The sequence below is a fragment of the Acomys minous genome (assembly GCF_964271855.1).
Source record: "Acomys minous genome assembly, chromosome: 10".
In the NCBI taxonomy this organism is placed as follows: Eukaryota; Metazoa; Chordata; class Mammalia; order Rodentia; family Muridae; genus Acomys; species Acomys minous.
In genome coordinates, this window is record NC_140491.1 from 47,841,617 (window position 1) to 48,129,250 (window position 287,634).

At 46.2% G+C, this 287,634-nt stretch overlaps 2 protein-coding genes, 1 long non-coding RNA gene and 1 pseudogene across 8 annotated transcripts; 2 read left to right on the top strand and 2 right to left on the bottom strand.

The window, feature by feature from the left end:
• Nucleotides 1–8,745: 8,745 nt before the first annotated feature.
• ZNRF3 (zinc and ring finger 3) lies at nt 8,746–162,454 on the top strand (the record flags this gene model as incomplete). Of its 2 annotated transcripts, none has more annotated exons than XM_084798692.1 (8): nt 8,746–9,036; nt 106,538–106,663; nt 152,817–152,891; nt 153,381–153,512; nt 154,922–155,032; nt 156,040–156,207; nt 158,500–158,602; nt 159,408–162,454. In XM_084798692.1, the coding sequence occupies 8 exons, from the start codon at nt 8,746–8,748 to the stop codon at nt 161,117–161,119; spliced, it is 2,718 nt and encodes a 905-aa protein (XP_084654818.1). In that variant the 3' UTR covers nt 161,120–162,454. The 2 variants fall into 2 exon arrangements, with proteins under 2 accessions (XP_084654818.1, XP_084654819.1); XM_084798693.1 differs by lacking the exon at nt 8,746–9,036 and adding an exon at nt 56,948–58,902.
• On the bottom strand, nt 46,835–49,664 carry LOC311607960. Its single transcript, XR_014782798.1, has 2 exons — nt 47,616–49,664; nt 46,835–47,481 (listed from the first exon to the last, which is right to left on the bottom strand). It is a non-coding gene; the product is annotated as an uncharacterized lncRNA (long non-coding RNA).
• LOC311607086 (small ribosomal subunit protein eS6-like) lies at nt 104,687–105,522 on the bottom strand (annotated as a pseudogene). Its single transcript has one exon. The product of its transcript is annotated as a small ribosomal subunit protein eS6-like (transcript).
• An 18,201-nt stretch (nt 162,455–180,655) lies between the features above and the next one.
• KREMEN1 (kringle containing transmembrane protein 1) lies at nt 180,656–252,749 on the top strand. Of its 4 annotated transcripts, none has more exons than XM_084798732.1 (9): nt 180,656–180,869; nt 203,322–203,484; nt 208,985–209,076; nt 231,382–231,506; nt 236,745–236,898; nt 242,570–242,902; nt 244,751–244,909; nt 246,362–246,446; nt 249,297–252,749. In XM_084798732.1, the coding sequence occupies exons 1-9, from the start codon at nt 180,779–180,781 to the stop codon at nt 249,493–249,495; spliced, it is 1,401 nt and encodes a 466-aa protein (XP_084654858.1). In that variant the 5' UTR covers nt 180,656–180,778; the 3' UTR covers nt 249,496–252,749. The 4 variants fall into 4 exon arrangements, with proteins under 4 accessions (XP_084654858.1, XP_084654856.1, XP_084654857.1 ...); XM_084798730.1 differs by having other exon boundaries at nt 180,657–180,869; nt 244,751–244,960; XM_084798731.1 differs by having other exon boundaries at nt 180,658–180,869; nt 244,751–244,960; nt 249,327–252,749.
• The last annotated feature ends 34,885 nt before the right edge of the window (nt 252,750–287,634 follow it).

The following is a 287,634-nucleotide window of genomic DNA, read 5'->3' on the forward strand; positions in this document are numbered from 1 at the left end:
CCTCATAGAGGCTAAGCCACATAAAAGCAGCCTGGCTTGTCTCTCTTCAAAGGTGTAATGACTCCTCATCCGCCACCAGCCTTTCTTGGCCAAGTGGGCATGCAATTCCACTTCCACTGCAGTTACATACCTGTGTCTCCTGCGTGAGGACTGCTACCTGTGGACACTCTGGCTCCTACACAGTGCGCTGTTGACGCGGCTCGGCTGGCTCCTGGAATTGCTTCTTCCTCTATCAGCACAGCCCAGGCAGTCTTTATTCCTTGATGCAGTCTCTCTACCTCTGTGTCTTTAGAGCCACAATTGGCCTGTAAAATCTCCAAAAAAATCTATTGCAAAACTTTATTTTCTTGGGCTGGGACAGATGGCTCAGTGGTTAAGAGCCCTGTCTGCTCTTCTAAAGGATCCAAGTTCAATTCCCAGAACCCACAGGACAGGTCAGAACTGTCTGTAACTTCAGTTCCAGGTGATCTGACACCCTCATACCAATGCACGTAAAATTAAATAGATTATTTAAAAAAAAAAAAAAACAACCACAACAACTTTACTTTCTTTTTTTCTTATTTTTCCCTCTTTCCTTTCTCCTTCTTCTTCTCCTCTTTCCCTTTCTTAGTCTTTCTTCTTTTGAAGAAATCAGAAGAGCTGAGCGTCCTGGGACTACAACCCACGTAGCAACAAGCTGCTAGGGTAACCTTAAAACGGCCAGGCATTCCCCAGGCGGCCACTCCCAGGGGAGTTTCTGTTTGAAGCCTCATCTTCCTTTGCTGTAGCATTTGCTGGTTATTTTTGCTTACACCTGGCCCGCTTCACTCACTCACATCCCCTGGCTGGCCCCTGCAGCATTGTTTGAGTTTTGTGACTCCTGGTTGGGTGGCCATTGCAAATCAGGGGCAGGTTGGAGCAGCGTTGAAACCACCGATGAGTCTGGGCCTAGATTGGCCTTCTGCCTCAAGGCTCAGCGGAGACAGAGATTGATGGTGCTCATCAAAGGCGGGGAGAGACGCTTCTAAGGGGTTTGAAAGAACTGCCGCTACTTGTCTGTATAACCACTATTGTACCTTTCAAGAGAATTATATGATGTTTAAATACAATAAAAGAAGTTTCCAGAAATAGACATAAGTGCTGTGGAAGAATGCTAGCATAGCTTAAATCTGAATTGCCTAAAAGAAGCAGGATAAGATTCAAAGTCTTAAAACCATTTTGCAAAATAGTTAATGTGTACTTATAGTTTATGGACATCTTTTATTGACTTCTTTGTCTGTCTCATAAGTAATAAATGTTTGCAGAAGTAAAGAAGGCAAAAGGGAAAAAGCAGAAAAGTGATTGAACACAGGGACTGGCTAATACCACCATAAATTCAACCTTTGTTTTTAAATTATTATTGAAAAAAAAATAGTGTAGGCAGTCCCGTGTGCCCACCTCGAGGCTTTTCCCAATGATGACATTTTCTTCTGTAACTACAGGACGATCCCATTTGTCTTCTGGTGGCTTCATGTGGAAAACCTTATTGCTTTCCAATAAATTTTACTGAATGAATGTGTTTGCAGATAGAAAAGGAACATTATCACTTGTTGGTTTAGCAGATTCCTCTTTTCATTTATTTTTCTATTTTTGAGAAGGTAATAAATATAACGTACAGGGAGTAAAATTCAAACAGGCCTTAGTCATCCAGGGGAAACCATTTGTTTATTTATTCTTAAAGACTCATTGGGTTTGGAGAGATAGCTGAGTGGCTAAGGGAACGCACTACACTTGCAGTCGACCCAAATTCTGTTCCCAGTACCCGTGTCCGGAGACTCACAACTGCCTGCACATCCAGCTTCAGAGGACCAACTCCTCTTACGTCCAATGGCACGTGACACACAGGTGTGAATACTTAATTAAAAATAATACCTTTTCGTTTCTGTTTTTTTGAGACAGGGTCTCTCTGTGTAGCCTTGGCTGTCCTGGACTCACCTTGTAGACCAGGCTGGCCTCGAACTCACAGAGGTCCGCCTGCCTCTGCCTCCCGAGTGCTGGGATTAAAGTCGTGCACCACCACCACCACCACCACCACCACCACTACCCAGGTAAAATAGTACATCTTTTAAAAAGATGTATTTGTTTATTATTTTATGTGTATAAGTGTTTTGCCTGCGTCTCTGATGCCTACGGGAAGGAGAAGGCGTGGATGCCCTGGGGAGTGGGGCTAGGGGTGGTTGTGCCCTTTTGGGCACTGGGATCTGTACTTGGAGCAGCAAGCGCTCCTAACCATGGAGCCAACTCTCTAACCCCCATTTACTTACTATACCTCCCTGCAGGCAAACATATGTGGATGTGTTTTCCCCTATCCATGCCCTTTTCTGTTATAGCATCTTTTTTCCCCACTTAGCAGTATATTTTGCAATAAAGTCATATTTTTATTTATTTTTTTTAAGACAAGGTCTCTCTCTGTGTTAGCCTTGGCTGTCCTGGACTCACTTTGTAGACCAGGCTGGCCTCGAACTCACAGCGATCCGCCTGCCTCTGCCTCCCGAGTGCTGGAATAACAGGCGTGGGCCACCACACCCGGCTAATAAAGTCATATTTTATACATATACTTATTGCACACACAAAGATGTACGCATATACATACTTTCCCTCACTTATCAGTGTATGTTTGAAATTATCCTGAAACAAGTTCAGGTTTTGAGTTAGCATACAAAGCGATGAGTTTCCTATGTATTCCATGCCTGGGTGTCACTAGGCTTTCTTTTTCGTCCTCACTCTTTGTTGCCCTGTCCTGAATGTCTTCTTCAGTTTGTTTGTTTGTTTGTTTGTTTTTTGTTTGTCTCTGTAATATAGCCTTGGCTGTCCTGGACTTGTTTCGTAAACCAGGCTGGCCTCGAACTCACAGAGATCCACCTGCCTCTGCCTCCCCAAGTTCTGGGATTACTTGTGTGCTCCACCGTGCCTGGTTCCAAATTTCTTCTTTTAAATAGTTGTTTAATGTGTGCCCTGTTGTAGAGGAAGTAGATGCGCTGTTTGTGATAGACAGACACTAAAAATGTTTCCAGCAGCTGGACAACAGCTCACACCTAGGATGGTTTATGGGATGTACCATGTGTGACGCCCATGGGTCACATTTTTGTTCCTGTCTTTTTTTATATTTTTAAAGATTTATTTATTTATGTATACAGCGTTTTGCCTGCATGTGCACCTGCAGGCCAGAAGAGGGCACCAGATCTCATTATAGACGGTTGTGAGCCACTACGTGGTTGCTGGGAATTGAACACCTGACACCAGACCTTTGAAAGAGCAGCCAGTGCTCTTAACCTCTCAGCCATCTCTCTAGCCCCCTACCTGTCATTTGATCCAACTTGTTGATACTGTCCTTGCCTTAGTTCAAAGGTTTGTTTTTTGTTTATATATTTGAAATTAACTTTCTTTTTTTCTTTTTTTCTTTTTTGAAATTAACTTTCTTTTAAAAAAAGATTTATTATTTTTGTTTATGTATATATTTGTGTGTGGGGAGGTATGTTATGCACACATGTACCTATGGAGACCGGAAGAAGTCATTAGATTCCCTTCAACTAGAGTTATAGGTGCTTGTGTACCACCCATGGTGTGGTTCTGAGAGCTGTATTCTTTTTTTTGTCACTTATTTTATTATTTTTTATTAATTTATTCAAATTACATCTAAATTTTTATCCTCTTGCTTGTCTCTTCCCATTCCTCCCTTCCTCCCCCTTTCACCCTATTCCCATCCCCTAGGTCTGTGACAGAAGGGGACCTCCTCCCCCACCATATGGTCACAGCTTATCAAGTCTCATGTTGGTAGCCTTCCTGTCCTTTCTCTGAGTGCCACCAGGCCTCCCCACCAAGCTGAATTCTTATCCTCTGCAAGACCAGCAACGTGCTCTTAGCCACTGAGTCAGCAGGAATCCTTAAGTCAGTGGTGGCTGGATTTCCCTGTGATCTGGGGCTTGAACGCAGGACCTCGTGCATGCCTGTGGAGCATTCTGCCACTAAGCTACATCTTGCAGCGGCTGAAGTTACTTTCTATCTCTCCTTTCTGCCTGCCAACTTTTGGTAAAACTTGGTTAATACCTCAGTTTCTAAGTAACTTTGGCTCTTTGAGAGGCAGATCATGGTTTGTTGTTTTTGGTTTGGTTTGGTTTTGAGTTTTTGAGCTCTCCTAGATTCATATAGTAGATCAGGCTGGCTTTGAACTCACAGTGATCCACCTGCCTCTGCCTCCCAGAGTGCTGGGGTTATGCCAGGCAGGGTGGTGCATGCCTGTAATCCCAGTACTCTGGGAGGCAGAGGCAGGTGGATCTCTGTATTTGAGACCAGCCTGGTCTACAAAGCAAGTCCAGGACAGGCAAGGCTGCACACAGAAACCCTGTCTCCAGCTGGGCAGTGGTGGCACACGCTTTTAATCCCAGCACTTGGGAGGCAGAGGCAGGTGGTCACTGTGAGTTCGAGGCCAGCCTGGTCTACAAAGTGAGTCCAGGACAGCCAAGGCTACACAGAGAAACCCTGTCTCGAAAAAAGAAAGAAAGAAAGAAACCCTCTCTCAAAAAAACAAAGCAACCCCACCCCACCCCAAGACCCAGAGTGCTGGGTTTACAGCCGTACACCACCATGCCCAGCTGATCATGCTATTTTTATGTTGCTAGCCTGTGTTTTACTGATCATATCCTTTTTTTGTTTGTTTTTGTTTTTCGAGACAGAGTCTCTCTGTGTAGCCTTGGCTGTCCTGGACTCACTTTGTAGACCAAGCTGGCCTCGAACTCACAGTGATCCGCCTGCCTCTGCCTCCCGAGTGCTGGGATTAAAGGCGTGCGCCACCACGCCCGGCCCTACTGATCATATATCTTGAAGTAGAGTTTAAACAAACAAAGCTAACCAGGTATGGTCGCACACACCTGCAATCTCAGTACTCAGAAGGCTGAGGCAGGAGGATGGCTAAGAGACAGGGGCCAGCTTGGGTCACACAGAGAGACCCTACTGGAGTAACTGGATACAAAGAAAAAAACCCTATTATTTATTTATTTACTTGCATATGCTTGTGTGGAAGACGAAGGAGAGCTTGCAGGAGTTGGTTCCTTCTCTCTAGCACGTGGCTTCTAGGGAAGGAACTCAGGTCACCCAGCTTGACAGCAAGCACCTCTATCCCCAGAGCCACCTCACCGGTCGCAGACTAGTTCCTTTTCTGGCCCTTGTCTGTGTCATCGTTGCCACTAAAGATCTGGAAGAGAAGTGCTGTTGTTCTTCTTCATACTCACAATTTATTTTGGTCCCACGGAAGCCCGGTGCTCCTGGGCAGCTGTTGACACGCTGTTCGAAGAACGGGAGGAGTATGTGCTGATGAGCTTATCACGCCATCATTTAGTCATTAATTCATGCAAGAAATATTTATTGAGTGCCTAATCTGGGCCAGGTGGCTAGGTGAGACAAAGGTCCTTGCTTTGATAGCTTTTCTTCCCGTGGCATGTGTGTATGCAGGCACAGAGGACAGACAAAAATAAATAAGCCAAGTATTTAGTACGGTGGATGATAAATGCTGTGAGGTGAGAGGAAGCAGACCAAGGGAGGCTGGGAATACCAGGAAGGGGGAAATGCTACAGTTTGAATAGAGTAGTGAGGCTTAGGCCATTAGTGAGGGAGCGGGATTTGAACCGGGACTTCAAAGAGCACAAGATACTCAACATAGCATTCACTCTCTGCGCGTTTGATGAAAAGGTCACTGAGAGCTGACTTTTTTTTTTTTTTTAAAGAAGACTTATTTTAATGGGTGTTTTGCCTACGTGTGCGTCTGTGCAACACATCCGGGCAGTGTCCTTAGGACCACAAGAAAGTGCTGGATTCCCATACAGAGGGATGTGAGATGTCATGTGGATGTTGGCGACTGAATTTAGATCCCGTCTTAACCATCTCTCCTGCCCCAAGGCTTTGTTTTTGTTTGAGAAAGGGTCTCACTATGTAGCTCTCCTGGCTTGAAACACACACTGTAAACCAGGGTAGTCTTGAACTCACAGTGATCTGCCTGCCTCTGCCTCCCCAGTGCTGGGATTAAAGGAGAGCACTACCACATCAAGTACGCAAAGGCTTTAAATGTTAACACCTGTATTGAGATGTAATCCATACACTCTAAAATACACCCTTTGAAATGTACACTTAGGTGGGTTTCAGATATTTATAAGGAATACAGCTGGGCAGTGGTGGCGCACGCCTTTAATCCCAGCACTCGGGAGGCAGAGGCAGGCAGATTGCTGTGAGTTTGTGGCCAGCCTGGTCTACCAAGCGGGTCCAGGACAGCCATGGCTAACACAGAGAGGCCCTGTCTTGAAAAACCAAAACTAAACAACAACAACAACAAAATAATATAATCAGCGTCATCTAATTACAAGAATATTTTTATTACGCTTAAGAGAAATACATTAGCTGCCACACTATACCCAATCCTATTTCCAGCTCAGCATCTGGCAACCACTAACCTTTCCATCTCTTCAGATTCTTGGCATTTCATACAAATGGAAACACTATATGCCTCACTTAGTACATTTTTGTGTTTCATCCATTCAATATGCAGTATTTTATTGTAGCCTTGATTTTGTCATTTAAATGCAATTGAAGATTGAAACGTTGCCATGTTACAAAAATACGATTCTGTTGTTCGGATAGACCATATTTGCTCATGCATAGGTGTAGGCTCAGTTTTCTTAACAATTATACTGTATTATGAACTCACTAACAGTGTACCTCACTTACAACCCAACTAACCCAAACAAAAGGAAAAGGAGATTAAAGAACACAATAATGAAACCTTAAGGATATCAGGATATCAGTTCCAAGGAACGATTCTCCTGGTGTAGTCAGCAGGACCTCAGCAAACCAGCAATTCAACCAAGGTTGCTGCTGGAACCTGGAAGCCTCAGCAGGAGCCCAAAGCCTTGAAGCCTTCCCTGGCACCACCGTTCTCTCTAGAAGCGTCTCTGGAAGTGTTGATGAACAGCCAAAACAATCCCAAGTCCTTTCTCAGGCCTCTTGTTTTGTGTGTGTGTGTGTGTGTGTGTGTGTGTGTGTGTGTGTGTGTGTGTGTATCCTCTCAGAGTCTCTACTAGGATGTTTTCAGCTGGCAACATCCAAGTTCCCCCATCAAGTGGTTCGACTTCTAAATAGAAAAACATCCTGCTCTCTCACAAGTATGTTCCCCATCCCACACTTGGGATCAACACAAAAACATGTTTATCTCTCCTACACATAGGCTGTAGTAATTGCCCTCCCCTTAAACACTGGGTTGTGCATTGGTGGGTGAATTACGAATCCTTGGAACTGATAGTGCTCCCATCCGTGCTCCCGTGCAGTGTGCACTGGTTAAGCTTGGCTTGGGGAAACGAATGACTCCTTGCTTTGTCAGGTTCCTTCTGTGCAGAAGCTTTGGGTGGCCCAAATACGGTAACACAGTTCTGTGAATTTCTTTTCAATTGTATTTTCTATTCAACACGTTGGCAAAACATTCCTTTTCGGTTTAAACTGTAACCTCCAGGAGTTGATTACTCAAGGAAACTCTCAATGGCTTTTCTTTTTTGTCTTAATATTTTGGGTGTGGGAGCAAGTAGAAGCAGATCACCCTAACCAAATATTTGCAAATATTTAAACAAGGCCATTCAGGTCAGGAAGGGAAGACTGACTGAGGAGGCAGAAATTGAATGTGGCTTTTAAAGGAGGGTTTTCATTCTCATAGACTTGCTGAGGAAGGAAAAGCCTGTTCCAATAAGGGAAAAGGAATTAAAAGTTTATCTTCTGGGTGACTGGGAACGTCTGGGTTCAGAGCACGTGTATTTGGTATGTTTGGCAGCCTAGCAGTCTGTGCATTAGGCGTATTGGACTCTTCAGCCCTTCTGCACGTGGTGAGACTCAAAACGTTTCAGAATTTCTTTTGAAGGGAGTGTTAAGAGATTATCTCCAGGGCTGCAGAAAGGTGAACTCCATTAGAATCGAGATAACTTCTTCGAGTTCTCTGCCACCTGTCCTCACTCCTTTGGTTGAGGGTAACTGTCTAAGCGACACCCACGCAAGAACTGGACGTGTCCCGGCGGGATGCAAAGCGCCAGTGACGGCCGGGGGCCTTTCGCGTTCCATGGAAGTGGTGAAGGCGAGCACCGAGTGCGAGTGGCCAGTAACGCCAGATGTAGCATCCTTCCACGCCCCGATGGCTCTAACTCCCGCACTAGAGCAGGGCGCACCGAGCGGGCCCGGGGAACAGGTTGAGGACCTTACGCCTTACTTAACTCCTGCAACTGCCAGGAGAAATGTCCGCCGAGGAGGGCGGAGCACAGATGAGGGGGCGGAGCGAGGAGGAAAGGGCGTGGCCCAGAGGACGACCGGGGAGGAGCAAGGGTGGAGGGGCGTGGCTCAGACTGTGAGTCGGGGCGGGACTCGGTCGGTGGGGCGGTGCGGGCGAGGCCCCGGGGCCCCGCCTCTCGCCGCAGGCGCGCCCGCCCCGCCTACCCGCTCCCCTCAGAGGTGGCCGCGGTGGAGCGCGGGGAGGGAGGGGAGAGCGGGTCACGACGCTGCGGGGGCGGGGATAACCCCTCACGTGGAGCAGATGAAAGGGCCGCGGCGCGACGGCCCGGGGAGCGGAGCGGAGCCTGCGACCCACAAAGCCGCCGCCGCCGCCGCCGCGATGGTGCTGTGAGGCGACCGCCCGCGCTCGGTCCTCCGCCGGCCCGCGACTATGCCCGGCCGCGCCCGCCCTCCGCGCCCTCCCGCCGCAGGACCATGAGGCCACGCTCGGGCGGGCGCCCAGGGGCCCCGGGCCGCCGCCGCCGTCGCCTCCGCCGCGGCCCCCGCGGCCGTCGCCTGCCGCCGCCGCCGCCGCTGCCGCTGCTTCTCGGGTTGCTGCTGGCGGCCGCGGGGCCCGGCGCGGTGCGGGCCAAGGAGACGGCGTTCGTGGAGGTGGTGCTGTTCGAGTCGAGCCCGAGCGGCGACTACACCACCCACACCACCGGCCTCACGGGCCGCTTCTCGCGGGCCGGGGCCATGCTCAGCGCCGAGGGCGAGATCGTGCAGGTAGCCACCCGGGCCCCGCGCTCCGTCGCCACAAGATGGCTCCGGGGGCTGCGCCCGCCGACCCCGCCGCGGGCTAGCGGGCGGGCGGGCGGGCGGGGGGGAGGCGCGGAGCCCGGCGGCATCCCTCCCGGGCGGGCGGGCTGGCGGGCGGGACGCGGCCTCCGGGGCACGGCGGCTGGGGCGAGCGCACGTGGGGGCTCGGCCTCCTCCGGTGGGTGCACCGCGCCGGGGTGGGGGTGGGGACGCTGGGCTGGGCATGGGCGCCGGGGCGGCACTCTGGAGTTGGCGGGACGTTTTTCCTCCCTCAGGTGAAAGTCCCGGGAACTACCTGTTGAATGCCAACTTTGCAAAGGCGAGAATTGAAGGGATGGAGCGCAGGGCTTTGCTTTCCATCGAGGTTTGCTCTGTTTTCGGGGCGACCAGGTTGCCGGGGTGCACATCTTCAGGTTTCTTTTCGCGGGGATCTACTGCCAGCCTTACCTGGACATTAACCGTCTGGCAGGGCCCTGGACAGGCAGCAGCAGGAAGGGGGTGCAGGCGGAGCTGGCTGCGGGGTGGGAATTGGGGGTGCACTGTAGTGTCGGTGGAAGGCAGCCTTCGCTGCTGCGTGCCTCAGATTACAGGGGATGAGAGAGACCGCAGGCTCGCCCCTGGGTCAAGGACTAATAAAGAAGAGGCCTGCAAGAAGAGGCCAGGGTCTCTCACTGACAGGGCCTCCTCCACCTTGCTCTAAATGGAAAAAAAAAAAAAAAGGTCTGCGTTCCAAAGGAAGCTGGCTCGGGAGAGCTCTAAGCTGTCCCCAGGCTTTGAGGAGGGACTCTCAACTGAAGTCTCTGCGGATGGATAGCTGCATAGATTTCCCGCTCCCTCGACCACGATTTTTATCAACTTGTTCTAGGGCCAGCGCACTTACGGCTGTTAGCAGGCGCACCTCTGGAGGGGTGATTTGATGCGGTTGGCTTGGCTTTGAGTCTTTTGGGACTGTAGAGGCCTGTAGCTTGGATCTTCAGTGCTTTGCACTTGGGTGTATTATGAAGAGAAAAGGGACTGCGTGGAATGACTCCATAGCCCCTATGAGTGTAGATAGACAGAAGGGTGAAGCTGCACCCAGGAGCTTTTGAGTTGCCAGTACTTTGTGACTCCTTAAAGGTGTGTGTCCTCCCACAGCTGGAGGAGGTCCTATGCCTGTGATTAAAAAAAAAAAAAGCATTGTTCTATGGTGCTCTTATTTCCCATCCAATCAATAGAAAGTGAAATGGACCGATTTCTGTGACTACAAATGTTGCTAAATGCTCTGGGGCTTCTTGCCCCTCCCCCTCCTCCCCCTTATAACGTTAGTGCTACTGTCATTAACACAAGCTTTAGAGCGAATGCTTTGCTGAAGATACCTAAGTATTTCTATTGCATGCTTTAAGAATAGTTTTGAGTCTTAAATCTTGCTTCTTGTGACTCCTTGTTTTTCTTTGAGGCTTTCACTGTTCCCTGATGGCTTTAGAAATGTTTGATTTACAGCCTTTGGTGGGGGTGGCAGCTGAGGGGGAGTATGTTTGAACGTGGCACTTCAGTTTTTGAAGGAGACTTTTGAAGTTTGAGATTTTTATCTGCAGTGTTTAAACTTGAGCCATTCTCTGTGGTAGTTTGTCTGGCTAGCTATCCATTATGCATAGTGCTGTGCTGTGCAGATATTCGTGGGCCCACCATTTAATACAAAATTAGCAGTTTAAACACACCATTTGTAACTATTTTATCCTGACAAGTAGAGAGATAATGTGTGACTTTGGCAGAAGGACTCTGTTCTCTTGAAAAGTTTTTGAAGCGCTTATCTAACTCTTTTGTAGCCTACTAGGCTACCACCTCCCTTCCAAATTAAGTCAACAATCGCTAAGGGAAAAAACCCCGACTTAAATGGTATTTAATAAGTTTACCTGTTAAGCAATCACTAATGGTGTCCTTAATTCCCTTATAACTGCACTACTATTGATGGGCTTATCTGAGCTCTCTGAGTAAATGGTTAGTCCTTGGTACACTCTATAGTTTTAATAACTTTGTTGTGGTCGTCAGTGTGTTGAACTCTGTGTCCACAGACAAGCACAGTGTGGCTTTCAGAACTGTGTGTGTGTACATAGGCTGGCATTCTTTTATTAGTTCTGTGACTGCTGCCAGACTGAAGGGACTGTTGTGGCTCCTGCCTACCGGCCCTGAAGTAAGTCTTGTAAGGAAGGTCAGTGTTTTAGGACTGCTGAAAGTGAATATAACTAGAGTATGTGCATTAAGAGTGTAGAAGAGGCAAAGCCAGTTTTTAATTTCAGATTAATTGTGTTTTCTAAGTACTCACTGAAATTTCGAAAACCACCTTTTGTTTTATCACTTGAAAAACTTCATGATTTGCTCTTTAATGTGTCTTGATCTTCCATTTTATTTTCTGATAACCAGAGCTCAATAGTAGCTTGTAGCATTGCTTTTGTTATTCCCAGTGTGGCTCTCTACAATATTGTTCTTAATTGGGAAGAGGAGAAAGAAGCTGTTTGAAAAGTCCTCTTTAAACATTTTAAGAAATATCTTGCAGTACTGATTTTTTTCCCCTATTACTTGCCAATGGGGTGGGGGTGGGGTTAGAAGGAGTGTGTGTGTGTGTGTGTGTGTGTGTGTGTGTGTGTGTGTGGTGTGTGTGTGTGTACACACAATAGGTACCTTATGGTCAGCCCAGGGACTTCTAGTTAGAATACTTGTTCAGTCTTTTGCATTGGTTAGGGTAGGAGGAAGCCTGGGTGAGTGTGTTTGCTTAGGAGTGGGGCTAGTAATTCAGACCTTGGTGTATTTTAGCTGTAAATAACTATCCCAAGGTCATTAGTTTAGTCTGTATGAAGACAGGGTTGTTTGTGTCTGTTTTGATTTTTTTTTCTTTCTATTTTGGTATTTCCAGTTGTGAAAATTGTGACCAGACATATTTGAGTATGAAATTTCTGCTTTTATTATCATGCAGCATTAGAGCCTGTTTGCATTGAAGCAGGTCAGGCATACATACAGTTAAGTGCTAGAAGAATTATACTTTAACTGTAGTGTTGAAGTATGGACCTTTAAATAGCTTTTAGATGTACTGGTACATATTTCATCTTTAAACCAGTATGTTGATATTAATGAAATTATTATCTGAAACTTTAAAACTTGGTGTGCAGTCCACATGGTTGGTTAAATAAGGGGCCTGATTAAACACTGGCTAGTGGTGTGTAGACTGGTTAAACAAACAAGAAAATTTGCATTGCTAGAAATGAAAGACTTTTAAAGTGGAAATGCCTATTTCTCCCATTGAGGTCAAATAGTTATAAACACTGAGAAGTTCACTTGTAGAAGGAGTTAGAATGACTGGTTCTGTGCAGTCTTAAAGTCGGTTACTCTGGCTCCCAGGTTAAATGGTTGATGGACTTCATGAAGAACTAAGGAAGTTCTGTTAGCTGTTAAAGCGTGAAAGGAGAGCTGCGTGGTGATTAGGTAGGCTGGGGAACTAAAGGTATCACAGAGAATAATTGTAGGAGGCTAATTCCTCTGCCTTGTTTCCCTGTCAGTGTGTTTTTACAGTTCAGCATTTGATCAAGCACTTTCTTTTCATCTCCATTTGAAGTTAACCTAATAGGCCGGCCTCCAAAAATTGACTTGGCCTAATAGAACAATTGCACGCTGACAGCTGACTTGGATTTACACAGAAGGGGCCTGCCGACCATCTTGTCAGATGGTCCTTTATAGGTTAAAAGCAAGCATTTCATTGTTGGGGGGGGGCAGGGGGAGGCTGGTAAATTCCTAGGATCTCTTCTCTGTTTTTATACCCTGAAATCTCATGGGAATTACCAGTGGTTCTGACTGACGATAGAGTAAGAGTGTGGAGGAAGCAGCCATGGCTCCATTGATGTACCTTTTTGTGTGTGCATGGGATCAAGCACATCACACTTACTCATTTCATCCTTCCATTCATAAAGAAATAGATACTAGGGCTGGAGAAATGACTCAGGGGTTAAGAGCACTGGTTGCTCTTCCAGAGGACTCGGGTTCAAGTCCCAGCACTTACATGACAGCTCACAATTGTCTATAACTCCAGTTCCAGGAAATCTGGTACCCTCACACAGACATACATGCAAGCAAAATACCATAAAGTACATGTAAAGTAAATGAATAAATAACTCATTAAAAGAAAGAATTAGATACTACTGTTTATGTTTTACAGAGGGAGAAACTAGGGCCAAGAGAGGCAAGTTTGTTTCTCTAACCTGATAGCTAGCAAATAATAAAGCCTGAACTGAAACTGTGGCCTGTCCTTGTTAGGATTTTGGCATTTAATTCAAATCTAATTTCTCATAATTTGTATTGGAGTTCTTTCAGGCCTGTGACACCCCCTCCCCCCAAATTATTCATACATTCTTGTGAATGGGTGTGTTCATTTTCCTGATAGCTTCTCAAGAGGAAAAGAGACGTTCCATCTAGTACTCGTTTGTGACTGGCTCAGCACTAAGGATTTGAATAGAGGGCCTAAAAGATAGCTCAGTGGACAAAGGTACTTGCTGTCCAGCTTAAGGAGCTAAATTTGAATTTTGAAACACACAAGGTAGAAGAGAACCAACTCCTGAAAGTTGTCTTGTGACTTCTGCATAGACCCTGTGGCACACGTGCCCTTCACATAAAAGTTTAAGAAAACAACAACAACAACAAAAAAGTTGAGTGAGGGAAATAGGTCACTCAGTCTGGCAGGAGTTGGCGGGAACTCTGCAGCTTTGCAAACCTCCATTGAACATATTTATTTGATAGAGGGCTATCAGAACCCTGTCCTGTAAAGAATAACTGCAGTGCTGCAGTCCTCTGAGATAGGCTCATGCACAGATGAGCAATAACCCTGCCCAGCTGAGTTTTGTTGTTTTTGTTTGTTTGTTTTCTTCACAGAACTGCACCGTCATGTTCATAGGCCTCTATATCCCAGCTGAATTTGTGCATCTGTGTCCTGCTAGTTCTCTGTCATCCTTGGGAGAGGAAAAAGTAACCACTCAGGAGATTTCCTGCATTTAGATGAAGTGCAAGAAGAGATGGAAATGAAGGATGTGAGATAGCAGAGGGTTAGACAAGTTTCTTTCTCCCATTCATCACGAAGCGAAGTGGAATAGCTGCAGAGCAGCTCCTGCCTTCTGCTGGGCCCAGATCTCAGGGAGACAAGTCTTCGTAGTCAAAGAACCAAGTGTGTGGGCTAAGACATACAGCTTAGTGGTACAGAGCACTTGCCTACCATGAGCAAAGCCCTGGGTTTCATCCCCAGCAATGGAAGAAAACAAAAGAACCAAATATAATGCTTTAATGCACTAGATTTTTTCTTCTTCTGAGACAGGGTTTCTCTGTGTATCCTTAGCTGTCCTGGACTCGCTTTGTAGACCAGGCTGGCCTTGAACTCACAGCGATCCACCTGCCTTTGCCTCCCGAGTGCTGGGATTAAAGACATGCGCCACCACTTTAATGCACTAGGTTTAATGCAAGGCTGGAAAGGTGGAGTGCCTTGTTTGGGACCTCTGGCAAGGGTAGGGACAACCATGATTAACATTTAATTCCTCCAACTGCCAGGCTTAGAGCCTCTCTGTTCACACTGGTACCACTGGGAATTGTCTCATGGAAGAGCAGGTGCAAAAAATATAGCTTATGATTAAATAAGGAAAACCAGACATTCTTTAGTTATATATTGAGTGTAAGTGTTGCTTTTCTCCTGGTTAACTTAAAATTTTCTTTTTAGTATTGTTCTCTGGCAAAGTTTTTAAAAAGTAGCTATCAGGAAGCCAGGCAGTGATGGTACATGCCTTTAATCTCAGCAGAAACAGGTGGATATCTTGAGTTTGAGGTCAGCCTGGTCAATAGATTGAGTTCCAGGACAGCCAGAACTGCACAGAAAAACGCTGTCTCAAAAAACGAAACAAAACAATAATGTGGCCACCAGGGACTGAGAAGATGGCTCAGTGGGTAAAGCGCCTGTAGTGTAAGCCTGGGGACCTGAGTTCAGATCCGCAGGACCCAGTGAGAAGCTGTGCAGGGGTACATGCTTGTGCTCTCTGTGCTGGGAAGGTTTGGGGTTGTTGGTCAGCCAGGTGAACTGAATCAACAAGCTCTAGGTTCAGGGAGAGACCCTGTTTCAAAAACTAAGATAGAGGGCAGCTGAGGAGGTACCCAACATTGACCTCTGATACTCAAAGTCACATCTAACATGTGCGCACACATACAAGAAGTAGCTGCTAACGCAGCCCGGCACTGTGTCTTTGGGCGCACATCTCTTATTCCAAATACTTAGGAGACTAAGGCGGGAAGATCGCAGGAGTCAGGAGTCTCAGGCTAACCTGTACAGCATAGTGAGACATACAAAAGGCAACAAGAACAAGCAAACCAGGTGCTGTGCTGCACCTGGGAGACAGGCAGGCAGAACTCTGTGAGTTCGAGGCCAGTCTGGTCTTCAAAGCAAGTCCGGGACAGCCAAGGCTCCACAGAGAAACCCTGTCTTTGTGTGTGTGTGTGTGTGTGTGTGTGTGTGTGTGTGTGTGTGTGTGTGTGTGTAGGACAGCAAAACCCAAGCCAAACAAAAGCTACTAATGTTCAAATGCTTGCCATGTAAGTGCTTTGTTTTGATTTTAAAAGACATGGTTGATGGCGGTTTTTACATTAGGAAGTCAGTAGCAAAGTGGTAAAGTCACCCGTGACAGTCACTGAGCAGGTCGGTAGCAGATCAGATTCAAACCCATCTTACTGATCCTGAGACATATTTTGTTTTCCTGAGGCTGCCTCACATGGCACTGTTTTGTGATAAGGTTGTGTGGACTGATGTTGGAATTCAGATTTGGGTTTAAACTTAGAACCATTGGCTGAGAAATGTGTTTGTAATTTCAACGGAGAAAACCCCCTAGCAATCAGATAAATGTTTCTTTCTTGTCACTTTCTCCAGCTCCCACAATCAAAGAAAGCTCATTCCAACTTTTTTTTTCCTAGAGCCAGGCTGCCAAGTTATGAAGACAGTGACTGAAGTATCTAGCTGTCTCTTGATGGCACTTACGCTGCTGTGGTCTGCTGGCAGGGCTGGAGTGGCTGCCGCAGCCTGGCCTTTAGAGGGACGTCTGATGGGAGACACACCTCCTTTCTGTGGCTGACTTTTCAGAGCCATTCAGGAGTCAGAACCACTTTCTTCAGGGAGAGTATGTGCCATGTACATTGCCTGTTGATTAAAAGACTGCAAGAACCCGAGGCTGTGGACTGTCCCTGCTTTTTTTATTGGCAGAATTAAGCAGTGCCCTGTGTTCACAAGACCCTGGACAGGGCCTATAGGGTACTGCGGGGTCTCTGGGAGAGTTTGGTTCTGGTGCTGAGTTTGGGCTAGGCAAGCCGTTGTATGGTACAGCATGGTATGTGGGATTTGAGCAATCTGGCCCTTTTCAACTAATTTTTACCTATCTTTGAGGTTAATGCTGATAAACCTTTTGTGGAGAAGTGCCTTTGTACCTGTCTGACAGAAAGGTAGGAGGCAAAGAGTGGAGGCTCTTTGTTCTGTTTGTAGGCTGAACTAGATGTCTTAAAATCTTGCTTTTAGCAGCTCTGTTGACTTACGATAATGTGAAAAGAACAAGGTCAGCAGGCCCATTGTGGTTCAAAGGAGAGCCTTTTATATTATTACTCTTAAGACATTGTAAGAGTTGATATTAATTCCCTTCTCTGTTCAGCAGCCAGGGTGATATGGTTATTTAGAAACTGAATATGTGAGTTGACTGGGTGAAAGTAAACTTTGATGACATTAGAAGTCTGATGAGAAAATGTTGGAATGATAACTTCTGGCCTCCTGAGGGCTGTTGCATTTTGAAACTGTAAGAGTAAGGATGGCTAGATTTTCAGTACATGTAAAGATCCCATCTGGTCCCATAAGGGCTGATTGAAACACAGATTTTATGAGACTGGGGGGATGACTTAGTTGGTAAAGTGTTTGCCATGCAAGCACAAGGATCTGAGCTTGGATGCACAGCACGCCTTGTATGTGTAATCCCAGTGCCGGCAAGGAGAGACAGGCAGATTCCTGGAGTTCACAGGCCAGCCTAGCTGAATAGATGAAACCTTGTCTCAGAGAAAATGGAGAGTAACTGGGGAAGACACCACCCCAATGTTGACATCTGGCTTCCATGTACTTGTACAAATTTAAGAACATGTACAAGTATCTATCACACACACAAAATAAAATTTTATTATAAAATACTTGAGAAATACAGAAATTTATGAAAAAGAAAAGCTTATTTATGTATTGGTTTCCCTATGAACTGATTGAGATTTTAAGGAAAATTGGAAAAGCATAGTGGTGATAGGCCTTTGTCTACTTTGAGTATTTAGTTGCTATTAAATATTCTGAAACAAGACAGGCGTGGTGGTGCACGCCTATAATCCCAGTACTCAGGAGGCAGAGGCTGGTGGATCACTGTGAGTTCGAGGCCAGCCTGGTCCACAAAGAAAGTCTAGGACAGCCAAGGCTACACAGGGAAACCCTTTCTCGAAAAACAAAACAACAACAAAATATTCCGAAACATTTTCAGAGACCATGTCACAAGTTACTGTTTTCTGTTATAAGTCATACTATCAGGGAGATCCTTAAGAGGTTCTTGCAGACATGTTCAGATTGCTCTGCAGAAGGCTTGTTTTAGTTTATACCTTACCAGTCAACATGTGTGGCGAACAGGAACTTGTGGTACATATATGTTTCTTTAAAAGTAGTATAAATAAACCAGAACTTGCTAAGGAGGAAATCTGAATGTTCCTGTCGTTTAGTAAATAGCAAATGTGGCTCTTTTCCCTGTTGGCATTCTGAGAGTTAGCTGGTTCTGCATGAAGTCTGTGCTGTTGGTGGCCTCTGAGTGCTTCCCTTACGGGTGTCTGTGAGCTTGATTCTGGAGCTGCAGGTCGTGCTCCTCTTGGGCAGGGGCAAGGTGGCTGTGCACTCCAAATTGGCTGAGCTTGGAGGTTTGGAGACTACAGGATGCGGGAGCTTGGTACTCAGTGGGTGCTGTTGCCTTGGATGTTTTCTTCTAGGCCTGTTTATCATTGAGTAGCTCTCTGCTTATGAGCAATGTGGGTTCAGTGAAGGCCAAAGGAATCTGACCTTGAATTCTAAGAGACACTTGGAATTGTCAGTTATTGGTAAGCAGATAGAGTCAAGCATCAGCCACTCAGGAGTGTGTTTGTAAAGCAGATCTGTGGGCTGAAGCAACTTCTAGAAAAGTGGTTTTCCAGCCAGGCGTGGTGGCGCACGCCTGTAATCCCAGCACTCGGGAGGCAGAGGCAGGAGGATCGCTGTGAGTTCGAGGCCAGCCTGGACTACAAAGTGACTCCAGGACAGCCAAGGCTAACACAGAGAGAGACCTTGTCTCAAAAAACCAGAAAAGAAAAGTGGTTTTCCTTAAATGTCTAGAAATTGTACTAGCTCTTAGTGAGAAATGGCAACACCTGGCAACACCAGGTCATAGTCCCATAGTAGAGGACCAGCTCTTCTTTGAGTGGGTCGGGAACCATCCAGTTCATAAGTCCCTATGAGTTGTCCAGCCTGTGATGGACTTTGTAAGCCTTTCTGTCTCTGGAACTTCTGAAGTTATATTCTAAAGGTGTGTGTTACATTTCCATCACTGGACCCCAGGAACCCCATACTGTGTTCTTGGAGAAAGCCTCACTGGCCCTAATGTGACCAGAAGTATTCCTTTCCCCCCCAAAACCACTACTTACACCCCATAGCCAAGGCTAGCCTCAAACTCCTGATCCTCCCATCCCTAGTGCTGGTGCTACAGATGTCCTACCTTGAACTCACAACATCCACCTGCCTCTGCCTCCCAAGTGCTGGGATTAAAGGCTCGGGCCACCACGCCCGGCTGGAGTGAGTGCGTGTGCGCACACGTGTACATGGCCCCTCTCCTTCCCTCTCTCTCTCTCTCTCTTTTGGGACAGTCTTACTGTAAGTCAGGCTGGTCTCTAACTGGGACTCGCGATGTAGCAGAGGAGGACTTCAAATTCCTGACCTAGCTTTTTCCTCCCAAGTATGGGGATTATAGGCATACCCACTATTTGTTTTGGATTATCTTTTTTCCTCTACCTTTCCTTCCCTCCCATTTTTCTATCCTTATAGGACTGGGCATTTAACTGAGGACCCTAAGGACTCTACCATTAAGCTAAATTCTCAACCCATTATTGGAGTTTTGTGAGATTGAAATCTTGGAGCCATTTAGCCTGTTTGTAGGGATCTTCTTCCCCCATCCTCTGCTTAAAAAAAAAAAAAGGCCTGCATGCATGTGGGCGCCTGGTGTCTTCTGAGTTTCAGAAGAGGGTATTAGGTCCCTTGGGACTGGTGCAGATGGCTACCAGCCACCGAGTGAGTTCTAGGAAATGAACCCTCTGTAAGAGCTGCCAGTGCTCCTAACTGCTCAGCCAGCGCTCCAGCCTTGTTTTTATTTTTATTTTTTGAGTTTATGTCTTACTCTATAATCCACGCTGCCTTGGGATTTACAGTGTAGCTCAGGCTCACCTTAAACTCGTAGCAGTCCTCCTGCTTCAGTCTCCCAAGTACTGGGATCATAGGCATGAGTCACCATGTTCAGGTTCTCCTTCTTTCCTCCCTTCCTCCCTTCCTCCCTTCCTCCCTCCCTCCTCCCTTCCTTTTTCTGAGACAGAGTTTCTCTGTATAGCCTTGCCTATCCTGGATTTGTAGACCAGGCTGGTCTTGAACTCACAGAGATCAGCCTGCCTCTGCCTCCCTAGTGCTGGGTGGGATTAAAGGAGTGTGCCACCACACCCGGCCTGGTTTTGCTTTCTTTTAGTTACAAGAGATACACTAAAGTTGCCTTGTACATGTTATGACCCATTTCTCCTTTAGCAAAAGGGAACTGTGAATAAGGGTTTAAGAGAGGTTGGGCTGAGGGCTCCCTTACAGTGTTCTTTCTTAGAACAGGGTTCTACTTTGGCTCAGTTCCAGGAAATCTCTAATGAGCCTGAAGCTTTAGGGTCCCTAGTGCACTTTGACTTTTATTGTCTTTATTCTTCTCTTCTGGGAGTGGATTCTGCTCTAGAAGGCATTCTACCATTTAAGGGGGTCTTGGTTGCCAGAGCTTGTCTATACTTGACACAAAATACTTTTCTTTATACCTAATGTGCATTTTTCTTTAAGTGCACTTGACATTGTGTATTTTATCAGTTTTTTGGAACCCCCCCCCCAAGACTATTACTGGGTACACAGAAACTTGGCCTCTTTTTAAAAATACCTCAGTCTTGGAGTAGATGGTGAGCAGACAGGCTAGTTGCATGTAAAGAATGTTGCAGGCTTGATTAGCAAAACTTTCAAAGTGTAAATCAAGTTAGTTTGGGATTAAGTCACTGCAAAAGGTGTCCTCAGGATGATGTTTGGCTTGCCCTGCCTCCTGTTGACTTTACTACTTCTGTTAAACCTCAAACACACAGTGATCCACCTGCCTCTGCCTCCCAACTGCTGGGATTATAGGCGCGCGCCACCACGCCTGGCTTAAAGATATATTTTTAGGGGCTGGAGAGATGGCCCTGCTGTTAAAAGCACTGGTTGCTCATCGTGAGGTCCTGAGTTCAATTCCCAGCAACCACATGGTGGCTCACAACCATCTATAATGAAATCTGATGCCCTCTTCTGGCATGTGGTCGTACATGCAAATAGAGTGCATATATACACAAATAAATCTTTAAAAAAAGATAGATTTGCCGGGCGTGGTGGCGCATGCCTTTAATCCCAGCACTCGGGAGGCAGAGGCAGGCGGATCGCTGTGAGTTCGAGGCCAGCCTGGTCTACAAAGTGAGTCCAGGATGGCCAAGGCTACATAGAGAAACCCTGTCTCGAAAAACCAAAAAAAAAAAAAAAAAAAAAAAAAAAAAAAAAAAAAAAAAAAAGATAGATTTTTATTATTTTGAATTATGTGTTCTTGTTGGTGAGTGCATGTGTGCATATGCCTTTGGAGGCTGGAGCTGTCAAATCCCCTGGAGCTAATGAGCTGCCTGAGGTGCCTGCTAGGAACCCTCTGCAACACTGGTGCATCTCTTAACTGCTGAACCATCTTTCCAGTTCTGACCTCATGTTTTGACCTATAATGTCTAAGTCTCCTCTTACTCCCTTCCTTTCCCTTCCCACCACATTTATCTTACTGCAGTAACTTCTGATCACATCAGCCCTTGGTCAAAAATCCTTGATTGCTGTTGTAGGAAGGATGGGTCCTGGGCTTGCTTTCACCTGTGCTGTCCTGCCCATTGCCCTCCTGCTGAAAACATCTGTGTGTCAGCATTCCTGCCCCTTCGATTTTTTTTTTAAAACCCTCTCCTAGCTCCCAGGTGAAACCAAAACTTCTAGTCCTTCCCATTGAGTGCCTTCTAGCCCCACTGGCATGGCCTTTAAGCCAGAACATTCCATCCCTTTGTGCTTTGCGTGCACAACTTTAAGATAATTACTGAACTGAAACGCTTCTAGATGTAGTACTTTGGGATAGCATGGAAAGGGGAATGTTAGTGTAGGAAAAGACAGCCTGTGACAGAGAACTGTCCGTGACTGTAGAAACTATTCATAAGCAGTTTTTAGACATGGGTGTGTCCTAGGCTATTCCAAATAGTTGGGGTAGACCAGACTCTTAAAATAATTTCACCTTACTGGGCATGGTAGCATTTTCCTGTGATCCTAGCATGAAGGATGTTGCAGGAGAAAGCTCATGAGTTGAGGCTAGCTATGTCAAAGCCAGTCAACCAACAAACAAAAACCAATCATTATCCAAATAAACCCTCCACTTTGCTTGTGCTGTCTTTGACACCCTCTATCTCCTCCCAGCCTAGAATGTGACTGCCTTGGGCATGTGTTGTGAACTTGTTTGAGAAGCAAGCATCTCAGCCTGACTCTAGACTTTAAGGATGTATTTATTTAAATTAGTATGATATTTTAGTGTTATTTACTCACTAAGCTTAAAAACAACAACAAAACCTATTACTTTGGGGAAACTGCTCCTGAGTGACCTGCCATTAGCAGCTATATGTGAGTCCTTATATGTATGCTGTATGCTCCTTCAAACATTTTTGCCCCTTTGGAAGATGTCATAGACCTTAGTCAGAGGATGGCAGGCCGAGCATGGTGGCACACGCCTTTAATCTCAGCACTCAGGAGGTGAGGCAGGCCGATCTCTGTTAGTGCTAAGCTAGGTTGGTCTACAGAGTGAGTCCAGGACATCAAGGGCTGTTATATAGAGAAACTCTGTTGAGGGATAGTGCGGTAGGCAAAAAAACAAAAAACAAACAAACAAACAAACAAAAAAACCCAAAGGATGACAGTAGTGTTTCCAAGGAGGTCTGTTGACTATGTATTAGACTTCAATTTCAATTTAATTGTTTTCACTCTGTGAGGCCTCTGTAATATTCAGAAAATTATGAAGTTATTGCTTAATTGTTCTTGTTGGCTTGCTAAGGTCTTTTTTCTGTTTCTCTTGCTGTTTTTTATGGGATAGTGTGGGTTACAGGGATATCAGTGTTTTCAGGACTACTTCAGAAGCAATCTAGTGTGCTGTGTTTTAGTTGTGTTAAAGGATTTTTATAGCTGCTTTTCTGTGGCATGTCTTCTCCAGATATGTTCCAGTGCCCATCAGTAAATGCTATCCTTGCTCTAGTTAGTAAATAAACAGATAATACATAGTTTTGAAGTTTTGGTGTTACTAGATTTTAATGTCTAGGGCACATATGTACTGGTTTGTGGTGTTGAATGTGCAGTGCGGGTGATTTCAGGTTGCAGAGGCAGTGGTAGCTTTTGTATTTCCTGATCCTTAGAGTTAATTTTACAGTCTCAACATTGCATCACTGTAGGTTCTCACATTAAGTGAATATTTATGTTGAGCTGTATTCTATACAAATGTGGGGCTTTTTTTTTTTAAGCTTGATTATAGCTTGCTATATACTGTGGCCAGGAGTGCCCTACAGACAACAGAGTTGGCACACGTCTCAGCATGCCAAGCCCCAGCGGATGTGGTTAGAGACCATGGTGACTGGCCTTGGTTGCCATGCCAACTTACTTTTTGGAAAGAGAGACTCTAAAACAGTTCATGGTGTGGAGGCAGAATAGTTTTGAATATTTCAAGTCAAGTGATTCCCTTCATAGAGATTCAGAAAGCTTTAGAGATCAATTCGATTACATATATACATATATATAATGTGTTTGAGTGTTTTGCCTGCATGTATATCTGTGTGCCATGTGCATCCCTGTTGCCCTTGGGGGTCAGAAGAGGATGTCAGATCTGCCGGAGCCAGAGTTTCAGATGGTTGTGATCTACCGTGTAGGTGCTGGGAATTGAACACAGGCCTCTGGAAGAACAGCCAGTGCTCTTACTGGTGAGCCGTCATTGAAGCCCTGAAAGCCTTGGAATTCTTTTTGCATACTTGACAGCATTAAATTAATCTTCTTTTGCAAGCTTGTTTTAATTGTCCTTTTACAAATCTGGGAATGATCAAATTGACTTTCTGATTAATGTGTGTCTTATTTGTTGGGGTAAATGTGGAATCTCCTATAGTTAATATTATGAATCCTCTCTTCTCACCCCCTACAATATCCTTGTCCTCTGGTACCACTAACTTAGTTATCAGTGTGTGCGAAAAGAGGGGATAGAACAGGAAAAAGGGTGGACGGGCTCCTTATTTTTATTTCTTCCATTACCTCCTGCACCAGAGGCTTTCCTGGTTCTCTTTTCTGGTGTATCAGTAACCACCATGGCTGTAGTTGGAATGCTTTTTGAGTTAAGGTCTCTGTGGCTTGACCTTTGTGGCCTGGAATTCATTATGCAACCAAGGCTGGCCTTGCATGTCGATCCTCCTGCCTCACCCTGCCTAGTAGCTGGGATTACAGGCATCTCCTACCAGACCTGGCTATATATACATGGGATCTTAGATGTTGGCAGAGAAAGCTAAGATTTGGGATAAACTACAATGCAGATGGTGCCCTTCATGGCACTTAATGTCAGAGGGGGAATTGATCAGGCCTAGGAAGCCAGATAGAATCCAAGAGTGCAGGTAGGGAATAGGTAGCACTTGCTACAAGAGGGCTGACAGTCACTGGAGGCTACACCCTGTCCAGGTTCAACAGCTCAGGCAGTTTGGTGTATGGAGGCTTTTGTCCTTAAGTCTCATCACCACTTGGATTGCTGTAACAGAATCTACTCTGACACTCCATTAGAATGAAACACCTTGCCCAAAGGGCCTCTGTGCAGATTACAAGAAGCTAGCTATTTTGGGTTTAGGATAAGGACAGATGTGCAAAACATCCCTCAGAGTTGTGCAGTGCTCAGGCTGGGCGTACCTCTCCCTGTGGCTGATGTTGCACTTGACTATGAGTTGTCACTTCTGCAACACTTCTTTGCAGTCTGGTTTGCTGCTTCTGATTTCTGAGGTTCCTTCCTAGAAAACCAGGGAACTGTATATATAAAGTGAGGAAAGAGGTAACAAGGGGGTGTCAGAGATTTAGTATGTAGAGTCTTGGCATCTGCTTTGTCTACTTCTTGAAGTATGTTGTGCCAAATTTTCGAATCTGGGCTGACTAATGAGTGGGATCCTTAGAATTTGGGAACATATTTTATGTTATTTCGGGTTTTTGAGAAAGGGTCTTACTATGTAGCTCTGGCTGTCCTGGAACTCAGAGACCCACCTGTCTCTGCTTCCAAAGTGCTGGGATTGAAGATGTGCACTGTCAAACCAGTCTGAAATACTTTGTTTGTTTTGTTTTTCAAGGCAGGGGTTCTCTATGTAATAGCCCTGGCAGTCCTGGAACTCACTCTGTAGACCAGGCTGGCCTCAAACTCAAGAGATCCACCTGCCCCTGCCTCCCGAGTGCTGGGATTTAAGACATGCACCACCATGGCTGGTGGAAATACATAGTCTTAATCATTCATTTGTAAGTTAATTTTTGCACTATAATCTGATTTGTATGTAAAGCCTTTTAGTTCTTGGTAACTATGACAGTTAGCTAGCAGTATCTGAAGACTTGGAAGGATGCCTACATCATTAGTACTAGTAGCTGTTGGATCAGTGTTTGCCAGGTTCCTCATAATGTATTGTGAGCGAGCTCTGTAGAGTTCTGCAGTTCTGTGTTTCCTTCGATAAAGGGAAAGACTGCTCTATGCCTTCTCTGGAGGCCAGGCGGCCTGGGTCTACATTCTTTTTTTTTTTTTTTTTTTTGGTTTGGTTTTGTTTTTTGGTTTTCCAAGACAGTTTCTCTGTGTAGCCTTGACTGTCCCAGACTCACTTTGTAGACCAGGCTAACCTCAAACTCACAGTGATCCACCTGCCTCTGCCTTCCGAGTGCTAGGATTAAAGGCGTGTGCCACCACACCCGGCTTTTGAAAGTGCTTTCATTTACCACTGGCGCATGGGGCTACAACAGACCAAAGAGGCAATTCTATCCAGTTCTAGGTTGGTGAACCAGTGAGTTTAGCTACTTACTGAGCACGAGTTAAAGAGTTATTTTCAAGAACATGAGCAACTTAACAGGTATCTGCACCACCAAGGAAGAGCGTTTCTGTTTGCTTACTGCTTTGGTTTGGTTTGTGTGCGTGCGTGTTAGTTATTAAAACACCTATATATCCTTGAGAAGGGATGAGCCCACAGCCTTCTGTCCCTTAAGAGCCTTCCAAGCCTCATGGCACTTCCTAATGCAGGGATGCTGGTGGGCCCAACCTTGTGAAGAACTCATGTGATAGTCACAGCTGCTTTGATAACAAGCTGGTCAGAGCAGAATCCTGCAGCATGTAGAAGGTGGGCTTTGCTTCTCTGGATCTCCATTTCTTCATCCTTCAGAGCACTGGGAAAGCTGTGGTATATTGAGGACACTCTGTGGGCCTAATTATGTGGCAGGCACAAATGACTTCAACACTTGGTTTAATCCAGCATGAAATTTGCCAAAGCAAACACTTTATTAATCTTAACCCCCCAAATTAGACATACTGGCTTTTTCTAAAAATGGGAATGATTGGAGTGCATTGTGGGCTTTTAAAATCTGCCTTTCTCCTCTGCCCTCCGCTCTCACCCTCAAAGGCGGCAGTGCATTCCTCTCCTCGAATGGAGAAGGTGACTTTCATCACTGCCCACCTCTCACGTTCTTGAAACTAGGTGATGGAAAGATACCCTGTGGGTGTGCGTATTTTTAAGACAGGGTCTCTTGTAGCTCAGGCTGGCTTTGGACTTCTGTGTACCTGAAGATGATCTTAAACTATTGGTCCATTTGCCTTCACTCCCAGGTGCTTGGATATGCTTCACTGTACTTCACTCATTCTTTTAAGGCCAGATAAAAGATTTGCTGTTAGAATGGCACTTTACTGACAGGAAACTTGTCTTATTTACTTGGGATTCTGGTTGAGGCTATTTGCAAGGAAAACTGTTGCATTACTTCTGTTAGTGACCTTGAGTGTGTCTGGGAGGATCAGCTATAATTTTGTGTGTAGTTTGTCTAAGTGAACAATTAATGTCAACAGGGCTTCCTATCTGACTGACACCCTAAATCTGTCCACAGAGTCTGTGGGGTTAAGGGAAACTCACAGGGTACATACCCAGATGAAAGTTTGCTCTTATCTATACTAGAAAAGTACTGCCTCTAAACAAGCACGCAGAAAACAGTTCTTGATTACCCATCCTGTAGCTTCCCAGATAGCCTCTACCTGCTTTGTCTGGGCTGACTGGTTGGGAGTTATGAAGTCCTAAGGTGCCATTTTAATACTTTCTTTATGGTGCAGGTTTCGAGAGCAATTTAACTAGATTCTGGAGGGAGCTTACTTTACAGCATTCTTAAGCGCTCCGACAATCTTGAAAGAGTTAAACTCTAATTAGCTCATTCCTAAGGTATTTAATGCCCTTATTAAAACTCAACTGCTTGTTCACTTTTTTCTTTAGTGAATCAGATTTCTCGAGGAGCTGAGCCCTTGCTCCTCAGATCACAGGCTCACATGTTGAAGCTGGCAGTGCTAGAGGCTAGTTCCTATCTGTGTGACAGCATTTTTAATTTAACAGGACCGCCTTTGATGTTCCAAAATATTTATAGGCAGCTTTAGATCATTTCAGTATGTGCTTTCTTTTTCTCTTCTGTCTCACTCTTTTTTAAAAACTGGAGCAAAAGTTCTTCCTCATGCAACAGCTTTTTTTTTATCCTGCTGGTTTATTTTTCCTTGTTTTGCAGCCTTGATGAAGACTCTGGATGCATTCATACGCAGGAGGCAAATTCTTCTTGCCTTTTCAGAAATGATTATCTTTCATACTGCCCACTGTATCCTACTGCCCACTTGAGATTGCTTGAAGCACTCTGTTCATTCCTTGACTTTCTTCTGTTTGTCCCTTGACCTTCTAAATTCAGAGTTCCTTTCGGATTTGTCTTGGGAATATGTTTTCTGGCACACTGAAAGGTGTGGTGCCTTGTGCAGTGCATGTGAGAGATGACCAGTGGCCAAGTCTTACTCTGCCTGCCTGCATTGTCTGGACCTCCAGAAGTTGTGACTTGTAATGGACCCTTGGAGATAATGGTCTCTTGATTGTAGGTTTGCTTCATGTGGCTGTACTAGACTTGTTATCTAAAATACTAGAGCATCAAAGACTTAAGTCTCAGAAATGAGATAAACAAGAACATAATGTAGAGACTTGTTGAGCCACTAAGAAAAAGAAAGAAACTTTGTACCAATGAAAACATGTGGCAGAGAGGACAGCGGCCTGTCAGCATAGGCTCAGGTAAACATTCTGCTTGTGAAACAATCCAAGTTTTTGAACTCTTGGCTCCCAGTTCCTTACCTGGCTGGGACAGGCAGAAACCGGGACTTCATGACTTCTTCAGCGCTGCTGGCCCAATCTGCGGCTACATGGTAGCTTTGTGGGGGCTGAAGGTCAAATAGGTGGTTGATGAAATGTATGAATGACATTTATCTATTTATTCTGGGTGTTTGAGACAGGGTTTCTTTTGTGTAGCCCTTGCAGTCCTGGAACTCACTCTGTCGACCAGGCTGGCCTTGAACTCACAGAGGTCCATCCACCTTGCCTCTGCTTTCCCAAGGCGTGTGCCACGACTGCCCAGCTGTGAATGAAGGAGTGAATATTCTGTTAGACACCGTCCTTGGGCTTTTCCTCCACCTCTTCCTCTCCCTACTTCTTTTTTAGTTTTTTTGAGACAAGGTTTCTCTCTGTAGCCTTGGCTGTGCTAAACTCACAGTGATCTACCTGCCTCTGCCTCCCTGAGTGCTGGGATCACAGGCATGTACTGTCACGCCTCAATGCCCTTGGCTTTTACACATTGTTTCCAGATCCTCAGGAGGATTCTGAATGAATGATGAGGTTTCCCCTCTGTTTTTGGATGAGGACACCAAAGGGCAGATTGAATACAGCTTGTGTCTCCAGCTAGAACTCAGGGCTGTGTCTGTAGCCTTACTGCATGATAGTTCTAGGTAGGTGTATGCCGTGGTGGTCTGCTAGGCTCTTGCAGGTTTTAAAAGAAAAGAGATTGGGGTGGGGTGGGGGACTCAACTAGGTGGTGGTAACACACACACCTTCATTCCTGGCACTCGGGAGGTAGAGAGGGTCTTCGCGGTCTACAGAACAAGTTCTAGGACAGCTAAGACTGCACAGAGAAACCCTGCCTCAATCCCCACCCCCAGTAAAGGAAGGAAAGAAAAAAATCCTCAAAGTCTTCTGTGTGTTACGTTCTAAGAGTTCAGAGCATGTAAGGGTCACAATGGTCCAGATAAGTGTCTGTCGGGTTTTGACCCTGGCCTGGTCTTCCAGCCTTTGTGAACTATTTTCCAATCCGTGCCATGGGCCATTCAGCTTCTACCTCTAAAGCACTATAAAGCTTACATGAAATAATACATGGGTGACTCAGTGCTACCACATTGTCATTGTTTGAAGGAGTTCATAGTCCTGTGGGAGGACAGGTAAATCAGGCATTAGAAGACACCATGGCAGCGAAAGCTGGGAGATCTGTCATTTACAACAGGAACCCAGGACAGCCACTGATACGGAGCTTTACAATCTCTTGTAGCCAGATGATGCTAGGTGGGACCATTGGAGGTCCCCCAACCCCCTCTCCATTTCCCTCTTAGGAGAATTTGAACTGAAATGTTAATTGTCACGTGAAGAAAGATTTCCTGAAGTGAAATAAAACACCAAGGTGCCAAATAGCACAGGCACACTTTAGTTAATCGTTTATCTTGTATGGCCCAGTGCTATCCTTCAACTATTTAATCTTATCTAATTTCCCTTAAATTTTCTAGTCTCTTCTATATAAGAACCTTACAGTACTTGAGAATGTACTCGAAACTTGCCAAAGGAGCAGGTGGTGACAGTTTGGTTCCCTGCCGTGCCCAGATGGTGTCTGCTTTCTTATGGTCTGGTTCCATGGGGATTTGTTGATAAGATTTTGCTTTGATTTGGTTTTCCCACCAGCACCATGTAGCTGTTTTCCTCTGCAGGGCTCCATGGTTTCAGTCATTGACAATGCTGAAACATAGGCCCTGTGCTCTACTCCCTTGACTCTTTTGCTCACCGTGAGGGATGGCTGAATGATAGATTGGACCAATGTCAGCATAGTTTCACTTGTTGAGTTGATTGATAACTTAGTTAATCTAGACCAGAAGACACATGAAAATCAGTTGCTATTATTTCTGCAAGCGACTCCCTAAAATAGACTTAAGGTCATTTCTATGTCTTTCCTGTCCAGTTGGAAAGCTAGAAAACAACTCTGAAATAGTATTGCCTACTGTGCAAATCTGTCAGAGGGGATAATGTGGCTATCACTAACTAGGCACATTTGAGTAAAAAGAAGACCAAGAGGGGTTAACATAGAACTACGGAGGCCCATATGTGGTGATGTGTTTCTCCTGCCCCCCCCCCCCCCCCCCCGCTCCTGTTTTTTTTTTTTTTTTTTTTTTTTTTTTTTTGAGGCAAGGTTTCTCTGTGTGTCTGTGTGTAGCCTTGGCTGTTCTGGACTCACTTTGTAGACCAGGCTGGCCTTGAACTCACAGAGATCTACCTGCCTCTGCCTCCGCCTCCCAAGTGCTGGGATTAAAGGTGTGCGCCACCACGCCCGGCCCTCTCTCTCTTTTTAAAAATATTTATTTATTTATTATATATATAGTGTTCTGTCTGCATGTGTGCCTGTACTTCAGAAGAAGGACCAGATCTCATACCAATGGTTGTGAGCCACTATGTGGTTGCTGGGAATTGAACTCAGGACCTCTGGGAAAGCAGTCAGAACTCTTAACCTCTGAGCTGTCTCTCCAGCCCTTTCTTTTTTAAAAATTAATTTTTGTTTTGTTTCTGAGACAGAGTTTCTCTGTGTATCTCTGGCTGTCCTGGAACTCACTGTGTAGACCAGGCTGGCCTTGAACTCAAAGCTCTGCCTGCCTCTGCCTCACTGAGTGCTGGGATTAAAGGTGTGCGCTGCCACGCGCAGCTACATTTCTTTCTTTTTGTGGTTGAAAGCTATCCAGAGTGTTACTTATGGTCTGCGTTGTAGTGTATTACTTGGATACAAAGATGGGGTGTTTCAAGGTATTTCTGGTCTTCCTGTTCTAAGCCCCAGCTTTAATGACTTCTTCTTAGAGAAGGTTCATAGATGTAGAGCTTGTTTTCTGAATAGTGCGTATAGAATCATGATTGGCCTCTTCTTCTTGGGTTATCTGCTTCCTCTTGGGTTTATTGGCCATTGGAAAAAATGGGATATGAACCTCAGGTGATGGCAGTGTTACTTTACTTACACAGGCTGAGTGCTACATGCCTGAGGCCAAGGATGTGTATAGAAATCAGAAAATGGTCCTGGGCTATGCCGCATTTAATTGAATTTGCTTCTTCTACTCCACTTTCTTTGTTGAGACCTGGCTGGGTTGACACTTAGTAGGGGCTTATTTTTGCTGTGGAGATCAGTCATCTGGTGTGGATATGCTTAGGGCAAAGGCAGGAGAAAAGAAAGACATGTGAGGCTTGGCCAGAATCATTGACAGTGAAATGATACCTAAAGGGAACCAGCTCTCCTCTCCTGATCCTTAGTCCTCCCTCTGTGGACTGGGGGCATGTGGCCTCAAGTCAGAATCCTGCCAGGAGCAGGGGGGCATCTGTAGCTGGAGTCCAGCGAGATGGGAGAGAGCACCTAACTAGGGAGGGAGGGAGGAGGGCGAAGAGCTGAATACAGCCAGGCAGAGGCCTTTAGCTTCTTAGAGACCAGCGAGCCCCGCAGGCAGAGACCGATGGCATCTATGGTGAGTGCTACGGTTTCGATGGCATGACCTCTCTCCTTCACTGTGTTTTACAGCACAGTGCGCAGGGCTGTTCCAGCAGTTGTTAATCCTATGAAGAAAATAGTTTGGAGTGTCAGGAGTCCCGTTCTTGTGACAACCTTGAATTTACTTTATTAAAGATGAACATGCCGCCTTTGGCTTTTAGTGTTATTAGTAACAAATTGCTCTTTACTTGTACACTTAGCCATTCATGACACCTTGGGAGAAAATTGCTGTGGTGGCATTTGACCTTGCTTCAACTTCTCTTCTGAGGCTTTAAAAAATAGACCAGGAGCGTGTGGAGACTTCTGAGAGCAGTTCATCAGGTGCGTTTTAAGGTCTGCCCCTCACCCTTAAGTCTGGGGCTGTGAGTGGACAGGCCTGGGTTTTAGCAGAGAGCTTGTAAACATGTCTCATCTCCAGCCTTAGGATTAATAGTAGAGTGATAGGTTGGTTTGAACATGGTTTTTTTGGTTATTGATGGGCCTTATTGTGGCTTGTCCAGACTGAATGAGGATTTTTTTTTTTTTTTTTTTAAATCCAGCCAGCCAGCCAGCCAAATGAGCCTCACTGGGATAAACTCTGTTTGTTTACAAATTATGTAAGAGAAGGGCCCGCCATTAAATTCTTCTGAGCCAGAATTCCTACCCCTCTTCAAAGTTGTAATCAAACTAAACAAACACTTTCCTGCAGGAGAAACAGGAGCAGATGCTCCTGGGAGGCCTTCAGCAACTGGAATGTTTAAAGTAGAAACACGTAACTAAGGTGGAGCTGTTCCAGAAACAGTGCTTGTTCTAGCCAGCACTAAAGCACGTGTCAGCTTTTTTATTTAGGGCAAGAGGTGCAGAATGAACCAGGCCAGTGCAGGCAGAGTTTTCTTCAGAATGTTTAACTGGGTTTTCTTACCCTGCTTCTCACAGTGTCAGTTCCACCAGATCTTAGTTTCCCTTTGCCTCTTCCTTTTCTTTTTCCCTTAACCAACCCTCCGTGCGCCCCCCCCCCCCCCCGACCTTAACCATTCTGAATTGTAGTTGGTCCTTCTCTTTAGTTGCACTAGATTACAGTTGGGAGTCTAAAACCTTTCTCTTAAGCTCCATTCTCACAAGGGTCATCCAGGGAAGAGAGGCAGAAGCTTTCTTGGCCTTTCCTAGTGTCTCAGTAAGCCTGGGAGCCTCAGTTCTTCCGGGCATGGGCAAAGACTTCTAGGCCCAGGACAGTTTTTAAGCACTCACTGCTTTGGCTTTTTACTGAGCGCCTTGATTTAAGATTAATTCATTTTTATCCTGTGTATGTTCTGTCGTGGCTACATGAGTGCAGGTGCCCACAGGAGCAGACCAGGGTGTCAGGCCCCCTCATGCAACAGTTGCAGGCAGTTTTGAGTCTGAGGACTCTTGGGTTCTAGGAACCAAACTTGGGTTCTCTGAAAAGAGTAGTGTGTGCTTTTTGTTTGTTTGTTTGTTTGTTTCATTTTGTTTTTTGAGACAGGGTCTCTGTGTAGCCTTGGCTGTTGCAGCTCACTCTGTGGACCACTCACAGCGATCCTCCTGCCTCTGCCTCCCCAGTGCAGGGAGTAAAGGCGTGTACCACTGTGCCTGGCTATTTATGAAAGAATTTCTATGAACTAATTTTGAGGAATGATGCTTATTATAGTTTCCTAAAATTCCTGTTTGAAAAAAATATGTTTAATCTGGTATTAATATACTCAAATACACTTGATCACAAAACTTTTTCTCTAGGGACCCAAAGGACTTGGGAAGATTCTGTTCTGTGTCCCTAGTAATATTAAGCTGGTTTAGGGTTTGTGCCTGTTGGATTATGAGTAGGATAAGCCAAGAGCACATCCACTTGTACCTTAAAGGCCCTGAGATATTCAGTCCCCACCAGCTGGAACCAAGGGCAACACTTTCAGAGATGATGGGAGTGTTTTTTCATTTCAACTCTGCATGTAATGGTCTTTGTGAGTGATGGCATACAAGGAATTAGAAGCTATGCCATGCAAAAGCATATGGCATAACCCCAAAGTGAGACTAGTCCTGGACCCCAGTAATTTGTTCTGTGGTATTTTGGGGGATGGGGAATAGGAAGAAGCAGAGGTGAACTCTTATCTCTATCTATCTAGTTTTTCAAGACAGGTTTTTTTTTTTGTGTGTGTGTGTAGCCTTGACTGTCCTGGACTTGCTTTATAGACCAGGCTGGCCTCAAACTCACAGAGATCTGCCTGCCTCGGCCTGAGTTCTGGGATTACAAGCATGTGCCACTGTGCCTGGCGAGAGGTGGCCTTTATTTTGATGATTTAGCAAGCTGCTTTCAGGTTGGATGTTTGCGGTAAGCCTGTAAGGATCACTGGCTGATGTTCAAGCCTCCCTTTGTTGGGTTCCTAACTTAGGGTTGGTGTGGCTGTTATTCCCAAATTTACTTTCATACTGTAAGTTTGGTGGTTTGTTTGTGAGGTCCAGCTACCTTGGAGGACCTAGGCTGAGTTGAATGGATCTATTGTCCAGACTTGTCTACTTTAATGAATGCTTGAAAGTTGGGATTATGTGGTAGTGCATCCTCTGGGTATATTCCAAGGAGTGGAATAGCTGGGTCTTGAGGAAGCCCTATTCCCATTTTTCTGAGAAAGCACCAGATAGCTTTCCAAAGTGGTTGTACTAGTTTGCATTCCCACCAGCAATGCAGGAGTGTTCCTCTTTCTCCACACCCTCGCCAGCATGAGGTGTCAGTTGAGTTATTGATCTTAGCCATTCTGATGGGTGTAAGATGGAATCTCAGTGTCGTTTTGATTATTTGCATTTCTCTGATGACTAAGGAGGTTGAGCATTTCTTTAAGTGTTTCTCAGCCATTTGATATTCCTCTGTTGAGAATTCTCTGTTTAGTTCTGCGCTCCATTTCTCTATTGGGTTATTTGGTTTGGTGGTGTTTAATGTCTTAAGTTCTTTATATATATATATGTTCAACCATGTTCATGGCTGCCTTATTCATAATAGCCAGAACTTGGAAACAACCTACGTATCCCTCAATAGAAGAATGGATAAAGAAACTGTGGTACATTTACACTATGGAATACTTCTCAGCTATTAAAAACAAGGAATTTCCAAAATTTGTGGACAAATGGATTGAACTAGAAATTGTCATAATGAGTGAGTTCACACAGAAGCAAAAAGAGCTAAATGGTATATACTCATTTATATCGAGACACTAGCTCAAGGTGTACATCCCCATGAAAAACTGTACCTACCAGGATAGTGGGTAAGAGGGGGAGGTCATCCTATTGAGACTTTAGGCATGAGAAGCCTGGGAGAAAGAGGAAATAGAAGGATCCAGCGGGTCCTGGAAAACTACAGGCGAGTCTGGGCCCTGGGGTCCTCCGCAAACTATGGCAACAGCCAAGGAAAAAATAGGCAGTAAACCTTGAACCCCTACCCAGACTAGCTGATGGACAGGACATTCTCCACTGGTGAGTGGAGAAGGAGATCTAACTTTCGCACAAACTCTGGTGCCCCATATTTGAACATGTCCCTTGGATGGAGATGCCTGGTGGCACTCAGAGGAAAGATAATAGGTCACCAAGGAGAGACTTGATACCCTATGAGCATATACAGGGGGAGGAGGTCCCCCTCAGACACAGACATAGGGGAGGGGAGGGGAGTAGGGGGGAAGTGGGAGGAAGGGAGGAATGGGAGGATACATGGGATGGGCTAACAACTGAGATGTAATATGAATAAATTAATAAAAAATGTTTTACTTTAAAAAAAATTAAATGCATTAACATTTGTTGTAAAAAAAAAAAAAGAAAGAAAGAAAGTTGGGATTATATGGCACAATTGGCTAGGTTAGATATTCCTCTCTGAGATTCAAAGGGGAAAAACTCTGAGGTGACAAGTTTACATTTTTCTCCAACTAAGGCCCGTATTTAATCGTGTTGACTTAGTGTGTGCCTCTGCTTTTCTGAGGCAGGGTTTCACTGTAGCCTTGACTGGCCTGGAACTTTATGTAGGCTGGGCTGGCATCACACTCACAGAGAGCTGCTTGCCTCTGCCTCTCGAGTTTTGGGAACATTAAAAGTATGCATCACATCCTCCTATTCCCCACCCACCCACTCAAGGGATAGCATCAGCTGCTGACTCCCTGTTGGGAAAAGAGGCACCAAGCTTTATCCCTGGGCAGCTTTTATGGCTCTAGGTCCTGTTCTCACACTTAAATGAGGAGTTCAGTTTCTCTTTAAGTTGTCTTTTGTTCCCCATCACCAGTGGAGGAACCATTTATTTGCAGAGAACTGTTAGAAAGGCGCGCGCGCACGCGCGCGCGCACGCACACACACACACACACACACACACACACACACAGAATCAAATGCTCCATTATCCTTAGAACAGACATAACTCGTAGTGAGGACTGGGTGGCTTGAAAAGCAGGCACACCTACTTTCTCGCAGTTCTGGGGGCTGGATGCCTAGGAGCAGGGGGTGGCAGGGTTGGTGTCTTCTGGGCCCTCTATCCATGGCTCAGAAGAGGGGAGCTGTGGTAGTACTGCTTCTCCTTGTGTCACACGACTGACCAGAGTACCCCAGAGAACAGACTGGAAGGAGGAAAGATTTCTTTGGGTTCATGGGTTCAGAAGCTGCAGTCCATCCTGTCATGGAAGGCCTGGTAGAGTTACATCATGGCAGTCAGGAAGCAGAGCGTGTCAGTAGTGTGCTGGCTTTTCTGTTCTCTTTTCTTCAGTCTGGAGTCCTGAGTCCATGGGATGGTGCCATCTGTGCCCAGTGTGGGTCTTACACCTTCCGTTAATCCTCTGGAAACACTAGCATGACTCACCTATGTATGTGCCTTATCAGTCTCCTAGGTACTTCTAAATTCAGTCAACTTGATAAATTAAAGCTAACCAGACATGAGTCTCACTGTATTTTTTTCATGCTTTCTCCTCTAACTGCAGATTTTCTTTGTATAAAGATTGCAGTCATTATGGCTGGGGAGATGGTTCAGTGGTTAGGAGTGCAGACTGTTCTTGCCAAGGACCTGAATTCCTAACCTGCATATCAGGTGGCTTACAACCCTCTGTAACTCTAGCTTGTGGTGAGGTAATCTAATGCCACCAGCCTCTATGGACGTGTACATACAGACAAACAATTTGCACATAACTTAAAAATAAAAGCGTTACTGTCTCTTTAAGACCCTATCCTCAGCTAGTCATGCTAGGGGATATTCATGTTAATTTTGTTTGTTATTGTTTTTTGAGACACTGTCCTTCTATGTAGCCCTGTCTGTCCTATTGCTCTGTATGTAGGCTGCACTGGCATCATACTCAGAGTTCTGTCTGCTTCTGCCTCCTGAGTGCTGTGATCAAAGGCATGTGCCACCACACCCAGCTTTTTACTAATTTGAAAGACATAATTTAGCCTACAACAGTTACTAACCCATGATAGTCTTTCATGGTTTTGAAAGTCCTGAACCCCTGTTATTTTTCTTTTCATCAATAAAACCAGTAAAATTGGTTTTTCATTGCTGAACACACTAAATTCTTTCTGTTCTTCATAGGAGATGGTTTTGGGGTCCCTCCTCATCTTGAAACCTGGACTTCCTTCAGTTGAGGAAGGACAGTGAATGGCTTAGACTGCTTGTGATGGGCCATGTCACAAGCTCTCTAATGCTCTACCCCAGCAAAAAGACGTTTTGGTGCTATCTGTGGGAGGGAGACAGAGCGTGCTGTGGTGGTAGCTGAATATAGTCCTGCAGAGGTTAAGCTGCAGCTCTCATTTTCCCTTTGCTTGAGTTTGTGTGACTACTAACAGATGACTTGGACTATTCGATGCAGCTCTGCTCAGCAGCCTTGAGCCTGGTGCTGACTGGACATTTTTTTGTTTGGTTTTGGTTTTGATTTTTTCAAGACAGGGCCTCTCAGTTAGCTTTGGCTATCCTGGACTTGCTTTGTAGACGAGGCTGGCCTTGAACTCATAGCAATCCTCCTGCCTCTGCCTCCCGAGTGCTGGGGTTAAAGGCGTGTGCACCAGGACAGGCCCCTGCCTGGACATTTTTGATGACGGCATCTGTGTTTAGAATAAAGCACCCAAAGCCACATTCACTCACCACTCTCCTGCCTTGATCATAGTGTCTAGCTTTAGAAAATCTGTAGGGATATTTACTTCCAAAGAGCAAATGAGTGTAGAGTTTTTTTGTTTGTTTGTTCTGTTTTGTTTTAAAGTCTGGGAGGCAGAGGCAAGCGGATCGCTGTGAATTCGAGGCCAGCCTGGTCTACAAAGCAAGTCCAGGTCAGCCATAGCTACACAGAGAAACCCTGTCTCGAAAAAACAAACAAAAAGACAGACAGAAAGAAAAAGTCTGATTGTGCCTGGGTGGTGGTGGTGAGACACACTTTTAATCCCAGAATTGGGGAGGCAGAGGCAGGTGAATCTCTGGGTTTGAGGCCAGCCTGTTCTACAGAGTGAGTTCCAGGACAGCCAGGGATACACAGACAACCCTATCTTGAAAAACCAACAAATAAATAAAGTCTGATTGTTGTCTGGAGAGCTTAGAAGTCAGCTACTGAGCAAAACTATTTTTAGATACATAATTTTATGCCAACCTATAGTGTAATTAGATTTAACATTATAATGTATCCTTTTCATTTGAAGGAATTGTTGCTTACATTACCCATCTTCTCCACTAGAAATTGTCAAAGGCTCTTTGTCAGTACTTAGAATGAAGTTCAGAAAAAAGGTTGTTGAATGGCTAAATGAACCCTCTTAATTACCTTGTACTTATTTAAGTGGGGGCATCCTGTTGTGTTTTAGAGGCCTTAATTAAGTAGAAATAGGAACATAAGGTTTAGGAACAACCCAGAGCTCTCAAGCACACCAGGTGCTTTACTGTTGAGCTACAGTCCTGTTCCCTTTTGCTGTTGAATCGTGTGGAGAGGCCAGGAAAAACCCTTGGTGCTCCACTGCTAACCTGTGGTTTGTAAATCCTGACTGATAGTTTGAACAGCCTTTCTCCCCTGTAGTCTCATGAGACGGATGGAGTGCAGTACTCTTGGAGTAACAGTCTTTGAAGATGGTTTGACTGCACCGCCCAGGATTTCCAGATTCTAGCCCTTTGAACACTAGAGTCCTACTTTCCCCCCTGCTGCCCCCCCCCCCAGCTGTTAGGCCCCCTCTCTTCTGGAGGCCTGACAACATTAAAAACACCAGCTATTTATAGCTTACTTTTCAGTGTCAGTAAATTATAGGCTACCCTTGCCAGTGGGATGGAGCTAACCAACATTCATCTGCTTTCTCTCTGATTGCCTGGCAGTATCAGCCAGGTGGCAGGAGGTGGGCCCCACCTGAGTGCTTCTGAGGTCTCACCTGGTGCTATACAGAATACTTAGGCTTGGTGAAATGACATGGCGTTTCTAGTTAAGAGTGAATAGTCTTTGTAATTGAAAAAAAAAAATATATATATATAGAGAGAGAGCAAAGTATATGTGCTCTTGAGACAGACAGAGAAGTGGGGGCGGGTAGCGAGGGGCCCAGGCTGGTTTCACTGCCAACTTCCAGACACAGACTTGAGTTGGGGATGTGTATGTAGTGTGTGTAGCTCAGTTGGCAGAGTGCTTTTCTAACATACACAAAGCACCAGACATTGTGCGAATGACTGTAATCCTAAAACTCAGCACTTGGGGAAGCAGGAGGATTAGAAGGTGAAGATTAGGCCAGTGATAGCTAGGGTACACACATATTATTGAATTCACATGTGTTACAGAAAGTTTGAGGCCAGCCTGGGCTGCATGAAACTTTGTCTGGCGGGGGAAGGGGGTGGAGTTTAAAATGTTTTAATGAACGAAAATCCCAATCATTCAATTTTACCAATAAAGACTCAGGAGCCCGTTGCTGGGGTAAAAATCTGCTAGCCCAGAGAGGCAGAGAAAGCACCGCGCTGACCTATCTACTTAGCTCACATCTCAGAAGGAAAAGCCTTTCTTTCTTAGCTCTTGTCCCAGAAGGAAAAGCCCAAAAGCTGCCTCACCACCACCACCTCCTCCTTCCCTTCCTTCTTCCTTCTTCATCTTCTCCACTCTGTCTTATACCTTTCAATTCAAAGTCCCTCCTTTTTGCTTAGTCTCTGTCAGCTGTTACTTGCTTTAGTGCCAGCTGGTTATTTTATGCCTGTAGTCCCAGCACTCAGGGAGGCAGAGGCAGGCAATCTCTGAGTTCCAGGCCAGCCTGATCTACAAAGCAAGTCCAGGACAGTCAAAGCTACACATAGAAACCCTGTCTTGGGTGGGGGTTGGGGGAATCCTGTTACAGAAAACTTTTGGATTAAAGGTGTGTGCTAGGGCTGAGCCACTCTACAACTAGAAACAGGTTTTTACAGTTCACAATCTCAGGGTTCACAATGGGATCAAATATCCTGCATCGGGATGACTTAAATCACTGGTGAACTGGGAGTGTCCTATGCAATGCCCATTTTGGAAGGATCCTCAAAATTCAGCAAGATAACTTTTAAATGTGGGTCAAGTAATCTGTAGAATCATGAATGTTAAGAGTATGTGAAGGCTCTGAGGAAGGTCCTCAGGCCTAGGGTCGTCTTCTCTCAGCCAACACCTGGCACACCTGACACTAGGAAGGGTAGCCCCTCCACCAGACACTTTTCGAAAGGGTTTGTAGCTAGAAGGCTGTTGAAACTGCAATTGCCCTTTGATGCCACACCGATCTAGACTTCAGGGAGCAGGTTTTGTCCTGGTAGCTTGACCTCCAAAATTCTTAGTATGGCTCAGGGAGGGCTAGGGCAGCGAAAGAAGTCTGTGTTGTTAGCTGGAGTTTCCACTGAAGTGCTAACTGCTGTTTTTTTTTTTTTTTTTTTTTTTTTTTTTTTTTTTTTTTTTGACCTTCTAGCCTAAGATGGTATTTATAACTAGCTGTTTGTGTGCTTAGAGGAGCCCAGGCCCTGCTTTTCTCTAGTGGTTTAAGAGTTGTGCTCTTGGTGTGGTCTGAAAGGGCAGGCCTGGTGAGTGTGGGGGCTCATACGCTGCTTGCTCCCCATGAACTTGTCCTTGTACCCTCCGTGCTGCCAGGCCAGCAGCCCTTTCAGGGTTAATTTCTCTGCTTTGGAAGCAGCTGGCCAGTTTACACTCCTCCCTGGGCTGTACAAAAATACTTCCTTTGAAGTGTTAGGAGAAGCGGTGAAGGGTAAAACCTGGTGAAGAATAAAATCTGGAGTGGGGCTCAAATGCACTTTTCTTCCAGGGAGTTTGCTGAGGAACAGATTGCTCAGCCTTCATCTGAATCTCAGGCAGACTGTTTTTCTCATGTAGTTTGCAGCTTTGAGCTCTAGTTTCATGCCCCCAGCCCCATGTGTTCTTTTTCCACGAAGGACTGTTCTCACCAAGAGGGATAGTTAGGAGGCAGCCATCAGCCTGCTTGGTAGCTGTAGTCCCTTCTGAAGGCTTTTCTCTGGGGCTACCCCATTCTCCCAGGAGGAGGGAGAGAAGTTTAATAGAGCCAGCGCTGCTCTTGCTGCCTTCTCAGGAAGGAAAGCTGTCATGGATCCCCTCTGTTTCAGGTCCAAGGCTAGTAGTCTAATGAGCATTGACCTCAGAGTCAGGAATTCTTACTTCTACTTTGGGTTTCCCTTTGGTAAGAAGGAGCCAGTTGTAAGATCTGTGGAAATACTGGGGTAGGGGCCTTGAAAGTGCAGGGCATTTTCTCTAATGTAGGTCTGCTGAGGAACAGGAAAGGCATTTAGGATAAAGAAGCCAAAGAGAATGCCAGAGCAGAAATGACACGGAACAAGGCTTGAATGTCTTCTTAATCCCTGAGTATTTGCAGCCGAGGAGGGGTTGGGCAAGAGCGGGAGGAAAGGCAGCTGTTATATTCTGGAGAAGAATGCCAACCTGCTGATTTCCACAAATGGGGCCGCAACAGATTCCTTCTAAACCTGGTTTGATGTCCTTTCTTGCCTTGGAGATGTCCTCATTGGGTTTCTAACATCTTACATGACTTCCCATGTCTCTTAGACAAGGGATAAGGCCCACAGGTTTAAAAATAATTCCATGGGGCTAGTATTTATTGCTGACTTTTGCCAGGCATTGTGTTAAGCATCAGCATGAATGACCTCATTTATTCCACCCCATAACAGATCAGTGCTGTTAACTATTCTTGTCCCCGCTTTATAAATGAGAAAGGAAACTGAGACCAGAAGAAATGACCTCTCCAAAGTTTTAGTTTCTACTGTACAAGATGAGAAAGAGACTATCACACTGACTTTAGAACTTTACGTCTTTGGGGATTTTGGAGACATGGTCTCATTATTATAGCTCAGGCTGGCCTTAAACTCACCAGCCTCCTGAGTGCTAGGATTTCAGGAGTGCGCCACCACATCATGCCCTTTATTCATAATAAAATAGAAGCTATAGTAAGTGATGGAGGTGAGCTTTCATCCTGTACTCTAGACTTGGACAGAAGTTGTTTTTAGGGGAAGAGGTGGAACATTGACCTCTGTTCATTCAGGCCATTTTGTTAGGTTCATCAGTTGACTTATTGATCCAGTTGTATTTGAATAAACACAAATGGGAACTAGGTTTCTGTTGGAATGCCTTTTTCTCTCCCTCTGACTCTGTAGTTGAGGCTTTCTTAGTTGAAGATCTGGGTATTGGGGGTAGACACACACCCCCTAGTTATCTTTGGCTTTTCCTCAGCCTGGAACCTGAGTTTGCACTTCCATTAAGGGGTTTCAGAGCCTTCCTTGACCCTCCTTCACTCCTGGGGGGCAGGCGGAGACAGGGGCCTGGGAAAGTTAGAGGGATTTGCTCCTACTCACACATGGGGCCTGACCCTGGGCCAGGCTGGCAGGTTCTCAGTGTACTGGCCACATGCCTCCTTCTCACCTGAATTTCAAACAGGAGAAAGATGAAAGGACTAGAAATGACAAGTCAGGAGCAGGAGGGCTCTCATTTGCAAACTGTTTCTTTCATCTTCACCCCTTTGTTTCTTTAAACGTGCGCGCGCGCACACACAGCGCGTGCACACCCCTCCACACACACACCCGTCACCCCCACAATTGGTAGTCCCAGCATAGGCTCCCTGTAGTTCACTGAGGGGCAGCTACTTCTCTTTTAAGCAGGAAGAACCCCTACTCCCAGAGACCTAATTTTCCTAGGGCCCCAGATCCCCTCTTCTGTCTGCTCCTCAGCTGCCAATGTCACGTTCCTCTTCACACATTTCTCAGAGCCTTTTACTGATTATAGGATGGGGCCTAAGCCCTCTTTTACCTCCTTCCTATTCTAAATCTCTTGGCTGTTTGTCCTGTCAGTCAGCCTTGCATGTGCTTACCTCTCACCCCAGTCAGATGGTTCTTCCAAGCATGCTATGACCACATTCTCTTCTTTGAAGGCTGCCACCTCCGGGAGCTCATTGCAATAGAGTTGTCTCTGCTATCTCTGAACTTGTAACAACCTTCTCTGGCTACTCATTTGACATTTAATAATATATTATTTTGTGTTTAATTTATAGTTATGAAGGCATGTCTATCTCCCAACTAAAGCACAAGCTCAAGGTTCATAATATGCTATGGGTTTTTTTTTTTTTTTTGGTTTGAGAAAGGGTCTCATTGTAGTCCACGCTGGCCTGGAACTAATGGCAATCCTCTTGCTTCAGCTTCCCAATTGCTAGGATTACAGATGTGAGCCACCATGTCTGGCATTGTTATTTGACTTCCCCTTGTAATTATGTTTTTCTCTTAAAATATTTTAAACACATTTAGCTGTTGTGAAGACATGCTTTGTTTTCTCCCTCCCTCCCCTTCCTTTCTTTTTCTTTTTCTCTTTCTTTCTTTCTTTCTTTTTTGTTTTGTTTGTTTGTTTTTTCAAGACAGGGTTTCTCTGTGTATCTTTGGGATGTCCTGAACTCACTTTGTAGCCCAGGCTGGCCTCTCACAGCGATCCGCCTGCCTCTGCCTCCCGAGTGCTGGGATTAAAGGCATGCGCCACCATGCCTGGCCCACCCTGTAACCTTAGTGCTGCTGGGAGGCTAAGGTAGAGGCTGGGAAGTCTATTGCCAGCCAGGGCTTCATAGGAAGACTGCACAAGGTAAAGCTAGCAGAGTCAGAGGTGTGTCTTTTTCAAGCTCTCATTTGTAGGACATGGTTACACATATGTATATCAAAGAAAACAGTAGGGTGTAACATACAATGGACCTTTATATGCACAACACTGGAGAAGGTTGTCAAGCCTGACCCAGCTTGTCTCATCCGAAACCCATTCCTGTATTATTTTGAGGTAAAATCAGCCATATTTTTCCTGTAGTTCTTCCAGTAAAGAGAAAAGATACTTTGAAAAACAGTAACCTCAAGGCTAGTCACAGGAGAGGTCAATGGTAATTTAGTGATGTCTCTTTCCTAGAGACATTTCTCTACCTTGCTCCCCCTCTCCCCCAAAAATGTGTGCCCTTCAGTACTTGGAGGTGGAGTGGGATGGGGGTTGGGAGGCTGGTGGCCGATGGGGACGCAACCTGTACGGGGGCCCCAGCCCTGTACTGGCCCTTGTGATCAGGATCTGGGATCCTGCTTGGGCGCCCTGATGGTATCAGCTTTGCTGCAAGCGGGAACCACAAGATCAAAGGCACCGCACTCTGAGGTGCTTCAAAGCTGCCTGGGCAGCTTGGATTGATGTCGGGAGAATGAGAGCGCCCTGCTGATGTAATCATAGCCTGTGAGACAGGTTCTTTTTTTTTTTTTTTTTTTTTAATTTAAACAAAGACTCCCCTTGTTTATTTAGCGAGGTGAAGTGAGTGCTGTACAGGGCACACGTGCAGTGTGGGTGTGGGGGGTGTCCACTCTAGTCTGGTTGGTTTGTGAAGGAGTAGCTAGTTGTGGCCAGTTTGCAGGTGGGCTTGGAGATTGTCCATAAAAGACAATCTGTTTGTGTTAGGACGAGTTAATTTCCTCTCACTTTTTTAGGATGTTAATTTGTTCCTGGGTTATATTACTAACATCTTGAAAGCAGCATCCCACAATGGGCTTCAGCCACACTTGGTGAAGCAGGTAGGGAGAGGGTCAAAAAGGAGGCTGTCTGTGGGCTGCCTGGCAGGAAGCCCATCTTTCCCTCCCCAGAGGCTGGTGGGCAGAAGCCTTAACATGTAAGGATTGACCCCTCCGCATATCTGAGTATTCTTCCAATTTCTATAAAAATTGGTGACTCATGACATTGACTGATCTTAGGATGTTTTTTAGCTTAATCATCTTGTCTCTCCTGCCTTTAACAGATAGGCACATAAACCTTTGAAACCCTGTAATCTAGCTCTATCAATAATATCCATATAGTCAATAAATATCTATTGCCTAGTGAATCTTAACAAATGGCCATATAGATAGACTTACCAGCCTTCCAAATTGAGCCAAGTTGCTGGATGCTGAGTTCTTTCCCAAGATACCCCTTCCTCCAATCAGAGTTCCGGGTCAGTGGAGTCTGTGGCACTCCCCAGTTTAAATTGAAATCATAGTGACTGAGGTCAGCCTCTGCATGGGTTTCCCTTACTTTGTGTACATGCTCCCTCCCCGAATATTTCATTGTGAAAAACTTTGAAAATAATTTTACAATGAACCCTTGTACATACAGACTCTTTTTCCATTAATGCTTTTACTATATTTCCTGTTATACATATTTATCAATGCATATATGACTCCCCCCCCCCCACACACACACAAGGGCAGGGTTTCTTTGTATATAACTGTCCTGCCTGTCCTGGAACTTGATTTGTAGACCGCACTGGCCTTGTATATCCAGCTCAGGTATGCTTACCTGTTCTAATGATTGCAGAAGGTTTTGAGGCCCTCTTAAATTATGTTAATACCACTTTTATTTGTAGATCTCTCCTACCCACGCACAGATTGGGAACAGATCTGGAGATTTTATGTCTGTATTCAAATATTCAGGGGAGCCAAGGAGGTTGGTTACAAAGAACAAAGGCTGCCTGGTGGCTAGGTTGGCTGTGGAGACTCAGTTATACTTAGGTGACTTGCCTACCTAAATTTCTGAAATAAGGCGTGTCTGTGTATGTTTGTGCATGAGTGTGTTGATGTTTCAAGACAAGGTTTTTGTGTATAGCTCTGGATGCCCTGAAACTTGATCTGTAGACCAGACCAGGCAGAGACCTGCCTGTCTCCGCCGTCTGAGTTCTGGGATTAAAGTTGCGCACCCCCACCTGGCCTGGTGTCTGTAGTTCTCTATGCAGTTCTGGCTATCCTGGAGCTTGCTGTGTAGACCAGGCTGGCCTCAAACTCACAGAGACCCTTTTTTCCTCCACCTTTTGAGTACCGGGATTAAAGGCATAAGATACTACTGTGCCCAGTCCTGTGATTTTTGTTTTTTCAGTAACTTTAAAAGATTTATTTATAGCTGGGCGTGGTGGCGCACCAAGAAATCAATACCAGAGCCAGGTTTGGCACACGCCTTTAATCCCAGCACTTGGGGTTGGGGGGAAATGGGGGGGGGGTAGGCAAACCAATCACTGTGAGTTCAAGGCCAGGCTAGTCTACAAAGCAAATCCAGGACCTCCAAGATAACATAGAGAAACCCTGCCCCCAAAACCAAATTGTGTGTGTGTGTGTGTGTGTGTGTGTGTGTGTGTGTGTGTGTGTGTGTGTGTGTGTGTATGGGCTGGAGAGATGGCTGGGTGGTTAAGAGCACTGACTGTTCTTCCAGAGGTCATGAGTTCAATTCCCAGCAACCTGATGGTGCCTCACAACCATCAATGATGTGATCTGATGCCCTCTTCTGGCCTGCAGGTATACATGCAGGTAGAGCATTGTATACATAATAATTTTTTTAAATCTTTAAAAAATATTTTAAAAAAAGATTTATTTATTTTGGATGTATAAGTGTATTGCCAACACAAAATGTGTGCATCACATGTGTGCCTAGTGCCCACGAAGTTCGGAAGTCACTGTTGCTCCCTGGAGCTGGAGTTCGGGGTGATTGTGAGCCATCATTTAGGATGCTGGGAAGCCAACCAGGATCTTTTGCAAAAGCAGCCAGTGCTCTTAACCACAGAACTATTCCCACTTTCCCCATTGTGCTTCTAAATCTTATCTTCTCTAGAGTCTAAAGAGATAGCTCAGTGGTTAAGATAACTGCCTGCTCTTCCAGCAGACCCAGGATCAGTTCTCAGCACCAATAGGTGCTCACTGCTTTCTGTAACTCTGGTTCCAGGAGATCTGATACCCCCTTGTAGCTAACTTGGGCACCACTAGTGTACCTGGTACATAGGCATACATGTGTTTTACATAAGAGAAAAGTAGTTTTTGTTTTTAAAAAAATTTTTTAAAAATATTTAACTTTTTTTGTTTTTTTGGTTTTTTTTTTTTCGAGACAGGCTTTCTCTGACTGTCCTGGAACTCTCTTTGTAGGCCAGGCTGGCGTCGAACTCCCAAAAATCCGCCTGCTTCTGTCTCTTGAGTGCTGGGATTAAAAGCATGTGCCACCACAGCTTTTCAAATTTTTAAGTCTGAAATTTTTTTAGTGGGTCTGGTAGCACAGTCCTAGTACTTGGGAGAAGGAGGGAGAAGGATTGTGCTTTTGAGGCCTGCCTAGGCTACAAAGTAAGACCCTGTCTCAAAGACAAAAAACAACCAAGGAGAAAAAAAACCAAAAAACCCAAAACAAAAGTCCAGTATATGTCCTGGGGCATTGAGGCACATTCTTGTAGTTCCAGCAGCTTGGGAGACTCAGATGATGAGATGAGAGGCCCCCCTCAGCACCATAGTAAGACGTTGTTCTGGGGAAAAATTTTTTTAAAAACAGTCTTGGCCATGTTTCATAACAGTAAAGTAATTTTTTGTTTTGTTTTGTTGTTTTGTTCTTCGAGACAGGGTTTCTCTGTGTAGTCTTGGCTGTCCTGGACTCACTTTGTAGACCAGGCTGGCCTTGAACTCTCAGAGATCTGCCTGCCTCTGCTTCCCGAGTGCTGGGATTAAAGGTGAGTGCCACCACACCCAGCTGCAAAGTAATTTTTGTTTTTGTTTGAGAGAGAATTCCTAGTCACAGGCCTGCTTCTGCTTCCCTTATGCTGGGATTAATAAAAGCATGTGCCAATACACTATCAATCATTCAGAAAGCAATTCTTTTGGTTATTGTTTTTCCAAGACAGGGTTTCTCTGTGTAGTCTTGGCTGTCCTGGAACTTGCTTTGTAGACCAAGCGGATCTCGAACTCACGGAGATCCGCCTGTCTGTCTCAGTGCTGAGATTAAACGTGTGGGCTACCACACCAGTCTTGGACAGTAACTTTTATAAAATATTTCTGTTGTACTCATGAACAGGTACTATACTAACTACAAGGAAAATCTCCCTAGTTCATGGTACCATGACAAACCCAATTAATGTCTCCTTTCCATCTCCTTTTTGGGAGGGGTGGTGGGAATGAGACTGCCCTGGCTGTCCTGAAACTTCTTATGTAGACCAGGTTGGCCTAAAATGCATATAAATTTGCCTACTTGTGCTTCTCAAGTTGGGAGTAAAGGTGTGCAGCACCATGCCTACCATCTCTATAAGTGCAGTTTTTTGTTTCTGTTTGTTTGTTTGGTTTTGGTTTTTCAAGACAGGGCTTCTCTGTGTAGCCTTGGCTGTCCTGGACTCACTTTGTAGAGCAGGCTGGCCTTGAACTCACAGAGATCCACCTACCTCTGCCTTCCGAGTGCTGGGATTAAAGGTGTGCACCACCACTGCCTGACTAAATGCAGATTTTTGACAGACTTTAAAAAATTATTTTTATAACCATTTATGAGATAATCAGATGTATTGTGGAATGTTTAAAAAAGGGGGGGGGAATGCTGACTAGAATTCAGTGATCTTTACTTAATATTCGAATGTTGAGGGAGAAAAAGGAAATCAGCTCCTTCAGTCTGCTTCAGAAGCCACCTCTTCATGATGGTTTCGTGTTTTTTATATTTTAGGAACAGTTTGGTTGTCTGAGACTGTTAAGATCCCTAGGTGGTTGAGTATTTGAAAAAGGCCAGTTCAGTTGAAGCACAGAATAGTTTTAAATGATAGTTTAAAATTAAGGGTCTGAAGCTGGGTGTGGTGGCGCATGTCTTTAATCCCAGCACTTGGGAGGCAGAGACAGGCAGATTGCTGTGAGTTCCAGGCCAGTCTGGTCTACAAAGTGAGTTTCAGGACAGCGGACATGCAGGGCTGTTACACAGAGAAACCCTGTCTCGAAAAACAAAACAAACAAACAAAAAAAAGTAAAGATCTGGAACCAAACTTGATGCACACCTACCTGTAATCGCAACACTTTGGAGGCAGATGGATCAGGAATTCAAGGCAAGCAAAATACCAGTGCACAGAAAATAAATTAAATAAAAATTTAAATGTCATTACTTAATCTTTCTAAAGTATTTGACTTAGATTTCATGGGATAAAACTTAAGGCTTTGCTTTGTAGTATTTAATTTGGGTGTCTAATTATAGGAGGTGAGTTTTCCTAAGCAAATACAGAAAGGCAGCTCAGCTAGTGGGGCAACTGGAATGTAGTTTCCTGGCTAGGAGTGTGCAGGGCCTGGAGGCAGCAAGCAGTGGGCAGTTGGCCTTTTAGTTTGGGCAAGTGGTCCTTAGAGGAAAGTCAGAGCGCTCTTTGTAAGAGTGTGCTTCCTTATACCCAGAAGAAGCTCCAGCACACAACAGGGACATATGCTCTACTGTGTTCATAGCATCCTTATTTATAATAGCCAGAACCTGGAAACAGCCTAAGTGTCCTTCAGTAGAAGAATGGATAAAGAGACTGCGGTACATTTACACCATGGAATACTACTCAGCTATTAAAAACAAGGAATTTCCAAAATTTGTGGACAAATGGATTGAACTAGAAATGATCATGAGTGAGTTAACCCAGAAGCAGAAAGAGTCAAATGGTATATACTCACTTATATCTGGACACTAGCCCAAGGGGCATGTCCCATGAAAGTCTTCACTTATCAGGAAAGTGGGACAGAGGGGAGGACATCATATTGGGACTTTAGGCAAGAGAAGCACAGGAGAATGGGGAAATAGAAGGATCTAGAGGGTCCTAGAAACCTACAAGAAGAACATTATGACAGGCGGATCTGGGCCCAGGGCCCTCCTCTAACTGGCACCAGCCATGAAATATATGTGCAGTAAACATCGAACCGCAACCCAGATCTAGCCAATGGACAGGACATTGTCCACAGTTGAGTGGAGAGTGGGGACTGACTTTCACACGAACTCTGATGCCCTGTATTTGACCACCTCCCCTGGGTGGGGAGGCCTGGGGGCACTCAGAGGAAGGATAGCAGGCTACCAAGAAGAGACTTGATACCCTATGAGCATATACAGGGGGAAGATGTCCCCCTCAGTCACAGTCATAGGGGAGGGGAGTAGGGGAAAAGCAGAAGGGGGAGGGAGGAATGGGAGGATACAAAGGATGGGATAACTATTGAGATGTAAAATGAATGAATGAATTTTTTTAAAAAAGTGTGCTTCCTTAGGAATCAGAAGACTGGCTTCAAGCTCTAGTTTTCATGCTTTCTGCATGGGTTGGGGCAAGCCCCTTGGTGTCTTGAGTTGCTTCTGTCAATGGGGGTTGCTGGCTTTTGCTGTTGAGCAGGTTGTCCTGCGGGCCACATACTGGCCTTTTAGCATGGAATGTGCTGACAACTTTGTTATTAATGGGCAGCTATTGCTTAGCCTAAGAAAATGGATGTGTCCTTTCTCTTCACCCACAGAGCATATGAGCCTTTTAGTGAGAACTTGAGGCCAGCAGTAGAAACCAAGGAGGCTTTGCACAGTGCACCTTCATGACTGCTGTTGAGGAATCACAGCAGCTTTGTCTTAAGTCTTGCTTGAATGGAGCTTTTTGGTTTCTTGGTGCTGAGCCCTGAGACCAGGTAAGGATGAGGGGGACAGGAGATGAAGGTACTAAGAGTTTGGCTGGAACATTAGACAGTCAGAGTTCTTACCATGGTTTCTTTACCCATACTTTGGTGTGCACACTAAATGAGTGATAATGTGGAGATTAGTCACCCTAGAGAAAAAGAAGGAATAACTTTGGTGAGCCATTTTGGTTTTCTAGAAAGAAACACTTTTTATTTATTTATTTTATTTCTCCAGCAAGTTAGCCAGAATCAGAACCAAGAACTTACACCATTGAACAGTTAGATAAAAATTTCACATCTGTTTATACCTTGAAGGACCTTTTGCTGTAATGTTTCATGATTGGAGAATCAGAGCTTACTTTCAGTGGAACAAATCTTACTCTTTCTAAGTTTTCTCTCTTGGCTCCCCCCAAAAGCTAGAATCTCTTAGTTTTTGTCAAATACGTGGATTTATTGCTTATAAGTTCTTGAGTAACCCAATGAAGACTTACATATGAGTTAGCTAGGTAGAGGAGGTGGTGGTGGTGGTCCTGGGATTAGTGGCCCAAAGCTGGTATAGGTGCAGCACAGATTCTACTGTGAAACTAGCATGGCTGTTCTGATGTTGGGATTGAGAATTCAGAGATAGCACTACACTCTTGGAATAGTATGTGTTCATCCAGCTGTTATCCAGCAGTACTCAGGATTCTGCAGTGGGAAAGATCATGAAGCCAATATTGTACTGAGGAAACATGGACTTGGGCACATTGCCATTTTGGAATCAGAAATTGCTATCCAGTGCTACTGTGCTAGACTTGAGATTAAAGAATAATTAAGTTTTAGTTAAGTGGCAACATACAAGTGAGGGGCCAGTCGTCAGAGAAGGCAAAAAGGGTGTGATGGGTACATGCTGGGCTCAGTGTCATACACTGTATATAACTGATGGCTGCAGTAAGGGCAGTGTAGATTACTGGCCAAGCATGTAGAAAAATAAAGGTGTGGCTTATGGCACCTCTAGCTAAAGCTTAGATGACACTGTCGATTTGCTCAAGCATGGAAGAATCCATTCAGCCGTCACCGACTCAGCAGTGAGTGCTTGTTGATGCTGGGGATGAAGGCATAGAGTCAGGGAGGCTGTATGGCTTTGGACTGTGGAAGATGTTCTACTTCTCTTAGTGGGAGACAGCCCTTTCCCGGTGTTGGCTTCCTCACATGTAAAATGACAACTACATCTCAAAGGTTTTTTCCAAGTTCAGTTTTTCAAAAACAATAAAGTTGGACATTGTTGAGTAAGAATATAACTGGTTACCTGTTGTCTTTGCTCAGTGATGCAGATGCAAGGACCTGACTCTTGTTTCCCAGTACCTTTGGAGTGAGTGTAGGGAGTCCATTTTTACTGATGACTGAATTCCCATTGGCAGGTACAGAATTTCAAATAATGTTAGAGTCTAGTAAGTATCTGATAACACTAGGCTCTTTCGTGAATATCCTTGTAATCTGCCACTGGGCCATTACTCTTATTTTGGTTGGCTTCTTGGTTTGAAATGGGATCTCATGAACTTGCCATGTACCTGAGGTTGGTCTTGAATTCCAGATCTTCTTGCCTTTACCTTCCTAGTGCTGGGATTATAGGTATGTGTCACTGTTTTTGGTGACTTGTTGGTGGAGTGTTATTTCACTTTACAGGTTATAGTTCTTTGAGGAAAGTCAGAACAGGAACTCAGAACAGGATCCTGGAGGCAGGAATTGAATAAGATACAGCAGAGTGTTGCTTACTGGCTTGCTTTTCATAGATTGCTCAGTTTGCTCTTAGGTAATTTAGGACCACCTGCCCAGAGGTGGCACTGCCCAAGTGGGCTAGGTCCTCTCACATCAGTTATTAGTCAAGTAAGTGTCCCTTCAGTTCTGAGCTCTCCACTGCAGCTGAGGCTTCACCTTTACTCATGGCCCCTCTGGCCTTTCGTGGTGGCTGCTAAACCTCAAGCTTCTCGCCACCTTTTGTCCCATAGGGCTACAAAATAGAAACCCTGTCTCAGAACAACAACAGCAGCAATAGTGAGGGAAGGGAGAATGAAAGAAAACGTCCGACAGCCATGCGCACAGATCATTGTGATGAAGGCAGTTTCTTAATTGAGGTTATCTCAGGTGACACTAGTGTGTGTCAAGTTGACAGAAATTAATCAGAACAATTGATCCCATGTCAACTTCATACACAAATACATCATTATTAAACCAAACTTATTTTGCTTATCCCAAAGAGTTCATGTTCGTATCACAATATAAAACATAAAGTCCTGAGCTCAAGGCCAGCCTGGTCTACAAAACAAGTCTAGGACTGTCAGGGCTCTTATATAGAGAAACCTTCTGTCTTGAAAACCCTTTAAAAGGAAAACATAACAAAACAACTCATAAAGTCCCAGTCTTTAAAAGAATTCAAGCGCTTTTAAAAGTTCAAAGCCTCCTTGAAGTATCCAAGTCTCTTAACTGAGTTTTGTATAAGGGGGAGGGGGTGCACACCACAGACAAAACTAGTTAAAATCTTTCTTACTCTAAAAGGGAAGAACCAGGTCATAAAAACAACCATAGTTAATCAAAACCAAATCCTGCAGCTCAGTGTCTGACATCTGGGACTCACTACAAGCTTCTGGGCTCCAAAGAGCTTGGGCACATGCACATTTCTGGTTCTGTCTTCAGTAACGTTCAGCTTTTCTTAGAGGTTCAGGCCAGCTCCACTCCTGCTGCTGTCCTTGGTCATTTCACAGTCCTGACAACTGCAGTATGTGGGGTCTCCACTGCAACTGAGGCTTCACCTTCACCAACGGCCTCTCCTGGCCTCAGCTTCTCTCCACGACTCCTTCAGTTCTGGGTTCTCTCCTACAACTGAAGCTACTCCTTCATCACTGGCCCCCTCTGACCCTTCACAGTGGGTGCTAAGCCTCAGCTGCTTTCCATGGCCCCTTAAGGTCCTCAAAATCAGTGCCATATGTATAGGAGACTTTTACACAATCCTATATTCCGAGATCAGCTTAAATGCAGCTGTGGCCTTCTCTGGGCCACAGCTCCTGAGTGTTGACCCTGAGGAAGTACTTCCAGGAAGATTTCACCTCAGCGATGCTGGTCTTTTAATCACAGCTGGTTCTTTAGCCCCAGCTAACCAACAGTTCAGTGAAGCATGGGTTCACTTTCTTAGATTCTTAATCCCAAATATCACACAAATAGCTCTAGTGTTTTTGCTTCCCTCTGAAACTTCATATGCTAGACTTCCATCTGTTTTTTTCTTAGTATTATCTTCCAAATTCTTACAACAGTTCATTAAATTCAGAGCACTCAAAGGCAACTGTACTCCCTGCTTCCCCCTCCCCTTCCTCGCCCCCCCCCCCAAAAAAAAAGTTCAAAAGGTATAAAAACCACATAGTTATGTCCATCATAGTGAAATCTCACTTTCTGGTACCATTTTTTCTCTGCTTTGCTTTCTGGTTTGTCAATAACACACTGACCAAAATCAACTTGGGGAGTATAGGATAGGGGTTATTCAGCTTACAGGTTAGAGCCTGTCATTGAGGGGCAGCAGGGCAGGAGCTGAACCGAGGCAGAAACCACGGTGGAGTGGTGATGACTGGCTCACTCTCTCTGGCTTATGCAACTCAGGACCCAGAGGTGGCACCACCCACAACGGTCTGGGTCTCCCCTGTGTCAGTCTTGTTTGTTTTTGGTTTTGGTTTTGTTTTGTTTTTTTCGAGACAAGGTTTCTCTGTGTAGCCTTGGCTGTCTTGGACTCACTTTGTAGACCAGGCTGGCCTCAAACTCACAGCCCTGTATCAGTCTTGAATCAAGAAAATGTCCCACAGATACGCCCACAGCCCAGTCTGGTGGAGGAAGTTCCTTCATTGAGGCTTACTCTTCCCAGGCGATGCTCACCATGCCCAGCTCTACTCATCTTGCGCCACATAAGTTTCTTCTCTGCTCTGATGAGAGGCGGACTTGACAGAGAAATGTTTCTAACTGGGATCCTGTGGTCTAACCAGGGCTGGCTGGCCTAAAGAGCTGCCATAGGATGGCTCGGCAAGATGTGTGTCTGTTCATCAGGCGTTTCTGTAGTACTATGTGAAAGGAAAGGGTTGTTGGAGCATTAGGATGAAGCTTGGAGGGCAAGCCTGTTAGTGGATACCAGAGCACACCATCTAACAGTCTAGGCTGCAGACTTCTCTCTGGCAGGGCTATATTTTAATAATATTTTGTTAAAATATCTAAATTAAAAACAAAGGCATTCTTCTCAATTATACCTGAACTTTACCATAATCTTCCCTTTCTTTTCCTTAATTTTTCTAGACATTATTGAAATCTAGAAAAGCTAGGAGTTGTGTAAAAATTGTTTAGGGGCTGGAGAGATGGCTCAGTGGTTAGGAGTGCTGGCTGTTCTTCTTCCAGAGGTCCTGAGTTCAATTCCCAGCACCTACATGGTGGCTCATGACCATCTGTAATGGGATCTGATGCCCTCTTCTGGGTGTGTGTTAAGACAGATAACTCATATACATTAAAATAAAAATTTAAAAAGCATTCTGGAAAAAAAAGTTGTTTAAACATAAATCAATTAAGTTTGAGTTTTGGGTGTAATTCAGATTGTTTCTAAAGCACACCCTGAACCTGAATGAATTCACAGCTGGGTGAACCAAAGATAGTTAGCTGGTGCTCTCTGTAACTACTGTTAAGGAGTTAACTTTACCTCTGCAATGTTTAAATATTAACCCAAGGGTTTCCTCTGCCATGTCTGTTATCAACAATGACTTGGAACGCTTTCTAGCTGTCAGCTTTGTTCTTCCCTTGAGGAGATGCTAGGACAGGATGAGACTAGACATTAGGCCACAACAAAGGATTATGTCCAAAGGAGCATTGGCTTTGTGGTTGCATAGTTTGCTCTTTTAACATTTTGAACCTCCTGTCAAAGGCCTCCCTGCCCCCTGTTTACCTAGATCTGGGGTAAAAAGAGGAAGTGATTATTTTATTGTGAAATAAAGAACAGTACCATCCTCCCCCCCCCCCCCCCCCCCCCCCAGTTTGGGGTGCTAACTCAAATTGATTGATGGAGAGAGTGACAGTGATACTGGGGTGCAATTCAAGTTCAACACAGTCAAGTGCTCTCTGCTTAAGGAATTAGGGTATTGATGCTGCCTAGGTCATGCATATTTCAGAGTCTAGGGAAGGAATTAACTGCTTTATTGCACTTGTGGTCACTTGGTTGCTAGCAAAAGACTATGACCCAGAAACCTTTTTAAAAACAGGACACTGGGGATTGAACTTAGTACATATGCTAGGCAAGGGCTGTAGCGTTAACCAAGAAGAACAGAGGTAACATTTAGACTACTGATGGGAAGGCCTGGAGGCCCTGAATAGTGCCTCTGCTTTGCTACCTAGCTGCTTTGGAGCCGTGGTGCCCAATAGCTTGTCAGCCTAATAGGCCCCATAAAACTTTAGCCTGTTTCTATATAGAGTGCCTTGGAGTGGCCATTTCTCTTTGCCTCTTATTTACTCTCAAAAACCCCTTGGAAAAAGAGCTGATGAGGTGCATTGAGATTTGGCATGAAAAGCCATTCATGGATAGTTTTTGTTTAGCCCTCCTGTACGCTTGTTCTTAATTTTAAAAAAAAAATCACTTTAAAGAATTACTCTTGTAATTCCAGAAGACATGCTCATTAAATTCTAAATAGTGAAAATGTGTAGAAGCCTTTCCATCCAACTTTTCTGACAGTAGATACACTAAAGCCAACTGGCTATCTGATTTTGTTTTTCAATGCATTTAGCTACACTAATATGGTTTTGCATGAACAGGATTGGCCTGGACCTCCCTGAATACAGGGTGCTTTATAATGCACTATAACAAAGCCTTAGCTTAGCTTACAGTTCAGGCTACCAGGCAGGACATGCTCAAGCACTTGTTGGGGAGGGGCATTTCCATGGTTTTTTGAGACAGGGTTTCACTCTGTAGCCCTGGCTGGCCTGGGACTCTCCAAGTAGACCCTTGTGGCTGCCACCTCAGAGAGATCTACCTGCCTCTGCCTCCTGAGTGCTTGGATTAAGAGTGTGCCACCATGAGCAGCTTGAGCAGCGTTTATTTTATGCCCCCAGTTTCTTTTCTTCCAGAAGCTTCAGATATTGTCCCTGATTTTCCCCATCATTTTTCTAATAGGACTCTTCTGGTAGAGAATTTTTATATTGATTAATCCCCTCAAACCTGCCTGTGTCTGGAGGTACCACTCTGAGTATTCTAATCGTGTGGTTCCCTCCAGCTCTGTAGGGTCATAAAGCCCTGTTCACAGGTTTGAAGTCCTGCTCTCCGTCAGTTTTACCTTTTCATTTCTTATTCTAGGGTCTTTAACTGAAGTATCCTGACTGGCCTTCACCCCCTGGGTCCCAGCTGCATTCTAGCTTTGTACATCTGGGAACTGGCTATCTGCTGTTGAGTGCTGTGCGGATGAAATATCCAAACTGCTACCACCAACACAGATCTGACCAGCTCTCTGAGGTCTGCGTGCCACCTCTTTCCATGTCCTTCAGGATTTTTGTTTTTGTTTTTTAGAGGTTTCTCTATTCCTGGCTGTCCTGGAACTTCCTCTGTAGACCAGGCTGGCTTCAAACTCACAGATCCACCTGCCTCTGCCACTGGAGTGCTGGGATTAAAGGTGTGTGCCACCACCTCCTGGCTTGATTTGTTGGGTTTTAACCTTTCATAACTATATAAAATGATTTCCCATAGTTCTTTCGCTGTTGAACCGGGAGACCTGTTTCTGAATTTTCGTTTCGTTTTGTTTGGTTTGGTTTGGTTTGGTTTTTCGAGACAGGGTTTCTCTGTATAGCTTGGCTGTCTTGGACTCACTTTGTAGCCCAGGCTGGCCTCGAACTCACAGCGATCCACCTGCCTCTGCCTCCCGAGTGCTGGGATTAAAGGCGTGCGCCACCACGCCTAACCTATTTCTAAATTTAATACAGTCTTTGTCACCAGCAATGTGGTGTCTCTTTGCATCTGCGCAGAAGCTCCTCACATGAATCCCCAACTGCCAACCAACCCAAGGGAAGGAGAAGGGAGTGGCTGTTTTCCTCAAGGAGCACTGTCTGTATTTGTTGTCATTTGCCATTAGTGGGGAACCTAAGCTGGAGTCCCACCAGCCATCTTTTCTGGTCATTTTCAGTAGAAGGGGAGCTCGGAGTACTATTTGGATCCACAGCTGATGTAATTTAGGAAGCTAGTCTCTGTTCTTATGGACACAGACTTCCTGTGTCAGTCAGTTATTCCCAAGGATCTTCCCTTTCATTCACCTTCAAGTATTAGGTGTTTCTGTTCATTAGTGCTCCCAGACTCACAAGAAGGTCTTTTATCCATAGGTCCTGATTTCAGAGAGTAGTCTGTGTTTATTATTCTTACTCTGTGGCTGAAAGGCCTGATCTCATTCAGTCACCACCCAGACTAGGAAACTGCCCCATGTCTAGTCTTTCCCGCTTGTGCGATCTCATCTGTGTTGCTTGTGACTACTTTACGCACCCAACATGCTACACCAGTATAGTTTCTTCCCATTTCAATGTGCCCACCCTTGCTTAGGAGTACACCAACAGCCCTGCATGGTAGAGCACCTGACTCCCTCTGCATCTGGAATTGGCTCCTGTTGCTCCGGCCTAGGAAAGTACCTACAGTAGGTATTGTCACAGGTGGGTTACTCGGACTAGTTCACTCCTTCTCCTTTCCCACCCCAGCCAGTCATATGTGGGAATAAACTAATGGGTTATATACGGTAGAGATTTCTAGAAATTGGATTTCTTTCTTTTCCGTAGCATGTACATAGTTTCATTAATGGACAAAACATTCTTTTGGTACTTGGAAAAGTATAGAAAATCTTCTCAAAGTTGAGCCGAGGGGAAAAAATAACGCTTTCTAGCCTAGGCAGTAGTCAGTAGTCTGAGATTGCTCCTGGGGGGCTGTAAATATTCCAGCCCCAGAACAGGATTGAAGAAGGTCACAAGAGGGTATCTCCAAAGCAGGGCACACTGCCTGACATGACACCTTGCTCACCCCAGCTGTACACCTACAAGTTTAGGAGTACTGTTACTTCAAAACTGAGACTAGAAGGCATTCATTTGAAGATGAAGATCAAAATATGAATGGACTTCTTTTGCACAACTAAGTTTTTTTTTTTTTTCAAAAAAGGAAAACAAAACAAAACCAAAAAAAACCACATGCCAAAATTTCCTGAGCCATGTTGATGTAGGCATTCCACAGGTTTCCATTAAGCTGTCTTGGGGATGGGAGACAGAGCAGAGTAAGTCACTGTGAGCTTGAGAATTGCTGTGCCTGAGTCCTATGGTGTGTGCCATGTTTGGACATGTGGTGACTCTTAAATGCTTTTCATCCATCAACACACTGACCCCTTTTTCTAGCTGCATTGTTCTATTGTTTTGACTGTGAAAGTGGCACTTGTTACAAAACCAGTTTCTGTGATCTAGGACAGCATTCTCTGCCTTTCATGTACATCGGAATCACCTGGCCCCACCTCTTGGGAGACTGATTCAGTAGCTCTGGGGTGGGGCCTGAGAATTTGCATTTCTAACAAGTTCCCAGATGCTGCTGATGCTGCTGCTGACTTGGCATTCTCCCTGTGAAACCTGAGATGTGGAAGATACAAGGAAATGAACATCATCTTTAATTTTAATATTCAGAGGAAGCAGTTGTTAACATCTTAAGGTATACATTCTAATACAGGCATACTTTAAAAGCAGTGGTCTGCGCTACACACAGCATTGCTTTTTTACCTAACAATTACTTTATTTTGGATTGATTTTAGAGGTATAAGAAACTGAGACAGAACAGGTAACCTGTGCCCTGTTTCTGTTGTTAATATACAGATCCATCTTATTTTGGGATGTCTCTTTTTTTCCCTTTGTGAGACAGGGTTTCTCTGTAGAGCCTTGGCTGCCCTGGAACTCTCTATATAGACTAGTTTGGCCTCTAACTCACAGAGATCCGCCTGCCTCTGTCTCATGAGTGCTAGGAGTAAAGGTGTGGGCCACCACGCCTGGTGCAGGTCAGATTCTTATTAGTTCTTAAGCTGTACAGTAGCAGCTATTACAGAGTATTTGCATTAGTATTATAAAGAATCTAGAGACAGATGTACTTTTTAAAAAATATATAACTTTTCTTTTGCATCAGTGTCTATGGGTTTGCTCCACTGTTTATTGAACAGTGCACTTTTTTGAGTTTTTCTTTTCTTTTTTTTTCTTTTTCTTTGTTTTTTTTTTGAGACAGTGTTTCTCTGTATAGCCTTAGCTGTCCTGGAACTCAATCTGTAGACCAGGCTGGCCTCAAACTCATAGTGATCCGCCTGCCTCTGCCACCAAGTGCTGGGATTAAAGGAGTGTGTCGCCACTGCCCAGCAAACCATAGCCTGATCTATCTATCTATCTATCTTTCTTTTTCTTTCTTTTTTCTTCTCTCTCTTTTCTGTTTTGTTTTTCAAGACAGGGTTTCTCTGTGTAGCCTTGGTTGTCTTGGAACTCGCTTAGTAGACCAGGCTGGCCTCGAACTTAGATATCTGCCTGATTCTGCCTCCCGAGTGCTGGGATTAAAGGGTGCACCACCACCACCACCACCACCTGGCCTCCTATGCCATACCTTATACTGTTATAGGAAGGGGAAGGTATCCTTGAACTCCAGTCTACTTCAGCCATGAAACACATAGAAAAATAATAATGTATCTAAGTTACTTTATGGGGCTGGAGATACAACTGAGTCGTAGAGTACTTGGTTAGAATGTGTAAGCCCAGGGTCTGTTCTCAGCACTGAAAGGAGAGAAAAGTATTATGTAAGAGACTGAGTTGTAAGAAGTTGCAAAACGGACATTTTATGCCTTCAGCATCCTTTGAAGGATAAAGTATGCACATGTGCAGATGCAGTGGTGCAGATGAGGTCCACATGCTCACAGATAAACCATGGTAAATTGGAAATATAAGATGAAACTGCACAGAACACACACAGAGCATCTCACTTAACAACACAGCACACAGTAGAGGGGAGAGTATTGTACTGAGTAGCCTAGGAAACATCCAGATTCTAAATTTGAGGATTTATACTGAATGCATATGGCTTTCGTGCTGTTGTAAAGCCAACACCCAGCCACTTGGCAATGAAACCCACATTGAAATAATATGTGTTAATGTGTGCTTGTTCATATGTATCCGGGTGCTTGTGGAAGCCAGAGGACAACCTGAGATATCATTCATCCTTGTGCCAAAGGAAACAAAACAATGTATTAAAATGTGAAGGAGCTGGTGTTGGACAGGTTAATGATGATGCCAGATATGTTTGTCCTACAGCAGAGTTGTCAGACACATCCTTTGGAGTGTTTCAAACCAATGTTGGATATACTTTTAGAGTCTTGTATTGTGGCAAGGTACTGATACTTGTGACTCATCATCCTCTGGGGATATAACCACCTTTTGGGCTGCTTCCTACCGTCTCTTCCCCCCCCCCCCCCACCCCCCTTTCTTTCCAGCTCCCTCTTTAGCTGTCTTTGTTGTCCTGGAACTCTATGTAGACCTGGCTGGCCTTGAACTCACCCACCTCTGCCTCGTAAGTTCTGAAAGGCTAGTGCCACCACACTGGGTTCATTGTTTTCTTTAAATTCGATACAGGGTCTCTTGTTGGCCTGGAATGTGCCAGGTAGGCTAAGCTCGCTGTCAGAGAGCCCCTGTGATCCGACCATCTCTGCCTCTCTAGTGCTGAAATTAAATAAAAGTGTGTGCCATCACTTGGGGCTTTTTATGTGGTTTCTGGAGACCATGGCAGACAAGCACTTGACTGAGCCATTTCTCCAACCAACCATGAATTTAACCTATCTTTTAACTGAATTCTCCAGACAAGGTAGTTAACCTTTATGAGAAAATTTTAAGCTATTTCAATTCTTTGAGAATTTCATACAGTGATCTTTACAACATTTTGTTATGAGTATTTGAAAAGGTATATCCTGTGGGTATTGTGGGTTGTGTGTGTGTATTGCAGCTCAGGCCAGCCTCAAACTCTAATTCTCTTGCCTCGACCTTCCTAGTGCTGGGATTACAGATGTTTGCTGCCATGTTTCAGTATATAGTAGTTGCAGTGGTTAAATAAATTTGGTCTGGAGAGATGGCTCAGCAGTTAAGAATATGTATTGCTCTTGACGCTTAGGTGGCTTTCAGTCACCTGTAGCTCCAGCTTCAGCAGGATCTAGTGCCTCTTGTATACCTGTACTCATAGGTACCTCACTCACATGGGCATGTCCCCACACAGGCACATACAAATACATATAATTAAGAACAAAATAAATCTCTGAAAATGCTAAATAAATATGAATTTAGAACTCGCTAGTATTTTGCCCCATATTTAAAATCACTCTGCTACATTGATTACTAAGTGAAGAATTTACCTTTTAATCCTTGAAACTAAATTCAGAAGCCAACCTGAGGCCTTCTGTTTCTATCTTCGGTCCTTAAAGCATCTTCTCAATGGATGCATACCCTCCAACCCCATATTTATTGTGTTGTGTTTACATTGATTCTCCTCTGTGCAGCTACAGTTTCTTGGAGCTCAGAATCTGTCCCTTTCAATCCTGTGTCCCCTGTGTAGGGTTTCCCTGTGTAGCCTTGGCTGTCTTGGACTCACTTTGTAGACCAGGCTGGCCTCAAATTCACAGTGATCCACCAGCCTCTGCTTCCCGAGTGCTGGGATTACCACCATGCCCAGCCCTTGAACAAGATTTTTTAAATGAATTATACTTGATATATGAGCAATCTTTATTATGATCTGACTTAATCCTCAACTTTTTCTCTGTGAAGGAAGATTTATGTTGGTATTTCTCCCACTACTTAGAGAAGCAGAACAAAACCTCAGCAGGCTTGGTCCTCTGGTAACCAGGGCAATCTCTTACTAGCCTGCCACAGGTTAGATATATACGTCTTGCTCTTTTCCGTTCCTGCTCATGTTTGGAGCAGAGTGCTTTCCCACAGGGATGCTGGGTCAGTTATGCTGGGAGACTGCTATAAAGAAATTTTTGCTGAAGATGAGGTAGAAGAATTAAGAGACCATTTCCAAATAGCTTTGGAAAGTTTTTAAGTTTGTCCTGGGAGGCTTGGTGTTCAAAGCAGGTTCCTTGTCAATCTCACCTATTGAAGAAGTGTGACCGTGTTGTGTTGTCCTCCTCCTCCTTTTGGAAGTCAGATGAATCTGTAGAGCTTGTGAAAACCGACTCTCCTAGATTTGAGGGGCAGGATTCTCTGGGAAGGCAGTCAGAGAGCGCCACACTAGGGTTGGTTTTGTTTTCTTTCTTATTTTTTTCCTTCTTTTCTTTCTTGGCAGTTGCTCTCCCTTGAGAGAGCCAACTCTTTAGAAAACTTAATCACAGAGTCTTCTTCTATTCAGACTTAATCTGGTCATTCAGAGGCTGTTGGCACCTGACCCAGGGCCACCGAGGTCTTCCTCTTAGGACTTCAGAGGCTTCCAGGACAGGAGCAGGCACCTCATTCTTTGGATGGGGGTTTGGCTGGGTCTTTTACAATAAATCTCTGGTTATGCGCTGTTACAGCAGGGATTTATTCTATAAGTTACCATTGCAGAAGCCTTTGATGGTTTTAGCCAAAAATTTAAATAAAAATAACCAAGCCATAATGGGATTCATTCCACTGAGATTGTTCATTTTATAGACAGTTGCTCCTTTTCAGGCATTTGACTCACCCCCGCTTCTGTCTTCAGTTCTCCAGTGTTTGGCCACATAAGTGAAAGGCCCTTAGGAGGTCTGTCTTCGTGGTAATAAACACTACATCTCTCCTCTGTTTTCTGTTCTCTGACATTAAAGCAACAGTGGAGTGGGCTTCTTAGCAGTCTTGTCACTGTAGAAAAGGTTAGCGTGGGGTGGTGAGCAGGCAGTGGTGGCTACAATTAGAGAAGAAACTCAGAAGTCATTTGAATGTTGTATGAGCAATACCTGTTTATTAGCTGCATGGCATCAAGCAGTCTGGAGTAATGCCAGTTTTATATTGCTATGAATTCATAGGTGTTTCTTTATTGCTTTTCATTTTAAAATTCCAATTTCAGATAACTTTTAATTGTCAGTGAAGTTTTATATAGGCTGTTTCAACCTCGTTACACTGATAAAATAAGATTATGATGTTGTTGTTGTTGTTGTTATTATTATTATTATTATTATTATTATTATTATTATTATTATTTTGAGACAGAGTTTCACTTTGTAGCTGTGGCTGGCCTAGAATTCATAGAGGTCTGCCTGCTTCTGCCTCATAGTTGATGGTATTAAAGGCATGTGCCACCATGCCTGGAAAGATTCTTTTTTAAATTGCATGTTTAGTCTTTTGTGTTTGACTGAGGATAATCACTGAGAAAAACTCTTCACCAACTGAACAAGTCATTAAATCTGTGGAATATGATGATGAGAGGTTCATTGATACAACAAAAAGATGGCACAAGTCTTTAACTTGTAAGTTTTTAAACTGAAATAAATGGCCCAGGTGGAGCATTGTGCTCTGGTATGTTACTCTAGTCTGTTACTCTTAGGCACTGCTTCTGACGAGACCTGACCCTCTGAAGGGCTGAGCACACTCAGCTGAGCTCAGCAGCAGCTCTCTGGATATGACAGAGACAGGGAGCTGGGGCAACAGCACGCACTGCACCCAATTGTCTGTAACCTGGCTTGCTCCTATCATGATGCTTTCCTAAAAACCTACAGTTGGGTGAGTTTTTTTTTTAAAGATTTATTTATTATTATGTATACAATGCTCTGCCTGCCTGTACAACTGAAGGCCAGAAGGCATCAGATCTCATTTTAGATGGTTGTGAGCCACCGTGTGGTTGCTGGAAATTGAACTCAGGACCTCTGGAAGAGCAGAGAGTGTCCTTTAACCTCTGAGCCATCTCTCCAGCCCCCTTTTGGTTTTTGTTTTTTTGTTTTGTTTTGTTTTGGTTTTGGTTTTTGTTTGTTTGTTTGGTGGTTTTTTTGTGGTGGTAAGAGAAAGGGGACCCCGCACTTTCAAAGAAGCCATTTAGTAGCTATCACAAGGTTATCAATGAAGATTAACTTTCTAAAAATTTTATTTTATTTTTTTAAAATAGTTTCTCAGTGTAGTTCCAGCTGTCCTAGAACTCACTCTACAGATCAGGCTGGTCTTGCAGAGATCCACCTGAGTGCTGGGATTAAAGGTGTGTGCCACCACTGCCTGGCTAAAGACCAATCTTAAACCCTTTCCTTCTGATCCCTAGGTCTCACAGTTGCAGTTGGTCCTTGGAAGAGGTTGTGTTTCCAGACTTGGGGAGACTTGGCCTGTCTTTAACTTAGTGATCTATGTAAAGCTCTTATATCTCAAGCTCTTTTTTCTTCAGCGTGAGGGAATGGGATTTGATTCTCTACTGCACGTCCTATTCAGTCCTATTAAGTTCCTAAAGGCCAATGCTGTATCTGGTTTGGGAGATCTCAGATGTGAAAGGGACTATTTGAGGTACTCACTTAGGGGCTGTGGACAAATGAAAGCAACTTGTACTCAGATTTGGATTGCTCTCAGATTCATGTCCTTAGATAAATACATTTCTGTGACCCATCATTGGGACCGGGTATTTTAAATTAAAAATTATGAGCATTTTCATTAAGAGATGGTCATTCTTGTTCTGGTTTGTCCTCAAAGCGTGTCCTTTCCTTTTATCATTAGTGTTTACTTTTTCCAGAGCTGTGACCTTCCTTTGACCATCTTAGGTTTGCTGAAAGATTTGAGTATACTTGAAAAGGCATGTTTGGGAAATGCTTTTTAAGTTTCTTTTTCTATTTTCTCCTTGTTGAACAGCACAAAACTACCAGGTTTTATGTTCCACAGAGCAGCTGCTGAGGTTCTGATGTTTCCCTCCTCCTCCTCTTCCTCTGTCCCTCCCCTTTCCTGCTCCACTCTGAAGGGAGCTGCACCTTTGTGGTTCTTCTGCAGCTGCTGGGCTTTGATGGGGACATGCTTGCTGCCTCTATACTTGCTTCCCTTAGCAACCAGTCCTTTGACGATGACCTCTTGCTGTTTGCCTGTTGTCTCTCATGTTGGATTATAGAAGAGAGTTTGCTAGGCTGGGGGCAGGAGCCTGCTGTTAGTGCATTTATTCTAGGGCTCCCAGTGTCCCTCAGAATGCATTTTCTCTGTCTAAAATTCAAAGTTTTGGGGAGAGGGAGAAGGGAGAGAAAGCCTCCCCTGAATGTCCCCTGTCCTCCCATGCATTCATAAGCTTTACGTTTGCAGGCTGGTCCTAGTTACTTTGGAAACAGATGCTGCAGTGGTTATTAAAACTACTTAATTGACTTCTCATCTTTCTAATAGTGTGATTAACATACATAAGAGGAAAGGGAATACCACTTGTTTCCTTTTATTCTTTCTAAGGTCTGCAAGCTGCCTGTAAACTTGCTTTCTGCTGTAATCTGAGGTCTGGGAATTGCTAAATTACCTACATCTTTATACATTGTAGCATCTCTGTACCCCCAGCCCCTCCCCCCAAGCATCATCATTGTTGTTTATTTAAAACTTGGGAATCCCATAGTCCTTTCCTGCCTGTTCTTATGATGTGCCGAGGATATGTGTAAGATTTGCATTTGGATTCAGCTCAACGCTCTTGCCTGGACAAGGTGAGGATTAGGATTTTGAAGCAGCAAGGATTCCAAAAGAACCCAGGATTATGTTTTGTTTTTGTCATTCTCCCTTCCTCCCAGGAGAAGCCTTAAAAAAAAACCATCTATGCAAATAATAAAGACTATAAGAAAATTACTCGGTTTTATTAGAAGGTAGAAGAAAACAGGCTCTTGTAATTTATACACTGCTGGTAGAAAGGATGCTTGAACATATCTTAAGAGACTCAAATACATTTCTGGACCAACATGTTTTCTTCTGGGAATTTATCCTAGGAAAAGAAAAAGTCTTAATTTTGTTTAACTTTAAAGAAGAAGGAGGAGGAGGAGGAGGAGAAGAAGAAAGAGAAAAAAGCTCATGTGGTGCATGGGGAAAGATTATCATGGTTTTATACACTGGCTGTTCCTTTCTAATAGGAGTGTTAATGCTTTCATTTTATCTTATATGTATGATCTTTGTTGTTGTTTTTTTTAGATGTGACTTTTACAAGCTGAGAGGTTTTTAAAATTGATTCTCCATCTCCCGCCAAGCATTTTGAGAATTTTTAAATTTGAAGTTAAATGCTTACTTAATAGGTGAATCATGCAAATAAATACCTCTGTTCTTTTTCTTCTTGGGAATTGCTAAATAACCTAGATTTACTTTTAAAAAACAAAACAAAAAAACAGGCTGGCTTTGAATTCTTTGCGCAATATGACCTTAAATTTCTGCCTTCCTGCTTCCACCTCCCAAGCGCTGGGCTTGCAGATATATAGACATGTCATCACTGTGCCTGGTTGTGTACAGTGCAGAGAATTGGATCCAGTGCATGGTAGGCAAGCAGCCTGCTAACTGAACTACCAGCTACAGCCCTGAGTTTGCTTTTTACAAGTTAAAGCCACTGCCATTCTTTGTGTGAAAAATGTTTCGTGGCTTTAAGTTGCATTTTAATCTATCCCTTAGCAGTGTTCTGCCGCACCTTCCAGTGATCATGCAGCGATGCCTGACTTCAAAATAACTTACTAGTTTATGGGGAATTAGTGTTTGAGCCAGGTGCTATGACAAAGTCCAGGCTTCTCTGACGGTGGGTGGGAATGGCGGTGGACTTGGAGCTAGTCAGCTTGTCTGTGGAAATAATTCTGGACCCTGGATTTGGATTTAGAGGCATGAGTGGGGTGAGAAGGGAAGTCAGGGATTTCATTGGTGGTGGTAGCTGCGGAAGACTAAGGTCTGCACTATGCGTTGAGACACACTTGGTTATGAGGTTGGTTGAATTGGGAGATGACACAGCTGTGAAACCCTAAGCTCAGCCTTTGGTTTTTTGGTCCCCATTGCCACCAACTATTTGAAAAATCTATAAAGCCTGAAAAGCTTGAATATCAGCAGACATTTGGAAATTGAGAGTTGGATCTAGAGTACTGGGTTATGAATAAAACCACAATACAGTGCTTCTGTTGGGTCTGCCATTTTGTATTCATGTGATCTATGTAGTTTATGGGAGTATGCATGGGCATGTGCATGTGGAAGTGAGAGGACAATGTTGCTTGTCTTCCTCAATTGCTCTACCATATCTTCTTTGAAAGGGGTCCCTTCCTGAGCCCGGGGCTCCTCATTTTTTTAGGTTGGCTGGCCAATAAGCCCCAGCTGGCTTCCCTAGTACTGGGGTTGCTCATGCTTGTAGCCGTACCAGCTTATTATGCAGGTACTAGAAATCTGAACTTGGTGCTCATGCTGGGGCAGAAAATCCTCTTACCTCTCCAGCCAGGCATTCACTCCAGCCATTTTTGAAAGATGAACAAGGTTAGAGTTGATTCTTTTTGAGAGTTTAAAAAAAAATCTTCATATATGAATAAAATGTGTTTAGATCATATCTACCCCCTCCAACTCCTCCTGGACAGCCCCCATGCTAACTCACTGAATCCAGTCAGTTCTGCCCATATGTATGAGTTCTTATTTTGAGTACTTGTACTTGAATTCCTGTAAACAAACACATGAGAATTCATAGGTATCAGTAAAAGATTTTTACTAGTTGCTTGTTATCAACAAATTATTGATGATTATTATTATACCATGGACATTCCTTATTCTTAGTTGCAAGGTTAGGAGAGGAATTGCTGCTTCATATAGCCATCTTATTTCACATTTTGAGCAGTTGGCATACCTTTTTGATATGGCTATACCATTTGTCAACAAGATGTGGGCTTATAATTTCTCCATGTCCTCACTAACTATAATTTATCTCCTTTTTAAAAATCATGATTTTGGGCTGGAGAGATGGCTCAGAGGTTAAGGACACTCTCTGCCCTTCCAGAGGTCCTGAGTTCAATTTCTAGCAACCACATGGTGGCTAACAACCATCTATAATGTGATCTGATGCCCTCTTCTGGCCTGCAGGTGTACATGCAGGCAGAACATTATATACATAATAATAAATAAATAAATCTTAAAAAATAAAATTATGATTTTACTTTTTATGTATATGGGTGTTGTATCTCCTGCAAAGAATGTGTTGCAGTCTCTAGAGCTGGGGTTATGGATGGTTATGAGCCACCATGCTGTTGTTAGAAACTGAACCTGGGTCTCCTGGGAGACTATCAACTCTTAACTACTGAGCCCTCTGATTTATCTTCTAAAACAGATTTTAAGAGCTGGACAGTAGCACACACCTTTAATCCCAGCACTGGGGAGGCAGAGGCAGGCAGATCTCTGGGAGTTCGAGGCCAGCCTGGTCTACAAAGTGAGTCCAGGACAGCAGGGGCTACACAGAGAAACCCTATCAACAAAAAAGAAAAGAAACTTATTACTTGTTAACCAAATGAACTTTAAAATGTATTGTGTGTGTGTCTGTCTGTCTGTCTTAATGGGTTGTATACAGATATGCATGGAGATTGGAAGGCCTCAGATCCTCTTAGGCGTGGTTGTGTATTGCTTTCTGTGGATTTTAGGAACCTAACCTGGGTCTCTGCAAGAGTGATAAGTGTTCTTAACTGGTGAGTTATCTCTCTAACCCCAAAGTAGTTCTTTTGCTTTGTTTTGTTTTTAATGAAAAATATTTTGGGGAAGGTTTAAGGAAAGTGGCCTTGTTTTATATGTTTGTAACACTTTTCCCCTTCCTGTTCCCACACTGACTTACTGTAGTACTGAACCACATCCCCACCCCTGTAAATGTCCTTAATGCTTTTCTAAACAGAAGACAGATTTTAAAATTACTTTTATTTCTCGATCTAGTCTTTTGTAATATGCCATTAGTTGCAGTATCTGAAGAAAATTTGTCCATATACAGATGATGTTAAGAAAAATAACTCTCGGGCTGGAGAAATGGCTCAGAGGTTAAGAGCACTGTCTGCTCTTCCAAAGGTCCTAAGCTCAATTCCCAGCAACCACATGGTGACTCAACCATCTATAATGAGATCTGGTGCCCTCTTCTGGCATGCATGCACACATGTGGGGATGTATTACATAATAAATAAATACATCTTTAAAAAATAAAGAAAAGAAAAATTACTCTTTAATGTCTCTAAGGTAACAGTGGTTGTCCCTTAATACTATATTAAGACCTGGCAGGAGATGGTTTGCGTGGCTCCCTCCCTCCTTCCTTCCCCAAGGTCTTATGTTTCCCAGCTTGTCCTTTAACTCTAAATGTAGCTTGCCGCCATACCCAGCATTTTGAAATCTACTTGGGATTTTTGTTTGTTTGTTTTTTCTCGAGACAGGGGTTCTTTATGTAGTCCTGGTTCTGTAGACCAGGCTGGCCTAAAATTCACAGAGATCTGCCTGCCTCTTCCTCCCTAATGCTGGGATTACAGGCAAGAGCCACCATGTCTGTCTGGCTTGTTTGTCTTTGTAACATTCTTTAAATTTGTGTGTGTGTGTGTGTGTGTGTGTGTGTGTGTGTGTGTGTGTGTGTTTGCATGAAGGTACGACAGAGCATAGCATGTGGGTGTGCTCGCCTCTGCAATATGGACTCTGGTATTGAACTCAGGCTGTAGCAAGCACCTTTACCTATTAACCTATCTTGCTGGCCTCCTTCCCAGGTTTCCCTCTCCTTCTTTTGAGACAGGTTTTTACTCTATAGCCAGATTATTTTTGGACTCCTGATCCTTCTGCCTCTAGGTACTGTAGTCCTAGGCATCTGCTACTATACTCTTCATACACTGCTTTATAATGAAATCTGTGGTTATTCCTGCACCTTGAATTGTTCTTTTACTAATAAATTCTTATTATCATGAATTGACCTTAGTAAATATTGAATCACTTAGTTAAGAAGCTCTTCAAATAACAACACATTTATTTATACAATATTTTTAAATTACTCATATACTTCATGCATCAAAATATTACACATTAGTGTTATTACCTATCCCAACAATAAGATCTTTGGGTATCAGGATTCTGTGAAGTACATGGTAATAGATATATTTCCTAAACTACTTTTTACTTGAAAATTCCAAATTTATCATTGGAAATAAAATTTTCAATTATGGGCTTTCTTTATTCATTGAACAAAATGTCTGCTCATACTCACCTAGATATATCTGCCCTATCATCATCTGGATATATCTGAGACTTAACCATACTTGTCAGGTATTCTTTTAAGTAAAATGGAGTCCTCTAGAAAACTGGCTAGTTTAGCTTGCAACTCAAAATCACAAGTTGAAATAATCGTCAAGTTTGATTGTAAATCAGAAGTGGTGTACCTATTTTTCACATTTTGTCATGCAACATGAAAACAAGGGATTGGGAAGATGGCCCAGTCAGTTAAAGTGCATGGCATGTAGGCATAAGGACCTACCTGAGTTTGAAACCTCAGATCCACACAAAAGTCAGGTACGGTCATAAGTATCTGTAACCCTAGCATTGGGGGTCAGAGGTGAGACAGGTGAATCCCTGGCAGTCTCTGGCCAGCCAGCCTAACCAGTCAGTGAATTCTGAGTCTAGTGATAGACACCCTACATTAATCTCATGCCTCTACCTCCAAGTGCATGTATATGCATACACATGCAAGAGTTACACAAAGGAAACAGTATGAGAACAGATGCACGCAGTTGAGATTTGGTAAGATTGGTAGCTTCTATTGGTCTATCATTATTGCTTTCCCACCATTCTTTAGGAAACTTCAGTTACAACTGTATAGTGGTTAAAACCTGACCTCACAGCTTACAGATTGGACTTTGGGAGTTGATGGCCTAGCAGCGTTTAGTGAAATTGGGGCTAAATTGTCTTGAAAGCACTTGCTTCTGAGAGACTGGTAGCATAACCTTTCAATTATCCTATTTCCCCAGCTTCTTCTTCATTTCCCTTTGTGCTTTGCATTTGCTGTGACGGTGGCCGTAAGTGTCTTCTTCCATGTCTTTATCTTAGGACACCCCTTACACTGAGAAACTTTGACTGGTTTATAGTTCAAGCCCAGGCCAGTGGCTGGCAGTGACCCGATCCTTGCTATGTAAATCCTCACTGAATGGCATGAGACTCCAACTTAGCAATTCATGGAATTGTAAGGTGAGCCCAGTTTCCCAGCCAATTATGACTCCATCCGAAGCCGGAGCTGGGCCATTAGTGTATTTTGCGCCTCAACCTCTTTTATATCTTGCCAGACTTTGAGAGTCTACTGTATAGCTACTGGCAGCAGGCCACTGCCAAAACAGTCTACGAATGTATTGTTTTACACCTCATTTTTCTTTGTTTCCCTCTGAGATGGCACCTTGCCTGTGTTTCACTCTCCCACATATTTTCACCCACTTTAAAAATTATTCATTTGTCTTGTTCCTTTATCATGATATTATAGACTTGGCTTCTCCACTTACTTAATTTGAAAGACATGTTGAGGAATAAAACTGTTCACCAAACTCTGCCCCCGACACACAAATAATTGTGAGTAAAAACCCTAACACAAAGTGCCACAGAATGTGATTATACTTGGAGTCAGGGTCTACATAAAGGGCTAATCTAGGTACTATGAGGTCACTAGGGAGAGTCCTAATTCATTATGGCTAGTGTCTTTTAAAAAGTAGCATATGTACACGGAGACCCTGTTTCGGGGGGTGGGGGGATAGCATTTGGATAGAGACATAGGCAGGGAGAACCCCTGGTGGAGAGTGATTGGTGATGTAGCCAAGAACCACTGGTGGTGGCCAGCAGCCCACCAGAGGCTGAGAAAGCCTGGAAGCCTCCCTCATACTCCTCGGAAGGAAGCAGCCCTTGCTGACACGTTGACATCAGACTTAAAAAAAACTTTCTAAACTGCTAGATGTTAAGGTTCAGTGGTACAAGCTACTCAGTTTGTATTACTTTTCTCTAGCAGCCCCAAGAAACGACTATTGGCTGAAGGCGACTGCTGTCCATCATAGTCCCATGCTTTCAATTACTGTGACCCTTTATTTCATAAAGCCACCTAACTATTCTTTCCCATACAAGATTCCTTCTCAGCAGTATGTGGTCACATTAAGGACAAGTGCAACTTTGAGGGCGGTATATTCTAGAAGGATGCTGGAGAACGTTGATGGCCCAGGGACAAGTGAGCATGTGTCTGCTCTGCCTGTTCTTCTTGCCCTGCACTGGTTAGAGGTGTTGAACCTGAATGGCCTCCACCTGCTTCCATTTCCTTGGGACCACAGAGCCTTGAGCCTGCACAAGGCTGTCTGGATATATTTTCTCTAAGTACTTTCACCATGGTACCCTTCTGTGGGTTCCCAGCTGACTGACAGTTGCAACCACACAGCTGGGAAAGGCCGCCAAGAAAAGCGAGCTGCTGGAATGCTCAGGGCCCCGAAACATTACCCTTCGTGGTAGTTTGGTTCATGCCAGGATGTCCTTGTAAAACTTTTATGAAGATGTTGTTGTACTTGCATGGGAGGTTGAAGATGGCTGTTAACCTTGGTGAGTCCCTGTCCCTCAGGAATGCAGGGCACTGAGGAAATGTTTGTGGCCCTCCCTTCTGGATGGGCACTCCACTGCAGCAGCTGCCTGAGCAGAAAGTTGAGCTGAATGGATTAAGGGGCATCAGCTAGGCCTTTGTTTAAAAGTATTTAAAATATGTTTGAACCTCTCTTTTATCAACAGAGAACAACTCCTTTCAATGTAGAGAAGTTTTTTATTTCCATGTTTTTCATGATTTTGTTTGGTTCTTTTGTATATTAATGACTTTGGGAAATTTTTCCCATTCACAATTTTGAGCACTAAGCACAAAGGCATTGCATAGTTGCTTTGCTTGAGGGAAAAGAACAGTCTGCGTCCATTAAGAATGTTTGTGACCATAGTCTCTGGCTTGAGTTAATTTTTTCTGGTGTGAACTTTGACAGTTTAAAAAAATAAAGAACATGTTTGAGAATGTACATATTTAAACATACATATTGTTGAGTTAGGAAATGATGGAAGAATATTAGTTATAAGAAAACTTTGGAAGTTCAAAGAAATAAAAATAAAAGATTCTTACATACATTTGGATTTATTGGTAGGAGAGCCACAAGTTTTAAACCACTCAGACAAAGTTTTGGGTATCAAACATTGTAAGTTAAATATCTGAATAAGGTAGTAGCATTCTCCTAAAATAATGAAGTGTAGTGGTAATGATCATAGTGTAGATCAGGTTTCTGCCCAACTTTAGATTATCTTTGGTTATCTTCCTAGTATTATTAGAAACCTGAGCTACTTCTGCATACATGCAGGAGGGGCCAGCATGTTGCACAACTCCAGTGGTCCCATTCATCATAGAATGCTCAGAGTTGTCCTTGGCATCAAGGGCGTTGGGTATTGTGCAGCCCTACACAGTGACACTAACAGGAAAAGGCTGGTGGGTGGAGGACCCTGTTTGTTGGGTCAACTAATACGCAATTGTTCTTATAAACGAATCCTAGCCATGCCCCTGCTGTTCTGTCCAGTCATTCATCTTGAGGAGTATTTGGCCACTTCAAGTTTAGAACTCTCCTGTGCAGCAACAGGAGCAGCCACTAGTTCAGCCACAGCTAACAGGAACAAGGGTGCAGCCTGGGAGAGGTCAGTCTGGAGATTCGTTAACTCTGAAGGTTGCTGTAAAATCACAGGCTAGCCCTGACACTGAGTAAGTATGCATTCCTGTTTTGTTCTTCTGTGCCTCCCCCCTCCCTGAAGATTGGAAGATGAATGAGAAGACGAAGAGGGCTTTTTAGTTAAGCATTCCAGAGTATTCCAAATAGTAAAGCATTCCAAAAGCTTCAGGGCTCTGGGATAAGCTTTAGTGTTGTGCACTAATGACCAATATGCCACTATATTCAGACTCTTTGACTGATGGCACTTAGATGTGTTAAGTTGAATTTTCTGTTCTTGGAGGTTAGAATTGGTAAAATACTGGCAATTTCCTATGGATATACTAGAGGGGTCTTGTACTTTAGAAAAATAGGGACCTGGGAGCCATATATGCTTGTGCTATGCTGGAATTCTTTTTTGGTATTTGTGCATGACTGGACAGGTCACTCACCTTCATGGTATTTAGTGTACTACTCTGAAACCGGGAATGTTGATGTGTAACCATCATAGATGTTTTAAAGATGAAACATGCCTCATAAAAAGTATCCAAATCCAACCTAGTACACAGCTCATTATGGCCACCGCTGGGACAGATGCAGTATGGGTCACCTAAGCAGCCAGCTTCTCCAACAGATCACCACAAGCTGAGCTGCTGAGCAGGAGGCATTTATTTCTCAGAGTTCTCACTGTGGGGGTCAGAGTGCCTGGTGTGGCTGTATGTTCAACAGAGAGTTGGGTTAGACTGAGTTTGTCATCTCCTAAGTGCAGGGACATTCACCCCCTTCACCTCCAGTGAATAAGACTTGAATTAGGAGTTGTAAAGACCACTCGTGAATTATGAGCTGATTTCCACTCAAAGAGAATGGCATTAGAATAGCTTCATGAGGGCACAGAAGACACCAACAGCCTGAGGCTGTGAATGGCTGCCTTTGGTTCTTCCCCTCATGAGTATTTTCCACCAGACATTTTCCCAGTTTGGCTTCTCTTAGCTCAAGATGAACATAAAACTAACTGTTCAAGCCCAGTGAATTACATTTCATGTGTTTAGTTCTTATGTCTTTTTTTTAATCTTATGCATATGAATGTTCTGTCTGCATGTACATCTGCATGCCAGAAGAGGGCATTAGACCGCAGTGTAGATGGTTGTGAGACACCATGTGGTTGCTGGGACTGAACTCAAAACCTCTGCAAGAACAGCCAGTGCTCTTAACCACTGAGCCATCTCTCCAGCCCTAGATCTTATGTCTTACAGTGAGGCCTTAATAAGCTTTTGAACAGTAACAATGTGAGAATTCTAGGGTAAACTGAGGACTCTTTTAGAATGCTTTAATCGTGATCTGAATTCAGCAATTTCCTTTTTTTTTTTTTTTAAAGAAAAAAAGCATATACTCAATAGATGTGTTTACATGCAATAAACTTAAGGCAGTGCATATACATGAGTTGTGACACTCTGACCTCCAGAGACCATCACCTTTGAGAGTGTTTTGTTCTTTATGGTCTAGCACTTCCTTCACCCCAGACCTGTCAATCACTGTTCTGCTTTCTGTCCATAGAGTAGCTTACATTTTCTGGAATTCCACATACATGGAAAACATGCATTATGTATTTTTTGCTGTTAATGTTTGAAGGAAAAGAGGAAGTCTAAGTTTGCTTATTAAGTGTAGTGATTTTGAAGTTCACCCATGTTGTAGCTTGCATACATACATCACTGTTTTGATGTTGAATAAATAGTCCCTTGTATGGATGTGCCACAGTTGATTCATCCATTTACTTAGATTGTTTCCTTTTGGTTTGTTTTTTTTTTTTTCTCTCCTTTTACAAGTAGAGGTTCTGTGGATATTTAAATAAACAATTTGTGTGGACAAATGTTTCATTTCTCTTGTGTAAATGCTTCATAAAATATGTAGGTCACATGGTAAGCTTAACTCTTTTTAGAAGTACCAAAGTCCTTTTTTTTTCTTTCTTTTTAAAATTATTTTTATGGTGCTTTACCTGCATGTGAGCCTGCAGGCCAGAAGAGGGCATCAGATCTCATTATAGATGGTTGTAGCCACCATGTGGTTCCTGGGAATTGAACTCAGGACCTTTGGAAGAGGAGCCATTGTTCTTAACCTCTGAGCCATCTCTCCATCCCAGAAGTACCAGATTCTTTTCTGAAGGGACTGATTTTTGGAAATGCGTTCCCAAAGGCAATGTACCAACATTCTGTTGCTTCATATTCTTAGCAACACTTTCTCTCTTTACATTTTAGCCATTTAGTGGCTATGTAACAATGGTCTATTGTGATTTCAGTTTGCTTTTTTTAAAAAATGAATAATGTTGTTAGACATCTTGCTATCCCCTATGTCTTTGTGAAGTCACACCTTTTACTCTGTGTATGTGGTTTTTTGGGGGGTGGGGGGGACACAGAGAGAGGAGTGCTGGGGATTAAATATAGGGCTGTGTGCATTCTAGGTACATGTTCTATTTAGGTATATCCTCAGTCCTGGTTCAGTGTTCTTTTTCTTTTCTTTTTTTTGGGGGGGGGGGTTCATTTTTCGAGACAGGGTTTCTCTGTGTGGCTCTGGCTGTTTAGAACTAGTTCTGTAGACCAGGCTGGCCTCAAACTCATAGATATCTGCCTGCGTCTGCCTCCCGACTGCAGGGATTAAAGACACACACCTGGTTTTTCCACTCTTAGTTTTGAGGCAGGTTCTCGTTTGTTTAGGCTTTGAAACCTGCTCTGTAGCCCAGATTGTCCTTGAACTTGCAATCTTCCTGATTGCAGTCCCATGTTGCTGAGATTGTAGGTACCACTGTGCCTGTGTTTTAATTAATATTTTAATATTTAGCTAGTTTTGGTTGGGTTGTTGATGTTCTTACCATTGAGTTTAAAGAGTTAGAGTTCTTTATAAAGTTAGGTGTGGTGATATACATTTTTAATCTTAGCACTTGGGAAGCAGAAGCAGATAAGTGTCAGTGAGTTTGAGACCAACCTGTTCTACCACCGGGACAGCCAGAGCTATATAAAGAGACCCTGTCTTTAAAAATAGAAAAACAAACAAAAAAGGAGCTTTCTGTATATCCTGGATTATAGTCTTCATTTGAGTTTTAAAGTAATTACTGTGTTTTTATAGTCCAGTAAGAAGAATTTATATTTATTTTAGTGTTTAAAACTGAGCTCTCCAACTGGGGTATAACTCATTGGTAGAGGACCTGCCTAGGATGCTCAAAGCTCTGGTTCCAGTTTTAACACTAAAAAGAAAATATAATAATTAGTATTAAGGTTTTGGAGGAGGGGCAATGCCAAGTCTCTACCATTTCTCCTCAAGTAGTTACAGGAGCCTCCTTACTGCCTTTCCTTCTGCAGTCCCACTTTCTACCATTATCCCCTTACTCAGTCTTCCTAAGTAGAGCAGCAGCTAGAGCAATCCAGTTAAAATACACTCCGAGCAACGTTACCTCTGTGTTCAGAATTCACACTGATTCCTTTCTAAATGCTTATGAAAGTCCTTGTGGTTTGGCCTGCTTTACCCTTTCCCATTTTCTCCTATGCCTGTCCTTCCATCTGCACTCTGCCAGACCTACCTCACCTACCTCAGGTGTTCTGTGGTTGTTCCTGTGTTCTTGGTCTAAAACACCACCAAATCTATGGACCAAAAAAGAAAAAAGAAAAGAAAGAAAGAAAAAAAAAAAAAAAGGTTGGGAGTGGGAGAAAAAAATAACAGAGGAAAGGCTGATGCTGAAGTCACAGTGCTGTCATGTTGAGTTTGAAAGTAGGCATTAAAAGTGGTGGCACACACCTTTAAGTCCATCACCCAGGACGCAAAGGCAGATGGATCTTTTGAGTTGGAGGTCAGCCTGGTTTGTGAGTTCCAGGACAGCCAGGGCTGCAAAGAGAAACTATCTTTTTTTGAGGGGGTGGGGTATTGATGCTATTGAAGCTAGCTTTACTCTGGAAGGCCAATGGGACCTAAAAGTACTCTATGTGGGAAGGATTATAGTCAGATTGTGAAAGGAGGCAAAAACCAAACCAAAACAACTCATCCTTCATTCACCACTCAGACAGTCCAGGGGCATCTCGAAGACTGCTTCATGCCAACATGAGTGCTATAGCCTCCTAGAGGAATCATGATTGAAGACTGCCAGTGTTACTATGTCCAGGGTTAAGGATCCTAGTAGAGTAACTACAGAACTGTTGGGCAAGGAATGGTATGTGCGGAGAACTGCCTTCTTTGTCCTTCAATCAGATCTGACTCTGAGTTTGCAAGCCATAAACATACTTGAGGAAAATGACTCCAAAGGAAGAACTGGGCCTAGGGGATGTAGCTAGGGGTACACCATGCATTTGACATACATGGAACTGCAGAGGTTTGATCCTCAGCACTGCCATGAGCGAGAAGGTAGATGTGTGTAATTAGTATAACAAAAGTTATATCAAGCTCTAAATTCCTAACTATGGTCCTAAGCCCCAAGGCTGGCTGTTCAGCTGAAGGTCAGGTCCAGTCTGTAACAGAAGCCTCTGAAATGAGGGTCAGGATCCTGGGGAGACTCTCCAGCCACGGGGTACATTAAGGTGGTGTCTCTCCAGATGTACAGAGCAGAGCATCGCTCTTCATCTCTGCTTATATACTATACAATGGGAGTCACAGGGTTCTAGGACTTGTTCTGGATGGCACTGGGTTCTCATTATCAGGTGAAGCCTTGGTGTAGTAGGGTTCCTGACCAAGCTATTTTTACATGTCTAAAAGGTATTTTTTACTATGCTCATTACATTCTATCCCTTGGCCCTTGAGGCATACAGCATGCCAATAAGGACCACATATAAGGATTATTAACAATTTCACAGCATTTGGCAAGTTTGGGCCACAACAAGAAAAAGAGAAAACATACAATAAATAGTACAATCAGGAGATATACAGGACAAAAGCAGGAAAATAAATTTCAGACTTTAAAACAATTATTAAGCAAAATAGTCAAAACGCTGTAGCACAGAATATTGCTGTGATCTCTATGGCATATATGTATTTCCCCAAGTTTATATTTTCTCCAGGTTTGGTATGCACCAAGTTGAAAAACACATTTAGAAATAAAAGGTAATGCAATCACTTTCAATATATGTCTGTGCTATGGTATAATGTGAGTTCTGAAGAATATTATGCAGGCACAGAGTGTCCAGCTGTTTGCATGGGTTCTCCTCAGATGGTGAGGAGTATCATAAGATTCGAAAGGTTGTGGCCACAGGTCAGTCAAGATAAATGAAGATCTGTAATGTGTTCCCAATTCTGTAATATACATCTAGTCATTAATAGTGAGAATGAGTCATTTTCTGCCTTCCACGCATCCATCTTACCATAGTAGGGTAGATTGGGTTGGGAAATATGGCCTATTCATTTGTGGGTATAATCCAAAAAGTGAGTTTGGGTTTTTGAATCTGTATAGTGGTGGTATTGTGTTCCAAGAGAGAAAATGCTTCCGTGGTGTTCTCTCGGTGTCTGGGTCAGAGGTACAGTTCTGCCAGATCACAGCTTCACATGGGGTTATTGCAGTTGATGTCGCTGTCTCCTCAGTCAAGTAACCTGGCTCTTCATTCCGGTTCCAATTCAGATAATTGTATACATTTTCATTTGCAATCCCAGGAGTTTTTTTTGTACTGGTAGCCAAACACATGGTTCATTTGCCATATGTAGGGGCCAAAGAACGCTGAGAGGAATTTGTGTTTGTTGCTATTCCACAGTCAAACAATCTTCCATATCTGGCATCTCAAGTTGTATTCTTCTCTTGTTCTTCATTGTAAGGTGGAAGGACGATTTAAGTGCTCTTTCTCTCCAGTGGAAGCTGTAGGTGGCTGATGCTGCTGTGAGATTTCTCCAAATCTGTGTTAAATGGCATGTCACTGGGTTTCTTTCCTTAAAATTGGTATTTTCAGCTTCCTCTTGGTCATTGATGACTATGGCTTCAAAATTGGTGCAACATGGGCATCAGTCTTTTTCTGTTCATCACAGTAGCTATATCAGAGTGTCTTCCCAATAGCTTCCCAGTGTGCATATAGAGCATAGAATGCATTCCTGGTGTGTGTGAGGTTTAAGAAGTGTTCATGGTCCCAATACTCTGGTAGGAATCCATACAAATGTATAGTAAGGTAATTCTCACCAGTATATCTTAATTTTTCATTTATAATCTAGTAGTTTTATTGTACTAGTAGCCAAACTCAGGGATTATCTGCCATTATAAGTACCCTACCAAGGAAGGAGGGAGGAAAAAGATAAGCAACAAAACCACATCTTTAAAGACAAAGTGGAACTCCATGTCTGTAATCCCAGTACTCAGGGCCCTGATGCAGGATGATCACCATATTCAAGTCTAGTCTGGGCTATATAGTAAGACCCTGACTCAAAAACAATCCTCCAAAAATTTTTGGAAGAGGATGAAACAAAGAATTAATATCAGTAAGAAAAATATGAAACATAGCAGGTAAAAAGTAAATACTGCTGGCAGCTATGAATGAAAGAGAAAAGTAGAAACACTAGAAATGAAAAGAGAGAGGACTGTAACCCTTCTTGGGTACAATGTACACGCCAGCCAAGCAGACAGTCAAAACGCTCAGGAGTTGGTTCTTAAGCTTGGTTATGAGCTAACGATCTCCAGCTGGGACTCTTAATGTAGCCAGTGATCTCTCAGGGCAATGCTGCGTGCCATTTCCTGACTTCTGACTGTGGGTCAGTGCTGTCCTAATGAGGGGACTAGATGGCCTGGTTACCTTCCAGAACCAACAGACCGGCCCAGTGCTCGCTGTTACTTCGTTGTTTGCTTCCTTTGAAAAAGAAAAAAGGCCTAATTGGTTTTTTGTTATTGTTATTGTTGTTGTTTGGTGTGTGTGTGTGTGTGTGTGTGTGTGTGTGTGTGTGTGTGTGTTGATGTTGTTGGAAGTTAGTGCCATAAATATTTGTCTCTAATTAATACCTACTTTTTCTTAGGTATTAATTTTTTCTTTAAAAGTACCCTTTGTCTTCATTGCTTATTACCCTACTAACATTCAAGCATTTAATTTCCCTCCCTCCCTCCCTCCCTCCCTCCCTCCCTCCCTCCCTCGTGTGTGTGTGTGTGTGTGTGTGTGTGTGTGTGTGTGTGTGTGTGTGTGTCTGTATGGCTGTGCCTGTGTCTCTGTAAATGTAAATGTGAGACATTTTTAGAAATCAGTGATTATAATATATACCCGTATTCACAAACTAGCTCAAAAAATAATTCCTTTTTTCTTCCCTATCTGTTATTTATTATTATTAATATAGTGCTGCCTGCATGTACACTTGCAGACCAGAAGAATGCATCAGATCACATTATAGATGGTTGTGAACCACCATGTGGTTGCTGGGAATTGAACTCGGGACCTCTGGAAGAACAGTCAGTGCCCTTAACCTCTGAGCCATCTTTCCAGCCCTATCTTCTCTAAACTTAACAACAGCCTTATAATTCCAGCATTGATCTTTTCAGTTGGACAGTGAAACAGATAGGGAAGATTCTGGCAATGGGAGGATGCTGACCCAGGAGTATCTAAATTTGTTCACTGCCCTGGGTCCTGTCCTCTTCACCTAAAGCTTGAGTAAATCAAGGGGAGTATTGGGTACATCATCTTATAAAGATGAAGGGGCAAGGCCTTACTGATTGGGCTGATACAGGTACAACATGCCACTTTGTGGTTCAGACATTTTGTTACTTACACAGATAGCTAAAGGATGGGTAGCCACTAGAGTCATCTCTTTGTTGATATAAAATAGAAGGGCCAGGTGCTGCATTGGATGGGACAGGGTGCTTCACTACTGAAGAGTCCATTCAAGATTGCTACCAAGAGGGTAGCAAGAGGGTTTGCAAGTCCGTTTGGAATAGGTCAAAGCAGACAGCCTTGTGCTCATCAGCACCCTACAGGTCATAAAACTCCTGTCTTACTAGGAGAAAAGGGATAAGTGAGAGATGACGTTGAAGTGTACCTCATGGTCTCTTGAATGATACAGCCTTTGCCTTCTCAGCTCCATGGGTGTGTCTCAAGAAGCTGTGACTGAGAGCTCCCCTGGTCCAGAGGCCCACTATCAACTTCCTAAGTTTTTGCTTGTGGCACTTGGATGTCCTTCTAACTGTACCCTTAATAAATATCAAAACTTGTGAGGATTCTAGTAATAAATGTCAAATTTACACAATTGGATAGAGAACAGCATCAAGTATTGGTTTTTTTGTTTTTGTTTTTAATACATTCACACAACATGGTCTTGCCTTCACTTTAGAAACATAACAAATACAGGCTTCTCATACAGGAGTTTAGAACCAGCTCCTTCTCTGGTTGCCTTGAAATTAGACACTGTCATTGTTCTAACACTTAGGAACTGACTGGTTGAAAACTCCAGGAGCTTGTCTGGCAACCCACAACTTTGTCTTTCATGCCCTTGAAGGGTAGCACAAAGCAAAGGATTGCACAACAAAAAGTTTAGAGAGGCACTATTTCTTGAAAATACTTTTGTTGTTGTTTGTATTTTGATCCACCTGCCTTTACCTCCCCAAGTGCTGGGGCTTAAAGGCGTGCACCACCACACCCACTTTCTTTAATTTTTTAAAAAAAATTATTGTGTATATAATACACAATTTCTGGCATGCATGTGGAAGTCAAGAGGACAGCTTTGTGGAATTGGTTCTCCTTCTACAAGTATTCTTGGCATCAAATTCCAGTCATCAGGCTTGTACGGCAAGTGCTTTTAACCCTTCCCTGGCTCACTGGCTCACAGTTTTGTTTTGTTTTTTAAATCATCCATTACTGGTTTTAAAGGCTAGACTTTAATACCACTGCTAGACTCTCGGGGTATCCGCAGGTTGGGGGTGGATTTAAGAAGGCCAAGCAGGGTAGACACCCACTCTTAGTAACTAACTCACCATTCTACTCTCTGTGGGGTAAGACCTTCTATAAGCCAAGTCAACCTAGCATGAAGTGAGGATGGGCAGGAAACTACCCTAATTTGTGCTGATAATCCCTCATAGATGATGGCTGTCTCCAGGGATTCACTGTACACAGGACAGACATCTCATCAAATCCACACAAGACAGGGAGATGATGGACATTCCCATTGCTCTCAGGATCAGTGAGTACGGTCCCTGTGTGGCTTGCCCAAGGTCATATAGCATGGCAAAGCCAGCACATAATGTACTACATTGAAAGCCTGAGCCTTTGGTTTCCTCCCCCTCCCTTCTTCACCCTCTGCTAACGAACGACTCAGGAGTATTTTAGTCAGGTGATTTTTATCAAGTGTCCTTTCCTGGAGCACTCTTGGCTCTCTCCCTGGGTTTGGAAACTTACCAGGGCAATTACAGAGACAGTGAATCTGTAGTCTGTTAGTGCAGCTAGTGATTCTGCAAGGAACCATCCTGTCTATGGGAGCAGTTGCCCACTTTGGATTCATAGCTGCTGCCTGCTTTTCTACATTCTTTGTATTGGGGCTCTTTTTGAAGCTTTGTTCAATGAAGTTCAATAAAGGCCTCTTGTCCCAAACTTCCTTTTGATTGCTTCCCCCACCCATGAGGCTGTGCTATTTCTTTCTTTTTGTTTTTTGTTTTTTTTTTTCAAGACACGGTTTCTCTGCATAGACCTGCTGTCCTGGAACTCAGTCTGGGCTCGAACTCTGGGATACCAGAGTGCTGGGATTAAAGGCCCACATCATGGTCTGGTGCCATTTTCATTCTTACCACAATACTTCTGAGCCTTACCTAAGACCCATTCCCTCTTGTGCACTGCACTCTACCTCTCTCCATCTGTTGATTGTGCTGTCTTCCTACAGGTGAGGCTCAGGGGCCATTCCTATTCTACAGATGAACAAGCTGAATTGAGGGGAAGTAAAATAATGTCTCTGTGCTGGGCCTCAGCTGTCTCATTCATTTCATCGGGGCTGGCTTAAAGTTTGAGAGGTTTAGTTCATTATTTTCATGGCAAGAAGCATGCAGTGTGCAGGTGCTGGAAAGGGAGCTGGGAGTTATACCTCTTGATCCGCAGACAGGAGACTGCCACACTGGGCGTAGCTTGAGCATATATCAGCCCTCAGGGCCACACCTCTTACTAGCACCACTCCCTATGGGCCAACCATTCGAACACGTGAGTTTGTGGGAGCCATTCCTATTCAAACCTCTACACCCACCTTCCAGGAAGAAATGTTAATTGGCCCAATCTTGTGAGGGTTTTACGCTGATACTCACACTGATCTGATTTCAAGACATCAGTGCTATGCGATGCCGTGCCTGGAGAACAGTTCTATAGTAGCACAAGCATGCACATGCGCACACACCTTAACACTGATGATCATTAGAATCTTGCTCCACTGTATTTTTTTCACTTGAACTTTATTCACATACTTATTTAATAACAGCTTTGTTGAGATATAATTCATGTATGATGTAATTCACCTCTATAACATGTATAGTTTCATGTATTTTAGCATAATATATAGTTATATATTCATCACAATTCATTTTTCAACATTTTAATCACCTCAAAAGGAAACCCCAAGCCAGACATGGTGGTACATGCCTTTTAATCCCAGTACTTGAAAGGCAGAGGGAGAGGAGCTCTGCATTCAAGACCAGCCAGGTCTGCGTAGTGAGTTCCAGGACAAACCTGTCTTTAAAAAAAATATTTTTAATAAATAAATTTTTAAAAAAGTAAATCCCACGACACACCTTGTGGCACATTTCCCACTACCCCTGTACTTCAGTCTTAAATAAACGCCAATTTTATGCCTGTGGAGTTCCTTATTCTGGACTGTTGTGTGAGACATGGGTTCTTGTGCCTGGCTTTTTTCACTTAGTGTGATGTTAAGGTTTATCCAGATTGAAGTATGACCCTAGTGCTCTCTGTCCTTTTCTAACACCGAACAGTAATTCTATTTTGTGTATATCTACATTTTGTTTAACTGTTCATCAGTTGGTAGACTTGAGTTATATTTACCTCCACATACAAGATTGTGTGCGGCTGGGTGTGGTGGTGCACATCTAGCTAGCATGGTCTACATAGAGAGTTCCAGAACAGCCAAGGCTATGTAGAGAGATCCTCCCCTCCCCCCACCCAAAAAAATTGAATGTGTATATCTTGAGTATATATACCTATGAATTTCTGGATCACATGTAATTTTAATTGAATTTGGCAACATAGTAAAACCACTCTTTATTTAATTTTTTGTTTATTTTTTCGAGACAGGATCTCTGTATAGCCTTGGCTGTCCTGGACTCACTTTGTAGAACAAGCTGGCCTTGAACTCACAGAGATCTGATGCCTGCCTCTCCCTCCCCAAGTGCTAGGATTACAGGAGTGCACTGCCATTTCTGGCTACATTTTCATTTGTTTGCTTGTTTTAATTCTGTGTGTATGAGTGTTTGGCTCCATGTATGTTTGTGCACCGTGTATATCCATGGTGCCCCACAAAGGTCAGAAGAAGGCAAGAACTAGACTAAAGTTAGACATAGTTGTGAGCCACTGTGGGTCCTGGAAATGGAACCCAGGCCCTCTGTGAGAGCAACAAGTCTTATTAAACACTGTGCCTTTTCTCCAGTGCCAACTTTTCATTACCAGCAGTGTGTAAGACTTCTAATTTTGCCATATTCTAACCAATGCTTGGTGTTTTGGGGATTTCTGGTTTTTGTTGGTTTTGGTTTTGGTTTTGTGAGACAGGGTCTCTCTGTGTAGCCTTGGCTGTCCTAGACTTGCTTTGTAGACCAGGTTGGCCTTGAAGTCACAGCAATCTACCACTCTGGGCCCCCCCCGCCCGGAGTGCTGGCACGCCCAGCACAGTGTTTTGTTTTTAAAGAGGAGGGGGTTTTGTGTGTGTGTGTGTGTGTTTTTGTTTGTTTTAAGTACGTGGATGTTTAATCTGTACATCATGTGTGTGCCTGGTGCCTGAAGAGGCTGTTGGATCCTCAGAACTAGTGTTGCAGATAGCTTTGAGCCTCTACATGTATGCTAGGAATCAAACCTTGGTTGTCTGTAAGAGCAGCCAATGCTCTTAGTCCCTGAACCATCTCCCCAGCCCCTCAATGCATGTTACTTTTTATTTTTATTTTTATTTTTTAATTTTTTAAAGACCCATTTCTCAGTGTAACTCTGGCTGTCCTAGAACTTGTTCTGTAGATCAGGCTGGCTTCAAATTCACAGAGATCCTCCTTCCTCTGTCTCCCACAGGAGTGCACCACCACTGCTGGCCTGTTTGGTTGTTTGTTTGTTTTAATGATACTCATTCTAGCTGGCATGAAATGGTATTTAATTGTGGCTTTGACTTGTCTTCCCTCAGGAGAATGATGAGCATCTTTTCATGTGCTTATTGGCAGTTGCAGATCTTTTGTGGATTTATTCCTATATTTAATTAGATAATTTGCCTTTATTACTGAGTTATAAAAACTCCTTTAGTATTTTAGGTATGAGTGTCTTGCTAGATGTACAATATGCACAGAGCACAGAGGTGGAGCACTGTAGTATACACAAGATCTTAGTTTGGTTCCCCACATTGTGGGGTTATGGGGAGAAAGATTTGCAATACTGTGGGTTGTCTTTTCACTTTTTGATAGTATCTTTTATAACTCAGAAATTTTATAATTTTGGCCAAGTGTGCTTATGCTTGTGTATACCTTTAATCCCAGGACTTGGGAGGGAGAGATGTGGACTACTTGGAGTTCAAGGCTCTGGTGAGCTCTAGAGAACCAGGACCTGCCCCAAACCATTGGCCCAGACCTAGCTCCTATCTAGGGACATTGGAAGCAACAGAGCTGGGACCTGTCCCAGGCCACATGGCCATGTCTGGCCCACATCTGTACTCAGCACAGTGAGGGTTTCTGGGTGGGTTCCTGACAAACACTAAGGTACTGGCTCTCAGTGCCATTCAGAACTGCATTATTATTCTTATTTTAGTTTCTGCTTTGCTAGTTAAAGAGACTTCATGGAAGTTAAGGGGAAAAACTTAACAGTTGTGATTTAGAAGCAGTGTACCTGCTTGTCATCGAAGGGCTTCCTTCCTCTGTGTTCGGAAGACCACTCAAGGTGACAGAAACCTGGGCCTATCACAACCCATTAAGTTCTTTTAGAGAAAGCTCCAAAGCAAGAGTCTCTAGTTCTTATCTTACACAAAACCTTTTTTTTTCTTTTCTTTTCTTTTTTTTTTTCTTTCTTTCTTTTTTTAAATGCAAGGTCTCATCCCTCATCCATAATCTAGGCTGGCTAGAAACTCATTGTGTAGTGCATAGGGTGACTTCAGATTTGTAGCAATCCTTTTGCCTTCACCTGGCAAGTGCTGAGTTCACAGCCCTGAGCTTGCACTCCCACCTTTTAAAAAGTCTGACTTGCATTTCATTGTAATTATTGAAGGGTGTGTATTTTCAGGCATGTGGTGAAGCTCCAGTTTTTAATTATGTGGACAAGCAAACAAAAGCATCCATAGTATACTTCTGAAGAACTGCTTGTTCTTGTCTTCTTGTATCCTCAAATTTGACCATGGCCTCCCATCTGGCCTTGTTTTTTCTGAGTTGTCTTTGAAAACATCCTTGTTGGTGACAGTTTTATCCAAGAGGATATCCACAGAACCCTGTGGGCATAGAATAATTGTCATAAACATTTATGAAAGACTTGATTTTTGACTACTCTGTGACTTTTTGTTCATCTACAGCCATGTCACTTTGTATGGATAGCAGTCAATTTCAGGTCCCAAACATGGCTGAAGAAGTGAGGTGAGATGCCATCAGTCTTCCTCACAGTGACAGCTTGTGTCTAGAGTAGTGTCCAGCCAAAACCACATCACTTATCTGAATCTTGAGACAGCAACCAGAAACAGAAAGAAGTAAAAGAAAGGCTTTTTTTTTCTTTTGCTGTTTTTTTGGTAGGTTGGTTTTGTTGGTTAACTTTTTGAGTAATTCTGTCTGTGTTTTGTTTGTTAGAGGAAGGAAATGAAATGATTTCTTATGGCCTCTATGCTTCCTATGAGCAAGGTCTGGGCCATGTGCCCTTGGTGCTTCTATAGTTGGATAATCCCTCTTGAACCAGCTCAGAGTGTTGGAATGACTGTCATCACTGATTACATTCATATTATTGTTTGCTTCCCCTGTGAGCTCTTAGTACTCTGGTGTTTTTCTTGCTGAGTGCCTACAGGCAGCACCACAGATACTGAAGTAACATGTGTGTGTGTCCAGTGCTATGTGTCTGGCCCTCCAGCTTACATGGAGTACTTTCTTGGGCCACTTGGCCCCTCCAGGGCAACCCATCAAAGGCCATGGTTTAACAACACATGTTACTACCTGGTCCTGCCGTGTTTTCTGATAAGCTATATTATGTTTTGGGTTTTTAAATTGCCTCTTATGTCAGCAGATGTATGTACATTTTAGAATCTTTTTCCAACAATCAATCAAACATGACTGTAGGGAAAGCTCAAGACTTCAATGCCTTTTCTCACTTAGTATCCATCCACTTTGAACAGATATGATTTCTACTTCACTTTGTTCTGTTTTCAGTGTTAAGATCAAACATCAGTGTCCTACATAACACTAAGTCAGCAGTCCCTCTCTGAGCTACACCCCCTTTTGTTGGTGATTTATAGCAAACTCTTTGTCTTCCGCCTGGCAGGTTGTACACATTAACTTTATTTAATTTTTTAGGTGAGCCTCCCCGCCTCCCATGGTGTTATTTTCATACCCTCTTTTGAAACAGAGGACTGTATAGGAGAGAGGCATTCTTTGTTTTTCTCTAAAAAGCAATGCTCATTGTCAGAGTCCAACTGAGCATTCAGCCTTGTGCCTAGAGTGGAGAAGTGTACGTAGGTTTAATTCTCAAACTGTTCCCTGTTGGAAGCTTCCACACACAGCCAGAACCACTGAGCTCCTTTTCTCTGTCAGCTCCCCCCTGTTACAGCTGCCACAATAGCTATGACAGCAGAAAGAAAAGAAACCGTTCTTCTGGATTATGGATTCCAGAAATAATAGTTTCGGCCATTGGTTCAAAGAGCTAGAGAGGCATTCATGTCAGGACAACTTTCTAATATTCTACATGGCTCATTGGGTGAACTGTTTGCTGAACAAGCATGAGGACCTGAGTTTAGATGCCCAGAAGGTGAACACAGCACTTCATGTCTATAATCCCAGCACTTCTCTGTTAAGATTGGCTGTGGAAACAGGAGACACACCGCACAGGCTTGGGGCCAGATAGCATGGCAGGTGCACTGAGAAACAGCAAAAGATCCTATCTCGAACAAGAAGGAAAACAAGGACTGAGACCTGAAGTTCTCCCCCAACCTCGCCATGCATGCCTGTGTGTGCACACACAGAGCTTTTTAAATTTAAAAAAAGAAAGAAATTGTGTGTGTGTGTGTGTGTGTGTGTGTGTGTGTGTGTGTGTGTGTATGTATGTGTGTGTGTATGTAAAATACACAGAAAAGGAAAACTTCTTATGATTCAAGAGACAAGTGGTTTGGGCTTCTCATAAATTATAAGCCTTGATTTTTGCCACCACACTTCTAAGAAAAGGTCTGGACTGTCTGACATGAGGCTTTATACCATAGGGACATCTTTCATACTGGACCACAAAGGGGAAAAGAAAAAAGGAGGAAACTTTCCCTTTTAAATCCCCAGGAACTTTTGGATGAGGTAATATTACAGAGTGAGTTAGCTTGTCCTGCTAGTATAGCACATGGCTCCTATGTAACAGTAACTCACTTGCAAGCAAACGGTCCTTTTGAAGTTACTGTAAACCGTCAGTGAAGTGTAGAGGTATTATAACCTTGGGCAAAAGCACTGCTAGTCCTGGCTGTAACTCTCCCTTTGAGACATGGGCAGACTGTGCCACTTGTGTCTCAGTCAGCTTGTGTTGAAAGCTTCTGGAAGAGCTGCTCCTGGTTTCAGACCTTGGCAGGTAGACCATCTCAAGGGAACAATTCTCTCCAGATACGTTTGCCTGGCCGCACATTGCCTTTTGACTCAGGGGCTCCCATAGATTCTTTGTCCACTAGCAAAACCGTAAGGCTATGATATAACCTCTCTTACTGGGCCTTGAGAAATCTGAAGAAGGCCCATTTTCATAATTCTTGCATAAGCCATGTGTTCCATGCATGGACCAGCCTTTGGCTTGGTGTGCGTGCTCCGTGTTAGCCATGCTGCTTTAGCAGCCCCTTATTTGGAAATGCAAACAAATAATTCATTGCCTTTTCTAGATGTTAAAGGACCTGTCAAAAATTAGAACTTCTCAGGTTATTCACCTTGGTTATTAATGTTTGTTGTATCTGTAATACCCAAATCTATGACAGACTTTAGTATCACCAGGAGTTATAAGGGTGGTTAAGCTGCTGATTGTAGTAGGGTGCATGTTTTTCCTCCCAGCTCCAAACTCCCAGAATAATGACTCAAAATATATTTACAAATACCTAAGCCATATAGCTAGGCTCTTTTCTGACTAGCTCATAACTTAAAATAATCCATTTGTACTACTCTGCCACGTAGCTAGTTACCTCTGCTCTGGTACCATGCATCGGTCCTACTCACAGCTTGCGTCACAAAACTCCCATGCCTGGCTCTATTCCCAGAATCCATTCTGCCCACTGGATGTCCCACCTTCTAGTCTGCCCTTCTATTCTACTTAATTGACTAATAATGCATCCATACAATACACAAGATATTCTCTCTGCAGGTGGTTCTTTCTCTACTATATCTGCCTGAGTCATCCACATGCTCACTTCCTAATGTCTACAGGTCATGTCCTGGATGGCTCCCAAAACAGCCATCCCAGACAGTTGTCCTTCAACTGTCCAGTCTCATGCAGGGAGCCTAGTGTTTGGTTGAAGGTCTTTGCATCTGCTCCCACCAGCTGTCAACAGCGGCCTCTCTGATGACAGTTGGGCTAGGCAGGGATCTATGAGTATAGCAGAATATCACTAAAAATCATTTCATTGGTTTTTTAAAAAAATTATTATTTCTTATATCCTGGACTATCCAACCTCTGTTTCCTGGTCCAGGCAGTATCAGGCATGGGCTCCTTTCCTGTCTGTCATGGGCCCCAAATTAGACTAGTCAGTGGTTAGCCATTCCTACAAGTTCTGTACCTTCATTGCCCCAACACATCTTGCAGGTAGGATAGATAGTAGGTTGAAGATTTTGTAGCTGGGTTGGTGTCCCAGTCTCACCACTGGAAGCCTTGCCTGGTTACAGTAAATGGCTGGTTAAGGTTCTATATTCTCCATTACTAGGAGTCTTCACTGGGGTTACCCTAATAGACAGATCCATGTGCCTCCACCCCCACCCCCATGTTACTTAGCCTTTCTGGGTCTATGAATTGTAGCACAATTATCCTTTACTTAACAACTAATATCCACTTATAAGTGAATATATACCATGTTTGTCTTTCTGGGTCTGGGTTACTCAGGTGGAATGATTTTTTTCTATTTCCATTCATTTGTAAATTTCATAATTTTTTTTCAAAGACGGGGTTTGTTTTCTTTTTAAATGACAGGACAATTATTATGTATACAGTGCTCTGCCTGCATGTACACCTGTAGGCCAGAAGAGGGTATCATATCCCATTATAGATGGTTGTGAACCACCAAGTGGTTGCTGGGAATTGAACTCAGGACCTTTGGAGGAGCAGGCGGTGCTCTTAACCACTGAGCCATCTCTCCAGCCCCCCAAGACAGGGTGTTTTGTTTTGTTGTTTTTTATGTAGCTCTATCTGTCCTGGAACTCCCAGAGCTCCGTCTGCCTATGCCTCTAGAGAGCTGGGATTAAAGGTGTGCAACACCACTGCCCAGCTTGTATCACAGTTTTTTATTGAGTTATCTTATTTGTTGATGTCTAGCTTCTTGAATTTTTAATATATCTTATATATTAGTTGTTGGAGTTGGTAAAAATCTTTTTCCCATTCTGTAGGCTGCCATTTTTGTCTTATTTATGGTGTCTTTGCCTTATGGAAGCTTTTGAGTTTTCATGAGGTCCCATTTATTAATTGTTTATCTTAGTGCCTGTGCTGTTGGTGTCCAGGAAAGTGTCTCCCGTGCCAGTACATTCATGGCTGTTCCCCACTTTCTATTCTATCAGGTTCAATGTGTTTGGTTTTATGTTTGAGGTCTTTGGTCCACTTGGACTTGAGTTTTGTGCAAAGTGATAAATACTGATCTATTTGCATTCTTCTACATGCAGATACTCAGTTACACTAGCACCATTTGTTGAAGATGCTTGCTTTCTCTTCTTTTTTTTCATTATGTCTTTCTGCCCTCTTTCTTTCTGGCTTTTTTCTTTCTTCCTTTCTTTCTTTCTCAGGCAAATACCAAGTGTCAATAGGTGTGTGGATTTATTTCTGGGTCTTCAGTGCGATTCCATTGATCAGTGAGTCTTTTATGCTAATTCCGTGCAGTTTTTATTACTATAGCTCTGTAACAGAGCTTGAAATCAGGGGTGGTGATACCTCTGGAAGTTCTTTAAATTGTTCAGAGTTTTAGCTACACTCTGTGTACGTGGTGTGTGTGTGTGTGTGTGTTTCATATGAAGTTGTATATTGTCCTTTCAAAGTCAGTAAAGAATTACAATTGGGGCTGGGCACTGGGGCACATACCAGCACTCTGGGAGGTAGAGACAGGTGGGTCTCCATGCATTCAAGCCAGCCTAGTCTACAAAGTAAGTAAGAAAGAATTATGTTCAAATTTTGGAGGGATTTCATTGAATCTGTAGGTTGCTTTTGGTAGCATGGCCATTTTTTACTATGTTGATCCTACCAATCCATGAACACGGGAGATCTTTCCATCTTCTGATATCTAGACTTGAAGTTTTTATCATACAAGTCTTTCACTTGTTGGTTAGAGTTACCCCAAGATATTTTATATCATTTGTGGCTGTTGTGAGAGGTATTGTTTTTCTGATTTCTAAGTCATTTAAATATCGAAGGGCTACTGTTTTTTTGTTTTTTTGTTTGTTTGTTTTTGAGTTGATCTTGTATTCAGCCGCTTCCATGAAGTTGTGTATCAGCTGTAGGATTCTCTGCTAGAATTTTCGAGGTCATTTATGTATACTATCATATCATCTGTGAATAGGGATACTTTGACTTTTTCCTTTCCTATTTGTACTAAATGGAATAAATATGCAGAGAGTGGACAACCTTATCATGTACCTGAGTATCTCTTCATTTAATTTGATGTTTGCTATAGACTGACTGTAAATTGCCTTTATTATATTTAGGTATGTTTCTTCTATCCCTACCCTCTCCAAGACTTTTATTGTAAAGAGATGTTGGGTTTTTTCAAAGGCTTTTTTTGACATCTAATGAGATCATTATGTCTTTTTCCCTCTTTTAGTTTGTTTATATGGTGGATGACATTGACTGATTTTTAAATGTTGAAGCATCCCTGAATCTCTGGGATGAGATCCACTTGATCATGGTGTGTGATCTTTTTGATGTATTCTTAGATTTGGTTTGAGAGTATTTTATTGGGCATTTTTACATCTATGTTCATTAGAGAAATTGGTCTGTGATTCTCTTTCTTTGTTTAATCTTTGTGTGGTTGGGTATCAAGGTCAGTGTAACCTCACAAAATGAATCTGGCAATGTTTCTTTTATTTCTATTTGTAGACTAATTTGGGGAGTGTTGGTGTTAATTCTTCCTAGAAAGTCTGATGGAATTCTGTACTAAAACCATCTGGCCCTAAACTATTTTTGGTTAGTAAACTTCTAATGACTGCCTCTCTTTCCTTAGGGGTTTTAGGTCTATTTAAATTGTTTGTCTGATCTCAACTTAATTTTGGTGTTATTTATCAAAAATTATCCATTTATTTTAGATTTTAAATTTTGTGGAGTGCAGGTTTTTAAAGTATGACCTAATACTTCTTTGGATTCCCTCAGTGCCTGTTATTAATGTCTCCCTTTTCATTTCTGACTTTGTTAATTTGGATATTCTCTCTCTGCTTTTTAGTTAATTTGGATAAGAATTTGTCTGTCTTGTTGATTTTTCTCAAAGAACAAACTGTTTCGTTGATTCTTTGTATTGTTCTCTTTGTTTCTGTGTTATCAATTTCAGCCATCAGTTTGATTATTTCCTGTTATCTACTACTCATGGATGTACTTACTTCTTTTTGTTCTAGGATTTCAGAGGTGTTGGTAGTATGAGATGTCCAATTTTTTATGTAAGCACTTAGTGCTATGAACTTTCCTCTTAGCACTGCTTTCATTGTGTCCCATAAGTTTGAATATGTTGAGTATTCATTTTTATTGAGTTTTAGAAAGCCTTTAATTATTTCTGTACTGACACTTTTTTTTTTTCATTCAGTAGACAGTTGTTTTGGGTTTTGTTTTGTTTTGTTTTGTCAGTTTTCTTGTATATGTTGAGACTTGCTTTGTGACTTAGTATGTGCTTGGTTTTGGAGAAAGTGCAGTGAGGTGCTAAGAAGAAGAAGAGGTATTCTTTTGTGTTTGAGTGTTCTGTAGATGTCTATTAGGTCCATTTAGTTTATAACATCTGTTAATGCCAGTATTTCTCTGTTTATTTTTTGGCTAGATGACCTGTCCAATGGTGAGAGTGGGATAGTTAAGTCTCCCGCTATGATGTAGGAGGGTTAATGTGTGATATTTAGGCTTCAGTAATGTTTCTTTTACAAATGTGGGTGGCCTTTCATTTGGGACATAGGTGTTAAAAAATTGAAACATCATCTTGGTGAATTTTTCCTTTAACTATGAAGTATTCTTCCTTATCTCTTTTGATTAATTTTGGTTTGAAGTCTATTTTGTTAGATATTAGAATAGCTACACCAGCTTATTTCCTAGGTTCACTTGCTTTGAAAAATTTTTTTCTAACCCTTTACTTTGAGGTAATACCTATTTTTGATGTTGAGGTATGTTTCTTGTGTGCAGCAGAAGGATGAATTCTGATTTTGCGTCCTATTCTATTAGTCTTTTTTTAAATTGGGGGAATTGAATCCATTGATATTGAGAGATACCAATTACCAATGATTGTTTTGTTTTGTTTTTTCAAGATAGGGTTTCTCTGTGTAGCCTTGACTATCCTGGACTCACTTTGTAGACCAGGCTGGCCTCAAACTCAAAGCAATGTGCCTATCTCTGCCTCCTAAGTACTGGGATTACAAGTGTGTGCCACCACTGCCCGGCTGGCCAATGATTTTTAATTCCTGTTTTTATTGTTGGTGTGTGTGTGTGTGTGTGTGTGTGTGTGTGTGTGTGTGTGTGTGTGTGTGTTTTGGTTTTGCTGGTATGAGATTATTTCCTGTGCTTTAATGGATGTAGTTAGCCTCCTTGGGTTAGAGGTTTTCTTCTGGTACCTTCTGGAGGGCTGGATTTCTGGATAGATGTTGTTTAAATTTATCTTTATTGTAGAAGATCTTGTTTTCCCCATCTATGATGATTAATTTTTTTTCTGGTTATAGTAGTCTGGGCTAGCATCTGTCATCTCTTAGGGTCTGTGAGTCTCCATTGAGAAATCAGGTATAATTTTAATAGGTCTCCCTTTATATATTACTGGCTCTTTTTCCCTTGTAGCTTTCAATGCTCTCTCTTAGATCTGTATGTTTAGTGTTTTGATTATTATGTGTCATGAGGACTTTTCTGGTTTAATCTATTTGGTGTTCTGTATGTGTCTTGTACCCTTAACGGCATCTCCTTCTTTAAGTTAGGAAACTACCATATGATTTTATTGAAAATATTTTCTGGGTCTTTGAACTAGGATTCTTCTTTTTCTTCTTTCCCTATTATTCTCAGGTTTGGTCTTTTCATAGTGTCCCAGATTTCCTCGATGTTTGGGTCAGGAATTTTTTAGGTTTAACATTTATTTTTGACCTATGTATATTTCTTCTATTGTATCTCCAACCCCTGAGGGTTCATCACTTGTATTCTGTTGGTAATGCTTAAGTTTGTGGTTCCTGCTTGCTTTCCTAGCCTTTTTACTTCCAGTATTCCTTCAGTTTGTGCTTTCTATTTCCGTTTTCAGGCCTTGAATAGATTTCTTTGTTTCTTTCAACTCTTTGTTTGGTTTTTCTTGACTTTTGGGTTTTTGTTTGTTTGTTTGGGTGTTTTGCTTTGTTTCTGGGTTTTTGAGACTTTTGTGTAGTCTCAGTTGTCCTGGAACTCACTCTGTAGACCAGTCTAACCTTGAACTTGACCATCCTGCCTCTGCCTTCTGAGTGCTGGGATTAAAGATGTGCACCACCACCACCAGGCTTTTGTTGGATTTCTTTAAGGGATTTATTAATTTCCTCTTTAAGGACCTCTGTCTTCCTAGAGTTTGGTTTTAATGCCTTTCCCTTGTGCTTCAGTTGTGGTTGAATGTTCAGGGCTTCCTGTAGTAGGATGGCTAGGGTTTGGTGCTGACCTGCTGCCTTGACTGTTGTTAACGGTGTCCTTGCACTGGCATCTAGGCATCTGAGTTTGAGACTGTTACAGGTCTAGGTGCTGATTTTTGAGTTTGTCTTTGTTGAATGGGTGTTTTGATCCGTCATTTCTGTTTTCTCTTTGGTTTTCTAACTTGTGTGGCCTGTGGTTGAACAGGGAATCTCCGCCTGAGTTGGAGGCTGGACTTCATTGCACGGGGTGGGGAATTAGCGATAGGGTAGTGGAGCACTAAGAGAGTGGGGGAGACCAGGTAGACCTCCTGCCTGGACTTCTGGTACCATGGCCTCTGATAAAACAGGGAATCTGCAATCTGCAGGAGTTGGAGACTGGGACACAGCACAAAGAATTTGGGGAGCTGGGAAAATAATAGGAAGGGCAAAAAAAAAAAAAAAGAAAAAAGAAAAGAAAAGACGGGGAGGGCTCTGAAAGAGCCTGCATGTCTACAGATGAGCAGCTTACCTGGACTTCTGGCAGCCTGTTGTCTCTTGTAGGGGGTTTCTGCCTGAGTTGGGAGCTGGAACACAGTGTCACTAAGTGGGTGGGGATTGGGGATGTGGAGGGGCTACTGAGAGTCTAGGGGAGGTCCTCAGGGTAGCCTACCTGGACTTCTGGCAGCCTGTGAGGCCTCTGGTAGAGCTGCTGCTTTTCTTTTCTTTGAATGTTTCTAAACTTTTTTGAAAAATGTCCGTGCTGCTGCTTAGCATTCGCATTGTCTTGTTGACTTCTAGTATGGAAGGAGGAAGTTTTTGGACCACCATCCTTACATCTATCTTTCTTTCTTCCCTCCCTCCCTCCATTTCTCTGTGTAGCCCTGGCTGTCCTGGAACTCGATTTGTAGACCAGGATGACCTTGAATTCAAAGATCCACCTGCATGTGCCAGCAGGGCTGGCTTCTACATTTTCAATATAGTGACATCATGATTGTTGATTATGTCACACTATTCTGTTAATAGTATTCTCAGCTGGTCCTGCAGGTGTAGGTGTAAGTTCTGGCTTTCTCTGTTCTCTCTTCTTGCTCTCAGTTACTATCTTATCTTTAGTTATGGCACTTTCCACATTCCACTTTTTTATTCAAAACTGTAAAACTCCTTAGTACTAACAAACCCATTTGGCAGTGGCTTAGGTTTTCATTATTTGACTTTTCTGCAGCTGTCACCCTCTCGGTCTTCATTTTAAGATTTCCTTTATTTCTCTTTTCTCTTGGAGTCCTTGGACGTGGATATAATTCCTACCATTCCTTACTTTTTGTTGTTGCTGACAGTAACCTTGTGAATTGGACACATGTAGGAAAATTGTAGAAATGTGGAATTTTCTTTGGGAGGAGTCATCTTCTGTTTTCCTTTCCCATCCACTGACCTTTTCAAGATATGGTCACCTACATGAGTGAAGGGCGGCAGGGTTGTGTTCTCTGGGTAGGAAGTATTAGCTTCCTGTGCTAGTGCCAGTGAGTCTTTTTGTCCTGGAAATGACTTTGATGAATTGGCAATCAACACTTAATAGAACTAATCCTTTAAAGTTCATGCAATAGTTTGGTTAAATGCTGTTTTATTTGCCCTAGACCCTTCATTAGCTAAGCAGAGACCTAACTGGCTTTCCAAAAACAAAGCAGGCAGCCTGATAAGACAGGCCAAAGGCTTTGTCAAACTAGCAGCCATTTATGAGCACCTGTTGGTGTCAGGGATAACAGTAGGGTGGTTTAAACCTCTGAATAACATAGTTCTTTCTAGAAGCAGATGCTCAACTTAGGTGGGGGTGGGGGGCAGTAAAAGGAACTGGTAAACACCATGAAAGTGTTTGGCATCAAAGATATGGAAGCAGCTTAGCTCTGTGAGTGCACTCAAGAAAGCACCATGGGAACAGTGACACTGAAGCTGGGCTTGAAGGGGCAAAGTGTTCTTGGCAAAGACATAAAACAACAGTGAGTTTGACAGACTGAGAGAGAATGGACAGGGCCCAGTCACCGCACATCTACTGTGCTGCTTGTGTCACATCTCTTTGAATTCTTGTTTTCTGTTAAGGCATTGGGGATAGTGTCAGTCCTTATGAAGAATGAGGGATGTTCTTTCTTCCTTGACACATGCTGTATCGAGCATCCCCAGTTTGCTCTTCCCATAGCACAGGATCAGAGCTAAACACAGAACACACTTTGTTTTATCCTTGTATCTAATTGTAGCTTATTATTTGCCTGATGTTCTCCCATGGATCTGTCTCAGAAAATTTGCTTGTCTTTTCACTCCAGGCTGTGGGGCTGTCCTTCCATTTCCTAGTAGAGAAGTAAGTACTCTAGTGGAATCTTTTTCAGGTTCCAGTCTAGGTTTCTGAAACTATATGATTTTTTTTTCTTTGTGATGTCTCTGGGTTCTTATATGTAATTAGGCCTTTTTAAACTGTCCTAAAAATCGTAGAATAAAAGCTTTTTAAATTTCAGACATGTGATTAGGTAAACGTTATTTCTCCAAATATTTTTTTAAAAAATTCAGGGCCCTGGGAAAGGCCTGTGGGTAAGAGTACTCATTCTGCAAGCATGAGGACCTAAAGTTGAATTGCCAGCATGCACCTACAAAGCTAGGCACAGCAGCTTATGCCTGTCACTCTACCACTGGGAAGGGAGGGGTGACAGAGACAGAGAGATCCAAAGAGATCACTGGCCAGCCAGGCTAACCAAAACAGTAGCTTGTGGTTCAGTAAAGGATCCTGTCTCAGGTGGAATAAGACAGAGGAAGACACTGAGCATCTTGCTCTGGCCTCCAAATGCATATGCCCACACAGTTACATGCATGATACACCCGGGGGTGGGGGGAGGGATAAAAGTAAAACTCAGAAGTGCTTGCAATTTTTTAAAAAGATTTTTTAATTATGTATACAATGCTCTGCCTGCATGTACACCTGCAGGCCAGAAGAGGGCACCAGATCACATTATAGATGGTTATGAGCCACCATGTGGTTGCTGGGAATTGAACTCAGGACCTTTGGAAAAACATCCAGTGCTCTTAACCTCTGAGCCATTTTTCTGTCCCAGTGCTTGCAATTTTTAAATGCTAGTGTACTGTATTAAGTTCAAAATTATAATCATGTTTGAAAATCATAAATTGAAGAATCCTATTACTTTTGGATGATAAAGTATCAGGAATACACATAGGTCCTGTATGGAGTGATGTGACAGCGCTAACTGAACAGGAGCTGTGGCTTTGACATAGTGCCTGTAGAGCAGCTCTGTAGAAGCAGTGCCTAGCTGGACCTCTGGGAGAGGAGACTACTTGCATTCCTTATGTGGGAGATCCTTGTTTGTATAGATGATTGCTATTCAGAAAAGGGTATGAGATCTTTTTAAGTTAAGAGACTTACATCTTATATAATAGAAATGAGTCTGATTGAGATTGTCTTGAAAAATGAGGCTGAAAATAAAAAGTTTAGAGTTTTCCCCCTTTGTTTTTTTCAGACAGGGTTTCTCTGTGTAGCCTTGGCTATCCTGGACTCGCTTTGTAGACCAGGCTGGCCTTGAACTCACAGAGATCCGACTGCCTCTGCCTCCCAAGTGCTGGGATTAAAGGCGTGTGCCACCACACTTGGCTTATTTCTGCTTATATGAGAAGCATTTTCCTACACAGAGAAACCCTGCCTCGAAAAGATAATAATAACAACAACAACAAACAAACAAGCATTTTCCAAGCCTGGCTGTGGTGGCGCACGCCTTTAATCCCAGCACTGGAAGGCAGAGGCAGATGGCTCTCTGTGAGTTTGAGGCCAGCCTGGTCTGCAAATTGAGTTCCAGAACCACCAAGGCAACACAGAGAAACCCTTGGGGGCAGGGGACAGGAGGCAGGGCATCTTCCCTGCCCCTCTCTACGCCCCCCCCCCACCCCCATCTTGTAACTTGGATCTCCTTGGGTGAAATAGAACCCTGTGATGCAAATAGCTGTAGATGTGGGACAACAGGCATTTCTGAAAGCTATTGTCAGGCAGCAGCCTGAATCCTACAGTATTATTTTTGGCAGATGAGTAAACTGTATGGCTATATGGTTAACTGTAGTAACTAAGATTGAATTTGCAGGGTGGCCTACTTAGGGGAGTAAATAAGAATAGGAAACTGGGGTGGAAGTGAAAAAGTGGTGAGGTAGCTGGTGGACCTTGACACCGTCTCTCTTTTTGAGGGGCAAGCAGGATTTCACTATATTTTGAATTCACAGAGATATGCATGCTTCTGTTGCTCCACCATGACTGGCTGTGAGGTAGGCTTTCAGTCTTGTGACGATTTTTTTTCTGCAATATTTTTTATGGTATCTTTATAAAAAGAAGAGTAAATAACTCATGACAGATGATAGTTGTTGCTTTAGAAAAGTTTGTTTTAGTTTTGAAGGCTTTGACATTATTTAATAGTAGCCTTGACAGGGCTGATGTATTAAAATGCCAACAGATGCTCCAGGGTCTGCAAGAAACTCTGATAAGGGGTCTTAGAGAAGTGTGAAAGGAGGGGAGAGCCAGCTCCATAGGAAGTATTTTCCAGAATGCTGGCCTGACAGACCCTTAGGGACCCGTGGGTGTGTTTGATGTTCACATTTCAGCATACCCAGGCTCACGCTGTTGACGCCTTCCTTACTGTTAGCCTCCATTCTCCTAGTGGCTGCAGTGCACCAAGTTCCAGCCCTAGCTTCTGCTGCTCTCGGTTCCTGTTCTGGTTTATCTCTTTCTCTCTGTTTCTCCTGTTTGCTGTCCTCCTGCGTCTCTCTTTCCACTATCTTTTACTCTTGAGTCATGATTGACTCTTCAGTATTTGAGTTCCTTTAGCTTCGCCTTGTATCAGATTTAGTATGTATGTGTTCTCTTTTCCATCTTGTTCTCAAAATGTGTTTCACAGAACAACATGTTATGTAGTTAGCACAAAGCAGTCGTAGGAAATGATAGATTTAGCAACAGTTAAACCTACCTCACCCCCATTTTTAACAGCTGGATATGGTGACATAAACCTGCAGTCTCACGTACTTAGAGGATGAGGCAGGAGGATAGCTGAAGGCCAGTTTGAGGAACTCAGCCAGACTGTTTCAGACTCAATACATAAATCAATCAAATAAATAATTTGTTTTGAAGGATTGGTGTTATATATACAGTGGTAATGCACTTGGCCAGCAAGATTGGGGCCCTGGGTTGATCGCTAGGCCATGTGTTAACAAGCGTGTGTGTGTGTGTGTGTGTGTGTGTGTGTGTGTGTGAGAGAGAGAGAGAGAGAGAGAGAGAGAGAGAGAGAGAGAAGGAGAGGGAGGGAGCGAGGGAGGGAGGGAGAGAGAGGGAGGGCAGGCATAAGCCTTCTGTAGATTTTTAGTTTACAAATGTAGATGTTGAGTGCCTGTGAAGTGTTTCTCTGTGTTATTTACACTGGTTTTTTATTTTGTGGGATCAGGGCATGATTTCTGAAGGGATTTTATAATTGGCTTATGTTCTAGAAGGATTCAGAGCACATTGCCCAACACTGTGGATACCCATATGCACCAAGGTCAGCAGTAGGCCGACAACAGTCCTTTCTGAGTAAACAGTTGTGTGGTTAAAGCATGTGGAGTCCTGCATGGTGACGCACACCTTTAATCATAGCAGAGGCAAGCAGATCTTTGTGAGTTCCAGGCCACCAGATCTACATAGTGGGTTCCAGGACAACCAGGGCTACATAGAGAGACACCGACTTAAACGGTGGGTGGGAGGGTGGGGAGTGTGTGTGTGTGCGGTATGTTGTAGTATACAACTATTACCACTATGAGGTTCTAGAACATTTTCATCACCATCAAGAACTTATACCCATAGAACAGTTGTTCCTTATCACTTCCCAGCCCAGGATAACCACTAGTCTGCTTTCAGTCTCCTTGTTTGACTCTTTACATTTTATAGGAATGGACTCATACCTGTTTGGTCATATCTACTGGGCTCTCCTTAATGACGTTTTGAAAGAGACTCTGCTCTTAGGTCTGCATGCAACCCCTGCTCCTCCAAAGCTGCTCTCTATCACTGACTAAGCCCCATAGGGGCTCAAGTGACAGTGTAGTTGTCCGTTTGGAAAGCTCCAAGCCCTGTGATCAGAAGTTCCATGAAATACAGCAGAACAGGGCCACAAGTGTAGTTGCTATTGCAGTGACTTGACCTGAGACTTTGAGAAGCTAAAGTTGGGCTGGGCTGACCTCACCTTTTCCTGAAGGTCGTAGGTGACGGATCTCTCGGTACAATTTGGTGACCCTTGTTTATCGTCTTTTGTTGTAGGAGGTCTTGGCATTTTAAGTGACTCTTCCTTTAATATCTAGAACATGGATGGGCTAAGTCCCGCAGGGCATCCTAGAGGGAAGGTTATACTGTCTACTTCAATGCAGAACCCTCATTGGTCCTACAGGAAGACACATGAAAAAAGAGGACTCTGTTCTCTGTCTTAGAATTCCCAGGGGTTGAGTACTCACTAGCTCTGTAGACAGCTGCTGACAGCCCCTTTAGCACCCGAGACCTCTCTCTTGCCTCATGGGCTGTGAAGTCCCTCCCACACTGTTGCATGGAATCCGGATTGTAAGTGGGAAGTCACCAGATGGAATCCATTAGGCTGAGCATGCTACTTGTTTGCCCATGTTGCCTTGGAAAACAAGGTCATTTACCTTAAACTTTTGTTTTCACCTGTAAGGAGTAATGTGCATTAGTTTTCTACTTGTTGCTACAAGTTACTATAGGTCTAGCTACTGGAGTAGAACAACACTAATCTTCATATATTGGCCTGCCTGTATATAAAATCCAAGAAACCTCTGTCTCATCAAGTTTCGTCACATATGCCAGAGTGTCCTGTTGTGTAAGGTAAATTCTTACGTATGAAGATTAGGATTTGGATGTCTTTGGAGCTATTATCCCACCTATAGTGATATCTAGAATGTTCTTTGTTTTGTTTTGTTTTGTTTTGTTCCCAAGACAGTGTCTCACTATACAGCCCTGGCTGTTATGGAACTCACAGAGATCCACCTGCCTCTGCCTCCTAAGTGCTGGGTGTGTCACTACTCCTGGTCCTAGAAGGTTCTTAATACAAATCTAAAGACATGTTTTTTCAATTTAAATTGTTTAGCACGGGCTGGAGAGATGGCTCAGAGGAATTCTTCCAAAGGTCCTGAGTTCAGTTCCCAGCAACCACATGGTAGCTCACAGCCACCTGGTACCCTCTCCTGGCCTGCAGGCACACATATGGGCAGAATACTATATAAATAATAAATAAATCTGAGCTGGGCGGGGGTGCGAGGGAGGGAAAAAGGGAAAGAGAGAGTTTAGCACATCGGGCTGGGGATACAGAACAGCAGTTAAGAGCACTCAGTTCCTGTCACCCATATGGTTGATCACAGTTATCTGTGACTCCAGTCCCAGGGGTTCTAACTCCCTCTGCTGATACCTGAGAAGACGAGGCTTGCACCTAGTACACAGACACACATGCTAGCAAACTACTCATACTTATAAAAGTAATAAATAAATATTAAAAGGGGGAATTTAGCACATACCGTTCTAGGCTCATAACTTGGTAAGTTATCTATGGGAATTTCCTCTTTCCAGATTGCTCTTGGGCTCTGGAGCCCGTGGTACATAACACTATTCCCTGTCCCAGAATGGGAATCAAGGACAGATCAAAATACAGATGCCACCTAGGTCTACGTTGGCAAACTAGTGCGGTTTTTGGGATCACTTACAGGAATATGGGCAAGGGCTACATACAGGAGCAGGAATGACTTAAAGATAGCTGCATCACCAAAGCCCACCTTCTAACATGGATGATGGCTGACAGAAGCTGCAATCCTGGAGCACACTGCTTGACTTGTAGGCAACTCACCGGGTCAGAGGGTGTCTTTGGCAGGCTGCTTAGCTAGTCTGGGACTTTTAAAAAAAAGCTTGGCAGGTCTGCTTCTGCTAGACAACACAGTTGGTCTCTGTCCTTGGCAGTCTTTACAACTTACATAAGATTGGAGAGCCTGTGCATCTAGTCAGCTTCATGGACTTCCAGAGACTCTCAGGTTTACTTCCTGAATCTTGATGAGGGGAGAACCTTCAAAACCTCTGAATCTTTTTTTTATTTTAAAGATCTATTTTTATTTTGTGTGTATGTATGCTTTGCTTGCATGCATGTGTACCATGTGCATGCCCACAGAAGCCAAAAGAGAATGTTGATCTCCATGAACTGATGTTAAAGATGATTGTGTGCTGCCATTTGGATGGTGGGAATTAAACCCCGGTCCTCTGTGGGAACAACAAGTGACCTAACTACTGAGCCAGCTTTCCAGCCCTAGAACTTCTAAGTTTTAATGAGCTTCCCTTTAGAACTTAGTGGCTCCTAAAGAACCTGGGAAGAAATTGCTACAGAAAGGCTTGCTATGAGTCAATGATGGAACTGTAAGGATCGGCCTGGGGTTCCTGTGGTTTCCAAGGTTTTGTATAAGAAAATAAACTGATTCTCCTCTACCTGGCTTTTTTTTTTCCTTCAAGGTATGAACATTTATTTGTTACTTTTAAAGATTTATTTTTGACTGGACTCAGACTTAGAAATAGAAGCTCTCAGCAAAGATAGCCTATGTCTCTTGGCAGTCTGTTCCTGGCACTTTTCTTTGGCTTCCTTAATTCTCTTGGCCAAAAGTTTAGTGTTTTGCAGCCTTCTCCTGCTTTTCTTAGTACTCTGTTTCTTCAGAGCTATGTGCAACAAGATGCTGATTCTTGTGTGCTTTGGTCCTGGGCTTCTTACCATCTTTGTTTAAGGGCTTTCTGAAAACATATTGGCAGACATCATCTTCTTTAGAGAGATTAAAGAGCTTTTGAATTTTGCTAGCTCTTTTAGGTCCCGGCCAAGGAGGCACAGTAGCGTCTGTCAACACTCAGATTGCCACCCACACTGCATCCATGGACAGGTTTGCGCTTCCTCTCTCCAGTTCTCCCTGGTCTGTAACAAGAATGCCCCTTGCTCATCGCAGGCGCATTCCGCCATGGGTCAAAACGCCCTGCTTCATGCAAGCCTTGCTTGTTCCCACCCCTGATCCAGACCATGTAAGCCTCCACTCTTCGCCCAGAGCAGCAACAGCTACTTCTGTGGCCGGGCGCTTCTCACAGAATGTATGAAGCTAGCACTCATCATCCACTTCAATCAGTTTCTGATAGCTGGTGGCAGGGAAGGAGATATTCAGCTTCATCTTGACACAGCCAACTGCCTAGGAGGCACCACGAAAAAGCTCTAGTTTTAATTTTGTGCTATGTAACAGATTTTGAAAAGACTTCAAAGAATGTCATCTATTTCCCAGTAACCATTTGTGCTTTTAATAGCCTGCTAATTATAGTGACGTTTGCCACATTTCCAGGTCTCTCTCTCATAAAGTCCTGAATGTGTCTCTAGGCCCTCAGACATAAGTTAATGTGACCTTAAGACCTAGAAGCCAAACAAGATTCTTTCCTGGTTAGTTTCATTTACAATTGCCTAGTGTTCAATTTATGATATTCCATAGCAATTTATGTTGGCATTTACATGAGATGCTTTCTCTCCCTACCTCTTATCAGGTGGCTTCCACCTTAGAAAACTATTACTTTCAAGACAGAACGCAGCTATAAAATATGTTTATAGGGCCTGGAGACATGGCTGCATAAAATGCTTGCTGTGCAAACATGAGGACTTGAATTCAATCCCCAGCACCATTGTGAAAACCAAGCACAGTGGTGTACATCTGTAACTCCAGCATTGGGTAGGCAGAAACAGGAGGATCCCTGAGGTGTACTGGCCAGCCATTCTAGCCAAATTGGAAAACTCTAAGTTCACTTTCAGACCCTATGTCAAGAAAGAAAGAAAGAAAGAAAGAAAGAAAGAAAGAAAGAAAGAAAGAAAGAAAGGAGAGAAAGGAAAAGAAAGAAATTGAGAAGACATCTGACATCAACAAATGTGCACACACATGAATGTGTGCATATACAATATAGTTTTATTTTATGGGTATGGATGCTATGTTTGCATGTATATGTGTAGCATATGCAGGGCTGGTACTTACGGAGGCCAGAAGAGGGCATCAGATCCTATGAAACTGGAGTCATAGATAGTTGTAAACCACCCTGAGGATGTTGGGAATTGAACCGAGGTCCTCTGGCAGTACTCTTAACTGCTGAGACATTTCTCCAGGCTGTATAATACCTATTTCTAGGGGGTTTATTGTAATTTCTCCAGGACTCAGCTCATTGTAATAAAATGGAATTCTCTGTGGATTGAAAAACTGTTTTCTGCCTTAAAGTTTGAAATTTTGAGGTAGCTTTGGCTTAGTGCTCAATGAGAAATGCATGAAGTGGTTCAAGCCAGTCTGTGGCCAGCCCACTGACATTTTCTTTCCATTTTGTCTCTTAGATGCACCCACTGGGCCTCTGTAATAACAATGATGAAGAGGACTTGTATGAATACGGCTGGGTAGGAGTGGTGAAGCTTGAACAGCCAGAATTGGACCCCAAACCATGTCTCACTGTCCTGGGCAAGGTAAGCATCAGGCCTTCTGTGTCACTGTCATTGTGGTTGGTGTTTTCCTGAGTTCCAAATAGCTGCTTCCAGAGAGGAGCCATGCTGGCATAGTCCTCCTTCCTCTGAATCTCTCTGAGCAAACACAGCACCATGGGTTCATGAGCTTTGGCCCTGAAGGAGACCCCAGCATCAGAGCCTGTTCCACCCCTGCCTACTGTGTGGTCTTTGGCAACTCGTTTTCCCTGGGAGTCTCAACTTCTTATCTGTGAAATGGGTTGATATTAAAAACTCATAGTATTGTATCTTACACCTTTGGGGCCAGATGTTTTAGACCTGAGATTCGGGGTTATTCGGAAAGTATTATGGTTAATACTGTTAAGTAACCCTGGGGACCTGGGGCTGTACTCCATAATCACACACATTCATTATATAGAGATAGTCACATTAACTGGCCTAACTAAAATCTAAATAGCCTTCTATTAGCCCACAGCTGCTTTGCCTCTAAATGAGTTCAGATCCATTAATTTTTTTAAAAAAATATTTATTTATTTATTTATTTATTTATTTATTTATTTATTTTATGTATACAAGTGCTGTTTTCATGCACACCAAAAGAGGGAATCAGATTCCACTTCAGATGGTTGTGAACCACCATGTGGTTGCCGGGAATTGAACTCAGGACCTCTGGAAGAGCAGCCAGTGCTGTTAGCCATCTGAGCCGTCTCTCCAGCCCCAGATCCATTAATTTTTGCTGTTGAGTATGTTATGAAAACAGTTGCAGTTTAGAGCTTCCTTAGTTTCAGAATAGCAGACAGCAGTTACGGCCCTGCATTAGAACTTACCTCACAAGGGCCTGAGCAGGAGGCGAAGTGAGATGTGCTGTCTGGTGTCTCATGGCCACTGTTGGCTATATCCATACCACTAACAAACAAAACAAAAGCCTTTTTAGCTGCTAGAAGCCAACATAACTTCCTTCTGACTGCAGTATAAAATAGAAATAAATTTACTTTGGAAATCCATCTGTCAGGAACTTTTAACCTGTTTTAAAGTGAACCATTTTGTTAAAAGGAAGGGTTTTATGAAAGTAATTTGATTTTGTTGTTGTTGTTTGTGAGAAGGGTAGGACCCTAAGAGTAGTCTTACTGCCTAGACATTTTATGGTCCCCAAAGCTACAGATTTGTGTACTGTGGGAAGACAACTGAGCCTTGTTCTTGGAAGCTGAGGCTTTGTTGGATATCAAGGCAAGAGAAGAAGTGGGGTTGGTGCAGGGAGCTGTCACGAAATCTAGACTCTCTTGTCAACCTCTCCTCAAAGGTCTTTGGTCCTGGCGACCCTTGTAAGCCTAATTTGTTTGTGGCTTTTATGTCCCTTTTGCCTTTTGAGAAGCTGCATGACTCTTGCCAAATTTTCCTGCCCTTTCATTGGGGGAGAAAACCTGACAGGAATTACGATCTGTTTGGTTTATGGTTCACTAAGTTGGATCAAGGTGTTTGAGGTGCTCAGCATTGATACTTCATCATTCAGTAGTTGACCAGAGCTGTGTAATGATGGTTAGGAGAGAGCAGCTTTAGTGTTTTCCTAGGAGAAATGCCAGCTACATCCAAAGGGGCAGAACAGTGCTCTCCTTGTAGGCGGCTGCTTCGAATATGCAGTGTGCTCCTATGCTCACGCTGCTGCTGCTCCTCCGTTCCCAGCTTATTAGCTTCGTTTGTTTCCCCCAGCCTGGGGAGTGGAGGTGGGATCCATCTCTGGTGCCTATAAATGGGGTGGAACAGGGTCCCCCTTATTGTCATTTGATGGTTTAGTGATGGGCATGTGTTAAAGTCACTAAGAACAAAACTGTTTCCCCCACTGCCTGAACCATCCACACCATGGTTTACTTGATGAGTTTCATATGGCTTGGCTTGCTGGTCTGTGAAGCCAGGGGAATGGGAACCTTACATATGTACTGAATCATTGAGCACTTCTTGTGTCTACTCGTCATGAAATAGTTATTAAATGTGGAGGCCTAGGAGTTCAGTATATGGCTCCACCTGCCTAAGCGGCAACCTGTTTCTATTGGGAAAGGCTGGGACAGGGTTGTGGCACAAGGCAGCACATGTTTGCTGTTGCTGTTTGTCTTAAGAGTTGGCACCTGAATAAAATCATAAGTAAAAATGCCTGGGCCAGACAAAGTGAACTGATTTCCCATTTGCTTTAAACATGGGTTTATAGAGGAGATTTGATGAATTATGACACCCTCCTCCTCTTCCTTCTTCTTCTCCTCCTCCTCCTTCTCCTCCTCCTCCTTATTTAAAACTTTAATTTCATTGACTTTGCCAACTCTGTTTTTTATTCCCTGGGTTGCCAAGAGTAGAAACAAAAGACTCTGGTGGGGGAAGGCATAGTAATCCTCCCAGCAGCTCAGCATGCCAGTCCTGCAGGCAGTATGATTTTCCTTCTATTTTCTTGGCTTTCAGTGGCTATGGCAGAGGGTGATTGACAAGGAGGAGTGCAAAGGCCTAGGAAGTGGGCTAGGAGTGTAACTTGGTGATAGAGCTCCTGCCTAGCATGTGAGGCCCTGGGTCCATTGCCAGCACTGCAATAAAGAACAGAAGTTAAAAGGCATAGGAAGAAATCACAGCCAGCTCAGAGTGCTGGTAGGGATGGAGAAACTGCTGTGATGTTGACACTTGTCTCTGTTGCCACAGAAAAGCCTGTGGGAAACCAGGAGGGTTGGACACAGGCCCCACGTGCTCTGCCCTACCAGCCCACAGAAAATCATAAGCTGAAACCTTGAAGATTTTAAGAAACATAAATGCCTCTCTAGGAGGTCAAGTTTTATTTTAAAAGCAAAAGACATAAATTCATCACCTTGGTTTATTACCAAGGGTTTTTTAAAGATTTATTTACTTATTATGTATACAGTGCTCTACCTACACATACACTTGCAGGCCAGAAGAGGGCATAGATGGTTGTGAGCCACCATATGGTTGCTGGGAATTGAACTCGGGACCTTTGGAAGAGCAGGCGGCGCTTTTAACCTCTGAGACATCTCTCCAGCCTTTGAGTTCAACTCTTTAAACTCATTCATGGTTATTAATTTATGATCATGTCCTTCTAATCCTTTTGATTCTGTAGAAAGTAAGTAGAGTTGAGTAAGGACAAACTCCATAGAGAAGAAGCAGGCTAGGGCATCCAGTCAAGCCAGGCTCAGACAAATCGCAGCCATCAGTGATTTCTCTTTTACTTAGTGTGAAGATGATGTTCTGGAGCCTTGCTTGTCTGAAATCCTGAGCTTTTGCATCATGGTTAGGATCTTCCCTGATGCTCTCATTACAGACTGAAAGACTTAACACCATGACAGTAAAACAGTAGAATTGGCATTTGGGGCCAACTTACTTTGAGAAGAATCTTTTTTCTTTTCTGTTTTCATTCTTTTTGTTTTTGTTTTGTTGGTTCTTTTTGTTTGTTTGTTTGTTTGTTTTTAGAGACAGAGTTTTTCTGTGTATCATTGGCTGGCTGTCCTGGACTCACTTTATAGACCAGGCTGGCCTCGAACTCACAGTGATTCTCCTACCTCTGCCTCTGAGTGCTGGGATTAAAGGTGTGCGTCACCACTCCTGACAAGAAGAGTCTTAAAACATTTCCAACGTGTAAGAGTCTTTACGCCTCAGACATTTCAGCCCCTCGGTTTCATAGCATTTATTAAGAATCTTACAGGGCACAAAGAATATAAAAGGTTAATCCTAATTTGGTTATTATGAACTATTAAATTCTCAGAGAGACTCATGGTGTGCCAGGCTTTCTAGCATAATTCCCTTGAACTGAATTCTGAAGTTCCAACTCCCCAAGCCCCAGATAGACTAATTCTGTGCTAGCTTTTTTAAATACAGTAGATCTAGCAGGCCTGGACCTGTCTGTGTCCGGTGCTTCAAAAGATGGTATGGGAAAGTTAATGAAAAGATATTTAGAGGATTTTGTTAGAATGCCACCTTGGCTGAGTGATCTTAGAAAGGCAGCTTGTAGGGCTGTGAGGTGTTAACAGGGCACCTAGTTCAGAACATGGCTTATGCAGCCATCCTGGGCAGGTGCCCACTGCCTTCTCAGAACTGTAGGTGCCTTTGCTTGTCATACTGACATCTTGTCCACATTCCATATTACAGTGAGGAAGCGGAGTCCTCGCAAGGTGCTCCACATGATCTGAGACCACACCAGTCATAAGCGCCTGGAGCTGAACAGAACTATTCTGTGTTTCACCAGTGTTGAATTCTTGTCTCTGCCAGTCTTTTCTAGATAATAAATACCAGCTGCTTTCAGTATCGCCTGGGTGTGGTCAGGACAGTTGCTTCTACATGGTAGAATCACAACTCTCCATAGAGAGGACAATTGTTCTGAAGATTGAGCTGTATCACAGAACCTACAACTGTACTGCCACTCCTTACCAAGTCAGCAGCCCCTTCCTCAGAGCCCCACCTACTCTGGAGATACAACCCCAGTATTCCTGGTGTGAGTCTAAAAGATTCCAAGAAAGGGATTCATTGGCCCATCTCAAATCAGGCACTCTTCTTTAGCCTGATCAGTTGTGTTCTGGCACTGAAAATATACTTTGAAACTAAGCCTGTCTCACCTTGTCCTGTGTGAGGGTAGAAGAAACTATGTTCTTCAGAAAAGGGGTGGGGGCTGGAGTAGTGCTGAACTGCTGTCCCTAAGCAGGACCCTGGAGTTGCTAAGTCAAGAATGCCGCCCACGCTGCTGTGCGGTGTGCGCAGGTCATTTGAAGTGGGTCTGTTGAGAGAAGACTTGTGTGCATGGGTGTGTACATGGTGTGTCCTAGTGAGGGAAGGGGCTGAAAGCAGGAGATGGGGAAGAACAGCAAAGCAAGATGAATATACTAAACACAGTGGCGTTCGTTGTCCATGCTCCCTTCCTTTCTCTATCTCCTCTCCCCTTGTTGTTCTTCTGTTTCTTTTAGCATCAAAAGTTGCCTATGCTTTGATAGTGAAATCCAGAAATAGGAAAAGTAAAATAAATGGTGGTTGCCAGACTCTGGAATCTGGGAGCATATGAGATTTTTTTGTTTTTAAAGCAGGTTGGTTTAGTTGGAAAGGTTCTCGAGGTTATTGATAGCCATGATTGACAATATACTTCATGCACCTGACCTGTGCACTTAATAATAAAAATGATAAATTCTATATTATGTATATTTTATGCAAATAAAATGTGATGTCTCTTAAGTCATTTTACAGTAATATGGAGTAGAATGGCAGTAGGTATAATTAATTATAATAAAAAGAGGTGTGCTGGTTTATGTCTGGAATCCCAGCACTTGAGAGACTCAGATAAGCGGATCATCATGAGTTTGAGGTCAGCATGGACTGCGTAATGAATTCTAGGCCAGCCTGGGCTCTGTAACACAGCAAAAATAGCAACAACAACAGCCCTAAATTTTTGTTCCTTAAGTGATTAAAGTGTAGTCCCATGAAGAGATGCCTGCTACTTCTGCGTCCTGGTATACAGAAGAAAAAGAGACAGAAACGGCCAGAGAGCCTCATCCTCTTCTGTACATCAGTCTGTCCCAGGAAAGTGTCTTCCCTGTCTTTCAAACTACAGCTCTCAAAACAGACAAGTTCGTTTGTGGTTTTTATTGTTGGCATCAAAACCTTTCTCTTTTAAAAAACAGTAATTCTCTGAGACTGTCACATAGTGTATCTTGATCATATTAATTCCTCCTCCCTAACTACTCCAGATTATTCCATACCTCCCTAACACCCAACTTTACGTCGTCGCTTGCTCTCTCACTCCATCCCCCGCCCTCCTAAGTCCAGTTCATGTTGTCATAACACTCCTGAGCATAAGGCCTGCCCCGGAATGGGATTAATATACCAGGTACCATGTATAAAGAAAGCTGACTTTTTCCTCCCCCAGCAGCAATCAAATGTCAGTAGCTCCTCAACTAGAGGTGCGACTTCATGCCTACCTCTACCCTCCCATGCTGGGGTTTTGTCTGACTTGAATGAATCTTTTCAGGTCTTACGCACATTATCACAATCACTAGTTCATATGTGCATCTGCCTGTTATACCTGGAAAACAGTTTTCTTTGTCATCCACCACAGCGGCTCTTATCTTTCAGGGAAGGGATGTAATATAGGCATCCACTTAGGACTGAGCACTCTGAGGTCTCATATCCTCGGTGAATTGACACACATTTGGTACACAAACATTTAGGTAGAACAATTATACAAAGTGAACGAAATTTTTCAAAAGAATAATCTGACCCCCAAGTACCCTATTAGCTTCTGTAACCAAGCCCATATAGATGAGACTCTACATATTTAATACAATATGTTGTTCCTGTTTAAAAAAAAATTAAGTCATAAAAATATGAACATATTCCATTTACTCTAAGCATTGTTAGAGTCAGTAAGATTTTAGTCATCCAGAAGAACTTGTGCTATTTCTTGTGCTGATTAAAGAACTTGGCCTTCACACTTCAACATGAACCTGTTGCAGTAGTTTCTCACTCTTAAATAACTTAGAGAAAAGTGGAACATTCAGTAGACCTGTAACCTTCATTCCTAGCCCCATTTGCAATGCGCGTGCGTGTCTGTGGTGCCTGTGTGTGCGTGTGCCATGTCTTGTTTGTGTGATGTCAGAGGACATCCTCTGGTGTCCTCCACCACATTCTCCCCATGGAGCCATCTCCCCAACTCTGATTTTTAAAAAAATAAAAATTTGAATTACTATTTAAAGGCTAAAAGCTTTCGGCCTTTACATCTATTTGTGTTTTAAAATTTTATGCATTTTAAAAATGTATGAGTGCTCTGTCCACATGCACACATGCAGGCCAGAAGGGGGCATCAGATACCATTATAGATGGTGTAAGCCACCATGTGGGTACTGAGAATTGAACTCAGGGCCTGTGGAAGAGCAGCCAGTGTGCTCTTAACCTCTGAGCCATCTCTCCGGCCCTTTTCGTCTATTTGTAAACAGCAGATTCTTTTGTAAAAATCAGGTTTTTTAAAAAAAAGATTTATTTATTTATTGTGTATACGTTGCTCTGCCTGCTTGTACCCCTGAAGGCCAGAAGAGGGCATCAGATCACATTATAGATGGTTGTGAGCTACCATGTGGTTGCTGGGAATTGAACTCAGAACCTCTGGAAGAGTAGTCAGTGCTCTTAACCGCTGAGCCATCTCTCCAGCTCCCCTCCCCCCTTTTTAGATTTATTTATTTATTATGTACACAGTACTTTGTCTGAATGTATACCAGAAGAGGGCACCAGATCTTATTATAGATGGTTGTGAGCCACCATGTGGTTGCTGGGAATTGAACTCAGGACCTCTGGAAGAGTAAGCAGAGCTCTTAACTGCTGAGCCATCTCTCCAGCCCCCGCCCCCCTTTTTTTTTTTAAGTTTTTATTTTTTGGATTACTTGGCTTCGTGAAGTTCTGGTTGATAGAAGTCTCTCTATACCTGCCGCTTTTCATTTGTTAATTTCTAGAGTCTTATTTTCTACAGATTGTTATTCTTCTGCCTCAGCATTTCTTTCTTTCCTTTTAAGATTTATTTATTATTTATACAGTATTCTGCCCACACGCGTGCCTGCCCACCACAAGAAGGCACCAGATCTCATTACAGGTGGTTGTGAGCCACCATGTGGTTGCTGGGAATTGAACTCGGGACCTTCGGAAGAACAGACGGTGCTCTTAACCTCTGAGCCATCTCTCCAGCCCTGCCTCAGCATTTCTAATGGCTGTAAGAGTAGTGTTCAACACTTGTACCTGGCTTCAATAGAGTGTCATCTGGATCTCCTAGGTTCAAACGAAGGTCAGGCTGTGTCTTCAGACCCAGAAAAGCTTCTGTAATATTCTCATACAGACCACTAAATATGTTATCAGAGACTTTTAGGTCATTTCTTCATAGTTGTCAAATGATGCTGTGGAAATCTGTGTTCCATCTTGTAGTTACTAGCTCATTGTTAAAAGAATAGACTCAATGGAAATGTGAGGACAGTTTTATTTAAATTTAAAAGAAAATCCCAGGGCAGACAAGCTATAAATCTCAGCAGCTGCCTGAAGGAAGAGAATGGAGAAGAGAAGGAAAATAAAGACACACCATTGAGTTAAGCCAGCTTGGAGGTCAGCCACATGACCTACAAGCAGTGACATGGCAGGATTGGGAGATTTAGACCATGAGTAATGGAACCCAAAGTATCAGAAGGAAAAAAATACTCTCTCACCAAAGAAAAAGGAGTGGTCACATCTGAGCCAGGTCTAAGAAAGGAGCGCAAACTTCACAGCAGTCTTGGAACTCACTTTGTAGACCAGGCTGGTTTTGAACTCAGAGATTCAGAGATCCACCTGCCACCTCAGAGTTCCGTGATTAAAGGTGTGCACCACAGGTTACATAAAAAGAGACCTCTACTCCAACCAACGTGTCGGACAGGACAAACTTTATTCCTGATTAAAGAGGGTACTCAGAAGAGCAAACAGAGATTGAAGTACAATGGTTTTTGGTTTTTCAAGACAGAGTTTCTCTGCATAGCCTTGGCTATCCTGGAACTCTATAGACCAGGTTAGCCCCAAACTCTGCATTGGACTGACGTTATAAACCCAAAACATTTTTTTCTATGTGCTAGCTTAATTTCCTTTTTTAAAAAATGTTTTCTCTAAGTGAGGGTACAAAGAAACCACTGAACTAGACCACTCTATAGGTAGAAAGATTTCTTGGGGCTCAAACTGCCAAGGCTACTCTCGGTGGGCAGAGAGAAGAAGCAAAACAGTGGGAAGCCAAGTGGATTTTATATGGCAGTCAGCCAGGAGAAGGAGTTTTGAACCGATACCAGCTGCTGGGACTGACCAGGAACTAGATGCCCTTACCTCAGGTACTTGACTTTGAGAGCAGAATAAGGGAAGTTCCTGGTAAACAGAAACCCACCTTTAGGCTTCTGTTTACCTGGCCAAAGTCCTTCTGTTTAGGACATTGTCACCAGCACTGCCATTTGGGGGAGATGGGGTTGCTGCTTTGAACCTAACATTTCCCTTTTGGGCTCTTATTCATTTTTAAGCATAGATTTTAATGTAGGCTTTCAAAAATAATACTGTGTGAGTACTCATTCGCTATGTTGTTATTTGCCATGTGAGGATAGAATGCAGGGTTTACACATCAGGCAGGCTTTCTTGCCCCGGTGTGTGTGTGTGTGTGTGTGTGTGTGTGTGTGTGTGTGTGTGTGTGTCCGAAAAATACGGTAAAGGCCTGTACTACCACTGTCCAGCCAATATGTTTTTTAATTGGTCCTTTAAGTCATCTTTTTTGTTGGATGTACAGACCTTTGAAATTTTTGTGTGACTTTTGTTATTTCTTCTGTTGCTTCTAACCTCGAGCCGGGCAGTGGTGGCACACGCCTTTAATCCCAGCACTTGGAAGGCAGAGGCAGATGGATTGATGAGTTTGAGGCCAGCCTGGACTGCAAAGTGAGTCCAGAAGTCTCAAAAAAACAAAAACAAAACAACAACAACAAACTTACCTTGATAGAGAAGTGGGTATTCAATCTGTAAAAAAAAAATTCTCACATTCTTTAAGTCATTTCCATACTTCTGTATATCCAAATCTTTAAAAAAAAAAAAAAAAAAGTATATAAGGCCATTGAGATAGTTTAGCAGCCTGAACACTTGCCACCAAGACTTATGACCTGAATTCAATCTCCAGGACTCATAGGCTAGGAGAGAACTGACTCCTACAAGTTGTCCTTCGACCTCAACATGAACACCCTGGCACATGTGCACCCTCACATATACTCAGTAAATAGTTGTAATTAAAAAAATAGCATGTTTTAATATGTAATATATTAAAATTATATATACTAAAATAATATATTGCAAAACTTAGGGTCATACCCTGCATTATTATATCTTTTTGGCACAATGTTATGCTATTGTAGTTTTTGTTACTTTAAAACATTTATTGAAGGACTAAAGCAGTAGCTCAACAGTTAAGAGTTCATGTTGCTCTTCATGAGTTCTTCTGTACTCACACACGCACATGCCCACACACAGACATATACATATACACATACTTTTAAAAGTTGGAAAACTTGCCGGGCGTGGTGGCGCACGCCTTTAATCCCAGCACTCGAGAGGCAGAGGCAGGCAGATCTCTGTGAGTTCAAGGCCAGCCTGGTCTACAAAGTGAGTCCAGGACAGCCAAGGCTACACAGAGAGACCCTGTCTCAAAAAACCAAAATAAATAAATAAATAAATAAGTTGGAAAACTTTTAGAAAATTACCAAAAAAGAAAAGAAAGCACTCATCTCCAGAGCTAAGTGAACTATGCTTATAAGTAATTTATATAGTTGATCATGTGGATGCCTGCTTGCTTATGCTTTATTTTTTCAAATAGGGAATCTTGATTAATTCTCATCTGCCAGCTGATAAATCACACCTGAGCACCAGAGTGTCAGGCTAGGGAGTTGCTTTCAGAATATCTGCTCATGGCCATTGTTTCTATATTCAAAGGGGTTTCCTGGGAGGTGGTGGGGGTTGTTTTGTTTAAAATACAGGATGTCACATAGACCAGACTGGCTTCAGACTCCCTATGTAATTGAGGATAACCTTGGCCTCCTCTTCTTTGTGCCTCCTCCTCCCAAATGCTGGTGTTGTAGGCATGCTGTCACCATCTCGGTTTTTATGCTGTGGTAGGGAACTAAGTCCAAGACTTCTGTGCCTTCGGCTGGTACTCAACCATCTGAGTTATGTCCCTAGCTACCACATTCAAGTTTTATTCTACCCCAGCATGTAAGGTATGTTTTTGTTTAATTTTGAAAAAGTATATTGTTGTCAGAATCAAGCCAAAACTTGATTTCAGTTTACATTACCCAAGATTGTGCATCGCCAAAACTTTTTACCTGTTTCTATTTGGAAATGTTTAACAGACAGTTGTATGCTATTTAGAAACAAAACAAAAAGTCTTGATCAGATTGTTCTTATGTGAAATTATACACAAGCTTACTTTAAAACATGTGCTGTGGGGGCTGGAGAGATGGCTCAGCGGTTAAAAGCACTGACTGCTCTTCCAGAGGTCCTGAGTTCAATTCTCAGACCGCACGATGGCTCACAACCATCCATAATGTGATCTGATACCTTCCTCTGGCCTGCAGGTGTACATGCAGGCAGACCTCTGTATACATAATAATAAATAAATAAATCTTTTTTAAATGTACTGTAGTTTTTAGTGTATACACAAAAGTGTTCAACCATTACTAAAAACGGTTTTAGAATATTTTCATTTTCCTTTTATAGTGTGAATCCAAGTTCCTTATCAGAATACAAACAATTTTATCACTTCAAAACCAATCTCTAGCCCTAAACAACCACTAATTCACTATTTGTCTATGGGTTTATATATATTATCTATGGATAAGGTTATATATATCATACAAATACTTGTTTTTCACAAGTTTTTAGGAACTGCTAAACTTTTTAAAATGGCAGCACCTGGGACTTGCTTAGCATTCAAAAAGTCTTCAGTTCAATCCCCAGCAATGCAAAAAAAATTCAGGAGATACAATACAATCCCCACCACTGGCAGTGTGTGTGTGTCTATGTAGTGGCTTCACTGTTCTTCATTCCTCCCAGCAAAGGTTCTGCACCCTCACTGACTTACTTCCTGGCCTTGGGGTTTTGATTTGCTTTTTTTCTTTCTTTTGGTCCCATCTCATCCTGTGTCTCTCTCCCCCAGACAGGGTTTCTCTGTGTAGCCTTGCCTGTCCTGGACTTGCTTTGTAGACCAGGCTGGCCTCAAACTAACAGCGATCCACCTGCCTCTGCATCCTGAGTGCTGGGATTAAAGACGTGCGCCTGGCTTGATTTGCTTTTTTTCAATAGCTTGCTAGTTGGATCATCTTTTTCTGTGCTTTCTGGCAGGTGGCTGTTGTTGTTGTTTTGTTTTTTGGGGTGTGTGTGTGTGGTTGTTGTTGTTTTGTTTTGTTTTGTTTTTTGAAACAGAGTCTCACAGCATACCACTGGCCATCCTGGAGTTAGCTATGTTGATCAAGCTGATCTTAAACTCACAGAGACCTGCCTGCTTCTGCCTTCAGAGTACTAGGAATTAAAGATGTGTGCTACTGTGTTTGAATCATTAACAAATACTTCTTCCTATTCCATGGATTGTCATGTCACTTTCTTGATGAAGTCCTTTGTAATATAAAACTTTCATTTTAATAAAATCTCAGTTACCACTTCTTTGGTTGTACTTCGATGTTCTGTCTCAGTAATCATCAGGTGGCTCTTTGCTGAGACCCACTAAATTACTAAATTGTCCTCTCTGTGGTATTTTATTATAGACATATATTTGAGGGCTTTCTGGAACTTCTACTCGAGAGTTCCTTTCCTCTTTCCAAAAGCTTGTAAGAGAGAGCCAGCAAGCATTGGTCTGTCTATATCACTAGTCCCTGTCCTAATCTGTTCTCTAGGACCTTTGGTTCCATCTGGGCTGTTTGGCCACAATAGAAGAGTGGCAGGCCCCTGCAGTTCCATCTTAGTCACAGAATGACTGGGTAAGATGTAAGAGCACCATCTAGGAGCCTCCTTTTTAAACTAATGATAGTTCTGGAAAATACATCCTAGAATCCCAGAAAGTATTCAGAAATGTAGATGCCCCTGCTGGCCAACCTCTGGGCTTTATTTCTCACATGCTTAAAAGTACATTCCATCATTTCTAAGTAAGGGAAGACAAGACTATCTACTTTACGTAAAGGTAACAGAGGTGCTGCTGCAGAAGGATGTAAGCTAATGACAGCTGTCAGTAAGCCTCCCACCACTGCTGCGCTTTTAGTGCCTTTGAAAAGAAAACAGCTCAAAGAAGTCCTATTTTAGAATGTTCAAGATCAAAATATTTTCAGTGTAGATTTTCTCTTAATGGTTTGCTCATGAACACTAGACTGCAGGCCCTTATTCTCAGGCTTGGGGCTGAGAGTGAAAAGGGTAGATAGGATCAGTAGCTGGGATTCTGGAGAGCCTAAGATGAATACCCACAGACAGTGCAGCATTTTGCTAATTGATGTCTACCTGTCTCAATGAAATGGTTTTGTTGAGAACCTATATGGAAGCCTAACTGTAGGCCACTCAGCCTCAGGAGCAAATAGGCTGATAGGTAGACACACATGGCAAAGAGAGATGGGAGTAATGGTTTCTTATCTACTAGACCTGTTTTCCCAAGTCCTTTTTAAAAACATCTAAAGAACCTTCCTCCCACCCCACCCCCACCCCCACCCCCACCCTCTCAGTTTTATTTTTCACCTGATTTGGGGCCTTAATTTTCATCTAAAGCACATTCAGCCTTTGTGGTTGGTTGCAGCATCCCATTCACCCTGGTACATGGCCCTCAATCTGATGTTAAAAGGCAGTTAGCTTTTTTTAATAGCATGGTTATGTAAATAATAATAATACATAAATAATAATAATAACAAATGCAGTTGACTACCACAGACTTCTACTTGGCAATAGAACTGACTCCACCCGAAAAGCTAAAAAAAAAATCCATTTCATTTGCAAAAGGCTCACCTGTGAAATCTGTTGGTTATTCATGTGACCCTTGGAACTACCACCTATCCCCAACCCACAACCATACACAGAAGGCAAGAATCCTGGTTATTTACCTGCCTCTTAAGAAGTGACTGAGTTATGCAAAGTGGCATCTCTTAACCAGCCTTTCTTTCTTTCTGACCCCCTCATGATACTGTTACTTTTGCTTAGATTGGACTCTTACATGGGTTAGAAAAAATAAGAAAATTGTTTGTTTTCTGCAATCCAGGTGTGTTTCAGAGATTTAGAGTTAAGAAGCCAAGTAAATAATTTGGCAGGCCAACAAAGGTAAGAAAGGGAGAATGCACCTAACAGGCTTCTCAAATTGCAGGCCTGTCCAAACACTGCCTCCCTCAAGAGAAGCTGGTCTATAAAGTCTGCCCTGTTCACCCTGCAGCTGAGTATGTGGCTAAAGTGGGCTTGTGCCTTTTTCTGGGGTCTTCCATGGTCTGTCCCTGAGCCAGATTTTATTTTTATTCCCTCTAGTGCAAGACAGAGATACTTATCTGTAAGCAGGATCTGTTCTCCTTAACACATTATAATTATATTGTTTTTTTAAATCTTGCTGAAGGATAAAGAAAGGCCAGCTCGTTTTTTTTCTCCCTCTTTTAATTTGGAACCCTGACAAAATTAAGCCCAAAATGTCACAAAGACTCTCAGATAACATGGAGACTTTTCAGTGTAACTTCATCCCAGGAAGAGGCAGACAGCTGTGAAAGGGGACCCAGAAGCACCGTGCACATGGCTGCTGGTCTCTAGGGTATCAGAGCATACCCCAGGTGCCAGTCTAGGTGGCTGCCCCCTCCCCGCAATGCCTTCACTTAAGAACAGTCATCTATCCCAGAAGTAGGAGCTCTGACCTGCTAGTCCTGTCATGCTGTGCTTTGTGTCTCTTCTAACAGAAAGTCAGACTTGAAAGCTGTCTCTTTCTCACCCTCCCCCAGTGATTTCCACCGGATCACCTTGTTGGGGGCCTCATCCCAAAGGAGGAGGGGGTGGGGTGAGGCTGCAGTGATCCTTTGTGCGGCTCCTTTGATCCGTTCCTGCCAGTTCCAGGCCTGGCTGCCAGCAGGCCAGCTAAAGTCCAACTATACTGACCTGATGAGGTGCTGAATAGGACCCAAGGGGCAGCGACTAGGGAAAAGAAAGCCTTGGGAACGAAAAGAGTCTCCTTGCTTCCCATCAACCTGCACAGTGTCATAGGCTAGATTTTCCTAACTGGGAGCCTCTCAGCCCCTGCCAGCCAGGCTGCCTACCCTTAGCCTTGGTCCCCTGCTTTTTAGATCTTATGTGCCCTGTGTATGTTTTGTGTTTGAATCCAGGCTGGCCCTTCCTGGTTCTCAGGCTGGGAACCCACTGTGCCTGTTTCCATGGTCACTGGGAAGCTCTTAGCGCCATGTGCTTCAAAGGGATCCTTTCTCCTCCCAGACTCGCTGCTGCCTGCCCTAGGGAGTGCACAATGAGAGGCTGCTCTGCCAGGCCTCTGACCTGCCTGCCAGGAGGGAGTCCTAGTCTTTGCCAAGGAAGGCTGTGCTGCCTCATCCACAGAACGACCCATCCACAGAGCCTGTGGAAATGCACTCAGTCCTTAGTGAACTCCCTTATAGATGTTTATAGTCTGTCGATTGGTGTTTTCCCTATATCTCTTTGTTTAGGAATTGTAGAAATTGAAGGAAAGTGCAAAGCCTGAGAGTTAGGTCCTTGTAAGAGGTAGCAATCTTCTGGGTGGGCAAGGGGCAAAGAAAATAGTGGATTGGGAAAGATGTGGGAATGGTAACATTGGACAGCCTTGGCCAGGCTTCTATCTTTTTGTGGCCAGCAGAAAGTGAAATTCAAAGGTGGCTCTTTCTTTCTGTTCCCAGAGACTGGCTGGGGGGATGATGGCTGCTCACTCTCCCAGGGCCAGAGATTGAGGTTTGACCATTGCTTTCCTTCCTGTGTCTCAGACTGCAGGGAATAGGCTCTCCCAGCTGAAAGAAGATAGGAGAAACTTCTAGCTTACAGATTTGGAAAGTGCTCCAAGATGAGGCTGAAGTAAAAGCGAAGCTCCTGGCTTTAGATGCCGAGCTTGACCCCTAGCTTAGAACTGGTAGCTTGGTGTCTTTCTAGGCTTGGCATGTAGGGCAACTGTTATCCTGGGGTGGGGTGGGGGGGCTGAAATTCTTTATTTGGGCTTTCACCCTGCTATTGCTTTCCTTATTCCTTGTCAGCCTTCATATTACCTTTGTCCTGCCCTGCGGGTTTCCCTTAGTGATAGGAATTCTGTTAACAGGTCAGGGTACTCTTTATATTACTAGAAGAAAATTCACCTTGATGGTGAAGCTATTGTTCCTATTTGTAACATCTGGGAAAGGATTGTAGAACTTGGAATTGTGGTGGTGTAGCTTTGCTTCACAAAAAAGTCTGTGTTCGTTGGCCAGTGGAACATCATTTAGAGAATGGATTTTTAAAGAATATCTCACTATGTGCTTTTCTGTTGGAACATGTAATTGGAACCCTAAAACCCTTGGAATACCTGTGGGAAATAAGATGGAGAATGTGGCCCCTGTGGCAGCATGCCTCTCCCTGGAGGGGAGTGGTACGGGGCTGCTCTGTGAATGCAGGGAGGAGGTTCCAGAGTTCCCTAACGACTGCGCGGCCACATAGCTGATCCTGACAGACAGGGACCACTGGGCACCCACTATTCCTACCATTGCCCTTCCAGTTTGCTGTCAGAGTAGAACCTTTCCTAGAGAGTGTGCGGTGAAGAGGTCAGTCTAGAAGGTGGCTCAGTGGTTAAAAGGTGAAGAGCACTGGCTGTTCTTCCAGAGTACCTGAGTTCAATTCCTAGCATCCACATGGCAGCTCACAACTGTAACTATAAAAATAAGTCAAAAAGAAAAAAATACCTGTTTAGAGCCGGCCTTAATCCCAGCACTGGGAGGCAGAGGCAGGTGGATTGCTGTGAGTTCAAGGCCAGCCTGGTCTACAAAGCAAGTCCAGGACAGCCAGGACTACACAGAGAAACCCTATCTCGAAACACAAACAAAAGGAAACAAACCTTTTTAGTATCCCTGTGTGGTGGTACACACCTTTGATCCCAGAATTCAAAAGACAGAGACAGGTGGGCCTCTGTGAATTCCAGGACAACCAAGACTATATAGAAAAACCCTATCTCAAAAAAACCTAAATAAATAAATGTGCCTTATTAGTGCTTAAATATTTCAGAGCCTAAAATATGAGAAAGAAACATCTTAAAGAACTTTTTAAAATTTCCTAGTTTCTCTCATGTAGATTATAGTTTCCAAGCAATCTATCCCTTCTCCTTTTTTTTTTTAACCCCCCCCATACCAAATTGTCATTTTAACCATTCCCCATCAGGTGGACCGAATGTGTACTCCAAACTGTATTCTTGATAGTAGGAGTTGAAGGCCCAGTCTTTTTAAAGTCTGTTTGACCACGCTTCAAATTTTGCTGCATTGTTATGAAGTTCAGGTGATGGTTTGGTATATTACACGTTCTGAACCAATTCTCCCAGATTCTTTGTCTAACCTTAGGTTTTCTTAGGTATCAGGTATGTGACCTGAAGAGAGTAAGACATGAGGGGGGCGGCACTTTGTTTTATTTTGTTTTTTCTTTCTTCCCAATCTCTAAGCCCTTCTGACTTTTTGGGGTTTTTGATTTTTTGTTTGTTTGTTTGTTTGTTTTGTTTTGTTTTTGTTTTTTCGAGACAAGGTTTCTCTGTGTAATAGCCTAGGCTGTTTTGGACTCGCTTTGTAGACCAGGCTGGCCTTGAACTCACAGAGATCTGCCTGCCTCAGTCTCCCGAGTGCTGGGATTAAAGGTGTGCGCTGCCACCACCCAGCTTCTTTTTTGTTTTTTTTTGAGGCAGGCTTTCTCTGTGTAGCCCTGGCTATCCTAGACTCACTCTATAAACCAAGCTGGCCTCAAACTCATAGAGATCTTCCTGCTTCTGCCTCCCATATTCTGGGATTAAAGGCGTGTGCCAATATGCCCAGCAAGCCCTTCTAACTTTAAGGTTGAATGACTCTTTGTGGTGAGAGGCATAGGGTGGCCTCAGTCTTCGGCAGGAATAGAATGGACTTTTGATGGCTTTTAATGCAAGTTTTGATGCTTCTTAGGATAGATTACTTTGTTGTTTGTTTGTTTGTTTCACATGATTTCACTAATGACCATGTCCATATTGGTAGTTTAGCTGGTTACAAAAGTGGGACACGGTCACTTGCAGTGGATTCCTCAGTTGAGTTCTGTTGCCTGTCTAAACTATGTGGCTGTGATCTCAGTAACCACTGATCCTTTTTGTTACCCAAGACTGTCCTACAGCTTTGGGGCTAGAATCTGTGATTTAAGGTATAACAACGTTGATACTGAAAAATCACCTCTCACAGCTATCCAAATACTCTGGCCATGCTCCCAGATGCACTAAGTTGTCTTGGGTGAGGGGCGGCATGGGCTCCTTCCAGTCTTAGCTTAGACAGCACTTTTTTCTGAATGTTGTTCTGGACCAGAAGTATGTCAGCAGGGATGGCTTCACAAAGGGGATGGGTTTCAAGAAGGAGTGGGTTTAGGGTAAGGAGAAGAGGAGGCAATTCCAAGAGTGAGTCAGTTGTATGTAGGTAACATAAATAACATACGGTGTGTTCCAGAAACACTCACCTGCGCTGATGATCCCCTGGATAAGGGAAGCTTGGCTACAAGTGCAGAAAAGGAGCATAAGACAGAGGGGAGGGGAAGGGAATGAGGGAAAACAAGATGTGCTTCAACCTAGAATTAGCTTGCCTAAGCTGGGCAATGATGACACATGCCTTAAATCCCAGCACTCAGGAGGCAGAGGCAGGCAGAGCTCTGGGTTTAAGGCCAGCCTGGTCTACAGAGTGAGTTTCAGGATAGCCAGGGCTACACAAAGAAACCTAGTCTCAAAAAAACCAAAAGAGGGAAAAAAGTCCTGCCTACTTCTAAACACTTCTATAGTATTGCTTACAGATACAGTTGTGTGGCAGCTTAGGAAAAAGAGAGGGATGAATAAGACTCAGCAGCTAGGAGTATTTAATGCTCTTATGAAGAGCCTTGGTTAGGTTCCATGCACATACATAAATTCAAGATTAAAAAAAAAAATAGTACAAACCAAAGTAGTGCTTAGCAGAACTTAGCAGTCAACATAAAACAAAATAAGGATATGCCACCCCTGTTAATTCTCTTAGCCCATTTTTTTTTCTCTTCCTCCCCTCCCTTCTCCACCTCTTTTGGTTTTATTTGTTTTGTTTATTTTTAAAACAAGGTCTCTTTCTATATATCCCTGACTGTCCTGGACTTGCTATATAGACCAGGCTGTCCTTGAACTCACAGAGATCCACCTGACTGCTCAAGTACTGGGAATAAACGTGTGCACCACCCTGCCCCCTCCAAAGTTGGGTTATAACTTTGTAAAAAAGCATTTGCCTGGTATATATAGCCATGGTTTAGTCCCCAGAACTCTGCCCCTACAGAAGGCATAACGCACAATTATCTTGTTTAGCACATAGCAGCAGTAGCTATCTCCAGAACTTTCTCACCATCCTCACTAAAACTCCATACTCATTAAGGACCAACTCTTCATCAATGCCAGATTCAGCCTTGGGAACCATTAGACTACTTTCTGTCTCTCTGGATTTGCCTATGCTTGCCATTTCATATATATATCATCCATATTGAAGCATATGTCAGAGTTTGAGAGACCCTGCTTTCAGCTCTTGAGCATATACTGTACCTTGAAGTGAAGTTGCTGAGTTACACGGTCACCCCATGTTTTACTGTTGAGAGGTCACCATGCTGCTCTCCACAGTAGCTGCACCATTTTACTTTCCCACGAGAAATGCACAAAAGCTTATTGCACATCCATCCTCCTATCATGTACATACACATACATTGGCAAACAATGGCCATCTCAACTGGTATAGAGTAGTAATTCATGGTAGTTTTGATTGGCATTTTCCTATTGATCAATGGTGCTGAGAAGCTTTTTGCATACTTAACTGTCCATTTGTCCATTGTCTGTTCTCCTTGGAGAACAATTAAAATCTTTTGCCTGTTTTGAAGTCAAATTGGTTGGGTTTTGTTACTGAGTTTTAGGGATTCTTTATCTATTCCTAGTAATAATGTCTTATCTAGTACACGACTTGCAAATCCCCCCCCCCCCATTCTTTGGATTGACTTTTCATTCCATTGATAGTATCCTTTGATGCATAAATGCTTTTAATCTTAAAGAAGTCTAGCTTGTTTAGGGTTTGTTTTGTTTTGTTTCTGTTGTCTGTGCTTTGATATCTGTTTTTTCTTTTTTTATATTTGCAAGGTTTGTTTGGCTCTTTTTGTTTGTTTTTTGTCTTTTTTAGTACATGCAAAGTTTCTAAGAATATATTTATCAGTTTTATGTTGTCCTCAGAATTCCCAAAAGGAGAGGCATTGTTGCATCCTGGGCCAGGCTCCCAGTATCTTGATGTATTGGAAAGATGTTCACTTTTGGACATGAAGAATGAGAAGGAAATGCACAGGAGGTGCCCTGGGCTGGCTGCAGGGGCCCATCAGGCTGGCTGGCTACACTGTTCTGTGGCAAATGGGGAATTGCTGTCCTGTCTCCATGGCCAGCTGCCACCAGCCCCATGGTGTGAATGGCAAGGAAATGGGGACTGGTGGCTGGCAGACATCCAGGATGCAGCCTTTGCTGGCTGAGAACCAAGGCAGAGGGAAAAACACTCCATGTACAAGAGAAATAATGCCAGTTCCAAAACCTGTAATTCCCAAGTTTAAGGGGAAAAAAAATTTTAAAGAGATTTTTCAACCAAACTGTGCTTTTATCTTTAGGCTCTGAATGGAAGATTGTTCACACAGCTAAGCTGGCTGCAGAAGCCAGGCCAGTTAAAACAATACACAGGCAGCACTCCTCTAAGTAACCAGAGACTGTTGGCTCAGAGGAGCTTGAACTGAGGAACCAACCTGCTGGGAGACATTTTCCAAGTAACTCCAAGCAGTGGCCTGAATGTAAACCCTCCTGCTGGGGAATGGCACTTTGGCAAATGAAGACCCTAATTAGAAATGGAAGGGTTTCTATTTTGTTTTTCTTTAATCCTTACCCTGGGGCCTTTGCAGGGCCTGCCATGTCTCTACTTGTGTGCAAAGAAATTTCCAGCTTCTCTTTGTAACAGGATCCTCTTTTGGGAAAGCAGCTACAGTGTGGGCCCACCACAGCCAGAGGACCCTGCCTAATCCAAAACAAAGAGCTTGGGCTGGGTCACCTGGATTGGCTGGGCATTGAAGTTATGACCAAGTTGGAGCTTAGGCTGCCTCTGCCGCCTGAGACCCTCAGATGCTCAGGCCGCGGGTGAAGTTCCCTCCATCCCAGAAGAGAACAGAGGCATGAGTAGAATACAGAGCAGTAAGAGAGTTTCGGCCCTAAAGTGCCAGGCCTGGGAGAAATGAAAGCACCAGCAAGGTCCACTTTCTTTCTGTAGTTCCTTAGCCGTTACATCCAGATGGTGGGTCAGTCATCTTTTCATCCTTAAAATCAAATACATGGAGACTGTGCCTGGACCCATCAGGGCTACCTGTTCTGTTTTTTGTGCATCCTTGCCCTGAGAGGCACCTGAGGGGGCTTAGAGCAGAGAGTCCCCTCAATTCCGTGTTTCTTTGGCTCTGGAAAGACAGATGAGCAGCGCTTCTCCCAACCTAAAGTATTGAGCTACTAATAAGTTATAGCACTGGCTTTATATAATATTAAGTGAATTCTAGTGCTGTACCTTTTTAGCCTCAAAGGGCAGTTCTCTTTTCGGCAACATCCTCTGCATCAGTGAGTTGTGGGTATGGCAAGGGAGCAGGGGAATTTCATGAGTCCTTTGTGTTTTAAGCACTAATTTACAGCTGCCAGCTTTATTAGTATTATTACTGTCAAATCCATGACTTAGTACAAAATGCTTGTGCCTAAGGGACTTCAAAAACTTGCTGGGGGAAATTACACAATTTGAGCCAAATACAGGAAGGATGCGTCTCCTGAGCAGCTGCACCCTGCAAAACCCTGGAAGCTAGTTCAAAGATTAATGATCCCAGACTTAGAGGAGTTTGGCTGCAGGCACTAGCTAAGGCTTGTCCAGGACCTAGGTTAGCACCAGCCTCACAGGCTGTTAGAGCACTGCAGCTCTTCCTGGCACATCAGTTCTCACCTCGGGTTTGTGGAGCCTCTGGAGCGTGCTTCCCTCTAGTTGTGCAGGTGTAGCAGGATAGGCCCTGGACAGTCTGCAGCCCTCTCGTTGTTGAGAAGCATACTGCTGTCAGCTCACATGTCCTGGCTGTCCTCTGTATATCTGCAGCATTTATTTTTCTGAAGTGCCCTTCCCCTCCCCACAGACATGCTGATTGCTCACCCTGCCTAACGTTAGGCAGTTCTTTGAAGCTCTGCTTGTGGTCCACTCCAGCTTGGAAGAAGAAGTGGTCCAGCCAGCTTCCTAGGAGAATGGCGGTCATACAGAGTTTCCTACATGCTGTTATTAGTGAGCCTCTGGTTCCAGCTTCTCTTTCTTGGTTTGATTTTTCAGGGGCTTGAGAAGCAAATAAATTCAGAACTGAAAAAAGAAAACCGAACTTTTACTGTCTGCCTTTCTCTTTCTCAAAAGATATGTAAAACAGTGTTATGGCTACTTCCTTGGTTTATTCTCTGGCTCTGTGTAGTATATAGTATTTAAGTGACAATATAGTAACAACTTTTATCCCTTTTTGTTACCTGGAATCTTCTTTCTTTCTTTCTTTCTTTCTTTCTTTCTTTCTTTCTTTCTTTCTTTCTTTCTTTCTTTCTTAATTCACTTTACATCCTGATTGTAGTCCCGGTCCCATCTTCCCTCCCCTATACTCCCTCCCTCCCTCCCTCCCTCCCTCCCTCCCTCCCCTAGTCCTCAGAAATGAGGAGCCCACCTCCCCTAACATCTGACCTCAGCCTATCAAATCTCATCTAGACTACAGGTATCCTCTTCCTCTGTGGTGAGGCAAGGCCGTCCCACCAGAAGGAGGTGATCAGTGTATGGGAACCAGAGTCCATGTCAGAAGTAGTCCCTACTCCCCATGTTATGGGACCTACAAGGAGATTGCACTGCCTATCTACTACATTTGAGCAGAGGGTCTAGGTCCTCACCATGTGTGGTCCTTGGTTGTTGCATCAGTCTCTGCAGCACCCCCCTCCTCCACCTGGTGTTGCCTAGGATCTTTGTCATATTATACGTTTACACTCATAGGTCACTCAAAGCTGTACCAAAAACTGTGGGGGGTGGGTATTGTATGGTAATTTGCATTTTAGTTTACACTTGTACCTAAGGAAAAGCTAGGACCATTCCTTATTAAACTTGTGTTGACAGTCATTTTAGAACAGGGTTTGTTTATTTGTTGTTTTAAAATCTGGGTCTGGAAAGATGGTCAGCAGTAAGGAGGCTCTTCTCCCAGAGCATCTACATGTGTGCTCACAACTCTCTGCTACTCCAGTTCCTCTTCTGGCCTCCATGGGCACCAGGCACACATGTGATGCACAGGCATACATGCAGACAAACAAAATTCCACACATGTACATTAAAAAGATTCTGGAGCTGGCAGGATAGCTCTGCGTAGAAGCCCTTGCAGCTCAGGCCATGGTGGGAGGAGAGAGCTGGCCCTATAAATTATCTTCTCACTTCCACACAGTGAGAGTGTGTACAAACTCACACAGACACACCCATCGTGTACATACTAAAAATGAAAGAAAATTGAAAAGAAAAAAATTCTACCACAGCTAATTGGATTACCTGTGTAGGCCATAAAAGCATGAGTCTGTGGAGTGAAGTGAATAATCCTGGACTTAGGAAAGCTCGAGGCGCTGCCTGGGACCTGATACCACCTAACATGGGTGTCATGGAATATTGGGACTAGCCTTTACCAGGACAGGTGAGTATTGCTGAGACTGCTAAAAATGTCTTTAGCCGGCCAAAATGATGCAGAGAGCTTAATAGTTCTCCTATCATTCCCTAAACATCTTTTCTCCCCACTTTCCCTTCTGCTCTGGCCATTTCTGTGTTTCTGTGAAGTCGCCCTACCATCCTGAATGCTGTTATAACAGAAGTGAGAATACTCTTGAAAATTTTGTTGCCCAAAAGAGAAAAAAAAAAAAAAAAGACATTCTGTGCATCTTGGTTTTGAGCTGTCCTCTTGCGCAGTGGTATGTTTGATATCACTTAGTTGTGGGAACAGCTAGTCATCTGGCCTGCTGGGACAGGCTTGGATTTGGTGCTCCTCATGTTTTTGAGATCTGAACCAAGAGCATTTCAGCAGCTACTAACTACAAAGGTTAGACTCAGTCCACTGCCAAACAGGATACAGAGATATCCCAGCCTCCCGACTAAGGTAGCTAGGCAGGAACTTGCCTAAGTCACTCCTTTTTATACAGTGTAGAATAGATCCTGTCTTTGAGTTCAGTAATGAATTTATTAAGACCCTCCTACAGCCCAGGCACTGTGCTAGGCACTCCTGATACAGGCTGGTTAGAGTAGACAAGTTCCTTGCCCTCATGAGACCTTTGGTTGGTAAAAGGGATGCAGAGACCACCATGTGGACACACACAAACTAGAGGAGCAGCTGTAGGCTATGATGTAGTTGCTAGATCAGCAAAGTAAAGGCGTAAGTAGAGCATCTCTGCCTGAGCTGCAGTGAGCCCTCAGCCCAGAGTCAAGGAGAGAGAGAGACAGAGACATTGCCCACACTTCTCCCACGTAGAGCTTGCCTACCTCTGCTCTGTCATCTGCTCTTCAGCACGTCTGCTGCTGAAGGTGTGCTTTGTTGCTCCCTGTCATCCCTGTCAGTTTCAAACCCATCAAACAGCTCTTTGCTCCCCTCTAAGCATTAGCATGTGCTAATAATGACAGGAAGACACTTAGTCTTACATAAAGTTAACTACTCTGTTAGGAACCTTGTTAGACAGTATCTAGTTGTCTACTTCATTATACTTTTTAACTCTGAAAGTTGCATAATATACTGTGATATAAAGGGATGTGGGGGGGGTCCCCTAAAACTTAACCTTGGGTATTGTTTTAAAGACTAACATAACCGACAAACTTGATTGCGCTGTTTTGTGTAGGGTGCCTGTTTTCCTTTATGACTTCTTTCCTTCTTCTGGTGACTGAAAAAGGGAAGAGGGAGGGGGACTCTGTTGAAAATCAAAACTAACTGGCTGTATCTTATACCCTGAACTAAATAGTGTAAGAGATTAAGAGACCATTAGCAATGGTGTCCCTGGTGCTAGTGAAGGTTATAGTTATAAAACACTGCCTGCATCAACTCTGTGTTCACATGAAAATCCAAAACCCAGTAAAGTGTCCTCTCAGCTGGTGAGAGAGGCGTTGCAGAAGGTGGAAAGGTGAAGCAGCATTTGGCCATCTTTACAAAACGTGAGAGCAAGGAAATGGGTTGTGATAGACTGGAGAGTTTCCTCTTTAGGAAAAAGTGAATGAGGAAACAAGGCTTTGTGGGGCCTGAGAGCTCTAGCTGATATAAGGCTGTACTAGAACCCACTTCCTTTGTACTGTTAAAGTTCTACCAACGCTGAATAATTAATTACAATAGAGGAAGCCTGAAGTGGCCTTTCCCATTGTTTGATGAAGATTAGTTTAAGGACCCAGTAGAATTTAGGATACAGCTTGAGTTTAGGGACTTTTCTAAATTATTTGCTAAAGGCCATAGAAACAGACGGGTATTTGTTCCCTAGTATGTGGATAACCTTTTAGTATTGTATTTAAGAGCACTTACTGATTAAAGAGGAAACCTCAAATGAGATGTCTCTATAGTCAGATTAAAGATGCTACCCCAGCTGGGTATGGTGACATATTCCTGTAATTCCAGTATTTGGAAGGCTGAAGCAAGATAATCATAAGATCTAGGCAGCAAAACCCAGTCAAAAAGAAAGAAAGAAAGAAAAGTTTAGGGGGAGGGAGCTACAGAGATGGCTCACTGGTTAAGAATAAGAGGACCTGGGTTCAATTCCCAGCACCCACATGGCAGTTCATAACGGTCTATAACTCCTGTACCAGACATACATGTCAAAACATTAATTCAAATAAAATAAAACAGTCAGAAGCCAGCTGTGGTGGCACACACCTTTAATCCCAGCACTCGGGAGGCAGAAGCAGGTGGATCACTGTGAGTTCAAGGCCCGCCTGGTCTACAAGGCAAATCCAGGACAGAGAAACACTGTCTCGAAAAACAAAAAAAAAAATCTACTTTACCCAGCAAAACTATCAATAACTATTGATGGAGAAAACAAAATATTCCATGACGAAAAACCAAAAAAATTTAAAAATTAAAAATAAAACAGAACAAAACACTTTAAGTGAAAAGGGGAGTTTTTCCAGTGAGAGGTCAGTTGTTCCAGAGAGGCAGGCAGAGAAGAGCTAGCTCTGTTATCTTAGGGCACTGTGACTTCCCTGGGAAGTCTCTATTGGCATGTTAGTGGGCATGGCAAGTAGCATGTAACATGCTTTTATTCCAAAAAGTCTGAAGTGGGAGGGAAAAGTTACATTTCCCTGGAAAGAGAAGTCATGTGCCTCTGATTATCTAAGTAAAGCTGGGGTAGCAGTCTGCCCACACATGGTCTGTAACAGTCCAGTGAGTGATAGAAACCCCTTTGGCTCTTGAACATTACATGTGGAGGCAGCACTTGTATCTGCAAGAGGTGAGAAGATGATGCTGTGCATTGCGGGGGGGGGGCAGGGGGGACTGAATGCAGGACAGCAGTTGCAAAGGGAGAGTTTGCATGCAAGGACTCCTTATATAGAGAGGACTGGGCAGGCTGGATGTAGAAAGGAGGAGGGGAAGATGTGTTGCTCATATAACAGAGTGGTTCCATAAATGGGAGTGTAGGAGAAACTTGATGGCTTTGCTTTTGATCATGTTAAATTGCCTGGGAAATCAGAGCTGGAGACGGTGTGGTGTAGAAGGTTAGATATTCAAATGTAGAGTCCAAACCGAGCTTGTCCTAGAGGAGAGTTTAGAGAGAAAGGACCAAGGATGGGACTTAATGGGAAAGGAATGAGTGGGTCTGTGAAGGAATCAGTGAAGGGACCTAAGGATAGGAGAGAAGAGCTGGCACAGAGCACAGATGATAATGTGAGGGAGCTGGCCCTGCACAGGACACAGCACAGGTATGTCAACTTTGCTGCACAGTAACTGCCCTTAAAGCTTAGCACAGACAAAAACTACTGCTTCTGTGTCTGTGGCTTTGCTAAGAACTTCTGGTTTGGGCCACGCTGACTGATCTCTGTGGTCACCTGGTGGTTCAGCAATGACTGGACTGTCTAGGATGGCCCCAGTCCCACTGAGACTTTGCCTGAGACAACTGTGCTGTGTCATCCAGGAACTTAGGCTCCTTTACATGGGGGTTCCCAGCAGAGAGAGAGAGAGAGACAGAGAGAAACTACTGACATCTCTTTTTGGGGAAAGCCACAAAATATTGTGGGATTTTTTTTTTCTTAATCCACTCAAGAGTGTGTCTTGTAACACATGGCAGCAGGAGGTACTTGATCCTTTGGATCAGCTATATAAATTTCAGTTGAGCTATGAAGATCATAAGAAAGAAGTAAAATTTTGGAGACCCCATTGTGGAAATTATTTCTGTTCAGCCTCTGATGAAGGCAGAAAGGTGAAGATGATGCATCAAGAAATCAATACCAAAGCCAAGGTGGTGGCACACGCCTTGAGTCCCAGCACTCGGGAAACAGAGGCAGGCAGATCGCTGTGGGTTCAAGGCCAGCCTGATCTACAAAGCGAGTGTAGGACAGCCAAGGCTACAGAAAAAAACCCTGTCTTGAAAAAAAATCTATACCAGCCTGATTCATGATTGATAATGCCAGATGTGGTAGCTCAGCCAGGCAAGAGACAAGGCTACATAATGAATTCTGGACTACCCTGGACTATCCTGTCTCAAAAATAAAAAATAAAAAAGGTGGAGGTTTGCTGCCAGGCCTGACCCACCTGAGTTCAAACCCAGGACCCCACATGGTGTAAAGAGAGAAATAACTTATAGAAGTTATCCTCTGGACTCAATACATTCATATACATATAACACACGATAGTCAGTTATAACTGCAAACTGAAATACTCCAGCTCAAACGAGCACTGTCTTATCCACAAGGTTCAGCACCTTACTGCTAATAGGACAATGAATACTGATTATAGCTGCCATTAGTTTGCAGCTACTATGCCCCCAAACTATGCCAAGCACCTTATACCCATAAATTATGTGATACTATGAACAATCCTTTGACTACCACTGTTCCAGTTCTAAAGGCAGGAAAACTGAGGATCAAGCTGTAGTTGGCTTGGCCTAGGGTATTTAGTAAGTGATAGACCAGAAGTGAAAGTCTTGCAGGCTCCTGAGCTCTCCTGCTTGGACAGCAGCAACAAGGGCATTTCACCTCATGCTTGTCTCTCCTCCCTTCCCCTCAAGACAAGATCTTACTGTGTAGTCTAGGTTGGACTTGAATTCACCAAATCTGCTCCCAGACTCGATGCCGTCCTCTTGCTTCCAAGTCCTTGGCCTTTAGCCTTCCAAGTCCTTGGATTACAATTATGTACCACCATGCCTGGCTCTGGATCCACCTGTCCTCCCTAACTGGCTCCTCGCCATCCCTTCCTTCTTTCACATGTGTGTATACACACACACACACACACACACACACACACACACACACACACACACACAGTACTTAGATGGTTCCCTTCCCCATTATCTTCTCTTGTCCCTTTTTCTTCCTGTGGAACGCCCCCCATAAGTTTCTCAGTTTCGAGTGTGTGTGTGTGTGTGTACACACTTTTAATTTTTAATTTAGGATTGTTTATATGAATATGGGTGGTGGGTTATTTATGTGAGCCAAGGCAACTTACTGCTGGCTCTTCCACTGAGGACTGACTCTCCCTCAACAGCTCTCAGAGAGAGGTAGAGGTCTGTACAGTAGCCACACGTACAGTAGCCACAGCCTTTATGAGTTCATTGGCAGTCCAACAGGCAGAAGACATTGTCGACAGCACTCTTCCCCACCCTCTGGCTCTTAGATTCTTTCTGCTCCTTCTTCAACAATGTTCCCTGAACTTTTTTTTTTTTCTTTTTCTTTTCTTTTCTTTTTTTTAATTTGCTTGCTTATGTATACAATGCTCTGCCTGCTTGTACACCTGCAGGCCCGAAGAGGGCATCAGATCACATTATAGATGGATGTGAGCCACCATGTGGTTGCTGGGAATTGAACTCAGGACCCCTGGAAGAGCAGACAGTGCCCTTAACCACTGAGCCATCTCTCCAGCCCCTGTTCCCTGAACTTTTAATGGGGTGCTATCAATGTCCTGCTTAGGGCTGAGCACTCAACAATCACTTGTTATCAGTTACCAGTTTTCCTTAGTCACTGCCCACTACAAACAGAAGCTTCTCTCACCGGGTGGAGCACAGCACTTTTGCTATGGATAGAAACATGACTATTTAGAAAGCAATTTGATTATCTGGTTGGTTGGTTGCTTGCTTCCTTGTTTTTCAAGACAGGGCTTCTCTGTGTACCCCTGACTGTCCTGGAACTTGCACTATAGACCAGACTGCCTTGAACTCAGAGATCCACCGTGCTTGGTTATCATCCCTTTCTTGATGAACTAGTCACTCTGTCTACTGGCTTGGGATCCACCCATTTCCCAGAGGCCTGGTGGATTCTTCAATGCTAGCTAAACTTACCCTTCATCCAGATGCATTGACAGTAGATTTCAAATACCGAAACTGTTGGATATATCAAAGGTGATTTTATTTTGCTCAATCTGGGTAATTTTTTAAACTAACTTGAATTTTGTTATATTACCTAAAATTAATAACATTTTCAGCTGGTTGTGGTAACACATCAGTAATTCTACAACTTTAAGAGTGATAGCCTGGAGCCAGGCATGGTGGCACACACCTTTAATCCCAGCACTTGGGAGGCAGAGGCAGGCAGATCTTTGTGAGTTCTAAGATAGCCAGGACTACACAGAGAAACCCTATCTTGGAAAAACAAAAAAGAAGCAAACAATAAGAAAGAAATAACAAGGCCGGGCATGGTGGTGCACGCCTTTAATCCTAGCACTCGGGAGGCAGAGGCAGGTGGATCGCTGTGAGTTCAAGGCCAGCCTGGTCTACACAGTGAATCCAGGACAGCCAAGGCTACACAGAGAAACCCTGTCTCGAGAAAGAAAGAAAGAAAGAAAGAAAGAAAAGAAAAGAGTGGAGGAAGCCTGAGCATCAGTAGTTCGAGGTCATCCTCAATGACAGCTGGGGCTGGAGAGATGGCTCAGAAGTTAAGAGCTCTTGCTGCTCTTTGAGAGGACCAGAGCTTCCAGCAGCTCAACCCCCACCTGTCACAGGGGCAGGCCAATCTCAGCATCCTCTTCCACCCTCCATTGGCACCCTTCCACACACATGCACACACAGATACACATATGCCTAAATAAAAATACAGTAACTTTTTAAGACCAGCATTCACAGATTAAGTATTACCTATTTCAGAATAGTTTTGCTTTTAAGTAATAATGAGAAAAGATTAATTTTGGGTTGTCCACCTATTTCAGCTAGAACACACTTTGGAGGCCAACAAGATGGCTTAGTATGTAAAGGTACTCGCCTGATTCCTTCAGTTGAATCCTCAGGATATACATGGTGGAAGGAGAGAACTCCTGCATGTTGCCCTCTGAAGTCTGAAGTCTGTAAAACCGTACCATGCATGCCAGAAGTTCACTCCATTCCCTCTTCAAAATCCTGCCTTCTCAAGTGTTTCTTCCCAACTGCGAGACCACTGATTGGCTTCCTCCAACTATACATTAGTTTGTATCCTATAGATTCTATATTAATAAATCATTTATTGGTAGGAGTTCACCACATGTTTCAAGATATACGTGTGGAAGTCAAGAGTCTGTTCTCTCCTTTCACTTTGTGAGTCTCTGGGAATTGAACTAAAGATGTCAGGCTTGTTGAAAATGTCTTTATCCATGATGCCGTTTTGCTACCCAGTTTAAATTTAATCTTGCCTCTTTCTTTCTTTTTTATCTATTTATTTATTCAGATTACATCTTAATTGTTATCCCCTTGCTCGTCTCCTCCCATTCCTCCCTCCCTCCCTCTTTCACCCTATTCCCCTCCCCTAGGCCTGTGACAGAAGGGGACCTCCTCCCCCACTATATGGTCACAACCTATTAAGCCTCATTTTGGTAGCCTTCCTATTCTTTCTCTGAGTGCCACCAGGCCTCCCCACCAGAGGAAGTGGTCAAATATGGGACACCAAAGTTCATGTCAGTCCCCACTCTCCACACAACTGTGGATAATGTCCTGTCCGTTGGCTAGGTCTGAGTAGGATTTCAATATTTACTGCATATATTGTCCTTGGTTGGTGCAGTAGTTCGAGCAGACCCCTCTGGGTCCAGATCCGACCATCATGATGTTCTTCTTGTCGGTTTCTAGGATCCTCTGGATCCTTCTGTTTCCCCATTCTCCCATACTTCTCTCACCTAGAGTCCCAATAGGAGGTCCCTGTAAAGAGCTCAAGAAATTAAACACTACCAAACCAAATAACCCAATTAAGAAATGGAGCTCAGAATTAAACAGAGAATTCTCAAGAGAGGACTATCAAATGGCTGAGAAACACTTACAGAAATTCTCAACATCCTTAGTCATCAGAGAAATGCAAATCAAAACCACTCTGAGATTCCATATTACCCCAGTCAGAATGGCCAAGATCAAAAATTCAAGTGACAGCACATGCTAGCGAGGCTGTGGAGAAAGAGGAACACTCCTTCATTGCTGGTGGGAGTGCAAACTTGTACAAACACTTTGGAAATCTATCTGGTGCTTTCTCAGAATACTGGGAATAGGGCTACCTCAAGACCCAGCTATTCCACTCCTTGGAATATACCCAGAAGGAGCTCCACCACACAACAGGGACATATGCTCAACCATGTTCATAGCAGCCTTATTTGTAATAGCCAGAACCTGGAAACAACCTAAATGTCCCTCAGTCAAAAAATAGATAAAGAAACTGTGGTACATTTACACTATGGAATACTATTCAGCTATTAAAAACAAGGAAATTCTGAAATTTGTGGGCAAATGGATGGAACTAGAAATTATCATACTGAGTGAGTTAACCCAGACTCAGAAAGACTCACATGGTATATACGCACTTATAATTAAATGTCCCCTGAAAATCTTGCCTCTTTCACTCAATATCCTTACTTAAGATCTGTCCATGTTGGTCAAGTGTGTGGTGTTCTCCTTCCCCCCATATCTATCTATCTGTCTCTCTCTCTCTCTCTCTCTCTCTCTCTCTCTCTCTCTCTGTGTGTGTGTGTGTGTGTGTGTTTTCAAATTTTAAAATAAGAGCATGCTTTTTTCTTTTCATTTCTTTTCTTTTCTTTTTTTTTTTTAATTCTGACTTGGGCCAGAACCAATGGATTGTACATTAACCAACTAATGGCAATGGTGAGTTAATCTGTAACTTTATCTGTTAGCTGTTAACATGACCCCCAATCCTAACTTCCTCTTTACTATCAGACTCTGGTTCTAGATGCACCTTCTCTTGAGGTGGTAACTGAAGACATCCTGTAGGACTTGGGAAATGGGTACCTCTGTATATGTACCCTACCTAATGTGTGTGGCTTTGTGACCAGCAGACTGGCATGGGCCAATGTGCTGTAAAAACTTTCTGACAGGTTCAAGTTAAACAAATACCCCAATCTTGCCCTGGGGTAGACTCATTATATAGGGAGATGATTGCCACAAAAGTATTCATTTTACAATTTAATAATGGCCAGGTGTGGTGGTGCACGCCTTTAATCCAAGCACTCTGGTGGCGAGGCAGGTGGCTATCTGTGAGTTTGTGGCCAGCCTGATCCATATATTGAGTTCCAGGGCAGGTAGGAGTACACAGAGACCCTGTCTCAAAAACAACACACACACACACACACACACACACACACACACACACACACACACACACACAGAGAGAGAGAGAGAATTTAATAATGGGAACTGGAGCAGTGGCTTGGTGGTTAAGAATACTGGGTGCTAGGGGGTGGGGAGTGGGGAGGACTGGGGGGTAGTAGTGCACACCTTTAATCCCAGCACTCCAGAGGCAGAGGCAGGCAAATCTCTGTGAGTTTGAGGACAGCCTGGTGTACAGTTCTAGGACAGCCAGGACTACATAGAGAAACTTTGTCTCAAAAAGCCAGAGAGACAGAGACAGAAACACTGAGACACTTAATGACCTTGTGGGCAAGTTTGACAGGAACTATTGGCTTTGAGTAGGACTCAGTCTGGCCACAGGAAAGCATGGCCTCCTTTGCAAATCAAAGAAATGGTACCTTGATTCCCAAATAGAAGAAGAAGCTCCTTGTCTCAGGTGCACTGCATGAATCTCAGAACAGAAGTAGGCTCAGGATCCGCATAGGCTCTGGGGCCAGGAGAAGTAGACTCAGTCTGTGTAGGAGCAACTGGCCAGAACTCTTACTTCAACGGAAATGGGTTGTGGCCCTTCCTCTAGAGTTGATCTTTCCATGTGTTCCAGACACCCAGAGGGTGTGCAGTTTGATCTCTTTAGCCTCAAGGCTAGCAAGAGGATATAAATTTGGTAATCCAGCAACCCAGACTTAATCCCCACAACTCCCACATAAAGGTGGAAAAAGAAAACAGATTCCACAAAGTTGTCCTCTACCTCCACATATTCACTGTGTCGTGTGCACCACACAGTAGTTAGATAGCAGATGGATAATGAAGAAGGGCTGGCTGTGTTGGCGCACACCTTTAATTCCAGCGATCCAGAGGCAGCGGCACGGGTTGAACCTCTGAGTTGGAGGTCAGCTTTATCTACAGAGGGCAGTGGTTCTCAGCCTTCCTAATGCTTCAGTCTTTAATACAATTCCTCATGGTGTGGTAACCCCTAGCCATAAAATTATTTTCATTACTGCTTCCTAACTATAATTTTGCTACTGTTATGAATCATAATATAAATATCTGTGTTTTCTGATGGTCTTAGAGAACTCTTGTAAAAGAGTCATTCAACCCTCAAAGGGGTTGAGACCCACATGTTGAGAGCCACTGACATAGTTTCAGGCCAGCCAAGGCTACATAGTAAGACCCTTTCTAAATTACAAAAGGAACCATCAGCATGATTCAATAGGTAAAGCTTTGCCACAAAACTCTGATGAGCGAACTAAATTCTTAGAACCCACATAAAGACCCAGCTTTGTAGACTAGGCTGGCCTTGAACTCCATTGATCCAACCTCCCTGAGTGCTGGGATTCTTTTTTTGGTTTTTTGAGATGGGTTTCTCTTGTAGTCATGAACTCACATTGTAGACCAGGCTGGCCTCAAACTCAGAGAGATCCGCCTGCCTCTGCCTCTGAGTGCTGGGATTAAAGGCGTGCGCACCATGCCCAGCTTATTCAATTTTCTTACTTGTTAAAAGCTACCACATTACACTTCAAGATGAATCTGCCTTCTTAAAACAGTCGTCTGTTGTTTGCTCATGGACGTGAGTGTTGATATCAAGCAGATGTATTCATATTAGCTAAACAAGGAAGGACTCCTAGGGGTGGTTAGCCTGCCAAGGAGAAGTACAGGTCCTCAAGCACTTTCTTTCCTCCCCTCCCTTTTTTCTTACTATCCTGTGATGTCCAAATCCTTCAGAACACTTACTTCTGATTGTGAGCACAGCATCCCTAGAACTTCGGGCCAGGACTACAATGAATTTGGACAAACAAAAGAGTATGCATAACAAGGCAGCCTTCACCTGTTGCCCTATAGGACTCTGATTATAGCACTCACTCTTTAAATTAGACCCTAAATTACAGCCTTTCCAGTTTAACTCATGCTGTGTTTTATAACCTAACCCATGACCTCAGCTGCTACAGCCAGAGCTGTCATCACACCCACTGTCCCCATCAGTAGACAACCCCTAATGACAGAACTTGGGAGGTTAACATGGATGTGTTGTGAAGTTGGAAAATGGAGACTAGAGGTCAAAATGATGTTCTTGAGGCTGCCCTTCCTGGTTTCTACCATCTATTGTGCTATTGCTCTGTTCTCCCAGTAGGGAGAGGCACTATACAAGGTCCTGGGCTCCTGTGGAATAGCAACCAAAAGTCTGGACCTAAGAGCCAGGAATCGGCCCTTCACTACCAAAGCTTGCCCTGCTCCTGCCCACAGCTGTATATTGTCTCAGCATTTGTGTGTCTCTCAGATTGCAGCTGCTGTGACCCAGGATGAGGAGGGTTGGGCCTGTATACTGAGTCTCTGCAAGGCAAAAGCAAGTCCAGGACAGTCAAGGCTACACAGAGAAACCCTGTCTTGAAGGGGGGGCGGGAAGAGGTATATATCCTGCTATATCTCTACCTCTCCGATCTTTTTGGGGGGAGGGGGAATTTAAAGATTAATTTATTTATCATGTACACAATGTTCTGCCTGCATGTACATCTGCACTCCAGAAGAGAGCACCAGATCACATTAGAGATGGTTGTGAGCCACCATGTCGTTACTGGGAATTGAACTCAGGACCTGGAAAAGCAAACAGTTCTCTTAACCTCTGAGCCATCTCTCCAGCCCCTCTCCAATCCCTTTAACTTCTAGGTCTTGTTCTGAAGAGCTTTGAGACCTAACAGGTCCCAGTGTACCTTAGCAGTTCACCTAGGATGTTTCCAGGGAGGAGACTCTTTTTTTAAGATTTGTTTTTGTTTATGTGAATATGTGTGTCTCTGTGAGTGAATACTATGTATTATGCAGATGTCCTCAGAAGCCAGAAGAAGTGGCAGATCCTGTGGAGCTAGAATTTAACATGCAGTTGTTAACTCCTTAGCAAGGGTCCTGAGACCAAAACTGGGGTCTTCTAGAAGAGAAACAAGCACCATTCACCACTGAGCTATCATTCTGGCCCCGGGAGGAGTCTTTAACAAGCTCCCTAGGCAGTCCCCACTGCTGTCCTGTGCCTCATCATCCCGTGGCTTTATTTCTTCCCATATGTGTGATTTTCTTGTGGTGTTAAGAGAGCAGCATTCACATCAACTTCCAGAAACCTTCAGGAAGTCAACTCACTGTGGTTCCTGAGGGCCTTTCTGCTTTGTGCAGATCCCGCACCTGCAGGAAGGATCAGAGGATGATTTTTCTCTCTTTTGTCAAGAGAATACATCCTGTATGCAAACATTAAGGAAAAGGTAAGGATCTGTCAAGAGATGCAGAGTGTCTGCTGTGTTCATAGGAGAGATGTGTGTGGCAATCATTCCCAGGTACTTAAGTCTGAATGCCTTGTGCCTACTGTCAGGCCCCCCAGTTGGTAGGAGGGTGCTATTAGTTCCACCCCTGAGGAAACAGAGCAGGGGTAATAAGCTTTCCCTTCCACAGTCATGAAATTAGAAAGGTGAATCAGGATTTCAATTTCAGGACTTTGAACTCCCTTCCCTTCTTCCGTGACAGAGCTAAAATAAAAGCATGTGTTGCCAGCCTGAGCTTCTGTCACCTGACCTTCAGCCTGTGCTCACCCTGAAGGTCACCGTGGTGGGGTGCCCTCAAACCAGCTGTTCACACAGAGACTAACTGGACAGGAGTGGAGAGGTAGAGAGCTTGTGACTGTTCTTCCCTAGAGAAGATTGCATTCTGATGTTGCTATAAATGGTCTTGGTGAGGGCTAAATAATTAAACAATCTTTTTAAAATCCTCTAATAATAGGGTTCAGAGTTGAAGCAATATCAAAAAATATAGGTGGATACATCCTTAAAAATTGGAAAGGGATAGGATAGCCAAGAGAAGCCCTGTCTAAAAAAAACAAAACAAAACAAAAAACAAAACAGTAACAAAATAGTGGAAAGGGAGCTCAGCATTGTGATACAGGCCTCTAATCCCAGCAGAGAAGGAGAGGCAGGTGGATCTCTGTGAGTTTGAGGTCAGCCTGATCTATATAGCCAATAGTTACAAGACAGCCAGGGAGACATAGAGAGACTCCGTTTCAAAAATAAAATCAATAAATAAGTAAAAAGCTTAAGTAGGAAAGGTGAGAACTGCCCTGTTTATGAACTTACTTGGCCCAAATATCAGATGGCTCAGGGATTAAGAGCACTGACTGTGGACCGGGCGTAGTGGTGTACATCTTTAATCCCAGCACTTGGGAGGCAGAGACAGACGGATCGCTGTGAGTTTGAGGCCAGCCTGGTCTACAAAGCAACTCAGGACAGCCAAGGATACACAGAGAAACCCTGTCTTGAAAAACTAAAAATAAAAATAAAAATGTATTTGTTATATTAACAAACCTTTAAAAAAAAGAGCACCGGCTGCTCTTGTGGAGAACCCAGGTTTGGTTCCTAGCATCCACATACCAGCTCACAGCCACAGTAATGCCAGCTCCAGGGGATCTGATGCTCTCTTTTGGCCTCCATAAACACTATAGTCATGTGTTCATACAAGCATGCAGGCAAACACTTAGACAAATAAAAATAAAGAAATGTTTATGACACTCACCTGACAAGAGATTGAACCTAGGGTCTCATACATGCTAGCTAAGAGCTGTACTACCATGCCCCACCCTCAAACTCAGATATCAGACTTGGCAGCAGATGCCCTTACCCACTGAGCAACCTTCTCAACCCATGATTTTTATTTTTTTAATTCCCCAGTTTACCCCTCAGTGGGCCAACCTTTAAAACTAAGCTCCTTGCTGCAAGGGCCTGCCCTCATTCTCCAGAGGGCAGCTTAGGTGTTCAGACTTTGCAGGCAAGGTTGTTAAGCCTGGTTCTGCCACCTAATTAACACTTGTTTATATTAATTAGTTGCCACATGTACATAAGGCAGTGATCCTTTTTGAAGTTTCCAGTTACAGACCTAATAAGATCTGGCCTGAACTGGGACTTTCAGAACCTCCCAAGGCAAGGTAACAGCTTCCAAGTTCCTCTACAAGTTTCTCTTTCAGACATAGACAACTCTGCAGCCATTTTTCCATAACGTCCTTCACCCAGGATGGATGGGACAGGAGGGTGTGCACAGGCTCTCCTAAGTTTTTGGTACCCCTTGTCAGGTGTTTAAACAAAGAGAACCATTGTGTTTCTTGGAACTGATCTAAAAGTCTGTGTTTGAGATTAAGATCTAAGGAAATGCATTTCCGTTTAACACCCAGTAGTTTCTGATTGTGAAAAGACTCCCAACCTGTGCATCGGCGCCGTGCATGACTGCAGACTCCAGCCTCTTCTGTTGGTCCTTTAATTAGTAGGAATTAAGTGGAGGCTGCTGCATATTTTGAGAATAAATAACACTGTTTAAACTTAGGCAGCCTTAACCATTAACTTAACCGCTGGGTTCTCGCTGCTACATGTCTCCCGAATAGATCAGCATAATCTTAACTAGGACTTAAAAATCCTCCGTCCTCTCGGGAACTTAGAACTTGAAGCCCATGGGAGCCTTTGGAAGCTTAATGACTTTAATTATGGCAAGAAATATCTTCTGGTGGGTAGGAGTGCAGCTGGTGGGAGAGCCCTTTCTCAGAGAAGCCGGATGGGAGCTGGCAGAAAGGCAGTGGGGGGGGGGGGGTTCCGAGGGGTGACTTGTTGGGGGGGAGTTGGCCGCAGGGCCTCTGAGTTCTGAACTGTGTTTGTGGCTTCAAAGCTTTGATCGTTTGCCAGGGAAACCTGGAAGGTCAGGCCAGGCTGCAGCCAAGCCCTGGAACGAGGAGCCAAGTCAGTGGAGCGGGTAGCACTATGTCACCACCCTCACCTCCCACCCCTGAAAAGTAACCCTGTCTGGCGTCCTTTGGTCTTCTTTCTGTATTGGTCTCCTCTTGGATTAGGGGCTCCAAGGCCTGAAATAAGCTGACAAAATGCCCTACAAATGTGATTTGGTAAAATCAGATATGTTGTATGTACTTTAGAAGAAATGAGAGCTGTCTCTTGTTTGTTGTTGTTTTTAACTCTGTGTGTGTAGTACAAATTATTCTAGAGCACAGGTGATCTCTCCTGGTGGCCTGTGTCAGGTTTCCCCGTTTCTTTCAACATTACCACCAGCCCTGCTTCTTGGCACCAGGTTTTTCTCACTGGTTCCCCATGTGCCCTGATGTGTGACCTCATTTCCTATGGAATGAAAAGTTTCTGTCGGAAAACAGGGCCTTTGGTTAGTCTGCTTTGTGAGCCCCTTGGCATGGTGTGACTCATACTCAGGGCACAGGGACTGTGCAGAGCATGCAAGAGCCTGGGTGGTCACTGCCTAGAAGAGAGTGACAGAAGGACAAATGAAGGGTGATGGTTTAAATCCATTTAGTGATCTCCAGAGAGAGGATGCGAGGACCCGGTGAGTGGCTGTTTAGACCAGGAAGACCCACCACTAGAGAGCTGAGGACGGGAGGAACGGCCAGCCCCTCGGTCACTGGTTGTCTCCGTTGGTATGAGCAGCCACCTCCACTTTCCACTCCCTTCCATGGCCTCCCTGGCAACAGTTCCCTAACAACAATGCCAGAAGCTTGTTGCTGCCACTCTGCAGGTTTGTAGACTGCAGAAGGGAATGGTGTCTCCCGTGTTGGTGCTTAGCTGTCTGAATACTATACGGCAGGCTACCTTTGAGCTTGAGAGCTGTGAAGCTGTGGAATCTGCAGCCACTACTTCTGGAGAGCCGTGCACTGTCTCAGTAGGTCCAGTGCCCTGTTCTCTGTTGCCAGAGGAGGGCCAAGGGCACATATCCAGAGGTAGTCATCTGGCTAGCTTTTCCTTGTTGGAGTACTAAGGAAAGTTCACTTTCCTCTAGAGAGAAAAGGGGCAAAGCACACACTGTAAGTGTACAGGTTTTTTTGTTTTGTTTTGTTTTGTTTTGAGTTTGAAATCTAGAGGTGAGTATCTACAAAGGCCGGGGCCAACGAGCCACAGGCAGAGCAGCTTTTCAGTTTAAGGCTCGCCAGAGACAGAACGCCTGCCTTAGAAGTCAACAGCCTCCTCAGCAACACGATAGAAGACGGTGTGAATAAGAAGATAGCTCCTGAAATTTGAAGTGTGAAGATTGAAGACTGCAGAGTTCCAAGAAGACATAGCTAAACAGACCTTTGCTGATCGAAGAGTTGGAGGATCCACAGGACACCATGTGGTCAGGAGAGAGCTGCAGTCAGTGCTGGCCGAAGCAAAGCCCAGGGGTGGTGCTTACTACTGAGCGAAACTGATGCTGTGTGAGCACAACACAGTTGGCCAGTTCCCTGGTTCTGAGAATCAGCTGAAAAGAAGTCTGACATCTAGGCTGCCCTCTAGTGTGGAAAGCTTTTGAAGATTGGTGCTGCAATATGGATCTGGGCACAGGGCTTAGGTAATGCCATGGAAGGCAAATTAAATGAGGTAAAACTGAGCCCTGGGCTTGCTGTATGCTACATCATCCTGCAACGGGAAGGACACTCAGAACCAGCAAGAGGACTGTCTGCTAAGACTAGGACTGAGAGGGGTGTTGCGTCTGGAAGCAGTGAGCAATGGAGGCCAAGACCTTAAGCAACCCTAAGAGCAACACAGATCCCTAACTGAGAAAGGTCCTTGTGCTATGCTGTGGGTAAGACTGGGTAAAGAGAGCCCCAGAAATAAAATAGTTGTGACACAAGGTGATAGGGTGGCAACAGTGGAGAAAATAGTAGGTAGATTTGAAAGTTCAAATCAGTAACTACTGTTGAACAACTGAATTAATAAATGGTAATGCAAATAGAACTAGACCGTTCCTCACTACCGTGTTAATTATATTGAGATGACCCAGGTCCATCTGTTTGGGTAGGCTTTATGGAGTACAGCCTATATACTTTTTGACCTCTAAGGGTCTCTGTTAGACACAGGACTTGCCTAGTACCCGAGTGAAGTGTTTGCATGTAGGACTGCTCAGAGCTATTTTAAGGACAGCGCCATCGAGAATGTAGCTAGCCCCTGCCTGCCTATGTTGCTCATTCATAGCATTCTATTTTGTCATTAATAGAATGAAATCTAAGAAGCACATTCTGTGAAGAATCTTAATAATCTTCATGGGGTGGGGGAGTTGACACTACCTCTCTGTCTTAAGGAAATTGGAAATGGAAGTCAAGATCCATTTAATATAATAGTAAAAAACAGAAATAGTACAGATATCAAGAGTACATGGATGATCCAGGCCTGATGGTGAGTGACTATAATCTCAGATGCTTAGGACGCTGAGGCAGAGAGCTACAAAGAGAAAACATGCGTAGACAACTCAGTGAGATTTTGTGTCAAAATAAAAAATGGAAACAAGAACTGAAGATGATTGCTTACCTAGCATGTGTGGAGCCCTAGTACAGCCCTCCAAAAGGAATAGTCTGTGAAGGGACATATCACCATGAGCCCCGAGGTGGCTCATACCTGTAATCCCTACTCTCAGAGGTAGAGGCAGGAGGATTCCTGTGAGTTGAGACCAGACTAGTCTACCTAGTAAGTTCCAGGCCAGCCAAGGCTGCATAGTGAGACCTTGTCTTAAGACAACAGGAAGCCAGGTATGTGATATAGACCTGTAATCTCAGCACTTAAGTTACTGAGGCAGTTCAAGAGCTGCCTAGGCTACAAAATAAGACCCTCTTTAAAAAATAATAATAGAGAGATGGCACTGGCTGCTCTTCCAGGGGACCTGGCTTCAGGTCTCAGCACCTACATAGGAGCTCACAACTGTCTGTAACTCCAGTTCCAGGGGATCTGACACCTACAGACATGATCATAGGTAAAACACATTAAATAATATACATTAAATAAATTTTTAAAAGTCTTAAATAGTAATAATGATAATGTGCATTTTAGAGGGTAGGGATGAGACTCAGTGCTTGCCTAGCCAAACGCCATGCCTTAGGTTTCATCCCAGGATTGCCAAATGCAGAAAGGATTTTTTAAAACTTGTTGGTAGTTTATGTTAATTAGTTAGAAAAAGAATAAAATTGAGCTGGGCACTCAAGGAGGCACAGGCAAGTTGATTTCTGTGAGTTCAAGGCCAGTCTGGTCTACAGAGAGTCCTGGACAGCCAAGGCTACACAGAGAAACCCTGTCTAGTGAAATTGCATTCACTAGAGAGTCACACACATGCACAATGATTGGAACCCCTATCTTCCCATAAGGAGCTATAGACACATTCATACCAGCTATTGACAGCCTGACTCCTTGTTACTATCTTATCCAGAACTGGGAACAGAGATTTGTTGTCATCTTTTAGGTTTTTTCCTATTAGATTTCCTACAAAATACAATTACATTTTGTCTTCATCTTTCTACATTAAACCTTGGGCACTTGGGAAATTATATCCAAGTGCTTAACAAAGGACTAAGTAAACAAATAAAACTTAATATATCTTAGAGGCTCCCAAGGGCAGATATTGATTGGTAGGGTGTGACTATACACATGGGACACACACAACCCCCTCCCTTATAAACCATTCTCATCAGAATGCTGTTTGCATTGGGAGTTGATAGACTCAGTCTTTTTTTTTTTTTTAATATTTTATTTAATTTTAATTTATGTCCATTTGTGTGGAAGTGTCAGATCTTGGAGTTACAGACAGTTGTGAGCTGCCATGTGGGTGCTGGGAATTGAACCCCGGGTCCTTTGGAAGAGCAGGCAGTGCTCTTAACCACTAAGCCATCTCTCCAGCCTACTATAGACTCAGTCTTAATGGAAGAACCATCTTCATGGTCAGGGAGCAGTTTCTCTTTACTTGCCACAACCTGAGTATGGTCCTAGCCAGGCTTCTTTCAACTTTACTAAACATTGATTGAATCATCGTAGAAGTGGTAAGTCATTAGTAAGGCCCTGCCTTCTCAGGTTGCACATTTTGTGCTTTGAAGAATATAATTATGCAGGTTGTGCCCTTTTGTTATGTATATCACCTATAAACATTTCTTTACTACTCTGATCTCCCTCTGGTTCCACCTCTGCTGGCCTAAGTGGGATAAAAGCAACGTCATGATGCTTCTAATGGGGTTATCAAAGCAAGGCTTTGCTAAGATGCCACACATCTTTTGAGAAAGTTACACCCTTTTCTTGCTCTTCCATTTCTGCCTGTGCACAATCAAGGTGCTACTGCTATCTCCTGTGAACCCAGTTTGCCAGTGACCCTCACCTGGCTGGCCATGTCCACTAGGCTGTGTCCTTTCTTTAAAGTAGCTTTATCTTGAGAGTTTTAAGCATTAGGTGTATGGTTCTATAAAAATAAGTTTATTTTGGTCATAAGACCAGAATAATCTTCAAGCTAGGATTTAGATTTGTTTGAAATACAATAATCTGGCAGGAGGTTGCCAGATATAATTGGAAATTATCTAAGATAAGAAAATTTGTTCAAAGAACTTGGCTTTTCACGTTTCTTTTGTTTATTTTTGTTTGGTTTTGGAGGGTTGGGGGGTTTTTTGTTTTTGGGGTTTTTTTGTTTGTTTGTTTGTTTTGTTTTGTTTGAGACATGGTTTCTCTGTGTAGCCTTGGCTATCCTGGACTCACTCTGTAGACCAGGCTGGCCTTGAACTCACAGTGATCCGCCTGCCTCTGCCTCCCGAGTGCTGAGATTAAAGGCATGCTCCACCACACCTGGCTCAGGCTTCTCAAGTTTTTAAAATTACATTGAGGAAGGAGGAAAAATGTGACCAAGCAATATGTTTTTAAAATATAATGAGGGGTTAGAAAAATGGCTCAGCGGTTAAGAACACTGGCAGCTCTTCCAAAGGACCTAGGTTCGAATCCCAGTACCCACACGGCAGCTCATAACTGTCTGTAATTCCAGTTCCAGGGGATCTGACACCCTCACACAGACATACATGAAGGCAGAACAGCAATATAAATAAAATTTTAAAAATAAAATTTTTGTCAATGAGGGTTACTGGTGGCCTTTTCTTGATGATTAAACAAATTCAGGATTAGTGTATGCTAGGCAAGCACTTTATCACTGAGAAGCAGTCCAGTCACCACAGTCTTTCCTAAAGCCTCACCAGGCAAAATAGGATCATCATCCAGTATGCAGGAAGTACAAATTATTTCAGTAGCCGCTTATACATATTTTTTGGGTTTGTTTTGTTTTGTTTCTCTGCATAGCTCTGGCTATCCTGGAACTCTCTGTAGACCAGGCTGGCCTTGAACTCAGAGATTTACCTGCCTCTGCCTTCTGCATGCTGGAATTAAATATATGTGCCACCACTGCCTGGCTATTACACATGTAATTAAAAGTCTCCAAACTGCCCTCAAACTCTCTATGTTGCTGGAATAACCTTGAACTTCAGGATCCTCCTGCCTCTCTGCCTCTGCTGAATTACAGGCACCATACTTAGTTTTATGCAGTGCTGAGGATCACTTTATGCATGGTTGGCAAGTCTACCAACTGTATTACATCTCCAACCTCAATGAATATAATTTTACTGTAGTTCACTGAAAATCAAGCATTTCCTCAGCCACTGTAGTTGTCCTTGAATTCCATGCATTAGTGAGTTGTGTCTGAAGTTGGGCTGTAGATGGGATTTAAGCACTTTATTCTCTACCTGCCTTTCTCACCAATAAGCCAGCTGTGTTTTACAGCATCTTTGGTAGGCCTGAGAATGTAGCCCAGTGGTAAAGCACATACCTGCGTGGATGAGGCTCAGAGTTCACCCCCAGCTGTGTGGTGTCTGTCCTGAATGGATCATGCCTCTCTGGAACAATGAACATTCATGTTCTTGTGGAACGAGAAATACTGGGAAGCCAAGGAGGCCCTCTGGCTGTGTGGTTTCCCTGAGGCACATTCCAGGAAGGCATTCCCTCCCTAGGCCCTTGCAGCCACTGCCAGCCTCTCCAGGTGCACCAGCATCAAAGCTGGAGGAACAAGCACTCCCAGTCAGGACATATCTAAACTCAAACTCCCCACAGGTACTGTTTGATATGCTGGATCCCAGGATGAAAGCAGAATAAAAGAAAGGGAGACTCCTTAATTCTTTTTCTGGGAATGGAATTTGTAGAAAACCTAGGGTACCACAGGGCCAGAAACACAAGCACCTACATAGAAGTCTGTGAGCTTTGGCCTTTTGCAGGGCATGGCTGTTCTGCAGCTGGAACTGAAAGAGAGACATTGACTTAAGATGCCGTGGTAGAGCACTTGCTTAGCATGAACAACGCCTGGGCTTGACTCTAACACTACCTAGAAGAAAAAGACTGAAACTTAACCGCAACAGCTTGTGATTGCTGCGTGAAGCAGGTTGTCCTCAGCTGACTTTCTGATTGTTCCGTCTCAATATGTTTTTAAGGAAGCTACCTATAGGACAAGGAAAATTCTGCAGCATTGTACCCATGATTCCAGGGTTTCTTAAGCTTCCAGTGTCTCTGAATTTTGACTCTCTGGTCCCAAGTTGAGAAGATTGGCTTAAAAAGCAACGGGATGACGCTGCCCTCTAGTGGTCTAGTAAAGTCTTTGGTCAAGCTTGCTGGTGCCTTTGGGTTTGTGCACCTGTCAGTACTGATCATTCCTGTGGAAAGAATTTGGGTTTATTCTCAAACACTTGAGCCCACAGTGACATGACCTCTGAGCACTGGCTGCAATAATTGCCCATCTTTTAGTGTGCTGGTTTTGGAATTTGTTTTGTCGTCGCCCTACCCTCCACCCCCACCCCCTTTTTTTTTTTTTAAGAGTGGCTGTGTCTGTTACAAGAGTGCAAGTCCTGAAAGCAAGGGTCTATCTCAGGGCTCCTCTTCCTTCTGCAGACTCACCTGTTGTTCACTTAGCTGCACATAAAATTAGAAGGTTCACTGAGGTGGAAAGGAATCTTTTCTCCCCGACTTCTCTTCTACAACAATTAAAAGGAAAAAAAAATTCTATCACTTCTAATTTGTTTCTAAGCCTTCCTGCTTTGTTCCTCTGACATCTAGTTTTCCAACTGGTGGGATCATCTGAGTCCCTCAGAGCTGACAGAACTCAGCTTCCTGGGCCTGCCTCCAGCCCCACTGAACCAGTCTCTGTGGCTCGAGCCAGGAAATCTGCTTTACAAACTTCCCAAGTGGTTTTTGATGTGCAGCCAGGCTTGGCAGCCAACTGCTCTAAATCCCCACTTATTATTTTTTATAATCCCCCCCAAGTCTCCAAAGGTCTTCAGTTTGTGTCACATGTTAAAAGTGATCATTTTGAGATTCATTCAGAAATAGTCATAAACATGTTATCCTCACTAGATGACATGGGAAAGAAGAAAGGACCACAAGAGACAAACCAAAAGCATTTACTCTGGTTGCCAGGGGAGTGTGTTTATAGCACAAAATACCAAAACCAGTACCTCTGAGCTGGTTGACAAGCTGCCCACCTTGTAGTCTTGTTTTCAGTGTTCTTGCTAGATGGGGGGGACAAGTTTCTGCGGTGATGAGTTGCTTACTTCCACTCATCCTAAGTCATCAGGTGCTCAGGGCAATAGGGCAAAGTAGGTGGTGGTGTCTCCTGTTTTGCAGGTGAGAATGCCGAGGCTGGGGGAAGAGGATCAACTTGCTCAGGGGCACAGACATTGCTTGCTGTCCAGTTCTGCATTCTGAAGCCAGGCCTGATTTATAAGGCCAATGTTGGCAGGGTCAGAGGACAGAGTTGCCAACCTGCTCTTTTTCACTCCACCAGGCCAAGAGAGCAGTTCAGCGGGGAGCCACTGCAGTTATCTTCGATGTATCTGAAAACCCTGAAGCCATCGACCAGGTAAACTGCCACCAAAACCAGTCCTACTGTTTGCCTAAGAGACATTTGCTTTGGTTATCTTTGGTTATCTGTTGTGATACCCTTGTCTCAGATCCTTTGCTCCTCTCTGCTGAAGTAATATGCCTGCATTTGAGTATCATACCTGAGAGAGGCATATAGAAAGTGATTATGGATCGGGGGTTAGGGATGAGGGGCATTTTCAGAGAGTCTCTGGGCTTTCAGCCAGCTCAGCCATCTTAAAACAAGTATAGCACCCTATCCTCCCCCTTCTGGAAACCCCAAGGCTATAATACATGAAGACTTCAAGGGTTTTCAAATGGGGATTTGCATTCTTTTCTACCTCATGGTGTGTGTGTGGGGGGGGGGGGGAGTTAAAGCTAGACCTTGCATGTACCAGACAAGCACTCTACCCCTGAGCTACATTCCAAACCCTCTCTTGTTTCTTAAAGTAAACATGTCTTTTAACCAGTACCCTCTCTTTTTTGTCAGCTAAACCAAGGCTCAGAAGACCCTCTCAAGAGGCCAGTGGTGTATGTGAAGGGTGCAGATGCCATCAAGCTGATGAACATTGTCAACAAGCAGAAAGTAGCTCGAGCAAGGATCCAGCACCTTCCTCCTCGGGTGAGTGGCCGCTTGTCTGTTGTCTTTCCGTGCTTTTGTTTCCTTTGAGCTTTGAGCTTTCAGCCCTCTTGTCCTGTCTTGAGAATGTTGCTATAGTATAGGTCCCTACAGATTAAGCTGAGCTATGGGACAGGAGGACAGAGAGGTCTTACCCATATGTCTTTATTTATAAAAAGCTTACAGAAATAGACATTGTGTGCTGTGAAGTCTCTGGTTTCTCCCACCTGGCATTGCGTCTTTACAGTCTATCCTTCTGAGAAAGCTGAAGGGCTGACACGCGTAGCACTTGGCTTCCTTTGGTTCCTTCCTTCCATCAGACCTACCGATGAGAAAAGGCCTGAACTCCCTTCTTCAGTCAGTAGGATGACTCACTTGAAACATCCTGACTCACAAATAAGAACAATAAGAACTACTGAGGCCTGGGACTGACACTGGTTGGTGACAAGAAGCAGCCAGATAGCTCTTCAGTGTGCTGAAGACATTACTGCTCACTGAGACTTGGTGACATCTTCCCCTCAGCCTCAAACTAAAGCATTCCAGAAGTCTGAGGCTGAACTGTTCTGTATAGGGTGACCCCACCTGTACCAAGTATCTGGGTAGCAAAATATCTCACTGGGGTCCTATTCTTACTAGCTGACTGCATGTTCTAAGCAAAGTAGCTTCAGGTGACAGAGGCAGTGTTCTGTGCAGAGAAGAGAAGGGCTGCCAGGTGCGCCTCCGTGGGTAGAGGACTTGCCCAGTACCCACAAACCCTGCGGTTCTTTCCCAGTACTGCATAAAACCACTGGTGGCACACAGTTGTGATCTCAGTACTTAGAAGATGGTGGTTGTAGAGTTAGAAATTCAGGATCATCTTCAGCTAAGTCAAGACTAGCCTAGAATAAATGTCGCCTTGCACACCCTACCCAACCCCAAGAAAAGAAACAAGGGAAATTTGCAGAACTGACTTGCTGGCTTCTTGTTAAAGGAAAAAGGAACTCTGGTAAACGTGAGTCATTGTAGTGGAAGCTGATGTTTGTTGAAGCAGTATACAATTTTCTAAGTTGTTGTAAACCATTAATTATATGGTTAGTGATCACTGTTCCCTCAAAACACAACACTCACTCCTTTGTCTGTAACTATGATTATTTGTGTTTATTCTCACTAGTTATACCAAACTTTGCACTGTTTCTAATGGGAGGCTGAACTCTACAAATGGCTTTCTCAGCTACTAGGAGACTTGAGGCCACTGTAGCTCCCCCACCCCCATCCTGGCCACATTAAAGGCACTGTGTGAATGTGAGCAGAACCCCCGGGCTGAGAGACCCTGTCCTCGTTCATCTAGTCCATTCCTGGCTGGAACTGACAGCCCATGTGCCCACAATCAGGCCAAAAAGAACATGGCTCATGACATTTGTGTTCTATTCTAGCAACCCACTGAGTACTTTGACATGGGGATTTTCCTGGCTTTCTTCGTTGTGGTCTCCTTGGTCTGCCTCATTCTCCTTGTCAAAATCAAGCTGAAGCAGCGTCGTAGTCAGGTAACCCTGGGAGCAACCTATGAACCCCATTGCTCTGTTGTTGATGAAAATTAGGGGAATGCAGTTTGTGGCACACACCTCTAATCCTAGCACTCGGGAGGCAGAGGGAGGTGGATCTCCGCGTTCGAGGGCAGCCTGGTCTACATAATGAGTTCCAGGACTGTTACACAGAGAAATCTTGTCTTGAAAAAAACAAAAAAGAAAAGAAAGTTAGGGGTCTGTCCAGCCTGCTTTCTATGGCACCCTATTTCAGTGACCTGAAGAATTACAAAGCCTGTTGAAAAGGACAGGCCTGCAAAGGCCTCAGCACTTGGGGTGTTCCACGCTAGCATTTTGAGAGAAATGTTTAAATAAACAGTTAAACTTTGGAGCTTTGGAGCATGAGACATTTGCTCCTCAGGTAGGTCTGGGGTTAGTAGAAATACAGACTGTCAGACCCCTAGGTCTTGTGATGAAGTTTGCCTCTGCAAGACCCTTCTTCTAGAGACTCTCCCCCTCCCCTCGGTTTTTCGAGACAGGGTTTCTCTGTGTAGCCTTGGCTGTCCTGGACTAGCTTTGTAGAACAGGCTGGCCTCGAACTCACAGCAATCCACGTGCCTCTGCCTCCCAAGTGCTGGGATTAAAGGCATGCGCCGCCACCACCATCCAGTGTAGTTTTTTGTTTGTTTCTTTATTTTATGTATATGAGTGCTCTGTTTGCATGTACACCTGCATGCCAAAAGAGGGCATTAGACTGATGTTGTGAGCCATCATGTGGTTCTGAGAATTGAACTGAAAGAGCAGACAGTGCTCTTAACCACTGATCCATCTCTCCAGCCCCCAATATCATGGGCACTCTTGGGTCTAGAAAGTACAGTGGCAGTACTAGTTTGGGCAGTTTCTCAAGAACCTGTGTGATTGACCTGAGTCAGACTAGTATTGTCTGTCCCAATGTGCTGAGTACCATGGCCCCAGGTGTGACTGCCACTGTTAATGTCTTCCAACACTGACCATTTTCTGCCATGCAGAATTCCATGAACAGGCTGGCCGTGCAGGCTCTGGAGAAGATGGAAACTAGAAAGTTCAACTCCAAGAGCAAGGGGCGCCGGGAAGGAAGTTGCGGGGCCCTGGATACGCTTAGCAGTGGCTCTACGTCCGACTGCGCCATCTGTCTGGAGAAGTACATTGATGGAGAGGTAGGCAGAAGCAGGGCCTGTCTTGGGTAGGGAGATGGTGTGCAGGCCTCGAGGTGCTGGGCTTCTAAAGGCCTTTCTCCTAAGGCAGATGGTCCAAGTACATGGTAGGCCAGGGTAGTGCCACATGCCAGTAGTTCTAGAACTTGAGAGGCTAATCAAAAGGACTGTAAATTTAAGGTCCTGGCTCAAAAACAAACAAACAAGCCACATGGTAAGACAGAAAATATGTAGATGTAAGAACAAGTTGCTTGCTTTACTTTGAAGAAGTGGTTAATAATGTGTTTACTTGAAAAAGTCAAAAGATTTGATGCCTTAGTTTGACTTGTAGCTCTTTGAAAGTTGCAAGAAAAGTGCCAGGAGCAGCATAGACCGTTCACGAAGAACCACCATCATTAGCATTTTTACATAGAACAACCAACCATCGTTAGCATTTTGCTGCCGCTGTGTCTGTCTCCAGGTAGATAGGCACATGCAGAGTGGAGAGCAAACTGCCTGAGAGCCTTAAACCTTGGGCAGCCCCTGTATGAGATCGACCCCGCTGGTGTGTAGTTTGCTGGGTACAAGTGTGTTTGCACACAGGCCTTTGAAATGATCCTCTTGCATAGACCACAGGTACACTGCTGGGGTCTAACTTAGCCCGGGCAGGTTCTTGGTTTGTGAACTTGGCAAGTGGCTTCATTCTGTGTCTGCACTTGTAATGCCAACCAGCATACTAGATGCTCACAAAGGCTATTTAGGGGAGAAGATGCAGGCATTCTAAAGCACTATGTTGGTTATTAATTTGAATATCATTGTGTAAGACTGGTGATAAAATAAAAGTAAAGCAATAAAAACAAGTCAAGAGGATGGTTTGGTTTGGGAAGCCCATCATATTCTCTCAAATAAGCTGCTTTCCTTAGAAACCAGATGGCCCCATCAAGTCCTTTCTACTTGACCTCGTTCAAGGGTACCTAGAAGCAACCATAATACAGTCTATTGGCTCTCAACCTTCCTAATGCTGTGTCCCTTTAATACAGCTCCTCATGTTGTGATAACCCTCGACCATAAGTTAATTTTCATTACTACTTTATAATTGGTTATTGTTATGTAACCAAATTATGTAATGTAAATATTTGTGTTCTCTGATGATCTGAGAACCACAGGTCTACACCAATATAGATGGCCTGAGGTGTTATTTACTCTCCCTACAAATCCCATGTTCCTAGCCTGAGGCCTTGGACTTAGGTGTGCCCAGTTCTGGGAAAGGAACCTGCTTCCTTATGTTCATGGTCCTTTAACCCTGAGGGCTGATTGGGGCAGGTGGGTTGGGCAGTTTCCTTCTCCCTGTGGACCCTGCTTCAAGAAATGAAACTAGCCCTTAGCTGGAGTTAGGAAGCCTTGACTTTCCATTCCCATAATAAATGCCTGCAGTAGTAAACAGATGAAGGGCAAAGGTTTGTTTTAACCTTTAACCATGAACTTGACCATAATTTTTTAGGCTTATAGGGAGGGAGGCAGCCTATCATGACAAGAACGTGTGATGGGTAGGAGTGGACTGGAGAGGTGCCTCAGCGGTTAGGAACACGTGCACCTTGGAGAGCGTCTGAGTTTCCATCACCCTCTTCCATTCTCCTCAGGCAACTACACTCACATGCACATACTCAGTACAGACATGCAAGCATACATACAAATATAATTAAAAGTAAGAATTAAGGCAGTCTCTTGCAAAGGAAGCCACGCTGCTTTGTAAGTCTGCCTATGTTTCTGAATTGCTCAGAAAAATGTACCTTCTCCTTTTCTTCTCTGTCTCTTTTCTGAGCATGCTGTCCTTCACACTGTAGACATCCTTGCTCTTTCCCCATGTTTCTGACCTCTCTGCCAGAGGGACTCAAGTGGCGTGACTCCTCTCTCTCCCTCTCCCTCTCCCTCTCCCTCTCCCTCTCCCTCTCCCTCTCCCTCTCCCTCTCCTCTCTTTCTGAGCAACTACTGAGATACACTGCTTGCCTGCCTAGGAGTTTCTTCTTTATCTCTCATAAAAATATCATCTAATTTTAAAATAAATAAATAAATCTTAAAAACTGCTTACCGGGAGGAGACCAAATGAGGAAGAAAAGAGCAGGTCCCAGCAGGCTCCCCTCCCTGGCACTGCCATGCTAGGAACACTTAGGGTCCATATTACAGCAGGCGGATACCAGCACAGTGCACAGGCTAATCTGTCCCCATGGACTCCGTTGAAGGAGGCCCATGTGTGGGGCTGAAGCAGCCCTCTCTGCAGTCCTTCCTTCAGGCCGTGTCCCCTCTCTCTCTTTGCAGGAACTTCGGGTCATCCCCTGTACTCACCGGTTCCACAGGAAGTGCGTGGATCCATGGCTGTTGCAGCACCACACCTGTCCCCACTGTCGGCACAACATCATAGGTAATTGTTACAGGCCTTGACAAGGGTGTGATGCATGCTGCAGGTTCAGGAGCAGGCTGAGCCGACACAGCATGGTCTTCTGGACCTGCAGCTGTGGGCATTGGGGTTTAGAAGTTCTCTGCACAACTCTAAGCAGAGCCTAGCCTTATGGATCACTGAGCAGCAAGTGACTGTGGCTCAGTAGTACACTGTCTGCCTAGCGTGTCCAAGGCCCGGGTGTGGCCCCAGTACTCCCTACCTCTAAAGAAAATAATACTGTGCTCAAATTTGAGTTGCCAGTTAAATAGGATCCTACCTGGGTATGATGATGTACACCTGTATACCCAGCACTTGGGTGATAGGGGCAGGAGTTCAAGGTCATCTTTAGCTTCATAGAAAGTTAGAGGCCAGGCTGGAGTACAACTCTGAGGAAGATAAAAAAACAACAAATCTCAGTATCCTAACCTGGTCTTCCTAGGCCCAAATCCCCCTGTCTCTTTAACAGATGACAGTACTATTGACTGCCCAGGCCTGGACTACAGAGTTGTTCCAGGGGCATAAGGGATGATGGATACGCAACAGCAGTGCTTGTAGCTGCACCATGTCACCTTTACAGGGTGACAGAAACTCTCATCTTTGTATTTGTTTTGCTCTCTGTAGACTCTGTGTGGGGAGATGGGAAAAGAGACAGGTCAGCTTCGGCCAGCTCAGCTGGACTTGGAGACAGCTTGCAGTGTGGCAGGGTCAAGCATAGACTTCCTGGTACATAGCTCCACTTGATGCTTCAGGCCCTGACCCGTTACCTTGTTTCCTCCACCTCTTCCAGAACAAAAGGGAAATCCAGGTGCTGTTTGTGTGGAAACCAGCAATCTTACACGTGGTCGGCAGCCGAGGGTGACCCTACCAGTTCATTACCCAGGCCGAGTACATAGGACCAATGCCATACCAGCCTACCCTACCAGGACAAGTATGGACTCCCATGGCAACCCTGTTACACTGCTGACTATGGACCGGCATGGGGAACAGAATCTCTATTCTCCACAGACTCCTACCTACATCCGTGGCTACCCACCCCTACACCTGGACCATACTCTGGCCCCTCACCGCTGCAGCCTGGAACACCGGGCCTACTCACCTGCCCATCCCTTCCGCAGGCCCAAGTTCAGCAGCCGCAGCTTCTCCAAGGCAGCTTGCTTCTCCCAGTATGAGACCATGTACCAACACTACTACTTCCAGGGTCTCAGCTACCCAGAGCAGGAGGGCCAGCCAGTACCTAGCCTCACACCCAGGGGCCAATCCCGTGCCTTCCCAGCAAGTGGTGGCAGTAGTCTGCTCTTCCCCACCGTTGTGCACATGGCCCCTCCTGCCCACATAGAGAGCGGGAGCACATCCAGCTTCAGCTGCTACCATGGGCACCGTTCTGTTTGTAGTGGCTACCTGGCTGACTGCCCCGGCAGTGACAGCAGCAGCAACAGCTCTGGCCAGTGCCGCTGTTCCTCTAGTGACTCCGTAGTGGACTGCACAGAAGTCAGCAACCAAGGTGTGTATGGGAGCTGTTCCACCTTCCGCAGCTCCCTCAGCAGCGACTATGACCCCTTCATCTACCGCAGCAGGGGGCCTGCTGTGCACCTTGAGGGCTCCCCACCACCAGAGGAGCTCCCAGCAGCACACGGTCAAGGTGCTGGGCGGGGTGAGCCATGGCTAGGCCCTGCCTCTCCCTCAGGGGACCAGCTGTCCACCTGCAGCCTGGAGATGAACTACAGCAGCAACTCCTCGCTGGAACCCAGAGGGCCCAACAGCTCTACCTCAGAAGTGGGGCTCGAGGTTTCTCCTGGGGCCGCCCTGGACCTCAGGAGGACCTGGAAAGGGGGTCCAGAGGGACCATCATGTGCTTGCTGCTTCGAGCCCCAGCCTTCCACTCTGGGCTCTGGAACAGGAACAACTGCAGGTGGCAACACCTTATTCCTGGGTCCCCGGCTCCTCGAGGACTGCAACCCTACAAGTGGGGAGCCACAAACAGGGAGTTCCCAGGGCCTGTACGGCCTTCACTCAGACCATTTTCCAAGGACAGATGGGGTAAAATATGAGGGCCTGCCCTGCTGCTTCTATGAAGAGAAGCAGGTGGCCCGCAGTGCTGGCAGAGGCAATGGCTGCTACACTGAGGACTATTCGGTGAGTGTGCAGTACACACTCACGGAAGAACCTCCACCCAGCTGCTACACAGGGGCTCGGGACCTGAGCCAGCGTATCCCCATTATTCCAGAGGACGTAGACTGTGACTTGGGTTTACCCCAAGACTGCCAAGGGATGCACAGCCACAGCCCCTGGGGTGGGACTCTGGGCTTGGACGTCCCCCGACTCCACTGGAGTCTGGGGACAACTCGGGAAGAAGAACAGGCTCCATGCTACCAAGCTGAGGTGCAGCCCGGCTGCTCTCCAGAGGAGGCGGATGCTTCCAGGGCTAGCCTCTCCAGTGCCCCCCAGGACACTCAGGAGTCCCATGCCCTGGCTGCTGAGGCTTCAGGTGAGAGCAGATGACAGTAGGTATTTGTATAGGCGTCCTCTTCTCAGGCCTTTTTTGTTTGGTTTCCTCTGTGCCCTTGGCATCTGTTCCTGATGACTTTCCAACATTGCTTCTCAACCCCCCATCCTCAAACCCTCTATCCACGATGGTGGCATCTCTTCCCCTCAGATGCTTCACCCCCCCCCCCAAAAGCATACCTCAGTTTTACCAACTATTCTGCATCTCCTATGATCCCCTTAGTCTATCCCTGTGCCTAGTAAAGAGCAGAGTCCTCCTGACAGACCTCCTGCGCTTGCCTGCCATCCTGCTTGGGGTGCCTCAGTCACAGTCCTTACGCAAGAAATGCTATGGCGACTTGCCATTTTTAAGATGTCTTTTGCTGTATGTTTTTGTTTTTGTTTTGTTTTGTTTTGGGGGCAGGGTTTCTCTATGTAGACCAGGCTGGCCTTGAACTCAGATCTCCCTGCTTCTGCCTTCTGAGTGCTGGGATTAAAGATGTTCACTAACACCACCCAGCATAAGATATCTTCTAAACGGAGCTCCTCTCTTTGCTCCAGCCTCTGTCCTGTCCCATAGCATGTCAGGTTCATTTCTGTCTCCAGCCCTTTCCTCAGTTCTCAGCTACGCAGCCTTCCTCTCCTCATCAGTACCACGCTCACTCTCTGTCTTCCCCTCGAGCCAGGCACCTCACGGGAAGGTCTGTGATCTGCGAGGGGTCTGCTCTGCTCTTTCTGTGTCACTGGGAATTCACAAATCTCATTTCTACATTTTGCTTTCATGGCATCTTAGGGCTTCCAGAAGGCTCTGTATAGCCAAACAAGAGAGACCTGACCCCACCCCACCCCCACGCCCCAGAGACAACTGTGTTCTCTGCATAGACTTGAGTTTCTCAAGAAAGGAGCTGTTGCTGCCCCTTCTTCCCCTTTATCATGCGCATAGTCCACCCGCCGTTGTGAACTATCACGTCCAAGAGCCCCAGAGAGGATAGGGATGGATGCCCAAGGCCCTAACCTCATACATATTGCCCAAAGCCTGCTGTGCCAGCTCTCTCCACACCCTCCATGACTGTTCTCCCTCTCTCCCAGGACCAGGATCTGGCCCAGGCATTGGTACCGGAGCTTGAGCTCAGAAGGAACTCTTATGTAGAAATTGTGAACGTACGGAGACTTCAGAGTCTTGCTTCCTTCAAAACTACTACACACACACACACACACACACACACACACACACACACACACACTTACTTTAGCTTTGACAAACATAAATGTGGTGATAAAGAGAGCCCTCCTCAACCCAAAATGTGAGCCACCTGTGGCATCCCTTCCCCATTAACAAACCAACAGACAAAATCTCTTGAGTCTTTTGCCTCTTTAATAATGTGTTGTTCTGTTTTGTAATGTGTGCTTGGGTTTCTGAGGTGTGTGGGATTGAGTTCTCTGCTTTTTTTTCTAAGATATTATATGTAAATGTAAAAAGTTATTTAAATATATATATTTTAAAGAACCCTAACCACCAACTTTTGTTGAAAAAGAAAAACTCACTGCTGCATTAAATGAACCACATCATGTGTGGAAACTGTCGTCTCCCTGGAGGGACCTCAGGCCTTTGAAAAGCTCAGGGCTACACCTGCCTTACTGAAAATGAACCAGAGACTTGAAGTCAAAAGCTAGTTGATATGGGTACAAACTCTGAGGAGCAGTACAGAGCTGCCTCTTCCTTTTTCCCTTTTTGAGGCAAATCTGGACTTCGGGGCTTCTGGGAACCCACAGCTCTCCTACCCCCCCCCCCCCACCTGTAGGCAGCAGTGGGAACTGCTAGGAACAGGAAGGTGTCAGTGTGCTGGGGCCAGCCTGCCCATTCTCTTCTCTTCCTTTGGGTCATCATCCCAAGTGTGATAGAGCTCAGTCTATCCCAGCAGAGCCTGTGATGTGACCAGCCTCGTCCTTACTAGGCTCTCTTGCACTTGGACCACTGGGCAGTGAAGAGAAGCTCGCCCTCACTGTCAGCCTTGGAGTCTTCTTTAAAATCATTTCGGGCTTCATGCGATCAGTTGCAGAGGTGATTTGAATAGGGTGTGCAGGACAGGCACCCAGGAGGAATGTTGCTTTGTGGCCTTGGCGTCCTGTGGGACTGGAGGAACAAGCTTTCCTCTCACCCAACAGCAGTGCACCACCCCTTGAAGAAAGGCATGCTGGGGCACACCTGTGCCCATGGGTCTTGGGCAGCCACACCCCTCATCTGTTGCCCCCTTAGGTTGCCTTCCTGAGGTAGGGGTGGGGTACAAGTGCTTGAAACCAAGCTCCATTTGAACCAATCTCACATCCCCAGAAACAGCTTTGGGGCTCTTGAAGCCTCTGCCAGGTGGCTGCAGCCACTCTTCCCGCCAGCAGGTGTCTGTCTGCCTGATGCACCATTACGTACTGATTCTCCAGGAGACAGACTATCAGGTAGTTCAGACCTAAAGGGTAGGCTTTTGTATATTTTTTTCCAGCCTCTTTTTAAAGAGAGGGAGGTTTTTTATTTGTGGTTTGTTGTTTTGTTTTGGTTGTTTTTGTTGTTGTTGTTTTTAAGATGTTTTGGTTGTTTTTTAAAGGGAGAGAGAATCTATTTAAAACTACTTCAGGGATTGTAATCCTTTTTGTTCAATATAGTTCTTGTTCTTAAAAATATTTTCATTTCCTTAGAGGAAACTAATTGGCTTGGCCCTGGGTTCACTAACTCTTCTGCTCACTTTTATTCCTTCATTTAGCAGATGTCTTTTGCCATTGAGTTGGGCCCAGGGTGTCTGAAGGCTCAGTACAGAATGGGGACCACCTGGGTTGCCAGAGACAGAAACGTCCCCTCGTCCAGGCAGGCTCCCAGGCAGTCATCCCAAGGCCCCGGGTGCACATTTTTGAGATGATCAGAATACTTTAAAACCCCATCCTAAGATGAGGGCATTTACTTAGTTCTATCCAGAATCTGACAGAAGTCCCCACATCAGATGATCCAGCCTTTTGCCCTTTAGGAAGTGGCCATGGTGAAATTTGTCCTTCCGCCCAGCGCTGGGGGCTGGTCCCTTGAGGGATCCTCCTCCGGGCTGTGCCCAGTGCACCTGTTGGTGAGGGTGTGAGAAGGCCTAGACCGATGGCACATGACCAGGGCTGCCTTTATTTCTGGGGCCAGGAGTAGCAGCTGCTGAGAACAACAGCTTGCCTTACTGTGCAGGGGCAATGGGGACACAGCTTTTAACAGGACTGCAAAGTGCAGCTTCTCACTGTTGACGTGTTTGTTGTTTCTAGTTTTGCTTTGTTTTTAGTGTCTGTGTGTGCATGTCTCTCCCTTGACTGAGACAGACCCCAGAAAGGCTTACCTTTGCTCTACCCGGCTAGAAAACCATTTTTCAGTACTCTTAAACAATGCATAAATGAGTAGAGAATTTGAATGCCACTGGAAAAAGTCAAATAAACAAGTACAGCTCTCCTTTGAAAGAATGTTATCGGCAGGTGACAAGCACTTGTAATTGTTGTAGCTTGGGGTAGTAGAAATGAAAGATTTAGAAACAATTATAATTTTTGTGTTGCTTCATCAGACCAGAATAAAGCCACCTATCAGCTATCTTAAGTCATTATTTAAATCAACAGAAATAATGTCTGTGGCTCTAATACCAGTGACAAGTACACTTTGGGGAAGGGGGAAATAAATGCTAATAGTGTGTGGTAATTGTATAGCCATGGACAAGGAGCACCCCACTTTTCCCCCGGAGAACCTCTATACCATCTAAGTGTGTAATAGAAAATTGAACTTGATATCAGCCCTGGGTGTAAAACAGCCATATCAACTCAAATTCTAGATCAGATAAAAATAAAAATGGAAGTTTAGGCATTCTGATCCATGAGGTGCCTCTGTGGTCACAGCTCCAGTAGCTCACTGTCCCCTCTCCTCCGGGCCCAGACCATTTTACTAGGTTCGGTCTTCAGTCCTGTGGTTCAGGCTCTCCCCTCTGTGCTCTGGTCTCAAAGTTCACACAGGACTAATGCTTTTAAAATGTGGTCTATAAAATTGAAAGTATCATCTTTTAAACTGATCTGACTTTTTCTATTCCTTAAACATTTTATATTGTGTTGGTCTAACAAGACACTATTTTAATTTTTTTTCTCCCATAGCACTTAAGAATATTTTGTAAAGACTTTGTGATAAAATGGTCTAAGGGCTCTTTTCAACATTACCATTTTAAAAACTGTTTTAAAAGCTAGAAAACAACTTATGTATATTCTGTATATGTATAGCATCACATTTCATTTATGGAAATATGTTCTCAGAATATTTATTTACTAATATATTTATCTTAAGCCATGTCTTATGTTGAGAGTGTGATGTTGTTGAAATAATCATTGAAAATGACTAACAAGGCCCTGTAAATACATGATAATTGCACACAGATTTTACATATTTGCAGACCAAAAATGATTTAAAGCAAGTTGTAGTCTTCTATGGTTTTGTAACAAATTGTACAAATGACTGTAAAAAAAAAAAAATACAATTTTATCAAGTATGTGCTACATGTGGTCATTGCTGTTCTTCCTAAAATCTAGAGCTGCTGCTTTACATGGGGTGGTGCTTTGAGCTCCATCCTGTTCTGAGACTTTCTGTTAACAGATTCCAGGTTGGGCATTTCCAGACATCAGTATTGGCAGGAATCTATAGGTTATATCCTTGAGTAACAGTACTTCAGCAGGAAGCTGAAGCAGGGATACCACAACTTCCAAGCCAGCCTGGTCTACAGAGGGCATCCAAGGCCAGCCTGGTCTACAGAGGGCATCCAAGGCCAGTCTTTGCAATTTAATGAAACCCTGTTTCAAAAAAGTAAAAGGTATGCTGGGTATACAGCCTGGTGGTAGAGTGCATGCCAACAGTCAAGGCTCTAGGTTAAGTTCCCCATATCTGCCCTGCCCTGCCCTGCCCTGCCCTGCCCCATCCTCAGAAAAACAACTGGCCATGGTAGCTCAAAGGCAGGAGGATCCCCGAATTTAAGGCCAGCTTGGTCTATGTAGTTCTACAGCCAGGTCTATGTAGAGAGATCCTGTCAGAAAATAAAAGAGACAAGCTGCGCATGGTGGCGCACACCTCTAATCCCAGCACTCGGGAGGCAGAGGCAGGTGAATCGCTGTGAGTTAGAGGCCAGCCTGATCTATAAAGTGAGTCCAAGACAGTCAAGGCTACACAGAGAAACTGTTGTCTCAAAAAACCAAAATAAATAAATAAAATGAGAAAGACTGGGGACTTTGTCTCTTCTCCCTGGGAGGGTAGTCATTAGTTTGTAAAGCACTCTAAACTTAGATGAAAGGTACAGTTTATTTTTCAGACACACTACAGTCCTATGAGTTCCTGTTACTTTTCATCCTATCTTGGGCCATTCCCTGTTGACGGCAGCCGTACTCCCTGCCCAGCTCCAGGTCTCTCTATGCACTCCTGGCAGGAGCTGACAGTGCAGAGCTTTCCAGAACCTTTGTTTAATGCCCTTGCTAGCTCCGAGCTGTACCTCTTGGGGACTCTAGAAGGATCTCACAGCATGGACTCTACCACAGTGTGTACAGAGCCTGGTAACCCTTGGTGGAGATGCCATGGATGCTTGGCATGAACTCCAACTGCTGTCCCTCTTGGGTTTCAGGAAGCAGTGTCCAGCCCTTCCAGGCTGTCATCCCACTGTCCCTGGACAACACTTGGGTATCACGGCTGCATGTTTGGTGTTATCTGTCCTCAAGATCTTGGCTGACTGTTACTGTTTTCTCCTTTGAACTTTCCTTACTCAGGCCAAGAAGAAAGCAGAGATGTCGGAGTTAAAACTTGAGAAGGGAGCTCAGAATAATTATCAGGGATTTGTGTCTCGGAGTCTTCACAACAGCAACAACCAACATTTGCCTAGCGCAGTCTTGTTACTGAATACCTTTACATGTGGCACGGTGTGTTCCCTAGAACCCAGTAGTGTCTGCAGAGCCATTTTAAAAAGTAAGGGAATTGGACTTGGTTTGCCCAAGGCCACAAAGCTTAGGAAGTTGATAACTATAGCTGACATCTATTGCATATTAAGCAAGTTCCTAATTAATTATTGTCTGCCAACCTCAATTGGCCTTTGCATGTATTAATTTATTTACTCTTCATGGATCCCTGTAAGAAAAGGGCCAGTATAATTTTACATGATAAAAATCAAGACACACAAGAGGTCAGAGTTGGGATTTGAACCCTGACAGCCAGTCTCTAAGACATACTCTATGTTCTTCTGATCACCACAAAGTGACAGAACTGGACTCATCAAGTCCGGACTCTGGCTGCCATGTTGTGTGAGTGCAAGTTCACAGGCTTTTGGGTACCTCGGCTGTGTGTACGTACAGCACATACTGCCCACCTTTTTCATCTTTATTTTCCTTCCTTGTCAACTTCCTTTTGTCTGTGTGTATGAAGTCATTGTACAGAGCAAAGTATAGGGTGAACCCTAAATCCCAAAACTGTACATCTGGTGTCCCTCCCTCTGTTATGGGGGTCCTTCCACCCTGATCCTGTCTTCAGCTTTAGGATTTCCATTACTAAGATGGTGGCTTCTCTGGCTTTACCTTTTCCTTCCTCCACCCATCTCGTCCCCGCTGATGCCCCCTGCAGGCCTTCTGTGCTCAGCAGCTGGCCTGCTGGCCACTTGCTTCTGGTACTTCTTTGTTCTATGTCTTGGCGCCTTTCAATATTGGGCTCTCTCCCTGGGCTGCAGTCCCTTCAAGGATTTTGCTTCTCTGAGCTTGGAAGGCATATGTTTGCATTGACCCGTTGGTGCCCCTGAGCACTACTTTGACCAGGGAGAATGAGTTGGCAATTAGCAGGCTCCTTACCACCTCCCAACAAGAGGTGGTGCCTAGTCGGCTTGCACCCATTCTGGCTGTGTGGATGCTGTTGGGAGCACATAGCAGTCTGCAGCGTGGTGTCCATAGGTAGGGATGCTGGGATCTTGTCTCACATTGACTGGGTGCTAGAAATACAAAGGGGAAATTATTTTTGTTCTTGTTAAAAAGCGGTTCCCGTGAAGAAACTAGAAAGTACATTAGAGACTGTGTTTTAGTGTAATTTTACATGATATTCCTTTACCCCAGATCTTAGAAATCGTGCTGGGTTTTATGCCTCCTGCTTCTCCAGACTTTTTTTTTTTTTTCATACCAAGTAAGGGAAAGATGTTAATTTTAAAAGGTCATGATGATATTTTGGTTCTTAAAAAACACACCATGCTGGGGCAGGAAGCTGGAGTCCGGAAGAGCTCAGTAGGAACATAAGACAGTTTGCCTGCTGGAAAGATGAGTCCACAGCAGGCAGGAAAGGTTTGAGACTGTCCTGCAAGACTCCTGTGTAAGCTATGGTCACAGTTCATGCACAGAGTCAAACACTAATGACACCGAGTAGTCCTGCTGGACCACGACTGTACTTTCTAACCCAATAGCAAGAGCCAGGGAAAGCCACTCAAGAGGGAAATAAACTCTGAGGTCCATAAAGACCAAAGCATACTTCATGGGACTCGGAGCAATTTGCGTAGACTGTTTTTTTAAGATTTAATTTTATAAGTACACCTGCAGGCCAGAAGATGATGTTATAGATGGTTGTGAGCCACCATGTGGTTGCTGGGAATTGAACTCAAGACCCCTGGAATAGCAGTCAGTACTCTTAACCTCTGAGCCATCTCTCCAGCCCCATTTGGATAGACTTAATCACATAAAAAGACCTGGCTTTTTAAGAAATGTCACCTGGCCAGGCGGTGGTGGCAGGTGCCTTTAATCCCAGCATTTGGTAGGCAGAGGCAGGTAGATCTCCATGAGTTGGAGGCCAGCCTGGTCTACAGAGTGAGTTCCAGGACAGCCAAGGCTACACGGAGAAACCCTGTCTCAGAAACCACACACACACACACACACACACACACACACACACACACACACAGTAACCTATAAAAATAAAACCAGGAAATAGAGAGCTGGACAGTAAAGAGCTGGCTGCTGCTCTGAGGATCAGGTTTCCCAGCACTCATGAGCCACCTGCAACTCCAGTTCCAGAGGATCAGATGCCTTTTTCTGGTCTCCGTAGGCTCCTGCACATATGTAATGCACATACCACGCTCACACACATACACATAATAAATATATTTAAGTAAAATTACCATATTTTGGTTGTCTTAATTTTAGCTACCTTTGCTAAGAGGAAGGAATGTGTGTCCTCCCTCCCTCCCTCCCTCCCCACCCCCTCTCCTCTAGTCACCTGTCTCTCATCTGGGGCAAGATGCTCTCTGCTTAGATTCTGCCTGGCATGTGGTCATTTTTTATTTATTCACCCCAGTGTTTGTGATGTCACCTTGTTTTGCAGGGTGGTGTGTGCAGGTATTACATCATCAGAGTTCATGGCCAAATGATGTTAGAAGAAGCTCAGAAATGTCTGGAGTCATCAATTTCCCTAAAAGGCTTGGTGGGGGCTGGGGGGGGGAGGGGGGGCGGAGGAATCCCAAGGTTCTTAGGAAACGCGCTTTGCATAAAATACCACCAGGCGTGCAGACCAGATTCTGTGGGTACAGATGTCAAGCTCCATCTTTATGTCTCCAAAAGCACCCTTCTCCATGCGCATAAAGAAGGTACTGTTAAATTATCAAGACAGTTGCCAAGGCTAAGGGACCAGAAGTGAGAGAACACGTTCCTGCAGCCCTGAGCACCTCTCCCTCTGTCTCTTGCCCAAGGAGATGACATGGTTCCTGGAATGTGGTTTTATTTTACATCCCATGGCAAATGCAGTAATTAGAGCTGTTAGCACTAAAGGCCTGAAAATGAGAACAAAGACCGCCTCTTCCTGGGAACTCTTGGGCAACGCCTCACTCCTTATCAGGTGCTGGTCCTGTTGGTGGTTTTGATTTCTTTCATACACAAAATGCCAAAGGAGGCTCCTTCCAGAGTGGGAGGGAGCAAAACGGTGGAAAAACAAAGTCTGCGTCTGGCAGGGACTCCTGGGACCGCCATGTGTTGCCTGTTTGAAATTTCAACTGTTGTCCCTGGGTTGAATCAAAGCTGGCAGGCCGACCACAACACAAGCTGCCCTACGGTAGAGCCACCCCCAGGCCCATGGCATCTGGACCCACAGACGCTACGGGAGACAATGACGCCTATTCAGCAGCAAACTCTGGCTTCACCTCCCAAGAGATGGGTCAGTTTTAGAGCAGGGTATTGGAAAAGCTTTGTCTTAAGGAAGGCTTTGCAAATATCTAAAACCAGACAGGCAGCCATCTTTCCAAACCAGTGAACCCTGGAGAAACGGCACCGTGCTTGTAGGTCGCCCAACAGTTACCATCTGCATTTGTCTCTGCTTGGTAGACTAGGGAGGGACCAGGAAGCCACAGTGAGAATCATCTGTTTTCCTTTCCTCCCTCAGCTCCCCTCCCTATTCCCTCCCCCAACAGTCTCCTTATGTAATGGCACCTAGAACACACGATCCTCCTGCCTCAGCCCCGGAGCAGCACTGGGATTCCAGGCATGTGCCACCATGCCTAGAACTCTTCCCCATCACATGTTTGTTTTTCTCTCCTTCGTCCAGACACTTGCCCATCATATTTGCCTTGTTAGTTTTGTCATTTAGTGATGGAGAGACACAACTTGGTTTCTGAGATACACTGTGAACCTTCTGGCACACAGCTTTCCACATGGATGTCTTTTGAAACAATCTCTCTCTCTCTCTCCTCTCTCCTCTCTCTCTTTCTCCCTCTCTCTGTCCATCCCTCCCTCCTCCCCTCAGGCCCTCATGTCAGGCATTTGGACCTTGGGCCTCAGGCATGCTAGAGAAGCATCTTATCACTGACCTCTATCCCCAGCCTCACTCTTCATATTTTTAAATAGTGTTTAAAGATTTATTTTAGCTGGGCGGTGGTGGCGCACGCCTTTAATCCCAGCACTCAGGAGGCAGAGGCAGGTGGATCACTGTGAGTTCAAAGCCAGCCTGGTCTACAAAGCGAGTCCAGGATAGCCAAGGCTACACAGAGAAACCCTGTCTCAAAAACAAAATAAAATATTTATTTTATTATTTGTGTGTGTGTGTGTTGGGTATGTGTGCATGCATGTGCAAGTGGCCATAAAGGCCAAAGGAAGATGCCAGATCCCTTTGAGCTAGAGTTACAGGCAGCCGTGAGCCACCATGTGTGTGCTGGGAACCAAACTCTGATTCACTAGACTAGCAGGCAGTCTTATGTACGGGGCCATTGCTCCAGGCCTGATTCAGTCCCTTCTCTCTATTCAGCATGGCTCACTTCAGTTGGCTATACCCTAAAGGTACACCTCGTGCTTCTTAACCCAACCCTTGGTAACTTCACTTGGTCACTTGTGCTATTTCTCCTGCATCAATAAAAATGACCATGTATTGAATATTTACTGAAAGCCAGATACTCTTCAAGCCTGTGTCATGAGATGTTGCCCACAGTGCCATAGCAGTGGGTACTGCTACCACCTTCCTTTGCAAATGAAGAAACCAAGGCACAACTTGTTCAAGAACATTGCCCCAGGCCCTATGGCTAGTAGACCCAGCAAAAGTCTACATAGCGTGCTCTGGACCACTCCCAGTTGCCATAGTGACTCTCTTCCCTGGCTGACCCATCTACCCACCCTCTGTCCCTGGGCCCAGGTCTAGCCCTACTGTGTCACAAAACCTTCTCTAGACTCAGGGATTGTTCTAGCTAAGCTGGTTGCCAGATCCATCACTCGCTCAGCGGGCAAGCGAACTCATCTCCTCCTCAGACAGGGAGAGCAACAGCTCCAAAAGGGTCACCATGAGCATCAAGTAGGACCAAGCAGAGTGAGTTCCCGCCACCACTGCACATGTCATTGTTGCACTAGAATTCTCAAGGAAAAAGAGTGGTGTTTTGTCCTCAGGTGACACAGATTGAGTTGAGGGGGATGTCTATAGGCAATAGTTAGCAAGAAGGCTCAGAGATGGCTCGGCAGTCAAGAGCACTTCCTGTTCTTCCAGAGGATCTGAGTTCTGTTCCCAGAAGCTCGAAAACACCTGAAACTGTGGAATCCAGCTATGGCTTCCACAATCACTGCACACATGTGGCATATGTTCACACAAACCTGTGCATAAAGAAAAATACAAATAAATCTTTTTTTTTTTTTTTGAGACAAGGTCTCACCATGTAGCTTTAAGCTGTCCTAGAACTCACTCTGTAGACCAGGCTAGCCTCAAACCCACCGAGCTCCATCTTCCAAGTGCTGGGATTAAAGTCATGCGCCACCACGCCCAGTCGCTGACTGTAGTCTTAAACGGCACGCGCACACCTCTAATCTCAGCACCTGGGAGGCAGAGGCAGGTGGATCGCTGTGAGTTTGAGGCCAGCCTGGTCTACAAAGCGAGTCCAGTACGGCCAAAGCTAACACAGAGAAACTCTGTCTCGAAAAAAAAAGGGGGGGGCATAATCCAACATTTGATATGATCTTCATCTCACATCTTCATGTGAATCAATTTGGCTTTATAAAGCCAAACAATGAGCCCCTCTACAGTAAAAAAAAAAAAAAAAAAAAAAAAAAAAAAATATATATATATATATATATATATATATATATATATATATTTCTGATGCAGCTTGGTTATCAGAGCCCACCTGCCTCCATGAGTGCTCCCCACTACTGAGCTCTACCCCCAGCTCCATAGCATCTCCTCCCTTGATTCATTTTCACAGAGCAGCCATCACATTTGATTTGCCAGATTGTGGGATTTTTCTGGAAAATTCTTTGGTTAGATGCCAGGAAAGGAGCACCTACCTGTAGATACGGTAAGGGAAGTGGTTCAGCTCTTCGGAGCTCTTACCTCACGTGCTCTTCAAAATAGTGAAGCCAGGCTTCAAGTCCTGTTTGGTTCCTGACGCCACAGTGAGGGCTTTGATCGTCGGTGTCATTACTTGGTCCGAGCAGTGAGACCAAACACTACCCTGAACACACCTCGTTTGATCTAATGGAATCTAAGTAGAGTGAGGGCTGGTTAGTGTTTGGGTGGGAGAGTTTGGGGTAGAGTAAGAGTTTGGGGTCCACACTGCCTTGCCCCCGTGTGTCATGCTCTGTGGCTTCTTTTTGTTTGTTTGTTTTTGATGGTGTTCTGCCAAGCTCAGTCTAAATAGCCCTTGCTCCCCACATGTTTGGAGCCGGGCTCCTTGACATATGCAAGCTTGCGCTTCTATTTGGAAACACATCTGTACTCCTCTGATGCTCAGCCAAGCTTTCCTCCTAGTATTTTTAGCTCCTGTAATCTTTCTTTCTTCTCTTCAGTTTTTTTTTCTTTCTTTCTTCTTCTTCTTCTTCTCAGCTCTAATTTTCTTTCTGGAAGATCAGCTAATCAAGAAGAAAGTGAGCCGGGCAGTGGTGATGCACACCTTTAATTCCAGCACTCGGGAGGCAGAGGCAGGTGGATCACTGTGAGTTCGAGGCCAGCCTGGTCTACAAAGCGAGTCCAGGACAGCCAAGGCTACACAGAGGAACCCTGTCTCAAAAAAAAAAAAAAAGAAAGAAAGAAAGAAAGAAAAAGAAAAGAAGAAGAAGAAGAAAATGAGCCTGCTTATATGAATTTTTGTCCTCTTCTTTTCTGGCTCCACCCTTCAAGCTCCAGTGACACTCTGCTCCCTGTCTCCTCAGTTGTCTTTGCTCTGGCACACAAGCAGCAAAGGGGACACAGCTGAGTTCATGGTGCAAAAGGACAGAAAAACTTAGGAGAGAGTATGTGGAAGGTCCTGAGCTGTGATGTAGTAGGTTAGACCATGTGCTCTGATATAGTGTGGGTTAGACCATGTGCTCTGAATAGTCACCAATCACAGGCCTTGGACCACACACGGTGACTAATGTTCTGTCTACCCTGGGCCACTCGCCACCCGACTTTAAATTCAAGGTGATTCCATTTCCTCACGTTCACCTAAATGTACCAACACATCACTCTTGTACCCAGGACCAGATTCTTCCTTCTCCCTGACCCCATCCAAACAGAGATTCCTGACTCTCTTAAATTTTCTATCACTAGAGTCCTGAGCTGGGAACCTGGAGAGACAAGATCAGTAAACAACACAGTGCTGAGCCAAGCCTAAGTCCTGAGGAAATCAGAGAGAATTGTAACGTGAACTTGTATTTGCCTGTTTCAATTGTCTTGGAGGCTTGCTGGCCTAGGCTTGAGTGTTTTCAGCCTCTGAGACTTACTGCTTAATAAGCTCACCCTTACTTGTTCTTACTGAGCTCGGAGCTGCCTTGGTTCCACTCAGCTGTTCTGCCTCAAACTCCTCTACCAGCTGATTTATTCAATCTGGCTTCTGTCTCTGCCCCTGAATTGTTCTGCTTGGTCTCAAGCCAACTCCATGCTCTTCTGGCCTCCTTCTCATTATCTGGCTCATTTGGTCTTCACCTGAGTTCTCTCTCTGGAACCTGTCTCTCTATTACTGTCCCGGCAAAACTGCCTCCTCTCTCCCTGCACAGAGAATGAGTTGATGTTTGTTTGAACTGTTGAGAATGGATACAGTGAAGGAAACATGTGCTTGATCCAGTGAGAGAGACAGACAGAGACAGAGAATTATTTGTTCATCACAGAGTTTGGGTGAGACAGGGCTTTGTATCCCAGGCTGGCCTTCCACTGCCTAGATACTTGCTCTACTTCCCAAGTGCAGGGATTACAGGTGTGTGCACCACACCCGGTTTATTCAGTGCTGGGTGTGGACCCCATAGCTTTATGCAGGCAGGACAAGCACTCCACTAATTGACCTGTACTCCCAATTTTCCTTCACGTATGTGTGTTTAAACTTACATTATTCATTCAGTGTGTCTTTCTGTGTCCATGTGTACAAAGGCCTGAGTGTGGAGGTCAGAAGACAATTTGCAGGAATCAGTACGCTCTTTCTGCCACATGAGTACCACTAATCAAACTCAGGTCACTAGACTTGGTGGTGTGTGCCTTTCTCTGCTGAGGCATCTCATTGGTCCTCATGGGGGGGGGGCTGTTTCAGAAGACTTGGAGGAGGGTTACTGCGGACTGTGCTCTTCTGATCATAAGTAGTACTTTAGGAATCTTTTGCTAAGGCAGTGCCTCAGTATGTAGCCCTTGATAACATGGAACTCCCTATGGTAGGATAGGCTGGCTTCAAACTCACAAGAGATCCTCCTGCCTCTGCCTCAAGAGTGCTGGCCTTAAAGATGTGTGCCACTATGCCTGGCAAGTAAGAACCTCTAGATTTGGGGACCAGATACCCTGTGTTGTACCTATCTGCAACATGACAGTCTTCAGAGCAGACACCCTTCCAACCAGTATTTTTAACACACTAGACTGACCCAAACTCCACCAGCTTAGGTAAGTCCCCCCCACCCCAGGGGTTGGGGGTGGGAGGGGTAGGGGAGGAGGAAAGGGACCTGACTGCAAAGGCAAGCAGACCGAGGGACGAGGGACGCAGATGTCAGCGTCTTCCTGAAGGTAAAGGGGCTGCCACGAGTGTCCCCATTCTTCCCATGAAATAAGGCCCCCGAAACTCCCCAGGCATGCAAAACATCAAAAGGAGCATCTGTGGCTTCTCCCTGCTGGAGGCCAACACCACATAACTGAGCAAAAGACCTTGAGCTCTTAAGTGCCGTGACCTAGACACGCTCAGCTGTATTTTTAGCCTCCTGTAAGATGTTTCCATCACCTGTGCTGGGCTTTTAGAGAGAAGGTGGGGGTGGGGCAGGCCGGAGGGATGCTCCCTTCTCACAGCAGCCCAAAGGCATGGGGAGGAGCTCATAGGCTGACTCGGGAGGCAGGCAGATCTCTGAGTTCAAAGCCAGCTTGTGCCTATAGAGGGAGTTCCAGGATAGCCAGGGCTACACAGAGAAAGCCTGACTCTTTCCACACAGGGTCACTTTCATGAGCGCGCCACCTATGTAGTGACAAAGATCCAAGTGCTCAGACAAGCCACAACCATCTGCTGTCATCATCTTAAAACTTCTGTAGTTTTAAAATTTGAAACCAGCTCACTCTTTGCCCCTGAATGTCCAACAATCCCTCTAGCTCCGCCTCCCCCGTGCTGGGATTACAGGTGTGAGCCATCACACCAGGTTTGAAATTCTTAATTAGTCTGAACACAGTACCCTGTATTTTCTTTGTGTGTGTGTGTCGGGAGAGAGGAGTAGTTTTTAGAGACAGGGTTTCTCTGTGTAGCCCTGGCTATCCTGGAACTCCCTCTGTAGACCAGGATGGCTTCGAATTTAAAGATCTGCCTGCCTCCTAGGTGTTGGGATTAAAGGTGGGCACCATCTTGCCCATTGAGGACCCTTCATTTTCTTTCTTTCTTTCTTTCTTTTTTTTTCTTTTTTTTTTTTTTCTTTTTTTTGGTTTTTCAAGACAGGGTTTCTCTGTGTAGACTTGGCTGTCCTGGACTCTCTTTGTAGACCAGGGTGGCCTCAAACCCACAGAGATCCACCTGCCTCTGCCTCCCGAGAGTGCTGGGATTAAAGGCGTGTGCCACTACGCCCAGCTGGACCCTTCATTTTCACTTCCTTTCAGCCATACAAACAGTAGCGCTTGTTCTGATTGTATCCAAGCTAGGGAGCCTGCTGGGAGGTAGAGGCTGACATCAGTCCTGCATGGGGAGCTTTCTACCAAGGGGAGGAGACAGGACAATCTAAAGCTATTATCAGGAGACCTGGATACCCTGAGCTGGCCAAAACAATCTTGTTTTGGATCTCCTGTGTTCCCTCTTTCTGTTTTCTCCTCTGACACCCAAAGGAGATACAGAAAGTCTAGTAGTCAGGCATGGTGGTACACACCTTTAGTCCCACTACTTGGGATGCAGAGGCAAGCAGATTCCTGAATTCAACACCAGCCTGGTCTATAGAGCAAGTTCCAGGACAGCCAGGGCTACACAGAGAAACCATGTCTTTGTTTTGTTTTGTTTTGGGTTTGTTTGGTTTGGTTTTTTCGAGACAGGGTCCCTCTGTGTAGCCTTGGCTGTCCTGGACTTTCTTTGTAGACTAGGCTGGCCTCAACTCAACAGCAGTCTGCCTGCCTCTGCCTCCCGAGTGCTGGGATTAAAAGCGTGTGCCACCATGCCTGTCCCAAAACCATGTCTTGAAAAAACAAACAAACAAACAAACACAACAATAACAACGACAACAAAACGTCTAAAAAACTGCAGAGAACTTAAATGTCCTGTTTAACTTCTCTCCAGAACCCTGATTGATTTTTGCAGTGTTTTGCATGGAACCCAAGCGCTCACTCCCCCTAGGCCAGGGCTCTCTCTCCCCCAGTGTACCACATTCCCAGCCCCAAGTGTGACAGAAATGAGCCTGTCTTCCTTCATCAAATAGTGATAGGGTTCAGAGATGTGACTCAGTAGAGTGTTGGCCTCACATGCACAGAGCATCCGTTTATTGGTGTCTCTGTAGTACTCTGGGGTGTCTGAAATACCCTCAGACAAACACACCCGAAATTCTGGCTGTCCTGTTGGTGCCTGTGACCTCAGCACTTCTCACGTCCCTATTTGTTTTGAGACCGGGTATCAACGCAGTCCAGGCTGGCCCCGTACTTGCTATGTAGTTGAGGATGACCTTGAACTCTCTTGACCCTCCTGCTTCTACCTCCCAGATGCTGAGATATGACAAACACGTGTGTGCCACCGAGCTTTGTTTACTCCATGCTGCCGGTTGAACTTGGGCCTTTGTGCATGCTAGGTAAACACTCCACTCAACTATATTCCCGCCACATACTGACTATTTGTGGAGAGGGGGCAGGCTGACCTCTTCCTAGCGTCTGCATCAGTTCCCTTTCCATTGTCTGACAGGTAACTCTGCTTTTGAGGGGGAAAGCCAAGAGTGTAGAGGTCACAGGTCTTGCTGGAGGACCGAAAGGCCTGGTGCTGTGTTGCTTTTCCTGAGGAGCCATGGGCAAACACACCCATTCACCCTAAATTTGGCTCCAATAGCGGACAACAGAGACTCCACCGGGGAGCCCAGCTTCCTAACCAAGGAATTTATCTCTCGCTTCACTACAGGCTCAGGTGATGCAAAAGCAGGCAGGCGTATCACCAAAAGGTCCTGAAACAAGCCTGTGGAGAGCTGCCTTCAGCTGGCCTTCCACCTCTGATACTCTCAAGCTGCATCTCCTGAACTAACAAGCACCTGGGGGCAAAACAGAGCCTGGAATCCCATGTTAGGATCCTGGGACTCTGTCTTCCTCCAGGGCGGGTGTTAGCAGCCCCTTTACAGTTACCACTGACTTAGCCATAATCTGACTGCTCTTCCCTTGTTGTAACTGTGGCCTGTAGCTCTCTCTGCCTCCGTCAAGTCCGAGGCTCATGGTTCATGTTAGAGCCTCAGTTAAAAAAAAAAAAATTATAGAGCAGACCTATGTGTGGAACAAGGAGGCTGAGTTCTCATTAGCAGGTGGAGGGTGTGACCACTGAGTGGTGGGGGCATCCAGTCAAAAGTACCTAGGGTTCTTGAATTCAGGAATGACAGGGAAAACAAACGATTGAACAAGATTCTTCTTGCCACAGCTCTGGGTCGTGTGGGTGGAGAGGGACAGAAAGTCAGGCGCCTCCTGGGAGGTAGTTACGCCCTTGCTCCCCCTCCCCACCCCCCAACCCCCCTCTCTGGGAGCTGCTTGGTGAGTGTGGGAAGGCTTGCGGGGTTGGGGGGTGCGGCGGGAACTCAGGCCTAGCGAGAGAGCGAGGGGCACAGGGGTGGTGTACCCCCAGGCAGCCCAGGGAATCCCGCGGGGCCAGGACCGCCCAGCCCTGCTCGGGGCGCAGCGAGTCGGCACACGAGGGCAGATGTTCCCGCCGCCGAGCCTGGCGCAGGCCCGCACTTGCCAGCCCGGAACCAAGGACTTGAAAGCTCCCGGCGCACAGCCCGGACCTGTCCCGCTGGGCGTCACCGTGGCGTTTTTTAGGCGAGAGCAGTCGGAAAATCCCAGCTGCCTGGGGGTGTGAGGAGGAGGAGGAGGAAAGAGGCCTGAGATGCTGGGGAGGTGGGGCGGGGGCCTTCCTCCCGGAGAGTTTAAGCCACCTGTCTAGAGCCCTCGTCGCCTGTCTGCAGGAGACACAGCGCTCGCCTCATCGAGTTGGGCACTTTAGTTGCTTCCATCTTTTAGAACTTGGAGGTCTTTTATGGTTCCAATTTTGCTAATGGTTGAATAAAATACAATATATGTATAGAGGTCACCCATTTAATACTGATTAAATACAATTTAACCGGGAGTGGGGGAGCACACCTTTAATCCAGCACTTGGGAAGCATAGGCAGGAAGATCTCTGTGAGTTCGAGGCCAGCCTGATCTACAGAGGTTCAAGCCAGCCAGGCCTGCATAGTGAGAACCTGGCTCTAAATGATGATGGCGATGATGATGATGATGATGATGATGATGATGACGACGACGATTACAATGACAAAGACGACGACTATGATAAACAATTTAAAACTGGTGCGATGGCTCAGCAGGTAAAGGCAATTGTCATCAAGCCTGATGACCTGAGTTCGATTCCCAGGTTCACGGTGCACCCATGGTGCAAGGAGAACAAACTCCCTCAAGTGGTCCTCTGGCCTTACACATGCACCTACACACACACACACACACACACACACACACACACAGGTACATCAAACAGAATCTTAAAATTTTGTATATATAAAAATATGTGTGTATATGTGCATTTATATACACATATTATTCACATATTATATATAATTATATACTTATGTACTACACACACACACACACACACACACACACATATGTTTATATGTATGGTTTCTCTATTTAACAGCCCTGACTGTCCTGGAACTCGCTTTGTAGGACAGGCTGGCCTCGAATTCATAGAGATCCATTGCCTCCTGAGTGCTGGAATTAGAGGTGTGCGCCACCACCACCCCGCTGTAAATACTTTTAAAAGAACAATAAGTTGCCCTAGTTGACGCGGGATGTGATAGGATTCTATACAGCGCTCAGCATGCTGTCCCTTTGGTAGCTATAGGACTCACATTTATTGAGCCCCTACTGTGCGTGCGCGGTCTCCGTGTACTATCTCATTTTGTACAACCGCTTTGTGGAGCAGATGGTGCCGAGACAGCACTTAGCAGAAGGGAGCTTACGAGAGATCTTAGGAGAGATCAAGTGGGATGCGTACTGGGTCAGACAGACTCAAACACAGGCTTTGGCTAAGCGCTACCAGGAGCCTAGCCAGAGAAGGCGGTTTGCTCTGGTTACTACCGCAGTGGTAGAGCCCGACCGAGCGTGGGTCACGATCTAGGTGACGGTATAGCAGGGGTCACTGGGCGCCCAGCCCGTGTCAGTCCCGCCAACCCTCAGCATGGGGACTCGGAAGCAGGGCTGTCCCGCCCTCACCGGCGGACCTGACACCTCCAGTGCCCTCACCTCGCGGCCCGTCGGGGCGGGGCCAGGCGGGGCGGGGGCGGGCTCGGAAGCGTGAGTGGCAGGCGGCGAGCAGGATGCGCATGCGTAGTCGGCCCCGCGCTGGAGCCCCGCAGGCTTGGGGCGACCCGGGGCGGTGCTGAAGAGGGCGGGGCGGGGCGGGGCGGGCGGCCGGGGCGGGGCGACGCCGAGCTCCGTCCTGCTCCCATGGCCGCCCCCGGCTCCTGGTGCTGCCCCTTCTGCCCCGGGCCGCGCCCGGGGGTCCCGCACTGACGGCCCATGGCGCCGCCCGCCGCCCGCCTCGCGCTGCTCTCCGCCGCTGCGCTCACTCTGGCGGCCCGGCCCGCACCCGGCCCCCGCCCCGGCCCCGGTGAGTGAGACCCCGGTGTCCCCCCTCCTCCCCTCCCCACGCCCCGCTCTCCCTCCCCCGCGCGTGGACCCCGGAGAACCCGATGCTCCGGCTTCTGCACCCAGAACGCGGCGTGGATGCGCCTGCCCCGTTACCGGGACTCTGCCCCGCGTGCCGGCGGCTTCCAACTTTGCCGGACTCAGCTCACCGCGTAAGGGAGAGAAGGGGTGCGTGACGACGAAGGTCGCCCGTACCGAGTGTAGACAACTCCGAGTCCGGCGTCCTGCTTTCCCGGGCGAGTCCACCGCGGAGTCCGCCCGAGCTGGTGCCCTCAGCCAGGATGGAAGCTGGGACTCAGTTTAGTTTCCACACGCCCTTCCTCGCCGCAGAATCCCTTCCCAGTGGAAGGAACAGCAGGCACCAGGCTGTTGTGTGGCCCAGTTAAGTTTCTTTGCAGGTTGTCGGGTGCTGAGCACAGGGCATTAGTGAACCTGCCGCTGGGGTCTCCACCCTAAAGTTGCAGACTGTGATGTTGCAAAGACAGGGTTTTGCCAGTGAAAGACAATTCAGAGGCGCTTTGTTTTCTTGCCAGCTTGGATTAGGGAAAAGGCTGAGACTTATTTTCTGTGTGATTTTGAGGCAAACTTTGAGCCCCTGTTACTTGACCTGTAAAATGTGGTATGATGGTAACTCCCCTGTGCAGCGTTGATGGACATTAAATGATACACTACAGGCCACGTTCGTAGACTGTACCACCACCTACAGAGGCACAGTAAACATTTTAATAGTACTTTTTATAGTGTTTGCCAGTTCACTGAAGACTGGACACCTCGGTTACCCTGCAAATGCTGCGAGCTTCTTATACTATGAATCCCCGCAAAAGGCAGCAGAATGAGGCGTTTCCAACACTCCAAACGGAGACTCGGTAGAGCGGTTTCTAGGTGATTGCTGCCGTCTATGGGACTCCTATAATTTGCCCACTTCTACTGTTTGTAGTATGTGAACAGAGAGGGAGGGACGTTCCTAGAGCCAGGACGTGTCAACATAACTGTAACCTAGTAACCCCCTAGTGCCACTTTGTGTCTGTGCTTTCAGGGTTTAGATGTACTCTGTGGAGAGAGAGGTACGGGTGAAAGTAGCCTTTTTTTTTTTTTTCCTTCTGGAAAGGGCACAGTGTAGCTCTGAACAGCTTGCTAGGAGGTGGCATCTGCTAGGCGCCTTTGCTTTGCGAGGTCAGATGCAACAGCTCTTGGTTAAAGTTGGTATGCTTTTATTTAGGAGGCTCGAGTAAGGACAAACTCATGGCTGTTGTGAAACAGTTTGTCCTAAGTAACTCAAGCTCTCGTCAGCCTGGTTTCTTAGCATGCTGCTGCATCAGTGCTTTTGTGACGTTTCCCCTCTGGTTCCAGAAGCAAACCACATGGTTTTCAGCATCACATCCTGTCAAGAGCCTAGCCTCTAGTTTGTTAAATCCTTTCCAATTAAAAAAATGCTGTACACTGAGACTATGCCAAACTTACCATTTCATATTTTGTGATACTGTAATTTTCTCTAAAATGTTGTGGATGGAAAAAATTATTCCAATACTTATATTCTGCAGAACTTTGTAATATTTAAATTACTGGTGGTTTACATTTTTGGATGCTGACTTTATAAAAACAGTTAGCTCATTCCCCTTCAGTGTTATTCTAATTACAGTGTACAGTCAACCCCAAATGATCTCCAGTCTCCCATTCTTCTTTTGACATGCTCTCTCTTCTTTCACAACTGATAAGAAAGAAGACGGAGGTTCGCCGTACAGTCTTTTCTTCCCTCTCAATCTCTCCTAACTTCTCATCGGGAATTTGTCCTACTAGTCAATAGTATGTGTTTCTATAAAACCTGTGTTTGGTTACCTTCGAGATCCTTATGCTCTGTAGCACGTATTCTCTCGGCCCTATAGAACGAATAATTTAATGTTTAAGATGCACTGAGTCTTTTTGTTTGTTTGTTTGTTTGCTTTTCGAGATAGGGTTTCTTTGTGTAGCCTTGGCTGTCCTGGACTGGATTTGTAGACCAGACTGAGCTCAAACTCACAAAGATCTACCTGCCTCTGCCTCCTGAGTGCTGGGATTAAAGGAGTGTGCCACCATGTCCAGCAAGTACATATATTTTTTTCTTTAAGATTTTTTTCTTTATTTATTATGTATACAGTGTTTTGCCTGCATGTACTCCTGCATGCCAGAAGAGGGCACCTGGTTTCATTATAGATGGTTGTGAGCCACCATGTGCTTGCTGGGACATTCTTAACCTCTGAGCCATGTGTGTCTGTGTGTGTGTGTGTGTGTGTGTGTGTGTGTGTACACATTTTTTTTTTTGAGTAGCCTTGGCTATCCTGAAACTCAATCTGTAAACCAGGCTGGCCCTCAAACTCAGAGATGTATCTATCTCTGCCTCCTGAGTACTAGGTTTAAAGGCATGCACCACCACTGCCCAGCTTTCCTTTTATAAATCATTTTACAGCAAGAACGTATTACATTTAGGCTCACTCCTAACCAATACAAGTTGGTGTGCTCAGTATAGGTATCAGTACGCTTAGAGTTTGGCATAGGTGGACCAAAAGCCAATTGATTAAGACAAACTTACAGCTTCAGACTATCCAAATTGGGAATTTTTGGTGGTAGGCAGCATACTAGCTTTAGTTTAGCATCTAAATTTTTAAAATTATTTTTATTTTGTGTGCATTAGCATTTTGCCTGCGTGTGTCTATGTATGTCGGATCCCCTGGAACTGGAGTTACAGACAGTTGTGAGCTGCTATGTGGGTGCCGGGAATTGAACCCAAGTCCTCTGGAAGAACAACCAGTGCTTTTAATCCCTGAGCCGTCTCCCCTGCCCCTAGAATCTAAACTTTTAAAAATGTATTTATTGGTGGGGGCGGGGTGTGAACATGGGGGAGTAATGCTGTGAGTGTAGAGGTCAGGTTATTTTGGGGAGTCCATACTCCTTGTCTACCCTGTGGGTTCCAGAGATTGAATTTAGATCATCAGGCTTAGTGCAAATACCTCCACCTTCTGAGCCATCTCCCTGATCCCTAGGTTAGACTTTCTGCTAGTGTTATGAGTCGTCTTAGGCGACCCCTTAGGGGTTATTTGATCCCCAAAAGGGTTGAGACCCACAGGTTTGGGAACCACTGCTCTAGACCAAGGCAAAACAGTAAATGATTTAGGCTTAGTGGGCTGTGGACTGGCACAATTCCAGCTATTCACCTCCTACTGTGTAGGCAAAAGTAGGCATAAACAGAATGAATAGGCATTATGTCTTTTTGTTTTTTTCTGAGACAGAGTCTCACTCTGTCTCTGGCTGTTGGTACTCACTATATAGACCAGGCTGACCTCGAACTCACAGCAGTCTGCCTGCCTCTGCCTCCCAAAGGCTAGGAGCCAAGATGTGTGCTACTATGACTTGCTTCATTATTGTAGTTTAATAAAACTCTTTGGACATTGAAATCTGAGTCTTTATATCATTTTTACATGTCCCAATATCTTGGTCTTCTGAGTTTTGTTTTGCTTTGTTTTGTTTTTTTCAAGACAGGGTTTCTCTGTGTAGCCTTGGCTGTCCTGGGCTCACTCTGTAGACCAGGCTGGCCTTGAACTCACAGAGATCCACCTGCCTCTGCCTCCCAAGCGCTGGGATTAAAGGCGTGCGCCACCATGCCCGGCATTCTTCTGAGTTTTTTATAATTAAAAACCCAGTCTGAATTTGGTTTATGGGACATGATCGGCTCACAGGCTACACTGGTGCCGACCTTGCTCCAGGTCCTGTGAACTGACTTTTCTTTTAAGTGGTTAGTGATCTGGAAAAAGCAACAACGAAGGTTGATTTCGCTGAGTGGGCGAACCTTTTACCATTTACTGTGAATTAACTTTTAGATACACGTGGGAGTTCGGCAGAGTGATAATGTGGTTGGTTCTCCTGGGATGACTGCTTTGGGAGGCATCCATTGTGAGGCTGCAGTGATCAACAACTCACCTAGCTCCTAACAGGGCTGGACGTAGCTGAGCCGGAAGCCCCAGTAACACAGGAGTGAACCAAGGTGTTTTTGGAAGGTTACGGGGAGAGGATAGTTTCAGGCCAGCGGCCTGCCTGTGCAGTGTAGTAAGGCCCACTAGGAAGAAGAAAGCACTTGTTAAAATGGTAAATTTTATATTTCACCAGGATTTTATAAAAGATGCAACCGACTGGGAAACGTTTGTGTACATACATTCAGATCATCAATATGTGAGAATTCTGTGTGCTTCGTCAGTGCACTGCTCCTAAGAGTATTCCTGCCTCCAAGCTGACCCACAATTTGTTCACTCAGCTATGCCTGCAGATGTTGCTTGAAACAAACTGTTGAGAGATCTGTTTGCAGAGGAAAGCGCAGGCAGCAGGTGGCACCAGCCCTGAGACCTAGAAAAACAACCAAGGGGAAAAGAGGACATTTCTGTCAGCCCCTAAGCTATTAGTTTTTACTTCCACATTCTATAGTCATGTTAAAGCTGCAAAACGACAGTGGGCTTAGCATGGCTGGTTGTTGTTGTTGTTGTTGTTGTTGTTGGTTTTTTAAATTAATTAATGCATTTTTTGAAAAAAAAAACAAAACCAAAAACAAAGTGAAACATTGAAACCTAGCAAGCAGATTGTGTTTGTGCTGCTGGACAGCTGATGGGAAATGCTTGGCAGAGGCCGGAAGTTGGGGGTCCATTGGAGGGTTCATGTCCTGAATAAGGACAAATAGTCAGGAATTGAGTGTCCCACAGCGCCCCCTCCCCGCACAGGGTTGGAAGTTTGAGCTCTTCCTCCAGACTCCGGCTTCATCTGGCAGATGTATATCATCAGAGCGGCTCCGTGCGCAGCCTCTGCTTGGGTAAGGATGGCTGGCATTCCTTTTGTGCTGTGTTTGACCCAGCTCTAGCTGCGACCCCGAAGTGTTCCTTTAGCTGGAGGGGCACTGAGGTCCAACAGTTTGTTTTGTTTTGTTTTGTTTTTTGTTGCCCTTTTTTGGTCTTCAGTCTTCCTCCCAAGATTCAATTTATGTCCCCTAGAGCTCAGCCTCTTAGGACTGTCATCCAGAGAAAGGAGAGGGGCCATTGTAGAAATGTCATCCTACAGAAATTTGCCTTCTCCTCCAAGGAAATCTCTTTTCTCCGGGTTCTGCCACCTCCTTAGGTTGTCCTTGAACTAGCTTGAGGAGGAATGAAGCTGAGGGCAAGGCGGCTCCTTCCCAAACACCACTTCAGGCCTCTGTCCCCCTTCCTCCTGCGGCTGGGGGCCCCCTGGGGGCTTCTCCCCTGCTAGGGCCAGCTTCCAGCTTCTCCTGCCACAGTCTAATCCCTGGCACATAACCAAAGCATTAAACTTTTATTGTTCAATTTACCACAAGGGCGAGGCCCTGTTCCTAGTGGGCTGAGGAGGCTGTGGCCGCTTCCCAAACCCGAGTGTCACACCACATTAGCAACTGCAGGCTCTGAGGGCTGGGCTTCTTTCAGTTTGGTTAGATTCTTGGTTAGAACCAGAACAGTATCCTCGCACTCGGAGTTTCAAAGCCAGGAAAGAATAAAAGCAGCATAGGCAACTTTTAAAGATGACTCATCATTGTGAAGGGAGCCGTCCGCCCGTGTGAGGATCCTGTGTGGTTTTCCTTTTATCCTCAGATAAAAATATATATACGTTATACAAACAAAAAAAAATAGATACATTATGGTGTTTGTAGCTTTTTAGTATCCCCCAAATCAAATAACACGGCAGCTAAGCAGCTCTTTTCTAGAATAGTAGGGATTGCTAGCCAATCCCATCATAGTATGTAAATTACTTGCTGCTGTTCAATCTATAAAAATTCATCTTCAAAGAAAATTACTGGGCTGGTAAAAATATTTTTAATAATGACCACAGAAGTCATATTTATTTTTCTTTGATGTTCTTCCGAAGAATCTTCTGGTTCTAATCAGTTTGTTCCCACATAAAATACAGTGGAAATCTACAATAATAAAATCCCCATTTCTCTGTCTATGGGGAAATAAACAGGGAGAGGACTGTCTTTTTCGGGGGCTTTCCCCTCGCCTTGCCCCAGACTCGAAGCCTTTATTACTGGTGGGTGTTTTGGCATCAGTTAAGGGCCTTCCATCCTCCCTCCCTCCATGTTTTGCTCTTTCATTAAAGTGTTTCTGTTGTCTAATTATATCCTTTCAATCAAATTAGAGACTGCAGCATCTGGTGAGGGCCCTAACTGCCACCATCTGCACCTCATGTATGCAGGCCTTTTCAGCTGAGAATCATTCAACCTCCAAATGGCAGGAAGAGATTTGGAAAAAGTTTGGTTGGAGGGGAGGTTAACTTAAAAAGAGCCTCTTCAGAGGCTGGGTGCTCCGTCCCGCCTGCCGTGATGTATGCTAGGTGATGTATGCTAGGTGATGTATACAGGACGTCACAGGCTTGGCTCACCAACATTTCTTCCTAGCCCCTGGGGGCTGAAGGGTTCCTAATTGTCTTAGCTGCAGGACGAGGCTTTATCCTGCCAGTTAGGGTTTGTCCCCCACCCCCTCCCAGCTGAGAATATTTCCCTTGAGAAAAGTCTTTTGTTGTATGACCACTGGCTAATGGATGTGACACTTTCTCGTCATTTGGCCATTTCTTCTAACTCAGTGATTTCAGCAGAGAGTTTGCTTCCTACCAATAGTTTGCAATCCATGGAGGCTTTTAAAAAAATTGTTACATGGGGGGGGGGCAGAAGCCCGGGGTGCTATTAAACACTCTCCACTGTATAGGGCAGTCCCCCACACCAAAGAATCACCTACCCATCTGTACAGATAACGGCTGAGGGGAAAACCCTTGTCCCAACTGCGTCATTATTTTGTCTGCTCTAGCAGGCTACTTTCATTATTGTTTTACCTGTCCTGAAACTGGCTATGTAGACCAGGCTGGCCTTGAACTCACAAGAGATTTGCCTGCCTCTGCCTCCTGGGTACTAGAATTAAAGGTGTGCGCCACCACACTCCGCCAAGAAGTAGATTCTTGCTGGGAATGACAACAGATACCTATAATCCCAATGCTCAGAAAAGCTAAGGCAGGAAAATGAACAGTTTGAAGCTTATGTAGGCACGTAACAAAACCCTGACTTTAAAAAAAAAAGGGGTGGGGGTTAGGCATAGTGATGCACACCTATAATCCCAGCAGGCAGATCTCTGTGAGTTTGAGGCCAGCCTGGTCTACAAATCGAGTTCCAGGACAGCCAGGCTGTTACACAGAGAAAAAGAAGTACATGATGTTAGGTGTGGTGACACAACACCTATAACCCCAGCTCTCTAGATGTAGAAGTGGGGGGGGGGTGTGTGTGCGGGGGATCAGGAGTTCAAGGACAGCCTCCTCATATAGCACGAGACGCTATCTTGAAGAAGGAGCACATTTTCCATTGTCCACATCTGAAGTCCCTTTAGCATTTCTGCGTGTACCGTTCTGTAAACCTGCATAGAGTGAGGATGTCCACGACTTTGTCTTCCTACGTCTTCTTAAGATTGTCAGATTAAGTATAGGATGCTGAACTGAATCTGAGTTCAGGTAAACTCAAAATAAATTTTTAGTTTTGGTGTGCCTCATTCAATGTTTGGGAATACTTCTGAGAAATTGTTCAGTAGTTAGGTTAGGCATAGGGAGAAAAAAAATATGTTGTTTGTTGTTTGTTTGTTAGTCCTGAGGATAGAGTCCAGGGCCATACATAGGCTAGGTAAGTGGGCTACACCCCAGGCCTTACTTAGGATTTATCTGAAACTCAAGTGTAACTGAGCACCTTGTGCTTTCCTTTGCTGAGCTTGGGACCCTACTCCACGATCCATAAAACCCTGCATGAGCCTTGGACAGTCAGAGTTATTCACTCTCTTGGCCACACTCTGTCCTCAGCCTCGCTGGCCTGGATGTCTGTGGATGGCAGCACTGCGAGTCCTCCTCCTACAGAATCCCCTCTAGGTTGGGCCCTTGTAGCTCCTCCAGTCCTCCTGCCTGGGCTAGGTCACTGCTAGGCTGAGTCCTGCCTTTCTCTCTAACCCTTCTCCCTGGCCAGCATTTCTGAAGCGTGGCTCTTGAGTGGGGCCTCTTAAATTCAGATCAATTAACAAGCACTTATCAAATGCCTGCTGTGTGCCAGTATCTTTCACTAGGGCTTGTTTGTCCCTGTGCCAGATCGCAGAGGCCAGTAACTGTTGCTGTAGGGTGTGCTTTGATGATGTGTCCAGAGATAGCTTGTCCACCTGGCAATTAGCCCCCTCCTCAGGAACTCTGGTGTTATTCGGCCATCTTATAGCAGCTAGAGGCAGCTGAAAAGGCCAGAGCCTAGCTTCCGTGGAACAAAGGCTACACCCTCCAGGGCTCCATTACTGCAGAACTTTCTGGTCATCTGACATTAAAAGTAGGTCACAGGCAGTGCTGATAAAACTTGTCTGAAGGCTGGGTTTTATTAGTTTATTTCATCTCTTTTTAGTCCAATTGAGAGCTTTAGAAAGTACAAAATAGGATTGCTAGAAGCTGAGGCTATCACTCAGTGAGCCAGATCTCTTGCCTAACATTGCTGAAGTCCTGATTAAGAAAAATAGGAACAGGACTGCTCACATGATCATGAGGCAAGGTATAGATGTGAACCAGGTATCTTCTGCATTTGTTTGTTTGTTTGTTTGTTTGTTTGTTTGAGACAGGGTTTCTCTGTGTAGCCCTGGCTGTCCAAGACTCACTTTGTAGACCAGGCTGACCTCGAACTCACAGAGATCTGCCTGCCTCTGCCTCCGGAGTACTGGGATTAAAGGTGTGCTCACCATGCCTGGCCTGTTTCCTGCTTAATGCAAACCCAGAATATAAAAATGGCTCAGTTGGCCGAGTGCTGGCCTAGCACATACCTGTAATCCCATCACTTGTGAGATGGAAGCAGGAAGACCAGATGTCCCAGGTCATCCTCATCTGCAGAGTGAGGTCAAGCCCAGCCTGGGCTGCTTGGGACTCTCTTAAAAAACAAAAGGGCACAGGAGTGGCTATATCCTCCATTTCATTTGTCTGTCTGGTTTTGTTTGTTTGTTCATTCGCAGACAGGATCCGTGTAGCCTAAGTTGCTCTTGAACCATGATTCTCCCACCACTGCTTGCTGAATGCTAGGACGGTAGGTGTGCGGGCCTGGTTCATTGCCTGGTTCATTGCTAGGTGCCGGAGGCAGAACCCAGAGCTTAGGTTACGCTAGACAAGCACTTTACCAAGCGAGCTACATCCTTTGTTTTTTTTTTTTTTTGAGACAAGTATCTATGTATCAGAGGAGAGGTTAGTGTTTTACAGTCCTCCTATCTCAGCCTTTTGAGTGCTGAGGTGACAAGGCGTGTGGTCTAACAGGGTTTCTTCTTTTTAATTAGCAAGTATTTGACTTTCAAGTACTTGATTTACATAAAACTTCCTGGGACTTCTCAGAGGTGATTGCTAGGCAGGCAGAAGGCTCATCCACAAAGAAACTGGGGTACTTGATTGTGTAACAGATTCCCCCCAGCAATGCACTTATGGTCTTCCCTCATTTCACAGACATAAGCAAAAGCAGCCTTTTCTGTGATCTGCAGTTGCGCATGACTCAACGTTGGCTGTCTGGGACTGGTCCGTGGTAGAGTGTGTGCTTTGCAGTGCGGGGACGTGGGTTCGGTCCCTAGCAGAAAGAATATGGCATGAAAGTGGCCAGAGGCAGGGAATAAAGCTCAGCGATGAAGTGGAGCATTCAAAGCTGTTGTGGTTTGGTTTCTAGTTTTGGTGGGGGTGGGGCATTAAGATGGGGACTCGTGTGTAGGAAGTTTCCTACTCACTCTGTAGCTGAGGATGCTCTTGAGCCCCTGGTCCTGTCTTCCAGGTGTTGAGATTACAGATGTACACTGCATCGCCAGGCTGTTTGTCAGTCGGGAGCCTACACTAGCCTTAACCTCAGGCCTCGTCTTCCCTAGTGCTGGAATTACACACGGTAGACTGCTTGCCTAACATGTAAGTGTTGCTTTAACTTCTCCCAGGGAAATGTGAGCAAATGTCTATTTTCCCCAGACAAGGTACCAGGAGCAGTTTTGTCAAGCCCAAAAGAGCTAGCTGGAACAGTCCCATTCCTGCCACCGTTTGTCACCTCTCAGAGCTACACAGTTGACCTTCCGCCTCCCATGTACTCCCGAGCTTCCGCAAAGTGCAGCTGGGCTGCAATCCTGCCGTTCCTTCCGAGGTCCAGTCTTGCGAGGGTCTCTCCCAGGTAATCATGGCTGCTCCGATTAAAATTGTAACAGTCACATCATACTTGGAGGACGGTGAATTACAACAGTGGGATATCCTGAGCTGGATCCCCAAAATCAAAAGAAAAGGGGAAATGCTTGAGAAGCTCACTGGCACCTCAGGGAGGTCAGCGTCTGGGGCACCAGGAACCCGTGATCTGTTTAGTGCCCTTCCTAGCAGTGTCTGTCCTGGTCCAGCCTTGCGGCAGCTCACCTTCTAACCTCCTGAGGCTTTGGTTTTTAATAGTGAGCTGAGATACTGCCTATCAGAAAGCTGGGTTTGGCGCTTGAAAATGTCATGTTTACTGTTTCCTTATCTGAAAAGTTTTTTGTGTGAAATTTGATGTCAAGTTATGACAGGCTATTTATAGATATCTCGTGTAGTAGTGCATTGTGGTGCTCACAGATTATATGCACCTAATGTACCTACTGAAATGTCTTAGAGCTCTGCTGAGGGGGAACTTCTTACTACCCTTCTTCCCCCCACCCCAACCCCCAAGACAGGGTTTCTCTGTGTAGCCCTGGCTGTTCTGGAGTCACTTTGTAGACCAGGCTGGCCTCGAACTCACGGAGATCCACCTGCCTCTGCCTCCCGAGTACTGGGATTAAAGGCGTGCGTCACCATGCCCGGCTTCCTTCCTACCCTTCTTAAGCTAAGGTTTGTTTAATCTCTGCATATGCTAGGAACTTCAATACTACTAAGTTAGCGCTGAGAGTGTAGCTGACAGACGGTGAGTGTGCCTAGCATGTGTGAGCCACAAGGGTTCCATCCTCAACCAACCAGGAAGAAAAGCACTAAGCAAAGCCCCAATTGTCTTTTGTGTACCAGGGAGATGACTTTACGTGCTTGAGATGCCCTAAATGAGTGGTTCTCAACCTGTGGGTCTCGACCTCCTTGGGGATCTTGTATCAGATACCTTGCACATGAGATATTTACATTAGGAGTCATAACAGTAGCAAAATTACACTTACAAAGTAGCAAGAAAATAATTTTATGGTGGGGGTGGGGGGTGTGGTCACCACAACATGAACTGTATTAGGGGTCGCCGCCTTAGGAAGGTTGAGAACCACTGCCCTACATGGTTAGTAGAAATTCCTCATGCACTACTGCATATTCACGGTGCCTGTTCCTGGCAAAAACGTGTGTTCACATCAACACCCATAGTGTGTTTCCCAGTGGGCCCTGCCTGAGTGGGAGGGAACATACATACTCCAGATGAGAGCCAGATGGGCTCGGGTGTCACCAAGACACCTTCTCTACTTTGACAATTGGTTTTGTTTTTTAAAGTCGTTTGGTTGGTTGGTTGGTTGGTTTTGGCCAGGATTTTGACTGTCCTAGAATTTCTGTAGATCCTCCCGCCTCTGCTTCCTCAGTGCTTGGGATTATAGGTGTATACTGCTATTCCAGCTTCAGTGTAGAAAACATGTGAATTACATTTGTGTGTGTGTGTGTGTGTGTGTGTGTGTCTGTGTCTGTGTCTGCAAGAGGGGGGAAGGGAGAGGGAGGGAAAGGGGAGAGGAGAGAGAGAGAGACTGAGCTGCTGCCGTGCTTACAGAGGAGGTGTGATAGCAACTTGCTGGCGTTGGTTCTATCCTTCAACTCTGTGGGATCTGGGTGTCGAGCTTAAGTTATTCTTGGCCTCAGTCACCTTTACCAATTGAGCCATTTTGGTAGTCCTCAGCTTCATTTATTTTTATTTTATTTTGTTTTATTTTATTTATTGGGGGTATTCAAGACAGGCTTCCCTTGGCTGCCCTGGAACTTGCTCTGTAGACTGGGCTGGCTTCAAACTCAGAGCTCCACCTGCCTCTGCCTCCTGAGTGCTGGGGTTAAAGGTGTGTGCCACCACTGTCCAGATTGATTTTAAAATCTTTAACAAATAATTAGAGCTCTCTATGCTGTCTTCTGAAGCTCGCCCTCTGGCTCTGTGCTTACTGCTTCTCTTAGAATGCTCTCTTATGTAATATTGCATTTCTTATAGAGAAGACTAAATTAGAGAGCCAAATAGAAGAATCCAAGCTCCCTTTCCACAAGTATTCATCCATTAGTTCTCACTCAGGTGAGGCAGGCGTGTGAGGGCAGCCAGAGTACATAATGAGATCCCGTCATAAGAAAAATAAAAATAGGGGAAGAGGGTGGAAGAGGGAGGGACGGTGGGAATGGGAAGATACAAGGGAGGGGATAACCAATCAGGGTGTAATATGAATAAATTATAATAAAATTAAAAAAAAAAAAAAGAAGGGCTGGAGAGATGGCTCAGTGGTTAAGAGCACTGCCTGCTCTTCCAAAGGACCCAGGTTCAATTCCCAGCACCCACATGGCAGCTCACAACTGTCTGTAACCCCAAGATCTGATACCCTCACACCAACACACATAAATTTAAAAATTAAAAAAAAAAAAGAAAAGAAAACTATATAAATAAAAATTTGGCTAAAATAACCTGGGAAGCACAGTCTCTTCTTTCTGTTGCTTTAATGCCGTATGTGTAAGAACATGTGCTTGAGATAGAAGCAGGGCTTCATAAATGCTCACAAGGAGCCCTCCCACTGAGCACACCCCCAGCTCCCTGTCTCTGCCTTTAAGACATTGTCTCCTTAAATGAAAAGGAAGCTCTGGGAGGTATTTTAATAGAAAAGCTACTGATGCCTAAAAAATTACAGTGATTATTTAAGTGCTTACTCTGCTTTGGGCAGAAGTGCAGCTTGTCCTATGGTCACTTTGCAAAGTTAATGTGTAATCCAAGAACATAATTCATGAGTGATCGTCTGCACTTTCGACGGCTGCAAACTTGACTGCTTGAGTTTACGATTCTTGACAAGAAGCTAAGGAATATTTGTTACAAAACAGTATGCTAGTAATGATTTTTAGGGTGGCTTCCCTTTTTTTTTTTTATTATTATGGGAAATTGAGAAATGTACAAAAATAGTCTAGAAAAGCCACAAATACCTATTGCCTAGGGCCACAGTTCCCAACTGGCCACTGCTAGCTCATTCTCTGCCCTCCCCTCAGCACTTAGGGGATTTTATAACCAATCTCACATATCAAATCCTCTCATCTGTACATGTTTCAGTCCTTATCTCTAAATGATAAGAATTCTTTAAATAAATTAATAAAAATATGTAATTAATTTATATTTATATTACACTACACATTGCCATTATGGAAACTAAAAGTGTGGCAATTCCATGAGTCAGTAAATATCCATTAAATGTCAATGTCCTGATGTCTCCTCAGAATTTTATTTTATTTTTTGAAGCAACATTGGAATTTACTAAGAAAAAATGGTGGTGGGGGAGGGGGGGATTGCTCAGTGGTTAAGGCTACAAGCTGCTCTTCAGAGGTTCTGAATTCAGTTCCCAGCAACCATGTGGTAGCTCACAACCATCTATAATGTGATCAGATGCCCTCTTCTGCAGATAAAGCACTCATATAAAATAAATAAATAAATCTTTAAGAAAAAATCGTTTTAGCTGGGCATGGAGGCTCATGCCTATCCCAAGATTCAGGAGCCTGGGGCAGGATTGCCACAAGTTCAAAACTAGGCTGGGTTGTATACCAAGACCCTGTCTCAAAAACAGATTTTTTTTTTTTTTTTTAAGATTTTATTTATTTATTATTTATACAGTACTCTGCCCCCATGTGTGCCTGCATGCCAGAAGAGGGCACCAGATCTCATTAAAGATGGTTGTGAGCCACCATGTGGTTGCTGGGAATTGAACTCAGGACCTTTGGAAGAACAGCCAGTGCTCTTAACCTCTGAGCCATCTCTCCAGCCCCCTCAAAAACAGATTTTAATATAGATTTAAGTACAGATTGTAGAAGAGAAACATTTTAAAAGGCAGCAGTGCATCCGAAGGGTAGGCAGGCTTCTCAAGAGAGTGGCCTCAGAGCCTGCCTTTTTCCTGTCCTGGTCCAGATCTAAACAGATACATTTAAGCCTCTACTAAAGCTTCCCTTCCCTTTCTCTTCCTTTCCTGTGTTACTGCTTGTTTAAAGACAGAGTCTTGCTATATGGCTGTTCTGAGCCTGGAACTCAGAATGGAGCCTAGGCGCATCCCAAATTCACAGCAATCCCCCTGCCTCTGCTTCTGAATGCTGAGTTTCCAAGCCTGTCTAACCCTCCTGGTTTGCTTTTTCTGTTTGTGTGTTCTCCCTTCAGATAACTTACCTGTTAAAGATGTGGTTTCCTGTATGTAGTCGGAGGACCAAGTGGCACACGGAAAGGCCTGCTAGGAGGCCAGTGCCGCGCGCAGCTGTGTGAGCACAGAGGCAGGGGGGCCCGCAGGAGTTTAAGCCTGGAAGAGAATGTGAGCCCCCAGTCTTTCCTGTTCGAGTCACCCCAGGCTTTTGAATCTTAGTTCTCTTTTCCTTCAATCTTGGGAATTGTAGCTGTCTTGAGTTGAAAGTAAAGGGAGAGCAGAACCTTCCGAGCCAAAACCCCTCATTTCACAGGAGAACAGAAACAAAAAAGTGAAGGCCAGTGTCTGGGATTTCTCAAACCACACACTGCCAACTGTTTATCTAGGTGTCTTTTTTTGTTTTTTGTTTTTTTTTAATTCTAGTGATTCTCAATATGTCCTGCATGTGTAGAGGGCTTCCTGTTCCTTTCCTCTTAAACTATCCTCTCTCTATAAATCTGATAACCTCCCTCCATGAGATTGCAGACATCCGTTCTCTCCCTCTCTCTTTTTTAAATATTTTATTTAGTTTTAATCTATGTGCATTGGTGTGAAAGAATCAGATCTTGGAGTTTACAGACAGTTGTGAGCTGCCATGTGGGTGCTGGGAATTGAACCCGGGTCCTTTGAAAGAGCAGGCAGTGCTCTTAACCACTGAGCCATCTGCTGCTGGGGAGGTGGGTGGGACAGGGGATGGGGTTCCTGTTGTGCCTCAGTGGTGTTGTGTGGGAGAAGGTTGGGGAACACTTCCTTCCCTAGGTCACATGCTAATTTACCACAGGGTCACTCATAGCTAAAGTATCCCATGGTGTTTTGGAATACTGGAAGGCAAAAGGCAGTTTGCCTGGGAGCACTGGCTTAGAAAATGCACCCACTTTAGCTGACACCCCTCAGAACAGCAGGTGTTGTATGAACATGTCATGCTTTCCTCTAAATGATGAGTTTTTGTAGTTCTTTTTTTTTTTTTTTTTTTAAGATTTATTTATTGCTGGGTGTGGTGGCGCACACCTTTAATCCCAGCACTCTGGAGGCAGAGGCAGCCTAGTTTACCAAGTGAGTTCAGGACAGCCAAGGCTACACAGAGAAACCCTGTCTCAAAAAAACAAAAACAAACAGGCTGGAGAGATGGCTCAGAGGTTAAAAGCATTGACTGTTCTTGCAGAGGTCCTGAGTTCAATTCCCAGCAGTCACATGGTGGCTCAGAACCATCTATAATGGGATCTGATGTCCTCTTCTGGCCTGCAGGTGTACATGCAGGCAGAGAGAGCACTGTATACATAATGATAAATAAATATTAAAAAAGAAAAACAAAATTTATTTATTTATTTATTTATTACGTATACAGTGCCCTGCATGCATGCACACCTGCGTGTCGGAAGAGAGTGTCAGATCACATTACAGATGGTTGTGAGCTACCATGTGGTGGCTTTTTGTAGTTCTATAAACTATACACCAACCAAGTTTTATAGATGTTTTAAGAACAGAAGGGCTGGCAGGACGGCCCTTGGGCACTTGCCACTGACCCTGATGACCTGATTCAGTAGCCGGATCCCACAGAGTGAAAGGAGAGACCTGGGTCTGACAGGCCGTCTTCTGACCATCATACACACACTGTGACACACTCACATCCACACACATGTACATGCTTACACAGAATAAATAAATACAACTGGGGCTTAAAAAGCCCAGAAGATACTCTCATCAGAAAACGTTTTCTGGTGTCTCATTTTAAACACTGAAGTTGGTAGCCAGAAAAACTGGCTCACACTTATAATCCTTGCACTTGAGAGACCAAGGCAAGGCTGAGTTTGAGGCCAGCCTGTGCTAAAATGTGAGACCTGGACTCAAAACACAATAGTCCGGCATGGTGCCGAAGCCAATAATCTTGGCACTTGGGAGGCAGTAACTGAAGGGTCAGGAGATTGACGTGAGCTTGACTGTCTATCAAGTTTGAAGCTAGCCTGTGCTACGTGAGGCCCTGTCCCAAAGAAACATAAGTATGTTTCCATATTGACTTCTTTTTCATACCGTCTTCCTTTTACTTGACACAGGCTCTCTGTGACAAAGCTCTAGACCAGGCAGGCCTTGAGCTCACAGAGATCTGCCTGTTTCTACTTTGTGGACACTGGGTTAAAGGTATGAGTCACCATGCCCAGCTTCCACGTTAATTTCAAAGTAGGCTGAAACTGGCCAGATTGTTCTAATACATGGCCCATGCAGGTGCTGAGTTATTGCACACAGAGCACAGACTTAAGTTTGGTGAATTAAAAGAAACTTGGGGGGGGGGGGAAGAAACATGGGCTCTCATACATGTCACATAGAGATACAACTAGTAATACTACTAGAAAACCAGTAATTTCATAGATTCCCTATGTGAAAAAACATTCTTTCTCAGTAGCTTATAGTTTGGACAAATATTATGTTAGGTGCTTATTTTGAGACAAGGGCTTCTGTAGCCCAGGTTAGCCTTGAACTTGCTCTGTAGTTGAGGAAGAACTTGAACTGAGCCTCCCGCCTCCACCCCTTATGCACTGGGTTTGTTTCCATGAGAGAGGGTCTTGCTGTGTTATCTGGGCTGGCCTGGAACTCACGATGTTTCTCCTGCCTCAGCACCCTCAGTGCTGGGATCACAGGCATAGGCCACCACAGCAAATGTCTGAGGTCACCAACTGAAAGGACAGGCTTATTTGGGGTCACATTTGAAGGCTCCAGTCGAAGGTCTGTGGGCCTCGTTGCTTTGGCACCTGGGACAGAAGGAGTCCACAGGGCCGAGGAGAGGCCCTTGGATGCCAGGCCTCGGTGACAAGTCCTTCCTTCCCCGTGCTGCGCACGACTGTGGACTCTGGTTTGCCATGGCAGCATGTGCGGGTGTTTCTTTTTTTCGTAGCACCCGTTCCCTTGGTGCATGCAGTGTGGCTGCAGGAATACCTTGTGATTTCTGGCCTGGAGTTTATTGACCTTTATAGTGTTACACAGGATTGTTTTTGTTTTGTTGAGACAGGATTTCTCTGTGTAGCCCTGGCTGTCCTGGAACTCACTCCATAGACCAGGATGGCCTCAAACTCAGAAATCCACCTGCCTCTGCCTCCTGAGTGCTGGGATTGGAGGTGTGCGCCATCATACTTGGCTTACCCATGAACTTTAAAATGCAATACATGTGTTAATTTGCATTTTCTTCCTAAGTATAACTATTGAGTCATGTAATTCAAGTGGCATGTATAAATGAAAGTGTGTTTTATCACGCTGACAGCTGGGTTTTGATCAGAGAACCGTTTCCTCCATCTCTTTCTTTCCTCGTCTCTTTTTCCTTCCTCGCTTTGTGTGTGTGCACTCAAGTGTGGGCCTATGCCGTGTAAACCCCAAGACCCTGCCCGCTCTGGCCTCGCTGGTCCTTCCCTGCCCACTCACCGCCTGTCAGGGAGGAACAGCAGCTCTCTGGGCACTGAGCTGCTGGCCAGGGTTCGCCTTCCGTGTGCCCTGCCCACGGCATTCTTTCCACTCTTTTCCAGCTCCCTGGCGTCTCAGCTCAGATCCCAGCGTCTGTCCAGGCCCTGCCTGACCTCTCGTATTTCGTTCCACTGACCACTGTGTGACACTGACCTGGGTTTATGAGCCCGTGTTCTCTGTGTACATGAAAATACCAAGAATTCACTGTCTGTTTGCTGTAACTCTAGGAAGGTAAAGGCTGAGTATTGAGTCTCCTGCCTTACTCATTCTCCTTTCCTAAAAATATACAAGGCACCACGGGATTTTCTTTGTTTGAGGGACTCCTTTCTTATCTAGACACAGCTTCTGTCAGTTTCATCGCCGTAGAGAAGGGAGGCTGGGTCCTCCTTACCTCATCCACCCTGATGAAGTCAAGATGCAGGGTTAACTTTCAGTCCAGAACACTGTTTGTGTTTCTCGTCTTTTCCTCACCGTTGGCATGCACTAGGCAAGCCTGATTTTTTTTTTTTTAAATCATTAAAATTTAGCATGCTTATTTAGAGTGGATCAAAGAACCGCCTGAGAAGGCGCCCACATCTGTGACCTTGGTACTTGAAAGGTAGGGACTGGAGGGTCAGGAGTTCAAGGCCAATCTCAGCTGCATAGTTAGTTCTAAGCCAGCCTGAGCAACCAAAGACCCTGTCTCAAAAAAAAAAAAACCTTTAAAAAGAATAGATCTGACAAAGTCAAACTGAACCAGAAAAGACTTAACCTCTGCATTCCTGCCATTAAACAACATCCCAATCCAATTCATGACATATTCTTTTGTGTTACAAATAAAATCATTTGAGTCCTCGGGAACACAACGCACCGGTGGCTTGTTAAAGCCTCTTTTGACAGCTTGGGAGTCACTGGCAGTTTTTGTTTGTTTGCTTGCTTGTTTGAGACAGGGTTCATGCAGCACAGGCCAGACTTTAGCTGGCTTTGTAGCCAAGGAGGACCTAAACCTCCTCCCCCTCCCGGCTCCATCCCCCAAGTGCTGGTGAGTGCTGCCACACCGAGCTTTCTTGACACTTGTTTTGTTGTTGTTGTTGGTTTTGGTTCTTTAGATTTGGTTTTCTTTTTTTTTTTTGTGTGTGTGTGTGTGTGTGTGTGTATGTGTGCATGTGTGTGAGTATGTGCCATGTGTGTGCTGGTACCTGTAAAGGCCGGAAAGGGCATTGGATCCTCTGGGTTTGGAGTTGCAGGCAGCTGTGAGCTGCAGACCAATAAGCCGAGCCATCTCTCCAGCGCCCTCCACAACAACTTTGTAAATTTTATTTTTTTTTATTGTCTATATTTAAGGTAAGCAACATAATTTATTTTTTGCTTGTTTTTAGTTGCAAGTCAGGTTTTCACTATGTAGCTCTGACTAACCTAGAATGCTTTATATAGGTGAGGCTAGTATCAAACTCTCAGAGATGCACCTGCCTCTGCCTCAGGGGTGCCAGGATCAAAGGTGTGCACCACCACACCCAGCCCTGCAATATAATGTGTATAAGATTAGATAGGGCAAAAAGATTTTTTTGTTTGTTTGTTTTTCCTGAGACAGAGTTTCTCTGCCCTGGACCAGGGTGGCTTCAAACTCATAGCAATCTGTCTGCCTCTGCCTCCCTGCGTGTTGGGATTTCAGATGTGTACCACCATGCCTGGCAATTTTTTTTTAAAGGATTTATTTTATTTTGTAGGTATGAGTGTTTTGCCTGTTCCCCACATGCGTGCCTGGTGCCTTAGAAAATGGTGAGCCTCCATGTGGGTGCTTGGAATCAAACCAGGCCCTTTGCAAGAACAAAAAGTGCTCTTAGCCACTGAGCCAGCTCTCCCCCTGGACAGCAGTAGTTGTTGGGTCTTTTGTTTGTTTGTTTCTTTGGTTAGTTGGTTTCTTGAGACAGGGTTTCTCTATGTTATCTTGGCTGTCCTGGACTTACTTTGTAGACCAGGCTGGCCTCGAACTCTTAGTCATTCACCTGCCTCTGCCTCCCGAGTGCTGGGATTAAAGGCGTGTGCCACCACGCCCGGCTTGGACAGCAGTATTTTAACACAGCATTGAACATTGTAGCTGTTGACAGAGGCTGGTGTGATGCTCATAGAATCGCCTAGTCTTGTGACTTCAAAGCTCATCAGACAGCAGAACTCCTTGGATGGGAATAGGGCTTCCCCCCTCATTCTAACCCCCCCCATCCTCTCCTCCCACCCTTCAGATACCGGTGCCCCTTGGAGCCTGTGGGGCATTTGTTCTAGGCCTCTGAGGACACCACAATGCAGATCCTTGCCCTGTATGACATCTGCATACCCTTCATATGCTTCAGGCATCTGTATTTAGAATACCCACACATCAAAGAGCTGTGTGAACAGTTGTCAGGTCACACCGCTAAGGGAGTAATGACTAGGAAGATGGCAGTGTGCATGCTTGGATGAGTCGGTGCGTGCGCAACCTGGACTTTGGGCTGAATGTGCGTATATTCCCTGTCACAGTGAGTGCTGTGGACCGACAGAGGAAGGAGGGGTGGGAAAGGACTTCCGAGGAGGCGGTGTTTATCTTGCAACTGAAAATATTAGAGGAAGAACTTTTGGGCAGGAAATGGGGAAGTGTGTTCCCAGGATTAAAAGCAGACCAGCATGGCTTGACCACAGTGAGTGACTAAGAGAGAGAAGAGCCGGGCTTACGGCGGAGAGGCCTTACAAACACCCGAAGACAAACCTTCATTCTCCTGCGACCTTTCTGTGTGGACTAAAGAGAAAGCAGTGAGACCTAACTGCTCCCTCATGATCAGCGGGACCAAAACCGAGGTGCCAAAGAGAGGAGGGAACGGAGTGTCCGGGAGTCAGCATGAAAAGTGGGGTGAGGAAGGGCAAGAGCCCTGTGGGGTCGAATCCCTGGCGGCCTCCTGTGTGAAACAGCTTGGTGCACACCTAATCACTGTGTGAGTCCTAGAACCGGTGAGGATGGTGGTGACTCATCCATGGTCATAGAGCTGGTCAGCAACAGTGCAAAACAGCGAGCCTAGGCCGAGGCCTCGGTCTGTGCGTGTCATTCTGTCCTGAGTCGCCGCCGTCCCCTGTCACCTTGGAGCTTTTTATTTTATTTTTATTTTTGGTTTTTTTGAGACAGGGTCTCTCTGTGTAGTCTTGACTATCCTAGATTCGCTTTGTAGACCAGGCTGGCCTCGAACTCACAGCAATCCTCCTGCCTCTGCCTCCCGAGTGCTGGGATTAAAGGTGTGCACCACCACCGCCCGGCTTGAGCTTTTTATTAATGCAGACCCCTAGGAGAAAGCCCTCAAGGTACTTGAGGACTCACCCTTAATACACGGTTTTCTGCGTCTCCTAGAATTCCAGATTATTTAAGCTGTCCATAAATGGTGCTGTTTCAGACAAAATGCAGAGCTGTGTTGGTGGGAGGAAGGTGTGGCTGGAAGAAAGATGTTCTGTGGATGGTTTCTAAGTAGCCAGAGAAATGTTTTCCGGAACAGAGCTGTGCTCCTGCTGTCCACATGCCTATGAGTCTAGAGCAGGCACATGCCCTTTCCAGCAGGAGATGGCGTAGCATCCTTATCACCGGAAGTTACTGGTCACTGTGTGCCAGGAGAAAGAAGGGAAGGAAGGTGGTGAGGATGTTGGTGTGACTCCCCTAGTCTGCCAGGGCTCTAGTGGTACATCTTAAGGACGTGTTTGAAGCACTTCTATCTGTCAGCTTCAACTAAGCTAATTTTTAAAAATCGCTCTTTGTACTCTGCCTTTCTCATGAACCCTCTCTGAGTTTAATGCACACAATATGTGGGCGGGAGCCCGTCAGCCTCAGTCCCATCCCCCGGAGCCTGAGAGGCAGATTTCAGACGCGCTTGATTGCACCTGCCAGGGGTTGTCATTTCATAAAATGGGACCTGAGACCATTTTCAACACGTTCTCTAGGAAAGTGCTTCAGGATGAGGCGAGCGAAGGGGCCACCCCTGCCCTCCGCTGCCCCCTGTTTTGTTGCACCTCAGACCACGCAAGGAGGACTGTTCCTCATTACCAGGGAATGTGAGTCATTCCCAGATTTGTGTGATTGGGATTCCGAAGCACTCTGTATCCGATGGCCTTATTAAATCCAAGTGTCAGCGCAGCTTTTCAGACTGTAGGGGGGCGCTCAGTTACAGCTGGTGACGTGGTCCTAGTCACCACACGGAGCCGCGCGAGCAGGCGAGGGCAGTGGCCCCCTCTCAGTGCCCAGAATTCCGTGTGCGTGGCTGTTAGCAACTATTCCAGGTTTGGGGATTTCCTGGTTCACTTTATGGACTCCAGTACTCTTCAGTTCTGTGTTTATCTCTTCACTGGGACCTGTGGACTTCAAAGGGGAAACGTCCCAGTGCCCCAACAAGCTGGTGCCAACAGTGTTCAGCGTTGCAGGGCACCTCTTTTTGGATTCACTCAGCCCAGCCACCCCGCTAGGATCTAGCAAGACACGATCCATTTCTAGCTTGGTCCAAACAAAACAAAACATTCACCAGAGAGGGAGGAAACTATAAATGTTGCCAGAAAATTAGTATGCTGTTTTTTCCTTCTTCTAGAGTGTTTCACAGCCAACGGTGCCGATTATAGGGGAACACAGAGCTGGACGGCACTGCAAGGCGGGAAGCCATGCCTGTTCTGGAACGAGACTTTCCAGCATCCGTATAACACGCTGAAGTACCCGAGCGGGGAAGGAGGCCTGGGGGAGCACAATTACTGCAGGTGAGATGGGGCCTCGGAGCTGCAGAATGGTCTCTGCTCTCCTCTTCCAGCTCCCCAGCCCGCCCCACAGTTGGAATGCTTTCTCATGTCCAGTCGGCCAACTCAGAGAACCATAGCACTGCTTTAAAAACCGAACTACCTGGAGCTGAAGAGATGGCAACAGTTAAGAGCACTTGCCACTCTCCCAGAGGACCCGGGTTCGATCCCCAGCACCCACATGGCAGCTCAGAACAGGGTGCAACTGCAGTTCCAGGGGATCTGACACTTCCTTCTGGCCTCTGCGGGCATCTCACGTGGTACACAGACAAATATACAGCGAAGCACACGTACACAAGAAATAGAAATAAATAAAAACGAATCCATCTCTTCCTGTCTGTCTTTCTGTGTCTCCCTCTCTTTTCTCTAACTTAGTTTGCTTCTATACTGGCTTTCAGAGCAGCGTCTTGCCTGGTCACTCTCTTGTCTCTTTGGGAGGATTTTCTCAGGTGGTCTTCTCACCAGTGAGCATTTCCTGGGCATCAAAGCCACTGCTGCTGTTCAGACCAACTGGCACCCAAACCTCCCGCCGCCACATTACTTAGGCTGTACTTGAACTCCTGGATTCAAGTAACTCCACTCTTAAGCATCCAAACTAGCCGGGCTACAGGCACGCACCACTGTTTGAGCCCAGCAGGGAGCTCTAATCTCACTCCATGGTCTTCAAAAGTGTGTCTTTATGGTTTTCGGCGGGAGGTGAGCCACAGCTTGGATTGCTTTCTCAGCTGTCTGAGATTAAAGACGAGCTGAGTATTACTAGAGGCCAAGGGGATAGGTGGCCCAGTGGTTTAGAGTTGGGATCCGGAGAGCTCAGGTAAATGCTGGGCTGTTCTGAAAGCCCACCTGTCATGCTGGTGCTCAGAAGGCAGAGATAAAATTCCAGAAGCTTGCTGGCTACCTAGACTAGCCACATTGGCTAGCTTGAGTTCAGTGAGAGGCACCATCTCAAGGAACAATGTGGAAATGGATGGAGGAAGCCTCCAAAGTCAGCCTCACACCACCACATAGTAAACACACATTTGAACACACAAACATATATTATGTACACACACACACATACACACATGCATGCACATGCACAGTGCACACGAGCAGGCAGAAAGATAAGAATAGAATTACAAGTATGTAAAAAGCCAGGCCAAAAATTCCAAGCACTTTCGTTCATACCTTTTGGCTACTTACACCCAAGACCATGATGACATGACTCAGGGGTCAGCAATGCGGTGGATTTAATCAGTCTTGGGACAGGTGCACAGGCTCCCTCCAGAGCCATTAGGACAAGGAAGGTGATCCCAGAGCCCTGCCCTGAAGCATTGGGAACCACAGTTTCTCGCTGTAACACTGCTTTGTTGGTGCTCGGGGCACTGGGGGCCCAGCGGAGCCAACGCATACACTTTTGCATTGTGTGAGCTGCTCTGTTTGCCTCCCACCGTCCACAGGCCTGTGCTAACACTCTAAGCCTTCGTGGCTGTCTTGATGCTACCAGACTTTAGTCCATGTTTTTGGGTTTTGTTGCTGCTGCTGCTGCTGCTGCTGCTGTTGTTATTGTTGACCTTCCTTCAGCTTTTCCTATCACCTCTATCCTAACTTGTATAAACTGACTAACCTCCATGTTTTCTGCTGCTATTGCTTTCCACTTGTCATTGTAAAAAGCAGTAAAAGTTAGTTCCCGTCCAGGCACAGCTGTGTGCCTTCTGTAATCTGAGCACTTGAGAGCTTATAGCAAGAAGATCAAGAGTTCAAGGTCATCATCCTTGGCTACATAGTGAGTTTGAGGCCCATTAGGCCATATAAGATTCTGTCTCAAAAAACCTAAACCAAAAGAAAGTAAAAGTTTTATCTAGTTTGCATAGTCTCCTGCTGCACTTCTCTTCCTGAGCCCTGCCCGGCAGAGCTTGAAAGTAGTATGTGTGCCGTCTTTCCACTTTGCTGTCGCTTGTGTTTTTAAGGACATAGTTTACTATTTTAAATTATGTGAGTGTGTGTGTGTATGTGTGTGTGTGTGTCTGACACGAGTGCAGGTGTCGCAGAAGGCCAGATGTGTCAGGTCCCCTGCAGTTGGAGTTGTAGGTGGCTGTGACCTAGCCGATGTGGATTCTGGGAACTGAGCTCCAGGTCCACCTGAAGGACAGTGCATGCTCTTGACTACTGAGCCATCTTTTTAGCCCCTTTTCAAAGTTTTACATATTAATATATTGTATAATAAAAGCCATGCAAGCTGGCGAGGTGATTTAGAGGGGAAAGGTGCCGGCTCAAAGCCTGATGGCCTGAGTTCGATACTCTGAACCCAGAAGGCAGCAAGAGAGGACCAACTCACAAGCTCTGCGTGTGTGCCATGGCACATGCTCCCTACACATGTGTGCATGCAGGTAAGTAAATGAATGTTAAATTAAAATGCTAGGGAGGTAGCTTGGTAAAGTGCTTGCCCAAAGACCTGCCTTTGATCCCCAGATCCCACATTGTAAAAAGCTCTGCATGGTTGTGCTCTTACAAACCCAGTACCAGGGAGACAGGGACAGGTTGATCCCCGGGGCTTCTGGCCTCCACTAGGCAAGTTTCAGGCCAGTGAGAGGGACCCTGTCTCAAAACAGAAAAGGTAAACTGCACCTAAGGAATGGCACCTGAGGTTGACCTGTGGTCTCTAAATGCACAAGCACATGCATGAAATGCACCACACACACACACACACACACACACACACATACACAAACATGGACTCACAAGAACATGTGTGTGCACATGTGAACATGCATGTGCACACATGAACATGATGCATACAGGAGCACCCGTATCCATGAACATTCACAACACATTTATCCCCACGGTCACTTCATTTCTGCTATGTTTCCTTCCTGTGATTTTTCTATTCAAAGGAGCAGCTGGGTTGGGAAGGGTAGTTAGGCAGAGAAATGAGGGGTTTTATTACTGTCCACTGTCTTTGGCTTTGTTTTATTGTCTTCTGAGGTGTTTTTGTTTTGTTCTGCAATGCTGAGGAAATGTTCTGCCACTGTGCTGTCTCTGAAGTGTCTCTTGGTAGATTTACTCTGTTACTCTCTAAATTTTCTCAAATCTCAGAGAGCTGTTTTTAAGTTTGATTTTAAGGTGAATTTTAAATTTCCAATGAGAGCAAAAGTGCCCCTGTCTACTCTCACAGGCTTGTGGGAGTGTGCTCCTAAGCACACGTGCGGGTTGCACCTGCGGGTTGCACCTGCGGGCTGGGAGCACCTTCCCTCTTACCTCCTTGGGCTATGGCCCTCTGACTTGATGGAATGTACCGGACCTGAATTACCAGTTTCTACTTTAGAAGAGAGAGGCTGAAGCTGTAGATGGTATCACATCAGAGTCCAGGCCTTGTGCTTTCGTGTTGCGGAGACGTGAGGATGGGCTTGCCTGCTCCTGATTCAGCTCTACGGATGCTTTTCAGAGCGGCTTTGACATTGATAATAACCACTCGTTGTTTAGGGTTTTATCCAATACTACATCAAAGTTGAACAGGGAGCCCAGGGAGGAAGAAGACGGTGACATTCTGTTTAAAGAAAGGCTTTGTACAGTCGCGGCCCCTTTGATTCCGCGGCTGACATCTGACACCATGTTGCCTTGTGTGACTTCTCAGATCATCTCATCTGAGATACCTACACGCTATCGAGTGGTGGGAACAGGCGTCTCCTGGCTGGGCCCGAAGTATCTGGATTAGAAAGGAGGCCGAGAGAGGGAAGAGCAGAGCGGTCCGCACACCTGCCTCGGGCACAAAAAAGAAAAGAGCCCTTTGTGCCAGGGGAAGCTTATCTTTAGCCCGCACAATGGGCTTGTGGGGTGGGGGGTCCTCTTGCCCATTTCCTGCCTAAGTGCAGTGTCAGGTTCCCAGCATTCTGAGTCTAAATAAAGGGGGGTTGGGAAGGGGTGAAGAGAGGCCGGCTTTTCTCTCTGTAGAAGCCCCTGTCATTTGTTGAACTGCGTCACTAGTGTCACCCATTTCTTGTCCTGATGTTTCTGGACCAAAATAACCGTGAAGGTCATTTATTCCAAGCTGTTCTCACTTGGGGACATGGAAACAAATCTTTAAAAACATGAGTGTGGCTGGCCGTGGTGGCGCATGCCTTTAATCCCAGCACTTGGGAGGCAGAGGCAGGTAGATCACTGTGAGTTCGAGGCCAGCCTGGACTACAGGGCGGGTTCCAGGACAGCCATAGCTGTTACACAGAGAAACTGTGTCTAAAACAAACAAACAAACAAACAAAAAAACCCAAAAACTCCCAAGTGTGGTGGTTAGAAGCTGGCGTCTGTGGGGTCTGTGTGGTGATGGAGGAGTTCGTGCCGTCTCTGTCATGCCTGAGTTATCAGTCTAGGCTGAGCAGGCTTGCCAGCTGAGTTTTGTGTTATGTGACTTTATGTGGCTGTTTGGAAACTATATACTTGGGATGTTTGCTATTGAAGAAGGTAGAAAATAAGACCATAAAAGGGAGGAAAAAAAACCCCTAAAATTGCCAATAGTCTTATCACCTAGAAATAAACATTTTTTTTAAGATTTATTTATTATGTATACAGATCTCATTATAGATGGTTGTGAGCGAACATATGGTTGCTGGGATTTGAACTCATGACCTTTGGAAGAGCAGTCAGTGCTCCTAACCTCTGAGCCATCTCTCCAGCCTGAAATAAACATTTTTAAGATTTGAGATTAAGCTGAACATTATGGTGCGTGCCTTTAGTTCTAGTGCTCGTGAGGCAGAGGCAGGCGGATCTCTGTGAGTTCGAGGCCAGCCTGGTCTACAAAATGAGTCCAGGACAGCCAGGGCTACACGGAGAAACCCTGTCTAAGAAAAAACATTTTTTTTCTTTTTTGAGATGAAGCCAGAAGTTGTGGCACACCCCTTTAATCCCAGTGGCAGGAGGATCTCTGAATTCAAGGCCAGCCTAGTCTACAGATAGAGTTCCAAGACAGCCAGAGCAACACAGAGAAACCTGTTTCAAAAACCAAAACCAAAGCCAAGCAAACAAACAAAAGATCGGACAGGGCTGGAGAGATGCCTCAGCAGTTAAGAACACTGATCTTCCAGAGTTCCTGAGTTCAATTCCCAGCAACCACATGATGGCTCACAACCATCTATAATTAGATATGGTGCCCACTGTATATGTAAAAAAAATAATAAACCCTTAAAAAAAAAAGATTTGACATTAAGTCCTTCCCTAAATATACCTTTTCCAAACTCAGGAAGATTGTGTCATCTGTGGTTTTATTGTTTTGTTTGTTTGTTTGAGACAGTGTCTTGCTGTGTATCCCAGGCTGGCATAGGACCTGTAGCAAATCCTCCTGCCTCAGCTTCTTGGGTGCTGGGGTTACAGGTCTGAGCACTGAAATGCACACCAGTTATTAGAAATGACAGGGATCTCAGTGCTGCAAAACTAAGTGGGCCAGGTAACCTGAAACACAGCAGTGTTATCAGTGTGTCCTTATTCCCAACAGAAATCCAGATGGGGACGTGAGCCCCTGGTGCTACGTGGCTGAGCATGAGGACGGCATCTACTGGAAATACTGTGACATCCCCGCCTGCCAGAGTAAGGCCGACGCACCCTCTGCGGGTTCTGGGGGGGACACACCTTCTGCAGGTTCTGGGGGGGACACACCCTCTGCGGGTTCTGGGGGGGACGCACTCTCTGCGGGTTCTGGGGGCTACTGCCTGCCAGAGTAAGGCCGACACACCCCCTGCGGGTTCTGGGGGGACACACCCTCTGTGGGTTCTGGGGGCTGCGTTCTAAGCTCCTGGGTTGTGGGCTTCCACTGTCTTTGTTGGGGTTCTTAAGAACTAGGAACATGGCTGGGCCTGCTTTGGAAAAACAAAACAAAAATAAACAGCAACAACAAAAGAACTAGAAAAGCCCAGGTCCATGGCACACCATTTCCCGGTGTTTCCCAGGTGGGTGAGCGCAATAAAAATGTCCATGTTTAGTCGGTTGGTAGAGGCGTACACCTTTGATCCCAGCACTCGAGAGGCAGAGGCAGGGGTATCTCTGAATTCTCGACCATCCCAGTCTACAGTTCCAGGAAGTCAGGGCTACGCAGAGGAACTTTGTCTTGAACACCTCCTCTGCGGAAAAACAACAACAACAAAAACCTACACATGCCAACAGACACATACACACAATTAAAAAATAAAGTAAACCTCCCTATATAGTCACAGCTGTCCTAGAACTCTTTCTATAGACCAGGCTGGCCTCAAACCCACCTGCTTCTGCCCAGCCCCTGGCTGATTTTTCTCCGTCTTATAAGCCTGCTGCTTGCCCTGCGCCCTTGTCCTCAGGTCAGGAAGCTTGTGTTTGTACTGTGGTGTGGAGGTCTTCCTGGGGCCTGGCATCAGCCCCCACTTGCCTAGAGCAGTCCGTCCAGTGATGGCTGCAGGCGAAGGCAGAGGCAGAGTCGGACCTGTGGGCCCAGCACTCCCACGTCACCACCCTGCCAGCCTGAGTGTGCTTTAGTGCAGGGCTCAAACTGAGCGACCGGTAAAGCCCAGGAGAATGGACTCTTTGCTCAGTCCATTCAGCCAGATTTTTTAAATGATAAAACATGTCATTTGGCGGTGGCAGAGAGGAAAGCGGATTTCCCTCGGTCCATTTGTTTTACACAAAGATAGCCTTTTCCTCACAGTCTGTGCCTTTCTCTCAGGAAGGACAACAGGATATTTCAATCTGGGCACTTTTATTTGGAAAGATAATGTTCAGCCCACATTTATAAAGTATGATCTGGGTCAGTAGGAGCTGAGTCATGTAGTCATTGAAACTAGACTCGAGAAGAGGAAATTGTGGCAAAATAATATGCCAGCTAGTGTATCTCCAATGTCCCCGAGTTCTAAAAATGGAAAAGAAAGTTCCATTCCCATCCTTCTGGGCCTTTGATAACCTTCTCAAATGGTCATGGTAAGGGAGCTTGCAAATGGTAGAAAGGAGAGGTCAGTAGTCCTAAGACGGGAGGCCGGAGGGTGGACAGCGGCCCCAAGGCGGGAGGCCGGAGGGTGGGCAGCAGCCCCAAGGCGGGAGGCCGGAGGGTGGGCAGCGGCCCCAAGGCGGGAGGCCGGAGGGTGGGCAGTGCCTGGTTTCCATTCTTTAGGAAATCCTCCCATTGACTGAAACCTCCTTGTCAAGGCAAAGCTCAGGGCTCAAGCCTCCAGTGTGCTTGACTAACAGCTGAGGAGAAAGCCATGTGCTGTTACAGCAGGAGTCCTGGGGGCGGCCGTTCAATTTAATAGAGATACAGCTTGCCTGTTTGGGGCCACATTTGCCCTTGTTCTGGCCGTGGAATGGAGTGGAGTCACTTTTTAGGAATAATACCAGCCTCTATAAAACTCACTTATTCATGACTAGCACTGGACTTGTCATACAGGAAAAGGCTTGTAACAGGATCAAGTTCCTGGAAAGCCCACATATGAATATAACAGGCCCCACAGGAGGCAGGGGGATGAATGTTTGTTTGGGGACAAAGTCGAATGGTGAGCCATGGTGTCTCTGCCCCTTGATATGATTTGAGCAGGGCTGCGGCAGCAGGAGGTGGAGGTGGAATAGGTTCAGAAAAGAAATCAGGAGCCGGGCGTGGTGGCGCTCGCCTTTAATCCGAGCACTTGGGAGGAAGAGGTGAACGTATCACTGTGAGTTCGAGGCCAGCCTGGTCTACAAAGTGAGTCCAGGACAGCCATGTCTATACAGAGAAACTGTGTCTCAAAAAAACAAAAACAAAAACAAAACAAAACAAAAGAAAAAAGAAGAGAAATCAGATTGCTCTCAACTCTATAAAGCTTAGAGGATTTGCCCACCCCACCCCCACTAACCGCGTTGGCCAGTGTGTTTCTCAGAACCTTCACTTCCTATAGCTTCCACGAGAAATAAGACCTTATAGGCAGCTTCCATGGCCTGAAGGCCTTTGCATCTTTCCCTTATGTTAAATATGACTGAGCTATTTCTCCAGCCCCTGGATTTTTATTTTCTATTAAGACAGGGTCTCACTGTGCAGCTTAGGTTAGACTAGAACTCACAACGCTCATGCCTCAGCCTTCTGAATTCTGGGATTACAGGCATATTGCCACACTTAAAACTTAAGGTTTTAGAAGTAGATGATGTAATTATTGGATGGGGGAAATGATCTGCAAATGGCATCTAAAGGCTGATACTGGACCCAGGAGATGCTCAGCAGGTCAAGGCACCCGTGCGCCTGGTGACTTGCGCGTGAGCCTCAGGACCCCAAAGGTCCTACGCAGAGAACTGACTGCCACAGTGCTCATCTTGCATCTGTGCTCCCCTCCTCCAGAAATAAATAGAATGTCACTAAGACAAACTTGCAAAGATTTTATTCTAATTATCTGTGTGAGAGTATGTGGTCATGTGTGCAGGCACCCGGGGAGACTGGAGGTACCAGATCCCTCTGAACTGACTGTGAGCCACCTGATGTGCACACAGGGACTGGATTCAGGTCCCTCTGGAAGCACAGTATGTGCTCTTAGCCACTGGGCCACTCTCTAGCCTTTGCCTCCCGAGTGCTGGGATTTTTAATTTAAAAAGTCAAATAAAGTTTTGCCATGTAGCTGACTTGGGTCTGAGGTCCCAGGCATAAAAATTTTACCTTTTCATTTCTGAGAGCTTTTTTTTTTCCCCTTAAATCTATCAAAAAAATGTTCATCTACGACTCTACCTATAAAACTCCATCTTTGACTTAGATTTGAAAGGCTGAATCCGATGATATTAATAAATTTCTATTAACTTTAGTAACTAAACAGTCGGATCAGGTCATCTGTGTCAGCCTCCTCTGACAGGACCCTTGGCTCCTGAGGATCAAACTCAACCCCGTCCTGACCCAGCCCTTGAAAGCGCGTTTCCCCCCAAAACCAAGCTCTCCCGTAGCTCTGGTGGCCCTAGGGCTCCCTACATAGATGAGGTGGTGCCACCGGGCCTAGCTACATTATTTTTTTTTTTAAGTAAAGTTTGAAACCTTGTGAGATCTTTAATATTTAAAGTGTATCTGTGTAGCATTCGGAATGCCTGGGTTGCAGTATGTGTGCGGCATGAGATCAGCACAGGGCCTCTCTCCCACGTTGGCCAGCAGCCCGCCACCAAGCAGCGTCCTTAGCTCCGCAGTGCTTTACATTAGCTTGTCAGTGCCTGAATTTGTTGTTAAAGTTGGTTATTAAGGCTTTAATTAAGCTTATTACAACTCTTAATTATTACTTAAAGTTGTGAAGACTATTCATTATTGAAGCAGTTATTAAAATTAATTATTAAAGTTTAAAATCATAAGAACTTTAGGAGCCAACAAGATGGCTCAGTGCATAAGGGTGAGTGCAACAAATCCTGATGACCTGACCCTAGTGTTTACATAGTTCAGGAAGAAATCAACTCCTGCTGCTTGTCCTCTGGCCTCCACGCTTGCTTGCGGCATGCTGGCTCACATGCGTGCACACACACCTGGATAAATACATGTAATAAAATTATGAGAAACTTAAGAGTTGTTAGCTGTGACAAATGGTATTTATTTCTGCCCTTCGATGCGTGTGGTGCTGGAGGAAGAACCCCGGACCTCAGCACATGCTGGGAGCATGCTCTACAGCTGAGGCACACTCCCAGCCCAGTTTCTTAGGCTCTGGCTATACCCAAAACGGTGTGGGTTTAAGACAAAAGACTGGTACTGAGTAGATGCACGTGTTCACAGGACTCTGTAGAAGTGAGGTTGACAAAAGCTGCAAACGTGAAAGAGGGTGTGTGCCAGGTGTAGGAGGAGGCTGGGTCACTGGTTATCAGTAGAACTATAGGGTGGTAACGCTTGGACCAGCAGTTCTCAACCTGTGGCTCGAGACCCCTCGAGGTTAGAATGACCCTGCTGTGCCCAGATAGCGGACTCCCAAAAAAGACCACCAGGACTTGTTACCAATGCAATACACCCGAGGATCTTTAATTTTTTTACTCGAGCCAGGTTCTGACAGTCACTAACTCAGTGGTATCGGGGAAAATGCCCCAAACTCTGAGCTGAGGGTAAATTTATAGGTTCCTATCCCAGCACCCCAAAGCAGGGGAGCTCCAGCCTGGCAAGCACCTATTGGTTGAGTAACATAAGGAGGCCTAATGTCCAAAGATGACAGGCTACAGAAAAAGGCACCAAGACTGGCCACGGCTTAGCTTTCTTTGTTCTCTTTGTTCACTACCTTGTCCGGGGAAGTGTCTAGTTTCTTAGTAACCCTATGTCTGGTGGGCAGAAAGGAATGTGGCTGTAAAACTGGGTCTCTTAGCAACTCTATGTCCAGTGAGACCCTTCGAGTCCGTCACTAGGCAGCACTATCTCTGGTGGGGCTCTTCTTTGTAGCTGTGAGCCCAGATCTCCTTACAGCTGTCTCTCTCTCTCTCTCTCTCTCTCTCTCTCTCTCTCTCTCTCTCTCTCTCTCTTCTCTTTATTTTTTGAGACAGGAGTTCTCTGTGTAGCCTTGGCTGTCCTACACTTGCTTTGTAGACCAGGCTGGCCTTGAACTCATAGTGATCCACCTGCCTCTGCCTCCGGAGTGCTGGGATTAAAGGTGTGCACCACCACCGCCTGGCACTGTGTTTCTACCTTTTAAGTCTGTTTCTTCAAGGGACTTTATGACCCTGAGATAGGCGCTGAGTTCATGCATGGTTCTGGCAGCCCACCTGGCTATATGACCTTTGGCCGTATTTTTAGTGGCCATCCGGGTGGGTTGCTGGGGAATGGTATCATGTTAGCTCAGGAGGGAATCCAGCCCCAGTTACTCCCTGGGTCTGCCTGCTTGTCTCTTATACCAAAGGGTTAGCCCTTTTTAAAAATCTTACAGGCCTTTCAACCCTTTCACAGGGATCACTTAAGACCATCAAAAAATACAGATTTGATTCCCAGCGTCCACATGGCAGTTCGCCACTATCTGTAACTCTAATCCCAAGAGATGTGACACCGTCTTCCAGCCTCGATAGGTACCAGTCATGCGCATGGTGCACAGACAACATGCAGACAGAAGGCCTGTGTACAATGAATGAACAAATGAATGAATGAATGAATGAATGAATGAATAAAAGTGGAGCTGAGTGAGAAACTTGCTCTGACACTTAAACTGAACTATAGGAACAAGTGTGATGGTGGCACACACCATTAATCCCAGCTCTTGCTGGGCAGAGGCAGGTAGATCTCTGTGAGTTTGAAGCCAGCCTGATGTACACACTGGGTCAGTTCCAACCATAGCTACATAGACCTTGTCAGAAAAGCAGGAAAGTAGAGAGTAGAGTGAGGTGGGGCAGTGGAGGCAGAAGTGACAAGACTTCCCAGTGTGCTCTCACGCTGATAAATGCCAAGAAGGAGCACGGATGAGACCTGAGATGCTGGGAAGCTGCCGTGGACAGTCGTGTGCTCTGCAAGGGAGTCGCTCAAGCAGGAGGCGATGAAGGCCTCCAGGGAGATGCTTCCCCATCGCTCCCTTTTTAATTACATGTAGTCATCTGTGTATGTGTGGAGATCAGAGGCTAGCTTGTGGGAGTTGGTTTTCTCCTTCCACCATATGGACTCCAGGGGTCCAATTTCGGCTGTCAGGCTTGGTGGCAAGCCCCTTGGCCTGCTGTGTCATCTCTCTTGCTCTTCTCCATGACTTCTTAAGCCTGTCTTAGGGGTATGGGTATGAATTTCTGTGACCTTTGAGACATTCTCTATTGACTGTCGCTTACACAGGCCAGCCATGAGAGCATGCCAGCAGAGGCATTTCTGCCACATGGATCTCAGGTCTGTCTCAGCCGGTTACATCACCAGCTGTATTAGGGTTCTCTAAAGGAACAGAATCGATAAACTATTGCCCCCCCCCCCACATATATGGGATTATTTTTAGAGCGGCTCACAGGCTATGAGTAGTCCAGCAATGTCTACTCCCAGCAGAAAGACTGAGGACCCGGCCATTGTTCTTGTTATAACTAAAGATTAAGGCAGATGATAGATTACAAGGTACCAGACAGCAGATATTATGTTATAGAGTTTATTAAATGAGCATGGGGAGAGAAGGAATGGGGGGAGGGGTGCCCCAGAGAGAGAGAGAAAAGGGAGAGAGAAAGTAAAGAGGGGGGACGAGGAGAGAGTGAGAGGTAAGGGGGGGGAGACCATGTGAAGGGTCTGCCTTTTATATGGCCCAGGGCAGGACCTCGCCCCCATGGCAGGTAAGCAGTGACATCACAGGTAGGCAGGCTGAAGCAGAATCCTAACAGTTCTGTCTACGAGCTGAAGTCTTCTTGGGTGCTGGAATCTTAGGGAAGTCCTAGAAAAGTAAAAAAATAAAGATAAAATTAAAAAACGTAGGAAAGTCCCAGAGAGCTGCCGTTTTTTTCAGCCTGCGCTGGAATTCCACAGAAGTAGATTCTACCAGCAGTGAAGGGGTGTCTGAGGAACAGGGCAAGGAAACTTCGCAGAGAGAGTCAGGGCAAACAGCTGAAGCTTCCTTCCTCCACCGCCTTTCATGTGGGCTGCCACCAGAAGGTGTGGCCCAGATTAGGGCAGGTCTCCCCACCACAAAAGATCCCAGCAAGAAAAAGCCCTCCCAGGTGTGCCCAGCTGCTTGGGTTTTTGTTCATTCTGGATGTTGTCACTGACACCGAAGATCACTCATCACTCCCACACAGGCTCCGTTTAACTAAGTGGCACTCTGGCAGCTTTGTTCTCCCTTGGCTGTTCACTCTCACCCTAAAACAGAATCCTTTCTACTGTGATCTCTTAGAAAAGTCTGGAAAGCTGCAGGAAGGGCACTTGGGCATTGGTGGTCAAGGCTGTCCACACAGGAGGACGTGTGTAGTGCTGGCACTTCTGTGTCATGGGTGTCAACACTGACCTCCATGCTGTTCGCCTGTAGCTGAAAGCCCAGTTTGCACCGCGCACTGGCAGCCACAGTGTGTCTGCTCTTCCCTTCCCTGTTCATCAGTAAGAAAACCGAGGCTGGTTGGTTCTGCCACATTCTGAGTCAAATAGGATTTGAATACAGGACCTCAAGGGTTGGGGGTTGTTCTTTGGGAATTAAGATTAAAATTCAAATAGTATAGAGAAGTATTACAATTCCCCCTTTCACATCATGGGTGACAGGTATGTGACTCACGCTGTTAGCTCTGAGTTGTTTTCTTTTCTCTGGCTTTGGGAAATCCCAAGCCCTGGGAGCAAACCAGGCCGCCACGCTAGCCAGGAAACCTTTGCTGCATAGCACAGCTGCACTGGTGCTGGGCTGGCACTGTGGGTGTGTTCTGCCCAGCTGTTGTCCTCTGGGACCTGACTTCAGGGCTTGGACCTTGTGCACAGAACTTGTCGAGGCTTCACTGCGAGTATTGAAGTTCATCTCTTAAAGGTAGAGCTCGTTGCTTCATTTACATTTTACAGCCAAAAAGAAACCTCTTGCTTTCCTCAGTAGCCAAGGCAACGCATAATGCTACATACAGCTCTGAGGCACCTTCCTGTCTTGCCGCCATGACCGCTTAGCGTTTTCATTCATGCGCACACATTAGACTACCCATGTTAGCATTGCCAGAATCCTGTTTTAGTACCATTTGTTCCTGCTTTCTGTGGCACGTTTTGTCTTTCCAGCAAGGTGAAGCTGCTCAGTGACAGGGGTTGGGATGGCTCTGGCATTTCCGGGCAGTGGAAAAGCCTAAGTCAGAGCAGGGTCTCAGGGACTTCACAGGAAGCTGCGATTGCATCGTGGTCACCCTCCACTGTGATCTGTGTGTATCCGTGGAAGGCACGTGGAAGTTAGGGGACATTGCTGAAAAAACAGAGTGCTCCAAGTCTCCCGCCTAGTGCAGGAGCCTAGATCAGGTACTAAACATTCTTCCTCCATCTGGTGAGGATACAACCTGAGGGAGTGAAAAGCATTGGGCTTTAACGTTATTGGCTGAGGTGCACATCGTCAGTCCTTCAGTGGCTTCTCTGTGCCTTCTCAGCTATTTTAAAGAGTAATGAAGTGCACACAACCTCAAGCTTAGGACCTCACTAATAGCAGGCATGGAGGTGTCATAGCTGTTGTCCCCAGAGAATGTGCTACCCCCCACCCCATGCTCCTGCCATCTGGTTTCTTTCTTTCTTTCTTTCTTTCTTTCTTTCTTTCTTTCTTTTTTTAAAGATTTATTTATTTATTATTATGTATACAGTGTCTGCCTGCATGTACACCTGCACACCAGAAGAGGGCATCAGATCACATTATAGATGGTTGTGAGCCACCATGTGGTGGCCTGGAATTGAGCTCAGGACCTTTGGAAGAGCAGTCAGTGTTCTTAGCCTCTGAGCCATCTCTCCAGCCCTCTTCCTCCTCCTTCTCCTCCTCCTCCTCTTTTTTTTTTTTTTTTTTTTTTTTTGGCTGTCCTGGAGTTGCTTTGTAGACCAGGCTGGCCTCGAACTCACAGTGATCCACCTGCCTCTGCCTCTTCCCAAGTGCTGGGATTAAAGGCGTGCGCCACCACCTCCCAGCTTGAGGCCCCAGGTTTAATCCCTGGTACTATTCAAAGAATAAAATAAAATAGAAGAAGTGAAAAGGAAAAGGAAAAACAGCCAGAGACTGTGAACCAAGCAGCACAGATGGTGTCCTAAGGACAGTTGTGCAAAGTGTACTCCTGACAAAAGAGGAATTGGGGTAGGCAAGATGGCTCGGTGGCTGAAGGCACTGCTGCAGTCTAAGTCCGCTCCTCAGGAGCACACAGGGTGGAAGGAGCCAACCCACATATCCTCTGAGCTACACACACACTGGTGCACACGTGCCTCCAGTAGAAAAAAAAAGTAAATAAATAGCAAGTCATAACTTCCAAATTGTGTCAATTCTGGGTAGCACAACTGTCTTAGTTAGGGCTTTGTTCCTGTGAAGAGACACCATGACCAAGGCAACTCTTATAAAGGAAGACACTTAATTGGGGTGGGATTATTCAGAGGTTTAGTCCGTTGTCATCATGGTGTGACTCATGGTGGTGTACAGCGGACATGGTGCTGGAGAAGGAGCTGAGAGCTCTACATCTTGATCTGCAAGCAGCAGCAGGAGACTGTGTACCTCACTGGGCGTAGCTTGAGCGTAGACGACTCACAGCCCGCCCCCATAGTGACACACTTCCTCCAACAAGGCCACGCCTACTCCAGCAAGGCCACACCTCCCAATAGTGCCACTCCCTGTGGGCAGCATTCAAACACATGAGTCTATGGAGGCCAAACTCTTCAAATCACCACAATGATGAGATCTCGTTCTCCCGACTTCCCAAACAACCTTCAATGCTGTCTTTGTTGCTTACCATCCGTCCCAACAGAGGTGGCACCTCTTGTCTTCAAAATGACATTCGTTCACTCATTCATTCATACCCAGGAGAAGCCCTAAGGGACTTTCTTTAATGAAATAGGGGAAATTCCCTAATCAAAGTCTTTAGGGCAAAAGCCTGGGCTCCAGCTGCTAGGCTTGGCCACCTCAGTATGCCAAGACTTGGCCCCCGTGACGTGAACTCCAGGCCTAAATAGTCTCAGTTCTGCAGAGTGGTCCAGAGAAGTCCTTGTCTCTTGAGAGGACAAAGTGGTTCTAGTAGTGACCACTTCTCTAAGATGCAGCCCCCCCATCACCCATCCCTCTGTGATAACTCCCACCTTGGGAGTTGTGCAAAGTGACTGCAGACTTGGGGCAATGACTCATCTCTGTGCCTTCAGCCCAAGTTTAAAAAAAAAAAGATGATGACACAAGATGAAGGCAGAGATGTCACGCTGTCATCTGTTCTTGGCTTGCCTTGTAGCTCCAAGTGAGGAGTCAAGGTTTTTAATCAAAAGTAGCTCCTGAGTCTTTATAGACTCTGTCTATATAAAACACAGCTCTCACTGCAAAGTGAATAAGTGGTCTGTCCAGGTAAGAGTGATCATAGCCCGGGAGCACAGTTCTGTTTGCCCTAAACACCATGTTCCAGTGTGGTAAGTTTCATGAAGTTTTTATTGTGACAGGACAAGTGAGGACAATTAGTTTTCAAGTGTATTGGTGAAATGTGAGGAAGGCGGGCTCACAGCCAAGCAGGGAAAGCCGCACCGTAGGTTTCACCTGCTGTTTTCAGCCTTTGGGTTCCTGGAAGCTAAAAATCTGTGAAGTCAATACATTCCCCAAAGTGTCACATGACAGTCACAGGAACGTTAGATCAGACGCAGAGGTGAACTGTGAGCAGGTAGTAAAGGAGCAAAAGGTATTCTAGGATATTTCAATCCTAGATCTGCCACCTCTCCACAGCCACAGAGTTCTGATCAGTCCATCAGCCTTGCGGAATCCCGGGCATGGCTGTTTTCTTGGAGCGTGAGCTCACAATCTTAAGTTTACTAAAGAAAGGAAAAACGTATGCTGAGGTTTCTAAACATTCCTGGTAAGATGAGCCTTCTCTCTGCACGGATGCGAGGAAGGGAAGTCAGTGCCAGCTCTGTGGTCACAACCTCGCTCGGACTGCACACGTCTGAGCCGTGGTGTGTAATAAGGGCTCAGTCTGAATAGAGGAGGCACTGAGTCTGTGCACACTGCTATAGGAAGGCGAATCGGAGTGAGTGTGTGTGTGTGTGTGTCTGGCTGGGAACTGTTTGTGGTTCCTGGCATCCAGTGGAGGACTTTGGAATGTATCCCTGCAGATAAGGGAGGGGCCTACTGTAATTGTCATGAGTTTCAAAGCCTCAACTGTGATAAACAAGGCTTCCATTTGTGTATTACATTTTTTTTAAATTTTAAGTCATGAAGCCTCCTCGTAAGAGGAAAAATGTATGACCAAGCCACAGGACTTCCAAGTGGCCCTGGAAGTAAAGGAACTTGAGAACAAGTATCCCTTTTCAGTGAACTTTCCCTCCCTGCTGCTGGGAAGAGCTAAGGGTGGGACAGAGTCTGGAAATCCTGCATGACGTGTCTTCTCTGGTGAGACTTGGAGCCACATTTTCCAATTAAAGAGCTGCGGCACCCCCACAGGCTGAGGCTGCCCCAGAGGCTTCCTGTGGGTGCACAGAACCCTGAGGGACCGAGTCTTGGCAGGAGATGAGGTACCTGCCTGTAATCATCATATTGGGAAACTGAGGCAGGAGGAGCAAGAATTAGAGACCAGTCTGGGCTACATAGCAAGGCCATATCAAACAAGAAGAAAGAAAGAAAGAAGAGAGAGACAGACAGACAGACAGACAGACTTCCATCTTCTGCTGAGGTATATAGTCAATGTTAGACTGCCAGTTGCCTCCTATGAGGGAAGGAGGGGCTGTGGCTGTCTTGACTTTTTCAGGTGGTGGTGTAGGACTTCGCCTAGGCAGTGTGAACAGACATGTATCGATCCCACTGAGGGCGCCCATAGGCTGACCCTTTAATGCACTGGGGTGATTGGGGCTGGTTACAGGAGCTTGGGCTACTCAAAAGCAGCGGCATCATTGGAGCTGTCCCGCCCCCACCCCCCAAGTCAGCCCCGCTCCTCTGTTTCTCTCCAGCACTTCCGCAGCTGGGAGGCTGACCTGGATGTAGTCAGGGTCTGGTGAAGTTCCTCCTCCCACAAGGGATGCAGGCAAATGAGTTACCCTGGCTTGGTACAACCATGTGGCCTTGCTTCCTTTGTCACAACGACTGTAGGCCGAGCTGTAAGTGACCACAGCAGCTTCTCTTCCTTGATGACAATGGTCACGTACAGTCAGCAAGCATTTGCCCCTTGACTTTGTCCTCCCTCCAAGGACTGCTTATGTGTCCCTGTCCCTTCACCTGCACAGTCCTTTGTCCAGAACGAATAATGTCCTCTTTCCTGCATTCCCTAGAGGGCTGGAGCTTCATGTGAGATGACCTAGTGAAACATACTGTGCGGCACAGATGTAAGAGATGAATATTTTAATATCTGGAAAAGACATTTCTGAGGTGGCCGCTTTTGATGTTGTCTTTTGGTCGGTGCTATTGTAATTTTCTATTACCCGGCAAGTTATTCTTGTTTGTGTGGTGAACAATGAAAGCCTTACTATACAGACCCCTAGTAACTGTCTCTATTCAGCGTATAGCATCCTGCCTGGCCTTGGGGTATTTATTTACTTTGCCCACTTCTCACGGAAACGCTTTGAGGCCCATTTCATCCCTCATCTCACTAGGAATGATCTGAGCATGGAAAGGCGGCTGCCGCGGAGGGGGGGGGGGATGGCACGGTGCTAGGACACTTGCCTGTCATTCATGAGCCCCTGGGTTCCGTCCCCAGAACTGAAAAGAGAGACAGAAAGGAAGGCATGCAGGCCCCGATGGAGCAGTCAAACATACAAGCGCTGCTGCTAGGCAGCGTGGGCAGATCAGTCTTTAGACTATTGCCAAGAACTGGGGGTGAGCAAGCTGAAACAGTGGGCTACTGCATGGATGGCGAAGAGTGAGACAGCTCACTGTGCAGCCCAAGCTGACCTGGAGCTCAATCTTCCTGCCTCCACCTCAGGTGCAGGTGCAGGTGCAGGTGCAGGTGTGCAGCCTCACATCGCGCTCAATACTCATCCTTTTCTTTTTTTCCAGAACTCTAATAAGCTGTATAGTTTTCTTCTGAGCCCAGAGTACAAGTACCAACAGCAGTAAGTAGATGTCCCCTTAAGATCCCTCTGAGGGATCATTTCCAAGGTTCCAGATGCTTCCACAGCATAGACATGCCCGCCCAAATTTCCAGCTGGGCATGGTAGCACATGCCTTTAATCCCAGCACTTAGGAGGCAGAGACAGGCAGATTTTTGGGCCAGCCTGGTCTACAAAATGAGTTCCAGGAGAGCCAAGGCTACACAGTGAAACCCTGTCTTAAACAAAACAAAACAAAATCTTTTTCTGAGACAGGGTTTTTCTGTTTATCCTCATCTGTCCTGGACTCGCTCTGTAGACCAGGCTGGCCTTGAACTCAGAGATCTGCCTGCCTCCTCCTCCCGAGTGCTGGGATTAAAGGCATGTGACACCATGCCCAGCAGTTTAGTATTTTTTAATTTGCAAAGTTAACCTGCATGAAACTGGTGTGCGTTTTCTAGATAACAGGACAGCATGGCTAGCCATAAGCAGGTACTGTTTATTCAGCCCTGCTGGGCATTCAAAGTTCTTTCCTCTTCTTTTCTTCTTCTTCTCCTCCTCCTCCTCCTCCTCCTTCCTTTCTCTTCTTTTATTTTCTTTCTTTTTCTTTTTCTTTGAAGACAGGGTTTCTCTGTGTAGCCTTGACTGTCCTGGAACTCACTCTGTAGACATGGCTGGCCTTGGATTCTCATACAAAGTTTTTTGTTGTTGTTGTTTGTTTTGTTTTGTTTTGTTTTGTTGAGACAGGGTTTCTCTGTGTAGCCTTGCCTGTCCTGGACTTGATTTGTAAACCAGGCTGGCCTCAAACTCACAGCCATCTGCCTGCCTCTGCCTCCGAGTGCTGGGATTAAAGGTGTGTGCCACCACACGCCTGGCTTCGTACAAAGTTCTTAAGCATACAGTTCTTTGTGCTGTGGTGACCCCAACTATAAAATTGTTTTCATTGTATTTCATAACTGTAATTTTGCCACTGTTATGAATCATAGTGTAAACATTTGATATGCAGGCTATCTGATATATAATCCCCAAAGGGGTAACAGCCCACAGGCTGAGAACCACAGTTTTTTAAGGAAACTTAATGGTTTAATTATAAAAAACTAAAGCTTTTAAAAAAATATTTATTAATTCTTTGTAGAGTATTCTTTCAGCATGTGTGCACCAGAAAAGGGCACCAGATCTCATTATGGATAGTTGTGATCTACTATGTGGTTGCTGGGAATTGAACCCAGGACCTTTGGAAGAATAGACAGTGCACTTAACCTCTGAGCCATCTCTCCAGCCTGAAAAACTAAAGCTGTTAATAGCTCCATACCATCATTCCTCAGCATGGATCAAATTGATATACATTTGAATTATATATGTTAGAATGTTTTTTTTTAATGCTATTTGAGTAGCTGGTGTGAATTTCATTTTTTAAAAATTCGATTATGATGTTAGGGAGATAGCTCAGTCCATAAAGTATTTGTCATGCAAACATGGGGATCTGAGTTTGATCCCCAGAACCCGTGTAAAAATGACAATTGTCGAGGCATGCACCTGTGATCCCAGCATCAGGGAAGGAAAGACAGGCAGCTCCCTAGGACTCATTGGCCAATCAGACCAGCCTAATTGACAAGCCCAGACCAGTGGCAGGTGGGTAATGATTCAAGAGGAATAACAAAGAAACCACCTCTGGCTTCCACGTGGAAGGACACACACACACACACACATACACAAACACACACACACACACACACACACAGAGTTCATTGAATTTTTTTGGTTTATAATTAAATAGCCCTCACTATACTTTTATCATTTTATACTATTATGTGAAGCACTTTTTTCAGCATTGATTATAAAACCAAAGTGTGATCAGTTCTGAAAAGTTGAAGATGCTCATGTCCTGCAGCATCAAGCATTCAGTCAAGATTTAGTTATGTAATGATAAATAAGTAAATCCATTTCATCTGTTTGCAAATTTCTTTGGTCTTTTTGTTGTTGTTGTTGTTGTTGTTAGTTTTTCAAGACAGGGTTTCTCTGTTACACAGAACCCTGGCTGTCCTAGTTTTTTTTTTAAAGATTTATTTATTTATTATGTATGCAGTGCTCTGGCTGCATGTACACCTGCAGGCCAGAAGAAAGCATCAGCCCACATTATAGATGGTTGTGAGCCACATGTGGTTGCTGGGAATTGAACTTAGGACCTCTGGAGGAACAGTCAGTGCTCTTAACCTCTGAGCCATCTCTCCAGCCCCTGTCCTAGTTTTTCTTTGTAGACCAGGCTAGACTTGAACTCATAGTGATCTGCCTGCCTCTGCCTCCCAAAGGGTGCTGGGATTAAAGGTGTGCACTGCCACGCCCAGCTTCTTTGGTCTTTAATAGATGGTAAAAGTGTATATATACAAAAGCATAATTTTAAAGTGTCAGGTGTGGTTTACAGAGTGAGTCCAGGAGGCCCAAGGCTATACAGAGAAACCCTGTCTCAAAAAACTAAGAACTAAGTAACTTTTAAAAAGTAATTCACTACTAGCAAGCCTTTGATCTTTGCCTATTTTATATGTAGGTGTGTGTGCACACCTGTGATTCCAGCAAGTGTGTTTGCAAGCGTGTGAATCCAGAGGTCAACCTAGAGAACCATCAAGTTTTGATGTTGTTGCTTTTGATTTTTTCAAGACAGGGTTTCTCTGTGTAGCTCGGGCTATCCTAGACTCACTCTGTAAACCAGGCTGGCCTCTGCCTCCCCCGTGCTGGGATTAAAGGCATGTGCCGCCCCCTTCCAGACATCGGGTTTGTTTTTTGAGATGGGATCCCTCAGTGGCCTGTAGTTTGATAATTTGCCTAAGCTGGCTAGCCAAGGAACCTCAGAGATCTCCAGCCCTGGGTGTGCGTGGACAGCCCTGGGTGTGCATGGACAGCCCTGGGTGTGTGTGGACAGCCCTGAGTGTGTGTTCTGGAGATCAGACTCGGGTCCTTGTAGCTACAAGGCAAACATTTTACTACAATCTCCCAGTTCCCTATTTTATATACCCTTTTTACCCCGAGTCAAATCAAAGGTTTGTTTGTTTGTGGGATGAAAGGGGTTATGAGAAGAAAAAGTTTAAGAGGCTATGATCTAAGAGACAAAGCTGGGGAGTGGCAGCACAGAGCCTCATGGCAGATGTAGAGTTGGAAGTTTTGGGTGGGGCTCAGGGGGATAGAACAGCAGCAGAGGGCAGCCTGGTTCCTACCGGCCCCTCTGTGGTACATGTCAGCACCCCACCTCCACAATGAACACAAGCTGCTTGGATTTGCTCTCCAGAATTTTGTGAGTAAAGCTTATAGGCTCCAGCTGTATTCATGTAGCCTCTAGCCTTGCTTATGTCTAAACTTAGCATGGATGGCCGTGTGCCTTGGGCGGAGTGTAGACTAATACAGAATATAACGCTTACTTGAGCATAATGGGATAAATGAGACAAAAATCAGAGTAAATGACCACGATGATCATGATCAAGTAGTTCTCAGTAAGAAACCTTAGCTGGGGCCTGGAGCGATGGCTCAGTGGTAAAGAGTGCCGCCTGCTCTTCCAGAGGTCCTGAGTTCAATTCCCAGCAACCACATGGTCGCTCAAAACCATCTGTAATGTCATCTGATGCCCTCTTCTGCAGATAAAGCACTCATATACAATAGAAACAAAAACATAAACAAAAAATAAAAATCAACCCCCCCCCCCAAAAAAAAGAATCTTTAGCTGCACGCTCAGATCTCCATATTGGAAGACCTCTTTAGCAAGCTCAGTTTGGACCCTACCCCCTGGCTGGAGCCACTTGGCTCTGCGCTTGTTTCAGCCCTAAGCCTCAGACAGTCTCGGGCTTGGCCTCTACTGAAGGTTGACTGTTCTTGTACTGTAGGCCTCAGTTTGTTTCTGAAAGATTGGTTTTGTAGGGAGAGACACGTTTGTTAGAGGTGAGCCATGTGTGACCAGGGGAACAGCAGTAAGGCAGCTGCATGACGAAGGGGAGCTGTGAGGCTTGGACTAGCAGAGGCATTTCCAGCAGACGTGAAACAAGCTAGTTTCCTATGTGTACGTACACAGACGTGCGTATATTTTTACACTCTCAAAAGACTGATGTGCAGGAGCAGCTCCGTAAACTGGGACATAATGGACACAGTGGTGCACGCCTGTGATCCCAGCACTCAGGGAGGCAGAGCAAGAGGATCGCTGTGAGTTCAAGGCCAGCCTGCTCTACAAAGTGAGTCCAGGACAGCCAAGGCTACACAGAGAAACCCTGTCTCTAAAAAACAAGGGAGGGAGGGAGGGAAGGAAGGAAGGAAGGAAGGAAGGAAGGAAGGAAGGAAACTTAAGTCCCTAAGAGACTGGTGTGCCTCTGCTTCATTGTGACTGTATCAAATGTTAGTGACTTTATGCTTTGGAACAGGTTATGCCAAATTTAGTGGCTTCAAGTGGTGCATTAATTGCCATACATCCTGCAACTGACTCAGCCTTGTACATTGAAGTCTCTTATAAAGCTGCAGTCAAGCTGTTGCCAAGCTACAATGTCTCATCTAAAAATGAGAAGGAGAGAGTGTCATTGACTGGCTGTTTTATTTGCACTGTTGACTGGAGCCCAGTCCACCCTCAGGCTTTGACATAGACCTTTTTTTTTTTTTTGGTTTTTTGAGACAAGGTTTCTCGAACTCACAGTAATCCACCTGCCTCTGCCTCCCAAGTGCTGGGATTAAAGGCGTGTGCCGCCACCACCCAGCTTGACATAGACTTTTGACATGCCTGTTTGTATACTTTAGTCCTGGAAAGCTTCATGCTTGCCAGAGCTATATACTGAGACCTTGTTTGTGTAAACACAGCCGTGGCTTATGCAGGGCATGAACTTTAGGGACAGGGATCTGTTTTAGGCAACATGTACTTTTCTGTTTGGTGCACATGGGGGTTCGGAGACAGGGTCTCACTGTATCGCCCTAGCTGGCTTGGAATTCTCTATGTAGGCCAGGGTAGCCTTGAACTCACAGAGACCCACCTGCTTCTGCCTCCCTGAGTGCTGGGATTAAAGTGCTAAAATGTCCTGCAGTAGTGTGATTTTTTTTTTTTAAAAAAAATTCCTCAGGACCTAGCAGTTTCATAGACATATTAAGCTGGGAAGTCCAAGGTCAAAGTGCCGACTCATTCAGTGTCTGGTGTGGCCCCTCTTCCCAATGGCCGTTTCTGATGCGGACTCACATGGCAGAGAACGAATGGGCTCTTGTCCCCGTCTCTTCTTGCCCCATTGTGAGAGCTCACTCTTCCTGACTTCATCTAATTGCCTCCTGGAGGCCTCACCCCACGTCCATCCCTGCTGTTTATTGAGGCCGCGACGTGGGAGGCAGGGACAAAGGGAAGGAAAGCAGTCGTTTTCCCATACATTCACAGACTTCGCTCTGACACCAGGCAGGGTGAGGCCTTTCCAGCAGCCCATCCTGCAGCTCTGGAGACATCAACACGATGGCTTACAATTCACAACCGAATGCCCAGCATCAGCGTAGCTCGCCAAGGACCACACCCTGAACTCCAATGCCAGTCACAAGGTGTGAGTCTCGAGGCTTGTGGACGTCCTTCTCAGGTTTGGCAGTCCGCTGTGATAACTTTCAGAACTTGACACAAGACACAGTCACTGGTGTGTCAGAAAGGATGTGACAGGTTGAAGATGTTATTAAGTCCGATGCTTGGAGCATCTGTCCCTGTGAAGTGTGCCATTTCTCAGCAAGGGCATGTCTGAACTCCATTGCTAGGGTTTTCTTTTTTCGTTCTTTCTTTCTTTCTTTCTTTCTTTTTTTTCTTTATTCTTTATTTTTCGAAACAGGGTCTGTCTGTGTAGTCTTGTCTGTCCTGGACTCACTTTGTAGACCAGGCTGGCCTCGAACTCACAGCGATCTGCCTACCTCTGCCTCCCGAGTGCTGGGATTAAAGGCGTGCGCCACCACACCCGGCTATCATCACTAGGGTTTTCAACGGAGGCTTCAGTAGGTAGTCGCAGCCATGTGTTGACTCCACCCCTAGCTCTTCTCTCTTCCCTTGGAGGATGGGGAGTGGGACGGACAGTTCTGAGTTACTGACTGTGGCTTGGTCTTTCTGGTGTCCAGCCCCCACCATGAGGCTAACCAGGGGCCCACCACGAGGTGCCTCATTAGGAAGGCACAGTCATCCAGAGTCTTGAGGGCTGGGGAACTTGGCGGCAGGAAGTGGGTAGAGACCAAGGGTATTTCTTATTACCTCACAGTGGTGTACAAACATGCAGTCTGTAGCAGACCCCCAGGCTGTGAAACCCACTTACCATGGGTGGTACCTATATTTAAGTTCCTCTTGCCTCAGATACAGACAGCTCTTGCACTAGGGCAAACTATCTAGCATGTGGCTGTAAAACCCTGAGATGCTCCCTGAGGTAGCCTGAATAATGGCCCCCAAAGATAGACTTTGTAGTCCCAAGTCTGTGAGGATGTGACCTTAAATGGCACGAGAGACTTTGCAAGTGTGGCTAACGGCTTGGGAAGGAGAGATTATCTTGTCTTACCCGTGTGGGTCCAGTGCACTTACAGGAAGGTGTGAGTCAGAGGGCCACTGACGGGGCAGAGGGAGCCCATAGCTGTGTGTCCATAACTGAAGAATGTGGGGTGCGTCTTAGAATCCTTCAAGTGTGGCTTGGCTCTGCTGACATCTTCGTCTTGGCTCTTACCAACCTTCCTGGTTCTTCCATCCATCAGAAAATGGACTGTTGGAAGACTGTAGGTTTGTGGTCATTTGTCCCAGTGGCAATGGGAAAGCACACCGTTCACCAGGAGGCCTTGGGGGAAACCCATTCACGGTTCTAAAGAACAAAGGGTTAAGTACAGCTATAGGCTTCATAAAGACATTGCCATTCGGGCTAGAAAGAGGGCTCAGAGGTTAAGAGCACTGGCTGCTCTTCCAAAGGTCCTGAGTTCAGTTCCCAGCAACCACATGGTGGCTCATAACCATCTATAATGAGGTCTGGTGTCCTCTTCTGGTGTGCGGTGTACATGCAGACAGAACACTGTATACATAATAATAAATAAATATTAAAAAAGAAAAAAGGCCAGGTGTGGTGGCACACGCCTTTAATCCCAGGCAGAGGCGCTGTGAGTTCGAGGCCAGCTTGGTCCACAAAGTGAGTCCAGGACAGTCAGGGATACACAGAGAAACCTTGTCTCAAAAAACCAATGTGACTTCATATGTGCAACTGAATAGTTTTATTCTTTTGTTTGCTTATTTTTTGTGTATGGGGGTGTAGCTCTGGCTGTGCTGGAGCTCACTCTAGACCAGGCTGGCCTTGAACTCAGAGATCCACCTGCGTCTGTCTCCTGAGTGCTGAGATTAAAGGCTTGTGCCACCACTGCCCAGTTGAATTGTCTGTGTGTCACATTTTCTAAACTGATTCCACAGTAAACATGGATATACCCCTCTCTGTACTGTGCTTACTTTGGTTCTTTTGGGGAGTTTGGGGTGGTTTTGTTTGTTTGGTTTTGGTTTTTTGAGGCAAAGTTTCTCTGTGTAGCCCTAGATGTCAGGGAACTCACTTTGTAGATGAGGCTGGCCCTTGTCCATCTGCCTCTGCCTCCCTGAGTGCTGGGATTACAGGCATGCGCCATCACCACCCAGCTGTTTGTTTTTTAATGATGTATTTTTTTACATGTGTCTCTGCACGTATGAATGTACACCGTGTGCATGCCTGATGCTTGCATGTGTCTCTGCACATATGAATGTACACCGTGTGCATGCCTGATGCTTGCATGTGTCTCTGCACATATGAATGTACACCGTGTGCATGCCTGATGCTTGCATGTGTCTCTGCACGTATGAATGTACACCAATGCCTGCAGAGGCCAGAAGAGGGTATCTGGATTTCCTGGAATTGGAGCTGTCTTGAGCCACCATTATAGATGCTGGGAATCTCACCTGTGTTCTCTGGGAGGAGACTCAGTGCTCCTTGCCATAGAGCCATCTCCTCAGCCCCTTTGTTTGCTTATTTGTTTCCTTTTAAAACAAAGTCTAAAGCCGGGCGTGGTGGCGCATAACTCTTTAATCCCAGCACTCAGGAAGCAGAGGCAGGCGGATCGTTGTGAGTTTGAGGCCAGCCTGATCTACAAAGAGAGTCCAGGATAGCCAAGGCTACACAGAGAAACCCTGTCTCGAAAAACCAAAAACAAACAAACAAACAAAAACAAAAAACAAAGTCTAACTGCACTGTGTAGCTCAGATCAGCCTCAAATTTACCACCCCTGCTTTAACCTCAGATACTGGGAGCAGTGCGCCTGTGCTTGCCATGAGAGTTCCTCTAGTAGCCTTGGAACGGTTCAGATCTGATTGCTTCACTGTTATTTTGTGGGGGAGGTGGGGGTCGGCACACATGCCACAGCATACATGTGAAGGCCAGAAAACAGCTTTTGGAAGTTGGTTCCAGAGATCAAACTGAGGTCATCAAGCAAGTGCCTTTAACCCGTGAGACACTGCCAGCCCGCCTCTCTGGTCTTTTTTTTTTTTTTTTTAAGGTCTTTTACTTCTTTTGTACATTAAGCTGTGAATTCCTCAGGAACAGCTCCAGCAGCTCAGCTTCCTTCCCCTTCGTTCCCAGGGAGCACCCGCGTCTGGTGGAGCAGGCTGGCGCTCTGCTGCGCACACATGCCTTCTCCTTGCCTTCCTTCTCTACTTTTCCTTCACCAGTTTCAGGAAGCTGGCATGGTTCTCGGTACTTAGCATGCCCAATGTGCGCGTTGCTGCTCCGGCTAGAGCCCTGCCCTTCACCTGCTGGCTTACACTGATGCCCAGGGTGTGCTGCTGACGTTACGGGCACCTCCAGTTTCGCCATGGCGATACGGTCATCCCTTTTTGAGCAGTGTCCACCCCTCGATGTCCACAGCACCTCTCTTCTCGTAGATTTGCATGCATGTGGCCAAAGGAACGCCTTCGTATTTCCTATAAGGGCTCCTCTGCGTTTTGTCTCTCTGTCTGTCATTTTGGTGAATTACTGGAAGATGGGTGCCCTGGGCCCAAAGCAAAGCCACCTTCTCTATCTTAAGAGGTCGGTCCTAGGTCTCATCGGTACTAAATTCTACCGGACACTGAGAATGTAAAATACATGGCCTCAGGTTGCTAAACGGGGTCTGCGTGTCTGCCGTGCTTCCCTGCGGATGGGGTACCATTGGGCAGGGGACAGCAGCAGAGGGTCCGTTGTAGAGCATGTTGCCATTTGCTTGTGTTGTACCTCAGGGCTGTAAACACTGGGAGGAGCACACCTGGCACAAACTGCATTTCCTCTGTTGTCGTCGTGTTTCCCCAGCCAGATGTTGTGAAATTCTACTGTTTTGTTTGTCTCTAGTGCCTGGAAACCTTGGCTGCTACAAGGATCATGGAAACCCACCTCCTCTCACTGGCACCAGTAAAACGTCCAACAAGCTCACCATACAGACCTGTATCAGCTTTTGTCGAAGTCAGAGATTCAAGGTACGGGCTGTGGGCCGTGCAACTATAGAAAGGATACTAACAAATTAGAACAAGCCACACAGGAAAGCGTAGGCTCGGGAGGCAGGAGCACCAGGCGGGCGCACAGTTTAAAGATGGGGAGGGAGGGGCCCCTAGCAGCGCCTGTTTGGCCTCTGACTGAGCTGGGATCTGTTTGTGCCCTTGTCCGTTATGAACAGGACGTCAGGACTCCAAAGAGAGACAAGCGAAGGCAGTGATGCCCTTTCTTGGCAAATTGCCAGCCCTTACCTCTTTTTCCAATTGTTCTCTTTTCTTCCTCTTCTTTCTGTTATCTGAAATTTTTTTCCCCAATTACTGAGGTTCAGTAGTGCTATTTTTTTTATTATTATTAAATTAAACAGAAAAAGATCCCTCCCTCTCTCCGTTTGTTCCCTCCCTCTTACCTTAACCAATTCAGTCTAGAAGGCATTAATTTGGCCCCAGAGAGAAGGATACCCTGCCTAGGTTTCAGGTTCATGCGAGGCAGGTGAGTAAGCAAGGCCCTCGAACCCCACAGCCATGTTGTCTGTGCCGAGCTAGTGTGTTCTGGCTGCTGGAGACGGGGTGTGCAAACGTGGAAGCTGGGAAAACTGAAATGAAACCCATAGGTAGTGTTAGAGGGCATTGGAGAGTGTGAGTTCACGGCTTTGATTAGAGACAGGTAGATAGTGGTGTAAGTGTAAGCATGCAGTGACCGTGTATGTACACATGCTGAAAATGGGGACCACAGCCAGCACTCAGGCTTCCACCAGAAAAAAAAGCTCTGTGGGGAACCAGCCGTGCTGTGCTGGTTCTGAGAAAGACAAACTGTGTTCAAAGTATCCTGTGTAGGAAAGAAACATTAATGCAGATTCATCAAAGGGACAGAGCCACCTTGAAAGGGGTCCCATGATCTAAAACTGACTTGCTTTGAGCTTCAGATAATGACAGCAATAAATACATCTTCTTGACTAAAATAAGAGCACACCGGTGTGATGAGGGAGTGAGAAGGTAAACGTTCTGAATAGTGAATGCAAACTCGTAAGTACAGAAGAAATGGTGGAGTTAATACCATATGACAGCCCTCAAGGTAATGATAGATTCAAAAAATGAACATCAGTATCCGAAATCCTCACTTACTGTTTTGGGAAAAGTCTTTAGAATCTCCCATCACGGCTGGGCATGGTGGCACTTGGTAAGCAGAGGCAGGCTGATCTCCGTGAGTTTTAGGCCAGGCTAGCCTCATCTGCATAGCAAGTTATAGGCCTACTACAGGTACATGGTGAGACCCTATCTCAAAATACAGCAAACGTGTGTGTGTGTGTGTGTGTGTGTGTGTGTGTGTGTGTGTGTGTGTGTGTGTCCAGGCTGACCTTGAACTCCTGGTTCCCCTGCCTTCCCCTCCCAAGGGTTTGGAGTAAGGACATGCACCATACATAGTTCCTGGCTGTAGTTAAAAGTATCTATTTTTAAACACCGTTAGCTAATACCCCACTCAGTGCTGAAGGTTCTGTGCTTCCTAACTAGTGTCGTTGCAGACAGTAAGACCCGCACTTACCTCATTGGCCTGGAGGGTCTTGCCAAAGAAATGGGTTTTTAAAAAAGGAATAAGATAAATAGATTGGAAAGTAAGAATTAATTTTTTATTTTATAGAAGACTCTAAGGAACCTATGAAATAGGGACTAGAATCAATGAATAAATGTAACAAGGTTGTAGGTTATAAGGTCACATACAGAAAGCTGTGTTTCCATATACTAGCCATGAATACTTAATAACTTAAGCTGCTAAACAAATAATGACAATACTACATATCTCATTGGTGTATCTGGGTGACCTCTGTGGGAGCTCACCTGATGCTCTCTTGCAGTGTATTTCAATAAACCCTTTGTTCAAAAAGAAAGAATAGGAAAAGATTCTTACCACTTTACAGGAGTATAGATAGCAGGAATTAAGTTGGGCCCAGAGTGTCACCTTGCTGCAGGGCAGAGTGTCGCCTCGCTGCAGGGCGCTTACTGGGCACGTGTAAAGCCCTGGGTCCCATCGGCAGTGGGAGCAGACCTGAGAAGCAGGCCTTACTTAAGGAGACTTTAGCGCTCACTGCAGAGAAGAGCTAAATAAGACCTAGACCGACCTGCCTGTTGGCCGCTAAGGCAGTGCTGAGTCCCTCTGGGTAGTCTATAAATTAGATAGAATCCTCATAAAAAGTAGAACTTTCTGTTCTCTTAATGGCAAGCTACACTGGAGACAGCACAGTAGTAAAGTGTTCACCCAGGACAAGCAAGGGCAGGGCAGGGTCAGTGACCTAACAGTGCAGAAGAAAAATAGCATGCATATGCAAAGCAGAGGGTTGAGGATGACCAAAGCGGGCTTGGTAAAGAGCAGCAGGGTGGAACGTACTCGTCTGACCTGTTCCATAACTACTGTCGCCAAGAGCCACTCAGGAACCCCACAGACAAACCCAGCCACCCGTCTATTACCTTTTGTTCGGGTAGATAAGCTTTATTAAACAGAGCCATGCCTGTTCATTTACACGCTCTCTGTAGCTGTTTCCATTATGTGGCCACAAAGCTGGGTAGAGAAAGAGACCATGTAGGCCACAGAATGCAAAATATTTACTTCAGGCCTTTATAGAAACAGTTTTCTGAAATCTGTGGTAGATCAGTAGGACCCTCTGGAAAGAGACCTACACAGATGCAAACAATTGATTTTTATGAAAGTGTCAGGGCTGTTCAACAGCGAAGGGTTGTCATCAAACGCCTCTGAGGAAACAGTGTAGCTCTTTGTGAGGGAAGATGAGTCTTCAGTTTTCCTTCATGACTGAGACAAAGGTTGATTTTAAATTAAACTACAGAAAAAGGTTACTGTGAGAGAGTCACAAAAGAGACACACAGAACAATAGACTCCACAATTCAAAAATGAACCTGTAAGTCCATGGTCTGCTGATTTTCAACAAAATTGCCAAGAGCATTAGCATAGGCAAGGACAGTCTTCCTTCCAAATGGCACTGAAGCAGTCGCATGCAGAATAGGGGACAGTCACTTTTCTCAGGGCTGTGGCAGAAGCAGCTTCAGGAGGGAGTTTGCTTTAGCTCATGCTTTGAGGCAGCTGTCCCATGGCACCACAGTCAAGGAACAGAATGGTGAGGTTAGGTGCTCGCCTCTCTCTAAACCTGCAGCCTCAACCCGAGGGGTGCTGCCACCTACAGTCACGGTCGAGACCCAAAACATGTGGAACACTAAAGATCACAGTAGTAAAATGTCAGGCAACACAGCTTTGGAATAGGCAAAAGAAACAGTTCATCATCACCAGAGGGGGACAAACCAGTGCAAGTGAGCAAATGAGATTATTTACACCATCAGTCATTAGCACAAATTAAAGCCACCGTGAGACACACAACCATCAGAGTAGATAAAGCCAAATACACTTACAGCAGCCAGTACCAACCAGGGTCCACAGCAGTGGGCACTCCCACGCATCGCTGGCGACGTGGCATGGCTCAGTTGTTCTGGGAAACATTGGTGGTTTCTTTCTAAAAAGTTAAACCCAGTCGGGCGTGGTGGCGCACTGGGAGGCAGAACTCGGGAGGCAGAGGCAGGAGGATCGCTGTGAGTTTGAGGCCAGCCTGGGCTACAAAGCAAGTCCAGGACAGCCAGGGCTACACAGAGAAACCCTGTGTCGAAAAACAAAAATAAATAAATAAAATAAAATAATTAAAAATCAATAAAAAGTTAAACCCAACAGTCTCGCCCCTAATGATTACCCAGGACAAACGGAAACTTACAAGAGTCTGTACACAAGTCCTTGTGGACGGTCTGTCTGTCGCCGTGAAACCCTGGAGGTGGATGAACGAGTGGTGCTGTGTCCGTATTACACAGCAATGAGTTCCATAAGCTAAAGGCGTGAGCTGTTGGCCTATGCTGGCATGTGTGAGCATCACAGGCATGCTGAGGGGGCTTTGGTTCTTAAGGTACTTTAATGGAAAGACGTGGGTAGTTGCCAGGGTGTGTGGGAGGGGCTATAAAGCAAGAGCAGGAAGGCGGCTGGCATGGTGGTGCGTGGTGCAGCTTGTTCTGTGCCTGAGCATCAGCTGCTGCGGGACTGTGTGCTCACTTAGTGCTTTATCACAGAGACTGAAATGAGAATGCAAATGAGGGTTGAGGGCGTTTGCTGTGAGGTTTGACTCCAAGGCTCGTCTTGGGGCCTGAGAGATAACTCAGCTGAGAAAGCATACAGCTCTTGCAGAGGAGAGTTTGGTGCCCTGCATCTGTGTTCGGCAGCTCAGTAACTCACCTGCGCTCATGTGAACACAGGCACACAGGAACGCATGCACACATGCACACACGGACTGACAGACACAGACACGCACGTGAAAAATAAATCTTGGGGGCGGGAGAGATGACTAAACTCAAGAGAACATGGGCGTGGTTCCCAGCATCCACATAGCAGTTCAAAGCTGTCTGTAACTCTGGTCTCAGCGAATCCAGTGTCCACTTCTGGGCTCCCAGGCACTGCGTACATGCAGTGCAGACATACATGCAGGCAGAACACCCACATAAAACACCACCATAAAAATAAAGGTTAACATTTTAAAAAATGAGGGACTGGGGGAGGGCTCAATGTTTAAGACCACTGGCTGCTCTTCCAGAGGACCCAGGTTCAATTCCCAGCACCCACATGGTGACTCGCAACGGTCTGTAACCCCGGTTTCAGAAAACCTGAAGTCCTCTTCTGACCTCTGAGGGCACAAGGCATAGTCGTGCAAGCAGGCAAAATACCTATTTACATAAAAAATAAATCAATTAATTTAAAATGTTTAATAAAACCTTACCTGGCACACAGTAAATAGTTAATAAAAATATTTAGCTGTTTTTAGTCAGTGTTTCATGTCTCCTCCTTAGAGACTTAGTTAAATACAGTGGAAACAAGACCATGAGGAAGGGGAACACATTAGTGGTGTGGAGCTGCGGCCACCTTAGAATGGGCAGAGAAACTAAGCAACAGGCACAGAGAAATCGTGGACTGGGAAACTGAGGCTAAGTGCTGGGGGGGGGGGGTTGGGAGGACAGGGGTTGAGGGTGAGGGGGCTGCCAGCCTCCTTCCGGCCTGACACTCACCCCCATAACATTCCCATCATCCTGTGATAACATTTACCCAGACTCCCCAAGTTCATAGCCATCTCACGGTGCAAAATACATTCCATCCGGCTTAGAAGTCCTCACTGTCTTTTTCTGTTGCGGCAGTTTGCTGGGATGGAATCGGGCTACGCATGCTTCTGCGGGAACAATCCTGACTACTGGCAGCACGGGGAGGCAGCCAGCACCGAGTGCAACAGTGTCTGCTTCGGGGACCACACGCAGCCCTGTGGCGGCGACGGCAGGATTATCCTCTTTGACAGTGAGTATGTTTGGTGCCGAAGGCACAACCAGTGACAGGAAGCCCACCCACCTACCTTCCCGTTTATCCATCCTTCCACCTGTCAGTACTCACGGAACATCTGCCACGTGATGCCAACGTGGCTCGGCCCCTGGGACTGAAGCACAGAACAGGCTGGTTCAGACCTCCCTTCTAGAAGGGACAGCAGTGTTTAACAGTGACCACAACAGTCGTGCCTAGTGCTGTGAGGAGCTTGTCTGTCGTGGGTGTCTCTTCTAGTTAACAGTCTATGGCCAGCAGAGTAACAGTTCACCCGGAGGCAAGAGGTAGTTCAGCATGACCTAGTAGCTGGCCATGGTTCGCACTTCAGGAGTCTCATATTTTAGGTGTATTTAAGCACAGCACAATTTGGTGAAAATTTTCCTGTTGCTAATTAACTCAATACCATGTACAAAATAAAGCGTAAGCTGTGACTACAAAGAAATTCTCTGTAAAATACATGTGGCATCGTCTGTAAAGATGGGTTCTGTAGATAAGACCACTTATAACATTTTCCATACAGATAGGGTCTATAGATGCTCAAGATAAGGGTTTGGGGGGTGGTCTGCCATGGCCTCGGACACACAGGGCATAGGTCATGGCTGTTAGCCACAGCCTCTGGGCAGACATATGCATCCTTCCCTTTGAAGGAACATTGTAACATTTAGCATGTGTTTAACATTCCTGGTTCCCTCGGCTCCCACAGACTATGTCAGAACTGCTTTGACAAGTAAAAAGATAGGCTTTCAGCTTAGCACATACACTGGTGTTCTACAGTATGTCTGCTCTTGAGTGCTTTTTTTGGGGGGGAGGGGCTTTGAGACAGGGTTTCTCTGTGTAGCCTTGACTGCCCTGGACTCGATTTGTAGACCAGGGTGGCCTGGAACTCACAGCGATCCGCCTGCCTCTGCCTCCCGAGTGCTGGGATTAAAGGTGGGTGCCACTACCGCCCAGCCTGAGTGCTCTTTTTTAACGCAACCCCTTCATGTGTTTGTAAGCACTGGGGCTTTGTGCCTCACCAAGGTGCATCTGAGTCAGTAACCTTGCAAACATTTCAAGTCATTTTTCTAGCACTGTCATTGACTTTGCCCTGAGCCACCACCACATGCGTGAGGTGCCAGCAAGAGGCAAGGCTGTGCTGACTGGTGCGGCTCCCACACTGTGCTTTCTTATCCTGTGTCATAACCGCCCCCCTACACACACACACACACACACACGCACGCACGCACGCACGCACGCACGCACGCACACTCAGTAGTGGTGAGACCTCATAAGAGTTATGATGTCTGATGTTTACATTCTAGAAAAGGAAGTCACAGGTGAAAGGCAGAAGAGAGACCTTTATCTGACTGAGGATAAGTTAGCATATCTGCAGGGTCTTCTTTGGCCTGGGGATGGGGCTGGCACTTCCGACATCTCAGCTAGGCTCGTTTTGAGCAAAACCTTCACAAGATTTGTCTCCTAAAGCTGCCATAATGAAGTATCACAAATTATAGGGCTTAAACCAATAGGAACTTATTCTCTCACCACGAGGAGAAGCCACGAGTTAAGATGTCCGCAGGCCGTGCTCCCTCCCAAGGCTCCAGGAACTGTAACTAAAACAGAAGAAAAGTGACGAAAGACAGGAAAGGGTTTCTTCTGGCCCATGGCTTTCAAGGGGCTTCGGGGCGTTGTGAGAAGGAGGCAGTGATGTGGTGGCTTTGGTTTGTGGCAGGACCACATGGTGTATCGGCTGAGCAGGAGTGCCAGCACCAGCTACTGAACCCTGACCTTCAAAGGCCTGCCCATTTGAAGAACTTACTTCTTCCCTCTGTGTCCATCCCATGGCTTCCCAAGCGGAGGAAAAAGCAGTTAGGGATATTTCGGACTCGAGCCTTTCACCCAAGACTTCTCAAGGTCATAGCATCTCATAGGGTAAAATACAGTTAGTCCAACTTAGAAGTTGTGCTGGCTGGGTTTGTGTGTCAGCTTGGCACAGCTGGAGTCATCAGACAGGAAGGAGCCGCAGCTCCGTGAGACCCAGCTGTGAGGCATTTTCTCAATTAGTGATCAATGGGGGAAGGAGGGCCCAGCTCATGGTGGGTGCTGCCACCCCTGGGCTGGTGGTCCTGCGCTCTATAAGTAAGCAGGCAGAACAAGCCGTGGGGAGCAAGCCAGTAAGCAGCAGCCCCCTGTAGCTCCTGCACCATCAGCTCCTGCCTCCAGGAGCCTGCCCTGTTCCAGCTCCTGTCTTGACTTTCTTTGATAATGAACAGTGACATGGAAGTTCTTCCCTAACTTGCTTTTTGGTGTTTCACTACAGCAAAGGAAACATAGAAATCCTCGTGGTCTTTGCTGTAAACCTGCACCTTTATTGTTGTTTTACCTTAACTTTGCGTATGGGTGCTCTGGCTGTGTATTTATCTGTGCGCCACATGCTTGCCTGGCACCCTCAGGGTCCCCTGGCACTTGGATTACGGCTAGCCATGAGATCCTATGTGGCTGCTGGGAACTGAACTCAAGTCCTCTAGAAGAAAGCCCAGTGCTGTCAACCACTGACTCATCCCATCCCCCAGGCTTAACAGTCCCAACTCTGCAAATGCTCAAGTCTTTCCTGTGGCAGGAGTCAGCGGTCTCATTTCCAACAGCAGGGGCGGGAGAGTGGTAAGAAAGCCTGGGCCAACGCAAGTTCAAAGCCAAGCAGGGTGCGTGGTAAATCCTAGTGCTCCATTGCCACCGGCCAGATACCATTCGAGGCATTAACTCTGACGGGCTTGGGCAGCCCTGCCCACAGGGCCCTGCCGCTTGTGACACAAGTATCCTTTCTTTGGTCTGGCTTCCCTCTTTGCTTGCAGATTTTCTCAACAGACATCCCGTGTTTCTGGCATGGCCCAGCGTCTCTGTTGACACTAACACTTAGCTCTCATAGCTTCACACATAGTCTGTCAGGGACTTCCCTCTGAGAGCCTGACTCTGCTGCTTTTTTTTTTTTAAAGATTTATTTATTACGTATACAATATTCTGCCTGCATGTACACCTGCAGGCCAGAAGAGGGCATCCTATCACATCATAGGTGGTTGTGAGCCACCATCCAGTTGCTGGGAATTGAACTCAGGACCTCTAGAAGAGCAGTCAGTGCTCTTAACCTCTGAGCCATCTCTCCAGCCCCCGACACTCCTAGGTCTTCCTTTAAAAGGTTACTGTAGGACTGAATTACAGACATGTGGTGTCATGCCTGGTTCATTTGACTCTTGATATAGTTTCCACGTCTCTCCTGAGGTTTCTGGTGTGCCCCAGTGTGTTGTCTTTCTTTTCACTGTAAACTGTACTGTATTCATTATATGGCCTCCATGTCTGACAGCTCCAGCCCCGGGTCACTTGTGAGCTTGTTCTGTGGACTGCTTTATATCTTGGCTGTGAATCTGTCCCCATTTTTTCATGCTTCTATCTGTGTGCTGTGGTGTTCTGTTTAAAGCCACACACTGCGGGTAGAGTGGTAGACACTAAAGTAAATAGCGTCTACACTTGGGAGGCCTGTTTCGTTTGGGAACTAGGCTGCAGAGTATCTGTAGCTGAGCTCCCATTTGGACTGGGTTTTTTTGTTTGTTTGTTTGTTTGTTTTGTTTTTGTCATTCCCTTTGGTGCCTTCAGGCTCCCCGATCCCTGAAGTTGTGCTTAGAGCAGAGCAGAGGGCAGTAGTTGAGAGGTTTTAATGTCCTGTTCCATGCTGAGCTTTGCGCTGGTCCCTTTGTGTCCTGACCTTGTGGAGGACGGCCATTGCCTGTTCCTTGGTGGGTATTTGTGGGAGTTGCTGGTTCCTCTGCCACCAGCTACAGGAGCAAGGTGTTTGCAGTGGTTCGCCAACCCTGCTTGCCCTGGCAGCCACACACTTTGGTCTTTGGTGGAACTTGGGGAAGAGAATCCTGTTCTCTCCCAAGGAGGCCTTAAGGCACGTGGGGTCTGAGGTCTTTGCTTCAGCTCTTCTCCCGGAAGCAGCTTGCTGCTACCTGGTTACTAAGGAAGTAGCCTCCTCCTCCCCCCCCCAAATGCAAACATGTTTCACGCCTGCCTCTTTTCCCATAGCCCTGGGAGATGGGTTAACTGCCCTCCCCCAGTAACTGGAGACTTTTGCTTCCTTTGAGAGGAGTTCCCAGGAAGCAGGAGGTGCTCTGGGCTTGTCCCACATCAGCAACCTGTGCCACTGAGGGGAGCTCTGGCTGGCTGCGTGACACTGGTCACCCCTGCCAGGAGGTCTATGTGGAAGAGCTTGCCGGTGAATGCAGACACCACTGTAGCTCAGGCTCTCGGTGTCCTCAGTGGAGAAGTCAGGCTGACACATGCAGCTGGCCCACACGCTCGCTCTGTGGTGGTCGCCTCTTCCCTCTGTGTTCTGGCACAGATGAGCCCCGCTACTGTGGCCCGGTTCCTACCTGCTATCGTTACATTCCCTTGGGTGTCCCGAGGCCTCAGCTTCTGATTTTGAGCTTTCTCATTACCAGGATGAGAAAGCAGCTTGCTTTGTTTCTCACAGCACTAGCTATCAACCCCGGGGACCACGGGGCTAGCCAAGCGCTCTACCACTGAGCTCACTCCACAGCTTAGTGTTCTGAGACATAGTCTTGCACTGGCCATCCTCCGACCCCAGCCTCCTCGGTGTTAGGACTACGTGCCTGCACCATCAGAGCCAGCAAAGCAACCTGTTCTTGTTGCTTTTCTATGTGCTAATTAGAGAGCAACTTCCCTAGAGGCCGCCGGGGATGTAGCTCGGTGGAAGAGTGCTTGCCTGGCCCTGCACCTTATCCGTGGCCCTGGGTTCCATCTCAGTGCTGAAAAATAGCAAACTTCCTTTATAAGTCCTCTTCGCACACTCCCTCCTGAAGTCTTTCATTTCCGAGACCTTGTATGAGACAGAAAGTGGTTGTGTCGCTTCTCTGAAAGCCTACCAGTCAAAAATAGGAGTGCAGAGAAAGCATGGCTAACGAATGCACAACGTGGCTGATACAGAGTGTCAGGAATCTGGTGTCACCCCTTCTCCCTCCCCTTGGGTGCTTTTGGAGAGCCAACCTATGGTCACGCTTGCTAGGTAAGTGCTCCCCTGCAGAGCTATCCCTTGCTAGGTAAGTGCTCCCCTGCAGAGCTATCCCTTGCTAGGTAAGTGCTCCCCTGCAGAGCTATCCCGGAGAGCCTGAGGAAACACGGAGCCCTTTCCTTTACGACATCACCTCTTCAAAAGCCTTCCCTCGGCCGAGTGGTCCCAGTGCTCGCCTGCACTTTATCTCATGTGTCCGCTCACTGTCATGGGATACAGCAGCAGGTGGTGGCTCTAAACTGGAAGACAAGTGAGAGGCCTGGGAATGAGGGGGAAGCCCCTAGGATCACAGGGCCCTGCTGCTCCCGAATGCAGACTGTCTGACTCCAGGCGGACCCCAGCCTAGCTGCACTACTCTTCCGAGCGCTAGCTCTCAGGTCTCCCGGGAGAAACCAGATAGTCCGCACAGTTGCTTGTTCAGGGTTTAAGTGATTCACTCTGTGATTTGATCCTAAACCCAAGATGGTCTGGTTCTGTAGCTAGGAACAATGCGCTGATAGGATCACATTTCCTAAGAGTTTGTTTGTGTCTGCGTTAGAGAGGAGCCCAAGGCTGAGGCTCAACCCACTGTCTTCTCTTCTGCAGCTCTCGTGGGCGCCTGCGGTGGGAACTACTCGGCCATGGCAGCCGTGGTCTACTCCCCGGACTTCCCCGACGCCTACGCCGCGGGGCGGGTCTGCTACTGGACCATCCGCGTGCCCGGGGCCTCTCGCATCCACTTCAGCTTCACCCTGTTCGATATCAGGGACTCTGCAGACATGGTGGAGCTGCTGGACGGCTACTCCCACCGTGTCCTGGCCCGTTTCAATGGGAGGAACCGCCCACCGCTGTCCTTCAATGTCTCTCTGGATTTTGTCATTTTGTATTTCTTCTCTGATCGCATCAATCAGGCCCAGGGATTTGCTGTCTTGTATCAAGGTAAGAAGACATCCTTAACTCCGGGACATAGGTGTCGTGGCCTTCCCTGCCTTGCCAGAGTTCTTCGAGGGCAGACTTAGACCTGCTGCAGTCATCCCCCACTTACTGTCACACAACTCCCCACCGTGCAGTGCATAACACCCCACCTTGCAGTGCACAGTACCCCACCTTACAGTGCACAGTACCCCACCTTACAGTGCACAGTACCCCACCTCACAGTGCACAGTACCCCACCTTACAGTGCACAGTATCCCACCTTACAGTGCACAGTACCCCACCTTACAGTGCACAGTACCCCACCTTACAGTGCACAGTACCCCACCTTACAGTGCACAGTACCCCACCTTACAGTGCACAGTATCCCACCTTACAGTGCACAGTACCCCACCTTACAGTGCACAGTACCCCACCTTACAGTGCACAGTACCCCACCTTACAGTGCACAGTATCCCACCTTACAGTGCACAGTATCCCACCTTACAGTGCACAGTACCCCACCTTACAGTGCACAGTACCCCACCTTGCAGTGCACAGTACCCCACCTTACAGTGCACAGTACCCCACCTTACAGTGCACAGTACCCCACCTTACAGTGCACAGTATCCCACCTTACAGTACACAGTACCCCACCTTGCAGTACACAGTACCCCACCTTGCAGTGTACAACACCCCACCTTGCAGTGCACAACATCTCACCTTGCAGTGCATAACTCCCCAACTTGCAGTGCATAACACCCCACCTTCCAGTGCACAACTCTCACCTTCCAGTGCACACAGCCCCCTACCTTCTGTGAATAACACCCCACCTTCCAGTGCATGACACCCTACCTTCCAGTGTATAACACCCCACCTTCTAGTGCATAACACCCCACCTTCTAGTGCATAACATCCCATGTTACAGTGCATAACACCCCACCTTCCAGTGCACAACTTCCAGCTTCCAGTGCACAATTAGTTTATATTTCAATCTTTTAATAACTGTTTATCTTGGACTTTATTTCTATCGATGTGAACATATGCCGCAGACATGAGCCTTTGCTAGCCTCCGAGAAGCACAAGCACCGCACTGTACAACTTAGTGGATGCTGGGAAGAGGGACAGAGTAGAGCAGGTGGGATCAGGTCTGCCCAGGAGGTGCTGCAGAGCAGCAAGCAGGGGAAGGAGGAAACAGGTTTGTCTACGGAGACCAGGCTCCTCACTAGAGTCAGCAGTCTGCCCCCTCTCCCTTCCACCCCACAGAGCCAGGCCGTAGCCTGACAGCTTCTGCTTCGACACCAGTGAAACCAGTGGAGGAAACTGCCTGTAGACTTGAACCCCATGAGGCCTCATCAACCAGGAGGTGTGCTACACACCTGTAACCCTAGCTCCTGGGTAGTAGAGTCAGGGAGAGTAAGAGTCCAGAGTCACCCTCAACTACATAGCAGGAGGCCAGCCTGGGCTGTGTGATGCCCTGTCTCAAAAACAGGGAAGTGCTGAGGAGATGGCTCAGTGGTTAGGTGCTTGCTGAGCCAACGTGAGGAGCAGAGTTCAAATCCCCACGATGCACATAAATGCTGAGTGGGTGTGGTGGCCCACCTCTAATTCCAGCCTTGGAAGCTGGACATGGGATCCCCGGAACAGGCTGTGGATGAGACTCTGCCTCGCTGAGAAACATGGATGGGGAGTGTTCAAAGATGACTCCAAACATCAACTTTGTGTCTCCACATGTACATGCACCCCACACACATGCAAAACATTCTCTCACACACAGAGGGGAAAAAGTAGCAAAGGCCTCCACCGGCTCAGAGCAGCACCCTCCTTCCTGCTGCCGCCCTCGGCATTCTCTGCTTAATCCTTTTGATCTCCTAGCCACCAAGGAAGAACCACCACAGGAGAAGGCTACTGTCAACCAGACGCTGGCAGAGGTGATCACGGAACAAGCCAACCTCAGTGTCAGCGCTGCCCACTCCTCCAAAGTCCTCTATGTCATCACCTCCACCCCCAGCCACCCGTCGCAGACCGTCCCAGGTAGCCACTCCTGGGCACCGTCGGTTGGGGCCAGCGGCCACAGAGTGGAAGGTAGTTCTCTCAGCACTTAACGGAAGCAAAGGCGCTTGTGGGCGCTTCCCCTTCAGGCGCAGGTTGGGATGTTGGCTCTGCAACCCCTGGTCTGCATAGACTTTGAGAGAAATGTTCTCAGCAACCTATTTCCCCTCCAAAAGATGGATTTTGTGTGCCTTTGGCAACTGTGATTAGCAACTGAGCTTTTTATGTTTAATAAGAAGAAATAAGAGACCAGGCAGCAGATATTAGATTATATGTGGTTTATTAAATGAGCATGAGAGAGAGGGAAAGTGGGGAGGGTACCTGAGAGAGAGAGAGAGAGACAGAGACAGAGACAGAGACAGAGACAGAGACAGAGACAGAGACCAGGGAAGAGAGCAAGCCACAAGGAGGCTCTGTCCTTTTACATAGCCCTGGCCAGGGCCACACCCCCATGGCAGGTAGGCAATGACATCACAGGTAGGCAGACTGAAGCAGAATGCTAACAAAGCTGGGCTCAGATACATATATAGGGGTGTGTGTGTGTCTTTCTAGAGCTCCAAGGTAAAGCTCCTTAGATATGTTGAGGGAAAAATGAGCCCAAAAGTTGCAGAATTCCCTCCATGGCTCCACGCACTGTTTTAAACAGCGGACCATACCCTGAGCCAGATATGTTCTGGCCCTTCTTTTGTCTGGAAACACGCGTGTAGTCTCCAAGTTGTGGGCAGCAGAAGGCCAGGCATTCCTCTTCCTCTGCAGAGGGAGATGCACACAGAATGCTAGGACAATACTGTGCATGTTTCCTGTGGTCACCAGTGGAAGGAGGGGGACCAGAAACACTGTCAAAGGTCAGGAGTGCTAAGAGCTGTGGAGAAAAGCCATGCAGGAGAGAGGCTGTGGGCCACGATCTTCTGTGGTTAAGCTAACGTGGCTAGGGGTGTCCTTCCCCGCTTTTCTGCTGAGATGTGCTCCCTGGATGAGCTGAAGAGGACTGCCATCTGTGATTTGGTCTTGAAGGCTTCATCCTGCCCCTCACCTCTGTAGATCTGACCATGGAAGGTCAGGGAGGGCAGCCTTTGGCAGCCCCGCATCACTTATTTGGCCGTGGGTTCCAGTAAGGATTTCATAGGCCACACTTCTCATTGCCCGGATGAGAAAACTGGGATCCAAGAACCCGTAAGGAACTCACTGATGAGTTGTAGTGGCAGACAGACTCACCACCCTTCTAGTGTTTAGGTCTTACCAGAGGGAGTCTCAGGACAAGGCAAGTTCCCTGCTCAGCCCCCCCACCCCACCCCACCACCACCCCTCATCCCCCAAGCCCCCCCCACTCCTGCCGCCCAGGTTTGCTGGCTGTTCCCACCTGCACCCCTGAGCTGCCAGTCTCCTCTGGGAAATGAAACCTGCAAGTCTGTGAGCTGCGTTTTGCACTTGCAGGATGGACCGTTTATGGCCTGGCAACCCTCCTCATCCTCACCGTCACAGCCATCGTTGCAAAGATTCTCCTGCACGTCACACTCAAGTGAGTACAAGGGAGGGGGCAGGGTGGCTCAGCGGGCCTCTCCTTTGTTCGTTTGTCTGGGCACAGCTGTAACGTCAGAACATGATTTCACGGGCTGCGTCCCAGGCAGCACAAGGCAGAGAGCAAACAGACCGCAGCAGAGACCACACTGAGGTTGAGAGGTTCTGTGTCCAGTCAGCTCAGTTTCAGGAAGGGTTGAAACCATCTGGCATAGGAAGCACAGGACACAGCAGTTGTCCTCTTAGGGGGCACATCTGTTCCCCTCCAGAGGTGGGGATTTAAGGGTCAAGCTGTTCACTGGAGTGAGTCACCAGCAGGCCACGCCCCTGAAGATGACTTCCTGTCCTCCAGTAGCCCTTACTGCCGTTAGCTCTTGTGGGTGACTCTGTGGCCCACAGGCTCTCCCCAGTCCATGACTAAATGTTTATAGTAACTCAGCCTTATCCAGACCCTATGTGGACACCACAGCTGCCATGAATTCCTGAGTGCCAATGCCATGTCATACCCATTTCCCATTCCTTTCTTTGCCCCTCTCCCTGAGCTTTGGGGGAGGCGATAGAGGCGTCCATCTTAAGGCCAAGTGTGCAGCAGTCACCGTTCTCAGCATTCGGCCAGCATGGGTCTGCATTAATTGCTGTTTGCTATAGAGAAGTTTATTGATGCCCGGTGCTGTTGGTTCACTCACCATGCTTAATGCCTAGGACCCCGGGCTTGCATGTGCCCAGGCCCTGTTTTATTCCATGTGCCTCCCCGATCCATGTGCCCTTGTTGGGGTCTGGGGCTCTGTTGGCCTGTATATGCCCAAACTGTCTTATCCCCAGTTGGCCAGTAGGTACACCCATCACCCTAAAAAAATTTTTTTTGACTGTACATGGCATGTACCTGTAATCCTAGCTACTTAAAAGCTGAGGCAGGAGGGTTATGACTCAAACCAATGTGGGCAACTTAAAAAGACCCTAATTCTGCTATGTATGATAGCTCATGCCTGTGAGGTCAGTACTCGGGAGGCAGAGACAGGAGCATTGTTGCAAGTTTGAGGCCAGCCTTTTCTACATAATAAATACCAGGCCAGCCTGCACTACAAAGTGACATTGTTGCCGGGCGTGGTGGCGCATGCCTTTAATCCTAGCACTCGGGAGGCAGAGGCAGGTGGATCACTGTGAGTTCGAGGCCAGCCTGGTCTACAAAGTGTCCAGGGCAGCCAAGGCTACACAGAGAGACCCTGTCTCCAAAAAGAAAAAAACAACAACAACAACAACAAAACAAAGTGACACTGTCTCAAAAAACAAAAAACAAAACCTATCTTTAAAACAAAAAGAAAACTTATCCTTTGGTTTATCCTTTGATTCTAACAAAACTGAAGACAGAAATGGTTCCCTGTGTGCGCTGCCTCCAAGAAGGGGCTGTCATTGACCAGTGCTGTTCGCGTGCCTATAGAGTCCCCTCTCTCTGCACTCCCAGAATCCCTCCTGAATGCCCAGCGCTGCCGGGGCCTCCTCTCCCGGCCTCATTTGCCCTTCACTGCACATGTTTGCACATGAAAGCCAGCTGTGGCCACACTGGGGCCCTTACCCATCTCCGCTCTGAACGTTTTCAGTAGAAATAATGTCCATACTGTTGTGAGCTAAGCTCACCTTTCAGAAGGACAGACAGATAGACACACAGAGGCGGGTGGGGGATGGGAGGTGGGAGGAGAGCGTCTTACTTTGACATCTGTTGAGAATTAGTTTCTGAACACCATGTGGATGCCAGCTCTTGAGTCTTCTCAAGCCCCCTGTGACGTAGGAGTGAGCATGGCACAGCCCTGCCCATGCAGTGTACACACCCTGGCTCTTCTCTGGGCTGTTCTCGCAGTACAGTGGGTACTCTGCTGTGTCTCTGGACGTCTCACAGCACCGAACGTGTCGCCACAATGTAGTTAGTGGATAATGGAAAGGAGAGACGGCTGGATGTGTCGTCAGCACAGACAAAACTTATTCCTAAGGCTTTTCACTTGTGGTTGGCTGACCTCACCAACATGGAACCTTCAGGGGACCACTAGGTGTTTTAAATGTCACCACTCACATTCGAGGAGTCCCTCAGGGTACAGTCCTGTCTGTGTGTCTCTGCAGTGGCGGTAGGGCCCAGAGTCTCACAGCGGGGCTGAAGGGCCTGCACAGCTGCCCTGTCCCTGTCAGTCGGCAAAGGCAAAGATGGGGAGGAGTGGGGCTGTGAGTCATGGCTCTGCTTCAGAGGGAGAACCTGCCCCTGTGTCAGGTCCATGGCATTTGTAGACAGTATCCTTTTATTGGGAAGGGAGGAGGAAGAAGAGGAAGAGAAGAAAAAGAATATTTGAAAATTCTTAATCTTCCAGCCTTTTCCAGCTTTGAATTATTTTGACAGAAAGTCCTTGTTACCATCAAAAGGACACTGCCCTGCATCTACCTTCATGTCCACAGGCCACGTTTCACTGTAACTCTTTTTTTTTTTTTTAACTACATAGCCCTGGCTGTCCTGGAACTCAGTCTGTAGACAAGGCTAGCCTCAAACTCAGAGATCTGCATGCCCCTCCTTCCTGAATGCTAGGATTACAAGTGTGCATCACCAAACCCTTTACTCTTTTTTTTTTTCCTTAGTGTAGCCTGGGCTGTCCTGTACTCACTTAGTAGACCAGGCTGGCCTCGAACTCACAGAGATTGGCCTGCCTCTGTCTCCCAAGTGCTGGGAGCAAAGGCGTGTGCCACCATAACACCAGGCTTCATCCTTAACCCTTTAAGGCAGCAATCTTCTCCCCAAGGCCTTGCTTCACAGGCACAGGGTCACAGGTCCAGGCACCTGTAAGGTGCATGTTTGAGTGCTTTTTTTTTTCAGATCTGCAGGAAAATTATTTCTGTTTGGCAGATCGCATCGCGTCCCTTCTTCGGGAGACCTTAGGGACTGTCGTCAGCCAGGGGCTTCCGGGGAAATCTGGGCCATTTTCTATGAACCTTCCACTACGATCTCCATCTTTAAGAAGAAACTCAAAGGTCAGAGCCAGCAAGATGACCGCAATCCCCTCGTGAGTGACTGACGCCCCGCTGCGCCTACACAGGAGCTTCCAGCCCAGCTCCGGCTTGCTGGGGTCCCCTCCCCTGGAGCTTTCCTCTGAGGACTTCCCTGCCTCCATTCACCCTGTCACGGGGCAGCGTAGCCGTGGTCCTCCACCACCCTGCAGCTCTGGCTGCGCTGGGGATGTGAAGTTCGGGGCTGAGCTGACAGGACACGGCTGGGCCTGACTCTAGAAGTCTGCTGGGTGATGGGTAGATAGTGTATGATGAGTTTTGCTTCTTCGGTTTCCCCTGGTCTTCACAGTTTAGAACAGAGCCAGACCGAAAGAATCCACAGGTTTTCTTGAAGGCTGGCCTGGTTTCCCACCAAGTGTGGTCTCCCGGATGTTGGCACCTCTAGTGCACAGAGGCCCAGTCTGGCCCTGGAGCTTCCTCTGGTGCCGACTAAGACGCGTGTTCTAGTCTGAGGGGACTGAGAGAACAGGGCCACACAGCACAGTCTTCTTTCTAGAGGATTCTCTTCAGTAGTCACTGACCTATAGTCAGGCAAGCTGGGGATTGGTCCTCCATGGAACAGACACAGTAACCTTGTGTACCTGACTTACCTAGGCCGGCCCGCGAGCAGTTCCCGAGCCTGTCCTTCTGTCTTGTCAGCCAACTCCTACTTTAGAACCAGGAGTTTAAAGACTGTAGCATAGAGCTGGTGCTATAGCGCAGTGGTAGAGGGCTCACCTTGCATATAGGAGGCCCTAGGTTCTATCCCACACTGCCAAAACAGGGGGAGGAAAAAAAAAAAAAGACCAGCATGCATACAGCATAGCCTGCGGGCAGCAGCACCCTGTGGTTCCTGTGTGAGCAGTCTGTCACTTTAAAAGAAGGTCAGAATTATCCCTTATCGTGGGGACAGGGTAGTTAGGAGTAAGGGCTCCTGTCTTGCCCCATCACTGTCTCTTAGACAAGGAGACAGTCTACAGACCTTGGCAGGAAAAGCCAGGGCCTGGGAACTGGAGATCATCCCAGGACAGTCCCAGCAGCAGTGGCCACCTGTTGTGAGAGGAAGGGTCATCCCTGATTAAGAAACCCTGCGATCAGAAGTAGCCTTTGTCACCAACAGCTGAGAGGAGCTGCCCGTGCCCTGAGGTGGACCTAAGTCTGCGAACCTCTGGCCTCCAGGAGCACTGCGCTTACCTCCCTGGAGTCGCTAAGCCACTGCGCTGCCGTTAAGGCCTTTTGTAGGGTTCAGGTGACCCATCTGCATCGGACAGCTCCCGGACAAGGGGCTATATGGGGACGTCTGGGAACTATCGTGAGGAAAAAGCAACCGGAGGAGGAATATGGTGCCTCTACAGTGGGCCGGGGTGCTGGCCCAGCTCCCGTGGGAGGCCTGTGGGAATCCAGAGCTGCCGGGGTCATCCTCACACTTCTACCTGGGAAAGGCTGCAGGCTCCTGGGTGTGAAGGCAGGCCCACCACACATGAAGAGCACTGGAAATAGAGGTCCACTCCAGGATCTCCGAAGCACTCATACGATCTCCCCTAAAAACAAGTGTTGAGTCACAGGGCACCATGTGCATAGCACAAAGAGGAGGTGGTTCCCGCCCATGGAAGGGTCACCTGGCTGGAACATTTGTTTAGCTCAGATCACTGGCTCCAGGCTTCCTCCGGCCCACCGCTCACCTGCCTCTTCATGTCTCAGGCACAGGAAGCCAAGCCCCAGTGTGGTGGCAGCTGCAGCTCGGCCACCATTTATCGGCATCCCCAGGAGGGGCAGTGGACATGTCCACGCTCCTCTGGCTGTTGGCCTGGCATAGTACAGCATTCCAGGATCCACTTCCTCTGTGGGAGGCAGCCCCAGGAAACACCATCCCACCTTACAGCAAAGGCATGGGGCAGTGGGGAGGGCCGTAAGTCACCCAGCCAGAGGCTGTTAGAACCTGTCAGGAGCATTGCCACAGGGAGGCCCTCCGCAGGGAAACGCAGAGCGTTAAGTGTGGTTCCAGGGCGGGGGAGGCCTTTTGAGGAGAGTAATGGAGAGGTAAGCCTAAGGGAGAAGAGCAGCACAGAAGACTGGCTGGGCCCTCAGAGATATTAGGTAGAGGCCTAGGTGCCCTGTGTTCCGCCCTATTTGTTTTGCTGCTTAAAAAGTAGAGACAGCGTCAGCAAGAAGCTTGTGTCTTTCCCCACATCGGCGAGCATGGGGCTGAGGCCACCTGGAGCAAGCAAGGTGACCAGACCTCTGGACTTACCGAAATATGGGCTCTGGCTTCAAACTCCTCAGCCAAAGCCTCTCAAAGATCAAAGCACTGGCCGGGACAGCTGTCCTGGCCTCTGGGCCAGCCCATGGGATGTGCCTGGGCCAGGTGCCACCCCGAGTCCCGCTGTCAGCCCAGGCGGGATGCCACCTGGCACTCCTCATCAACCTCTGCTCTGACAGCAGCACAGCCTGCACAGGCTCCTGCAAACTCCAAGGACTGGCCACCCTTAGCCTTCAGTAGCACTTAGAAGAGGATGGCGCCCCCAGACTCTGTCACCCTATCCACAGGGGCCGCCCAGGTCTCCCAGACCAGCCCCTCACTCCACAAGCCTCCATGGTTACCTGGCTCCTCCGAGTTTGTAGTCTCCTGCTGGGTGTGTTCTGTCTGCTTTGGGTACTGCCCTGGGGTTGTCCCCTTTGTGTCCTTGTTTACCGCGCTCACTCTTCTACCTCCAGGCCGCTTTCAGCCTAGCTGCTCTGTGGGAGGGTTGGGGAGGACTCATCAGACCTGCCAGCTGCACCCCCTACCCTGGTCTGCCAACCGAACCTGGGGGCATCACACAGGCTCCTGTCTTGCCACGTGGGAGCTGAGCACACTGGCCGAGGCTGAGGGGGGCTGGGGAGACAGCAGGAAGGGAATCTCTCACATCAGAGGGAGGCGTCCATCCGTAGGTGGACGGGAGGGACCCTTTCTTGCCTGCACAGGGAGCTGCCACCCCTGCCACCCTGGTGACACCACGACTTTCCTGTTTCCAAACTCACCCTCCAGCAGGGATTTGACTTTGGACAACGAGGCTTTACTTGTAAATACGCTCTTAATATGCAACTTTGAGAATAAAATAGAAACATCATGTATTTTAAAATATAAAATGAAGTGTGACACACTGTATACAATTTAATATATATTTTTAGGATTTTGTTATTTAAGAAAATGGAATGTGATGGTACTTAACTTTTACAAAAGAGAGAAAAATGTTATTTTTACTGTTTGAAGAAAATAAATATTCTCATTGTTGTACAAACAGTGGTGGGTCCCAGGCTGTCATTTTTACAGGGGCAGCCCAAGAGTGGGGCCACACAGGAAAGTATGTGGAGCTGGACTCTGCCCTCCCAGGCACCCAGCCTGTCACTGGCTGCCTCTCTCCTGGTGTCTCTGGATTTCATGGCCTTGTCATTGCTTGAGCAGAGCTGAGGCAGGGCTGGCCATCTCCAAAGACCCTGTAGGGCCCCAGATCAGGTCTCCATGCCGTCTGATCACCTCGCCTACTGACTGTGGTACCCAGCCTCCACTTCCGCAGATGAAGGAGGCCTGACGGAGAGGCTGCAGCTATCCCAGAAGAACTGGGCTGGCCTCCCAGAGTGACCAGTGTGTCCCTCCAGTCCTCTGTCCCTATTCTCTCCGTTGTCAGTTTGATTTTTCCTCTGCTCTGCTGTCCAGGTTTGAACATGCGTCCCCTCTCAGCCTCCCCAACTCCTGGCCTACCATGCTCTTTCTACACTCTCCTTAAGTGAACAGCGCTTTACCATGGTCCCCACTGTGCCAACAAGGAAAAGCCATCTCAGCGAGACAGCGTGGGTTGGTAGTTGGAGCACAGACCTGTAGTTAGGCGGCCAGGGTTCTAACTCTTCCACCCTTCAATGTGAGGCCAGGAAGGACAAAGCAGGAGGACATTGAAGCGTTCCAGGGAGGACCAACATCAGGAAAACCAGATCGGAGGAGACCAAAGGCAAGCAGACCGCTGAGAAACTGAAGGTCTATAGGGCCAGGCAAGGGATGTCGGGGCCTGGGGACACCCCAAGCCAGCACTGAGGAAGGAAAGGCTGGCTGTGCTCATGGGTCGCTCAGGTTACATTTAAACCCCACTTACTCTGGGGTCTAACACATGCAGGTATAGTGCATTGGGTTGAATGTGTCATTACGTGTTGCGTGTCATTGGCTAAACGGTAGCTGCTGCTTTTATTCTAGAATACACCTAGGGGTTAAGAACAGCGGTGTCTGACCGTGACGTCTGGATGGGGAGAAGAGCCACTCTGTGATAAGGAGCATGTTAGTCATGGGTATCACGAAACCCTGATGAGCCCCACGGGGGCCAGGTCCAGTGACGTCAGCGTGGGCCATCAAGGCAGAGCTATCCTTTGACACACGGCTCTGGGCTGAAGAAGCCGTTCTGACCTGTGAGTGTAGAAGTGGCTCCAAAAGGCTGCCAGGATAGTGTTAACACTGAGGCAGGTGACAGGACTTCCCCAGAAGCCGAGGAACCTACCAGCCAAGCCAAGCCAACCTGACTGTTGAGGTGCACTCTGCCTGGCGGCTCTCCTGCTCCTGTGAGTCCCAGTACCAGATTCTCAGAGGTTGATGGGGCTGGGTTGAGACTGGCCTCTTGCCATCTTCCCCCGAGAAGTGCCCGCCACCCCATCCACTTGGGAACTTTTACTCCAGTGTGTTCTGAAGGAAGTAGCCACCCAGCGAGCTGTGCGAGTTGCAGTCACCACTTTGTCTACTGGCGGGACAGGGTTGTTTGTTACTCAGCTGCAAAGACTTCCAGCCCCAGATGTGCCACAGGACAGAGGAGTGTGTGGCACACACAGAGGACATGTGTACAGCACAGCGGGCATCCCAGAATCTGCCCCACTCCCCCCCTCCACCCCCCGATTCTATCCCAGGGGGGACCCCGCCGTCACCCTTAGTAACCACAGCATGAAAGGCCAGCTCCACTGTAGTGTTTATCTCTTTGGAGCTTTTCTCTGTTTTCCGAGAACTGCTGTCCTCAGAAACTCATGGGGAGTATTTGTCACGGCAGGAAATGGTTGGTGAAAGCAACTGTATTGCTGGTAGATTTCGGACAGACTGGACATCAACAGGAAAATAAATAAACGAGAGCAGACTGAACTGCCCTGACCAAAGAACCTACTTTGGATTATGAGACAACAGGAAGAGACACCCCCCGCAAGCCGATTTGAATGGAGTTTGGGGTCCCCTGACCTGGACCTGTCATGTTACACATCCCCAAAGCCTCTGGTCCATCACCAGGGTGGCTCCAGTTGCATCCTTTGTCCTGCAGTCAAAGGCTCTTCCCTCTCAGGGGGAAAGGCTGGACAAAGGTGACCTTGTCTCCAAGCTTGGGAGTCACATGGCCATGTCCTCTCCCAAGTGGGCCATGTGTGTTGAAACTGTAGGCAGATTCTGGGGCTCAGAAAACTGAGAAGCCTTTGTTCACCCATGGCAGTGTCATGTCCCCCACAGGGCTATGTTTTTACTCAGCCGAAGGGGACGCTTTGGGGATGGGATACACCCACTATAGAATACACCGGTTTCAAGTGCAACAGCGTTCGCCTGTAGCTAGGAGTCTTAATTTCTGGCCTCCAGCTGCTGTCAGAGCTAGCAGACCCCCACCGAGTGGGCCTACGCCGGCTCCTGGGGGTGTGCCATGAATTGGACACAAAAGCCCAACTCCAGGACAGACGGCTGCAAGGACACCCTGGGAAATGAACCCGACAGAGCTCTGTGAGGGCTGGCCTGGGGAGTGGGGTTCAGTCAGAAGGACTGTAGAGGAAAAGGAGAGCGAAGGCTGGAGGGCCTCCTGAGAAGAACACAGAAAGCTGTAAGCTGCATAGGCTTTTGTGTGAGCAAAGCTACAGAAGCCTCTTCATGGCCAGGAGTGGACCCCCCAACGCTGTGATGCTGGCCACTAGACACAGCATGGTCGGGGCCCACCACTTCGTGATTATATCTTGTTAAGCAGTAGAGGCTGAAAGGGGTACTCAGCCCTCCGATTTAGCCAAGTACTGGGGCAGTAGTTTAAGGGCATATGTGAGCTGACGGAAGCTTCTGGACCTGCCTGTCTAAGCACAGCTTACCATTTCTGCAGTACTTACTGCCGTCCACCGTTGTGCCACACAGATGTGCACAGATGTCACTGGATCCTCTTTTCCTTTGTTTGGCATTTTATCACTGAAAAGGATGACCTACAAGCTTGAGAGTCTTCCAAAGGTCCCAAGGTCCTTAGGCAGAGCCAGACAAAACAAACGAAACAAAACAAAAAAGTCTCTTCAAGTCAGTGTTTCCCCATCCACTGAACATCTGCTTTCTGCTAGATGTATCGGCCAAGAAGGCTTGGGCCTTTTCAGCAAATGGGAAGATGTCTTTGGTGTCAACAAAGCCAGGACCCAGTTGTATCCACTGATGATAGACTATGGCTCTGAGGCAGTGACTGGGTAGCAGTCTGCCAACTCTCGCATTGCTGTCTTCAGCCTCTAGGAGGTGAGTGCAGTGTGCTCTGTGATGTCAAGCATTGTGGGGCGGTAGATGCTAGAGCTGTTTAAACAGCCTAAAAGAAGGGGGAGCTCAGCACCTCAGCTTCTCTGGCTCCCACTTTTGTTCGCGTCTCTCTGGATTTCAGTGGGACTTTGGAGGTTTTAGTGGTGATGCCTAAAGCCTGGAAGAAAGAGGCCTTCTCAGGCCCAAAACCAGTATTCTGGGGTGGCACGGTGACCTAACATGGGATGATCGCACCAGCGTGGGCAGCAGCTGGCACCTCATTGACCAGCAGCAGGTCCCCGATCTCAGTGAGGCTCCCCCTCACAGAACCTGTGTTCCTGGATATGCAGCAGGTTTCTCTGAGCTGATCTGGATACCAGATGTTCCTGATAGCCTGGCCCATCCTGATGTTCTTGCCCATTGGCACCACGGCCTTCCCTTGAAGGGGCACGCAGCTCTGCAGAGCTACCTAAGCCCCAACTATCTGCTCCCACAGGGAAGCATTCTGAGTTATCACCTAAAAGTTGGATGGTCTTAAGGAAGTAATTGGACTTCAAGGTCGCCGTGTCTTCCTCGGGCATCATGGAGGTCCGTCAGGGATCACCACGAAGGATTTTAAAGACAACGCTACTTGAATGAGGAAGTCTGGATAAAAAGACCTATATGTTCTTAGTTAGAACAAACCCCTGGTGGCACAGACAGACTAACAAGATGGAAACACATCAGTCTTGCGGAATCCTTTGCACCAACCCAGCAGCCTCAGAGAAGGGATTAAGCAATGGAAGTCATGGCTGGAATTCAGCATTCAGCCAGGGTCCACCAGCTCCACAGCCGGAGCCCCTCCCTCCTGTTGCACTACAGCCCATCACGTCCCACATAGATGTCTCCAGATGCCCAGGAAGAGTGAGGGCACATTTGCCTGAGACAAAGAAGTAATCTAACCTAGACCTTTCTCTGAGGACATATACGCTTTTAAGACTCAGATGAGGTGGGCTAGAGAGATGGTTCAGCGGCTAAGAGCACTGTCTGTTCTTCCAGAGGTCCTGAGTTCAATTCCCAGCCACCACATGGTGGCTCACAACCATCTATGATGTGATCTGATGCCCTCTTCTGGCCTGCAGGTGTACATGCAGATAAGATTTATTTATTATTATGTATACAATGTTCTGCCTGCAGGTGTACAGAAGAGGGCATCAGATCACATTATAGATGGTTGTGAGTCACCATGTGGTTGCTGGAAATTGAACTCAGGACCTCTAGGAAGAACAGACAGTGCTCTTAGCCACTGAGCTATCTCTCCAGCCCATAAATAAATAATTAAAGAAAAAAAAAAAGAATCTGATGAAGCTGAAGAGGTGGCTCAGCAGTTCAGAGCACTGGTTGCTCTCGCAGAGGACCTGGGTTCAATTCCTGGCACCCACATCTGGAACTTCAGCCCCAGGAGACAAGTGTGTACCCATGTGGTGCATCGACATGCATGCAGGCAAAACACCCATAGACACACAAAGTGGGTTTTTAAGATTCAGATGAGTGTACACAGCTCCTTTCTGACACACAGAACTTTGACAACCCTGGAGGTGTAGACATCAGGGAGACCTTCCATAGGTGGCAGGCTCGGATTCCTCTCTTCAGGAAGCTGTGACAAAAGGGACAACAGCAACAGTGGTTGTGACCATGGATACATCCAAAGGCCCTTCACACACAGGGCTCAGCAAGCCTTTCACTAGTACCCAAATACTAAATATTTTAATGGAATATTTAGTATATCTCAAATTTTAAGGGGCATTTTTGTGAGTGGGTAGCACACGTGACAGGGCGTGTGTGGAGGTCACAGATGACTTGGTGTAGTTGGCTCTCTTCTTACATCTTCACGTGGTTCTTTTTTTTTTAAAGATTTATTTATTTATTATATATACAGTGTTCTGCCTGCATGTACACCTGCATGTGAGAAGAGGGCACCAGATCTCACTATAGATGGTTGTGAGCCACACCATGTGGTTGCTGGGAATTGAACTCAGGACCTCTGGAAGAGCAGTCAGTCAGTGCTCCTAACCTCTGAGCCATCTCTCCAGCCCCCTTCACATGGGTTCTGAGTGTCGAATCGAGGTCGCCAGACTTTTGTGACAAATGCTTTTACTAGCTTCATCCTGCACAGCTTGGGTCCCAGGACTGTGGCTGGGAGCCTGAGGGACTGAAGATGCACAGACACATGTACACAGGGAAGCTGGGAACAGATGGCCTGGGCTGCCTGCAGGAGCAGCCACGGCACTCCGGAAGCTCAGCACGGTCAGTGTGCACATTTGAACAGGAGGCAGGTTATTATATAGAGCTGAAAAAGAAGTGGGGTTATTATACAGATAAACTAGGAGGCAGGGCTTATGGCGTGCAGGTGAGGCTGGTTTAGCTGATCTCAGTAGGAACAGGCTCTGTAGAAGAGCAGTCTCCAGGCTGTAAGCAGCCCAGTGGGGAAAGCTACGTGGACAGTTTCTGTGCACACTGTCAACATTCACACTTGGACCTGAGGAAAGCTTTGCCCTCCCTCCGAGCCTCCCGACCCGAGGATGGTTTTTCCACTCCTATGGAGGTAAGGCACTGGGGTCCTGGACATGGCCGTGCTGATGTCAGCAACACATAGTCACTCAGAATGTCTCTCAATTTCAACGTTTACCTGTTGGGCCAACTTGCTGGCCAGTTGCTCAGTACTTTGCTTGTTTGGTTTTTGAGACAGGGTCTTGCTGTGTAGCCCTGACTGTCCTGGAACTCACTCTGTAGACATGGCTGACCTCGAATTCACAGAGGTCTGGCTGCCTCTGCCACCTGAGTGCTGGGATTACAGGCGTGGGCCTCAGCAGGTAAAGGTCAGGCCCCAAGCCTGACAATCCTGGGACTCACACTGAAAAAGGAGGAAATCAGCTCCTCCAAGTTGTCCCCTGACCTCCACACGCATGCCATGGTATGCTAGTGTCCCTCCCCATGAATGTAATAACATTTAAAATGTAATAATAAGAAAAAGATGGACACCAAAATTTCTGCCAGCAACATGACTGGCCAGTAAAAGTGCTTGCCATGCAAGCCTGACACTTGAGTTCAGTATCTAGGGCCCATGAATTCTCACAAGTTGCCCTCTGCCTTCCATATGCGCGTACACACGCGGGCGCGCGCACACACGTAAAAGGTTTTTGTTTTTTGTTTTTGTTTTTGTTTTTGTTAAGATTTATGTTTTGCTGCTCTGTCTGCATGTATCAGATTCCAGGATAGATGGTTGTGAGCCACCATGTTGTTGCTGGGAATTGACCTTGGGACCTCTGTTAGAGCAGCCAATGCTCTTATCCACTGAAGCCTCTCTCCAGCCCTTGTTTTTGTTTGGTTTTTGTAAAGTTTTTTTTTTTTAAGAGAAATTTCAATTTTACAAAATTTGGATGACGTAATAAGATACTATCTTGATTTTTGGCTCCCAACGATGAAAACCGTGAAAGCTCTTTGCTCGGGGACCACGCAGTAGCAGCCGCCTGCCCACAGGCCTTCGCTTGCTCTCTGCCACCTACAGCATCCCCACAGCAACTGCACAGCTTAGGTCCTGTTTCTGTCCGGACTCAGCTGGGGGAAACATGGCTGAGAGAGTTTAAGTAACTCATCCGGGAAGCGGGAGAATCGGGCCTGAGTCACCCATCTGCCGCTGATGGTCCTGAGAGAGGCAACGTGGACGGGTCTGGGTTGTGGGGAAAGGGAAGGAGCAACGGTGGGGGAGGAGAGAGGACCGGGGGACCCGGGACCACCACCGCCCTACCCCAGCTTCTCCCGCCCACCATGCCGTGCAGCACCCTGGCCCTGAGCTGTAAGGAGACCGCACATCCTCCCCAGCCGGCTGCTTTGCCCAGCAGGGGAGGGCAGCTGGCTTCTGTCCCCGCCCCACCCCCAGCTCCACGGAAGGAGCCCCGATCCAGGACAGCTGGCCGCCCTCGCATTGTTTTCCAGATCCCAGGTTCTTTTAATTATAACCAGTTTGCCACCCTCTGCAGCTCTTTGTTTCCCTACACTCATACCAACGAGTTGGACCCCGCCCCCAAAGCCTCCCAGCCAAGCCCTGGGTTAGAATAATTTCCTCCCCGCGTAGAGACCCCTCCAGTCTGTTAGGAGCGCCCCCTTTCTTCTGCAAGCGAGTGAGGCCGGGCGGGTCCGTTGCCTTGGTTGCCTGGGTCCCCCTCCATCTCAGTTTCCTTATTTGCTTTGTACTCTTCCTCCCAGAAGCACCCCCCGACTTATTTGGGGACAGGGTCTAAAAGTGGGGCTGAGGAAAGCAACAGTGTATAGGACTTGGGCTTGCTGTCACACCCTGTGCACGGAACCTTGGCCAAATGACCGTCCTTTGCCAAGGAAACCGGGGATTTCTTCCTACCAGAGAAAAATGACCTCCGACCTAAGCACGAAGCTCCCAGACTCCAGTTCCCTTGCTTCCAAACTCCGCGGTCCACTTATTATATAGGCTGAGCACAGCTACATAGGGTGCACCAGAAATCCCAACAGTTGGGAGGCTGAGAAAGGAGGGTTGTGAGTTCAGATTCAGCCTATACACCACATGGCAGGACCCTGTCAGAGAACACAGCATTTAGCTCAGCCACTGGCCTGTGCTCCACACCCACCTTCTGTTTTTCTGTTTTTGATTTATTTTTTTTTTTTCAAGACGGTTTCTCTGTGTAGCCTGCAGACCGGGCTGGCCTCTAACTCAGAGATCTGGCCTGCCTCTGCTTCCCAAGTGCTGGGATCAAAGGTGTGTGTGCCTCCACACCCAGCCTTTTCCCACCCACCACCCACCTCACCCCCTAGTTCATGTGCATTGGTGTTTGGCCTGTATGTTTGTCTGTGTGAAGGTGTCAGATCCCCTGGAACTGGACAGACAGCTGTGGACAGTTGTGAGCTGCCATGTGGGTGTTGGGAACTGAGCCTGGGTCCTCTGAAAGACCAGCCAGTGCTTCTGCTTGCTGTGCCATGGCTCCAGCATTCCTAGTGCGTTTGAATGGTTTTTAGCAGTAAGTAAGGATCCACGTCAGAAGACACAGGGTAATAGAGATGTTGCCCATAGTCCTTGTTCTTCTGTTTCGCTTGGTTGGTTTTATTTTTGTTTTAAAAAAAGAATCTCGCCAGGCATGGTGATGCACACCTTTAATCTTAGCACTCGGGAGGCAGAGGCAGGCAGATCGCTGTGAGTTCGAGGCCAGCCTGCTCTACAAAGTGAGTCCAGGACAGCCAAGGCTACACAGAGAAACCCTGTCTCGAAAAACCAACCAAACAAAAAATAATAATAATCTCATGCAGACCAGGCTGGCCTTGAACTTGCTATGTAGCTGAGGTTGGCCTTGAACCTGCTCTTCCTACCCCCACTTTCTGAGCTTTGGAATTATAGACATGTGTCACCATGTCCAGCCATTGGTCCCTATTCTGTAAATAAGACCTGAGTCACAAACCAGACCTCACAGGGACTTTAGATGAACCTGCCTTTGTATGGACATGGCCTTGTATCAGGTGACAAGCCAACAATACGTGCCATAGGGCAGTGTCCTTCTTAGAAAAGAACTCCTGTGTTGGTTCCTGTCAGTGACTGGTTTCCCCTTAGTACATTCAATACATGGTGTGTGTGTGTGTGTGTGTGTGTGTGTACATATACATGCATGTATGTCTGTGCTGTGCACACATGAGGTGTACCTGTGTTTGTGCCTGTACACATGTGTGCATGTATTTGTGTTTACATGTGTGTGTGTGTGTGTGTGTGTGTGTGTGTGTGTAAGTCAGAAGACAGCTTGAGTGAGTCAGTTCTCTCTTTCACAATGTGGGTCCTGGAGCAGGCTGTCAGGATTGGTGTCTTCAGCCCTTCGTCTGAGGGACTGATCTGATGGGTGAGCCCGACCCTGCTGCCCTCTTCCGTCAGCAAATTTCAGTATCTTTTGCTTCAATTAAGGCAATCCACCTTCCTAACGCTGCAGCCCTTTCATACGATCCCTCATGCTGTGGTGACTCCCAACCATAAAATTATTTCCCTCGCTACTTCACAACTGTAATTGTGCTACTGTTGTGAATCGTAATGTAAATGTTTTCAGGGCCAGTGGTTTGCCAGAGGGGGTCCCGACCCACAGGTTGAGAACCGCTTAATTAAGGAACAAACACAGAAGAACTTGAATGACCTCCAATTCCTTCGAGGTCCCAGGTGGGCAAACATAGGCTGCTGCGGCACCTGGCCCAGCTGGCAGCCAGGCTCTCGCCCGCAGGGCTCTGGCAAGCCTCGGCGCCCTGCAGAAGGCGTCCTTGCCTGCGCAGCCTTGCTCACCAGCGCCTCCCTGTGGCGAGACCTGAGATTGTGAGGAAATGTGCTTGGCCTCCAGGTCTCAACTCTGCTGTCTCCCCTCTCGGGATGACTGAGCCTCTCACACTGGGAAGGTGTTTCCATTTCTCTGACCTTACTGCTGTGGGGTATGAACCCGAAAAGACTACATAGACACAGCTTTAAGCTAAAGCGAGTCTCTATCGGCCAGTCAGAGACTACACTGGACCGCAGTGTAACCCCAAGCCTTTCTCAGGTGAGCTTTTAAATACGAAAACCATGTTCTTGGTTGACATAGTTAGGTAAACGAGAGCAATTAGCCAGAAGCAGCGCTGCAGAAACCGAAGGCAAGGTTTGTATACTTAGAGGCTGTCCCAGAATTGTGGACTTGGATGCATTAGGCCTTTGTTTTTGTTTTGGCAGATGGTACTGTCAACATGCTGAGTTTTACAGCCTGCACGGCACTTCCATCATGGAGTCCCTTGTGCTAAGGCCTGAGGGCCTGCTACACTTATAAGACTTAACAGGAAAATGATCGCACGCGTGCACGCACACACACACACACACACACACACCTCACACTGCCCATGGGTTTATTAGTTACTTTTATGTCCCTGTAACAAATACTCAACAGAAACAAGTGGTGGTAGATTATTTTCCTTCATGGTTGCAGAAGTCCAGTTCTTCACACTGAAGAGAACACAGTGGAGAAGAGCCGCCGGCGTCACAGAGCCAGAGACAGAGGAAAGGGTCATTCAGAGGGAGGCCAGGGCAAGACATAACCCCAAGCAACTCCTTGGAGCCAGGGGAGGTTTCTGAAGAGCATCCTTTCTGCTGATCAGTGGAGCTCAGCAGGAGCGCGTCAGCCTTATCTCATCTGTGAAACTCTGTTGCCTTGAAGTTAGCCTAACACAGACATCAGGGTCCCTACAGGAAGAAATCATGTCACTTAATAGTGTGTGTGTGCGCACCATATTTGCAGTATTTCTCTCTCTCTCTCTCTCTCTCTCTCTCTCTCTCTCTCTCTCTTTCTTTCGGTTTTTTGAGACAGAGTTTCTCTGTGTAGCCTTGGCTGTCCTGGATTCCCTTTGTAGACCAGGCTGGCCTCGAACTCACAGAGATCTGCCTGCCTCTGCCTCCCGAGTGCTCAGTTTCTCCCTTTGCCTCCTCCCCTTTAGTTTTTGTCTCTTTATTGTTCTTGTTGTTGTTTTGAGTTTCTCAAGACAAGGTCTCTCTGTATAGACTTGGCTATCCCAGACTCACTCTGTAGACCAGGCTGGCCTCGAACTCTCAGAGATCTACCTGCCTCTGCCTCCCGAGTGCTGGCATTAAAGTCGTGGGCCACCATTCCTGGCTCGTTTTTTGTCTCTTAAAAGACATTTACTTATATTTGTGTGTGTGAGAGATTTTGTGAGCTTTTGTATGCTACATCCGTCCTTGTATACTGCAGGAGGCCAGAAGAGGGTGTCAGATCGCCTGGAACTGGTGTTTGTGGGTCACTATGGGGGTGCAAATGTGGCCAGCGCTCTCCATGACTGAGTCACCTCCTCAGCTCCGTTATTTAATGTATTTATTTTTATTGTGTGTCTGTGGTGGTGTGGTGGGGGTGTGTCAGGCATGTGTGGAGCTGGAGTTACAGGGAGTTGAAAGCCACCTCACATAGGTGCTCAGCAAGAGTAGTTCCTCACGCCTACCTGCTGAGCTTCCCCCTTCCCCCTTTAAAGACCATCTTGTTAAGTTGCCCAGGTTAAAGGCTACGTGCATGGCTGTGTCCGCAAAGGTACTATAGTCCCAGCCAGGCTGTCAGTGAGCACCTCTGGGAGGGGCAGGAGGAGGAAGAGGATCAGTGAGCACCTCTAGGGGGGCCGGAGGAGCAAGGACAGGGCAGAAGCACTCCTAGTTTATTTGATATCTTTACACATGGCTTGAATCTTTTGCATTTATAAGCTACATGTCCTATTTTGAAAATATCTGACATTAATCTTTTAAAAAGGCAAAGGGGGAGGGATTAAAAAAAAAAGGCACAGGCAACATAAGTGCCCCTGTCACTCAAAAAAAAAAAATCAGCCATGCAAGTTTCTAGAGCACTGAGGAGAATCATGTGCCCACTTAGGCAAGTCCCCAGGGGCCTTGCCAAAGCTGCTGGCCTGGCACCCATTTCGCTGGCCAGCATTGGCTGTGCCACTGTCCTGCCCCCCCCCCTCTAACTTACCCCAGAGACACCTGCTGGGACAAGGACGTCCTCAAAGGCTTCTCCCCCAAGGCCAGCAGAATGCTCAGTTCCCACACCAGAGAGCCCTTTTCTTTGTAAACTACAAAATAAACATCTCCAGGCCCCTCACCCCCTCTCCCTGGGCTGCCAGCAACCCACATGTTTATGTCTTTGGAAAGAGAAAGGCGAGGAAGGGAAGAGAGACAGAAAACAGCTTTGGCAAGTCCCCCCCCCACACACAAGCAGATGGCACCAAGTCAGTAATGAACCCTCGGCATTTGGGGCGTTTGATCTACCAGTGGGTCTGCAGCGAGTCCAGGGAAGACTGCTGAGGGAGGCAGGCTAGGGGAGCTGGCAACATCTTTAATGCTGAATCAGCCACTAGGGCCCTAACCTCAGAAGGCTCCTCACACCACCCCTCAGGGAACCAGCATCAGAGTGCCTTGCAGCAGGACCCATGGTGTTCCAGAGAAGGAGACAAGCAGCTGTTACCCAAATATACCTTGACTACAGAACCCTGTCACCAAAGACTCAACCTTTTCTCTCTCTCTCTCCATCCATCTGGGACCCTGAGGCCAGAAAGCAGAATTTGTTCTGAAGGTGTCCCAATCTCCCTCCACCCCTACTCCTCCCTCCCCCTCCCCATCCCTCCCTCCCCTCCCCCTCCACCCCTCCCCCTCCTTCCCCCTTCACCATCCCTCCCTCCCCCACCCCCACCCCACTGTAACAAATGTCTGAGGCTTCCTTGGACTTGGAGATTTGGAGGTGGTATGCTTGTAGTCGGTCAGCCAGCCCTGTTGCTTTGGGCCTGTAGGAGCAAAAAACCACTCACTTTTTGGTCAAGTTCCCAACACCCCCCCCCCCAATGACCTAAAGACCTCCTACTAGGCCCCACCCCCTTAAAGGTACCACGGCCTCTCAACAGCAACAGATAGAAAGTCAAGCCCTCCACATGTCTCTGGGAGGCATTGCATACCTAAAGGGTCTCAGTTTAACCACGACTTTGCCTCCATGACCACTGTCAATTCCATGATCGTATGGAGGCTGCTGGAAAGAACCAGACTAAGGAAATAGGGGTAGGGAAGGGGGCTCCATCTGTGCCATGGGGAGGCCCCCATGCATGTTGGATAAAGACTTTCCAGTCTGCAGCTTTAGAGTTCCCCAGTGCTCTGGACATGTGAGCCTTGGTGGGATGTGACTTCAGCTGAGCCCTTAAAAGTGGGAGGTGAGCATCTACCCCTCTCCCCAGGGACATAGGTTCTCACGTTGTTCAAACTACAGCACCAGCTCCGGCTGGAGAGGCTCAGACAACGCTACAGCAAGGGGCAGATTCATGGGGGGCATGCTCAGTAACCGGGAGACCATGAGGAGGGGCCACGCCAGACAGGAATCTAGCTCTGCAAGAAAGGAAAGGGAAGTGGGCCACAGATGAAGGGCAGGAGGGATGCAAACCTGTGGCACCAGAGAATTCTTAGGGAGCAAGGACTTGGGGGGGGGCTGCATCTCACAGGGCTGCCTTTCCCGGGTGGGCGTATGACCTTCTCAGTGTCGTGGGCTGTGTGTCCACAAAGGGCTCCAGATTTGGGTCTGGTTGTCGGCCACCTGAGATTTATCATTATTTTTCCAGAAGAGGGCCTCTATTTTCCATTTTGCATGGGTGCCCACAAATTACAGTCCGTCCTGAGTCCAGTGAACCTCGTGCCTGAGGTGGAACATTTTGCCTGTCTCTCTTCTAGCACACACCACACACATATTCATGTGCACACCAAACGTGTATACTCACCACACACACATATACTCCCTGGGACAAACATCCCCTCTCAGTCAGGCTTCTTGCTCAGAGGCCACATGGTTCTTTGTTTGTTTGTTTGTTTAAGATTTATTTATTGGGTTAGGGATTTAGCTTAGTGGTAGAGCGCTTGCCTAGCAACCTCAAGGCCCTGGGTTCGGTCCTCAGCTCTGAGGGAAAAAAAAAAAGATTTATTTATTTATTTTATGTCCATTGCTCTTTGGTCTGCAGGCATGTCTGTGTGAGGGTGTCAGATCCCCTGGAGTTACAGACAGCTGTGAGCTTCCATGTGGGGAAGCTGGGAATTGAACCTGGGTCCTCTGGAAGAGCAGCCAGTGCTGAGCCATCTCTCCTGCCCCTACATGGCTAATGGCCCAGTCGGTAAGATTCGAGATCATTTAGTGAGTTTTGGGAGCTGCAGAAGTTATAAAAGTCCATCCTCTGTCAGCCACAATGAGACAAAGCTTTCAGAGATCAAGAGACTGTGATCAAAGGGTTTTGATGTCAGCCTTTCCTTCCCGCCTCGGGCTGTGGTAAGCGGCTGTGATACGCACATCCTGCTTCCTGCCTCTGCTGGCAGCCAGATTCTCTTCTTCATTTCTTTCTTTCTTTCTTTTTTTTTAACCACACTAGGGATCACGCCAGGGCCTTGGCAAGAGCTCTAACCACTGAGCTACCCTTGCCTTCAGTTGTTTGTTTGATTGTTTGATACAGCATCTCACTGTGGAGCCCAGGTAACCCTCAAACTTGCCATCTTCCTATCTCAACCTCCAAAATGCTGCGATTACAAGTCTGAACCCATGCCCAACTCAGAAAACTGACTATCTGCAGTCCTGTGGCCTGAGCCTAGAGCCTTGGGCGTGCTACAAAATCGCTCTACTACTGAGATAGTCCCCAGCCCTATTTCTATTTAAACTCACCATCCTCCTGCCTCAGTTTTCCTAGTGGATGGAACTGGCCCTTTGTCACTAGGCTGACTCAGCAGCCAGATTTTCTTAGGCCCAGGCAATTCAGAATTCTGTGGTAACACAACTCACCTGGTCTCAGGCAATGGCCAGAAAGGCCTGCCCACAAAACAGCCCAGCTATTTGAACAAAAGAAGCTGGCGGTCTCAGAGGTCCAGGTGGAGCTGCCTTCTCAGAGAGATCGTGCTCAGCATGGCCTGTCACAGTTATGTCACTCACTCGAGGCAGGACTAAAAGTGACACCCTTCTGATCTCTGGGACCTACTAGGTGAGTCCCGCTCTGTTTCTCATCAAAACAGCGTACTGTACAGGATTTGGGGAGATGACACAGTGGGTAAACTGCTGCCACACAAACTTAGGGACCTGAGTTCAGATCTCCAGCACTCAGGTTAAAAAGCCAGGCGTCTAAGTACTGGGACAAGGGATCTCTAGGGCTTGCTGGCCAACCAGCCTAGCCCAATCCGTAGCTCTGGGTTCAGTGAGACACCCTGCCTCAAAAGATAAGGGGCAGAGTGAATGAGGAAGACACCTGACATCAACCATTGGCCTACACACACACACACACACACACACACACACACACACACGCACACACACACACACACACACACCACACAGATACACACATATACACACATGGACACACACACACACACAGAGACAGAGAGAGACAGGGGGACAGAGAGAGAGAGAGACAGACAGACACAGAGACACAGATACAGATACACACACACAGACACAGATACACACACACAGACACAGATACACAGACAGACAGCAGAGAGAGAGAGACAGAGACAGAGACAAACAAACACAGAGACACAGATACAGATACACACACACACAGACACACAGACACAGATACAGACACACTCACACAGAGACAGACAGACATAGATACACACAAACACAGAGACAGATACACACACACACACACACACACACACACACCAGGAAACCACAAGGCCAGGGTGGAAGGATCGCTTCCCATGGGCACTGACTCTCATGTGTTTTATCCATGGCAAGCCGTGGAAAGCCATGAGTGGCTCATGTGGATCAGTGGCCACAGTTATCTCGTCCCATGATAGGGATCACTCATGATGTCAAAGGCTCTAAACTCAAGGCAGACTTTGGGTCTCCCAGAGCCAACAGGTATGTTGGTCTCCTGTTCCTTGGAGTCCCTGTGACTCCACTACCGAGGAACTTCATGGTAAAGCATTCCTGTAACCTCTAGCTGGACCTGACTCCAGCTACCACTTCAGCCAAGGGCCCTTGGCACTGAGAGCCACCTGTGCGCCCAGCTTCTTTAAGGATGTCAGATGGAGCCTGCTCCTGGCATGGAGGCCTCAGGCCTTTCAGGGAACACACTGGGGCTTTAAGGAGATCCTCATTTGTTTTGTTTTGTTTAAAGATTTGTTTATTTACTTTATGTGTATAAGTGCTCTGTCTGCATGTACACCTGCAGGCCAGAAGAGGGCATCAGATCACATTATAGACGGTTGTGAGCTACCATGTGGTTGCTGGGAATTGAACTCAGGACCTCTGGAAGAGCAGACAATGCTCTTAACCGCTGAGCCGTCTCTCCAGCCTGAGGACGACCTCAATTGTATGCCAGGTCTGCAAGAGTGTTTCTGAAAACATGCGTTAGTGAGCAACAGGTCCGAGTGACTTAACTTCTTGATCACACTCTGGAAAGATTGTCACTGTTGTCACAGCAGGAGATCAGCCACCCTCCTATTTCAGGCATCCATGAATACCGTGGGCCAGAAGCCCCACCTCACCTGCTTCTTCCAGGACAGGTGGGGTCCGGCACTGCACATGTGTAATGGTCACCACTCTGTCCCTTGGGTTCCTGTCGGCCCACAGACATAGGATGTTAGCCAGTGTGCAATGCTGTGGCAGCCACCTGAGGAAAACAATGGAAAGCAAAGATCTTAATCTGTAGCTGCTGGCACTGAATGAGACAGACACCATGGTGCCAGCAAGTGGCAAACCGATATCGTGGATGAAGAAAGGGAGGGAACAGGCCCAGGTACACCCTGCAGGGCATGCTGACCTACTTCCTTCCTCCACTGCCTCCCACTAAGGCCATCACATCACATAAACATTGACGGATTAACCCTCTGCTGAGTCAATGCCCCCAAGGTCCTATCTGCACTCATGAGCACCACAGCTGGGGACCAAACCTCAACATGCAGCTTTTGGGTGGGCCTCGTGTATCCAGCTTGCCAGGAGGCTTGCCACGACCTCTCTCTGCCACTGCCAAGGTCACCTCTGCCTTGCCTTATCTTTCTGACCCCTGCAGACTTGACAGCTTCCCAGTGCTTCTAAGGTGATAGGGCCTCCCATGGCCTGTCTGCCCCTGGCCTCTCTAGCCCATTGACAGCAGCAGTCAGGCTAAGGGGTCCAGCTCCATGGTGGGGAGCTCACCTAGCGTGCCCAAGCCTTGAGTTAGATCCCCAGGGCAGCAAAATCAATCAGCCTTCACCAGTGATGTCCGGCCCTGCATAGCCTCCCGTGTTTCAGGTCCCATCAGATGGCCAGGTATACACACTTTCTACCTTATCAGGTACCCAAGGACCGTCACGGTGGCCCCACTCCGACCCCTTGACTATCAGACATGCCCTCCCCTTACCCTGATTATAACATCTTTCCCAGATTGAGACCCCCCCTCCTTAGTTTGGACCCCCCACTTTCAGAGGTAATTTGAGGACTACTCACACCCTCAGGCAGTTGCTGTGCTGTTTCCTGTTATTTGTTCCCCACCCTCACCATAGAGGGTACATAAAGGTGGTCAGAGGGCAGAGGAAGGTACAGAGGTGGCTCTCTGGCCCCCCTGCCCACGCCCTGCCTCAAGGCCCAGGTGGTCACAGTGATGTCAGGGTCTCTCTGTGGCCCCAGCTCTCCCAAGATGCTTAAACTCAATGCACAGAGATCTTCCCATCTCAACTTTCTGAGTCCTGGGCTTGCAGGCACAAGTCACCGTCCCTTGCTTACTCTATTTATTTTTTATTTCTTATTATTTTTAATTATGTGTATGTGGGGCATGTGCACGTAAGTACAGACGTCCTCCTAGGCTGAGGGAGTCAGATCCTTCTTGGAGCTGGAATGGTGGTGCACACCTTCAATCCAGCACTTGGGAGGCAGAGGCTGGTGGATCTCTAGGGATTCAAAGCCAGCCTGGTCTACACAGAGAGACCCTGACTCAAAAGGAAGAAAAAAAAAAGGCATAGTTTCTCCCTCCTTACGTTCCTCAACTTTTTTACGCATTCTCACCTACTGCTGTCTTTCCTCGGGTGTCTTTTTTTTCACCTCTCACAAACATTTAGCAATCACTGACTGTACATCCATAACAGCTCTCCCCATTCCCAGGGCGTGTTGCTGTCTTCCTGTGTCTTAACCTACTTGCCTGGCCTGAGTTTGAGGAAGTCTGTCTTTCTGAGCAAGTATGCGGGGTCTCTGATTTCACCCCTCAGAGGCAGCCCTGGGCGTGGTTGGAGTCACCCTGGACAAATGACAAGGTCACAACAGGACCCTCTTTGCTCTTCCTCGGCTTCTTGGGTAACTGCCTGTCTTTGTTGTTTCCAGGAATGATGGATTGGCCCCCTGGGATTTAAGCCATGCCTCGGATGATCTAATTAAACTCAGGCCCCCTTTGTGGGGGTCGGCTTTGAGGCCAGTCTTTGAGGGTTGTTACAGTCCCTTGAGGGTTCCACTCAATTGGCCTTTTTGGGTTTTTGTGAACTCCCTGACCTGGGGACTGAAAACTGAACTCAGGCCCTCTGGAAGATTAGCCAGCGCCCCTAACCCCTGAGCCATCTCTCCAGCCCCCAATTGACTCTTTCCATCCTGCAAATGTCTCAGCTTGCTCCCCTCGTGGAGCTATTTATAGTAGCCTCTTAATTAGTTGCTACTAACTGCCTCTTAATTACTCCATACCAAGGTCCCTGTCTGCTCACCCTTGAACTTGACCTGTTGACCCTCAGTCCCACAGGAAGTGAGTTCCCTGGGGACTGCTTCCACGCGCGCATGCGCGCTCTCTCTCTCTCTCTCCCATCTTTGGTCAAACCTCTGTACAGCTGTTCCGCATCAGGGGCAGGGCCAGGCTGCTTCTCTCAGCAACACCCCTGCTTTATGAAAGGAGCTCTGGCTAGGGCAGCCCCCTCATGGCACGGAACCTCTTACAAGCAGGAGTAAAAGCAGCCGGGGACAGGCGCCTGCTACACCTGAGGCATACCTCCCGTGCCACGAGGGAGGCTGGGGAAGGAGGGAGGCCCAGGCACCCAACTGCTTTTTCCTAGGATAACACTTGTACATTTCAGAGACAGGGACATGTGTGTGCTGGCGTCCTGCCCTTCCCGGGGAGAAAGGGAGACTGTGCTGTCGGCTGCCTTTACTGTCCTACATCCCCAAGAGGTTGGGTGGGAGGGAAGGAGTGAGCCTTGCTGTTCTCAGATTCGGTGAGGTGGTTTGTTGTTTGTCGGTTCCGGAGGTGTTTCTCCATTCAATGCCTCCTTATTTAGGACAGTGTTTTTGTTTGGTCAAACGTTTTTTCACCAGATATAGCTGTCTCTCTGAGGGTCGGTCTGTCCTCACCACTGTCTCTGAATGTTCAATATAATACAGAAGAAGAGTAACAAACAAGCCCATCGCCCATGGGTGGGCTGCTCCCAGGAAGGGAGGGGCTCTAACCAGACAATCAGGACTGTTCTCCATATCAACAAAGTGAAAAGGTAAAAGCCGCCAGACACATTCACCTTTCATTCCTGAAAGGCCGTGACAAACATGAGAGGACGGAGGACCGTGGACTGGGACGGTGGCTCAGAGATGAATGCTCACCCCTTGTGCACAGGGGTGTTCAGCAAGGCAAGGTGCTTACAGCTGGGCCCCAAAAGATGTATCCCTATTTGAATTTCTGGACCCTGGGAAGGATTCGTTTTCTGGAAAAAAAATGAACGAAAGCTGGGGGGTTACAGGTGTGTGCCAGCAAGCCTGGTTATGCCTCTGTCTTCTGAGCTGCTCCTCTGAGTGTCTCCCTTTTTCTTTTTTTGAATCATTGTACATATGTCCGTGTGCATGCACATGTAATTAAATGGAGGGGCTGAAAGTGAGATGGTCACTTCAGGCTATCTGAAAAGGACCAAGGACAAGGACAGCTCTTCCTCAAGAGGCACATAGGTCAGGTATGGCGGCACATGCCACCACTTGGAAGGCAGAGGCAGGTGGGTCTCTATGAGTTCAAGGCCAGCCTGGTCTTCATAGCCAGTTTCCAGGCCAGGCAGTGATATTTGTCGCAATATGGTCCATCCTAGTGGCACACACCTTTAATCCCAGCACTTAGGAGGCAGAGGCAGGTGGATCGCTGTGAGTTCAAGGCCAGCCTGGTCTACAAAGTGAGTCCAGGACAGTCAAGACTACACAGAGAAACCCTGTCTTGAAAAACCAAAAAAAAAAAAAAAAAACCAAAAAAAAAGCAATGTGTGTGTGTGTGCTCACACACCTGTGCATGTGCATATGTGCGTGTGCGTGTTGGGGGGGAGTGGTAATATAAATGAGATGAGCAAGCTAAGACACAGGCCAGCTAGACCTTCACGAAGGAAGGAGGCAGCTGAAGGCTGGGAGATGGCTCAGTGGTGATGAGCATGTGCTAATCTTCCAGAGGACCTGAGTTCTGGTTTAGCCAGGGCTGTGAAGAGAGATCCTGTCTCAGCCAGATGGCAGGATAGCTCAGTGGGTAATGTGTTTACGGCACAAGCATGCCGACACGAATTTGATCCCCAGAACCCACCATGGAAAAAGAGCACTGACTCCCACAAGTCGCCCTCTGACCTCCATCTGTGTGCCACTGGCACACTCAGAGCCCCCCAACACTCATACACCCCCCCCACACCCATATGCCCCCAATCCCCCACACCTATTCACACAGCCATACATCCATACAAAACACACACACACATACATATACACACACCCCACAAATACCCACCTGTACACAAGCATGTGCATGCACATATACACAATACTTAAAAAAGAAAAAGGGCCGGGCGTTGTGGTGCACGCCTTTAGTCCCAGCACTCAGGAGGCAGAGGCAGGTGGATCACTATGAGTTCGAGGCCAGCCTGGTCTACAAAGTGACTCCAGGACAGCCAAGGCTACACAGAGAAACCCTGTCTCGAAAAACCTAAAAAAAATAAATAAAAAATAAAAAGGAACAAAAACAAACAAGCAAAGGTTTTAAGCGCACACCTTTAATCCCAGCACTCTGGAGGCAGAGGTAGCCAGATACCTGTGAGTTCAAGGCCAGGCTGGTCTACAGAGTGAGTTCCAGGACAGCCAGGATTACATAGAGAAATCCTGACCAGAAAAACAGAAACAAAAATAAACAAACAAAACAGAATAAGGAAGAGAGACCCAGAGGAGAGGCTCAGAAGGAAAATATGGGGACAGAGGCATAGCCAGGTATGCTGACACACACCTGTATTCCCAGCTCCAGGACGTTAAGACAGGAAAACAGGAAGTCAAGGCCTGTCTGGGCTACATAGCCAGACCTTGTCTTAAAAAAAAAAACAAAAAACAAAGAGGCAAGGAGTGATGAGGCCACAAGCTAAGGAAAGCCTGTGTAGACTGCTGTAAGAAAATGCTTTCGCCTGAAATTTTAGAAAAAACAGACTTTAATGCTCAGGTCTGGAGGTTGGGAAATCTGGGACCAGCAGACTCTGCACGTGATGGAGGCTTGCCCCCGCGTGCCCCCCACCCGGCCTCACGGATGTGGCTTTTGGCAATATGAAGTCTCTTTCTAGCCTAATTTGTCAGGCCAGGGACCCCAAAGTCCAGGCCTTCTATATGTTATAATATGCTGCATTGGGGATAAGACTTCCACACTTAGAGGACCAGGGCAGGACCCACGCCAAGGGAGGCAGAGTGCATGTGGGGTAGGAGGGATGGCCCAGTGCCCATCCGTGCCTGCTAATGCCCATGACTCCAGGCCCAAGGGATCCCACAGCCCCTTCTGACTTCCATGGGTGCATGCGCGCGCACACACACACACACACACACACACACATTAAAAATATAATAAAATACTGGATGCTATTTAGCCCTGGCAGCCCCTTTCAAGCCTGAGTGTGTGGAAACTTGTTGCGTTATCATTGGGAAATTAGTGTAGCATGTACGGACACACCTGTGTGAAGCTGTGTGCACACACTCATGAATAAGTGCACTGTGTGTGCATGTTTGTAGAGGCCAGAGGCCAATGCCAGGTGTCCTCCTCAGTAGCACTCCACATTATTATTGTTATTTTGACAATACTAGGGACCAAGCCTAAGCCTCATGCATGGAAGGCACCTCTACCTCTGAGCCCCAGCATGTGCCTGTACATATGAGCAGTGGAGGAGAATCCTGAGGTGACACGGGGGGTGGGGGTGGGGGTGGGGATGGTGATTTTACTTTTCCCTCCAGGCTCCCCTCACCACTGCGGGTTCGTAGGTCAAGGCTCTTGACTGAGGCACGACAGTCTCTTTGCTGGGGTTGAATGAGGGCGCTCTAAAGCTGAGCTCAGCCTGTGAAAATCCACCCTGTAATCCTTTCCCAGAGCCCAGGCACCTGACTAAGACAGCTTCTCCCACATGCTTTTTTTTTTTTTCCTTCTTTTTTTCTGTATCCTCCACAGTGCACCCTGAGCGGGTGTTCCGTTACAGTCCTCTGCCTGGCTCCTCTCAGAGCGTCCACCTTGCAGATGGTCACGCCAGCTCCCCGCATTTGCCACGAGACACCTGGGCCTGCCTGGGCCGACGTAGGTAGGGTGAGTGAGGACAGGGCTTCAGACGGCGCCAGGGATGACGCCCAAGGCCACAGAACTGCCATTGAGTCTCCTCAAACTCAAGCCCACTACGTCCCACCCAGCAGCAAAATTTCCAAGCTGCCGTTAATTCAGATGCCCTCACACATGATTCCTACAGAGAAAGCCGCTGGGACAATCTGGCCCTTTGTAGAAGCTGTGGGAGTCTTCCTGACGGTAGAAGCCAGCATCGCATCAGTCGCTTTTTTCAGAACCCCCGAGCTCAAGAAATTAAGGATTCTGGGGGCGTGCTCGGAATCTCTGGGCCCAGCAATTAATTCCTTGGGGATTAAAGGATTGTTGTGTTTCTGATGCATTATTATGCGGAGTGGGCTTGCTGTGGATTTCAAAACTTGAACCAGAAGCCTCATTAGCTGGGGACCTTTTATCTGTGTGCAGCTTCTAGAAGAGATGGCTTAAGAAGTGAGCTGGTGCCTCCCCCAGCCGCATTCCAGGGGTGTCCTGATGCGCACCCAGCTAGCACCAGCAGTCTCTTCCGAGGATGGTGTGGCCATTGGCCAGCCTCCCATAGCTTTACAGGTGCTGACCAATTCTATCTGGCCTTCTAGTCCTCACCTTCATGGTGGCCCTGTTTCCCGGATAGTGATCTTCGCTGTGTAGGATGGTGTACCCCAAAGGTGGCCCTTTGCAGCCACTGCATCTGGGGGAGCTGGAAGACGGGAGGGAACAGGCTAGGTGTTTTGTGAAGCTGACCAGGGGCTGGATGGACTTGGATGCATTCTGTTGACCATGGTGAGCAAGCGTCACCAGCGTCTCCAGCGTCAGCCCCTCGTCCCCCTCCCCCTCCCCCCTCCCCCTCCCCAGATCTATCTGGAAATGTTGATGCTCCCTTAGGAGCTTCCAATCCTGGCTGCACTGGCAACTGAAACTTCAAGGGGAGCATCTCCAAAGCCCTCATCAAACGCTACCTGAACGACCTTGACGTTAGCTTGGCAGCTTCTAGCATCTTCGCAGCTCCTACACTCTGTCACTTGGGTTTAAATGGGCAGTACTCGCGCACACAGCTGCTGCCTTACCCCACCGAGGCTCGGTCTGTGTCCTCCAGCCCAGGGGCTCCCAGGCCAGGAGCCAGGTGGCTCCTCCCGCCCCTTCTAAACAGTGGCTTTTGGGGGGAACTCTGCCATCTCTATCTAGAACTTTTGGAGACAGAACAGGCACTGGCCTAGGGGTCCAGGCATCCCTAAGAAAAGTATCCCCTGAGGGAGACTACCCCAGGCAGAGAGCACTGTCCCCAGGCTTCCTTCCTCCAGGCTCCTGTAGTCTACTTTCCCTCAGCTCCCCATCCAAGAGCACTGTGGCTCCCACAGCCCAATGTGGCTAACGCTGTCTGTCGCTTGCCCGTGCCTCTCTGACTCTTAAGAAGAACAAGCAAGAACAAGAATTGATGAACGTCGGGTAATTGAGCCCTTGCCAATTTCTGGCAGCTTGGGGATTCGACAGACACTGGCCCGGCTGACCCAACACTGAACAGAGGATCTAAGGCAGGCGTGCTGATCGCCTGGAGCTCTGGATCATAAGGTGCGGTACCTCGTACCTCATAACAACCAAAACGAGCCACAATCCCAGTGTCCACCAACAGATGGATAGGTAACCGGAATGCACGCCAGAGCCAAACCGTGGACTATGGTTAAGCCACAAGTAGAAAGAAAGAAATTCTCACTCCTGCTACAGCACAGGTGGTGACCGATGGGGGATGTTTTGCTGAGCAAAACAAGCCAGGTACAAAATAAGTACTGTACAAGTTTGCATCCTGGATCCGGAGTAGCATTTGTGGCAGCAGCATTTTAAAGTGAGCACCCGATCACCCTCTCATTTTACAAATGAGATGACTAAGGCCAGGCGGCAAGAAGCCTGATGTGGCCCAGCCAGCGGCAGGGCCAGGATTCAACTGGAGGCCCGCTGGCCGTTGACTTGGGGGCTGGCTGTCCCTCTCTGCCCTTCCACAAACCCTGCTGAGAGCTGCTGCCAGGAGACAGGAAAACAGGCTCCAGATGGTGGGGGTGGTGGGGGGGAGGGCTCTACTCACCAGGCTGGGCTCAACTTGAAACCCTGAGCCAGTTTCTAAATGTATCCCAGCCGGGCTGATCTGGGGGTGTCTAGGGCCTCCCCTGCTGGGGCGGTAGGGATAAAGGAGGCCCTGGCCACACAAGCTGGGACAGTCATAGGATCCTGGAAGAGGATGGTCCTGGCCCCGGCTTCATCTCTTCTGAGGCTCAGGCATATTCCTGAAACTTCTGAAGGCCTGGGCCCTCACACATAAGACTCACACTATTCCCTCCCACAACACAGATGGAAGCTTAAGAACACAACTTTTAAACATTAAAAAAAAAAAAAAATCTGAGGTCTGGAGAGATGGCTCAGTGGTTAAGAGCACTGGCTGATCTTCCAAAGGACCCAGGTTCAATTCCCAGCAACCACATGACAGCTCACAACTATCTGTAACTCCAGTTCCAAGAGATCTGACACTCTCACATTAATGCACATTAAAATTTTTTTTGACTGATTTTTTTTGTGTGTGTGGATTTTTGTTTTTTTGTTTTGTTGTTGTTGTCCTGTTGGCTGTCCTGAACACGCTTTGTAGAAAAGGCTGGCCTCGAACTCACAGTGATCCACCTGCCTCTGCCTCCTGAGTGCTGGGAGGCGTGCGCCACCACCATCCAGCAATGTATTTTTATTTTATGTATTTGGGTGTGTTTTCTGCATGTATGTATGTGCGTACTGTGTACATACAGTGCCCACAGAGGGTATCAGATTCTCCTAGGCCTAGAGTTGTAGACAGTTATTTGTCACCATGTGGGTGCTGGGAGTCAAACCTGGGTCCTCTGGCGTGCACCACCATGCCCGGCTCGTCTATTTTTCTTTTAATTAACAGGTGGAGCAATGGCTTCACCTGACATTTCCATACATGGGGATCATTTACCTTACTTGTGTCTGCCCCTTCTCTTGTTCCCTCCCCTGCTGGCCCCCCCTCTTCCTCCACCCCCCCCCCTTCTACTCTCTTGTCACCTGTGTTTCTAGCCAGATCTTGTGCACAGATGGCGTGTGGCATTTGTCTTTCTGAGTTGGACTTCACTCGGCGCGTTGGTCCCTCGCCCCATCCATTTGCCCGCAGGTGACATAATTTTGTGTTTTGTCAAGTAGTAGAACTGGGTGTTGGAACCAGAGCCACCTTTTCCCTCTTTTTCACTTACCCCACGGGTATGCTTCTAGGCTGGCCCCGCCCCCAGCAGCTAAGAGTAGAGCTGCGTATAAGCGTGCATAGATGCGGTAAAATCCAATTCCCAGTAAGTTCCTGGTCTGTCTCTATGGACCCTGGTCCCTTCTGGGACTTGGTTCTTGCCAGCATTGACTTGTTGACAAGCCTGACAAGTAGTTACAGTTTTATCAACCAGGGTAGCAGCTCCAGGGATGATGGATTCTGTTTTATCCAGGATCTGTCGAAGCATCTTTGATCCTAGGTGGGTCCAGGTATGCATTTGTTGGACCATGGCAGCTGCATCAAGGGCTGGCAGGACAGTTTTACTGTTTTTTGTCCAATTTTTGGAAACTGAGTCAAATATAGCTCCTAGGGCTTGGGCCTTGGCCTGGTCCTTGGAGGAGTAGTTAGAAGCCTCAGGCTGAGGGGGTTCTCTAGCCCCGATGGACAATACGAGGAGTCTCGACCCCAACTTGGCTATTTGTTTTGTCACCTGATCCCCCTGCTGGTTGCCCCTGGCGACAGGATTTTGTTCTTTCTGTTGTCCTGGACAGTGTATGATGGCCACTTGTTTTGGCAGAAATAGGGCTTTGAGGAGAGCTTTAATTTCAGGCTTATTTTTAATCTCCTTGTCCTCCGAGGTCAGAAGTCCTCTTTGTTCATAAATACTCCCATGGACGTGAGCAGTGGGCTGGCTGAGAGAGAGGGCCTTACAATCATGTGTGGGTGTCTCTGCTGCAAATCCCGGCAGGTCATAGGACGGCTCTATCTTTAGTTTTCTGAGGACCCTGCACAGTGATTTCCACACTCAGTTCAGGTTCCCTCCGGCACTGTGTAGAGGTCCCCCGTCACACCCATGCCTGTCCTCAGCAGCACTTACAGTCCTAGGGGATGTTCCGTCTCACAGCTTTGATGACTGGAAGGCTGAAAGCCTCTTGAGTGTGGGAAAGCAACTATTTCTCTACCCTCCTGCTTTCTGCTGTCTTGGCGTCTTCTCCCTGTCTTCTGATACTCCTCTCGCCAAGCCTGTGGCCCGTGTTTAGGGAAAGGATAAGGAATCAAGCCCCTCCCCCCCCCCCAATACACACACAGCTCAGCCACATAGTCCTGGAAGGAGCTATTTGCCCAGTCTTAGAGCAACTCGCTCCTGAAGAGTCTGAGCTGGCCGGACCTAAACCTGCTGTCACCTCTCACAACAGCGCCAGGTTTCCTGAATCGCCTGCCACCCAGGGGCTCATCCTCCTGAGGCTCTTCCCTGCCCCTCACCAGCTCCAAATAGGAGGAAAATAGCTCCCATGGTTTGTGTGTGTGTGTGTGTGTGTGTTGGGACATCTTACCTTCAAAAACTGTCTGGAATCTGCGCCAGCCTACAGTGGGTTCTGACCACAGACCATCATTAAGTTTGATGCTCACAAGAGCAGAAATGGAGCCGGAGCTGGAGCCAGAGCCAGAGCTGGAGCTGGAGCCAGAGCCGGAGCCCGCCCAGTGGGGACTGCACTCCCAACACTTAGGACGGAGCGGGAAGTGGATCAGGAGCTCCATATTAGCCTCAGCTCTACAGGAAATCCCACGCCAACCTGGGCTCTGTGTCAAAGACAGACAAACAGAGCTGGGATGGAGCTCTGAAGTTTCTGGAGGCCAGAGCATGAAATAGGGGCTGCTGTTCCACTAAAGCGTATGGGGGAGAATTCTTCACTGTTTCTAGAAGTTTCTGACAGCCCCAATATCCTTGCTCATGGTTTCACTACTTAAGTCCCTGCTTCCCTCTTCCCCTGCCCCCGCGCCCCCCCCCCATATCTAGGTCTTGTTGTGTCGCCCACCCGACAATGTGGTGTCTCAGATCCTCCTGCCTCAGCCTCCTTTGTGCTGGTTTGCAGATGTGCCTCATCTTCTCTGGTTTGTGTATCTCTCACAGGGACATAACACCCACCCACCTCCACCCCATTATCCCATCTCAAAACCTTAGTTATATCTGCTAAGTCCCTTTTCTAGAATAAAGTCACATTCGTAGCATCTTAGGGGCACCATTCACTCACCATGTCTCCCCCGCCCCATGCCCCATCCTCTGTGGACCACTGGGTGGGTCACCCTTCCCTGGTCTTTAGGTCTCCAACCCTGACAGGCAGAGGAGAGCTGACCCACATTCGCTACCTCGTCATCATTTCACAGTGGCTCCCAGGACGTCAAGAAACAGCTCAGACTCCGCTCCCAAAGCCCCCTTGGGCCTGCGCTCCCGCCTGGCCTCTTTCACTTAGCGCCTTTGCAAAGGACAGCCACCCATGTTAGAGCAGGTGTCGGCTCATTTCCTTTTTGTGATTGAATTGTGTGGCTAGCATCTGTTTTGTTTCATCACATATTTTGGGGGGTACTCGGGTGTTTTCCCTTTTTAAATTTTTTTTTAAAGATTTATTTATTATGTATACAGTATGCGTCAGATCACACTATAGATGGTTGTGAGCCATCATGTGGTTGCTGGGAATTAAACTCAGGACCTCTGGAAGAGCAGTCAGTGCTCTTAACTGCTGAGCTATCTCTCCAGCCCTTTAAAAAAAAATTGTGTGTGTGTGTGTGTGTGTGTGTGTGTGTGTGTGTGTGTGTGTTTTCCCTTTTTGTGACCCTGTATCTTGAGCACACACCTAAGGAGTGATGAGTCTATTTTTAACTTTAAAAAACAAATCTTTGGGGTGGGGGGGGGGAATCAGATCAATGCAGGGGATTAAATCCTTGGGTTTGTGCACAGTATCATTGAGCTACACCCGCAATCTACACTTACATTCTTGGTTTTTCGAGACAGGGTCTCTCTGTGTTAGCCTTGGCTGTCCTAGAGTCGCTTTGTAGACCACGCTGGCCTCGAACTCATAGTGATCCACCTGCCTCTGCCTCCCCAGTGCTGGGATTAAAGGCATGCACCACCACGCTCAGCTTTAAACTTACATTCTTAATTACAATGAAAAAAAAAGTTGGTATAACCGTAATGCTCGTGGCACACCTAGTGTCCCTCCCTCTCAGCTCTTCCATCTTCATGTTAATTGACAGAGTGTGCAGCAGCCATCCCTAGCCCAGAAATTGTGGCAACCCCTGCCCTGCACAGACAGAGGCTACACTCTGATTGGGCGGCATATGAAGGGAGTCATTCATCCCAGATCAGAAATAGAACCAGCTTTGACTTCAAAGGACAAACAGAAGCTGGTGGGGGCGGGGGCAGAGGGGGGTGGTGAGGGTGAGGGGGGTGTGGTGTGAGGGGGGAGGGAAGGGGGGGAAGGAAGCTTTTCATGAGATTCGCTTTCTGGTATTTGTAAGAACCGCTCCGGTAATAGTATATCGACGCCATGTCTTGCAGCTAGAAGGTTCTAAGTAGCCACTGAAGGGTGACTGTGGGAGAAGGACCGGCTTTGAGAAAGTCAACAATTGCCAAGCCGAATCCATCCAAGAAGGCATTTTACTCCTGAGGACTTCGCTCGAACAGGCTGTCTGAGGAGGCTGAGGTTGGAGCAACACAGGAGAGGTGAGGGTAGGGTGGGGGGCTCGGTCCTGAGCGGAGAAACAAGGCGGAGCAGAGAGAGCATGCGCAAAGCCCTGGGCTCAAGCCACAGCGCCCCATAAAGGTTTCTCTCTGACATTGTGCCAAGTGTGCTGGCAGACACCCGTCTCTGCTGTCTGCAAGATCTTGTCTACATAGTGACGTCCAGGGCAGCTAAGGCTACATGGTGAAACACTGTCTAAATAAATAAATGAATATTAAAATTAAAACCAATCAAACCGGGAAAACCTGCACCATTCCTGATCAGAAAGAAAGCCCTTATCAAAAGATTTACTTTAAAGCCGGGCATGGTGGCGCACGCCTTTAATCCCAGCACTCGAGAGACAAAGACAGGCGGGTTGTTGTGAGTTCGAGGCTGGCCTGGTCTACAAAGGGAGTCCAGGACAGCCAAAGCTACATACAGAAACTCTGTCTAAAAAAACAAAAAGAAAGAAAGATTTACTTTCCTGTTGCATAAACACCCACTTCATCGTGTGCTTCCTTCCTAGAGCAATGTTTTTAAATTTTTTACTTTTATGTTATGTGCACAGGGGTTTGGGTTTTGGTTTGGTTTGTCTGAGTGTCTGTGTACTACGTGCATGCAGTACCCTCGAAGGCCAGAAGAGGGCACTAAATCCTCTGGAACTGGAGTTGGAGGAGGCTGTGCTCCCCTACGTGGGTGCTGGGAACCAAACCTTCCTTTTGGAGAGCAAGCGCTCTTAGCCGCCAAGCTGCTCTCCAGCCCCCAAAGCTTGCGCCCTTAGAGACTGATCCTTCCAATACCAACTCTCAAGCATTTTAACAAGAGTTCTGGGGCTGGAGAGGTGGCTCAGCGGTTAAGAACACTGGCTGGGGCTGGAGAGATGGCTCAGTGGTTAAGAGCGCCACCTGCTCTTCCAAAGGTCCTGAGTTCAATTCCCAGAAACCGCATGGCAGCTCACAACCATCTATAATGTGATCTGATACCCTCTTCTGCAGATAAAGCACTCATATACAATAAATAAATAAAATTAAAAAAAAAAAGCACTGGCTGTTCTTCCAGAGGATCCAGGTTCAATTCTCAGCACCCACATGGCAGCTCACAACTGTCTGTAATTCCAGTTCCAAGGGATCCAACACCCTCACACCTATACACATAAATAAAGTTAAATAAATAATAAGAAAAATAAAATAAAAAGAGTTCTGCTCATCCTAGACAGTCGTATTAAGTCTGCCCGTGTACTGAAGCTCTCCTCCACGCTGCCCGGCATGCAGGAGCCCTGTCCCACTCCTTCACCTAGAGCCAGCTTTGTTGACTAGTCACAGACAGCCTTCTCTGACTTTCTGTTCTCAAAAAAAGCACTTTGTAGAAACGGGTCCTGAGCAGGAGAAAGCTAGCGCTCCACCTAGTGGCGAGGTTTGTGAATTGCAGGCAGAGAGCGTGTTTCCGGTTAGGGTTGTGAGCATAAAGTGTGGTGATTTGCGCCTCTTGTTCCAGTGCTCCGGGGGTTGAGGCAGGAGGATAGTGAGTTCCAAGTGTGTTTTCCTTACTTTGGCTGGCATACTTCAGGAAACAGTGGGTAGGAACCTCAGATTTTTCCTTGGTGTCCCCCGACAAGGGCTTGCCTTTTTATGTGCCAGTCTCTTGCTCTGTACACTATTTGTAACACATTTTGAGCTCCGTGTGGGTAGCGTTTCCTGAGCACCTCGTGTTCTGAAGGAGACCTATGGGCCTTAGTTAGATGCTCCTTGCAGACAAGTTTGACCATTGAGGCTCAGAGAGGGAAAGCATCTTGACACAGGTCACACAGCAAAGAAAACACAGGTGAAAGAAAACCCTTCTCTTTAACCGAGTAGGTCCCATGCTAGCATCTAAATTGGGTTCCTTCTTGGCCACAGGCCACCTTCTTGCTGAAGAAGTCCAAGGCAGGTCAGCTGTCCCCGGGGAACATTCCACCAGGACAGGCTAGAAGCAGCTCAAACGACTAACTGGTCACTGCTGGTGGATGGGGTAGGGGTGGGGGTGGGAGGCACACAGTGCAGGGTCCTGGGGCTAAATCCAGGCTGAGACCGGCCTGGCTATCTGCCCAGCTAGTGTCTGAGCCCGGCACAGCTATTGTCAGCTAGGCTGTGGTCCACCACTCGCTGGCCTCCCTCTCCAGAGCCAAGTCTTTCCTCCCAGGGCTGTGACCAAGGACTAGATACAGGCTCCAGCCTGCACCATGGAAAGCCGACCTGGAGGCTGGCCTGCTTCCAGCTCTCCTGTCGTCCCCACCACTGCATCCTCCTCTGGTCCTGATGCTCAGTGTGCATCGCTCTTGTGTCCTCTGTCTCTGTCTCTGTCTGTCTATCTCCACAGCCCACTTGGTCTGCCTCCTCCTCCTCCTCCTCATTGTCATCGTCCTCTGTCATGGTCACCCGCCCTTTCTTTCTTTTCTTCCCTCTCTGGATCCAGGGGAGGGCACCAGCTCCGTTCCTCCAATAGACTTGGGGGAGGAAAGGAGCCCTGGCCAGGCTCTTGGGGACAAGTCCTCTCTCCCAGCCATGGTTCCTGTCTCCCCTCTTCTTCCAAACAACCTCTACTCACATGAGTCCTGAGTACTGGGTGCCCTAGGCCAGGCCTGCTGGGGACCAGGACGCGGGGAGGGTGATGCCCTTGCCTGCCCCAGCCCGTCTAGCCCAGGTGCCCTCCCAGGCTGCTGATGCCAGCCATGAAAGTAAGATCTCTCTCTCTCTCTCTCTCTCTCTCTCTCTCTCTCTCTCTCTCTCTCTCTCTCTCTCTCTCTCTCTCTCACACACACACACACACACACACACACACACCTCTCGTGCACATGACTGCATCACAAGGGCAAAAAAATAATTAAAAAGCAAAACTGGATGGATGCAGCAGTGAGCCGAGAGGTCGAGCCAGGAGCGTGGGAAAAGCTTGAAGGCCAGCTAGCTTAGGACAGAAAACAAGAGTGACCTACCTCACAAGTGGAGGAGTAGGACCGACTCTGACCTCTACACAAGCGCTTTTTTATTTTAAAAAATAGCTCTATATCTATAAACACTTTTATCTGTATCATATATACACAGACAGACAGACAGACACACACACACACACACACTGAGAAAGGTCCTGGGTGGAAGCAGGGTTTTGCGCATGCTCTCTCCCAGCTGCACCCTCAGCCCCCCTCCCCCACCCCAGGTGTTTGGAGACCAGATCTCACCGGATCTCACACTCATGATCCCCTCCTGTCCGGCAGCCTCCCCAGTCTTGAGGGTTAGATACAAAGTATCACTCTGAACACCACCATGTTGTTAGGTGGCACTCCTGTGAGCAGGTCAGTCACTCCTGTGAGCAGGTCAGTCACTCCTTTGCCCGTAGTGCAATGGGGGGGGGGTGTTGGGGGTTGAGGGGAGAGGTTCGCCAGGAGGGGTCTTGCTCTGCCTTGCTGATTCCTGGAAGCATGGGATTGCCTAAACCAGCCCAGCCAGACACACAGCACCATGTCCACTGCAGCATTGGCATCGCCCTGACATCGTCGTCCCGGGGACAGGAGCTTTTCAGCCCTTTGATCACAAGACCAGTGCCCCATCCTTAGCTGCAGCTAATCACGTGCTCACAGCTATGTAGCCTCGGTAAGGCTCTGAGGGCTAGAGGCTGTCCGTAATTTCCCAGTTCTCCCTCCCCCAGGAGAGGAATCCGGCAGACCTTCCAGGCCTGCCTCCAGGCTGGGATGTTCCCAGTCTGTGCCTCCGCATCATCTTCTGCATTTGCACTAATCCCCTCGTGACTGAGTTCCCCCTTAGCACATGGGCAGGTTGACCTGCCCTGTTCTGTGCAGGAGCTCCTCGGTCCTCATCACTAGCCTGTGTGTGCATCACTTTCTGTTCACCTCTTCTTCTTTTTGTGTTGCTGGCCTGGAACCCGGGCCTCCTGCATGCCAGCAAGTGTCCCCAAGAAGGCTGGCCGTTTGAAACAGGGTGGCCGTATGTAGTCCAGTCTGATTTTAAACTCAGAACAACTCTCCTGTCCCTACTTGCCAAGCTTTGGAAGCAAAGGCCTATGCCACCTTGCCAGCTTTTTTTTTTTTTTTTTTTTTTTAGTTGTTGCTTGAGACAGAGTCTCACAAAGTTACTCTTGAACTTGGGGGTTTTCCTGCCTCTGCCTCCAAAGCACAGGCTCCGTGCTAGACACGTCTTCACCTTTTCCATGGTGAAGTATTCCGAGGGGGAGGGGCGTGCCCCAGGTACCAGCCTCTTGTGACGGGCATTTTGGGGTATTCCCAGACTTCTGATGCTACAGCCAGTTCCTTGTGTGAAACTTCTCACTGTGAAACGGCTGGGTCAGGGGGTGGACAGTGAACATCTTAGTATTGCATTGAGAAGCTCCAAAAAGAGCACTCACAGAGGTGGCATGAAGGAGAGAGAAACCTGTTTTTGTTATGATCCCAAGTGTGGGAATCGGAACGGTCTTGTGAGAGAACAGGTGAGGTTAATCCACTAGAAGACAAACCACCTCATGCAGGAGCTTGATTGTTGCCAGCTGTAAAGATCCTGTGAACAGACTCTGGGAGGAGATATGTAAATGAGCCCAGAACTGGAGGCAGGGCCTTTGGAGACTTGGGATAGTTTTGGCTGTTCATTGCTCAACTTCAAGACGTTCCTAGAGAGAACCGCTCAAGGGAAGGCTATGGGGCTCCGGGCTCCTGCTGGGGTTCCAGGTTCTGGTTACTCCAGGTTCCAGCAGAAGAAATCCTGCTGGCAACACCAGGAGAGTCATTCCTCGGAACTGATATCCTTAAGGTTTTGTTATTCTTTAATCCTCTTTTCCTATAGTTTAGGTTAGTTGGGTTATAAGGGACGTATGGGTGGTTAATAAGTTCATAATAAACTATCTTGGTTAAGAAAACTGAACCTACAGTGGCATGTCCCGGAACCCTTACCATCACATTTTATTAAAAAATAAATAAACAGGGACTGGAGAATTGGCTCACTAGTTTAGAGCCCTGGCTGCTCTTCCAGAGGACCTGAGTTCAATTCCCAGCACCCACATGGCAGCTCACAACTCTAGCTCCAGGGCCTCCAGCTCCCTCTTTTGACCTCTGAAGGTACCAAGTACACATGTGGTACATGGACACATGTACATACAGCCAAAACGCCCATATACTCAAAATAAAATTTAAATAATATTAAAATATAAATAAATAAATAAATAAATAAATAAGCCAGGTGGTGGTGGCACACGTCTTTAATCCCAGCACTCGGGAGGCAGAGGCAGGTGGACTGTTGTGAGTTCGAGGCCAGCCTGGTCTACAGGGAGAGTCCAGGATATCCAAGGCTCCACAGAGAAACCCTGTCTCGAAAAACAAACAAACAAATAAATAAATAAATAAATAACCCCCTGGCATCAGTTTTGCAAGATCCTATCTGATTGTGGTTTCAACTTCCGTCCTGTCGTTGGAGACAGAATCGTGTCGCGTAGCCTGCTTTCTCCATTGCTCCTTTCCTCCTCTCTTCATTCTGACATCAATATCTGTTCACAACTCCACTCCATGTGTCTGTCCATTGCATCTTCAAGTATTCTTGGTTGATAAGAGCTCTTTACCTGTGAAGAAAACGCTCTTTGCCGGGGGGATGGGGTGGGGCTGGGGGGCTGGGGATAGCATCTCATCCGGACCCTTGATTGTCCTGGAACTCAACAGAGATCCTCCCGCCTCTTCCTCCACAGAACTCTGGGACTGAGGGTGTCTGCCGCCACCGGCACCACCTTTCCTAAAGGCAGCCTCTGCGGTCTGACTACAGGCGCCTTCCTTTCCTTTTCCTCTGCA

Coding starts and splice junctions, on each gene's coding strand:
- KREMEN1 (XM_084798730.1), top strand. CDS start 180,779: ATGGCGCCGCCCGCCGCCCGCCTCGCGCTGCTCTCCGCCGCTGCGCTC. Junction 236,899..242,569: donor CAGGATTATCCTCTTTGACA/GTGAGTATGTTT, acceptor TCTCTTCTGCAG/CTCTCGTGGGCGCCTGCGGT. Junction 246,447..249,296: donor CTCCTGCACGTCACACTCAA/GTGAGTACAAGG, acceptor TTTTTTTTTCAG/ATCTGCAGGAAAATTATTTC.